Raw genomic sequence first — 246,717 nt, 5'->3', positions numbered from 1 at the left:
TATGTCAGCAGCCCCCCATCAGCTCCCCGCTCCCAGCGCCTCCTGCCCGCCAGCAACCCCGCCTATCGGCACCTCCTCCTCCCTCCCCGCACCTCCCGATCAGCTGTCTCTTGGTGTGCAGGAGGCTCTGGGGAGGGGGAGAGGGAGAAGCGAGGGCATGGCAGGCTGAGAAAGGGGTGGACTGGGGACAGGGCCCGTGGCAGAGCAAGGGGTTGAGCAGTGAGCATCCCCCGGCACATTGGAAAGTTGGTGCCTGTAGCTCCAGCCCCGGAGTCGGTGCCTATACAAGGAGCCGCATATTAACTTCTGAAGAGCCGCATGTGGCTCCGGAGCCACAGGCTGGCCACCCCTGCTCTAATGCCTCATCTGAAGCGTGCATTACTGGCCAAAAGAGCGTGAGTGTGAGTGACTATAAGAATCTGAGTTCTGAAATGTCTCTCATCTGGAAGGGAAAACATAAATGAGAAAATCATATTTTAAGTTGCCTTGTTTTTTAAGAGAAAATCATGTATCGATTTCTAAAACTCTAACACTGAATACATTTAGTTCCACATGATACACCAGATGGAAGTTTCACTTAAGGAAATAATTCCATTTACTGGAGAAATTTCTCCACCTGAGAACTCAATTTTATTTGAATGGTTCAGAGTTGAATGTTAACTAAACGAAGATGGGGCCAAAATCTTGAGAAAGAGGGATGCTACATTTATAAAGCCAGTCTTCAGCTGCTGTGCAATGTTATTCCCGATTACTGCTAAGCATCATTTCTGGATTTTCTAAAGGTTGGTATTTTTGTACAAGTTCCACTGTTCTTCGATCTGCACTATATAAAAATTTAAAATTTCTGCTTGTTTAAATAAATGAATAATTGTTCTAACTTGTTCAGTGTATCTTTTAAATCATGTTGTATTTCACTTCCTGGTCACTAGTGTTCAGTATCCAACCAAATTGTTCCCAATGCAATGAAATTCAGGATACCTTTGACCAAATGTAAGATTCTCAACAATAACCCCTCAATATGGCTTCAGCTCTAAAGTAAGAGTAGAACTTGTCTATAAGTGATTGAAAGTTAAAACCTGCAGAAGGCTGACTGCTGTTTGTGAGAGTGAGATTTTCACATTCATACTTAGAAATGAATTATTTTTGCTTCATCTTTCCCTCAAGAGTATTCCCCATTGGACAGAGATCAGACATGGAAAATTTTAGCCCAGTAAGTGAAATTTTTGGATCATTTAGAAATACAGATGGAAAATAGTTATACTAGTAACACTTTGGCTATTTTAACTATAGCTATATCTAATGCTCCGGCTATAAGATAAAAAGGGACACAAACTTCAAGGTACTATTGGTAATACTATATCTTTTTAGGTATCTACTTTCTTTTGGTGTCTTACATAGAGATCTAGAAATATTAAATTCACTCTGCCTATTGGATTCTCTCTCACAAGGTGGCACTCCTGTGACATCTCTCAGATGTGCTTCTTTGAGACTTTCTTCACAACTGATAGAGTTCAATAAAATCAAAGCAGTTTACAAGTTGTTTCCTTTTAAAAAAATCGATATACATAAATAATCTTATGCCAGTGGTTCTTAAACTTTTGTACTGGTGACCCCTTTCACATAGCAAGCTTCTGAATGTGACACCCCTCCGCCCCTTATAAATTAAAAACACTTTTTTGTCTATTTAACACCGTTATAAATGCTGGAGGCAAAGCAGGGTTTGGGGTGGAGGTTGACAGCTTGCGACCCCCCAATCTAATAACCTCACCACCCCGAGGGGTCCCAACCCCCAGTTTGAGAACCCCTGTCTTATGCCATAATGATGGTCTGATTCTTTTTGTTGAAGAATCAGCATTCTGTTTTTTAAAATCCTTTATTTCTAAGCTGCCAGGTGGCATTTTTTATGTATTTGTACAAATATGTTGCTAGTCAATGGATACCAGGATTATTTGGTGAAACAAGATACATTTTTATATTCTAAAATGGAACAGTATTTTCAATTTACCCAATACTTTTGCATATATAACTATATATTTCAGTTGATTTTTGCCTTTTCCTTTTCAATGAAGCCTGGCTGTAACACATCCATGTTTCCAACTTTTTGGTAACAGGACAGATGAGAGTTCTTTCCTGTGCTTGACTTTCTCCTACACTTCTAAAACTTCCACTGCTTCAGAGTACAGCCCATGAGATGCCCATCTGTACTCCTGAAAGTTTTCTCTAGGACTATACATAAACTTTGTCCTAACCAATACAAATATCCACAATTGGATTTGTTTGGTTTAACAAAACCATTTTTGCCTCTTTAAAAGGAGAATAAGTGTGCGTACCACTCACAGACAAAACGCTTGTTAAATTTGAGTATAAGGTTAAGAATAAAAATTCCTACAAAGAATACTGTATTTAGCACAAACCCTATTCAAAGCCAGGATGTTCAGAGTTAAGGTTAAATATATAATACCCCAAATATCTGAAAGGATGAACGTTCACGGTTAAAGTACCCAAACTAATTTGTCACTGCTCCCTCAACAATTACCTGTTTTGTTTTTTTTAAGTGGCTTTGCAAGATGTCTGGTTTTTGAAGAAACGTTTCTGAGAATTATAAGAACTCATCTACCTAAAGGCTTAAATTTTGAACAGCCATGGAATTTGTACAGATAGCAAATGAAATGGAATAGTGAACTGGGCTCCACAGACCTTGGTCTATAACTGGTTTCATGTCCTCATTGATGTCAGATCTGTGTCTAATGGCACTTGCATTTTTGGTACTTGGAATCATTGGGCCGTATCCTAAGAGGTGCCAAATGCCTTCAATACCACACAAGACTCAGCATTTAAAAGGGGAACAGAGAATAATTGCCTTAATATGTTGTTTGTCGAACCAGGAATTTGTAAAGCAGTTTTTTTCCTATGGAACATATATAATTGTAAAGAAGGCTAGAGTTGTCAGCTCTAGCAAATGTATGACTAAGAGGATGATGATATGGTGTTCATGGTCATTGATAATATGAAACTTTGTAATGGATACATAAGGTAGCATGATTTTCTCAGAACATTGCTGCAGGGACAGTTAAATTAGTTTGGGGAACTTAGCTGTGAATGTTCCTACTTTTCAATGTTTGAATTTCTTAAGTAAAGCCTTAAATCTGACTTCCATCTTTTTTAATTTTTGGGGTGGGGGTTGGTTTGGTTTGTTGGGTTTTTTTTGGGGGGGGGGGGAGGCGTTTCTTTGGGATTGCGTGTTGCTACCTACAATGTTCTGCAGGTATTTTTAATCCTCAAATTACTGATAACTCCTTCAGTTCACTCCTACACTCTATTTCACCAATTAAACTCATTCCTACCATTCTTCCCCATTCAGTCCTGCAAGTCCAACCCATCTCCACTCATTTTGCCGCTCTCTACTCCTATGCCTCTACTGATTCAAGCTTGTAATGTCAGTTTTAATGTCCTTTTATCTGGAAGAGGTGAAATCTAATTTTCTCATGCGCAGTGTGACTCTGGGCTAATAGTATGTGCCAAACCTCCACCCCTCAGGTTAAAGAATGCTAGGCATAAACCAAAACCATAAATTGTACACCACCAACCCATTGGATTCCAGTCTCACTGGCTGTTCCAGCTCATCATTTGAAAGTGCTTATTTTATTGCTCACCATTCTTTCTCTGTTACTTATTTAATTCCTGTGTTTTTTTGTATTTTGTTTAAGCCTTCTGCTTTTCAGTGAAGCTAATCTAATATTCTCAAAGTCTGGCTTGTGTCCCAAACCTTTGCTTCCAGGTTTCATGGAGGACGTCAAGTGTCCCCAGAGAGTCTATTTCATTATTTTTGTTTTGAAGTAGACATAGGCCTTGATCCTGCAAGTTACTGCTGACAGAACTCCATGAGATTGCAAGAGTCCATCCACCTGCATGGAAAAACAAGGAGTCCTTGTGGCACCTTAGAGACTAACAAATTTATTTGGGCATAAGCATTTGAGGGCTAGAACCCACTTCATCAGACGCATTGAGTGAAAAATACAGTAGGCGGGGGGGGGTGTAGAGAAAGGAAAAAAAAAAATGAGAACATGAAAAGATGGGAGTTGCCTTACCAACTCACAGAACCATGACCTTCCTGGTGTTATAAAAATACTGACATTGAGTCATTCTTAAACATATCTCTGCTCTGCCATGATTGTAGGCTGTTTGCCAGAGCGCCTTTTGTGTGTGTGTGTAGATTTTCTATGTCCTGCATCACCATAGAGCTGAGCACCTCACAAACATTCATGGCCAAGATTTTTCAAAACAGGTGCTAAGTATTAAACTCTACAATCCATAATTAGGTACCTAAGAAAGTCGCATGGTATTTCCAAAGTGCTGAGCACTGGACATTTCTTATTAACTAATTAATTTACCACCAATGGTATTATAAAGTTAGGGGGAAGTATCCCCATTTTATAGATGTGGAACTGAGGCACACAGGATATCTAGTCCCTTCACTTTTGGAAAGTGTTACCCATAGAGATTCAGTGACTTGCTAAAGGCCATGCAGGAAGCATATTGCAAAGCAGAGAATCTTGCCCAGTTGTTCTGAGTCTTAATTCAGTGTCTTGGCCACAGACTGGAGAAAAGAAACCGCCACTTGTCAAGTTTTAAACTGTTTTAGATTCAAAGCCATTCTAATTCTCTCTTACAGCGAGCTAAAAACTTTTAATAGGGAGAAGTACATCTCCCAGCCCCCTTCCCTCTTATTTGCTGTCCTGCAACATCCCTGTGGCAACTGCAGCAATTGTTTACTTTTAAAAGTAATAGCAGTTCCGCTCCTTCTCTCAGCTTTACTCACACACACACACACACACACACTCTCTCTCTCTCTCTCTCTCTCTTCTCCATTCACTGCATATGCTTTTCTGCCATCTGGTATCCTTCACACCCAGCCACGTTTTCCACCTGTCTTGTCTCCTGGCATCTGCTTCCTTACTGCCTGAACCTGTTTGGATATCCTGGCTATGCTGCCCAGGTAGTTCATGGCTCCTGGACGTTCCTTTTCACCTACCAGCTCGAGTCATGTTGACAAGGAATGGTAATGGCTGCAGTGGCTGGCTAATTCCTGGCGGGGGGGGGACTGCAATATCCCAGCAGGGCAGGAAGTGGCTCCCTCTCTGTTGGCAGGGACATCCTTCTCACAGCGCACTCCCCTACTGTTGGGGGGAAGAGAGTGAACACTGCAAATCTTTCTATGTTTTTTAATCTTGGGGCTCCCTGAAATGGCATAGGTATCTTTTAAGGGTGCAGAGGAGGGCACAGAAGCTGATCCTGGCAAGGTAGAGGAAGTCTTGCTGCCACTCTCCCTGGAGGAGGGATTAGAAATATTGTCACTGATCTGCCTCAATGTGTAAGGTGAATATGTTGGAATTTTTATGGGGGGGAGGGGAGGGCGGCAAGGGAAACAAGATGAATCATAGATATTGGGGGGGGGGCGTTGGATCATTTCATCAAAATTTGCCATGACGAAGTTCTAAATTTTGCTAGCCTATTAATTATTTATTCCTTGTTCCTTGCACTACCCTAGAGCAGGCTTCCCCTCACTCTTCTGTGTAGGCTGATTGATTACTAGGGCTGGTTGAAATCATTTTTATCTTTAAACAAAAAATACCTTTTTGAATTATACAGAAAAAAATTGGTAAACTTTCCTGATATTTTCATATTTTTGATTAAACAACTCTAAAAATTTGCATTTAAATCAGTTGGAATAATTTTGAATAGCTTAGTCAATTCACTAATTTTTTGTTTTGTTTTTGTTTGGCACAAAAGATTTCCCCTCTTCTTTATAAGAACATAAGAATGGCCCTAGTGGGTCAGACCAAAGGTCCATCTAGCCCAGTATCATAGACTTTAAGGTCAGAAGGGACCATTATGATCATCTAGTCTGACCTCCTGCACAACGCAGGCCACGGAATCTCACCCACCAACTCCTGTAACAAACCCCTAACTTATGTCTGAGCTATTGAAGTCCTCAAATCGTGGTTTAAAGACTTCAAGGTGCAGAGAATCCTCCAGCAAGTGATCCTTGCCCCACACTCAGAGGAAGGCAAAAACCCCCCAGGGCCTCTGCCAATCTGCTCTGGAGGAAAATTCCTTCCCGATCCCAAATATGGTGATCAGCTAAACCCTGAGCATGTGGGCAAGACTCACCAGCCAGACCCCCAGGAAAGAATTCTCTGCAGTAACTCAGATCCCACCCCATCTAACATCCCATCACAGGCCATTGGGCATATCTACCACCAGTAGTCAAAGATCAATTAATTGCCAAAATTAGGCTATCCCATCATATCATCTCCTCCATAAACTTATCAAGCTTAGTCTTGAAGCCAGATATGTCTTTTGCCCCCACTGCTTCCCTTGGAAGGCTGTTCCAGAACTTCACTCCTCTGATGGTTAGAAACCTTCGTCTAATTTCAAGTCTAAACTTCCTGATGGCCAGTTTATATCCATTTGTTCCACATTGTGTCCACATTGGTACATCATCTGACAGTTTCCAGTACCAGGTGCCCCAGAGACAATGAACAGAACTGGTAATTATCAAGTGATCCATTCCTTGTCTCTCATTCCCAGCTTCTCGCAAACAGAGGCTAGGGACACCATTCCTGCTCATCCTGGCTAATAGCCTTTGATGGACCTATCCTCCATGAATTTGTCTAGTTCTTTTTTGAACCCTGTTATGATCTTGGCCTTCACAACATTCTCTGGCAAGGAGTTCCACAGGTTGACTGTGTGTTGTGTAAAGAAATACTTCCTTTTATTTGTTTTAAACCTGTTGCCTATTAATTTCATTGGGTGACCTCTTGTTCTTGTGTTATGAGAAGTAGTAAACAACACTTCCTTATCTACTTTCTCTACACCAGTCATGATTTTATAGACCTCAATCATATCTCCCCTTATCTGTCTCTTTTCCAAGCTAAAAAGTCCCAGTCTTATTAATCTCTCCTCATATGGAAGCCATTCCATACCCCTAATCATTTTTGTTGCCCTTTTCTGAACCTTTTCCAATTCCAACCTTTTTTGAGATGGGGTGACCACATCTGCACACAGTATTCAAGATGTGGGCATACCATGGATTTATATAGTGGCAACATGGATATTTTCTGTCCTATCCCTTTCTTAATTATTCCCAGCATTCTGTTAGCTTTTTTAACTGCCGCTGCATATTGAGTGGACGTTTTCAGAAAACTATCCACAATGACTCCAAGATCTTTCTTTAGTGATAACAGCTAATTTAGACCCCATCATTTTATATGTACATTTGGGATTTCCAATGTGCATTACTTTGCATTTATCAACATTAATGGCAATTTCATCTGCCATTTTGTTGCCCAGTCACCCAGTTTTGAGAGTTCTGTTTGTAGCTCTTCACAGTCTGCCTGGGTCTTATCTATCTTTAGTAATTTTATGTCATCTGCAAATTTTGCCACCTCACTGTTTACCCCTTTTTTCCAGATCATTTATGAATATGTTGAATAGGACTGGCCCCAGAACAGACCCCTGGGAGACACCACTATTTACCTCTCTCCGTTCTGAAAACTGAACATTTATACCCTTTATTTCCGATCTTTTAACTAATTACCAGTCTATGAGAGCTCCTTCCCTCTTATCCCACGGCAGCTTACTTTGCATAAGAGCCTTTGTTGAGGGACCTTGTCAAAGGCTTTCTGAAAATCTAAGTACACTTTTTTTCCACTGGATCCACTTGGTCCACATGCCTCAAAGAATTCTAGTAGATTGGTGAGGCATGATTTCCCTTTACGAGAACGATGTTGACTCTTCCTCAACAAATTTATGTTCATCTATATGTCTGACAATATTGTTCTTTATTATCGTTTCAACCAGTTTGCCTGATACTGATGTCAGGCTTACAGGCCTGTAATTGCTGGGATCACCCCTGGAGCCCTTTTTAAAAAATGGTGTCACATCAGCTACCCTCCAATCATCTGGTACAGAAGCTGATTTAAATGATAGGTTACAGACTACAGTTAGTTCTGTAATTTCACACTTGAGTTCCTTCAGAACTCTTGGGTGAATACTATCTGGTCCTGGTGACTTATTGCTGTTTAATTTATCAATTTCTTCCAAAACCTCCTCTAATGATATCTCAATCTGGGACAGTTCCTCAGATCTGTCACCTAAAAAGAATGGCTCAGTTTTGGGAATCTCCCTCACATCCTCAGCCATGAAGACTGATGCAAAGAATTCATTTAGTTTCTCCACAATGGCCTTATTGTCCTTGAGTGCTCCTTTAGCACCTCGATCGTCCAGTGGCCCCACAGGTTTCTGAGCAGGCTTCCGGCTTTTGATGTACTTAAAAAAAAATTGCTATTACTTTGAGTCTTTGGTTAACTGTTCCTCAAATACTATCATCCCTACTGTTTTTTCCCCTCTGGATTAACTGATTTATTTAAATATTTATTGTCAAGCCCTTCCAGAATCATTATGGGTATAGACCTTCACATTTGTGAAAATTAGGTATAAAGCCTCTTTTAAATAGCGTGGGGGGGAACAACAGATGCTGGTGTCTTCTATCCTGGGGATTTTGTTTGGTTGGTTGGTTTTAGTTTTTTTGCACATCTTGTTTCTGTTTTTCACTTGAGCAGTGTAGTCAGGATTCAATATGTTATGTAATCTATGCCATGCAATGAGGTGAAACAAGATCAGGAAACAAAATCAAGGAGATATTTTACAACCTGAACTCTCCAGAGAGGCGATCTGAGTACTTAAACTTCTTGTGAAGGGCAACAAGGAGTCCGGTGGCACCTTAAAGACTAACAGATTTATTTGGACATAAGCTTTCATGGGTAAAAAACCCACTTCTTTAGAAGCATGGAGTGAAAATTACAGATATTACAGGCATAAACATATACTGGCACATGAAGAGAAGGGAGAACCAATGTAGAAGGCCAATTCAGCCAGGGTGGATGTGATCCACTCCCAATAATTGAGGAGGAGGTGTCAATATCAAGAGAGGGAAAATTGCTTTTGTAGTGAGCCAGCCACTCCCAGTCCCTATTCAAGCCCAAATTAATAGTGTTAAATCTGCAAATGAATTTTAGTTCTGCAGTTTCTCTTTGAAGTCTGTTTTTGAAGATTTTTGTTGAAGTATGGCTACTTTTAAATCTGTTTATAGAATGTCCAGGGAGATTGAAGTGTTCTCCTACTGGCTTTTGTATGTTACCATTCCTGATGTCTGATTTGTGTCCATTTATCCTTTTACGTAGACCCTGTCCAGTTTGGCCAATGTACATGACAGAGGGGCATTGCTGGCACATGATGGCATATCACAGTAGATGTGCAGGTGAATGAGCCTCTGATGGTGTGGTTGGGTTCCATGATGGTGTCGCTAGAGTAGATATGGGGAACGGGAAGGCAACAGGGTTTGTTACAGGGATTGGTTCCTGGGTTAGTGTTTCTGTGGTGTGGTGTGTAGTTGCTGGTGAGTATTTGCTTCAGGTTGGGGGGGCTGTCTGTAAGCGAGGATTGGCCTGCCTCCCAAAGTCTGTGAGAGTGGGGGATCGTTTTCCAGGATAGGTTGTAGATCGTTGATGATGCGCTGGAGAGGTTTTAGCTGGGGGCTGTACGTGATGGCCAGTGGTGTTCTGTTATTTTCCTTGTTGAGCCTGTCCTGTAGAAGGTGACTTCTGGGTACCCAGCTCGCTCTGTCAATCTGTTTCCTCACTTCCCCAGGTGAGTATTGTAGTTTTAAGAATGCTTGATAGAGATCTTGTAGCTGTTTGTCTCTGTCTCAGGGATCGGCGCAAATGCGGTTGTATCTGAGGGCTTGGCTGTAGACAATGAATCATGTGATGTACCCTGGATGGAAGCTGGAGGCATGTAGGTAAGTATAGCGGTCAGTAGGTTTCCAGTATAGGGTGGTGTTTGTGACCATCACTTATTTGCACTGTAGTGTCTAGGAAGTGGATCGGTCCAAGCTGAGGTTGATGGTGGGGTGGAAATTGTTGAAATTCTTCAAGGGCCTTCTTCCCATGGGTCCATATGATGAAGATGTCATCAATGCAGCATAAGGAGAAGAGGGGAGAGGGGACTAGAGCTGAGAAAGCATTCTAAGCCAGCCATAAAAATGTTGGCATACTGTGTGGCCATGCGGGTACCCATGGCAGTGCCACTGACTTGAAGGTATAAGTTGTCCCCAAATCTGAAATGGTTGTGGGTAAGGACAAAGTGACAAAGCTCAGCCACCAGGTGTGCTGTGGCTTCATCAGGGATACTCTTCCTGACAGTTTGTAGTCCATCCTTGTCTGGAATATTGGTGTAAAGAGCTTCTTCATCCATGGGGGCCAGGATGGTGTTTTCAGGAAGATCACCAATGCATTGTAGTTTCCTCAGGAAGTCAGTGGTGTCTCGTGGATAGCTAGGAGTGCTGGTAGCGTAGGGTCTGAGGAGAGAGCCCAAATAGCCAGATAATCCTGCTGTCAGGGTGCCAATGCCTGAGATGATGGGGCATCCAGGATTTCCAGGTTTATGGATCGTGGGTAGCAGATAGAATACCCCTGGTCGGGGCTCTAGGGGTGTGCCTGTGTAGATTTCTTCCCGTGCTGTAGCAGGAAGTCTCTTGAGCAGATGGAGTAGTTTCTTTTGGTAACCCTCAGTGGGATCGGAGGATAGCGGCCTGTAGAAGTGGTGTTGGAGAGTTGTCTGGCAGCCCCCTGTTCTGTCCTCCTGGATGGCTGAAATGACACACTGTACTTCTACGTAGAGTACTTCTGCAGATGTGCACAGGCTGAAATTGTGAACAAACAGCATCACTTGCCCCATAACCTCAGCTGTACAGAATGCAATGCCATCCACAGACTCTGACATTATAATCAAAGGGGCTGACAAAGGAAGTGCTGTAGTCAGTGATGAGCTGCCAAAATCTGAAGAACGGGTTCCTTCAGTTGCTCCGGGTCTTCGGCGGCACTGAAGGACCTGCCACCGAAGACCTGGAGTGCTGCCGCGTGAGTAAAAAATTAAAAAGGGAATCTCAGCCAGGGGAGCCTCCCCAGCCAGGGACTCAGGCGGGCCGGATAGGATGTGGCCCACGGGCCGGAGTTTGCCCACCCCTTTAACAACCGGTTCTAAACCGGCTTCAAAATGTAATAAGCGGTTCGCGTGAACCGGCTCCAGCTCACCACTGGCTGTAGTCATGACCTGGTCAGGTAATGAACAGGAGGCTGTCAGACAACTCTCCAACACCCTATTCTACAGGCCACTATCCTCCAATCCCACTGAGGAGTACCAAAAGACACTACACCATCTGCTCAAGAGACGAGGTGGGGTGGGGGAGGTAATATCCTCTATTGGACCAACTTTTGGGGGTGAGACCCCAGCTTCTGATCTCTTCTTGAGATCAGGGCCGATCAGAGAGCATTTCCTGCAGGAAGGGGGGGATGTGTGTGTGTGTAAAAAAGTATAGCAGCGTCCCCTCCCCCCCCGACCCCGTCCCTGCCTTCGGATACACCTGAGCCCTGACTCTTGCTGCGGTTGAACAGCTGCGCGACGCTAGACAGCCTTTCAGCTTGATCAAGGACCACAACGGGAGTCGTGCCCGCGCTTTTCCCGGCTGTGAAAGGCCGGACCCAGCCTCGTCCTTGCCTTTGCGCTGAAACCGAGAGCGCTGTGAGGGGAGACCCGTGAGGGCCGGGCTGCACGGACGGACGCGCACGCACGGAGGGAGGCGGGCTCCCATCGCTGCTGCTTCGCCCCACAGCCCAGCCCCCAGGGTGCGCCGGCGGACTTCGGCACCGCGATTGCCCAGCGGCCGCTCCCCCGGGGCAGCGGCGCCGCCTCCTAGCTCCAGCCGGTCCCTGGCGGGGGCGGGAAGCTCCGCTCCCAGCCTCCCCCTAGCGCCGCCCAGCGGTCACGGTGTGCGCCTTATTCCCCTGCCCGCACAGGTGCAGCGAGGTTTGCGCTCTCCCCAGCCCGGGGCGCAGCCGGGCTCTTGCCGGAGCAGGTGCGGGGGGCCGGCGGGGGCGCCGCGGAGGAGCCCCGCTGCCCGGGAAGATGCGGCTGGGCTGGAGCAGTGAGTAGGCGCCGCGCACCGGCGGGAGCGGGAGCCGGCGGGCAGCCCCCCTGCCCTGGGGCCGGGCTGGAGGCTGCGGGGAAGGGGCGGCGGGCGCTGTCCCTGCCGCCGGCTTCCTTCCCGTGGGGGCTGGCGGGCAGGTCCCCTTTCCCCGCGGGGGTGTCGCGCTGGCCGCCGGGGCTCGGGGCTCAGCCTCCCGCTTCCCTCGGGCCGGGCGGGTGCGCTTGGCAGCCCGCCACTGGCTGGCCCCGGCCCCGCAGCCCTCGCTCTCCCGGGCCCTCCAACAGCAGAACAAGTCTGACTGCTGCTGCTTCCTGAGGTTTGTCCCCCCCCGATCTTTTCCGGGAGGCGCTTGGGACATTAGAGGTGTTGGGGCTTCTCGTCCCCTCTCCCATCCCTGCCTCTCTTGGCACTTCTCCTGGGCTTCTACCCTCTTCCCCAGCCACACTGGCACGGGCTGGGACCTGCTCTCTGCCCCGTCTGGCCACCTCTACACTTCCACGTTTGACTGGCTAGTACAGCCGCCCTTTGGCCCATGCACAGCGGTGTGTCAGCGCTAGTGCGCATACTGACCACGAATGCTTGCATCTGTGTAAAATGTAGTGCACCACAGATAGGTAACTACCCCAGCGTGCTCTTCCCCCTTGTCTGGCTCACTGCCTTGTGGATCATTGGCACAGTGTTCTGTGGGAAACTAGCGATTTGCCCAGGGATTTTGGGGAGCTAGGGATCACGTTCGTACCATGCCAATTTCTACACCCCATAATGCTGTCCACATCCCATAATTTCTGCACTTTAAAAAAAAAAACCCAAAAAACCCCTCCCACTGTCCTTATGTCTCCACCATCTTGCTCACAGACCTGGATCTTGCAAGAGCTCAGCACAGTGTTCAGGAGTGTTGCTGATACAGGACATACGATTTTCCTGTGTTTGCAGAGTTCAAAGGGATGGTGATGATGGAGAGAAGTTCTATCACAATAACTGGATGCTGCTGGATGTAGCCCCCCCACCCCAAAAAAAAAAAAAAAGCCAGGTTGCCGCTGGCATTCACAGAGCAGCTCCACACAACAATCGTTGTATCCGGGCTCAAGAAATGAGTACTGATTGGTGGAATACATCATAATGCACATTTGGGACAACTAGCGGGGGTTGTAGAACTTTTGAGTTCAAAAGGCTGTGTTCCTGGATCTGTGTGCTGAACTTGCACCAGACAGACAGTCCACGGACCCCAAAATGAGAGCCGCATTGAGAAGCGAGTGGCAGTCGTGCTGTGGAAGCTTGCAACACCAGATTGCTTTCAGTCAGTGGCGTCTGGAATTGGAAAAATCACAGAGGGGGCCATTGTTGTCCAAGTGTGTAGGGCTGTTAAATATCTCCTTGTACTTTACCAGGAGTCACAGTCCTGTGTAGCAGAAGTAGTAGATGGATTCATATCAGTGGGGTTCCAGAACTCAGGTGGGGTGATAGCGCACACATCCCTCTTCTGGCTCTAACCCACTTTGCCACCAAGTATATCAACAGAAAGGGATATTTTTTTCATGGTTATATAACCGCTAGTTAATCACTGGTGATCTGTCATTGACATCATGCACCTTCCCTAACCAGTCTACCTTGATGTTTGCATGTTTAAGAACATGTGATTTAAAAAAAAAAAAACTGCAAGAAGGGACATTTTCCCCAACGGGCAGATTACCACAGGTGATATTGAAATGCCTATATTGATCCTGGAGCGATACAGCCTACCCCTTGCTCCTCTGGCTCATGAATTTGTACACTGGTCACCTTGGCAGCATCAAGGAAAGATTCAACTACCATCTCAACAGTGCAGAATGACTGTTGAATATGCTTTTGGTAGATTGAATGGACACTAGCATGGCTTATTTAGTAGATTGGGTCTCAGAGAGGAGAAATATCCTCCTACTTATAGCTGCATGGTGTGTAATGCATTATAGCTGTGAGGCAAAGGGTAAAAGCTGCCATCAGGATGAAGGGTTGGGATGGACAGGCTGTCTGCTGAATTTGAACAGTAAGAGGCAAGGGCTAGTGGAACAGCCAACTGTAGAGCTATGTAGCTGAGGGAGATCTTAAAAGGCCAGTTTATCAGTCAGCCACAGTGGTGGTGTCTAATCTTGTTATTACATAACGTCCCTTGGGTGTTCTTACTATGGGTGGGGCTTTGCTTCCTGCTATTCACTGTAATTCCTGGTGTAAACTAATAAAGATACTGAGTCTCCAAAAAATAGAACTTCATTATGTGCAAAGAAGCAGAGAACAAAGTTAAAGTGCAAACAAACAAACACTAAGTTTAAAAAATCTTTTACCAACACTGTGACTTTGAAATCCCAAGTGAAAACAGAGGTAGGGCAGGGAACATTTATGTCCATGTATCTGAAACCTGCAACAATGTGGCTACATATACGCTGCCCTGTGGTTTTCACAGGTACCCGGTGTATGTGTAGCTATTGTTCTCCTTGTTCCGTGTGGAGTGATAGGCATAAGGATGTACACCATGGTGCCTGGTGGCGTGGGAGTGTAGTGAGCAATGGCTAGGTTTAAACAAGGAGGAAGGGTGCGGGAAGGAGAGAGAGAGATGAGCACACACTGGAAAAATTAACAAGCTTGCAGTTGTGTAAGTAAACCACAAGAATGTGATAACAGAGTCCTTCATCTATTAACAAATTAGGTCTTCTGCTCTTTTGTATCTTTCTTAGGCACCAATACACTTTGACTAATTTATTTGCTCTTTCAGCACCAAGTCTATTGCAGAACTGGACCAAACCAATAATTAAAAATAATAATAATAATAATCCCCCCAACTGAACAATAAGAAACACTTGCCTGATGCTCAACTGGGTGGACAGGACTGCAGAGCCTTTGCTATTTTTTTAAAGTTCTAAAATCAATTCTTTTTTCTGTGATTTTTAGTTCTAAAAATTTCAACCATTTTGATGCAAAAAGCTGTGACCCAACGTCCTTCACAAATACAGGCTTGTGGTAGAAACCTGGATCTTTAACTTTTACATTCCATCAGAAACTTTCACCTTTTTTCTGGCTTGACCTTTGTATTTTGGCTCAGTAACAGGTTTGCTGAATCTTTTCAGTTTGGTCCTTGTGTTGTTCCATTTCTTAGTTAATTACATCAGACCGAATTTCCACTGAGACTACAGTGATTTGTAATCTGTGGAGTCTGTCTGGGTAGGTCTCACTTCCATGGGCTCTGTAGACTCCCCCCAGCTCAACAGCTTCGGGCTTGCAAGGCTCATGTTAGTACCCTACAAATAGATGTGTAGACAGTGCTTTGAGGTTGCGACTTTGGCTTTGAAGCCTATGGAGGGCTCCTTTCTGAGGCACAACTTTAAAGCACAGTCTGCACAGCTATTTTAGATCACTATTCCAAGTCTGTCAACCTGGACTAGGAGGCTCACTTCTGCAGCTGTGTAGACATACCCTCTAAGTTTGCTTTTTAGTGCCATGTGAAAAATGTGCTTTTTTAAAAATCTATGGCCTTATCATATATATGCAAATTCCAGCATTATTTATGGTAGCTGGATGCAGCTATGGAGAGAGAAACTTTTTGAGACTTCTACCATATGTCCTGGAGAAACTGGGACATTAAGTCCCCTTTTTTCAACCAAAATGAATCTGATGGTGGTTACAGAAGAACTTTTGAACTGTTAGGTATTCCTTCTTCTTCAATGAGGTTCAAATACTGTGGTGAACACTCATATATCAGAAGCTAAAGATGAATCCACCTGAGACCTTCACTCATCTTTTTCATTTTACTTTTATTGACAGAGCCAATGGCAAAGATTTCCTTGGGATATTTGTCCTTGTATTCTTGGATGGTATCTTCAGCAGCTTGGACACAGTATTCTCCTTTTTTCTATTTAGAAATAAACTCAGTAGCATTCATTGGGATTGCAGTTTTCTAAGAATGGCTGCTTATAGCTGTTGTAGGGTCATTTTTCATGTTTCACCATCTTTCCTTAATATCAACGCTGATCCATTTAGTTCTTCCTTTACTATTTCCTCTGTTTCCATTAGAGTACTTAACTCTGCAGTGAAGATATAGCCTTAACTTGCATTATTTAAAGTTACGTCTCTTGAGCTAGGCTAAACTTGAGTGAATGGGGACCCACTTTGGACTTGTCTTCACTGCAAAGTTAACTCAACATAGAACTTGAGTGTTATGCCTAACATGAGTCCCTCATCCACACAGACAAACTCTGAACTTGAATGTGGTGGTGCTTTTAACCCTTGTTGGCTGTCCCATTGGAGGGTATAGGCTAACTCTTGAGTTAGCACAACTCATCAGCTGCTAATTTGTGTCCACACTACAGAGTGGTCTTATCTCCCTTCAAATGCTGCTAGTCCTCCAGCACTTTCCGACAATTCCTCCCATGTGCCCAGGAAATATAGAAAAGTCCTCCCACAATTCACTGGGAAAGAATTCCTGGAGCAATTCAGCTAACTGCAGCACTAAAAACCCTGGGATATACCCCCAGAAGTCTTAGGCTATGTTGTTACTGACAAAAATGGTATGTTTTTACCACAGGATAACTAACAAATATGTTAGCTATACTGCTGTAAAATCCCAGTGGAGATAAGGCATTACTTTTATTTAAAAGTAAACTAGGTGAGGTCAACTACAGACAGTAATATAGTGTTGGCCTCACCTAGGTATCTCGCGATAAACAATAAAAGTGCTTTGTCTGTACTTAGGATTTTACAGTGGGATAACTGTTGTCTGTTATCTAGCGTAAACAAACAACTAAACAAAAACCCCCACCATCCTTCACACCTTTGTGTTAGTGAAGACAAAAGTGTAATGCCACATGAGTGAGTGTTGTGCCTTTGTGGACAAATTAGCTCAAGTGTTACCTGTTACTTTGCTGTGTTGCTGCTCCCGCTAGGGCTAGGCTAGCTCGAGAGGAATACTCAAGCATAGGAAACTTGAATTAATTTTTCAATGGAGAAAAACTAACTGTGGGTCTGTCAGTTGACATTTGTCTGGAGGAGTATACCCAAGGCTAAGTGCATCAATTATTTCTTTAAAATGCTTATTTTGTACTTCATTGAAGGTAATGCGTAAAGGAAGGTTGCAAGTTTGGCTTTTTTGTTTGTTTTTTAACCAAGTGGAAAACTTTGCTTTTCAGATTATGACATTAAAAATAAACACTGATTGACCCTTGCCTTTCTTTGGATGCTGAAAATGAACAAAAGACTTCTCTTGAATCAAGCTAATGTTAAAAAGCTTGATAAGCCTGGAACAAGGGTCTTAACAGAACAGCGTGGATATTTTTTATGATCCTGAAAATCTCTCACATGATCACCAAACTCATCAAAGTTCTGCTCTTTCACTTTCACAATTATATTCAGTGTCACATTTGATCTGCAAAAGGTGAACGAAACTGAGTTTCTGCAATGTTTTGAGGGTGACCACAAATCCTGTCTAGCTTGCTGCTTAGCAACTCTTGACATTGTTCACATTTTACTTTAAAAGAATCCTCTGTTTTCATTACTTAACTCCGTTCAATTGTTTGTTTTCTACCACTCCCTTCAACCTCAGACATGCTGAATCAGATAAATCGTACACTAGGGTTTAGCAATCAGTGAATGCTAAATAGAGCTAGTTAAAATGTACTAAAACTTGACTCAATTTTTCAATGCAATTTTTTATTGGAAATGTCAAATTTTGACCAAAAATATGTAATTTTTGACATATTTTGCAAAAATTACATCCTGTTTTCAACTAGCTCTAATACAAAGCACTTGTTTGCAATATCTAATTACCTCCATTTCTAGCATAGACCATGAGCAGCTTAACTCAGTTGTTAAAAACCTGTATAAATTGGATAGTAATTAGAGCTGGTAAAAAAAAATTTCCAGTAAAATCTTTTTCCATCAGAAAATGCCATTTTGTTGCAATCTAAACTCTCCTCAGCAATGTGTCAATGTTGATGAAATTTCATTTAAAAAAAATCAAAATGAAGCATTCTGATATGGTCAAAATGTTCTGTTTTGACTTATGTGGACTGGGACATTTCAGTTTTCCATTTTGAAATGACTTTGTCTCCAATTTTTATTTTACATTCTAAATTATAATATAAAAAGTCAAAATGGATACAAAATATTTTGATTTTATTGAAGTGCAGTGTTTCACCTGACCCAAAATTGATTTTTATTTTATTTTTTTAATTTTTTTACAAATTCTATTTTGCAGAAAATTTAGAAATTTCCACTATGGCCAGATGACTATAGTAAAGTAGTGAGAAACACGTAAGTGAGCCCCAGGCTAAACAAATCCCTGTTACCATAGTAACCAAATGACAGTTGCTCCAGGTTAATCTAGACACCTGGGGCCAATTAAGGGTCTTCTAGAAAGCAGTGGAGACAGGTTGATTGGGACACATGAAGTGAATCAGGGGCTGGCTGGAACTAGTTAAAAGCCTCCCAGTTAGTCAGTTAGAGGCATGTGTCAGGATTTGTAGGAGGAAGCCGCACTGCTGGAGAAACTGGGCAGGAAAAACCCTATCAGGCACAAGGAAGGAGGCCCTGAGGTAAGGGTGAAGTAGATGTTGAGGAAATGGGGGCTGCTGTGGGGAAGTGGCCCAGGGAATTGTACTCGTTCTGTTTCAAAAGGTCAGCTACCAATAGCTGCTACTATTCAGGTCCCGGAGTAGAGGGCAGGCCCAGGCTTCCTCCATCTTTCTCCCCAACTCTCCCCGATTAATCACAGAGACTGTGAGACAACAGAGACTGTGCGAGGGAGGGTTGCTTCTTCCCACCTTCCTTGCTGGCTTATGATGAAAATGGCTCGGAGTGTGTGACCCTTGCCTCTAGAGAGAGAAGGGCCACATGGAGGGTCACAGTGAGCCTCTAAGGCTAGCGTAATCTGCCTGGAAGCACGGGACCCTGAGACAAGATCGGAGCTTTGTCACGCCATGTAGCAAATCAGAATGAAAAAAATTCAGCATTTCAGAATTTAACATGAAACAGAAATGTTGATTCCTGTACAGCCCTAGTGCTAATGTTTTTAAACAGCACTTAAATAAATCATGTTAACTTACGTCATTTTAAACTCAACCCACCTACCCCTCCAGCATAGATGGGACCTAGCATGCTGGGATTGTGCTAAAGCACAGGGAATTTGTGAACTTCTTGCTCAGGAATTTGATTTGGGAACCACCCATATATCCCATATTTATTCCTGGGAAAGGAAACTTTAAAAATAAACAGGAGAATCTCCAAATTCGATGTTCATCCTCATTTTTTTGTCTGATCTGCTGAGTATTGTAAAAAAAAGCCGCCATGTTTTCCCTGCCTCTTCCCCATCTTCCAGCCCCCCTAAAAGGCTGCATTTCAGTGATGGTTGAAGTAGTTCCTTAATTAACACAGTGTACATACTCAGTGTGAAGCACTTGGGTCATTTTGTGGTGAAAGATTCAATAGAAATGTGATATTTTATTAACATGGGGGTAGGGTGTATGACACATCTCCAGGTCAGGGTATACATTTTTATTTCTGGAGAAGGGGAAGCCAAGTGTCTGGTACAATGTGACTATTTATCAGCTTCACTCACAAAAACATAGCAGATACACACCTGTCTCCTTGCCCATATGGACACTACTATAGCTTCTACAATAGTGATGGAAATTATAGTATAAGTGAGAGAGGCTGGACTAGTGGCTGTTGTCACTCCACATCTCTGTGCAGGCTTCTGGGCCTCCAGATGTGTGCAAATCTAGATTTCACAACTCCACCCTCAATCTGAACCCCAGTTCCATTTACATATCTGCCTATTCAGGCCTAGTTTAGTCTTCTCCTATATTTCAAAGAGGATATGAAGAGCCCCCTGTGAGCTATCTGTAGGGTAGGTTTTTTAACTGCCACCTATCACCGTAGCATCTGGGTGCCGCCAATCTAAAATGGATAGGAATAGCCAAGTCTCTAGATGATTTCAGGGAATCTCTGGCATGTCTCCTTTTCAGGGTCAAACCTCTGCTTGGGGATAGAGTGGGTTTTTTTGTTGTTAATTGTGTTTTCAGACTTTTTTTTTTTTAAGGGGTGGAAGGGGTTGTCATTGTTGAATGCCATGCTAACTAACTCTGTCTGCAGCCCCACCGAAGGTCTCAAATGGTGTGGAATGCCTGTGCATCAGGACTGAATTTCCCACTCTCAAAGTAGTATATTTGTGTAACAGCACCACAGAAGATGCTATATTTTTAGTAGCCCTGTGTAGACTTCTTATCACATGCTGCCTTTTTTCTCATTAAATAATGGATTTGTTGTTTCTTATCAGACCTTGCGAAGTTATCAGGACTTATGTTAGCATCAATGTGTGCTTGGTATTTGGGATACCTGTTCGCAGATATCATACCTGAAGATTCGATGTCATCAGCTATTGAAAGTATTCAGCGCATTGGAGAGAAACCAGTACTTAAGGGTATGTGGTCACATGACTTTTTTTCTGCTAATATGCAGTATATTATAAGTGAAGCACAGTGTTTTGTAATTTAACCTGCAAATGAGTTGTTAGTTAATGAATGATTGGTTATGTGGTGTTCTCCTAAGAATGAATGAGCAGATTGTATAATAAGTAGAGCTATTGATTAATCACAGTTAACTCATGTGATTAACTCAAAAAAACTGTGATTTAAAAAAAATCGTGATTAATCACAGTTTTGATCTCACTCTTAAACAATAGAATACCAATTGAAATTTATTAAATATTTTTGGATGTTTTCTACATTTTCAAATATATTTCAGTTACAACACAGAATACAAAGTGTACAGTGCTCACTTTATATTATTATATTTTATTACAAATATTTTCACTGGAAAAATGATAAAAGAAATAGTATTTTTCAGTTCACCTCATACAAGTACTATAATGCAATCTCTCTATTGTGAAAGTAGAACTTACAGATGTAGATTTGTTTTGTGACATAACTGCACTCAAAAACAAAACAATGTAAAACTTCAGAGCCTACAAGTACACTCAGTCCTACTTCTTGTTCAGCCAATCACTAAGACAAACAAGTTTATTTACATTTATAGGAGCTAATGCTGCCCGCTTCTTATTTACAGTGTCACCTGAAAGTGAGAACAGATGTTCGCATGGCATTTTTGTAGCCAGCATTGCAAGGTATTTACGTGTCAGATATGCTAAACATTCGTATGCCCCTTCATGCTTTGGTCACCATTCCAGAGGACAAGTTTCCATGCTGAAGACGCTCATTAAAAATAATGTGTTGATTAAATTTGTGACTGAACTCCTTGGGGGAGAATTGTATGTCTCCTGCTCTGTTTTACCCACCTTCTGCCATATATTTCATGTTATAGCAGTCTTGGATGATGACCCAGCACACGTTGTTCATTTTAAGAACACTTTCACTGCAGATTTGACAAAACGCAAAGAAGGTACCAATGTGAGATTTCTAAAGATAGCTACGGCACTCGACTCGAGGTTTAAGAATCCAAAGTGCCTTTCAAAATCTGAGAGGGATGAGGTGTGGAGCATGCTTTCAGAAGACTTAAAAGAGCGACACTTCAATGCAGAAACTACAGAACGCAAACCACCAAAAAAGAAAATCAACCTTTTGCTGGTGGCATCTGACTCAGATGATGAAAATGAACATGCATTGGTCCTCGCTGCTTTGGATCATTATCAAGCAGAACCCATAATCAGCATGGACGTATGTCCCCTAGAACGGTGGTTGGAGCATGAAGGGACATATGAATCTTCAGCGCATCTGGCGCGTAAATATCTTGCAACACCAGCTACAACAGCACCATGCGAACGTCTGTTCTCACTTTCAAGTGACATTGTGAACAAGAAGCGAGCCACAATATCTCCTGCAAATTGTAACCAAGCTTGTTTGTCTGAGCAATTGTCTACGTTTATAGTACACTAGAACACTGGTCAAAAGATCATCTCAGAGGACTGCTGGACCCATTCTCCCCAATCAAATTCCTGTTTGCTCTCTACCCTCATTTGGCAAGCAGGTGCCAATTTCAAACGCATATAAATCTGTGGTATTTTTGATATGATGTTTGTAGGTTGACAAAGTTTGCCTTTGTAAGTATTTGTGTGACCTTTCTCTGATATATTGAAATTAATTGGTCATTTTGGTATATGAATGGTGTTTACAAAGTGCTCAAACAAAGCATGTTCTGCTTTCTTATTCGCTACAGCCCCACCCCCCAAAAGACAGAAATGTGACCATTGGTCTCCGTGCTCACCTGGAAGCTATGCTTATCGATTACTCAGTGGTGGTGGCAAGGAAAAGTTGGCCAAGATTTGTTTTGAAGATGAGCTGTAAGTACCAGTCTACTTCGAGTCTAAGCAAGGGCTACCTGGAGTAGTAGCGGCATTTTGGTTTAGCAACAGACTAAACTTTTTTATAAAGAGACATTTCTTGGATTAACACCAACTACATAATACAAAACCACCAATCTTGGGGTTTTCAACTTTCAATACTATTTACCATGCTACACTCCTTACGTCCCTCAAGCAAGACACCACCATTTCAGCTCTCCTCTGTAAAGTATAGGTGTGATTCTAGGACAGGCACACAGCAAATGAGGCATGCTTAGAAATCCAGAGGTGGGATTCATTTAGATGTTGTGGTTTTTAATTTAATGATTAAGAGGTTTTTAAAAAAAGTTTATAAATTTTGTTACATCTGATCCATGTGTTTTCTCCCTTTGGGATAGCTCATTGCTTTCTTCATCATTGGGTCCAAATGCTGTTTTCATTGAATTCAGTGCCAAAATTTTCACTGACTTTACTGAGGCAAAAATTTGACTCTCTGTCCTTATTTCTGTGTATTTGACACACCCCTGAAATTTTAATTTCTCTCTCTTCTGACTACATGATTGGCTTCATTGTGTCAACTCTTAGATATCTTATAACTTTAAACCCTGAATAATTCTGTCCCATCTGAGTGGAGAATGCCACACCCCCGCCTTTTTTTTAAGCCCATTACCAACACTAAACTCCACCTAATTTTCTCTCTGTTCCATTGCATCTTTCCAGTCTCCCTCGCTGTATGTATTCTGAAAGTACACTTACGTTTCTTTGATACTTTAGATTTTTTCCTTTTAGTCTACTTTGTCATTTTGTTTTCTCTGTGCTTGTGTCACTAAAGTAATCTTTCTGTTCTATCTCTAACTTTTTTTTTTTTTTAACCTGGCATCTTGGCTTTTCTCTTGTTCATATAAACTGCTTTGGGCCAAGATTTTCAAAAGTGACTAATGATTGTGGGTGCCTCAGATTTCAGATGCACAATTTGAAACACTATAAAAGGGCCTAATTTTCAGAGGTTGGATGCTCAGTGCATTCTGAAAATCAGGCCTCTTTACAGTGTCTCAAGTTAGGCACTCAAAAACTGAGGCCCTTAAAATCACTAGTCACTTTTGAAAATCTTGGTGTGGAGCTGTTGTGAAGATACACTGGCCTATTCTATAAATCTGTGTGGAATGGTGCCACAAAACGAATTATTTTTTCTTTGGCATTGTTTTTACTTTGCTTGCGCTGCACTTGTGCAGGTTACAGTTTTGAACTAGACTCGTTATGGGTTCTCTGGAGGAGATGCGCCATAGATATTTAAGACATGGCTCCATTGCTTTCAGCAGACTCCTCAATTAAATGATGAAGCTAAAAACAAGAATACCAGGAATGACTTTGCCTAGGTAAATATCACCGCCCTTCTCAAGTACAGTTCCTGACTGATGATGTATTTATTTCAATTTCAGGCTCATAAGTGAACAGAAGGGTAATGTTGGAAGAGGTATAAACATTGCCATTGTGAATTGTAAGTAAGAGAGGAATGTTATGGGGACAATGGTAGTACACTAAGAAAAAAGATTGCATCTCAGACATGCAAAATCAAACAGTCTTCCTTCTATATTTTTAAACTACCACTTCCTCTCTGTTGGACACTTATGAAAGTAAAGTAACCAAGAACAATCATTGTTTGTCACTCCCAGTCACTTTTAGTGTGACCTTGCAATGTATGAATGACTGAACCGAGAATCATTTGGATTCAAACTTTCCTCTCTTACACTCCCTCTCTGCCCCTTCCAGCAAGCTTTTACCTTCTAAACTAAAAGCAATTCCTGAAATATGAGTGATCGGTACTCTTCTTAAAATTGGGTAAAGAATATTGATCTGAAAAGATGTATAAAAAGGACTACTGCAGATAGTGTAATGAGTTACTATTCTAGATAATAATATCTAACTTTTATACAGAGCTTTACATCTGTGGATCTCAAAGCGCTTTACACATGAGTTCATATTATCCCCATTTTACAGATAGGGAACCTGAGGCATAGAGTGGTAAAATTTCTGCCCTTGGCCTGTCTGGTGACTTTGGGCAAGTACCAGAAACAGAACTCAGGTCTCCTGAGTCCCAGTCCAGTGCTCTATATGCTAAGCCACAGTGATATTAGTCTCTGGTTTAAATCCTTAATTTAGTCTCTAGTCATAATGAGTTTTGGCTGCTCTCCGTGTATGTCATTGTAACATCATCTTGTGCCCTCAAGTTTTTTGCACTCCCCTCTGTCCCTCCCATTTATGGGTGTAAAGGTACATGCAGTCCATCTATGGTACTGCCCCAGAGGAAAACCACAGCCTTCTCCGTGGCAGTAGTACAGAGACTGCCATTCACATCTCTTTCACTGACTTAGAGGAGTTCTGTTTCCTTACACAGCAGCAGCTTGTAACTTTCTAGTTTATCAAATTCGAATTCCTCTTCGCTTTAACAAAAAGAAGCACTTGAAGAAAAAAAATCTTAGAATAGAATAGTGGGGAAACAAAAAAGAAATAAGCTTGTTAAATTTTCAGTGGATGAGAATGGACAACCATGAAAAATTGTCCAAGGATTTTAAATTAGAGAGAGTAGATTTACTTTGCATGTCACGTAAAAGAAATTTCTCAGTTCTCTAATGACTAGGATGAAGTGCAATATATTTAATAGTGGCCCCTCCTGTGAGGAATAAGAGCCCTGAGTCTGGAAAAGAAGCTCAGATGTAGTGTGGTGTTTGCTTTGACGCAAAAATGTTGCAATATTAAAAAAAAAAAAAATTGTTCTGTTTGCCCACCCACTTGGAAGGTAAATAGCTACACAAAGAACCAAGTTGTGTACATTGGTGTGGCTCCATTGACATCAGAGATATCCTGTTTATATCATCTGGACCCATGGAAAAGAAGCCCTTGAGGAATTCCACCATGATTTCAACAATTTCCATCCCACCATCAACCTCAGCCTGGACCAGTCCACACAAGAGATCCACTTCCTGGATACTACGGTGCTAATAAGCGATGGTCACATAAACACCACCCTATACCGGAAACGGAAACCTACTGACCGCTATTCCTACCTACATGCCTCCAGCTTTCATCCAGACCATACCACACGATCCATTGTCTACAGCCATGCTCTACGATACAACCGCATTTGCTCCAACCCCTCAGACAGAGACAAACACCTACAAGATCTCTATCAAGCATTCTTACAACTACAGTACCTACCTGCTGAAGTGAAGAAACAGATTGACAGAGCCAGAAGAGTACCCAGAAGTTACCTACTACAGGACAGGCCCAACAAAGAAAATAACAGAACTCCACTAGCATCACCTTCAGCCCCCAACTTAAACCTCTCCAATGCATCATCAAGGATCTACAACCTATCCTGAAGGATGACCCATCACTCTCACCGATCTTGGAAGACAGGCCAGTCCTTGCTTACAGACAACCCCCCACCCTGAAGCAAATACTCACCAGCAACCACACACCACACAACAGAACCACTAACCCAGGAACCTATCCTTGCAACAAAGCCCATTGCCAGCTGTGTCCACATATCTATTCAGGGGACACCATCATAGGGCCTAATCACATCAGCCACACTATCAGAGGCTCGTTCACCTGCGCATCTACCAATGTGATATATGCCATCATGTGCCAGCAATGCCCCTCTGCCATGTACATTGGCCAAACTGGACAGTCTCTACGTAAAAAAACAAATGGACACAAATCAGACGTCAAGAATTATAACATTCAAAAACCAGTCGGAGAACACTTCAATCTCTTTGGTCACTCGATTTCAGACCTAAAAGTGGCAATTCTTCAACAAAAAAACTTCAGAAACAGACTCCAACGAGAGACTGCTGAATTGGAATTAATTTGCACACTGGATACAATTAACTTAGGCTTGAATAAAGACTGGGAGTGGATGGGTCATTACACAAAGTAAAACTATTTCCTCTTGTTTATTCCCGCCCCACGCTGTTCCTCAGATGTTCTTGTCAACTGCTGGAAATGGCCCACCCTGATTATCACTACAAAAAGACCCTCCACCACCGCTCTCCTGCTGGTAATAGCTCACCTTACCTGGTCTCTCTCGTTACAGTGTGTATGGTAACACCCATTGTTTCATGTTCTTTGTGTATATAAATCTCCCCACTGTATTTTCCACTGAATGCATCCGATGAAGTGAGCTGTAGCTCATGAAAGCTTATGCTCAAATAAATTTGTTAGTCTCTAAGGTGCCACAAGTACTCCTGTTCTTTTTGTATATCTTATGTAACTGATCAATGCCTGACTCCGTTTGGCATTTGAAAGCATAACATGAAAATTGGTTACTGGATTTGCAGTTTTCCTACTCGCAAAAAAAGATGTTTCATGCATTTGTCAAAGAGTTTTGAAGTCTTGAGAATTACCTCCCAGTTTTACATCTGTTTCATGAACTCAAAAATAGGCCCACTTAGACAACAATGAAATTAATTACGATTATTGACCAAGATTTTCTCAAATGAGTAGTGAGTCTGGGAGCCTAACTTGAGCCACTATAAAGAGGCCAGATTTTTCAGAAAGTGCTGAGCAGCTGTCCACTGAAAATTAGGGCTATTGAAATTGTCTCAAGTTGGGCATCCAAAATCAACAGCCACTTGAAAACCTTAGCCGTTGTTCCCAACTCTAGTTAGGAATTAGTAGAAAGTGTATATGCAAGCACCAAAGCTTATAATACAATTCACTCATTCTTTTAAACATAAACTAAAAAAGTAAAGATTATTTGAAAGAATCTGGTAAGAAATCTTTTATGTCATGCTACAGTTTTGGTGTTCAGTTGCAGGATAGCTTTAACAGATCACTTCTGTGTACCATTGGTGGGCAGGAATTAAGGAATCACTATGGTCATATATGTATACACCAGATTAATATTTGAACTTAGAAGGAAATCTGGAACTAATGAAAACTAAAAATAAGTGCATCTGTTATTTTATATTACTATAGTGTCAAGTTATCAGAGGGTAGCTGTGTTAGTCTGTATCCACAAAAACAACGAGGAGTCCGATGGCACCTTAAAGACTAACAGATTTATTTTAAATAAATAAAACAAATAAATCTGTTAGTCTTTAAGGTGCCCCTGGACTCCGTGTTGTTTTTATTTTTAGTTGTAACCATTTACATATCCCCTTCCTTCCCCGTATTTAAAGTGTATCATTTCTTTATTGCAGATAAAACAGGAAAAGTTATATCTACAGAGTTTTTTGACATGTGGGAAGGAGGTAAGAGCCAAAGATTACCAAATAAAAGTGGCAGAGGGTCTCTTGTAGACACTTTTCCATACAGAAGACATTTGGACTAAAAGTTTTTTCTTTTTCAATTAAATATTTGACAGTTGCTAAAGATCTCCAAGAATGATCAGTAATTAATCTAAAACAGATGGCAAAACAGATTTATCTCTGCTCATCTGGAGTACAGTTTAATACTAAAGAAAAAAACTAAATTGTGTCAGGCCTTTATTTCTAGATTGCTGTTCTGTAGGCGATCAGACTAGATGATCATGATGGTCCCTTCTGACCTTAAAGTCTATGAGTCTAATCTGTCTCCTTCTACTTACTCCAGAGCTCCTGAGAGGTGCTGATTATTCTGTATGCTCACTGTCTTCTGTGGGAGTTGAATGCACTCAGTACCTTTCAGGATTGGGCCCTCTGCCTGGTTATGCGGGAATTATCTGGCTAGAGAAAAATAACTTGCTTCTGTTTTTTGGAGAAGCAAAGCTGAAAAGTAGCAATAAGCTGAGTATAAGGTGTTTTGTGCATCGGCATGGGGGTAATGAATAATCATTTGTTGTATCAACAGACTTCTCAGGACCCATGACTACCTTCATTAAAAATGCACCTCAAGGGTCACTTCTCTTGATGGTGACCCATGATGACGGAAGCAGTAGGTAAGCAAGAAAGTGTGTACCAGCCCAGTGCTAGAATAATAAATGGCTTGCAACTCAGGGTGGTAACCTTCTGAGAAGCAAAAGTTGTTACAGCTTGAGCTATGATCAGGTTTAATCACTTACCTCTGTCTCTCAGTCATTCGTTGCTGTCGCATTCAACACTTACCCATTTAACGCGGCCTGAACATCTCAAAAAACACTGAGATTACATGAAATTTGTTCAAACAATAAAATGTACAAAAGAGAGAGAATCCCTAATAACATAGAATTCTTCTCTCTGCTCCCCTGTGCAAACTCATTGTCTTTTATTAACATCAGTGGAATTGCACAGGTGTAAGTGGGCATAGAATTTGGTTCCATGAATTTTATGGCACATTACTGGACAGTTCTCCAGTAGAAGATACAGGAAGGCTTTAAACATTATTCATTAATAGAAAATCAGAAATTACACCATAAAATATCAAGACTATATCCTTTCTTATGTAACTTATTTTTTGAAAGTTCTGAATTTCAAAGTCTCCAATGTTAACTTTTTCAACTCTTCTACTAGATTAAAGGATGGTGCAAAAAAAGCAATAGCAGAGCTTGGCAGTAAAGAAATATGGAACATGAAGTTCAGGTCAAGCTGGGCCTTTATTGCTGCCAAAGGTTTCAACCTACCAGATAACATTCAAAAAGAAAAGGTAGGGTTTATTTTGTTTTGTTTCTTAAAACTATAATTTTCACAAACCCTTCACAACCTTGTGTTTGTGACTTCTTTCTGGAAACAAGTTTCCAAAAGTGACTAGTCATGTAGGATGTCTCAATTTTTGAAAGCCCAACTTTTGAGACACCTTTAAGGAGGTCTGAATTTCAGAGGGTAGGTGCTCAGCATTTTCTGAAAATCAGGACCCTTTAAGAGCCTCAAGATGGACACCCAGGCAGGGAGATGTCCAAAATCGCAAGTCATTTTTGAAAATCTTGGCCTCTTCAGACTTGATGAACATTTAACAGGAATCATTTCTGTATCAGAACTTCTCCTCATAGCAGTGGTATTTTAATTTATATGCTCCATACAGTCATCTTTGTGTGATGCAAGGAGGGGGAAAGAAATTGATATGCTTGGCCCAGCTCAGTTTCCACAGATTTCTCTAACTATTCTATTTTCTGAAGATATGTGGAATTATCCCTAGTTTCACATCTTTTCCAGAATGTTGTTGGGTGTTACTTACTGAAACAGATTACCCACAGGAAAGACTTCAACATCATTGTCCTATACTGTGAGGTCTTCTGGGCAATAAGGGGTTTGGATTATAACATTTTGAGGAATGATTAAATAATAGATAATGGGGTGAGGAGGTGCCAGTTTAAGATCAGCAAAATGTGAAGTGTATCTGATGATTTCCAACCCCCTGTCTCCATATCTTTTCCCTCTTGCTACACAGGGAAGCATGAAGTTTTCCAGGATGACAGTCTATAAACAATAAACAGAAGGGGGGTTTTTTGTTTGTTTTTTTTTAACCAGATCAACCATTCTGAGAATAGCAAGAACAGATATAACGGCTGGCCAGCTGAAATCCAGATAGAAGGTTGTATCCCAGTAAACCTGATCTGATCTTACATTTTGCTAATAAAGTCATATAAATTATTTTTATATGTGGTTGCAGTTATAAAGTCGATAAGCATCTAAACAGCTGCTATAAACTAATAAAGTAATGTATACAATTTTAACCACTTGTCCTTCAAAAGTGGTGTTCTGCAATTGGTCTGAAAGCAAATATCTGTTTTAATGACAAGTGCAGAGGATAAAATCCATTTTCTGGTCTGTAAGTATGATGGTATGGTAGATCTGCCAGGATTATCAAAATGGTACTGTATTGTCACTGTGAATGGCAAGTCTAATTTTTTATAGGGTGCTTTCTGCTCTAGGTTTTAGGAGGAAACAAGATATAAAACCAAGTTCTATTTCTTCTATCACAGAATTCCTAGCAGTGAAACAGATTACTCTGATGCAGTGAGTTAGTAATTCTTTATCTCCTAAGAAAAGTTTGAATTGCCATTACTTTTAATGTACTGATAATTAACCTATTCTAGCTGCGAGTCACTTATAAGAATTCTGTGCTGATGATCTACACCCTTAAATTTTATGGGTTTGCTCCTTCACCCCGCCCCTTTAACTTACTGAAAAAAATTGTTCAAAGTAACTTCATACAAAAATCACTGTTCAGTCACTGTTGTATGTGTTGGTTCTCTTCCATTTCCTTTGTTTGGATGTTGCCTGTTTAGACTGTAAGCTCCTCAGGTCAGACATATTATCGTTATATTTGTCTGTAAACTACCTAGCAGACTGTTGGCACTACAAACCCCTTAGTAAATTCAGATCAGATCCAGTGTAACACCTGCTGAATGTGGCCTCATTCCTATAATTTATGTAATGAAGTTGTCATCTAGATATAATGAGGCTGGCTCATACTGTAAGGTAGATTTACTGACATTTGTGGGCTGCTTAGGAAATGTCTGCACTGCAATTAAAAACCCACGGCTGGCCCATGGCAGCTGGCTTGGGTTCGTGGGGCTCAGGTGAAAGGGCTGTTTAATTACGGTTGTATCACCTTTGGGGTTTAGAGAGCATGGCCCCTTTAAATCTTTTTGTCCTGAGGAGGAGGAAGTGGTGATTTGGCAGGAGGGAGCAAAGAGAGAGGGAGACCGACAGGGTGTGTGTGTCTGGAGCTCCAATGGCTACAGCTATTAGGTCTCACAGAGTGAAGCAGCTGAGAACCCACCCGATGCCTGGAAGGCACAGAGCGGCCAATCAGGGACACCCCGGGACGAGCACTGTGTCAGGGAGGAATCACCTGAAAAGGACAAACTGGAGCTGGACCCAGTGTCGCTGCTGCCCAGAGCTGTATGGGGCCATGCACTGTGTTCCCTCTAAGGTGCGCAGCTGCACACAAGCCCATCTAGGCCTGCGCAGCAGCTGTTCAGGCACGCACACAGGTGAGCGGGGAGAATGTGGAGGGTGGGGGTAGTGGGGTGAGGTGATGAGGGTTTGGGGGAGCTTGGGGCATGCAGCTCGGGGGGGGGGGGAGGGAGGGAGAGATGCCTCTCTGCCCTGGCCCCACCCTCAGGGCTGCAGCAGGGACAGGAGATGTGATCCAGGGTGCCTGGGGCAGCCCTCACTGGAAATGCCAAGGTCAGGGCAGGCTGCACAAGGTAGAGCAGATACTCCCAAGACTGGTGGGTAACACTGAAGTTAAACTCTCCAGCCAGTCTCATACCGTGCTTCTGATCCCCGACACTGGTTATCAAGAAGCAAAAAAGAAATCACACAGCCCCCTTATTGCATTCCAGTTCTCTGGCTCCCAATCAGTACCTAGGTCCAGTAAAGTGAGAAGTTATTTAAAAAACTCTGCTCACATATACAAAATGTTCTTCTGACCCCAAAGGGTCACCCACATCACCAGGTCAGTATAAGTTTGGATCTTACCCAAAGTACCATACTGCCAGCCAATCCTTTAGTGTCTAAAATTAAAGGATTCTAAAGAAAAAAGAACAAGAAGAGAGTTGTTAAATGGTAAAATAGTCACACACATACAAAGACTTCAAAGTCCACATATCAGGTTCCTAGCAGTCTTGGTGAATTTGCTGGCTTGAAAGTCCGTCTGGAACACATCCACGGCTTGGTTACTCCAGAGGTAAGAAGCAGGACTGAAGACAAAATGGATAAGATGCAGCTGCCTTTTATAGTCTTTTGCCATGCGGCTTGTGCTTGTGCTTCCTTTTGTTCCAAACACAAGCTGCCCAGCACATGACCTGGAAGCCTTCGAGTTCTGTCCATAGGCATGCCCCTGCATGCCTTGCTGAGTCATAAGCTGTAGCCCTTGACCTTTTCAATGGGTTCATTGTACAGTTGATGTCCTTAATGGGCCATCAAGCAGGCTAGGCAGTGCTGATGCCAAACTGTCTGAGGGTGTCACTGTCACCCAGAAGCATAGCACAAGTTTGAAATACAGACATACATACACATCTATAACTCATAATACAAATGTGATACAAACATATAAACAAGATTATCATAGTTGGCAAACTGACATTTTGCAGATACTTTACATGGCATATCTGGCACAACTCATTGCAATTTTACAATATTGATATTAATAAGATGCTAAAGTGTCCCCCAGGAGAGATGTGCCTCTTCCCGGGCCCCAGCTCCAGCAAGGGCTGTGGCAGTAAAAAGAGAGACACATCTCATCCCCAGCCTTTGACAGAGACAAGAGATGGCTCTCTACTCCAGCCCCAGCTCCAGCCGGGGAGAGATGCTTGTCTCTCTCTCTATTTCCCTCTTTCTCTCTCACACACACAGTGTGTCCGTGTGTGTGTGTCTCTCTCTCCCACACACACATACACTCACCTCCCAACACATACTTGTAGTGTTGTTGTTTCTACTTCATACTTCCTGCAATGCATGTATATTCTGTGTAATTTTATTCTTTCAAAGTGCTATTTTATTTTTTTGACTGGTCTATGCATTTCATAATTTTTATTTCTCTTATGCTTAAATTTAATTCTTTGAGTAGTGAGTTCTAAAATGCCTAACCTGTCCTGGCTGGAGTAATTATCCCTATGGTAACTTTTTAAAAATATATTCTATCTAGGTTTTTTGTTTCTACTAGTGGCGCACATCCGCACATTACCTTGATATTAGTGCACATAACAAAATTCAATCTACATATGGGTGGAAAAAATTGGAGAGAACGTTGGCCATGAGTACCTGGGCTTGTGACTTTGCATTGGGGATAAGGAGGGAGGCTGTAGCTAGCCACGCTGGGAGGTTATCGCTCTGTGTGGCTTTGCAGAGAGCAGCAGAAGAGGGCACCAGACAGGTTTGTTGGGGAAAGTTTTCTATTGCCGAAGACGACCAGGAGCACCCAAGACTCACCACTGGACTGGAACTTTGCCCAGGATTCCTGAACTCTGAGTGTAGACGTATTGCTCAGTGTCTGCCCTTTCAGACTGTGCTACCACTGAGCCTGTGGGACCTTGGGTTCAATGTAACCCTGTTTTATCGCTCCCCTTATCTCCACCCCCTGTTGTTTTTTCTCCTTTCGTCCTTCTGTAAATCAATGTTTCCCTTTCCTATATTTATTGTACTTTCGGGGCAGGGGGGTGCGTATGTGTATGTTCACTCTGGGGGGTTTGGAACTGGTGCTGCTGGGGTGGAAGGGACTTTCCCTGCTGCATTCCTGTATGTGCCGTCTCTTGGCCAGAGCTGCCTGCAGAGCAGACTCCATCTTGGCCATGAGGGCACTGAAGTTACACGGCATAGATGTTCGAGCACGGGGTCTGGGGCCTTGCGAGGCAGGAAGGTCCCAGAGCTCAGGCTGTAGCCTGAGCCCAAGTGTGTACACAGCAGAGGAACAGCCCATTAGTCTGAGCCCCATGTTCCTGGGTCAGCTGACACGAGCCAGCCATGGGTGTTTAATTGCAGTGTAAACAGACCCTTAGCAGTGGACATGTTTTCATGACCGCTCTTCTAAGCACATTGGATGATGTACCGAGAGAGTGGGAAGTTGATCAAACTGGTTTTCTCTTTAATGTGAGCTTGTGATGGACGCTGTTTTCTGAAGCTATGGAGATGCAGCAGCCGCCAATGTTCTGGAGGAGGTTTGGGGACTGTGTAATGCAATGGCTCTAGCAGCTTTGTGCTGCTGTGCAAGTGCAAAGCGGCCAGAAAGCTGCTTTGCGCTTGCACAGCCGGGACCCTGGGCCAGGAGGGGAGCTGGATGGCACTCCCTCCCCACCCCACATGTGGCCCCAGCCATGTCCCCCTGATTTTTCCTCATCACCCCTGTAGGGGCACGCCCCACAGATTGGGAACCTCTGCCTTAGAGACATGGGCAGTTAGGTGGGAATTACAACAATCCTTTCTACCTGTGAACTGCACCAAGTTCAGCTTGGATGCAACTCAGAATTGGACCAGTTGTTGTTCCTTCAGGCTTGTACCTCATGGAAGTAGGATAGAACAAATCCCAGAGGGCTGGGTTGGTGTAGGTATAGAGTTTATGTAACCTTGATCAAGGACTCTCAGCCTCACTTTATTGAAGGAAAGTGCTAGTGTTTGGAGGAAGAAACTGGCCCTCAGGACAACATCACTGGACTTGGATGGGGAAGAGAGGAAAGAACTGGACATTACCAAGAGAAGAGTGAAAGAGGAAAATTTTGAGGAACAGTCAAGAGCCAGGAGCACTGAAAATTCAGTTTTCCTTCTATACGAGGAGATCTTTAAAGTATCCGGGGGTAGCTGTGTTAGTCTGTATCCACAAAAACAACAAGGACTCCTTGTTTTAGAGTTTAAGTTGTATTACTGCTTTCTACAGCTAGGAGACAGTAGGAACTCACTAATTTCTACTCTTACACACAAAATGGTGTTCTCTTCTCCATTTAGCAAGGATCTCATAGCAAAGCATTGTAGAGGTTTTTGTAAAATGCACTACAGAACCTTTACTATTATATGGTGTTATATGGCATTGGTGCTCTGTGGTGGTGGAGCCCTCTTTGGTTGGAGGGTGTCCAAGGTACAGGGTCTGGAGTGGAGAGGAGTACAAATATCTGCATGCGGACTCCTGGAGGGTAACAAAAAATCCCTAAGCTCATCTAAAGATTGCCCCATCTTGTAAATTAAAACAAAAGTTTTTGGTTTTGTTTGTTTTTAACTTAAGCACTTACCACTAGAGATGTTCAGTCTGGTGTTTCAAACACTGCCACATTTTATTTACATTTAACTTCTGCACAGTAGATCTTGCACAAGTTGGACTAATGATGGCATGTTACTGAATTGGCAGATAAGTGAAAACACTTAAAACCAAGAGTAAATGCATCATAAAATGTATTTTGTTCTTTTAACAAGTGTATTCTAGTTTTAAATATTTATCATACTTCATAGTGGACTAGGTAGCTAATCTTATTTCCTTGTTTTCCCATTTGCAGTATTACAGAGCAGATTCAAATGTCAAGTTGACTGTTCTAAATCATAACTCACTTTTAATGTCATCAGTTTATTTAAAAACTCATTATAGTACATGTGACTTGGTTTATTATATTTAAAAGCAAAACTGCAAACCAGAAGGCAGCAAAATATTTCCAATCTATGTTGGGTTTTTTTGGTAACTATTTTCTCTCAAGAGTGTTTGTAAATGTACATGCAGCACTGATTGGGTGTGTGTGTTGATATAAATTGGAAAGAATAAATACCTGCTAACGTAATACTATAGTTTTACTTATAGCTAGTAAACAAGTAGTTTTATCTACAACTTGCTCCATCTCAATTGTTTCTTGCACCTTACTGGTGGCAGGCTTTAGTTTTTCTCTTTAATTGCCCTGATTAGTTTAGAGGGATAATTATATTTTAGAATAGATTTATAACATGCTTGATTTAACCATGGAACTGCTTCCATTTTTTTAATGTATGTATATGTGATGCATGTCTATAAAGTGTCAACCATTTATTCCTTTAGAAATACAGTACATTGTTCTGTAAAACAGGACAATATTTTAAGCAGCAGGACTTATGTTTAGTTTTTTGTATAGGTAGGTGGCACTTAGAATGAGCATGCTATGCTTCCTTGGTGAGCCTGAGTATCCCATCAGTGCAGTAAGTGGCAAGGTTTGGCTCTGTATCATCTAGGAGATTACCTTGTTTACTGGAAGTAATATGGAGCCTGCTCCTGATTCCACTAAGATCAGTGAGAGCAAGGCTGATCCCTCCTTAGGACCTTGATTCAGCTAATCATTTAACGACCCGTTTAAGTGCTTAGCTGAGCTTTGGGCCTAACTAACTAGTAGTGTTCATGTAGTGCATTCTTCTATGAATGTTAATAAAAATGTATTGTGCAATTTGCGTGGCTTGTCCTTATATGATTCAGCTGGTAAAGAGATTATCAGGCCCACTAGAGCAGTGGTTCTCAACCAGGGGCACATGTAGCCCGCGGGCTATGCAGAGGTCTTCCAGGGAGTACATCTAGATATTTGTCTAGTTTTACAACAGGCCACATAAAAAGTACTAGTGAAGTCAGTGCAAACTAAAATTTCGTACAATGACTTGTTTTATATTGCTCTATATACTATACACTGAAATGTAAGTACAATATTTATATTCCAATTGGTTTATTTTATAATTATATGGTAAAAATGAGAAAGTAAGCCATTTGTCAGTACTAGTGCTGTGCCACTTTTATGTCTGATTTTGTAAACAAATAGTTTTTAAATGAGGTGAAACTTGGGTTTACGCAAGACAAATCAGACTCCTGGAAGGGGTCCAGTTATTGGGAAAAGGTTGAGAGCCACTGCTCTAGATCTATGGCTTGTACTATGTCTACCAGAGTTATATCAGACATGAACTTTTTGCTAGCTACTTAGGACTCATTAGTAGATATAATGGGCCTGATCCTTGGCAGATATAAATCAGCATAGCTCCACTAACTTCAATGAAGCACTACTGATGTACACTAGGTGAGTAACAGCCGTGGTAGTCTGTATTCGCAAAAAGAAAAGGAGTACTTGTGGCACCTTAGAGACTAACCAATTTATTTGAGCATGAGCTTTCATGAGCTACAGCTCACTTCATCGGATGCATACTGTGGAAACTGCAGAAGACATTATATACACAGAGACCATGAAACAATACCTCCTCCCACCCCACTCTCCTGCTGGTAATAGCTTATCTAAAGTGATCATCAAGTTGGGCCATTTCCAGCACAAATCCAGGTTTTCTCACCCTCTGCCCCCCCCCCCCCACACACACACACACAAACTCACTCTCTTGCTGGTAATAGCCCATCCAAAGTGACCACTCTCTTCACAATGTGTATGATAATCAAGGTGGGACATTTCCTGCACAAATCCAGGTTCTCTCACCCCCTCACCCCCCTCCAAAAACCACACACACAAACTCACTCTCCTGCTGGTAATAGCCTATCCAAAGTGACCACTCTCCCTACAATGTGCATGAAAATCAAGGTGGGCCATTTCCAGCACAAATACAGGTTTTCTCACCCCCCCCCGCCTTTTCCCAAAAAACACACACACACAAACTCACTCTCCTGCTGGTAATAGCCTATCCAAAGTGACCACTCTCCCTACAATGTGCATGATAATCAAGGTGGGCCATTTCCAGCACAAATCCAGGTTTTCTCACCCCCCCCACACACACACACACAAACTCACTCTCCTGCTGGCAATAGCTCATCCAAACTGACCACTCTCCCCACAATGTGCATGAAAATCAAGGTGGGCCATTTCCAGCATAAATCCAAGTTTAACCAGAATGTCTGGGGGGGGCGGGGTAGGAAAAAACAAGGGGAAATAGGCTACCTTGCATAATGACTTAGCCACTCCCAGTCTCTATTTAAGCCTAAATTAATAGTATCCAATTTGCAAATGAATTCCAATTCAGCAGTTTCTCGCTGGAGTCTGGATTTGAAGTTTTTTTTGTTGTAAGATAGCGACCTTCATGTCTCTGATTGCGTGACCATAGGTAATATCCGTACTGCCACAAGTACATAACCTCCCTTCCGCAGGCTACAATGCCCATAAAGCTGTAGAGGCAGCATCCTGACTACATCCTTTTGGGTTCTCACATGGCTACAGCTGAAGGCATTAAGACAACATCCAGGTAAATCATGTTATGAGGAACTCCTCTCAGCTTGATTTTGGTGCTTAACTGGAGCAAGGAATGCTGTTTAGAGAGGTATTTCAACACAAGCCATTATCTACAGGGCCCTGTAGCACATAAGAGTGAAGTGCCTCAGTTATCCTCTCACTCTCCAAGGTAAAAACCCTAACTTAGAATCATAGAATATCAGGGTTGGAAGGGACCCCAGAAGGTCATCTAGTCCAACCCCCTGCTCGAAGCAGGACCAATTCCCAGTTAAATCATCCCAGCCAGGGCTTTGTCAAGCCTGACCTTAAAAACCTCTAAGGAAGGAGATTCTACCACCTCCCTAGGTAACGCATTCCAGTGTTTCACCACCCTCTTAGTGAAAAAGTTTTTCCTAATATCCAATCTAAACCTCCCCCATTGCAACTTGAGACCATTACTCCTCGTTCTGTCATCTGCTACCATTGAGAACAGTCCAGAGCCATCCTCTTTGGAACCCCCTTTCAGGTAGTTGAAAGCAGCTATCAAATCCCCCCTCATTCTTCTCTTCTGCAGACTAAACAATCCCAGCTCCCTCAGCCTCTCCTCATAAGTCATGTGCTCTAGACCCCTAATCATTTTTGTTGCCCTTCGCTGGACTCTCTCCAATTTATCCACATCCTTCTTGTAGTGTGGGGCCCAAAACTGGACACAGTACTCCAGATGAGGCCTCACCAGTGTCGAATAGAGGGGAACGATCACGTCCCTCGATCTGCTCGCTATGCCCCTACTTATACATCCCAAAATGCCATTGGCCTTCTTGGCAACAAGGGCACACTGCTGACTCATATCCAGCTTCTCGTCCACTGTCACCCCTAGGTCCTTTTCCGCAGAACTGCTGCCTAGCCATTCGGTCCCTAGTCTGTAGCGGTGCATTGGATTCTTCCATCCTAAGTGTAGGACCCTGCACTTATCCTTATTGAACCTCATCAGATTTCTTTTGGCCCAAACCTCCAATTTGTCTAGGTCCTTCTGTATCCTATCCCTCCCCTCCAGCGTATCTACCACTCCTCCCAGTTTAGTATCATCCGCAAATTTGCTGAGAGTGCAATCCACACCATCCTCCAGATCATTTATGAAGATATTGAACAAAACCGGCCCCAGGACCGACCCCTGGGGCACTCCCCTTGACACCGGCTGCCAACTAGACATGGAGCCATTGATCACTACCCGTTGAGCCCGACAATCTAGCCAGCTTTCTACCCACCTTATAGTGCATTCATCCAGCCCATACTTCCTTAACTTGCTGACAAGAATACTGTGGGAGACCGTGTCAAAAGCTTTGCTAAAGTCAAGAAACAATACATCCACTGCTTTCCCTTCATCCACAGAACCAGTAATCTCATCATAAAAGGCGATTAGATTAGTCAGGCATGACCTTCCCTTGGTGAATCCATGCTGACTGTTCCTGATCACTTTCCTCTCATGTAAGTGCTTCAGGATTGATTCTTTGAGGACCTGCTCCATGATTTTTCCAGGGACTGAGGTGAGGCTGACTGGCCTGTAGTTCCCAGGATCCTCCTTCTTCCCTTTTTTAAAGATTGGCACTACATTAGCCTTTTTCCAGTCATCCGGGACTTCCCCCGTTCGCCACGAGTTTTCAAAGATAATGGCCAAGGGCTCTGCAATCACAGCCACCAATTCCTTCAGCACTCTCGGATGCAACTCGTCCGGCCCCATGGACTTGTGCACGTCCAGCTTTTCTAAATAGTCCCTAACCACCTCTATCTCCACAGAGGGCTGGCCATCTCTTCCCCATTTTGTGATGCCCAGGGCAGCAGTCTGGGAGCTGACCTTGTTAGTGAAAACAGAGGCAAAAAAAGCATTGAGTACATTAGCTTTTTCCACATCCTCTGTCACTAGGTTGCCTCCCTCATTCAGTAAGGGGCCCACACTTTCCTTGGCTTTCTTCTTGTTGCCAACATACCTGAAGAAACCCTTCTTGTTACTCTTGACATCTCTTGCTAGCTGCAGCTCCAGGTGCGATTTGGCCCTCCTGATATCTTTCCTACATGCCCGAGCAATATTTTTATACTCTTCCCTGGTCATATGTCCAACCTTCCACTTCTTGTAAGCTTCTTTTTTATGTTTAAGATCCGCTAGGATTTCACCATTAAGCCAAGCTGGTCGCCTGCCATATTTACTATTCTTTCGACTCATCGGGATGGTTTGTCCCTGTAACCTCAACAGGGATTCCTTGAAATACAGCCAGCTCTCTTGCTCGTCTTGCTTCACCTTCTGTCACAAGAAGCAGTGGCTTAAGTATATCACGGCTCACTCTTGACCATTTAAGTAGAATTTAGCAACTGTCCTTGCACCCTATTCCCTTTTGTAGTAACACAGTGTAGAGAGAGATGGCACAAATGACCCATTAAAAATATTGAATCTGTTGCAACTGATTTTCCTATTTAACTGTGTTGTGTAAGAGCATGAAATGAATTTCACAATCTTGATATGGCTATTAATACTTTTTTATTCTTATGGCTCCTATTGCAAGACCTTCAGATGGGGAGATATCAGAACAATTAGATATCAGTGCTGCATAAAACAATATTTTACATTGCTGAATAACTAATTCTCTGGGTCCTGAATGTAACCTCATGTATCTGATGCTACCAATCTCAAAGTAGGAAGTTTTATTGCGCTATTAGAAGAAAAAAAAATACAGGAAAGGAAAAACATTTAATAACCAAAGGGCACACCCTGATACCCTTACTTATAGCTTACACATTCTTTGCTCAGGCACAAGTCCCACTGATTTAAGTCAGATTGAAAGAATAGCAAGTGAAGCAGCACTCTCGGGTATGCATAATGCTTGTTTAGAAATGAGCAGGCAGGCTCAAAAGTTCCAGCCATTCTGATTAGCTGCAGCTGAAATGCTGGAAGAGACTAGAAATAAGGGGGTTAATGTTGGATCTCTTGTATAACATTCCAGCGAGAACAGCTTGTCCATTCCTAGAAACATTAACTTTTGGTTTCATTTCTCCACTTAGATGTAAGACAGCAAAACTGTATGTAACCCTTCTGCCCCTTGAGTTAGCAGCAACAAGGGCAGGATTCAGTATCTAGGGGTTCCTTTTCAATAACACAAGGCAAAACCAGCTCAAGCCCCCATCCAGTGACCTGGGACAATTACATACCACCATCCCCACCCCTCCAGGTGCCGCTAAGAGGCAATACTTCCCCTCTTGTAAGCACCAAGTCTGAGTATAGCAAAAGCCTTTTAATAAAGGAGGGAAACAATGTGGCATTATGTGGGGAAACACCACAAACAAGATTCATAACATAAACCATGAGCAAAAGATCCACCCCCAAGTAAGTTTGGCAGTGTCCTTTTCACCTCAGGGTCTTAAGTCCAGCAACCCAAATGTCACCCCACCCACGGTTTTTGCCCTTGGTCAGTGCAACCCCAGAGTTCAGAAGTTCATCTGCAGAGTTTACCTCCCAGCCTGAGTGGAAGGGGGGAGGTATGGGAACACCTTACATGCTCTGCTGCTCGGGTTGACGGCCGATTGCCACGCCTCTCTGTGGGGTTCTGCTGCAGTCTTCCCCTCCAGTCGTGCCTCTCCGCCAGCCGTCCTGTTAGCCGCTCACCAATAATGTCAGCCCCCCCCCCCCCCCCCCCCCCGCTATTTAACACAGCTCTCAGTAACTTTAGCTCTTTAAAGTGGTAGCCATGTTGGTCTGTATCAGCAAAAACAATGAGGAGTCCTTGTGGCACCTTAGAGACTAACAAATTTATTTGGGCATAAGCTTTCATGGACTAAAACTCACTTCATCAGGTGCATGGAGTGGAAAATACAGGAACAGGTATAAATACATGAAAAGATGGGAGTTGCCTTACCAAGTGTGAGGTCAGTTTAACGAGACAATTCAATTAAGAGTAGGATACCAAGGGAGGAAAAATAACTTTTGAAGTGGTAATGAGAGTGACCCATTTCAAACAGTTGACAAGAAGGTGTGAGTAACAGTAGGGGGAAATTAGGTTTAGGTTTTGTAATGACCCAACCACTCCCAGTCTTTATTCAGACCTAATTTGGTGGTGTCCAGTTTGCAAATTAATTCCAGTTCTGCAGTTTCTACCGTCCTTGATTCACATAACCAGGATAACAACACTTTATTACTCCTGCCCCAATAACAAAGAGACTGGGGATCCCACAGCAGCCAAAGTGACCATTTGGGCCAACAGTCCCATCATGCTAGGCAGGGTGGGTGCACCCATGCAAATGAGATCAGCCCCTGAAGTCCTTTTCCACAGCTCACCATCAGATGTCAGGGTAGAGCTCATTCTGACTCTGCTTACATGTAGTTATAAGGGATACAGTATGAGAAGGCTGTTTAACTGAGGGAGATTCACAGCAGCAGAAGAAATGGTAGAATCATTTGATTCCCCTGTATTAAATATTTTCAGTTGCGCTGTCAACAATTCTTTTAACTTAGACAAGTTTTTTTTTATATATAAAGAGTACTAGGATGGGCATTGGAGGTGCAAGCTTAGGGAATACAGCAGAGTTGAGCTACTAAAGGTGAAGGTTACAAGTTACTTTATATATTCCTTGCTATAAAGGTTATCTGTAGTATCAGTTCATCCTGTTTGTTCCATCATAGCCTCCTCATAGCTCAGTTGCAAGTCTAAGGCAGTAAGTCCTTCCATTTCTCCTAATGAATTCATTCTTTTGAGTCACATTTCCGTAGAAGGGTATTTGGTTTTGCACCCATAGTACTGAAATACATTTGTCAGCTGCATTTGGGAGATTTCAAATATATGACCTGTTAGACTGAACTAAGGCAGAAAGACATCTGTGTGGGCCAGTCTGATACTTTTACATTGGATACTACCTTACTCTGCAAAAACTCCAAGTGAGATCAATGGACCTACTTCTGGAGTAAGGTTCTACTCAGCTTGAGTAAAGGCATCACAATCTGGCCCTATACTGGCTATTTTAAGAGACTGAAATAAATTAAATTCTAAGAACTGTTCCTATGAAGGACAATAATGAAACCACCACTAACCAAACTGATACATTAGCTCTTTATGGTTGACAAAAATTGGCTACCCACTATGTTTCAGCCAAAGCTAATGTGTGTATTTTAAACCATCTGCTTCTGAGCCCTGGTTTACACTATGAGTTTAGGTCGAATTTAGCAGAGTTAGATCAATTTAACCCTGCACCCATCCACACGACACAGCCATTTGTGTCAACTTAAAGGGCTCTTAAAATCGATTTCTGTACTCCTCCCCGATGAGGGGTTTAGCGCTGAAATCGACATCGCCGGGTTGAATTTGCGGTAGTGTGGATGCAATTTGACGGTATTGACCTCCAGGAGCTATCCCAGAGTGCTCCATTGTGACGGCTCTGGACAGCACTTTCAACTCAGATGCACTAGCCAGGTACACGTGAAAAGCACCGGGAACTTTTGAATTTCATTTCCTGTTTGGCCAGCGTGGTGAGCTCATCAGCAGAGGTGACCATGCAGTCCCAGAATCGCAAACGAGCTCCAGCATGGACCGAACAGAAGACATTGGATCTGATCGCTGTATGGGGAGACGAATCCGTGCTGGCAGAATTCTGTTCCAAAAGACAAAATGCCAAAATATTTGAAAAAATCTCCAAGGGCATGATGGACAGAGGCTATCACAGGGACCCGCAGCAGTGCCGTGTGAAACTTAAGGAGCTCAGGCAAGTCTACCAAAGAGGCAAACGGCCGCTCCGGGTCAGAACCCCAGACATGCCGCTTCTATGATGAGTTGCATGCAATTCTAGGGGGTGCTCCTACCACTACCCCACCTCTGTACGTGGACTCCTGCAAGCGGGGAGTCTCACGCAACAGGGATGAGGATTTTGGGGACGAGGAAGATGAGGAGGCGGAGGATGAAACCATTCTCCCGGATAGCCAGGAACTGTTTATCACCCTGGAGCCAATACCCTCCCAACCCGGGCTCCCGGACCATGAAGCCGGAGAAGGCACCTCTGGTGAGTGTGCCTTTGTAAATATAACACATGGTTTAAAAGCAAGCCTGTTTAATGATTAATTTGCCCTGAAGACTTGGGATGCATTCGCAGCCAGTAGAGCTACTGGAAAAGTCTGTTAACATGTCTGGGGATGGAGCAGAAATCCTCCAGGGACATCTACATGAAGCTCTCCTGGATGTACTCCCAAAGGCTTTGCAAAAGGTTTCTGGGGAGGGCAGCCTTATTCTATCCTCCATGGTAGGACACTTTACCATGCCAGGCCAGTAGCACGGAGTCTGGAATCATTACATAACAAAGCATGGCAGCATACGGTCCCGGTGTTTGCTGGCATTTAGGCAACATCCATTCTTTATCTCTGTTTGTTATCCTCAGGAGAGTGATATTGTTCATGGTCACCTGGTTGAAATAGGGGAGTTTTATTAAGGGGACATTCAGAGGTGGCCGTTCCTGCTGGGCTGTTTGCCTGTGGCTGAAAAGAAATCATCCCTGCTGTTAGCAACGTGGTGGAGGGAGGGGTGAAGCGATCATTCCAGAGAATTGGGTGTGTGGGGGGGGGGGAGGGGGCATTTAGTTGGGTTTGTGCTGCACGTTAACCCGAAAACTGCAGCCCCTCCTTTGAAATGGCCAACTCATTTTAAATGGCCAACCCAACGGGTGCTTGGTATGGGAAATGAGGGCTCTGCTGTTTGAAACCATCTCCACGTGTTATGAAGGTGCTATGTAATGTTAACAGCTTGGTTCACCGTGAAAGAGTCTACCCATTGTTCTCTAAAATGTGTCTTTTTAAATACTGCTCTCCCTTGTTTTCCTCCCGCAGCTGGAAATGTTTCAACGCTCCACCTATCATCTCCATCCCAGAGGCTAGCGCAGATAAGAAGGTGAAAAAAATGCACTTGCGATTAAATGTTCTCTGAGCTCATGCAGTCCTCCCGCACTGAAAGAGCTCAGCATAATGCATGGAGGCAAACAATGGCAGAGTCCAGGAAAGCAGAAAATGAACGTGAGGACAGGAGGGATGAGCAAGAGGAGAGGTGGAGGCAGCGTGATGACAGAGGCAGGATGCAATGCTGAGGCTACTGGAGGATCAAACTGATATACTCCGGCATATGGTTGAGCTGAAGGAAAGGCAGCAGGATCACAGATTGCCGCTGCAGCCCCTGTTTAACCGCCCTCCCTCCTTCCCAAGTTCCATAGCCTCCTCACCCAGATGCCCAAGAACGCAGGGTGGGGGGCTCTGGGCACCCACCCACTCCACCCCAGAGGATTGCCCAAGCAACAGAAGGCTGGCATTCAATAAGTTTTGAAATACAGTCTGGCCTTGTCCTCCCCTCCTCCACAACCCCCCACCCGGTGCTTCCATCCTCCCCCACCCCTCTCGGGCTACCTTGGCAGTTATCCCCCTCTTTGTGTGACAAATTAATAAAAAATGCATGATTTTGAAACAACAATGTTTATTGCCTCTGCAAGTGGTGATCGAAGGGGGAAGATTGGTTGGCTTACAGGGGAGAAGAGTGAACCAAGGGGCCAGGTTTTCATCAAGGAGTAACAAACAGAACTGTCACACAGTAGCCTGGTCAGTCATGAAACAAGTTTTCAAAGCTTCTCTGATGCTCAGCGCGCCTTACTGTGCTCTTCTAACCACCCTGGTGTCTGGCTGCATGTAATTAGTGGCCAGGCGATTTGCCTCAACCTCCCACCCCGCCATATACCCCCTCTCCCCCTTACTCTCACAGAGATTGTGGAGCACACAGCAAGCAGCAATAACAATGGGAATATTGGTTATGCTGAGGTCTAACCGAGTCAGTAAACAGCGCCAGCACACTTTTAAGCATCCAAATGCACATTCTACCACCGTTCAGCACTTGCTCAGCCTATAGTTGAACGGCTCCTGACTACTGTCCAGGGTGCCTGTGTATGGCTTCATGAGCCATGGTATTAAGGGGTAGGCTGGGTCCCCAAGGATAACTATAGGCATTTCAACATCCCCAATGGTTATTTTCTGGTCTGGGAAGTAAGTCCCTTCCTGCAGCTGTTCAAACAGACCAGAGTTCCTGAAGATGCGAGCGTCATGTACCTTTCCCGGCCATCCCACGTTGATGTTGGTGAAACGTCCGTTGTGATCCACCAGTGTTTGGAGCACCACTGAAAAGTACCCCTTGCAGTTTATGTACTGGCTGCCAAGGTGGTCCGGTCCCGAGATAGGGATATGCGTTCTGTCTATCGCCCTACCACAGTTAGGGAATGCCATTGCAGCAAAGCCATCCACTATGACCTGCACATTTCCCAGAGTCACTACCCTTGATAGCAGCAGCTCAGTGATTGTGTTGGCTACTTGGATCACAGCAGCCCCCACAGTAGATTTGCCCACTCCAAACTGATTCCTGACTGACCGGTAGCTGTCTGGAGTTGCAAGCTTCCACAGGGCTATCGCCACTCGCTTGTGAACTGTGAAGGTTGCTCTCATCTTGCTATTCTTGAGCTTCAGGGCAGGGGAAAGCAAGTCACAAAGTTCCATGAAAGTCCCGTACGCATGCGATGATTCCCAGTCGTAGCTACTGGGAATCATCCCAGACCTGCAACACTATGCGGTCCAACCAGTCTGTGCTTGTTTTCCAGGCCCAGAATTGGCGTTCCACAGCATGCGCCTGCCCCATTGCCACCAGGATGTCCAAATTGCCGGGGGTCATGCTTTGAGAGAAGTCTGTGTCCATGTCCTTATCACTCTCGTCACCGCGCTGCCATCATCTCCTCGCCTGCTTTTGCAGGTTCTGGTTCTGCACATACTGCAGGATAATGCGCGAGGTGTTTACAATGCTCAGAACTGCAGCGGTGATCTGAGCGGGCTCTGTGCTTGCCGTGGTATGGCATCTGCAGGAAAGCAGAACTGCAGCAGAAGCGGTGGATGAGGATGGTTAGCAGGCCTACTGCACTGTCTGCTGCCAGCAGCACCAGGACACAACAGTGGCGCTGTCGGTGAGCTGAGCTGAGCAGGCTGCACGTTTGTCATGGTATGGTGTCTGCAGGAGAGCAGAGTTGCAGCGGAAGTGGTGGATGACGATGGTTTGCAGTCCTACTGCACCGTCTGCTGAAAGCAGTACGGCGTCCACATGGAAAAAAGGCGTGAAATGTTTGTCTGCCGTTGCTTTCATGGAGGGAGGGGTGATTGATGACATGTACCCAAAACCACCCGCGACAATGTTTTTGCCCCATCAGGCATTGGGAGTTTAACCCAGAATTCCAATGGGCGGCAGAGACTGCAGGAACTGTGGGATAGCTACCCACAGTGCAACGCTCCGAAAGTCGACACTAGCCACAGTACTGTGGACGCACTCCGCCGACTTACTGCACTTAGTGGGGGACACACACAATTGATTGTATAAAATCGCTTCTATAAAAATCGACTTCTATAAATTTGACCTAATTTCCTAGTGTAGACATACCCTGAGAAGCATAAATCCCACTGAAAATCTCGTTCCCAATTTTGCTCCCATCCCTTGCTCGTGTAAACTGTACTGTATGACCTAAACTGGTCTATTGACTTCACTGGAACTGCTCAACAGCAGCAACAGTGGCATATCTAGGCTCTGAGAAGGCAGGTGTGAAGTGGACAGCTGGAGTAGAACATGCAATACACACTTAAGGGTCTGTCTACACAGAGGCAGGGAGGTGTAATTCCCAAATCACCTTGTGATTGCAGCATCCACATACTTTATAACTCCTGTGCCCATGAAGAGTCTCTTGAACTTTAGTGGAGCTCTGGTAAGATGCAGGGGACTGCCTATGCACGGTAAATTTGGAGAATTAGGACCTAGATCAGTCAAATATTAAAAATTAGACACCCTACTCAGCATCTTCAATCAAAGAGAAATTGACCCTAGTTATTTATCTTTAATATTGTTGGGGTGGGGGGAGGGTTGCCTCATGCTACCTTAATTATGTATAATAAATACAAACTGCAAATCACTTCTGTCCGGTGCAATGTCTGTACACTTAAATTAGGCACTAGCGTGTAAGATTATATCGCAGAAAAGCTCCTGAGGTTTCTTTCATTTCTCCTGAATTGTGTCACAGAAGTTGGGTGGAGCTAATGAGCGCTGTATATAGCCCAAAGCATCTGAGTATTAGAAGTCCCCTTTCAGCCCAGCATCTGAAACAGGTAAGAAGCTTTCTCCTATGTTCCTGCTCAATGAATCGCTGACCACTGCAGTGTGGATAGCTGTGATTTTTCTATTGTAAGAGAGAGGAATTACTTTTGGTAGCCAGATGTGGGTAGCAAGAGAGCTGCTACCAGGGAGCCTGAAACAAAAGTGACGTAAGTGCGTACAAAAGTCTTTTCTCTCGCTCGGCGAAAACAAACGCACGCTATTGTAAAATCTCCACGAGTCGCATAGGGTTACGGGGCGGGATGCCGTTTCTGTGGGAAGAGGACGCTTGGGGGGGGGGAAGCGCGGGCATTTTGAAACGGGAGAGCCCAGGGGTACTGGATGGAGCCGCTGCCCAGGGTTTCGCGCAGCCTGGGTAACCTGGCGGCTGGAGAGAGGCAGGGCTCCTACTGCAGGGGGGACCACAGCGCGCTGTGCGCGGGCCACGCTTCGTTCCCCCTGCCGCCGCCGCCGCCTCCCGGGGGTTCGGGGAGCCTGGGCGAAGGCCCGGCGGGCGCGCAAAGACCCCGAGGCGGGCAGACACCGCCGTGGCCAGCGGGAACTGCCGCCTTCCCTTGGGCGCGCGGCAGCGCTTGGGGGCGGGGCACCGCGGGGCTGCGATGGGGCCGGCTGCCGCGGTTCGGTTCCGCGCGGCGCTGCCCGGGCAGCGGCGGCGAGTCAGTGACCTGGGTGCTGCTGGTGCTAACCCCAGGGGAGCGCAAGAGGAGCACAGCTGCATGCGTCCGATGAAGCGGGCTGTAGCTCAAGAAAGCTGATGCTCAAATAAATGTGTTCCTCTCTAAGGTGCCACAAGTCCTCCTGTTCTTTTTGGGGATACAGACTAACAGGGCTGCCCCTCTGAAACCTGAGTTCAGTCGCGTCCCCCCCCGCCCGGCGTCATTGGTATCCGAATCTGGCCAGCTCAGCATACCCCAAAAAGAGCTTGGATGGCAGTCACTAGATTTCTGACAGCTTTCAGAGGGGCAGCCATGTTAGTCTGTATCCGCAAAAAGAACAGGAGGACTTGTAGCACCTTAGAGACGAACACATTTATTTGAGCATCAGCTTTTGTGAGCTACAGCTCGCTTTGTCGGTTGCACACTTTCTGAAATAAGTCAGATGTCAGTAAGTAGGAGACTCTTTATTTTCTACCACAGCTCTTTGTACCTCTCCTCCCTTGTAAAATAACCTAAAAGTTCATATCGATAATTGTCCTGTTAGGAGAGATTGGTTTTTACATAGGTAGCCATTTGGCAGTGGTATGCAGGGCCGTCCTTACCCATACGCAATCTACACAGCTGCGTAGGGCACCACAATGTCGAGGGGCGGCCCAGGGTACAGGAGCCACTGCGTAGGGCTCTGAAGCAAGAGTTTGAATAAAGTGTTATGCGTAGTGGTTGTTTCACTGGAATAATATAAAATTTTCTGTTTTGCTTTAAATAGTACCCTGTCTGCTAGTAGCCTAAAAAATACAGGGCAAAAGATAACGACTGGTCCTTAACTATAAAGGTAATATTCTTGGAAGTCAAAGATTCTAGCACTCGGCTGTTAGTTTAGTTTCCCTAAGTTCTGTCAGAGAAAAGAAGGATGGAGATAAGTAAGACATAGGGTGGCCAACTTTCTAATCGCACAAAACCGAACACCCCTGACCCACTCGCTCCATGTCCCCTCACTCCGTTGCTCGCTCTCCCCCACCAGGCTGGGGAAGGGAGTTGGGGTGGGGGGGGGTGAGGGCTCTGGCTGGAGGTGCAGGCTCTGGGGTGGGGCCAGGAATGAGGGGTTTGGGATGCAGGAGGGGGCTCAGAGCTGGGGTTGGGGGGGCTGCAGGGGGTGGGCTCTGGGAGGGAGTTTGGGTGTGGGAGGAGACTCTGGGCTGGGGAAGGGGGTTGAGGTGCAGGGGAGTGAGGGCTCCAGCTGGGAATATGGGCTCTAGGGTGGGGCCGGGGATGAGGGGTTCAGGGCTGGGGTTGGGAGGGACGTGGGGAGATGCAGGGTCTGGGAGGGAGTTTGGGTCTGGGAGGGGACTCCTTGCTATGGGATGGGATTCAGAGTGCGCTTACTGCGGCTCCCAGGAAGCTGCCCCCAGGTCTCTGCGACCCCTAGACCAGAGGTTTTCACAACAACATTTTTGGTGGCCAGTCCAACAAATTTTCCTAAAATACTTAATTAGCTTTAGGAAAAACTTATAAATATGCACATATACGTGTCCAAATCATTGTAATTTATTTATGTAGGGGTTTTTTGCAGGCTCAATAATAAAAATAATGTACAGTTGTATTTTGGTGCTCCTTGCTCTCGCTGCCTTCCCTGGGCCTCCACAGATTCCCCTGGCCCCCGCTGCCTCCCCCAGCCCCCCATCGCCCCAAGCTCCCTTCCGTGGCCGCTCACCCCCCTCCTTGCCTCTTGACCACCGTGCTAGGTAAGGCCTGTACTGCTGAAGCCCCATCACCCTGTGCTGAAGCCCAGAGCCGGAGCCTTATGGCTGGAGCAGGGGTGGGAGGGCTGAAGCCCAGAACCCACTGCCAGAGCCCCAAGGCTTTTGATGGGGAGGGGGCTGAAGCCTGCCCCTCAGAGCTTCAGGGAGGGGCCACTGCTTTGCCCCCTCCCGCAGGAGGCTGTCGTGGCCACAGGAAAACCCCTTGGTGGCTGCAGCCACAGTGTCCGCATTTGAGAGAAACTGCCCATATGCATGGGTGGCCAGGGAGACTCTGTGTGCTGCCCTCATGCCAGCAGACTCTGCCCCTGCAGCTCCCATTGGTCACGGTTCCAGCAAATGGGAGCTGCGGAGCCAGCACTTGGGCGGGGGCAGCGCACAGAGGCTCCCTGGCCACCCACGCGCCTAGTGGCCACAGAGACCTGGCAGCCGCTTCCAGGAGCCACACAGAGCCAGGGCAGATAGGGAGCCTGCCTTAGCCGCGGCCCCCTGCTGTGCCGCCGGCCAGACTTTTAATGGCCCAGACGGCAGTGCCGACCAGAGCCAACAGGGTGCCTTTTTGACCGGGCGTTCCTGTAGAAAACCGAATGCCTGGCAACCCTAAAAGAGTTAATAGTTTTGAAATAGTCCTAGCATATAGCCAGGTAAAGGTTCTCTTTCTCTTTAAGTAATTACTTATGTTAGCAGGTGTTACTGTATGAGAACGCAAATGTCTTATCTGACAGAAATCTGGATTATAGGGAAATAGCACAGAAGTCACTGCAAACAACTCTGAAAATCTAGGTGAAATGAATAGGCAACATGATGTATATTAAGGATGTTTGAGAAAAACTCTTTACTAACTATATTGAAATATATTTTGTAAGCTTCCTTAAAAAAAAGAGAGGGGAGGTGGGCAGATCCTCAACTGCTATAACTCAATATAGCTAAGAATTTTAGATTTATTAGTCCTTATTGCATCAAGTGATGGCTTGTATGTGTGTGTGATTATTTTTTGTCAAAAGAAACTGAGATTTGTTAATAGGAATGTTATGGTATTTCCAGCTTTTTTAAAAACCCGTTTGTAGCTGCAAAGTAAATGTTTTATTTCTTTTGATGATCATGATGGCTGGTGCTGTTAACTGTATTTGCGTGGACCATAAATCTTGATATATGGATTCTTACTACAGGTCCTAATTTTGGCCTAGTTTACTATATCTTATGGGGAGAAAGCAATAAAAGAACCGAAGATCGTCCCAAGACACTGCTAATAATGGATAGAGTTGCTCAGTATTATTCAGTGGTTAAGCATGATCATTCTGGGGGACTAAGATCATGCAGTAGGCCCAAAAGCTTGTTTATAAAACGAAGTATGCTGTATAACAACAGTTTATGTAGGACTAATTAGAACATAAATATTTACTCCACTTCTGTTCTTTTAGTCCAGTAAGGTTGGAGACAATGGGCTAGATCCACCCTCAGCTGATGTAAATTAGTGTTTTGATTTCAGTGGAGCTATCCTAATTTACACTAGCTGAGTATCTGGCCTAATAAGATCTTAGCAGATTGGTATATGAGCTAAATTAACAATGCTCTTTTGATTATGAAATGTGGCCATATTTTCCGTATGGCCTAATGACTTGATTTTTATCCCAGGAAGACATCCTGAAGACTCCAGTGTAGCATGATGTCTGGGAAGAGCGTCAAGAGAGAGGAAAATCCACCATCTCCAAAGGTGAATAAAAATGCACAGGTGAGCGACACACATCTATTTGGAAGACCATACACTAAAATTTGCAAGGACTATACAGCCATCATTTTGATGAAATACAAGACCAGATATTTGGCTGGTGTATTGTGGGCATAGCTCCACTGAAATCTGCTCTTTTAACTAGTATTGTGGGCATAGCTCCACTGAAATCTGCTCTTTTAACTACACGTATAGTATTGGGCATTGGTTTCGTTGTCAGTGGACCAGGTTTGAGAGAATTATCTATATACGTACATGCTCCTCTCTGGAGAGCTTAGGAGATGGGAGCAGAGCTGTGCCTCCAAGCAGAAAAGCTCTGGGACGTTCTCTTTTGTGAAGAGCTGATGCAGGCCGAATGCCTCAGGGAGCGCTAGGGAAAGGAGCATGCTGAATAGCAGTCCTAGCACCTGCTAGCATAAGTTGCAATGGACTTGCTACCAGAAGGTCTTGGGCAAATAGTGAAGGTAGGGCCCTGGCCATCTCACCAACCAGTCTGGTCACAATCCCTCGAGTTGTGCCGGTTGTGCTAGCGATCCCTCTTCTCTTACTGCTGTTCACAGGAGCACTAATCTCAGTGTTCTGCCAGGGTCCCAAGTGGGTGCTCTGGAAGGGGGAGGGGGCCTCTGTCCCTGCACATCCCCAGCACATGGGCATGCCCTGGGCATGCCCAGATTTAGCTCTAACTGTTAATAGTCCCAGTGCATGTTATTTCATAACTTTTGCTATTTTCCTGCTGTGTAGGAGAAATGCAATTAATTCTACATAGAAAATGCTTGAGTCTTCAGGCTCACTTTGGGTATCTGCTTTAAAAAAAAAAATCTCCGTTTTGGTATGTGCAGTAACTGCACGGTATTGTCAGTTCTTATTAGTGCTCGTGGAAGGTGCTGGAATTACAGCCCTAGTGACTGAAATGCTTTTAGCCACAGAAGAGTTACCTGTGGGCACCAACAGCAGCAACATACATTTCCCCAGAAGGCCTTGCCAAAGTATCCCAACCCTTTTCTGCAGGGACTGCCTCTCAGGGTAAAACAGTCATTCAGTTTCTAAGGCCATTCCGACTTAGGCCCCTCCAATGAGAGTGCTAACTAGGGAACCGATCCGTGACAGTCGTGATGTTCGCTTTTGTAGGGGTGGACACCAGTCGGGGACTGGACAGCAATCCCCAGCTCATTTCACTCAGGCAGCTGAATAGTTAGTAGATGACGATAACTGTGGGCACTTCTGAAGGTTGCCTAAAGGTCTTCGAACCCCTCAGTGTTCGAACCCCTCACTGTGCAGCGTAATGCACTAGAATAAGTGTGTGCCACCTTTCTATAATGTCCCTCGTCAGTTAGGAAAGCTCATCAGAGAAGGGTGGAGAAAAAGCCACCAAATCTCCATATGAGCCTTCAAAGTTGGAGTTGTTTTGAATTTGAATTGAATTTGAATTGAATTGAATTGAATATGAATTTGAGAGAAATACCTTAAAATAATTATTGGCTTATGAGCAGGGAGGCTTTCAGGCAGGGGATTGTGTGAGGCCGGTAACTGCGGGGTCTCTTACATTAGGCATCTCTGACGGTAATTAAAAACACTAGTACCAATGGAATCAATACAAAGAGAAACCACAAAGCAACCTCACAGACAAGAACGATTAAATAGATTAAAAGGACTCCCCCATTTTCCCCATGCCTCACCCACCCCTTGAGCAATCGTCCTTGCCTCACCAGCCCTCTTAAGAAGATGAGCCTTCCAAGATGCTCTGAATATCAACAGATTAGACTGTTCTGAACCAATTAGCTGGGAGGAGCAGGGCGCATTTCAAAGAGAAGCGGTCCTCGTGGAAAAGGCCTTGCCAGCTGCCTCACTGTCTCATCCTGAGGTGGAGGGGGTCTAGCTGAAGCACCTCCATACATTTCAACTGCAGCAGGGATGGCACAAGGAGGGAGGTAGTCTCCCAACCAGACATGCTGAGACATGTGGGTTTTGTTCTTCACAATACATATGGAATACACAGTTCTTCCCAATATTATGTATTTTAGTGTCTCACAGAGTGTCCGTCACTGTGGCAATCACTCTTTTTACTACAGATCTGTTTATAGCACACTGCTGCAAAAAAAACTCCTGGCATAATGCTGTGTACCTGTGACATTCTCCACGGTACAATCTGGACTGTTGGACAGCTGTCCGTCCCCCGTCCCCCACCCAGTTCTCTAGCCTGGGATGACTTTTACACTGCTTAGCTTCTACCCCTTGGTGCTACTCACACACAGCTTTTAGCATGCAAAACGACCCCACTGGATTATAGGAATGCTTCAAGCAAGCCACTCCTGAATTACGTACAGGGTGACACCAGCAAATTCTTAGTCCTAGGCTGGCTGCCCAGAAATATGCATCTTCTACTGCTCAGTATCCTCCTGGACAGTACAAGCTCATATATAGTCTGTCATTTCAACAAAGGAAAATGGTTATGCGCCAGCCTTGTTATCTCAAATAGAAGTTCCCAAACACTTCAATCCTAACATACACTGGTTTAGATAAAACAAAATAAAACAAGTTTATTAGATCTAGAACGATGGATTTTAAGTGATTACAAGTGATGAGGCATAAAAGTCAAATTGGTTAAAAAAGAAATAAAAAGATAAAAATGCAAGCTAATTCCTTACTTTACTAAGGTAATACTATAAAAGCAAAAAAGTCTGTCTCACCATAAGCTGCAGTAAATTTCACAGGCTTGGTCTCCTTCCAACCTGAGATCCCTCCCCCTTTTCAATGTCTTTCAGGAATTTGTTGATGCTGTGAGCAGAGAGATAGGAGGAGGACAGGTGATGGCAGTGGCAGTCACTGTCTCTCATTCTTATACTCCTCTTCCCTCTTTGAGGATTACCCTCCTCCCACTGGGGTGCAAACATACAGGCTCCTGTATGCGTGCGGTTTGAACCGTCTCTGAGATAAAATGCAAATTTCTTATTTATACCTTCTCCCGTGCTGGAGAATGGCTGCTTAAGCTGGTGATCACTTTTTAACATCTTGCTGGTGTGCCAGTGTGCGTTTGTCTCTGAGAAACTGGTTTGTAAGTGTTACCCAGAATTACAGCATATTGCAGTAAGAATCATACAGTAGAAACTTATAACTTTATACATAATGTTGCTACACATATTTCAACAGGATAATCATATTCAGCAGATTATGAATGTTCAAATGATACCTCAAGGCATACTTTGCACAAAATATATCATAACCTTATAAAAGTGGTGAACATGGAATACTGGGTGTCACAGTATCTCATCACTGACACTGTGCCTATATTTGTAGAGACCTTTTATTGAAACTGGAGGTCAAGGTCCTTCTTCCATTTATAAGCGCTTTTTTTTTTTTAAATCAGAAAGCAGAACACTCCTTGTGCAGTCAGTATGAGGAAAAGGTTCGTCCCTGTATTGATCTCATTGACTCCCTGAGAGCCCTCGGAGTAGAAAAGGACCTGGCTTTGCCAGCGATTGCAGTGATTGGAGACCAGAGTTCTGGAAAAAGTTCGGTTCTAGAAGCCCTGTCTGGAGTCGCTCTTCCTAGAGGCAGTGGTAAGAATTTACCTCTCAGCTTTTCATGTCAGAAATCTGACATTTCCCTGGGTCACAGTGGTGTGTTATTCTGTAAGGGTGCTGGAGGACTGCTTTGAAATGGTGGGGAGAGGGGAGCCTGTGATCTGGGAGACTGAACATGGGGCTGGAAGGCAGGAAACCTGGGCTATGTTGTCAGCTCTGCCAAGGACTTCTCATGTGACCTTGTACAACTCACTTCACTTCCCTGATCTTCAGGTACCCCTTTCTTCAAAATGGGGATAACTGCTATATATTTACACACCTATGTAATGAGCTTTCAGTTCTTCAGATGAAGAGCACAAAAAGCATACTCTAGAGGTCCTTGAACTCCAGTGGAAAGACTACTATTGCAATGAACATTACATTTGATCCCTACTACTGTGTAATTGCAAAGCAGTAGTAGTACGATACATGTTGAAAATAAGCTAAGAACAATATGCTGGTATTTCAGTGGCTTCCAAAGAGGAGGGAAACGTGTTTCATTCTTCATACGTGACTAGTGCTTTATGTTTGTTTAATTTGATAGGTATTGTTACCAGATGTCCTTTAGAGCTCAAACTGAAGAAAGTGCATTACACACAGGAATGGAAAGGAAAAATTACTTACTTGGAGATAAAGCAAGAACTGAATGGTCCTTCAGAAGTGGAAAAAGAAATAAGGAAAGGTAAATGTAACCTGGGACGTCAATAACATACTTTGAATCTTGTATTTCCTTGTGGCCCTGATTCTGCAATGATGTCTGTGTGGGCACAGGAGTTTATTTCAGGATTGAGGCCTGCGTTTGCAATGGCATTGTAAAAAGTGGGGATTTCTCACTCTTCTGTTCTGGATGTTTGTGCCTAGTTAAGACATTATCATCACTTATGCTTTCCTATAGCTCCATAAGTGTGCATAGTGCTTACAATAGGTAATATCTGCAAGTGGGTTCCCTGCTGAGCTGGCCAAATAACAAATTGATTGGTTCACTGGTGATTTTGGAAAAAAAAAAAAAAAAATCTTGTTTTGGGTCAAACTGAAAATTGTCAGTGAATTGGAAAAAAAATTGTTTCAGGTCAAATAAAACATTTCATTTCAACCAACTCGAAACTTGTTTATTTGATATCAGCCATTTGAATGGTTTTGAAATAAAATGGAAGTTCGTTTTGTTTTGAAATTTGTTTTACATATTTTTAGCTGAAACCATTTTGTGAAATTGACATGAATTTGTGAAATGTTTTGGTGTCACCAAATCTACATTTCTCGCTTAAAAAAATGTGTGAAAAATTTCACCCAGCTCTACTCTGTGCTTCAAACCAGACATACACTTATGCTGGATACTGACAGATTAGCAGCAAGCTTGTGGTTTAGCACTCCACTGTTCTTTGGGGCTGATATTTGCTATTCCCTGGGCCAAGTCTTGGATATTGTTGTTCTTTACGGTATAAAAATGAAGACTAATCTTTATTATTTTATACTATATTTATAAATCTTCTTTCAAAGCTAAAATGAAGATGCTTGTCATGGAATTTAGACTAGAAATAAATTTAGCAATAGGTTTTTTCTTAATCCCCATTATTTTCTAGTCTAAATTCCATGACAAGCGTCTAATCTTTGCTTTTGTGTCTCCATCCTCTAGCCCAGGATGCAATGGCTGGTGAAGGAGTGGGCATTAGCCAAGAATTAATATCCCTAGAAATTAGCTCCCCGAATGTTCCAGATCTGACACTGATTGATCTGCCAGGGATTGCGAGGGTGGCTGTGGGGAATCAGCCAAAAGACATTGGAAATCAGGTAAAGTATGTAGCAATTCTGGGCTGGGAAACTGGTAAATGATGGCGAAAGAGATTAGGGTGTCTTGATCTGCATAATCTTCTGTTTAATGATGGCACAGAACAGACAGATATGTAATTTCCCAAGAAGAAGTAAGATATAACAAACTAGGGTTTTAGTGGAGAAAGTGCTAGCATTGAGAAGGATGTGCCATATACCAAAAGGGGGAAAACTCTAGATTCTGTAGACAAGAGTGTTTGTTTGAAAATGTCTTTGTGCTCTAATGGAACTGTGTGTGTGCGTGCATGTGCGTTCGTTCACCCTGCAGAGGTTTCAGCGGAGCTGGTTACAGGGATTTTTTGGCCCCCAGGAAGGTCATTTTTCCAGGCACCAATCCCGCTATCTTTCCTGCCCATCCCCATTAATCCTCCTCCATCTTTCCTTTTTATTTTCCCTCCTTCCCTCTCCCTACTCTATTCTAATTGAAGGAGAAGGTGGTTGTTAGATTTTCTGTCCATTCAAAATCTCTTTTGCACTCACCCAGAGCTGAGGGCATCTGATCTTTACATCCTCAGTGGTGTCCCAAAAGTTGACTCTGCATTTCTGGGGAAGAAAGAAGGATGCTCTAGAAAGCTTGTCTGATTCAAACACTGATGAGGACGATAGCCTGCAGAAATTACTTTCTGTGGCTTCACTGAAATTTTTGATGTAATGTTTTTATTTTTGTAATGACCCTCTGACATTTACACTGAGGCAAATTACTTCTCATTGTCTCTTTCAAAACAATATTTTAAATGCATGGGAAAAGAAGGTGCACATCTGAAAATGGCACGCTCAGGGCTTCCTTATGCCCCAGCAACCCCTGAGAGTCATGGTCCTCTGAGGCCATGGGCATCTGGCATAAAATAGAGCAACTCTGAGGCTACCCTAATTTATGCTCAGTATCAGTCCACTGACTACCAGCCCCAAGGCTGAGGGGATACACAAGTGTGTTAAACTCATTTGCACACATCCACTTCCTGAGCTGCAGCTCAGGATCTGGGCCTAACTGTTATATTGTGAGACTTGTTGTCTTCAAGTTTTCAATAGCATCATAAAAAGCTAAAATTTGATGTTGCTTAATCATTCCTAGTTTAGTTCTAAGTGTACCTGCTTGGACTTGTAAACCTATTACAATAAAGACTATCATAAATGTTATTCTGTGCTTTTAAACAATGTTGTTCAAGTTGGTCAAATGCAGTATGTTTACATATGTTTATTAACACGTTTAATTTTACCTTTAGATGATAAGATTTCAGGCTGTATTGTGTTCTTCTGAAATTCTCATGTAAGTTTTCGTCCCATAGTCACATCTGTAATACTAATGATATGCTATCAAATCTGACCACGATTTTTGCAGTACTGGACCCAAACCACTGAACCATTAAGTTCTATCCCATGCCTCCGGCAGTACTCAGTACTTTGAGGCAAGTGAAAAAACACCATAATGCACCTAGGCAATCATGCCGTCGGCATAAGCACATTAGGAGGTGGAGGGGGTAGCTAAATAAATTCCTTTGAAAGCTATGAAATCTGGAAGAACCAAACCTACCACTTGTAATAGGACTTACCTACCATAGCCTATGTGAAGTAATAAACTTTTATTACATTTCTTATTTCATTACAGATCATAAATCTAATTAAAATGTATATTTGTAAGCAACAAACTATAAATCTGGTAGTTGTACCAAGTAATGTGGATATTGCAACTACAGAGGCCCTAAGAATGGCTAAAGAGGTGGATCCTAAGGGGGAGAGAACTCTAGGTAAGTAAAGATACATATATTTAAAAAGAAAATGGGATTGTGTTGTGCGAAAAGTCATTGTACTTGCAAAGAATGTTTATTACTAAACACTGGAGAGGTTGAGCATTTTCTACCAGTTACCCAGGTGGCTAAAAGAATCCTAGGAAAGCAGCAAAAAAACGAGAGATTTGTATTTTGGTGATGGGCTTACTATCATTTGAAATCCACACAGGATTTTCCTATCCATGCTTTGTTTCAGAATCTGAATTTCAGACAAAAAAAATCACAACTGCTTTAGGGGAAAATGGCTAAAGGAGTGACCAACCCCTTCCCCTGAATTTATGAGTGTTATCCTATTCTGTAAAATGTTCCTGCAATTGTCTGTTCTGATACTTTGTGAGCCTAGAATCATTTGGGAGTTTCTTTTAATGACTCTCCAGGGAGAATATACTCATGTGGAATTCCTTTCCTGGGCACTCCATGGCACTTAGGCCCTCACAAGTTCTTTAAAATATATAGTGTAGTATATAGAAATCTATGGAAAGAGGACATAGGTGCAAGTGTGCTACATTCATAATGCATTAATAAGGTAGTAAACATCAAGTATTCAAAAAGATGTATATTAGACAGTGGGTCAGATCCTCAGTTTCAATGGAGCGACTCCAATTTATACCAGTTGAGGATCTGGCCCTGTGTGTGGATAATGATATACACACACGTACATTCCCAGACTAAAACTATGTTAAGATGGAGTTCAGGTTGGGTGAATAGATCAGTAATTTACAGTAAGTAAAGATTACACTGATGTCATTATCCAAAAACCAAGCATTATAAACCAAGGAAATTCAGATATAAGGTTACACTTAGAAGAAATACAAATATGTTAGGGTATGGAAATCCACAGGTAAGGCACGCAAACAACCTTAAATCTGACCTGTAGTGACGCCATGGAAAAGCTATATGGTTATGACTGAGGCATTTTAGTGTCCCCAGATTAGATTAAACTGATTTTTAAAGACACATTAGAATTTGTCTTTTTTTCTTTCATGGTGAAAACTCTGTTTTGTTCCTTTATTGAGATTATTCTGGATATCAGATACTGTGACACTAAGTGTTAATGTCTTAAGGACCCATTTTAAAATAATTTTAATTCATCAACTAACCAATTTGCTTGTAAATTCTTTTAAAAAAGAGAGTAAATGCTGTGATTTTGGGGGGAAAGATATGAAAAATACAGCATATATAATGAAGTGATTGGATCCCTGTTTTAAATGCAAAAGTCAACTCAGTCCTAACTGTGGAAGCACGAGTGGTGCTTCCATCTACAAAGTGTGTCACCTCTCTAAATACAATCATTCTTTTGTTACTTCACAGGGATTCTCACAAAACCCGATTTGGTCGACAGAGGAACTGAGAGCGATGTCGTTGACATCGTCCGAAATCTCAGTGTCCCCCTAAGGAAGGGCTACATGATTGTTAAATGTCGTGGGCAGCAGGACATCCATGACAACTTGACACTGGCCTCTGCAATTCAGAAAGAGAGAGAATTCTTTGAGGAGCATGAATATTTTAGGTAGCTTTAAAATCAATACACACTGAATATTAGACAGGTTTTTCCCTATTAAGAATTTAAAAAAAAATCACAGAAAAGTGAGTAAATGCATGCCCTTATACATCCATGCAATGGTTAAAGCCAGTCATTGGGACACATTATGAGCAGTAGCGTAGCTAAGAGGGGAGCGAGGGGAGCGGCCGCTTCCCCACTGAGCACAAGTGGCGCCTTTTTAATTTTTTGGCGCCTTTTTAAATTTCTACTCACCTGGCGGTGCTCCGGGTCTTCACCAGCCGGTCCAGCGGGACTTCGGTGGCGGGGTCTTCACATGCTCTGGGTCCAGCGGCACTTCGGTGGCGGGGTCTTCACGTGCTCTGGGTCCAGCGGCACTTCGGTGGCGAGGGCCTTCCGTGGTGCCGAGGACCCGGAGCGCCGCCCGGTGAGCACAAGCGGGTGACATCTTTCTTTATGTCCGCTCCCCCTGTTTGCTCCACCTAGCTATGCCACTGATTATGAGTTGGACTATGCATGCACAAAGGGAAGTCGATGGAGTAAGTATCCACCTTATGCCTCTACGTGGGCTCCTCAGGCTTTGGGTGCAAGCACACAGGAGTAAGTAGGGGTACTTGCTTGCTTACACCCCAACTGGAGCAGGTGAGTGGGCCTTGGCTTTGTCATCTTACCGGCCAGGATAGTCAGGAGTTCACTTGTGGTTATGGCCATCAGTAAATTACCACCTGCTGAGGGGAAGGCGGAAGCAGCGGAGGAATTGTGACTCAGCGGTGTGTTTCTGGGTTATAGTACCTCCTGGGAAGGTGCAGCTTACACACAACCCCTAGCTTAGCATTGTGCCTGAAGTCACAGTCTAGCCCTGAGTTGTTGTGCATATGGAACAGAGTAAATTCACTCATTCAGGAATAGAAGTAGTTCACTGACAATGGCATGGAGACTTTTGATACCCTTGTAGTTGGAGTAGTTTAGGACCTAGCTAAACAATGTGACTCTCGGTGTTAATATTGATTTAAATGGGGGTGAGGAGATGTTGCGTAGGCAGGCATTCCACCCATGACTGGTTAGACCCGGCCAGGAATGTGAGGCAGCTCAAATCGGGTTGCACACTTAGCCTGGGCATTACAGAGCAAAAGACAACTACAGTCCTGTCTGCACCCAGCTGCCTGAATAAAAAAATATCATCTTTTCATTTGTCGCTACCAGCTAATCTCTATTATCAGAGACAAAAATCTGTTCATCGTTATGGTGTGTGAGCATCATACAAAATTCCATAAATCCACATGAGTGGCCTATCCACAGACCTAAAATCCTCTTTTCTTCCTCTTCCCAAGAACAGACAATGTCATAATCAGCATCAAAATAATACTTTCATCAGTAGATCTCAAAGCGCTTTACAAAGTAGCTCAATATCATCTCCATTTTACAGATGGGGAAACTGAGGCAGAAAACGATGAAGCAACCTGCTTCAGATCACCCAGAAGGCCTATGGCAAAGTCAGGAACAGAAATGAAAGCTAGACCTGTGCAAATAACTGATTTTTCAATTCTGTCGCCAATTTTTTTTCCTGACAAAATGAATGAGTTGTAAACATTCGACATGAAACAAAATATTTCATTTTATTTTGGAGAGTTTTTAATCTTTTATAATTTTTTTAAAATAAATTGAGTGAAATTTCAAACCAAAATATCTTTCTGAAACAAAAATTCCAAAAATTTCTCTTTTTTTGACATTTCCAGACTCTTTTTTTATTTGACTGAAACAATTTGCCAAAGTTGACCTGAATTCATCAATTGCTTCAGCGAACCCAAATCTGCATTTTTCAGAAAAAAAAAAAAAAAAAAAAATGATTTGCATGGAAAACTTCACCCAGCTCTATCTACATCCTCCAAGTCCCAGTTCAGTGCTCCATCCAATAGGCCACACTGCTCTGAAGAGAAACCTGTGTTCTGCTTCTCTTCTTCCATTTCAGGGACAGAGTGAAATGCTTATTAATTAATTACTTTTTTATTGTTAGTTCCACAAGAACAATGGGAGAGTTTTCATTTTTGTCTCTAGAGCAGCCAGATTTGTAGTCGCTCTCAGCTGTTGTTGAAGGCATAGGCGTCAACTTTCCCTGGCGCTGGTGGGTGCTCGCGCCCCCCGGCCCCGCCCCAACTCCACCCTTTCCCCACCCCTGCCCCGCCCCCGTTCCAACCCCTTCTCCAAAGTCCCTGCCCCAACTCTGCCCCCTCCCTGCCCCTATTGGACCCCTCCCCAGCCCCGCCTCTTCCCCAAGTGTGCAGCGTTCCCTCTCCTCTCCCTCCCTCCAAGCGCTTGCAGTGCAAAACAGCTGTTTCGCAGCAGCAAGTGCTGGGAGGGAGGGGGGAGAAGTGGGACACGGCGCGCTCAGGGGAGGAGGCGGAGGTGAGCTGGGGCGGGCAGAGGAGCTGCCAGTGGGTGCACAGCACCCACCAATTTTTCCCCGTGGGTGCTCCAGCCCTGGAGCACCCACAGAGTCGGCACCTATGATTGGAGGGAATGCCACCACTGATGGCTATCTGCTGAGGAGGCTTTCTCTCTGGTTCCATTAATCTCACCCTGGTCTTTGATAGCTCCATCATTCCTGAGGATCACAGATGGTGTAGAAGGTCTTTGTCACAGATAAACTTTTCTGAGAATGCCTAGGTCCATTTTATTTCTCCAAAAATTCATGCTGGAAATGTGTTGTTTGCATGCTTGCAAGAAATAATTTGACCATTTTGAATACTATTAGTAAGTGTATATAGCTGGCCAGATCGGTCAGTATCTGTACTGTAGTGTATGAAGTACTCTGGAATCCTTTGGGATGAAAGAAGGAATTATTTGGGATGATATTATTGTTGCTATTATTATTTATTATAGTCTTTCATCTCTTTTAGTATTCTTTTGGAAGAAAGAAAAGCTACTATCCCACTTTTGGCAGAGAGACTTACGCAGGAACTGATAGAGCACATTAATGTAAGTTAGCAAACTTGGGCTATTGGCTCTTTAAAAAATTATTTGGTGAACACACAAAAGATCAAATGTTGTTTGGATCTTTTGCCAAGATATTTATTTAAGCTGTGTAGTAGCGGGTCAAAACTTTCTGAAACCTTAACTAGCTTGTAGAAAATAAATATAAAGGAGACCTTTTCTCATAAATTAATATTTTTAGCTAATAGTTTAGTATAAAGCAATTTACAGATCTTTAAGAAGCATTAGGTATGTCAGGGTTCCTTCCCCACTCTGAACTCTAGGGTACAAATGTGGGGACCCGCATGAAAGACCCCCTAAGCTTATTTTTACCAGCTTAGGTTAAAACTTCCCCAAGGCACAAAGTCTTTCCCCTTAGATTAGGTAAAACGATGCCACCACCAAGTGATTTAACAAACAATCAGGGAAAGAACCACTTGGAGTTCCTATTTCCACAAAATATCCCCCCACGCCCTTACACCCCCTTTCCTGGGGAGGCTTGAGAATAAACAAGATGAGCACAGACCAGCCTTGGATTTTTAAGACGCAAAAGACCCAATCAGATTCTTAAAAATCAGAACTTTATTAGGAGAACAAAAAAAGATAAGAGAACAACTCTGTAAGATCAGAATGGAAGATAATCTTACAGGCAGTCAGATTCAAAACATAGAGAATCCCTCTAGGCAAAACCTTAAGTTACAAAAAGACATAAAAACAGGAATACACATTTCCTCCAGGACAGCGAATTTCACAAACCAAAACAAAGAAAACCTAACGCATTTTCTAGCTAGATTACTTACTAACTTTACAGGAGTTGGAGGGCTTGCATCCTTGATCTGTTCCTGGCAACGGTATCACACAGACAGACAAAAGCCTTTCTCCCCCTCCAGATTTGAAAGTATCTTGTCCCCTCATTGGTCATTCTGGGTCAGGTGCTAGTCAGGTTACCTGAGCTTCTTAACCCTTTACAGGTAAAAGGACTTTGCCTCTGGCCAGGAGGGATTTTCTAGCACTGTATACAGACAGGTGGTTACCCTTCCCTTTATATTTATGACAAGGTACATTTCTATATGTATCCCCTGATTTAAACTGGGGATTAGGAGATCCATACCAGTTTTATGTCAATGCCTTGTAAATCATACCACACCTATCTAATTTCCTTCCTTGACAGTGTTACTGGCATAGTGGATAGGGGAGAAGCAGTAGATGTGATATACCTTGATTTTAGTAAGTCTTTTTACACAGTCCCACATGACATTCTCATATGCAAAATAGGGAAATGTGGTCTTGATTAAATTACTATAAGGTGGGTGCACAATTGGTTGAAAGACCGTACTCAAAGAGTGCTTATCAATGGCTTGCTGTCAAACTGGAAAGGCATATCTAGTGGGGCCCCACAGTGGTCAGTCCTGGGTCCAGTATTAGTCAATATTTTTGTTAATGACTTGGGCAGTAGAGTGGAAAGTATGCTTATAAAATCTGTGGATGACAACAAGCTGGAAGGGGTTGCAGGAGGACAGGATGCAGTGGTTCTCAAACTTTTGTACTGGTGACCCCTTTCACATAGCAAGCCTCTGAGTGCGACCCTGCCTTATAAATTAAAAAAATGTTTTTATATATTTAACACCATTATAAATGCTGGAGGCAAAGCGGGGTTTGGGGTGGAGGCTGACAGCTCACAACCCCCCATGTAATAACCTCGCAACCCCCTGAGGGGTCCCGACCCCCAGTTTGAGAACCCCTGAAATTCAAAATGACCTTGACAAATTAGAGAATTGGTCTGAAATCAACAAGATGAAATTCAATGAAGACAAGTGAAAAGTATTTTATTTAAGAAGGAAAAATCAAATGCATAACTGCAAAATGGGAATCACCGGCTAGGAGGTAGTACTGCTGAGAAGGATCTGGGGTTATAGTGGATCACAAACTTAATATGAGTCAACAACATGATGAAGTTGCAAAAAAGGCTTAAATCATTCAGGGGTGTATTAACAGGAGTGTCATATTTAAGACATGGGAGGTAATTGTCCCTCTCTACTTGGCACTGGTGAGGCTTCAGCTGGAGTTCTTTTTCCAGTTCTAAGCACCAAATTTTAGGAAAGATGTGGACAAATTGGAGACAGTCCAGAGGAGAGCAACAAAAATGATAAAAGGTTTAGAAAACCTGACCTGTGAGGAAAGGTTTTTTTAAAAAAACTGGCCATGTTTAGTCTTGAGAAAATAATAGTGAGGAGAGACCTGGTAACAGTCTTCAAATCTGTTAAGGGCTGTCATAAAAAGGACTGTTATCAGTTGTTCTCCATGTCCAATGTAGGTAGGACAAGAAGCAATGGGCTCAATCTGCAGCAATGGAGATTTAGGTTAGATATTAGGACAAACTTTATAATTATAATGATAGTCAAGTTCTGGAACAGCTTTCCAATGGAGGTTGTGGAATTACCATCACTGGAGGTTTTTAACAACAGGTTGAACAAACACCTGTCGGGGTGGTCTAGGTTTACTTGGTCCTGCCTCAGCACAGAGAGCTGGACTTAATGGCTTCGCAAAGTCCCTTCCAGCCCTACATTTCTATGATTCTATTATTTTTCCCTCACAGAAATCACTACCAACTTTGGAAAATCAGATAAAGAACAAACTCCGGGTGGCAAACAACAAGCTACAAAAATATGGCAAAGGTGTGCCAGAATCAGTGGAAGAGCAGATGCTCTTCCTAGTAGATGTGAGTATAAATATGGATCTGGTAACTCATGTGAATAAAAACTGTTGGTTAGCATTTGGAATTGTGTGGATATTGCAAGTTGGTCTCTTTTTCTACGCTGCATACTCAGTGTGTTGCTTCATGAAATCACTAACTACAGACACATCCACATGCACTTTTCTTAACATAGGAGAACTAGACCATGAGCATTACCCTTAATTCCCGGTCTTCATAAATCCAGAATATATACTCACCAATAAAATAAACCAGATTAAAAATAAAATTGTTCCTGTTTTATCAATGTCAGTTTTGATACTACAATGGGTGAATTACATTTGGTTGCATTAATTATATCAATGCACTGAAAGTTGCTGGTAATAGAAGATGCTGTATTAGGCAAAGGCGTAATAGAAATCAAGAATAAGTAGTCCTATTCCATATTTACAAGGCCATAATATTTTGCACAAAATTATAGTGATTTTTAAAAGCAACACTGTTTTCCACCTGTATTCTGACCAGCCCAGGTAATCCAGGTCAAGGATAATCTAGGCATGGCCCAATATCTAAACAAATACTTTGCCTCAGTCTTTAATAAGACTAAAGAGGATCTTAGGGATAATGGTAGCATGACAAATGGGAATGAGGATATGGAGGTAAACATTACCATATTTGAGGTAGAAGCAAAACTCAAACGGCTTAATGGGCCTAAATCAGGGGGCCCAGATAATCTTCATCCAAGAATATTAAAGGAATTGGCACATGAAATTGCAAGCCCATTAGCAAGAATTTTTAATGAATCTGTAAACTCAGGGGTTGTACCGTATGATTGGAGAATTGCTAACATAGTTCCTATTTTTAAGAAAGGGAAAAAAAGTGATCCGAGTAATTATAGGCCTGTTAGTTTGACATCTGTAGTATGCAAGGTCTTGGAAAAAATTTTGAAGGAGAAGGTAGTTAAGGACTTTGAAGTCAATGGTAAATGGGACAAAATACAACATGGTTTTACAAAAGGTAGATCATGCCAAACCAACCTGATCTCCTTCTTTGAGAAAGTAACAGATTTTTTAGACAAAGGAAACGCAGTAGAACTAATTTACCTAGTTTTAGTAAGGCATTTGATACCGTGCCACCTGGGGAATTATTAGTTAAATTGGATAAGATGGGGATCAATAGGAAAATTGAAAGGTGGATAAGGAATTGGTTAAAGGGGACACTACAACAGGTCCTACTGAAAGGTGAACTGTCAGGCTGGAGGGAGGTTACCAGTGGAGTTCCTCAGGGATCGGTTTTGGGACCAATCTTATTTAATCTTTTTATTACTGATCTTGGCACAAAAAGTGGGAGTGTGCTAATAAAGTTTGCGGATGATACAAAGCTGGGAGGTATTGCCAATTTAGAGAAGGACAGGGATATCCTACAGGAGGATCTGGATGACCTTGTAAACTGGAGTAATAGTAATAGGATGAAATTTAATAGTGAGAAGTGTAAGGTCATGCAATTTAGGGATTAATAACAAGAATTTGAGTTATAAGCTAGGGACGCATCAATTAGAAGTAACGGAGGAGGAAAAGGACCTTGGAGTATTGGTTGATCATAGGATGACTATGAGCTGCCAATGTGATATGGCCGTGAAAAAAGCTAATGCGGTCTTGGGATGCATCAGGAGAGGTATTTCCAGTAGGGATAAGGAGGTTTTAGTACCGTTATACAAGGCACTGGTGAGACCTCACCTGGAATACTGTGTGCAGTTCTGGTCTCCCATGTTTAAGAAGGATGAATTCAAACTGGAACAGGTACAGAGAAGGGCTACTTAAGGATGATCCGAGGAATGGGAAACTTGTCTTATGAAAGGAGACTCAAGGAGCTTGGCTTGTTTAGCCTAACTAAAAGAAGGTTGAGGGGAGATATGATTGCTCTCTATAAATATATCAGAGGGATAAATACTGGAGAGGGAGAGGAATTATTTAAGCTCAGTACCAATGTGGACACAAGAACAAATGGATATAAACTGGCCACCAGGAAATTTAGACTAGAAATTAGACGAAGGTTTCTAACCATCAGAGGAGTGAAGTTTTGGAATAGCCTTCCAAGGGAAGCAGTGGGGGCAAAAGATCTATCTGGCTTTAAGATTAAACTCGATAAGTTTATGGAGGAGATGGTATGATGGGATAAGATGGTTTTGGTAATTAAATATTCATGGTAAATAGGCCCAATGGCCTGTGATGGGATATTAGATGGGGTGGGATCCGAGTTACCCAGGAAAGAATTTTCTGTAGTACCCGGCTGATGAATCTTGCCCATATGCTCAGGGTTTAGCTGATCGCCATATTTGGGGTCGGGAAGGAATTTTCCTCCAGGGCAGATTGGAAGAGGCCCTGGAGGTTTTTCGCGTTCCTCTGTAGCATGGGGCACGGGTCACTTGCTGGAGGATTCTCTGCTCCTTGAAGTCTTTAAACTACGGTTTGAGGACTTCAATAGCACAGATATAGGTGTGAGGTTTTCTGCAGGAGTGGGTGGGTGAGATTCTGTGGCCTGCGTTGTGCAGGAGGTCAGACTAGATGATCATAATGGTCCCTTCTGACCTAAATATCTATGAATCTATGAATCCCATACTACCGCTTCACAGCCACTACTCAAACAATCCCAGTAGTGTGCAGTGAGTAGGGATCCGGGATATGCATTAAAACAGAGGTTCTCAAACTTTAAATCTGGCGGGACCATATTTTAATACACAGTCTGCCTTGTACATCACTTTCACTCACATTCAGAATAACACGGCATTGTGCTACAGTAATTGCTTACATGGAAAAACAACATTAGGGAAGCGTTCAATGTATTTTTAGTTTCTTTTTATGAAATTTAGCTGCTGGAAACAAGGAGAATTATTGTTATTCATTTTTATTACCGGAGCATCTAGAACAGCCCAAATTGAGATCAAGACCCCATTAGGCTAAGCACTGTACATACACAGATTAAAAGATATTTACTTCCCAGAAGAGCTTGCAACCTAAATAGACAAGGCAAACAAAGGATGAGAGGGAAACACACTGAGAAATGAAGTGACCTGCCCAAGACCACACAGCAAGTCCGTGGCAGAGCTGGGAATAGAACCCTAGGTCTCCTCCTGAGTCTTTGCCCTAGTCACTGAACCTCAATGTCCTGAGACAGCAGGTCACAGGCCACACAGTCTGAGCACTACTGTGCTGAAATACACAGCCTATGAGCTCTGACTGCCTCTCAGAATGTCACTTCCACAGCTGGAGCTACAGACAACCTGCAGAGTGTGAATTCCATAGTTTTTCAGGGAGCAGTGTGTAACATTTGCTCCAGCATTTCCCCTCCCTGCTGCAAAGTTTGGGTTATGTATCATTGCAAACAGCTCAGGGTCTGAATTTAGCCCCTGAGTTGTTTGGCAATTTCCTGTCTCTTTACAGAAACTCAAACTCTTTAACCAGGACATCATGAATTCAGTGCAAGGAGAAGAAATTGTAACTGATAAAACAAAACAAAGACTATTCACAAAAGTTCGCAAGTTCTTTAATGAATGGGAAGCCCATGTTAATAACAGTACACTGAAAGGTAAGCACCAAATGTTGGCACTTGACCTGAAAGTTGTTCTGTGCTGACAGACATCTGTGAGTGCCCAGAGCCCTAGTGAAATCAATGGGGCTCCATATGGACGCAAAGGTCTGCTTGCATGGACCAGCTTGTTCTTGTTGGGGGCCCTTATCCATCATTAGAGATTAGTCCAAAGGGTGAATTCCATATCTAGACCCAAGCCTATGTAAATTGTGCGGGTGTTCAAGTATAGAGTTTAGTATGACCCAGTCACTACTTTTAATGATTTCTACTCTCACCGTTCTGTTCTACCTAAAGTTGTACCAGCCCTAAAAATTAAGGCTAATGAAAGTAAATCCTTGCAGTGATGCACGTTTGATTCCTCGCTTGTTTCGAGCTGTTTGTTTCCATGACTGTTAGCAAGTTGATTTACCAGAGTCACAGACACAAATCAAAATTCTGGAGTACTGCAGGTAGTGTATTTGCTCATACTTCTCCAGGAATGCCAGCTTGCTAAATTGCCACAAGTACGCCTCGTTCTTTCAGCTCGCTAAAGGTAACACAGCCTGTTAAAAGAACAGGAGGACTTGTGGCATCTTAGAGACTAACACATTTATTTGAGCATTAGCTTTCGTGAGCTACAGCCCACTTCATCGGAAAAGTGACTGAATCTCTCTGCATGCTAAACAACAACGTTATTGTAATGTCAAATTTGAGATGATAAGCTGTGTTTTCAAAATGGTCAAATGGAGGTAGGTACCCAAGTGCCTTAGGCCCCTTTGATATCTCAGCCTGTTATACACAACTCAGACAATTCAGAGATCCTTCCTGCAGTGACTTTAACTCTGCCCCTTCAAATATCTACAGGACTACAGGCAGGTTTGTTAACCAGTCACAGAGTGTACGTACAGTAATCCAACAAGTCAAAACTTTATATCTACAATCTTCATATTCCTTACGCTAACCTGAGTGTTGCTGTAGCTGTTCTGCATCCAAATAGACACATGAGAACTAAGAAATAGCTTTGGCCCCTTATTAAATCCAGGCCTTTTCACATAGATTTTAGTATAAAAACAAACACATCTCGAATTATTAGAAATAACGGTGCTGTTGTTTTAATTGCTGTAGTAAAAGAAATTATGAAAGAAGAAGTGTGGGGCTTTGAAAATCACTATCGTGGAAGAGAGCTCCCAGGGTTTGTCAATTACAGGACATTTGAGGCCATTGTGAAACAACAAATTGTGCTGCTGAAATCACCAGCTATCATGATACTGAAGACAGTGACTGGTGAGTTTCATTCACTTAGTTTGCCATAAACTTTGGCCATATTCATTTAGCTGCTTTTATAACCACTTAGCTTTAATTCATATGGCAGGTTTTTAGGGGGCAGATGAGTTTTGGGGCTGGACTTAGAATGATGGTACTTACAACTTGTGGAGTGTAGCTAACTGGTAAAATATTGAAATATTCAGTCCTCCACGTACTGCTTCAGATCAAATATATAAATGCAAATGTTTTCACTGAGACCATAAATACCAAATCATATTTTTAAATGTAGGTAGGAGAATAGTATAGATTAAAGAGTTATCACTAAAACTACATCAAATTTAAAGTAACAATATATTGCTACAAACTGTGGGAGTATGATACAGATAATTTTGGTGGAAGTGTCAAATTCATTTTACTCTGTTTTGTGCAAGTGCCATTACGATCTCCACAGGACCCATGGACTCAGTATGATTCTAGTTGCAGTGTTACAAGTCTTCCATACCCAGGCTCCAAATCCCCAAATGGATTGGACTACTCAAGTGTTTAAAGATAAGAATGTGTTTACAGTGTTTTGCTAGACCAGGGCCTCAAAGGCGAATGAACTGAAAATACTTAAAGTTTATTAAGTTTAAATATTTTTATTTAACTGATTTGCAAGTGAAAACATTTTTTACCACTTGGAACACAAAATAATACACATCACAAAATAATGCATATCACAAAACCATCACGCACACAGAATAGAAATACGCAAACCACGAAGCTTTCAAATTAAAACATTATTTAAGCTACAGCTGAACCCAATTTGTTAATGACTCATACAGTTCTTATATTTATACTGATGACATGAAATTATAGTTATTCCTCCTTTGTCTTTTTAGAGCTTGTACGAGAAACTTTTACTGAAATTGCCATGCAACACTTTGAGAACTTTTTCTATCTTTTCAGAGCAGCTAAGGTAAGGGGCTATTTATGGCCGTGGTTCTCAACCGGGGTACATGTAACCCTGGGGGTACGCAGAGGTTTTCCAGGGGGTACATCAGTTCATCTAGATATTTGCCTAGTTTTACAACAGGCTACATAAAAAGCATTAGCAAAGTCAGAACAAACTAAATTTTCATATAGACAATGATTTGTTTATACTGCTCTATATACACTGAAGTATTTCTTCACACAACGCACCATCAACCTGTGGAACTCTTTGCTAGAGGATGTTGTGAAGGCCAAAACTATAACAGGGTTCAAAAAAAGAACTAGATAAATTCATGGAGGATAGGCCCATTAATGGCTATTAGCCAGGATGGGCAGAGATGGTGTCCCTAGCCTCTGTTTGCCAGAAGCTGGGAATGGGTGACAGTGGATTGATCACTTGATGATGACCTGTTCTGTTCATTCCCTCTGGGGCACCTGGCATCGGCCACTGCTGGAAGACAGGGTACTGGGCTAGATGGATCTTTGGTTGACCCAGTATGGACGTTCTTATGTTCTTAAATATAAGCACAATATTTATATTCAAGTTGGTTTATTTTATAATTATATGGTAAAAATGAGAAAGCAATTTGTCAGTATTAGTGTGCTGTGACACTTCTGTATTTTTACGTCTGATTTTGTAAGCAAAGAGTTTTTAAGTGAGGTGAAACTTGGGGGTACCCGAGACAAAACAGACTCCTGAAAGGAGTACAGTAGTCTGGAAAGGTTGAGAACCACTCATTTGTGGTGTCTACATCATCATTAATGGCATGTGCTTAAAACTATCTTCACTCTTGGTCAATCTATTATCTAGCTGTATAACTTCCCGCTGATTGATAAAATGTCTACCACTGTATTCAGTTAACGGTGTAGAGCAGTGGTTCTCAAACTTTTGTCCTGGTGACCCCTTTCACACAGCAAGCCTCTGAGTGTGACCCCCCCCTTATAAATTAAAAAAATGTTTTTATAAATTTAACACCATTATAAATGCTGGACGCAGAGCGGGGTTTGGGGTGGAGGCTGACAGCTCATGTCCCCCAATGTAAAAACCTCACAACCCCTTGAGGGGTCCCGATCCCCAGTTTGAGACTCCCTGGTGTAGAGTGCAAAGTTACATAGTGAAGCAACAGATGCATAAAAGTAAAGGTGCTGAACAATAATGCCATGAGCCTGAGGGCATGGGGCCTGATTCTGATCTCACGTAACTGGTTTTACACACGTGTAACTTCACAGGCCTCCATACAGTTACCCCAGAATTACGCTGAGACCAGAATCACAGTTAAACTCATGAAGTTCCACGGGGTGCGTAGTTTGTGGGACTTCAGTTCCCTGATTGCTGTCAAAGGGGGAATTGGTGGGACAATCTTCACGTGTAGGCTGGCAGTTAGCCTGTCCTGTGAGGTCTTGCCTCAGTGTAAGCGGGGGAATAGTCCCACTCTTGTGGGGAACTTTCCTGGCTTCTGCACTATCCCGGTGAAGTGGGCTAGCGAAAGGCTCTGAGTCCTCACTCCCACTTCCTTTACCCTGTGGCCTCCCTGCCCTTGAGGACTCCCCTTCCACTCTCCTGTCTGGAAGAGTCCTCGTAACCCCAACAAAGCTGGGCCCAGGATTCCTGGAGGGCTCGACCCCCAACCCTGCTGTGGTCACCTAGGACAGGGGCTAGGGTGTCCCCACTCCGGGGTACTCTCTGCACTGGGCACTTCTCTGACCCACTGACCATTACATACAAGTTAAAGCAAATGCAAGTTATTTAATCAACACTTAATTTTAAAAAGAATAAGGAAAAATGGGAAAGGTTAAAGGAAACACATCACCCCGCTCTGTGGCAGGGAACATCACAAACAGTGTCTCTGGAATGTCAGGGCAGGTCACAGTCTGTTCCTTGTAAGTCCCAGGCCTTCTTCTCCAGCCCTGGCTGTGCTGCAGGGATGCTGTAGGTTGGACACTTGCTCTGGTGGTGGCCACACGCTCTCAGGCTCTAAGTGGCAGGACCCTTCTTCCCAGTGTCGCCCCCACCCTGTTGGGGTTACAATCCAAGTCTGGCCTGCAGAGCCCCTTGGCTGAGGCGTCTCCCTGTGCTGGGCCTGCTGCCCAGGGTCCCCTTCACTCTCCCCAGCTGCTCACTGCACCCAGCTCCAGACTGCTCCAGCCCCAGCTCTACCACTCTGTCTCTGCACTGCTGCTGCTCTGCCTCCAGCTCCCTGGGCTGCTTCTTTGGCCCTCTGCCTCTGGCTGCTACAGCTCTGCTCCCAGGACAGGTCTGCTCTGTAGGCTGCCTCTGTGACTCTGCTCCCAGCACTGACCTGCTTCCTGGGCTGCTTTTCTGGCCCCTCTGGCTCTGCTTGCTGGCTGTGCTCCCAGGGCAAGTGTGTTCTCTCTGTATCTGGCACAGCTCTGCTCCCCAGCTTAACTTGGGCCCCTGCTTTCTCCTTAGCTCGGCCCCACTCTGTCTGACCCAGGCAAAACTAGCTCACACAGAGAAGGGGACCTCCCTGGCCTCCTGACTCTCTGATTAGCCATTGTTCCTGGGGACTGTCAGTCTCAGGGTCCTGATTTCCCATAGACCCTTCCCCTTTGAGTACTGGGAGCTAGCCAACCAAAACACCCCACTGAATGTTAGTAAGGGGGCAACAGTCCCCTTACATCAGGTATACAGAGCACAATTAGAGGAGACTTTGACTTTCATTTAGTTTAATGCAAAATTGTTTGTTAATAAATAGGTTAATTTGGTCATTAAACTGATGCATAATTTAATCATAGAGGAGATTCCTGACTCTGAAGGTGTCACAGAGACTTGGGTGGAGGGTGCAGCTGCTGCTTTGCCAGCTCAGCTCACCCCAGCTGCATTCTCAGTATGGTCTGAAAGGCTCAGGGTGGTGGTATAGCTTCATTCTTTGCATCTGACTTCAAAACTGGGAATCTCCCTGCTCCTAAGTGTGTGTTGTGGGATGAGCTTAACCTAGTAACGATATGGGGGGTTCAGAGTAGTCTATTGCCCCTCTGCATTCCAGCCAAGCTGACTACAGCTTTGTGCAGCCTGCAAATGAAATCACTGAGGCTTGTTGTTCTGGGTGGCTTTGATGTCTACACAGAGGAAAGCTGTATTGAGTCATCTTGGTATCTCATGTCTGCCTTGACAATCAGAGATACAATGTAGGTTGTTTCTGGATCTATGCTTAGAGTGGAAAATTCTCTACAGCTGTTTTTTGAGCTGAGGTTGATGATTCAGTGAGAGTCTAATAATACCTTTGTCATGGGTGGACCGTTTGCCTCTACAGACTGAGGTCAGTGCTGACTGTTGCTTCTTTTGGGAAAGTAGATACATTTGGATGGATGCTTAAGCGTCAGGAGTCGCTTTATAAATTGTTGGGTGGTATTGGGTCTGCTCTATTGATTCTTCTTCTAATTTAAAATCACAGAATAGAATTGAAGACATAAAACAAAAAAAAGAGGAGGAAGCTGAAACTGTAATTGCCAATCAGTTCAAAATGGAACGCATCGTTTACTGTCAGGACAGTCTTTACAGTGAAGATTTACGGGAAACTAGGAAGACTCATGAAGTCCTCCCTTTTGGTGTTGCTGTTACTCATGTTAAGTCTATTGCATCTCAAAAACAGCATTCCATTGATGAAATGGCTTATCACTTGAATGCATATTTCAAGGTGAGTTTCTTGTCCGTGTATTTCCCCCCATCAGTCCTACTTTATAGAACATAAGTACCTGGGGGAAAATGTACAGCTGACATTTAAGGAGAGGGGTGATTCCTTTACTCGTAACTTTTTTTTTTAAAGAAAGTAGTATGCTTCGAGTAAATACTAGATTAACAGTACTGAACACAAAAGACCTTTATGGGCAACAAATGTTCAAATATCCCTAGTTGTAGTCATTGCTTATTGGCACTTGTTCCCATTACTGTTCACAATTTGCGGTAAGCTATGGAATAACCACTTGCTGCCAGGTGTAATAGTGTGCCCTATTACTAGGAGCATTGTAACACTGAGAAGTCATAACCACAACATGAAAGGGAGTTAATTAACTATACTTTTCTATTCCCAGCCTACTAGCTAGAAAGCCTCTACGTGGAATGATCAGTTGTAAAATTGCAGGATCCTATTTTCTGTGTTTCCCTCATACATCCTTGACTATTGATACATCATCCTGTTGATGATCTTCTTTTCTCTTAGGGTGCAGGCAATCGTCTCTCCACTCAAATTCCTTTGATTATTCAGTCCTATGTCCTCCAGGACTACACTGAAAAGTTACAGACTGAAATGTTGCAACTTTTGCAAGACAAAGATCAGTTTAGCATTCTTCTTCTTGAGAAGAAAGATGCCGCCACTGAAAGGAAAAATTTGAAAGAAAGAATTAAACGTCTGACACAAGCTCGACAACGCTTAGCAAAGTTCCCAGGTTAAAGCAGATGTGCGAAGCAATACCGCTTTTCTTTAACTCTCTTCTGTGTGAGTTAGTTAACCAAGACCTAAATAGTCAGTGGGAACTGTTGGGTACTCAGGACTTTTGAAAATCGGGCCACTTATTACATGTCTAAATATGGATTTTGGTGCCTAACTTTAAGTTCGTGTTTTTGAAAAGCCTGGCCCCTGTGACCCATTCACCTCTAATTGGGAATAACCTGCATACATGGGCGGTGAGTTCTATGGGCCCGTGGTGTCTGGGCACCAGGAATATTCCTGGTGCCCAGATACCATAGGCCTGGCTCCAGCACTGTTTGAGGCCGGGTCTCCCTCGGCCCCGTCTTCTGCCCCCGGGCACACATCCCCCTCCCCCGTGGGTCCCCGAGGCCATTTAAAACAGCCTGGGGCCCTCACTCACCACCGGCAGCGCAGCAGAGCTGAGCAGCTTCCTGCCTGCTTGCTCCACATGGCTGCCGGCCCCGCCCTGCAGCCCCTGGGCAGGGTGGGTCTGTGTCCTGCCCCAAGCGCCCCTGCAGCCAATGGGAAGCTGCAGGGGCAGTACCTGGGGGTAGCAGCACACGGGGACCCCCAGTCCACCATGCCTAGGAGCCCCAGATAAGCTCCACACCCCTCCACCCCTTCCCAGAGCCTGCACCCCAGCCCTCCGCACTCCCTCCCAGCCCGTGCACACAAACTGCATCCCAGAGCCTGCACCCCTCACCTCCTCCTGCACCTCCACCCTCTGCCCCAGCCCGGAGCGTGCACCCAGCACCCAAACTCCATCCCAGAGCCTGCACCCCAGACCCTCTCCCCCACCCAAACTCCCTCCCAGAGCCCAATCTCTCACCCGTCCTGCACCCCAATCAGCTGCCCCAGCCCAGGGCCTGCACCGGAGACCTCCTCCCTCCACCCAAACTCCCTCCCAGAGCCTTAGGCAGGCCGGGGGTGGAGTTTGAGGGGGGCAGGCTCTGAGCGTTCTGGGCACCACCAAAATTTCTAAAAACCTGCTGCCCCTGCCTGCATAGGGGAGAGGGGAACCCTTCAAATTTCAGTGTGTGGAGTTCCTTGTGGATTGTCATGTCTTCAGGGGGAAAGAAGAGTTCCCTTGTAACACTGGACACCCTGGAACCCTGACGAGAGCTGAGGAAGCGTTGTTCTACGTCAGCCATAAAAATGTTGGCATACTGTGGGGCCATGTGGGTACCCATAGAAGCTCTTGAGGAATTCCACCATGATTTCAACAATTTCCATCCCACCATCCACCTCAGCCTGGACCAGTCCACACAAGAGATCCACTTCCTGGATACTACGGTGCTAATAAGCGATGGTCACATAAACACCACCCTATACCGGAAACCTACTGACTGCTATATTTACCTGCATACCTCCAGCTTTCATCCAGACCACACCACACGATCCATTGTCTACAGCCAAGCTCTACGATACGACTGCATTTGCTCCAACCCCTCAGACAGAGACAAACACCTACAAGATCTCTATCAACTGTTCTTACAACTACAGTACCTACCTGCTGAAGTGAAGAAACAGATTGACAGAGCCAGAAGAGTACCCAGAAGTTACCTACTACAGGACAGGCCCAACAAAGAAAATAACAGAACGCCACTAGCCATCACCTTCAGCCCCCAACTTAAACCTCTCCAAGGCATCATCAAGGATCTACAACCTATCCTGAAGGATGACCCATCACTTACAGATCTTGGAAGACAGGCCAGTCCTTGCTTACAGACAGCCCCCCAACCTGAAGCAAATACTCACCAGCAGCCACACACCACACAACAGAACCACTAACCCAGGAACCTATCCTTGCAACAAAGCCTGTTGCCAACTGTGTCCACATATCTATTCAGGAGACACCATCATAGGGCCTAATCACATCAGCCACACTATCAGAGGTTCGTTCACCTGCGCATCTACCAATGTGATATATGCCATCATGTGCCAGCAATGCCCCTCTGCCATGTACATTGGCCAAACTGGACAGTCTCTATGTAAAAGAATAAATGGACACAAATCAGATGTCAAGAATTATAACATTCAAAAACCAGTCGGAGAACACTTCAGTCTCTTTGGTCACTTGATTACAGACGTAAAAGTGGCAATTCCTCAACAAAAAAACTTCAAAAACAGACTCCAATGAGAGACTGCTGAATTGGAATTAATTTGCAAACTAGATACAATTAACTTAGGCTTGAATAAAGACTGGGAGTGGATGGATCATTACACAAAGTAAAACTATTTCCCCCTGTTTCTTTCCCCTCCTACTGTTCTTGTAAAGTGCTGGAAATGGCCCACCTTGATTATCACTATAAAAGCTTCCCCCCACCCCCCACCCCACTCTCCTGCTGGTAATAGCTCACCTTTCCTGATCACTCTTGTTACAGTCTATATGGTAACACCCATTGTTTAATGTTCTCTGTGTATATAAAATCTCCCCACTATATTTTCCACTGTATGCATCCGATGAAGTGAGCTGTAGCTCACGAAAGCTTATGCTCAAATAAATTTGTTAGTCTCCAAGGTGCCACTAGTACTCTTTTTCTTTTTTTAATATATTTTGGCAGTCAGCTGGGGATTTTAATGAAAACTCTTTTACATAAGCAGGATGAAATGTCTGACTCTATTCAGCACATTGCCTCGTTCTATAATATTGCATCCTCGAGTGCAACATGCTTCTGTAAGGCATCACGTTAATGTGAGATGTCTTGAGATAGCCTTTCCATGCATGATACACAAAGACATCTGCACCTACTGCAGACATTGGAACCATTGGTTCCCAGGGTAAAACTACTGAGGTCAAGATGTTTTGGGTAAAGAATCCTTGACAGTGATCCCGCAGAAGAAATCAGAATATGTCCAAATCTGACAATGCTCAGAACGTTGCAGAACTCTTCATCTTCCAAAAGCCTTCCTGCATGAGAAGAAACTAAGCATTCAGGCTGGATCGTGTAAACTGGCAGCTCAGGATTGTTGTGTGTGATTACAACGTGGGGAATTCGACTCCCACTTGTCCTTTATTTTATTATGCCCCCAGTGTCTATGGTTACAAACTAGTACACAGTTACCTCGCTTGATGAGAGCCCCACTTGACTTGTGATTATAAGTCCTTTCCCTACTTTGGGCTGTGTCTTTAGTTATATTGAGAGCAAATTTACAGGTTGTCTTCAGCCTGTCATGGTGACCTTTGACCCAGTCATCCAAACTGGTCACGTCATCTTCTTCAGGGCCCTCTCTGGCAACCTGGGATCTCTCCCGAACATGAGATAAAAAGGAGCATAACCTGTTGATGAATGGATGTGGCTGTTATAGGTCAACACCAACTCAGGGAGATGTTCCTGACAGGCTCGCTTCTTTTTTGGGAGGGAGTGAACTTAGCCTGTCATGCACTGTCCAGTTAAACCTCTCTCACTGACCATTTCCTTGCATACAATAGGGCGTTGTTCAGCTTTTACCTATGCCGTACAGTTTGCACAACTCAAACATCACCTCTGACTCAAAATTCCTCCCCTGATCCGCAAACCAGTGTTTCATGAGGACTTCGGCTGTTGTCCACACTGTATGGTTTCTAGTTGGAACTGCGACTTGAATTGGGTAAACATGTCCATGAGAACCAATAAGTTGTCATACCTCCTCTGAAGATCTCTCTATCAGTGTGTAGTCCATTGGGACAGTCATATTAGTACAGATTAAAGGGGCTCAGGTGGGAGGAAACACATCCTTGGCTAGGGCACACCATTTGCACTGATGGATCCCTGATTGTACTTCGCTACCCATCGTGGGCCAGTAATAGTTTCTCCTCAGCACCTCGAGTGCTCCTGTCTCCAAAATGCCCCCTATGATCATGCCTGGCTTCATAAACTTGCCAGCGTAGCAACACAGACACCACTAACTGCCACACTTCTTCGCCATCTCGGGGGGTGGTAGGACATCTAGAACAGCACTCTGCCGTGTAATCTAAATTATTCCTACTGTCTGGCCAGCTTCTTAGACTGGGGGTATCTGGCCCCAAATGTCTGGTCTGGCCTCGTTTGGCTCGTGACTGCCACTAAGATAGGTCGGACATTGCCTTCTCATTGCAGAGTTTGGATCTCCTCCCATGAGTACTCCAAGATTATCGCACTCCCTTTTACCAGGTTTTGTATTGCATTCTTTACCATCACTTCATCCTCAGGCTTTGGATTCTCTAGCCACAAACAGGTCTGCACAACATCTGCAGGAATGACCAGCAAGTCTTTTTCCAGATCTTCGCTCTCTTCTGATTCCTCCTGTAGAGGCAATCTAGATAGGGTGACTGCATTGATGTTCTGCCTTCCAGGTTTATACCATCTTTTCATATATATACTGCTTTCTGTATTTTTGACTCCATGCATCTGATGAAGTGGGTTTTAGCCCACGAAAGCTTATGCCCAAATAAATTTGTTAGTCTCCAAGGTGCCACAAGGACTTCTCGTTGTTTTTGCAGGTTTATACTGTAATTCAAAAGTTAATGCAGCAAGTTGGGCCACCCACCAGTGTTCAGTTGTGCCTAAGTTAGCCATTGCGAGGTATCAGAGTGGATTGTGATCTGAGATCACTGTGACCTTAGAGTACGCTAAATAATCCTTAAATATTTCAGCCCACTTCAAAGGCCAGCAGTTCTAGTTTAAAAGCACTGTAGTTTTTGTCATGTCTTTCTGACTTCTTCAGCCCTTGGCTTGCATATGTGATCATGCACTTGGCCCTCTCTGGCTGAGCACCACACCCAGGTCACGCAGGCTTCCATCGGTTGTCACTATAAATGGCAGGCTAAAGTCAGGAGATGCAAGCACCATAGGTGCCAGGTTTGTATAATTTTTGGTGGTGCCCAAGCAGAGCCATCCCGTCAATAGGATGGACTGGGGCAACCGCCCAGGGCCCTGCACTTTGTGGGGCCCTATGCTTCAGGGGGACCTACGCAGGGTCCAGGGCAGACTGGAGGGTTAGTGGGGGGCCTGGCGCTGGCAGCAGTGAGCAACCCAGCCCCATCCCGCCCTGCTCCACCTCTTCCCACCCCACTCCCACTCCAGCCCTTCGCCCAAGCCCCCGCCCCTGAGCAGTGCTGGGGCTGGGGCCAGGTCACGCACTGCTGCTAGTGCCAAGCCTCCAAACTAACCCCCCAGGCCACCCTGGACCCTGCGTCCCCCGGGACAGGGGCAGGGCGGGGCAGAGGTAGGCACCACCATGTTGTGCGACGGACACTTGACAAAATTACCAGACTTAGTGACGAATATTGAGGGTGGGGGGGGAAGAGGGGTGTAATTACGTCATTCAGTCATTCAACCCATAAAATAGCACACAATTTTCCACACTGGAAAAAACCAGCAACCTAGCTAATAACAACAACAATAATAATAATAAATTGAACTTGTATAATTAATGAAAAATTTGTGTATATTGTATATGAGATTATTACATGAGAAATGAAAGTGAGCTTGCTTGGGGATTTTACAAGGCACTTATATCATTTAAACACATTTGGTACCCTGAGTAATAACAACACTTCTTGCAAATCACATAAATAGGGAATCCATGGTCCCCTTCCCTCACCCCATTGCAAAGGCACAGGGGCTATTGCTGGCTGCCCTAGGGCTGCAGAAAACCCTATGGACAAAACATATGGAAAGAAGGGGGTCAATTTATACAGAGGGCTGAAGGGGGACTCACATAGTGCATTAATTAACACTTAATAAATACATCAAAATTAAATCCATTACAGAGATAAGAACCTGTAATGACAGGCTTTACTTCATGAGACGCTCCAGAGAAAGAAGACCCAGAGGGAGTAATGGTAGGGGGACTCCTAGGAAGGCCAAAGGGGCTGTTAGAGGGAGTGGACAGAGAACAAGGGTAGAGGCAGAGTCGCTGCAGGGTTGGCCCAATCTTCTGCCTCTCCCCTGTGGGTGGAAACACTGATCACTATCGCTATTGGAGGGAACAATAGAATGGAATGCCCAGAAGAATGAATGACTTGAGGACAATTTCCTGATGGGACCCTTGCCCTTGCAGAGCTTTTCATAGAATCATCATAGGGTTGGAAGGGACCTCAGGAGATCATCTAGTCCAACCCCCTGCTCAAAGCAGGACCAATCCCCAAGTTTTGCCCCAGATCCCTAAATGGCCCCCTCAAGGATTGAATTCCCAACCCTAGGTTTAGCAGGCCAATGCTCAAACCACTGAGCTATCCCTTTTCTAGCACCAACATTTACATTTCTATGCAGGGTGGTTTGGCCCACAGAAATAAAAATCTGCACACCTTCCTTGTGGTTTTGGACCAATGGAAAAAAACAGGTACCATTCAAGTGACTTTTAAAATTGCCTATGAAACTGAGTTAACAAAATAAATGAGCTTATGAACAACTAGAAAACATACTTCCCAAGTGAAAAACTATAACTGGACTTCTTTGCAAAGAAATTGGAAGTTTTCTTATAGGAAAAGCCACAAACTGCCTGGAAAGGAAGAGTAGATTGAATTACTTGCCTCAGTGAAATTCAATACCCAGAGCAATGCTGGGCCTGTGCTGATGATGACCAGGGCTTGCTCACATGTGGCTCCCCGTGCTGTGGAGGCAGGGCCAGGCAGGTCTACATCTGCAAGCAGGCATGCCGCCTCAGGTGCAGCTCCCATTGGCCACAGTGGCCAATAGGAGGAACCTCCCGGCCAGTGGGCTGCGGGGGAGGGGGAAGGCAAAGGGGGAGATTGTAGGGAGCTCGGGAGCAGGGAGAAAGAGAGCTGTCTGGAGGCACAAAGGGGGGATTCTCTGGAGAGAGGTGATGGGACATAGGGGCAGGTGGGGTTCTTTCAGGGGAGCAGAAGGGAAGTGATGGACAGAGCCAGCTGCAGCCCAGGTCTGCTCTGGGGGGGGTGTGCTATAGCAACCCCAAGAAGCCCCCTCTGCACTCTGTATTTTATGCCAGCCCCGGGGTGCCCATCGCTGCTCCTTCGACCCACAACGGCTTCATCTGTCTGTCCCCACAACCCCCACCCTCCCCCCTGCTATGTCTGTGTCTCACAGTGACAGACTCCTGCTGCTCTCTTCCCAGGGTTGAGAGCCGCCGCCTGCAGCTCCCTCCCCCTCCCTGCTGTGGAGGTGCGGCCAGGCAGCTCTGGCACCGGTGCCAGCTGGCTGGGAGCCGGGTCAGCGCTGGGGGAGGAGGGGAACGGAGTCTCTGCCGAGACTCTCTGCAGCACTCGGGGATGGGGGAAGCTGCTTGTGGGGAGGTGTGGGAGCCACCCCCGAGGTGAGAGTACACCACGTTGCCGACCCATGGTGTGGGGCCCCCCCAAAGCGTGGGGCCTGGGGCCCAAACATTGGTGGAGCTGGGCCCACCTTCATGAATATTCATGGAGCCTGGGCACCACGGGCCCATATAACTCACCACCTAAAGCACAGGTGTTGACTTAGCTGGTGTCTTAATTCGTCAAAAGCTGTCTGACAGGCACCATCCCACACAAAGCACTGGTGCTTTCCCTTCCTTTCAGCCAGCTGGCCCACTAGTCTATAGTGGAGCAGCAATGTGCACAAACTTTGGGATCAATCATCTGTAATAGCTCATGAAACCTAGAGCCTGCCGCACTTGCTTGGCATTCTTGGGTACCGGCCATTTTCCAGTGCCCTGGTCTTCTCCTCATCTACCTGGATTCCATCCTTCAAAATCCCATGGCCCAAGAATTTGACTTTTCCACGTAGGAGGCAACACTTGTTCAGCTTCAGCTTCAATCCATGTTCCTTCAATCATGTGAAAACCAAGTCCAATTTTTCCATATGACTCTTGACATCTTTGAAAACACAAATGACATCATCCAGGTATATCAGCAAGGTGTCCAAGATATAGTCTCCCAACACTCCCGCTCCATTAGTCTCTGGAATGTAGTGGACGCAGTGCACAAGCTGAATGGCACATGGATCCATTTGAACAGCCCAAACGGAGTTGTCACCACCGTCTTTTCCTGGTCTTCTTTTTCCACCGCAACCTGGAAGTAAGCAGAGGTTAGATCGAGGGTTCAAAACACTCTGCATCTCCGAATGCATCCAGTGATAGTGGGTAGGCACCCTTGCACATTACCTCACCCAATTTCCTGTAGTCACAGCACAATCGCAATCCATCTTTTTTTATTACAATCACTGAGAGCGATGCCCAGGGGCTCTGGATTTCTTTAATGACGTCTTGAGCCACTAGATCCTGGATGTCTTTTTACCTCCTGCAACATTCGTGGTGAAATCCTCCAGTGCCTCTGCTTTATTGGGACAGCATCTCCAGTGGGTATTCAGTGTGTCACTGTGGTGGTGTAAACAAAGTCTCACTCATCCCTGGAAAAGACCTCTTGATGTTTCTCTAGAAGCGCCTGCAAACGGCTGACCTGTGTAGGGGTTAACCGACTGGAATGGGTAGCTCTCCGTTGGGTGCCACTTGTGGTAAGAAAAACTGTGCTCCCTTTTCCACTTTTGTCACCCACAGCTCATCCCTGTTCTTCTTCAAGTGCTTGCTAATGTCGAATCCATGATAGGTGTGTGCGTGCCCATGTGCATGGCTGCCAGAGATTTTTGCCTTAGTGGTATCCATAGGGCCGGCTCTGGAGCTCCCTGGAGCCCCGCGCTCATGTGCTGGTATATGAGGCACCGCCGGCCCTGTGCCCTCTCAGTTCCTTCTTACTGCCCATGAAGGTTGCTGGAATGCCTTTTCTCTCCTGTGACTGCAAGTGCTCATAGTGGTTGTCTTCTAGATTCTTGTATATAGTTATTCATAGAGTTAGTGGTTAGTTTAGTTAGTGGTTCCCTTAGGGACATTGTCCCAGGGATGGGGCATGCCCCTGTCCCTGGGCTTCAAACCATGTTACACTTGTCATAAGCCTATGCCAGTCAGTGACCCCCATGCCAGCTGTCTGAAGTATCTGGGGAAGATGCACATTAAAGAGAAGTGCAGAATTTGTAAGAACTTCCAGCTGAGAACACAAAAGGACAGGGATATCCATCTGAAAGCCCTCTTGATGGAGGCAGCTCTTAGACTCACCTCAGAACCATCCCTTTCTGACTCTGCACCGAGCATGTCTACATTGATACAGCGTGCTCCACTGGCACAGGGCTCACCCTGATGCCATTCGCCATCACCGGTTCCAAGAAAGCAGCACAAGAAACAGCGAGGGCACTCCCCAGCACTGAGCAAGGACAAGAAAGGGGTGGCAGGCAAAGGACCTGTGCCAGGCCACCTGCCCTCTCTGGAGCAGCAAGGGGCAGCCTCTCCACCAAGGCCCCAAGCCCACCTAGGGAACCACTTCCAATTCCTGAGAGCGGTAGGGGACCTCTACGTTTGGTAGTTCGACACTGGAGACATTTCAAACGACCAGGTAGCAGGACCTCCCGTCAGCTGCAGAGTAAGCGAAGGCATCTCCCTCCAAAGGGAAGCCCTCCATGGGGCTGCCACAAAGGTCACTCAGCCATCACCTGTCCCCAGAGTCATGGCACTGATCTATCACATCACGGCCCCAATCTCCCACACCTCAACCACGGTCTCTGACCCTGTGACCCAGGTGGCCGGCTCTGTGTTTGTTTGCATTCTCCAGCTTCACATCGGTCTCCTTCTTCCCAGTATCAACCACCCTCCTCTTGACAATGGTCGCTGACACTGCAGCACCCATCATCAACCCCCTGAAGGTCCCCAACGCCTTGATCACTGGCTCAGCGCCACTCTCCACCATCTCAGCACTGGTCCCCGCCTACACAGTACCGTTCTCCAGAACGCTGCCAGTCACCTTCTCCTCTGCACCGTTCTCTGGCCTCCCGTCATAGCCAACAGAGGAAGGCACTGACAGCCCTGCCATGGTCCCTGAGGGTAGAGTCAGAGCAGGAGTTTGGTTCCCAGCCTCAGAAGCACTAGTTGGCTTGGGAACCAGACTTTGGAGCAGGGCCCGCAGCGGGTGCCTGGCCTCAAGATCAGTGGCCAGTACACTGACCGTACTGGAATCCATGGGGGCTCCCTGTGAAGCTAGGGCTGTACTCCCAGCGATCAGCCACATCCGAGAAGCAGTCCATGGTGTCGCCTGCATCGAGGCAGGAACCAGACTTGGGCTCTGACACCACTACCGAAGGGCAAGTGTTGTCCCTGTTGGAGACTTCCCCGATGGAGATTGGGGCGGCAGCCCCTTCCCTGGTATTTCCCTTCCATCCTCCTCCTTATCCCTAGATGAGGTGGTTGTGGGTCCCACCCACCCATTCCCACCAGATGACTTTCAGGCCCACCAGGAACTCCTTAAACGGGTGGCCTCAAACTAGGGTTTAGAGGCAGAGATGCTCACTGAGTTCACAGATAGCCTCTTCAATATACTGGCGGCCGCAGCACCCTCTAAAGTTGCACTGCCAGTGCACGAAAGGGTGCTGAAGGTGGTCAAGGCCCTTTGGCAGACCCCCTCCTCTCTGCCACCAACGTTTAAAAGGGTGGAGAAGAAATATTATGTTCCAGCTAGGGGCTGTGAGTACTTATGTTCTCACCCACCCCTCAGATCTCTTGTAGTGCCTGCCGCAAATGAGCAGGACAGGTGAGTGCCATGCCTAAAAACAAGGACACTAAGAAGCTGGACCTTTTTGGGAGAAAAATTTATTCCACTGCCAGTCTCCAATTTAGAATATCCAACCATCAGGCATTGCTGGGGAGATATAATTATAACATCTAGGGCTCTTTGGTAGATGGAAGGACTCCCTGCCACAAGAACTCTGACAGGAGTTCACGTCCATCCTGGAGGAGGGCAAAATGGTAGCCAGAGCCGCTCTCCAGATGGCTCGTGGCTGCAATCCTTGGGGCTGTCCCAAGAAGTGCAGCAGTCTATTCGGGACCTTTCATTCGAGGGCAATGCTCTTTTTTCAGAGCAGACGGATATCAGGCTGCATGCCCTGAAAGATTCCCATGCCAAATTTCACTCCCTGGGCTTACACACCCCACAGGCCTCCAGAAAACATTTCTGGCCACCTCCACCATCTAGATTCTCGGGTCCACCGCATCAGAGCTTCTGCAAGAGAAGGGACAGAAATAGAGGCTTTAAACATCGTCATTCCACCCCATCCTCCTTGGCTGCCCAATTGGGCCCTGCGTGACACCCAGGTGGCCAGTGGCAGGCATTTTGAGGGTGCTCCCGAGGATGGTGTTCCAGTCTGGCCTCAGGATCCATTCTCCCCCTTTTGTTCCTGAACTGTTTGTCTCCTTTTCTCACTACATGGACTGGTTACAGATACATGCTGCAGTTTTCCTCCCTCCCACCTCCCTTCCCCATCCCTCTTCAGGAACCCTTCTCATGAGCAACTCCTCATCCAGGAGATGGAAACTCTCCTACAGGGAGGGGCTGCAAATTAAATGCCCCAACATATATGTGGAAAGGGGTTTTATTCCTGATATTTCCTAGTCCCAAAGGTCAAAGGGGGCCTCAGACCCATTCTAGACCTGTGTTGCTTCAACAGATACCTCAGGAAGTTGAAGATCCGCATGTTCTCCTTGGCCTCCATCATATCCCCTCTCTGGATTCAGGATACTGGTATGCTGCCCTCAACTTAACAGATGCCTATTTCCATATTTCTATTTTCCATGGCCACAAGAGATTCCTCCAATTCTTAGAGGGTCAATGCCATTACCAATTCAAGGCACTGCCCTTCAGCCTTTTGTCTGCTCTGAGGGTCTTCACAAAGTGTATGGCGGTAGTGGCTGCTTACCTGAGACGTCAAGGGGTGCAGATCTACCCATACCTTGACGACTGTCTTGTCAGAGGTAGGTCACAAGCCCAGGTTCAGCGCAACATCAGTCTGGTGCGGGCCACCTGTCAGGATCTGCTTATAAATGAGGCCCCTGTTCAGTGAATAGAGTTTATAGGAGCAATACTCGATTCTACCCAGGCCAGGGCCTTTCTGCCAGAGTCTCGGTTCCAAGCTATGTTAGACCTCATCACCTACGTCAGAGCCAACCCGCTTACAACAGCCCGGGTATGCCTTAAGCCGCTGGGACATGTGGCAACATGTACATATGTGGTCCAGCATGCGCATCTACACCTCAGACCCCTGCAGACATAGCTGGTCTATGCTCCCAGAAGGCAAGATTTGGACCTAGTGGTCACAGTCCCATTGCACATCCTGTCATCCCTGGCTTGGTTGACAGACCCCCAATTGGTGTGGGAAGGGGCATGCACACACTTTACATGGAATGGACATGAGCAACACATCTCAGAGAACAACAGTTATGAAAAGTTAGTAACTTTTTTTTCTTCCAGGGCCATCCTCAGTGAGGGGAACACTCCTTTGGGTCAATGTACCTCTGCTACCCTGGTTTGGGAGCACAACTTTATGGCCTTCTCACTTGAGCTTAACAGCCTGACTGGCACTTTTCCTTTGCTGGCATTAGCAAGTACATATGCAACCAGGAGTCCATTAATGCCAACCAGTGTTGGCTCCACAAGCACTCAGAACCCGCCAAAGTCACCTGGTACCCAGTAGTGTCCATCAGTGAATTTCTCACTCCAGGGGGGTATAACCATATTCTGTCTTCCTGCCACCTTAACATAACCAATTTGTCCCATGGGACCTGGGAAACAGCCCTATCTCTCCACTTGGGCTAGTACCCACTTCAGTGTAGCATCCTTCTTAGGTTGCCCATGACAGTTCATCTCTTGGGTCCTTCTCCTACTGGTAGTAATTCTTTGAGCTCTCTTATAATATTCATTCCAAGAATTCCCAGTACCCTGTTCTCCATTAGAGTCTTTTCTGAAGATGTGTCCTTTAAACTACAGCTATGTCCAGGGCCGGCCTTAGGGCAGGGCAATCTAGGCGCCCACCCAAGGCCTTGTATGGGCTGGTGATTAAATTAAGGATCTGAAACCAAGCCTGTAAACCAGGAAGCCCTTGGGGCGGGGTGGGGGGAGGAGTAGTTGTTTTAGAGAGAATACAGGGCACTCAGAAGAAATACAGCCAACCCCTCTGAGCCAAGGTTATTCGGAAAACAGAGAGATTTGAGGGGCATTGGTGAAAAGGGGCTAAAACCAAGGGAAGGAATAGCAGTGGTATAGAGAGGTTCCCATTTTATTTGTGGTACTTATGTGGCCCCTCACAAGGTCTAACATATTTCTCCTCCTAGCCCCTCAGTGAGGTAGAGCAGTGCTGTTATCCCCATTGTACAGATCTTCTAAATGGACAAGCCCCAGGTTAAAGATGGATTCCAGTTCAGGTGACATGATCACATGTCACTGTAAGACTTCATTACCCACTTGCCAACACACATGTATACAGGAAGACTTACAAGTAAACAGAGCCATTTACAACCAATTGTCCTGGTTAATGGGAGCCATCAAGATTCCAAGCCACTGTTAATGGCCCATACTTTGCATAACTACAGTAGGCCCTCAGAGTTATAGTTCAAATTTCTAGTTTCAGATACAAGAATGTTACATTTATACAAATAGGATGACCACACTCAGTAGATTATAAGCTTTGTAATGATACCTTACAAGAAACCTTTTGCATGAAGCATAGTCCAGTTACATTATATTCACACTCATTAGCATGGTTTCATAACATCATACGGATTGCGCTGTCACACCTCCAATTTTCTTTCAAGAGGAACAGCTGCCCAGAACTTCTGTGCCTGTTTATTTTCCTTTCCTGCCTGCAGTGGCTCTAATATACCTCAGAAGACTCACTTTTTTTCTCAGCTTTAAAATGTGGAATTTTCTTGGTGTTGGGTTGTAAATATTCTCCTGTGAGAACTGCAACTCAGTCACTTTTAGTGTTGTGTTTAAGAGCCTTCTGGAAAGTAACTAGTCTTTATATAGAAGTGAAAGCCGTGTTGCCAACTCTCATGATTTTGTCATGAGTCTCATAATTATTGTTTTCCTTAAAGCCCCAGCTCCTGGAGTCAAGTAGGTATGCGATGATTTCAGCCTTCATTCTTAAAGAAAAATGAAGTTTCTAGCCCTTTTGGCTATGGAGAAAGCTTCAAATGTGACCCCTGTACACCCTAAAGGCTTAAAAAGCAGAAGGCAAAAATAAAGAACACCAGATCTATTATTATTACATAATCTTATGGTTTTAAGGCCAATCTCATGATTTTTGATGAGCCTGATTCATGATTTTTGAACATTTGGGATTGGCAATACCATGAAAGTGACTTGAAAGTGTCAGCTTCACTCCTGTTTAAGGACAGTTTCTATTCTATTATTTGTAGTGAGTCACGCATATGGGTCCAGGCAGGTGCAGTGTAAACTCACAGGGCGTTGGCCTAGTAGATCATTTAACTTTTGCAAACATCGTATTCCAAGCTTGGTGAGCTGCAAAAAAGTGATAGAAAGTAATCTAGATTTTTCTACAATTGTTTCAGTTGCTGTATTCAAGAGTTAGTAACAAAGTAGGAATATACATTAAAATTTTAAACCTAACCAGTGTCCCTTAAGTGATTTGACACAAGATATGAGAATGTTAGTATTAGAGCTGAGTGGGTCTAATATGTATTTAATTCTCTCTTTTTATATAGGAATTAGATATGGTGCTCCTGTCAGCTAATTTCTAAGTTGTTGTCTAAAAAACAAACAAACAAACAAACAAAAACCCCTAGAGTTTTCAGTTGTCTAAGGAGCCCTGGAATCACAGTTAAGTTGCCCCCCCCCCCCCCCCCCAAAAAAAAATCTGAAATGGCACCTCTGTCTGAGAGGGAATTCAACTGGAGATCCTGGTGCTGGGGACCCTCAATGGGAGATTAGCCTGGGGAGAAAAAAAGGAGTTTGGATAGGGGCCTAGGGGGAGTGTGGAAAGAAGAGAAAGGAGGCCAGGGAGCCTGGATGGGAGTAAGGGGAAGTAGAGCAGGAACCTGGAGCGAGGGACCCTGCATGGAGAGGAGACGACAGCTGGAGAGAGTTGTGAAATTACCCAAGGTACAATCTGGACTGATGAATAGCTGTGCCCCCTCAGTTCTCCAACCTGGGGCACCTTTTCCACTGCTTTGCTGTGAAAGCCATCGCTCCTGGTCTGCCCACACACAACTTCCAGCATGTAAGACACTCCCAGCTATACTGTCTGAGTGCTATGGCCAGCCACTCATGACTTACACTGCAGAGTAACACCAGCAAATTCCCATTCCCAGACTTGCCCCCAGAAATGTGCATCTTGTACTGTCTAGCACCCGCCTGGACAATACAAGCTCATATAAAGTCTGTCATTTCATTAATAGAAAATTAACTATTATTTCAAATGGATTTTCCAAGACACATCAATCCAAACATATTGGTTTAGATAAAACAATAAAACAAGTTTGTTAACTACATAAAATGAGATTTTTAAGTGATTACAAGTAATGAGGCATAAAAGTCAGATTTGGTTACGGGAAAATAAAGGCAAAATGCAACTAATATCTAATTTAACAAGCTAAATGAATTCAAAACAAGGGTCTCTCTCTCTCTCACCATGTGCTTCAGCAGTCTTGCTGGCTGGATTTTTTTTAGCCAGGACCTCTGTGGACAGGGCTGAATTTCCAATTAGCACAGGAGACACGTACTTAGGACACCAGCATTCTAAAGGTGCCTAAAAGTTAAAAGTGGGTTAAAAGTTTCATTTTTTATAGAAAACATGCAGGTCAGCTTTAGGCAGCTTTAGGCTGAAGATGTTGTGCCTTAGGGGAGCATCTGGCCCTGCATCCGGCAGTTCCATGTTACTTTCCTTGTCCTTCAGGTTGTGGTGTTGCCCTGGGCAGAGAGAAAGGGAGGAGTATTTGGGGGCATCGGTTCTCCTTTCTTATACTTCCCTTTTTCTTTAAAAATCATTTCCAGCTGAGGTTCAGGAGAGAGGAATTCTGTGGGGACAGGAACCTCCAGCTGTTTCTTTGCCAAGATGTAGATTTCTCATTCACACCCTTTTGCCTGCCAAAGATTGGCCACTTATACAGGCAATAGTCCATTTGATTTTGTTGACACCTGGTTTGTGACTATTTTTGCAGACTTGGAATACGTCTCAGTAATATCATACAGTAGACTCTCATAACTTTACATACAGTGTTGCCCCCCACATTTTACCAGGACAATAATGATCAGAAAATTATGAGTTTTCAAATGATCCTTCACAAGGCATACTTTGTACAGAATTTATCATAGTCCTGTAAAAGGGGTAAACATAGGGGTTCAGACTGTCACAAGAGTAAAGCAACAGGACAAAAGAATCTGGAAGCTGAAGAGGCAATGGACTGGGGGAGTAGGCTTGAGTTTGTGTGTTTGAGGAAATTGACTGGGATTGACAAGGAAATTGATTTTTGAATGTGCGGGGTGGGGGGCACAAAGACTTATTTTTGGAATGGATCAGAAATTTATCTTGGGTGTGGATTCATTTTGCTTTGGGTTGTTGTCCATGTCTTAGCCTTACTACAACACTTACAAAGTAAGAGACGTTTAAACCATGAGTCTCCATGATATTTGTTGTTTTTCTTAGAGCCCCAGCTCCTGGAGTCACGTGCCTCAGATTCATTTTAAAGTTGGTTTCTAGTCCTTACGGTTGCAAAGAAAAGCTTGTATGCATGAAATCTAAAGGCTCAAAAACCCCAAAGGCCAAAAAAAAACAACCCCCCCAACATTTATTATTTTTTAAAATCTCAAGATTTTTAAGCCAATCTTTTGATTTTTGCGGACTTGATTCATTATTTTTGAATTCTTGGGGTTGGTGAGACTGAGAGGCAGTACATACTATTGTAAAGTTTTGGATCCCCTGAATAGACCCTGCCACCTTCTAGTTATTCATTTTTTAATGCAACCTTCTATAAATATAAGTTGCATTAACCATTTATGAATACAACATGTGAGAGTAAATGCAACACTGATTCTGGAAACTTGAATCACTTCTCTGTTGAAAGATCTCACAGCCTGACATAAGGCATAGGAGAGAAGGATGATGCATTCCATTGTGAAGCCAATTTAGGGTGATGCTAAGGGAACTCTTTCAGGTTACAGAGTAGCAGCTGTATTAGTCTGTAACCGCAAAAAGAAAAGGAGGACTTGTGGCACCTTAGAGACTAACAAATGTATTTGAGCATAAGTTTTTGTGAGCTACAGTTCACTTCACATTCGATGTACTCTTTTTCTTCTTTCACGTTAGTTTCATTTCTCCTGATTTTCTCTGAAAATGTGGGTGGAGTAAGTGACAAAGGAAATGGTATTGCATTGCTAAATCAATTCATAATGATGCTACTGGTATACTTTTGAGTTAGTTTCATTTCTCCTGTTTTCCGTCTGGTATCTGGGTGGAGCTGCTGATAAAAGAAGAAATTCTGTATTGGATAATAGTTTCCTGTTGGGCTGAGTACAAGGCAGGTAGGAATTGTTCTCCTTCTCTTTTCAGTAACTATTTAGAAGTTTGTATGTATTTTTAATTCATCTCTTTTCATAGCTAAACGTGGGTAGGCTGGTAGACACTGTAAGGATATCTGAAATAAGAGAGAAGAATAAATGAGTTTTGGGGCACAGGATTTCTCCCTATAAAATTATCCAGGTTACAAAATAAATATGATTGTTTCCTCTTTATGAGGATGTATTTGGGAGCCAAAGTTTTAAATTGCTGAAGTGTGATGCATTTGTAGGGGTTTGTGTGTTGAGAAGGCTGGAGTTGTTTTGGGAATTCAGCCTAACAGCCTGGATAACTGTCTAATTGTTTTCAGTGCTGTGAGCATTGTGTCTGGTCAGACTTTCATTCCTGTGGAGGCTGCATGGAATTAAACTATAACAAAGAGGATGGGGTTTAGAGTCAATAATTCTGAGGCAATCACAATATCGCAGGCAGAAGTCTGTGCCACTTTTCAGATGGACAAAAATTGAATTAAAATTATATTTGGGAAGGGCGGTATGTGAAAATGGCATCTTTTCACTAAACAGTCAGGCCCCTGTGCATTTAGTGTCAATAGTTGCTTGATTTAGTGACTAAAGTAAGTTTTGGCTATTTCTTTCAGCACCACAGCTCCAAGACAGCTATGGAAAAGTGAGCAGGATTCTAGTCAGATTCATATATTAAAAGAATTGTGCAAATTAATGCATAATTTTCATTACTAACAATAAAATCAATAGGTACAATTGAATGTATATTTAGGAATGGATTCATGACATATTGGGAGATAAATACAGGAAAGCAAGGGAAAAATTAATCCACCATTATATTGATGAATGGAGGCACAGGTTGCTCTGGGGGAAAATAATATGTGTGACTTTATTACCGGCAGCCCTGTCGACAACAACAAAATGGGGGTGGGAAAAAGGAGGAGAGACTTGTGGAATACTTTTGGAAAATATAATTTTTTCACAAAATTTGAAAAAAAGTCAGCCAGCTCTGTAGCTAGTTAAAAAATGACAATTTCTTCAAAAAATTCCTCTTTTTTTTGTTTTTGTTTTTTCATTTCCAAATATTGTCCCTATTTCAACCATGTATTTTCCCTTGGATGAGATATCTCCACAGATTAACAGGTGTTTTCAGGAGCATTTGGGGACCGATTGCTACCCAGTCTAGCTTAGCTGCCCCAGGGCCCAGACTGAAGGCCTGCAAAGTGTTGATTTAAGGTGACTTTAAAAATAAAATTGGGCATGTACTATTTTTTCTTCTTTATGAAGTATAAAGAAACCCTAAATGGTGGTTGTTTTTTTAAAAAGTTCTATTTTTTTCCTGCTGGTTTCATGCATTAGAACTGTAACTAATGTCAAGTCTAGTCTTCCCCATTTTGCTATAGGCTTGTTTTAGAAGACACGGAAGTCTAGATCAGCCATTGATTAAAGGGATGAGGGTTATGATACTTCCACTAAAGAATTTTTCTTCTTACTCTTTTTTTAAGCATCTCAATTAAGTAGGTTTTTAATAAAACAAACGCCCTCTCCATTTTTAAACCAACTGCATTAATGGGAGGGGCGGGGGGGAAATCACTGCCTCGCTCAGTCAGTCTAGTAACTGTGAGATCATAAACCTCCTATTTCTCCAGACATTCTTCCAGGAGAAAGAGGATAGACATGACCTGAATTTTTACTACATTAAAACTAAACAGGAAAAGAAAAAAAGAGTAAACTTCCACTTCTCCTTTTCACAATACTATATAATGCAGCAAAAAGGTCACAACTCCTTTTTGTTCTTTTACGGGCCACTTTTAAGCAAAGGGAGTGGTCCATTTGTAAAGAGCCAGCCACCAGTTGTCCGGATTTGCCTTTTTGAAAAATGAAATGTCATTTTTCTAAATCCACAGGCTCATGGAAACTCTCCACAAAAGGAATGGCTGGAGAGCAGAGTGTTGGTTTGTGGTCCTTACCTCTGTTTGTCAACTATCCATTTAGGCCCCATTCCTGTAGATACAAATGTGCTAAACTCCCAACTCACAAAAGTAAATTTAAGTGTGGGGGTGAGTATTTGCAGGATCTGGGCCTTAAATAGGACACTTGTGGGGCAGAAGCATTCTGCTCATACCCCCATCACACTGGTAGAGCTGCTCACATTTTTTCCCATCGAAATATTCTATTGATGAAAACATGTTTTTTCAACTATAATGGGGGAAAAAAACAAGCTTGGTCAAAATGTTCTGATTTTTTTAAATGAAAAAGAAAAATGATTGAAAATCATTTTTTGAGAGCTGATCATTGTTAAAAGGGCATTTTTGAGGGAAATTTGGAAAAACGTTAAAATGTTTCAAAATCTCCCATTAAAAGTAATTGGCATTTTTTTGGAGCAACTCAGCACAGTGATGCAGTACAAATAAGGGGTCACCTCAGCTGGTTCAAACCAACACAAATCCATTGGTTTGAAAAGAACTATACCAGCTGATTCTAGCAGAGATCTGGCCCAACCAATAACAATATGGTTTTGACTTTCTCCATTGTTATTACTATTGCAGAGCTGAATTCACTCACGCCCACGTATCGTTTTCAGAGCAATATAGAAGAGTTGCCAGACCAGACATTTGCTTTTCAGTGACAGTTAATGAACAAGTCCCAGAGCTGCTGGGCATCTTCATCTGGCAAGCAAAGAAGCAGACAGGTAATGTATAAACCATCACTGCGTAGGATGCCGGCACAGTCAGGGCCTGGAGCTTACTTGATGACCAAAGAATCACAAGTATTTCATGGAGGAACACCCCCCACACAGTCAAATGCAGCTTTTGGAGCATCGCTGTCGACACAGACTAAAGCAGTTTTTGCAGGATCATTCCCAACTCAGTCAGAAGAAGATTTTGGAGTACCACTCCCGCCTGAGTCAGAAGACAGTTTCGTAACATCGCCCGCACCGGCACAGACCAACACAGTTTTTACAGGATTGCTCTCAACGCAGTCAAATGCTGTGTTTACAGGATCACATCCAGCCCAGTCAAAAGGAGGATTTCCAGGATATTTCCCGGTGCAGACTAAAGCAGTTTTTCCAGGATCTCTCCCAACACAGTCAAAAGAAGCTTTAAGAAGCCTGCAACCAACGGAGTCAAAAGGAGCTACTGCAGTGCCACAGCCTTGCGCACAGAGTGCACCTCCAGAGTGGTATGAGATGATTCGGAGACACACAGCAGCAGTCCAGTGGGCGGAGTCTGAGAAATATCATCAAGAAAAGATGAAACAGCAAGGGGAAATATATCATTTCCAAGAGCAACAGAATAAGGCAAGTCAGATATTTGGCATTTGAGTGAAAACTGACTCCTCTGAGATTAATGTTCAGCTGCTGTCAGGGCTGAATTTTCAGTGGTCTGGGCTCACTTCTGCATACACAATCTGCAGACACAGATCAAAACAGTTCTTTCTGTCTCTGTGTGTGATTGTGTGTGCAAGTCTGGGCACCAATCCTGCAAACACACATGTTGAACTTCATGCACATGTGTAAATCCCTTTGACTGGTATAGTACTTTGTAAATCACATGCGTAAATATTTCCAGGATTGGGGGCCAGGTGCTCAGTCGTGTAATTACTAAGATTTGCCCCTGCATTTCATTTCCAGGTGTAAAAAAATGTAGGCATAGAAAATAGAAGGGCCACAGCCTGACTCCAACTTTCCCCTAGAATGTATATCTTAATGAATATTCATATTAAGAAACTTTAAACAGATATAATGGGATTTGAGTTTTTGTTTCTTCTTTAAATGAGGCTCCTGTGCTTTCAACAGAAATTGATAGAAATACAAAGACTCTTATTTCATATTCTATGTTTAACACTGAGAAAATCAGAATAGACATTTGAAAAAATTATATTAAAGTTATTAAAGCAGTTAAATAATGTTATTAGATAATAAGCATTGCAGTTATGATCAGGGGTGCAAAAATATTTTCCCCATGGTGATAAGTATTGTCTTTCCTAGCTATTCTGCATTTTGTTTCAATATATCTATTTCCTGAAATAGTGCTCTCAATTCAGGGTGGAAGATAAGAATTTAGCTTTTTATCTCCATACACAGATACCAAATTTTAGATTAAGATAGGAAGCTGCCTCACCTGTTAAATCATAAAATACTGACAGGTTTCAGAGTGGTAGCTGTGTTAGTCTGTATCAGCAAAAAGAACAAGGAGTCCTTGTGGCACCTTAGAGACTAACACCTTTATTTGGGCATCTGATGAAGTGGGTTTAAGCCCATGAAAACTTATGCCCAAATAAATTTGTTAGTCTCTATGGTGCCAGAAGTCCTCCTCATTTTTTTTCATAAAATACTAGTTTTCTCAAAATGACATGGCTACCTTAAGTGCAGCAACCTGCTTGAGACCTGGAGAGAGGTTGCCTGAGGGAAGAATTTGGAGGAGGCTGCAGGAAGTCAGTCTGTATGCGCAGTCAGGGACACTAAGATGTAGTTGGAACAGCACGGTAAATAACTGCTCTAGTAAACAGCCAGTTTTGTTTAATAAAAGTGGAGTCCTCGTGTGTTATTACAAAGCAGGTGGTACATGAAACAAGTGACATCAAGTAATCACCTTTTTTAAAAAAATCAGGTGTATTCATTCTTTCCCTGGGCACAATATCCTGCCCTGGAAGGGAGGAGGTAGGGGAAGGATCAACATAATAATCTAAAAGCTAATGACCAGCTGTTAGCCCATAAAGAAATTACAGCAGAACCTGGGGAGAGGGATAGCTCAGTGGTTTGAGCATTGGCCTGCTAAAACCAGGGTTGTGAGTTCAATCCTTGAGGGGGCCATTTAGGGATCTGAGGCAAAAATTGGGGATTGGTCCTGCTTTGAGCAGGGGGTTGGACTACATGACCTCCTGAGGTCCCTTCCAACCCTGATATTCTAAGATTCTCACTTATCTCTGCACACTCTGACTCACATACAAACTATATATTTCTCCAGAGCACACAACAGTGATTTAATAGGGATAATGTACTGAGGTTTCTTATTACTAAGACCTTCAGTATTTAACGATATATACTGCAATACATTAACTAGCACATTATGATGCATTATAAATTAATACAAGAAAAAACTGCAGTTACCAAAAATAACTGAAGAAAGGACATTTGATGGGGTGGTGTTCTTGCTTTTCTTATTGTGTATTCACTTGCTAATTTATAAAATTCAGTAATTTGCAATGGATATTTCAGCCATTGGTGCAAATTAGCTAAATTTTGCTGAATTTACAGAAATGTGTTTACCTTGTCAAGAATACTACAGAAGGCTTGTAGCTCACAGTACAAAGCTAGTGGTATGGTGGGGTGAAGGACAGTTTGCTGATGATGTACATCATTTATGGCACAGACATGTTTAACTTTGCCTGATTCTGTGAAATGAGCTCAAATGAAATGTAACGTTATTCTTACAGAACGCAGAACACACCTTGTACAACCAATATGAGGAGAAAATCCGTCCCTGTATTGATCTCATTGACTCCCTGAGAGCGCTCGGAGTAGAAAAGGACCTGGCTTTGCCAGCAATTGCAGTGATTGGAGACCAGAGTTCTGGAAAAAGCTCGGTTCTAGAAGCCCTGTCCGGAGTTGCTCTCCCTAGAGGCAGTGGTAAGAATTTACCTTTCAGCTTTTCATCTCAGAAATTTGACTCTTCCCCGAGTCGCAGTGGTGTGTTTCTATCTGATATTCTGTAATTCATGTCAGTTTGGGGACACTGAAAGTTGGGTTTAGATTCATCCCTGACACAACCCAAAAGAATTTGTATTTTCCCTATCCCATCATACAGAAAACACTGTTATGATGAGAACTGTGTGGCAACTGGAATATCCCTTTTGTGGGAAATTCCACTATTTTGAAATTTGCTTTCATTCCGTATGGGAATAAAACGTCATATTTCAGACTTAATTGTGAAACAACTTTTGAAAATGTTATTTTGGGTCAATTGAAACATTTAGATTCAATAACGTCGAAATGTTTTGTTTCAATGTTGACTTTATATTCAGCAGAGGTAATTGTGTGGAGTGAAACCTCTGAAAGGGAATCAACTGCTCCTTAGCCAAATAATAGCAACCTTTGTTCCAGAGAACCCTGTGCTGGCACAGGAGGACATCTACCTGCTGCTCTCATGACCCAGGCAGCAGTATGGGCATGCAAAAGATCTTCTGGTAGCATATGCTAAAGCTAGTGTCTAAACAGGAGATGCATGCATTGTGTTCCAGGTATTTACGAAAAACACCATGTTAAAGCTCGTCAAAAGGTGTTGTTATTCTAAGCCACTTTGTTATACCAATAAAATAAAAACCAGCAGGCTCTTATTAAAGGGGATAAGACAAAATGTCACATTTATTGTGAATACAAAAAGAATCGTAGTAGGCAGTCAGTTATAGCTATAACATTTCATTCAGTTTCACATTAATTCACATGTTCGTTCATACACACACACAGGTTCTGCAGCTGCTGTATAGTTACCAGTCCTGAATGTAGCTTGAGTTCGTGGCTTGGGTTCGTAGCTTGTGGCGGCTAACTGGCCAGGAAAGCCGGGCACAAGGAAGAGCTGGGTCTCTGTTGGGCATGCACCGATGCCCTTCCATGTTGGCAGCAGAATGTTACCCTCCAAAGTCTTCCATCTCACCCATCCTTTTTGTAGGCTTTAGTTTGAATCCAGAGTCTATAGGTCTTGTTGTGTCACTGGGTCCGGTGTGATTGATCACCCGTCAATTGCAGACATGACTTTCAGCCTAGGACCTGGCTTTGATGTTTCTTCAATTGTACTTTTGTTCTTTTCTTTTGAGGGTGGACTCCTCTTACTTTGTCAGGGCTGTTGTCTGCATCTTCAGCCGTTGGGCGTTTACACTTTATTTCATCAGGACAGGCTGGGGCTAGAGGTTGATTCCATCATCCATCCATACCTCATTCACACATCTAAACTAAACTAATAAGATTACAGCAGGGTTTTGCAAAAATGAAGGTTGCAGCAAGCTTTTACAAAATGGAGTGAGCATTTTAAAATGGAGTTTGGCACAAGTTAAAATGGAGTTTGAGTTACAATATGGATAAGTGTAAGGAAGGGCAAACAGTGAGCAGAAGTTACAATATAGAAAGTATAATGAATGACAAACAGTGAGCAGGAGTTTCAGCGATTTAAGCAGCAATTGGATTGAAAGTGAAACTCAATTAGCCAATTATTGGGGTAACCAGTTTTATGAATGAATGTTGTTTCATTCATAAAACTTTCCTTATGAAGTTATATTAATAAAGTGAACAATTAAAAACAATTTCATTGATCAGTTCTACAACTTTATTCTGTCTATCAACAGAAGAACTGCCAGGGACAAGGCAGGTAAACCAAAGTAATTCCAGAGCACTCTTCCGTGTCCTTGCTTCACCTTCACACCTTCTTTGTGTGAGGTAGGCCAGAGTGGAAGTCTCCTCCTTTTTGTATCTGTCAAGTTTGGGTGCTATTCCTGTTACCTTGTTCTTTGGTTCTCCCATCCTTGAGGCTGTTGGCTGGATTCCAGGCTGCCCTCTGGGGGTCCTCTGGTTGTTTCCACTTGACGCCTTCTTCAGCAGATGGACACTGGATTCTTAGGCTGGCACCTCCCTGATCATTCAGTTATTCTCCACACCAAGCATCCATCCACATACATCCTCTATCTCTATTTTAATCACAATTGTTAACAAAGCGAGATAAATACAACAAAAGGGCGGGGAGTCTCTGTGTGCTGTTTCTGTTGTTACAAACTATTGGTTTGAGAACAGACTCTGTTTTAGGATGTACTAACACAATTAGCAGCTTGCAAGTTTCACACATAGAGGGAGAGAAACAGTACCAAAAACCAAGAGACCTCTTAATTAGTAATACCCTGGAATTTAAACTATGGGGAATCAAACTCATTTGTGATTTTAATACAGAACTTCTTTAATATGATCCAACAGATCCAATCTAATTGCCTTCTATGACGAGATCACTGGCTCTGTGGATGAGGGGAAAGCAGTGGATGTGTTGTTCCTTGACTTTAGCAAAGCTTTTGACACGGTCTCCCACAGTATTCTTGCCAGCAAGTTAAAGAAGTATGGGCTGGATGAATGGACTATAAGGTGGATAGAAAGTTGGCTAGATTGTCGGGCTCAATGGGTAGTGATCAATGGCTCCGTGTCTAGTTGGCAGCTGGTATCAAGTGGAGTGCCCCAAGGGTCAGTCCTCGGTCCAGTTTTGTTCAATATCTTCATAAATGACCTGGAAGATGGTGTGGATTGCACCCTCAGCAAGTTTGCAGATGACACTAAACTGGGAGGAGAGGTAGATACACTGGAGGGTAGGGATAGGATACAGAGGGCCCTAGACAAATTAGAGGATTGGGCCAAAAGAAATCTGATGAGGTTCAACAAGGACAAGTGCAGAGTCCTGCACTTAGGACGGAAGAATCCATGACCGCTACAGATTACAGATCAAATGGCTCGGCAGCAGTTCTGCAGAAAAGGACCTACGGGTTACAGTGGACGATAAGCTGGATATGAGTCAACAATGTGCCCTTGTTGCCAAGAAGGCCAATGGCATTTTGGGATGTATATGTAGGAGCATTGCCAGCAGATCGAGGGACGTGATCGTTCCCCTCTATTCGACATTGGTGAGGCCTCATCTGGAGTACTCTGTCCAGTTTTGGGCCCCACACTACGAGAAGGATGTGGAAAAATTGGAAAGAGTCCAGCGGAGGGCAACAAAAATGATTAGGGGACTGGAACACATGACTTATGAGGAGAGGCTGAGGGAACTGGTATTGTTTAGTCTGCGGAAGAGAAGAATGAAGGGGGATTTGATAGCTGCTTTCAACTACCTGAAAGGGGGTTCCAAAGAGGATGGCTCTAGACTGTTCTCAGTGGTAGCAGATGACAGAACGAGGAGTAATGGTCTCAAGTTGCAGTGGGGGAGGTTTAGGTTGGATATTAGGAAAAACTTTTTCACTAGGAAGGTGGTGAAGTACTGGAATGTGTTACCTAGGGAGGTGGTGGAATCTCCTTCCTTAGAAATTTTTAAGGTCAGGCTTGACAAAGCCCTGGCTGGGATGATTTAGTTGGGGATTGGTCCTGCTTTGAGCAGGGGATTGGACTAGATGACCTCCTGAGGTCCCTTCCAACCCTGATATTCTATGATTCTATGATTCTAACAGGGGGTCATGGGTCTGGAGTCTTCATCCAACCTCTCTTGTACCCCAAGGGAGGGGTAAGGAGTGAGGATGTGCTATGGTCAAGGGCAGGCATTTGTCTGGCCTTTTAGTGTTTTATCTTCCCCCCAATCCTCCCTTGCCCTTCCTGACTGGTTGCTTGACCTTGCCTTGAGATAAGAGTTGTGTCAGTCTTCAAGAGTATGCTCATATATTATATTCCCATCACGCCCAGTAATACTTTAACTGCTCTTATCTGTTCCCATTGTACTAACAAACCCATCTAGCTAGGCAGAAGTAACACACACAGTGTCTTTGTCCTTTGTTCACACATATTAGTAAGAATGTATGTGTATCAAAAAATCAAACAGGCAAGCAAAACCCAAAATACTATCTCAAGTAAAAATACAGGCCTGAATCCTACATTATCAGTAGCACTCCTAACAGGGTTCTATAGAAATAACTCTTAAAAATCTATAGAAATTAATACATCTACAGAATATTTAAACAAGTCTATGCAATACGAAATGATATCCCTACTATCGAACCGGATCAGGGTACAATTCTATCTTCGGGATATCATTCTGAACAGCTATTTTAAAGGTACAAAGCATCGAGCATACACACACCTTTAAAGTTTCCTCTCTCTTCAGATATATATTACTGGTTTCCATTACCCATTTTAACTATATGAAATAGCTTTCAAACAAATGTGAAATCTTTCAAGACAGAATAAATTTTTAAAATATGGTCACTGCACAGTGCGGCATACAAATGGGATGATAGTTTTCCTCACTGCCCTACCAATGCCCAGCATGCTTTCCCAACTCTCAGATATTTCAAGGTGTGTGAGCTGTGTGAACACACTGAAAGCTTTGGGCATTCTTCTGCATACTGTAGGAAAAGCTACATTCTGTGGTGTGCTCTGTACCCATTCAAAAGGATATTCGTTAACAGAATTAACTCTCTTTATGGACAACTGCAGGTATTGTTACCAGATGTCCCTTAGTGCTCAAACTGAAAAAACTGGCTCCTCAGCAGGAATGGAAAGGGAAAATTAGTTACTGGGATATAGATGAAGAGCTCCACCATCCCTCAGTGGTGGAAAAAGAAATAAGAAAAGGTAAGTGCTATTTATTGCATTCTGATTTAATTCATCAAATCCTCCTTTTCATCCTCTATTCCCTTCTGTTAGGCAGCATAACATTTCCCAAATTAACGCCCTGCATCATAACTGCTGAGAATGCCAAGAACACAGGGAGTCACATTCACACCTGGAATAAACCGGCACAACTCAGCTGATCTCAGCGGCGTTGCAGCATTTTACATCAAAAGTGATTTGCTCCAGGAGTTTTCAGACCAGCTCAGGCCATAGTGTATCTAAGTCATCATTCTGCACTTGGCTTTGACGAATTCCTAGTATTCTAGGGGAAGACAAAAAGAAAACATGTATTGTACTCACATGGCACTAGCTAGTTGTTCAGTGTTCCACATGATGGGAGAAAACACCTCTTCTACCCCAAGGACTATCAGCTTATGCCCTGAAGCTTAAGGTTTGATTGTCCTTGGCTTAGCTTGCGTAGTTACCTACATTGTTATTGGTCATAACCTTGTTTGTTTTTACATATATATTTATTCTCTGAGGAGAAATAGAAAAAAATAGAAAAAAAGAAATAATTTTTAAAAAACTGGTACGGTAGCGAGGTAAGTGACATAAAAGTCAAATAAGCTAATTATGCGTCTGAAGGTTTCTCATAAGAAATTATTTACTTTGATAGCAAGAAATAGCAGCAATACAGAGCTATAAAATGGTGGTGTTATGTTGAATTAACAAATCAGTCGCATGTACTAGCCAGCTTCTGTGAGGTGGTGTTTGATTTAGACAGTGTGGTCTGATGGTTAAAGCAGAGTACTGGCACTCAATAACCTTCCATTCTGTTCATGACTCTGCCACTGATTTGCTATATGACCTTGGACAGGTCACATAATCTCTGTGCCTCACTTCATCCATTTATAGAATGTGTATAATAATCCTTTGCTACCTTGCAAGGCTGTCAAGGATTAACTAATGCATGTCCAGCATTTTGGAGATGAGGAACCAATTGTGTAAATGCTAAGTATTTTATTGTATCACTATATTATTATTTTTATTAAAACATCTCCATGTATTTGATTTTTCTACACTGAGATTTCTGAAAGTTTAATTCATAGTGTATTCTTCAATTTTTATTAAGGCTCAAATCCTGAAAAGGAGTCCAATCATGCTCCATTGATTTCCATGGGATTTTGTGTGGGGAGGATTGGGTCCCAAAATGCCTTTCTTTTAAAAAAAAAAAAATCCCAGGGGACAACAGGAGCTTTCCAATTCTGATATGTTCTAATCTGAAATTCCCATGAGGCATTTCTAAAGTTTGCTTTTCTTGTCTTTCCCTTTCCTCCTTTGTAGCCCAGGATGCAATCGCTGGTGAAGGAGTGGGCATTAGCCAGGAATTAATTTCCCTCGAAATTAGCTCTCCGAATGTTCCAGATCTGACACTGATTGATCTTCCAGGGATTGCGAGGGTGGCTGTAGGGAATCAGCCACAAGACATTGGAGAACAGGTAATGCAACATACATGTCCTGAGCTAGGAAACAGTTAAGTTACATTAGTGGAGATCTAATGAACAAATTATCTTAAACAGAAGGTTTTGCTGGAGGATCTAGACCAGCGGTTGGCAACCTGCAGCCCATCAGGGTAATCCGCAGGCAGGGCTGCCCGCAGCTCCCAGTGGCCACAGTTCTCCGTAGGGGTGTGCTGGCCACCGCTTCCCACAGCTTCCATTGTCCGGGAACGGTGAGCCATGGCCCCTGGAAGCTATGGACAGTCAATGTACACAAACTGTCTCGCGGCCCCCCAGCAGATTACCTTGATGGGCTGCAGGTTGCCCACCACTGATCTAGACAATAGTATTCTATACAGTTAACTTGTCTCACAACCAGAATTAAAGATGTTGTAGACAACAGACAGGACAGTTATTGGTGGAGGAACTGCTGAAAATAAGAGTGATGGTCACTTAGAATGAAACACATGCTGGTCAGCCCTACCGACGAAATTCAGCAAAAGAAAGTCTCATAATTAAATAAATCTCTGTCTAGTGTATTCTTCTACAACTGAGGACTATGGTGTATGGTAAGGAAAAGACAAACTGGCTCCATTAATTTTACTATCTCTCAGTGCTTCCCCACATAATGGATCAAATTCTAACTTCAGCAGAGTTATTGCGAATTTACAGCTGTGTAAATGAGAGTAGTATTTGACTCATTTTTTCTGAAGCATGTTGAACACTTTATGGAGTGAAAAAGACAATGCATAAAGTAGAAGTGAGTGACAATTTTCTGGTCTTTCTTTTAGAAAAGGTAACAAACTAAAATTTTTATAATTCAAATAGGAATTCTAAGAACAAGGCCACTTGTAATATAGACGTAGTGCAGGGGTCGATCCTAGAGGATCTCCCAGTCGATTGCGATTTCCGGCGGTGCAGTGTGGCTGCCACTAAGGCAGGCTCCCTGCCCACCCCGGCCCCATGGCGCTCCCGCAAGCGGCCAGCATGGCCCCGCAGCGGGAGTCAGGGGTCTCCCTCCGTGCGCTGCTCCTGCCTGAGAGCACCGCCCCTGCAGTTCCCACTGGCCGGGAGAGCTGCGGGGGTGGTGCTTGCAGAGAGGGGCAGCCCACGGAGCCATGGCCCCCTGTTTACCCTAGGGGCCACAGGGGCGCGTTGGCCCCTTCCAGGAGCGGTGTGGGGCCTGGGTAGGCAGGGATCCTGCTTTAGCCTCGCTGCGCCTGCCACTGACCAGGAGCTACCGGAGGTAAGTGCTGCCTGGCGGGAGGCCACACCCCAACCCCCAGCCCTGACCCCCCTCCCGGAGCCAGCACCCCATACCCCCTCCTGCAACTCAACCCTCTGCCCCAGCCTGGAGCCCCCTCCTGCGCCCCAAACTCCCTCCCAGAGCTTGCACCCCTCACTCCCTCCTGCACCCCCAATCCCCTGCCCCAGGCTCAGCCCAGCATCCCCTCCCACACTGTGAACCCCGCAGCCCCAGTCCAGAACCTGCACCCCCTCCCGAACCCCAACACCCTACCCCAGCCTGGTGAAAGTGAGTGATGGTGGGGAGAGCGAGCAATGGGGAGGGGGGTGGAGTGAGTGGGGCGGGGCTTTGGGGAAGGGGCGTGGCTTTGGGGAAGGGACAGGACAGATCCTGGGTTGCCCTCAGATTCAAAAAGTGATCTTGGGCGTTAAAAGGTTGGAGACCACTGCCCTAATGTTAGCAGGAGTTTGAGGGGTGGATGGTGATGTATAGTAGATATGTGTATTAGTACCTCCCCCACAATACATGTAAATTGTAATGAGAGGTGCAGGACTTGACAAATGTCAGCAAATGTTGATTGAATCAAAAGGGTTTGGGCAACGAATTGTCAAAGATAATACAAGTGGGCTCCCTTATCCAGCCAGAATGCAGAGAAACAATCACTTTATTTTGCGATGAAATTACTATAGTAATTTGTACAACTCTGCTCATTGTATCCACAATAAAATAGTTGGTGTGACACCAGCTGCACATGACATTGTCCTGAATGTCCCACATTCTCCAGATGCAAAATAAGGGAGATAAAGCATCTTACTTTTGAATATGACAGAAAATGGTGTTGAAGGGAAATATAGAAGACAAGGGAAGATTTATGGAAACTCAGGATAATAGTTACATGTATTTAATATAACTAGAGCTATGTGAACCTTTGGCAACACAACACAAAACCATGGGAAACTCTGATTGTTGGGATTCAGACATGGGGGGAAAACAGCCAAATATGTCCGTTTTATTTACTTTTTATGAATGTCTCATTGAAAGGCAAAGACAAGACATTCTGCTCTCTTTTGATAGGCACACTTTTGAGATGGATGTATGTAACTCTACATTTTATTTGATCTTGACATATCAGTATAATCCAACTTGATTTTTTTCTTAGCTGTGCATTTAGACAATAGAATTTGGTTGTTTCTAATGCAGGTAAAATATCATTACATATTCATCACTGAATAGATTGTGTACTGGGCCCAGTAAATTTTTATGACCATTTCCCAAGGCTGATATAAAACCAGTCTGTTCTGGGGCATGTACCACATTTGGATTACCTTTAGATAATCAGGCTGAATTCAGCCACTGACCTTTGCACCTTAGCTTCTATTGTATGATTGTATCCGTCGTGTGTATGACATTCCACCTAGTCAGATGATGAGCAGCCTGGCATCCAATGCCATTTGTCACATCAAACTTTATTGCATTTCTTTCTTACTATATTTTATTACAGATCAAAAAGCTAATTAAAAAATTTATTGCTAAGCAAGAGACTATAAATTTGGTAGTGGTGCCAAGTAATGTGGATATCGCAACAACAGAGGCACTGAAAATGGCTCAAGAGGTAGACCCTGATGGAGAGAGAACTCTAGGTGAGACATACTTGTAAAAATACAAATGGGGGGAAGGTAGGTCACAGAGTTCTAATATTCTTCCCACCCTGCCCCAACCCTGCAAAGAGTTACCTGCTATGAGGAAAAAACAAGCTCTGTGGAATAACATGAATTTTGCACACCGATAAAAGGGAACGGATACCTAAAGGGATAGCTCAATTTGGGACCCTACTGCCATTGATACTATGCCTATAAATATCTTGAAAATGACAAGATTAAAAATTAATATTGTAAAAGCTCTGCTATTAATTTGATATCCCTAGGTGTTCCTGAGAAAGGTGGGGGGAAGAGAGAGGGGCTGGGGAAAAAAAAAAAAAAAACTTACAGCACAGCTGGAGAAGTCACTTTAGTATATGCTGTCGGGAACAGTGCAGCATTGGGTGACTAGATACCTGCAATAGATTTTTCCCATCATTAATTCCTGTGCTTGTCTAATCTTCTCATCATATTACTTCACAGGGATCCTGACAAAACCAGATTTGGTGGACAGAGGAACTGAGTCGTCAGTTGTTGATATTGTACGAAACCATGTCATCCACCTAAAGAAGGGTTATATGATTGTTAAATGTCGTGGGCAGCAAGACATTCATGACAAGCTCACCCTGGCCTCTGCAATCCAGAAGGAGACAGAATTCTTTCAGCGGCATGAACATTTTAGGTAGTTTTCAAACAGTTAAAGGGCCTGATCCAAAGTCCATTGAGGTCAATGGAAAGATTCCTGCTCACTCCCATCGGATTTGGGTTAGGCCCACAATGAGAATTATCCTCAAACTTAGCTTGGGGTGCTTGAGGTGGGGTTTTTGTTTGTTTTGTTTGTTTGTTTTGCATTGTCTGTGTGGTAGTGTTTTCCAAAATGCAAGAAAGAGTTTACATGTCAACTAACTTCTCTTAAACTCAGCTTCTTTTCAGATTCAAGTTTGATTTAAGCCCTGATCCAGAAAACCATTTAAAAACATGGTGACCATTAAACTCTGAAGTAGTCCCAAAGGAGTCAAGTTAAGCACGTGCTTTAAAGTGCTTTGCTGGCTCAGGCATTCATGCATATCGTTCTATCCACTGGGAAGTATGGGGGGAAACTCACTCCCAGGAAAGAGATGGTCTGTGTCAGGAGAACGCTCTCCTCCACAGATGATTGCTCTTCAGCATTTCAGGCATAAAGAGAATTTTTGAACCCGAAAGTGGTTCTGAATCAGTATCCCTACCAAATATAGCAGTACATACGTTCTTATAATACAGCAATAAATGTGGATATTCTTCTCTCATGATCTTTTTCTGAAGTTATGGTTCCGAACCTTTTTCTGTTCTCAGTCTGTTCAGCAAACAGCTCATCATTTCAAATCTAATCTTGCACATGAGCAGATTTGGCAGGATGAAGTGAGGCTACGGCTGCACCTTCACTAGCATTCCCCTGCTTGATCAGAAGAAACTGTATTTACCTGCTTTGTGTTGCAGAACTCGGAGAGACACTGCTCTCTTGTTCAGCAAATGCGAGTCATAGTCAGCAAATGCGCGGAATATTCATCTTCCTTATTCTGTTTCAGAGTTCTTCTGGATGAAAACAAGGCCACTATCCCCATTTTGGCAGAGAAACTTACAAGCGAGCTTGTGGAACACATTACTGTAAGCTAACAAAGAAACACTTTACATCAGTAACCATTTAAAAAAAAAAAAAAAGGACCCAATCCTGCAGTTTTGGAGGACTGGGCCTGTAAAAATTATTTCTCTGAATAGCTTTATTTACTCTGCCTGATGGCAATCTGGACGTACATGGTCCACTATACTGAGCCTTGGCTTGGTAGTCAGGTATAGAGCTGGGAGATTAATTGATTTTTCAGTTCAGCTGCCAAACCGGGGGTATAATCGGGGGAAATATTCATTTTGGTTCCAAACATGTTTGGAATTTGTCAGTAAAGTAGAAGAGTCCAGCTCTTCCCCACCTGAAACTATCGGATCATATTCAGATAGTTTTGGGTCGACCAAAACTGCTTTTTTCAGTGAATAAACTATTCGTTCAAAAATTTTACCCAGCGATAGTCAGTTGACCAGTATTCGATTCTCAGCTTTGCAGCAGACCTACTGTTTAACCATGGGCAAATCACGTAATCTCTCTGTGACTCAGTGTTCCTGTCTTTAAAGTAGGGATTCTGATACTTGCTTTCCTTTGTAAAGCATTTTGAGATCTATGGATGAGTAGTGCTAACTAGAGCAAACTGTTATCATCATTGTCAACTTTTGGAAGCCTGAATAATTTATACAGAGTGAATATGAAATATTTCAGATACTATGTGTGCTTTTATAAACAACTGTTTAGTAAGAATGAAAAGGTTGCTAAGATGCACTGGTTCTCTAACTAGGAAGCTGTACTAGACCAGCAGAGCAACACTGCTTTTTTTTTATGTAAGAGAAGCACCAAAGAACACCACTCTTTAAACCTTCCCCATTCTTTTCTCAGTACAGGCAGTGTTGGTTTAGACTTCAAAGCATACCTGGACGTTTAAGGGCCGTGCAAGATTCATAAAGCTCCATGTCACACTCTGAAATGCTCTATTTCTTTCAAAGAATGGAATTGTCCAAACTGTACAAGTATTGTTGTTTTTTCTCCCCTAGAAATCTTTGCCTGTTTTAGAAGAGCAAATAAACATTCAGCTCCACAAAACAACTGAAGAGTTACTCAAATATGGCAAAGGCACACCAAAAGCAGAAGGCGAGAAGTTGGTTTTCCTAATAGATGTAAGTATAAATATGTATTTGGTTGTGTGGCACGGCACAGAGAGCTGAACAAGTCCTAAACTTTCCTGATTTTGATAAGCTCAAGAATTTCAAAGGGAACAAATTCATTTCTGCCCATCAACACTTTGTAGGGCTTTCATTGCTTACAATACACATAAGCCTAAGTGCATCCCTGGATTTAAACCATGGATGCTCTTGGCTCATGGTGTCCAGTTTGATGAAGCTCTTTCACCTGTTTCTTCTATCTCTTTACTATGAACCCCACCCAGAGGTTATTGGTTTATTACTGGTGTGGGTTGGTGAGATTTGGTGGCCTGCGATGTCCAGGAAGTCAGACTAGATGATCACAACTATCCTTTCTGGCCTTAAAGTTTGAGACCTACTGTGGTGAATGGCTGTTCCCACAGTCCCTGGGTAGGCTCCTCCCACAGAGACCCTCTTCCAGTCCCACAAGTGAACCCCTGTCAAGACAGAGGCCCATGCCTCCACTTCTCTTTTGGGGTGGGATGCTGTGATCCAATCACTCTCTGACTGGGTCTCCAGGTTACACCTCCTTTGCTGTCAACCATACTACTTAGCAGGTCCAGCTGATCTTGGGCCCTGCCAAAGTTCTCCTTCTGGGATTACGTGTTACCATATGGTTGCAGGGAGACAGCAGAGATGACCCATAAATGCTGATGGGTTGCGGGGGGGGATTTAAAGTTTCGGCCACCCCCGGAACAGCTCAAGTCATGCCTCTCCCCCCCCCACCCCCGATCAAGGCTCCCCCACTTACTCTCAGTCTCTCCTCCCCACTCCACTCCAGAAAGCAGTGCTACGCTCCCTGCAGCTCCCAGCTGTTGCTGCTGCCTTTCCCTGTGGGGTGCAGCTCAAGCTCCAGCAGCTGCTGTGCAAGGAGGTGACCTGGCCGCACCATGTGCCTGAATCTGGATTTAGGAACCTAGATATAGGCACCCATTTCTGAAAATCTTGGCTGATGTTAGATCAGCTTTTAGGGTAAAGAGAAAGGGACAAAGGAGGTGAATTAAGATTTAGGTTGGGATTTTCGAAAGCACCAAAGTGAGTTAGCAGCACAAATCCCATGGACATATAGAGCAGTTCAACACTGGACAGAACTTGGTCAATATGACATTATAGCGTTCCATGGTTATGTCTCAGTGATTTCCATAACACACGTCCTCAGTTTACAAATATAAGATGGTGGTTGTTTTTTCTAATTGCCGGACCTGCAGTCCCAACCTGGAATCTGCAAGTCAATCTGGAAACTTTTCTTGTTCCCAGGAATATAGGTTCTGCAGAAAAAAATAGGCCCTCAGCATTGATACCTGTGTAACTCCAGCAATCGTCATTGGCTTTGCATAAATCTAACTGATTGGAATTTAATAAAAGATTGCCTTGATCCACAAGGAAAATAGAATCAAATTCACTCTTGCTTAGCTATGCTGCTTTTACAGAACTCAGAGTGTTTTTTTTCTATCTCATTACAGAAAATCAAACTATTTAATCAAGACATCATGAGTTCAGTGGCAGGAGAAGAAAAGTTGTTAGAAAATGAAATTAGACTGTTCACAAAAATCCGGACAGAGTTTCAAAAATGGGGGAAGATACTTGATGACAGTGCATTGACTGGTAAGTACAGGGGCTTGCCTGTGAAGCTGCTATGAAATACTTATTTTGACTGAAGTTGTAATACAGCTAATAGATCATGTTAATGAAATTTTAAAACTTGAAGTGATGAGAATTTATCTACCAAGATCCCCGGCTGGTGTGAACTCACATAGCTCCATTGAAATCAATGGATTCCCTCCATTTCCATTGAAGTCAATGGTGCTAGGACAATTTCACCAGCTGACAATATGCCCTTGATTCTTTGAATAGAGTAAGTTAAAAAAATTTTTTAAAGTCTATGGTTTAAAGTCTAGCAATTTATGAGTAATAAAATAACCACCTAAAGAACACCCATGTTTCACAGATAATTCAGTCTGCTAATTGGTTACTGAATCCAGATCTAAAAGGAGAAGAATGTCTCACAGAAATTGAAGTTTAAGATCAGCTCAAAACATTTCTAAACCTCTCCGAATACCTATTAATTCTTCCTCTTGGTCAACACATAGCACACATTTCTGTCGAGCAGCCCCTATTGCTAAACGTTTTTAGCTGTCCGTGAATGTCGATGTAACATCGCTAAATGTAATTCTAAAGGAATAGTTCCAAAATGTGTGCAGGGGTACATGTCACTGAGGGGCAACTACATGTAGACACAGGTGTATTCTATTGCCTAATCTGTCCTGTCCCACCGCATACCCAGAGCCAGTTAATCTAAAGGTATTAGGTGAGTGAAAAAAGTAGGAAAACAGGTGGAAAGAGGAGATAGCAGGTGAACAAAAACACAGGAAAAATAGAAGAGAAGAAAGCCAGTAAAAACTAGTTTCTTTATGGTGTTACTTATTCCCTTTGAGAATCAATTGAAGTGCTTGTGTGTGTCAATAGGAGGTGCACCTGCATTGCAAGTAAAATGGAAATAATGATACTTCTGCCTTCCTTTAGAAAGTAATTTGAGATCTACCCATGAAAAGAACCATGTATGAGGCAGGTATTATTGTTTATATAGCTGAAGTCATTGCAAGGTAAGTTCATCTAACAGTTCTAGTTGCAGATCATTAGAGAGCTGGAATAAATATTAAAAATAGCAGATAAATGGAAGACTCAGGAGTTTTACTAAATTATGCAGATTTTGGGGCTTCCTATTGTAAAATACATTGGAAGATGTTTTTCTCGTTGACTGATTAATTTTACAAACCTCTATACACCTTCCTTCTAAAGTTTTGCCTCTCAAACTCCAGTCTATTTGACACAAACTACACCGCAATTTTTTTTTGTAGTGTTTGACTATAAGCCCATAAGTATTTGAAATCTCTTAGAGGTTCTGAGAGGAATGGTTCTTAAGAACTGAATGCAGTGTTACCTGTATACTTCCTGCCTCCAGTCATGCATGAATATGCTATAATTCCTATACCTACCCACAATAAGTCAAGATTGGATGCCTTTAAAGCACTAGTAAATGTGGATGTGAGGTACACATGTATCAGTCAGAGAGGAACAAATATTATTTAGGATGGCAAATTTCTCCAATGTTGACAATGTTTTTGTGTTGGTGTTGTCTGAGTGTTCCAGGAAGTTTAGACTAGACTTCCTTATATTTGGTTGTCAAATGGTTTTACATCTTCCTCTAAAACATCAAATATTGGCCACTGCTGAAAGGGTATCAGACTGATAGGAGTTGCTGTACTGGGTCAGAATACTGGCCCATTTTCCGGTTTCCATTAGTTTAAATCGGGGTGGGCAAACTACGGCCTACGGGCCGGATCCAGCCCGCGGGATTGCCAGCCCCTCGCCGCTCCCAGAAGCAGCCAGCACCACATCCCTGCGGTCCTTGGGGGAGGGGGGGCAGAGGGCTCCGCGCGCTGCCCTTGCCTGCAGGCACCGCCCCCTGCAGCTCCCATTGGCCAGGAACGGGGAACTGCAGCCAATGAGAGCTTTGGGGGAGTTACCCGCAGGTGAGGGCAGCATATGGAGCCCTCTTGCCCCCTCTCCCCACAGGGGCCACAGGGACGTGATGCCGGCCGCTTCTGGGAGTGGCGCGGGGCCAGGGCAGGCAGGAAGCCCACACCCTGAACCCCTGCCCTGAGCCCCCTGCCACATGCCACACCCCTCCTGCACCCCAACCCCCTGCCCTGAGACCGCTCCCACACTCTGCATCCCAACCCTCTGCCCTGAGCCCACCCCGTACCCCTCCTGCACCCCAACCCCTTGTCCTGAGCTCCTTCCTGCACACCGCACCCCCTCCTACACCCCGCACTCCCTTCCACACCCCAACCTCGTGCCCCAGCCCTACATTCATGGCCCTGCATGCAATTTCCCCACCCAGATGTGGCCCTCGGGCCAAAAGTTTGCACAACCCTGGTTTATCTGGTCATCTCAATGAGTGAAACAGTTCATTCTTAGAAGTAGCAACTGCATATTTTGGCTCAATTCTACAGAAATCAACTTGCTTAAATTATGAGCTGTGTATTAGTTCTTCCAGTCAAAAGTGTCTTCAGAACAAAGAACTAAACTTCCACTTTAAATCCATAGTTGTCTTTATAAATTCGTTAGATTTGTTATATTAAAATAGTGCTGTTGTTTTAATGTTATAGATAGAAAAACTATACAACATGAAGTGTGGAGATTTGAAGAACAGTATCGTGGAAGAGAGCTCCCGGGGTTTACCAGTTACAAGACATTTGAGGCCATTATAAGACAGCGAATCATGGCACTAGAAAAACCAGCTATTGAGATGCTGAAGAAAGTAACTGGTGAGTTTCATTAACTAAGTTTTATCCCAACCTTCAGAAATATTGGTTTGCGTACATTTTGGTTGACACGGCAAGAGCTGTATCTTGGCTGCTTCAGGCAGGGGGAAATGAATCTGAATCAAACCAGTTTCAAGCCATGAAACTGATCTTTAGACCTCAAACCTCTATGCCTGTCCTTCAGACTTTGACAGTGCAAAATTCCTAAATGGACAGTATTTCTGAAAAAGTTAGAAATCGACCATGATAGGAAAATGAAAAATCATCTCAGATATGATAAGGAGAGATTAAAAATTGAATAGATGAGACATAGCTCCATGGCAGTGTCCTTTGGATCATAGGTGCTGACTCCGTGGGTGCCCCGGGGCTGGAGCACCCGTGGGTAAAAATTGGTGGGTGCAGAGCACCCACTGGCAGCTCCCCGACCTGCCCCAGCTCACCTCCGCCTCCGCTCCGCCTCCGCCTCTGAGCGGGCCGACGGGTCCTGCTTCTCCCCCCTCCCTCCCAGCGCTTGCGCCAAGAAACAGCTGTTTCACAGGGCAAGCCTGGGAGGGAGGGGGGAGGATGGAGAACGCGGAGCGCTTGGGGAAGAGGCGGGGCCAGGGCAGGGATTTGGGGAGGGATCCAATAGGGGCAGGGAGGGGGCGGAGTCAGGGCGGGGCGGGGGTGGAGCCGGGGGGGGTGCAAGCACCCACCGGCACCAACAAAAGTTGGCACCTGTGCTTTGGATAGATATGGAGAATGACCAGTTTTCACAAATCTTGTGCTAGCAGTAGCTCAGTCCTTTATTTTATGTCTCTTTTCTCCCCTCAGAAATTGTCCGAAAAGCTTTTACAGAGGTTGCCAAAGATCATTTTGAGGATTTTCAAAATCTTAACAGAGCTGCTAAGGTGAGACACCACATGCTGTCCAGAGAAGAGCAACAAGAATGATTAAAGGTCTGGAAAACATGGCCTGTGAGGGAAGATTGATAAAATTGGGTTTGCTTAGTTTGGAGAAGAGAAGACTGAGGGGGACATCATAAGTTTTCAAGTACATAAAAGGTTGTTACAAGGGCAAAGATGAAAAATTGTTCCCCTTTATCTCCCAGGACAGGACAAAAAGCAATGGGCTTTAATTGCAGCAAGGGAGGTTTAGGCTGAACATGAAAAAAAAGTTCCTAACTGTCAAGGTAGTTAAGCACTGGAACAAATTGTCAAGGGAAGCTGTGGAATCTCCATCATCTGAGAACAGGCTACACAAACACCTGTTAGGAATGGTCTAATTATTGTGTAGTCCTGCCTTGAGTGCAGAGGACTGGACTAGATGACCTCTTGAGGTCCCTTCCAGTCTGACACTTCTATGATTTTATGTAACCTGATATAAGTCAAGCAATACTGAATGGCATAATGTATTGTATATAGAACTACATGTTACTCCTTCACTCTTGATCAGTCACTTATTTAATTGTTGTACCTTTAAGCAACTGTGGAGATTCCTGCACCTTTATGAATATGTTGTGCAATAAGGTAACAGAGAAACTGTAAATAAATGCAAATTTGTATATGCAGGAGAAATTAAGGTTTGTTACATCATCCAGTAACGTTGTCATTGCTATAAACTGTACATTTCCCAGTTTCTTGAATGGATTGCACTATACTTTACACCATATATGTGCACAGCACTGCACACAACAAATTTTGAGTCCCTGCCCCAAGGAGTTTACAATCTCAGATTTCATTCCTGCAGGGACTTAAGCATGTAAGTACTCCCAGAGAGTTAAATGGGACTACTTGAAGTCAAGCATGCTTATAAGTCTTTGCAGTGCCTGTGTTAAGCGAAGAACAGAAGACAACACCACAGGAAGTGGAAAGGTCAAAGACAATATGATGATGGGGCTGCTTAGAGATTTATATATATCATGTGAGGGAGACTCTTTTTTTTTTTTTTCTTTGATGTGGCTGTGGTCACTGAAGAACTAAGTTTTGAGAAAAGACTTTGAGAGAGAGGTTGGAAGGGCTGCCACTCGCAGGGAACTGCCTGAAAGAAGGCCCAAGGGCATACACAAGATAGAGGCATTTATGGCCTAATTTTCAAAAGTGATGAGCATCCACAAATCATTTTGAAATCTCTGGGAGATGCAGAGGCTCAGCAGCTTTGAAAAATCAGGCAGCAATCAGGTAAGTGACTTTGGCTGAGCAAAGAAGAGGGCAGGAAGTTTAAAAGGAGACAAAAGCAGAGGGGGAGGAAGGAAGGTGCTATGTTGTGGAAGTCCTTGAAGCTGAGAACAAGGCTGAATTTGGCTCGGGAGGCAATGTGGATCCTGTGAAAGGATTTTAAGAAGATTTGAATGTAATTGTTGCACTGAGGAGAGGTAGATGATTTTCCCACTGAAGTTTTGGGTGTATTGAAAGGGTAAGGAATCTGGAAGGCCAGAGAGGAGGGGTTGCTATAGCTGAACCATTAGATGCTCAGTGCCTGGCTGAAGGTTGGTTTGTTGGGCATGGCCAAAGGTGTGGATTTTGTTTGCACTCAGGGAACTCAAGTGGCAGGCTTTTGGCTGCTCCTGTCCACAAGTGTAATGGGGGCACAAGGCAATGTGGCCTCTCCTGCCCCCTTGCACCAGGAGACAGGGAGCCAGAATCTGGCTCTTACCGTGTGCTCTTGGGAACCCTGTGACACCATGTCACACGTTCTCTGTCACCTGGGGCTGGTCCTGTACTTACCTGCACCATCTGTTGTTTAGTGGATTTTGATAGTTTTCTTCCCCCCACTTCTCTCCCTTCACAGGGCAGAATTGAAGACATTAGCAAGAAACAATCAGAGGAAGCTGAAACAATTATCAAAATCCATTTTAAAATGGAGCAGCTTGTATACTGCCAGGACAATGTTTACAGACAAGACTTAAAAGTTATTGAGAAAGAAACACCAAAGGAAGCAGCCCACAGTCTGAACCTGGTCTCCTTGAGTTTCAATTCTGGAACTGTCCAAAACCACCCTGCCATTCAGGATATGACTTATCACTTGGAGGCATACTTCAGTGTGAGTTTATGGATTCCTACCACAACAGTTTTTATTCCACTCCAAATCCTGCAGCATGTACCAATCCAGTTCCCATTGCAATCAATAGAAAGAGTCTCTCTTTGTTTTTAATTTAAGAAAATACTGGTAACATTTATAAGGCATATAATCCCCCACCTTGATGTCCATGGATAACATCTTTTTGTATTAACTGGAATTTTGAATAGCCGATGCAAAATGTCTATGTGCAAATTTAGATGTGATGTGAAAGGCATGTACAGTACAGTATCAATGTACAGAATCATTATGTAGGTATAGTTGCAAGTTGAGTGTATAACAGAGGCTTGCTTCATCATACTGCATCTGCCTTTTGATTGTTTTTCCTGCTCTGATACACCAGATTTCACCAACTTAATGACAAAACTTAGGCCACCTCTGAATTTAGCCCTATGTCCATCAACTGAGAAATTAAGGTTCTGATTTTTAGCCTCAGCCTGGTCTACAGCAATGTGCCACCAGCAAAATGCAGGTGCAGTGGCACAAAATGGATGCACCTGGAGATACAAATCAGTACATCCATAAAACTTGAGGCAGCCATTGAACAAGCAGGCCTCAGTTTCCATTTTGTTCTCATGGAGAGAACAAACATATTATGACAGTTATTAGAAGTGGTTATGTTAGCAGTAGATGTTATGAGGTAGGGTGAAAAGGCAAAAGAGAACTTGCTTTTATATCATCTCACACAGATTTGTGGTGTCCTAAAGTGCTTCACTTGGCAATAGGTTAAATAACCCTAGAGCAGTGAATCTGCAGCAGAGAGAGCCATTAGACACTCAGCAAAATTTTCAAGAGACCCTATGCAGTTAAGTGCCATTGATTTTTATATGAGAATTAGGTTCCTAGGTGTGTCACTTTTGAAAAGGGGATTTAAGAACCTAAATATTCTTGAAAATTTCACCCTCAGCTTGATGATTTGAAAGGAGAAATGTTGGGCAATAGACTGAGATTTCTCACAAAAGCGTCCTGCATTTAAGTTCCCTCTGCCAGTCAGTCATCTTGAATAGCTTGTCTGAATTATAAATTGCTGCCTCTGTTGTACTCTGATTTGTTAGATTAAGAGGGAACTAGCTCAGTAAATAGCAGTTAGCTTTCCTGGTTCTAAATAAGTGATCAAATCCCCAGGCTGACATCCGTTAAGGCTCGGGCATAGCACTAAGGCAGCCCTGTACTTCACCAGACTACTACAAATAAGTTCTAGATACTGGGAGTTGACTTTGGGCTGTGCCCATTTGACTGCTTGTGCCAGATGGGTTGATTATGTTAAAGGGATTCAAGCTAGAATCCTACGATTTGAAATTTAGGGTGGTATCTTAGGTTTTTGTCAGTCCTACGTAATTACTTATGAGCCACTCCATTACTACCCCCCAGCAGTTTGTGGAAGCAGGTCAGCCACACGCTATGGCTTCTGTGGAAGCAGTTTCTGAGCTTGTACTTTACAATAGTGTTATTTCGTGGATGGCCCTCTGCTGGCAAATGTCAGCATTAATTAGGTTTCAGAATAGCAGCCGCCGTGTATGTCTGTATTCGCAAAAAGAAAAGGAGGACTTGTGGCACCTTAGAGACTAATAAATTTATTTGAGCATAAGCTTTCGTGAGCTACAGCTCACTTCATCGGATGCATTAATTAGGTTATACAGGTAGTCAGCAGTGACTGGTCTGCCTTGTGTTTATGCTGCTGAGAATACTTATGGTTGAAATTAGCAGCGCATCTCATTCATGTTTTCAAATGGGATTAAAAGGAAAAGTTGCATCTCAGCTGTCTGAACCATTTCCAGACTAATTCATGAAGATACTCACTGGAACAATCACTTGACACAGAACGTTGTAGCTTCTTACTGAATTTCGCTAGAGAGCCCTTCCCATGTCCTCTCTTTGATAGTAATGTTTTATAACCATCTTCTGTTTTCAGAGTGCAGGTAAACGTCTCTCCAACCAAATTCCTCTGATCATCCAATTCTACATCCTTCAGGACTTTGGAGATAAATTACAGAATTCAATACTGCAACTTTTACAAGAAAAAGAAAATTTGAACTTCTTTCTTCAGGAACGGAAAGATGCTGCCGATCAGAGGCATTTTCTGAGTGGACGAATTGATCGTCTGACACAAGCTCACCTTCGCTTAATAAAATTTTCTGTGCTGTAGTAGCCTCTCTGCTTTAAATGGTCTGTTTCAAATGTCAGTTCTTGGTACTGAAAAGACCTATAGCAGAGCTTTGTATAACCCTTTAGAAATTGTGCGTCCGTCTACACTGGCCTTAAAAACTGAATTAACTAAGTCAGAGTTTAGCTAAATCACAAAGTTGCTTTAACATCATCAGTTATGTGTGTGTCACATGTTCATCTGTGAACCATTTTATTTTTAAAGTCTTGTTTTAGTTAGTTTAGTGTATAGCATTATGAATTTCTTATACTTCCCCGTAATTAGGTTGCTACTGCGAAACATTCTGCATATGTTCATTTTAACAAGTGAGGACATGAGCTCTCTGGTACAGACCATACAACCTTCAGTAGGCAAATGAATTAAACCATATTGCAGTCAGAGACTGAACCAAAAGTGTAAGTATATTTTAAATGTGTGTTTCTTACTCACTTTTTTGGTTGTGTTCTTCCACATGCTTTATTTTAGCCATAGAAACTAGTTAGTCTATTTTAACATTTTGGAAGTATGGTACATATTTAAAAAAAAGAAAGGTAAATGTCACTTTGCAAGTGTAGTGTGAAGATATAAAGTTGTTAGATGCTGGATCCGGTGTATGTGTTTGACACCTGATGTCCTGGCCCAATCACTGGCAAATAAACTAATCTTAATGTGGCTCAATAAATAATGAGTTGTTTCTGTGAGTGTGTACTGTAATTATGCTTCTGTGAAACTCTACAAATACAATATGAGTTTTAATAAAGCAACTGAGGTTGACACTATCAGATGGTTCAATGGCCTACCCAAGGGGGTGGTAGAGAAGTATACATAGCTTAGGTGGACCTGTGTTTGTTAGCCACCATGGAAGAGCTGAGGGACAAATGGGCATAGACTGACCTATCTTTAGTGTTGGCAACAGCCGGGTGGTGTGGAAACTTTCTTGGCCCTACTCAGCTCGAGAAACTGAAGCCTTATTTTACCACTGGAGGAATTCTGTATCACTGCGCATGACAGAATTCATGTCCTCTGCAGAATTTTTTTCTCTGCAGAAAATACATTTGGCTGGAGAGGCACTGCAGTTACACCTTTTGCCCATGAGGTGGCACCAGAGCAGAGATCAGCTGGCTGACCAGCAGTAGCAGCCAACAGCTGGCTGCATTCCTCACAGCACCCTGCCAGTGGAGCCAGGTTAGGAAGCATGGGACATGTGGATGGATGATGCATGTGCGGCTGCTGGGGGGCGGGGGCTGTCACCGACTGAGATTCAAAAGGGCCAGTGGGGGGGACAGACTGGGACAGGGGCTAAATGGAAATGTGGAACAAGACCATACAGAGGTGAGGGGTGACTGACTGGGGATACAGAGACACATGGGCATGGGGGTGGGGGGAGGGGGGTGCAGGGATACATGGGGACAAGACAGATGTGCCTGACTGAATGGAAGAAGCTAGAGGTCAACCAGGGTCTGCATGGGGGAGGTTCCCCAACTCCCTAACAATCCCTCCCCCTCCAAAGAAAACCCTTTTCCATATTTCTCCCACCCACACCCAAGAACCCTCCAGTTTCACTCCCAGGCTTCTTCCCAGCAATTACTTCCCTCTCCCTCAGCTCCTCCATTACCCCTAACTCCTCCAAGCCTTTGCACTGCTTCTGAAGGGTGTGGGAAATACGGTTCTGTATTGTAGTTTAAATGAATTATTACTCAAAGTTCTGTATTAATTTGCCTAGTAAGGAATCTATTTGTCAAAACACATTTCCTGAATCTTTTTTGTTGCCTGTATTGTTACAGACATATTTGCTGACAGGCATTTTGAAATAAATTACCAAAATAATTGAAAGTGGCATGATTATATTGTGTTATTTTGACAAATAAAATATACAGAATTTTGCAGAATTTTAAAATATTGTGCACAGAATTTTAAATTTTTTGGTGCCAAATTCCCCCAGGAGTAACACGTAAGAACTCTATCTCCAGAGGCTGCAAGGAAGGGACTCATGCCTTTATCAGAGAAGAAAAACTGAGGGGTAAGTCCAACATTTCCCCTTTTAGAAAAATGTTAGCAGAATCAATGAAATAATAATAACAAACAGTTAATGTTAAGGCTGAAATATTCAAGCACGCTGGTGTCATTACAAAATTCCTGAAGTTAAGGATGCTCCACCAAAGTTAACTCAGCTACTTTGTACAGATGTATGTTTTCTATTCTTGTTTTCGTTTTTAAATGTTAACTTCAATATGTTGTTGTTTATAAAAATGTATTTATATAAAAAGATGCAGATCATAACCATGTTAAAGAGGTAGTGACAGCCTTTAGCTTTTAATTTGTCCTGGCCTTTGAAAACATGATATTCCAACTTTGTTTCCATTAACGCTATTTTTTTTCAGGCATATATAATCCCTTTATCAAGGGTCTCAGGTCTTTGTAGAGCAATTCCAAAGGAAGTGGCCCATTCATGCAAATTACAGCTGTCTCTTTTATGATCAGTGCCTAAGTCTCTCTCTGATAGTTATGAACATGTTAGTTCTCAGCAGGAACTAATAGGCTACCTTCCTGGCCTGCTGCTCCTCCTTAGGATGTAAAATGAAGGGTGCACTACTTCATTTGTATTAAACTATTTCCCAGCAGAAGCTTTTCCTATGGTCCTTTATAGAGTCATTTCCAAGACGTGCCAACCTTCTCGGCTTCCCCTCTCAACACCAATACCAGGCTCCCTCCATCCCTAGCCCAGCTACTACCCTTCATACTTCAAGTCTGGGAAACGCATGAAAGCTTAAGAGCAGATTCATTACTGAGTTGGGAGGCTCTCCTGGAAGAGTCAATGAAAGATACTGCTGGAACAGGCCTTGTAGGGGGGCAGATGTGTACCTTATTCTTGGCAATGAACCTGGGAGCGCGGCACACTGCACCCCAGCAATGTCTCCAGCTGCCTCCCTATACTAGGAACCCTGGAATAAATGTCCCAGAGCTCATCTTCAACAGCACCAAGCCCTAAACATCTAGCATTGGGGAATACCAGCACTTCCCCTTCCATTTCCTTCCTCTCTCCTTCAGTAATTATAACTTCCCCTCCCTATTCTTAGTGTTGCCCTCCCGTTTTTCTTCTTCCTTTTCCCTTTCCTCTATCTTTTTCACATTTCCCTCTCTTTCTAGTCTCCATCCTTTCTCTCCACCTCTTTTTCTATCACCCTCTTTCACCCACTCTTTTTCCCTCTTCTCATCTCCCCCATCACTCTCTTCTTACTTCTGTTTTCTTCTGCTCTGCTAAATTTAAGTTTCAGTTCTTGAGTCTGAAGCATGGAAACTGAAACTGACATGATGATGTAGGCAAAGAGAACTCCCATGACTGAGTGTGCACGACGAGCCTCAGAAGTTTGCATCCATGTCATTTTGAGGTGATTAAAAGGGAAGAATGGATAAAATTATAAACTGCCAAAAGAGAATTCTTATGAAATTGCTGTTAAGTGGAGCAATCTAACCACAGAAAAAGAGAATGTGTGAGGAGCTTCTCCTTAAATGTAATTTTTGTTTACTCACTGCTAGCTGTCACATCCTTTTCCCCTCATCTTTGCTTCTATTATGCAGCTATATCAGTTGCTACATAAAGATGCTGCTGAGTTTTCATGATAAGTCTGAGTTTGCCCCCACCCCACCCCTTAATAATAAATAATAAAAATATTAAAAAGAGAAAGACAATAAAAGACAGCTTAGCCTCCAAACTGATGATAGGTTAAGTCTTGGGCTGCCACTGAATTCTTCTGGAAAATGTAAAGTGATTTGGACAGGGGCTTGCTGATTTATAATGCCATAAAAATAAAGGGTTTTTTCAGAGTTTCTAAAGTTTTGGGGGTTTTTTGTCCATTTTGTAGTGGGGAAAAAAAACAATAGAGAAATAAAGTTAATATCATCTAGCGGAATCCATCCAGTGACATCTGGTGCACAGTACCAAAATATAGTTGTATGAAGCTAATCATCAACATTACTATTAATTATTTGTAGCACCTAGAGGTCCCAAAAGGTACTGGGCTCCCATTGTGCTACACACTGTGCAAACACATAATGAGGCACAGTTCTTGCTCCAAAGAGCTTACAATTGAACTGGAAAAGAAAGCAAAGATGAGGGAGTGTGGAAGTTGCAAGACACAAAGCAGTGAAGTGACTTGCCTAGGGTCACACACAAGCTTATTGGCAGAGCTGGGACTAGAATCTAGGTCTTTTGTGTCCCACTCTGGTTTCTTAGCTACTGGGCCAGGCAGCCTGGGAGGATGCTGTGGTTCTTCATATCTGGCATGCTTAGGAGAGCTTGTCAGGCACAGTAGGAACAATACACTTCCTTTAAACAAAAGGAAGTTCTGCTTGCCTTTTTCACCACAGAGATAGATGTAACTTGATCCCAAGAAACCCAGTCACTGGAGAAACAGATTTTTTCCCCCCAGCCAAAGATGTGAACAAGGGATCGAATCCTCCCAATTGGAGGAGAGAGAGGAGGGGCGTGTGGCAGGGAGAATGAGATCAAATGCAGGCAGTCAGGAAGCTTGCAATTATAGAGGAGTTTGGGGACACATCTCTGGCTCCCCTCATAAGCTCTTCCGGCTCCAAAGGACATCATCGGCCTCTCTGCTGCCTTCCTGTTGTGAAGATGAATCACCTAAGGTTTGGCAGAGTGGGAATCCCTGTTGCTGATCTGCAGAAGGCTCAACAGACAAGGATGGAGCCAGGAGATTAGAGCTGGTGATGGTCTCTCAGGGCCTCAGACAGCTTCAGCTCTATGTCTCCCCCTCTGCTGATGGGGAGTCAAGAGGCCTACATGGAGAACACTACGAGGTGTTTTATGGATGAGGGGAGCACGGATGGCTTCTGTCTTCCCCCACGCTGTATGTGTGTGTGTGTGTGGGGGGGGTGACAGTGGGAGAGACTGGGGATACATATGGCAGGGGGGATAATTGCACACATGAGGGAGACAGGCAGGAATGTCCCTGTAAGTGCTGTCCCATATTAATGTCCCTCATTCTTGGGAGGGTCCATCTCTCACCTGAGCTCCTCAGCTTCTTTTGATGAAGATCTACCACGGATGAAGCCAGGGCTCTCAATCATGGAGGGAGATAGCTCAGCAGCTGAACTGCTCTCCCTCAGAACATCCTGGGGGACAGAGCCCACCCCAGACCTGATGGGCTTCCTGACACAGGAAGCAAAATGGGATTCCTCTTCATATGATGATCTAAGACCTCATGACAAGGGTGCCAGAAGTCTGGGGGAATGTGACGCCATGTGCCCACCCCCACCCACTACGCTTCACATCTGGACAGAGGAATTAAACTACTACTTAAATATCCCACAGAGAGCGCATTGCAGAAGGCCTGAGCTATTGACTATTTGTCAGTTTAGTCCTTGGGCAGGAGCCCCGAGCCACAGACTTCTTACTAGCCTAGGCCCCATCCAGGACGCTGGAACTGCCATTTGCCCCATGACTCAGCTGCGAACCAGGATGACTGATCACCCCACTTGACGCGAGCACCAACCCCCCGCTACCACCAAAGGGGGCTCCTCAAAGGAGACCTGAGGAACCTTACCCATCCTGATTCGGGATGGGACAATTTTTCAATTTCTTGAAATTTTCATGGGAAGGGAAAAACCATTTCCCGCCCAGTCCTAATAATAATGATACTTTTGCATCTGAGAGGGGGAATGAATTGGGGACCCAGGTGCTGGGGCCCCTCCATGGGAGATTAGGCTGGGCAGAAAAAAAAAAGGAGTTTGGGTGGAGAACTGGCAGGGGAGTGTGGAAAGAAGAGAAAGGAGGCCAGGGAGCCTGGATGGGAGTAAGGGGAAGTAGAGCAGGAACCTGGAGCGAGGGACCCTGCATGGAGAGGAGACGAGGAGGAGGAGGAAAGAATCTGGAGGCTGAAGTGACAATGGACTGGGGGGGGGAGTAGGCCTGAGTTTGTATATTTGGCGAGTTTGACTGTTATTGTTGAGGAAATTGGTTTTTGAATAGGCAAGGGGGGGCATTAAGACTGATTTTTTGAGTGGATCAGAAATTGATTTGGGTGTGGATTCATTTGTTTTGCATTGTTGTCCAGGTCTTCTCTTTACTACAGCAGTGGTGCCAACGCTCATGATGATTTGTTGATTTTCTTAGACCCCCAGCTCCTGGAGTCAGGAACCTCAGATTCATTTTAAAGTTGGTTTCTAGTCCTCCTGGTTGCAGGGAAAAGCTTGTATGCATGAAATCTAAAGGCTCAAAAACCCCAAAGGCAAATAAAAAGACCCAGCATTCTTTAAAATCAAGGTTTTTAAATCCAATCTCTTGATTTTTGGAGACCTGATTCGTTATTTTTGATTTCTTGGGTTGGTGAGACTGAGAGGCAGCACAACTGCTATAAAGCTTTGGATCCCCTGCACTAGACCCTGCCACCTTGTATTAAAAAAGAGCAGTAACTGCAGCCGTCTATAAATATAAGTTGCATTAACCATATACAACATGGCTCGCAAAGCGTGAATTGGGGGTGCTTTGTTCCAGGTGGGCCTTGAGGGGGCCTGACTGTTAAAAAGAGGCAGCCAGCTGTGAACCAGCTAAGCGGCGAACAGCAGAGAGGCTAACAGAGGGAATTTGACTGGGAGTTCACCTGGGGAGAGCCCACTGAGGCTTACATCTTGCAATAACTACTCAGAGAAGCCTGCAACAGCTGAGGAAGCTCGCAAAAGAAAGGTAATATGGATGGTGAGCGATCGGCTGTTGTGACCTGCACTGGATGTGCCATGTTTGTCTTTCTTCCACAAAACAGAAGTGACTTTGTCTGTACAAAGTGCAAGCTGGTCTCCATATTGGAAGAGAAGGTTCAAAGTCTGGAGCAACAGGTATCGACCCTGCGTTGCATAAGAGAAACCTGAAGATTTCCTGGACAGACGTCAGGATATACTCCTATGGGCACAATGTTCTGAAGAATCATAGCAGGCTGCGCAGCGGGGACAGGCGGACGGTGAAGAAATTTGGCAGCATGTGACCTCCAGAAGAAGAAAGAGGAGCATCCATGTACCAGCAACGCAGATACAGGTGAGCAACCGTTTTCATGTTCTCTCCACAGGTACTAATGGGGAGAGTGACTAGATGATAAATCTGAGGGAAGGGAACAGAAGGAGACTCTGCCGATTGGAAGGCATGAGACGCACGGTCCTAGGGATGGGGGTTCCCATGACCACCGCTCCCAAGAGAAGGAGGTGGGTGGTGGTGGTTGGCGACTCCCTCCTAGGCGGGACTGAGTCATTTATCTGCTGTCCCGACTGGGAAAACCGAGAAGTGTGCTGCTTGCCAGGAGTTAAGATTCATGATGTGACAGAGAAACTGCCAAGACTCATCAAGCCCTCGGATCACTACCCCTTCTTGCTCCTCCACGTGGGCACCAATGATACTGCCAAGAATGACACCGAGCAGATCACTGCAGACTACGTGGCTTTGGGAAGAAGGATAAAGGAGTTTGAGGTGCAAGTGGTGTTCTTGTCCATCCTCCCTGTGGAAGGAAAAGGCCTAGGTAGAGACCATTGAATCGTGGAAGTCAACGAATGGCTATGCAGGTGGCGTTGGTGAGAAGGCTTTGGATTCTTTGACCATGGGATGGTGTTCCAAGAAGGAGGATTGCTAGGAAGAGGGGCTCCACCTAACGAAGAGAGTGAAGAGCATCTTCGCAAGCAGGCTGGCTAACCTAGTGAGGAGGGCTTTAAACGAGGTTCACCGGGGGAAGGAGACCAAAGCCCTGAGGTAAGTGGGATGCCAGGAGGAAGCACGAGCAGGAGAGCGCAAGAGGGGAGGACTCCTGCCTCATACTAAGAAAGCAGGACAATCAGAGAGTTATCTTATGTGCCTATACACAAATGCAAGAAGCCTGGGAAACAAGCAGGGAGAACTGGAAGTCCTGGCAAAGTCAAGGAATTCTGATGTGATTGGAATAACAGAGACTTGGTGGGAAACTCACATGACTGGAGCACTGTCATGGATGGATATAAACTGTTCAGGAAGGACAGGCAGGGCAGAAAAGGTGCGGGAGTTGCACTGTATGTAAGAGAGCGGTATGACTTCTCAGAGCTCCAGCATGAAACTGCAGAAAAACCTGAGTGTCTCTGGATTAAGTTTAGAAGTGTGAGCAACAAGGGTGATGTCGTGGTGGGAGTCTGCTATAGACCACCAAACCAGGGGGATGAGATGGACGAGGCTTTCTTCAGGCAACTAACGGAAGTTACTAGATCGCAGGCCCTGATTCTCATGGGGGACTTCAATCACCCCAATATCTGCTGGGAGAGCAATACAGCGGTGCAGACAACCCAGGAAGTTTTTGGAAAGTGTAGGGGACAATTTCCTGGTGGAAGTGCTGGAGGAACCACCTAGGAGCAGAGCTCTTCTTGACTTGCTGCTCACAAACCGGGAAGAATTAGTAGGGGAAGCAAAAGTGGATGGGAACCTGGAAGGCAGTGACCATGAGATGGTAGAGTTCAGGATCCTGACACAAGGAAGAAAGGAGAGCAGCAGAAGACGGACCATGGACTTCAGAAAAGCAGACTTTTACTCCCTCAGGGAACTGATGTTGTTCTCCCAGGGGATCCTGCCCATGAGGGGGAAGGAGTCCAGGAGAGCTGGCTGTATTTTAAAGAATCCTTATTGAGGATGACTGAACAAGGAGTAATGGTCTCAAGTTGCAGTTTGGGGAGGTTTAGGTTGGATATTAGGAAAAACTTTTTCACTAGGAGGGTGGTGAAGTACTGGAATGGGTTACCTAGGGAGGTGGGGGAATCTCCTTCCTTAGGAGTTTTTAAGGTCAGGCCTGACAAAGCCCTAGCTGGGATGATTTAGTTGGGGATTGATCCTGCTTTGAGCCGGGGGTTGGACTAGATGACCTCCTGAGTGCCCTTCCAGTCATAGAACCCAGGTTCTATGATTCTATGAACATGTGAGAGTAAATGCAACACTGATTCTGGAAACATGAATTCCATTGTGAAACTAATTTACAGTGATGAAACTAACTTGAAAGAGTATCTTAGCATTTCCCCTGATTACTGCCTGAGAATGTGGATGGAGTTAATGACAAAAGTGTAAAAGAAAGAAAATGTATTGCATTGCAAAATCAATTCACAGTGCTGCCACCAAATGGTAAGCTTTTGAGTAACTTTCATTTCTCCTGTTTTCTGTCATGTATTGTAGGTGGAGCTGGTGACAAGGTTAAGAACAAAAGAATTCTGTATTAGTTTTTTCTTGAACCAAGCACAATACAGGAAGGAATTTCTTTCGCCTCTTCTCAGTAAGTATTTAAAAGTTTGTGGGTATGTTTAATTCATCTCTTTTCATAGCTAAGTGTGGGTAGGCTGGCAGACACTGCAAGGAAATCTGAAATAAGAGAGGAATAAATGAATTATTGGGCATAGGCATTTTCCCTATAAAATTATCAGTATCTCTACCAGCATAATGATACAGGATGCAAAATAAATACAAAGTTTGTTACCTCTTTGAGGATGTGCTTGGGAGCCAACGTTTTAAATTGTTAAAGTGCACTGCATTTTTAGATGAGTGTGTGAGAGAGAGACAGCCTGGATAACCCTCTAATAGTTTTCAGTGCTGTGAACACTACATCTGGTCCGACTTTGATCTCCTGTGGGACGCTGTGTGAAGTTAAAGTATAACAAAGAGGATGGGATTTAGACATAGGCATAGTTTGACTTCTAAATTTGGGGGGGTTGTAGGGAGGGCTTAATACTATTAATAGTGGGTATAAGTCTAACTTCCAGGTTTACCGGTTGACAGACCGCCTCCACAGCCCCATTGACACCCCTGCACTCGCATGGGGAACCCCCCCATATCCCATCCCCCCTGCCTCAAGGAGGGACCAACAGACCCCCCTTCACCTTCCAGGAACCCCCTGCACCCCATAGGGACCTCCCTAGATCCTGTATCCCTGCCCTGGGAGGGGACCAACATATCCCATCCCTAGATCCTGCCCCCCCACCCCGAGGGATTGAGGGAGAGAGGCAGGAATTCTCTCTTATCTCTCCCCCCGGCCCCAGCCCCGGTTTTCATTTTTTTTCCTGCATTCTCCTCCGGGGGCTCAGGGTGCAGGGTCTGGGAGGTAGTTAGGGTGTGGGAGTGGGCTGGAGGTGGAGGGTCTGGGTGGGAGTTATAGTGTGGGGGGGGTCTCAGGGTTGGGGTGCAGGGTCTGGGTGGGAGTAATGGTGCGGGGGGGGGCTCAGGGTTGGAGTGCAGGGTCTGGGTGGGAGCAATGGTGTGGGAGGGGGCTCAGGGTTGGGGTGCAGGGTCTGGGTGGGAGCAATGGTGCGGGAGCAGGCTGGGGGGGTCTGGCCAGGAGTTAGGGTGAGGGAGTGGGCTGGAGGTGCAGGGTCTGGGTGGGAGTAATGGTGCCGGGGGGGGCTCAGGGTTGGGGTGCAGGGTCTGGGTGGGAGCAATGGTGCGGGAGGGGGCTCAGGGTTGGGGTGCAGGGTGTGGGTGGGAGCAATGGTGCGGGAGGGGGCTCAGGGTTGGGGTGCAGGGTGTGGGTGGGAGCAATGGTGCGGGAGCAGGCTGGGGGGGTCTGGCCAGGAGTTAGGGTGAGGGAGGGGGCTCAGGGCTGGGGTTTGGAGCACTAACTTGGGGCAGCTCCCGTTCGGTGTGGGGAGTGCAGGAGGCGCTGCGCGGCCCTGTGCGTGCCCCGCAGGCAGCGCCCCCCGCGGCTCCCCTTGGCCGCGATTCTCAGAGCTGCCTCCCCCCTGCCCGGCAGGGCCGGATCCCACGCGCTTTAGGGGCTGCAGCCCGGCGCGAAGTGGGCCCCGGAGCCCCGCCCTGCAGCCCTTAAAGCCCCGCCCCCTTTCTGAATCCGGTCCTGCGAGCCGGGCTGGAGGACTTAGGAGGAGCGGGGGGCAGCCCCGCCAAAGCGGCGCGCCTCTGAGTCCTCCGGCCCGCGTCCCCGCCACCCGCACCTCCCGCCTGCTCCCCTGTGGCTGCGGGTGAGCCTCCCTCCCTGCTCCGCACACCTTCCACCCTTGCAGCCCCCGTCCTGTGGGGCAGCCCCCCGCAGGGGGTGCGCCGATGAGAGGGGCCCCGGGCCAAGGCGCTGCGTGTTCCGTGGTTAAATCCCCCCCGCCGCCCGAGACACGGGCGCGCAGCTTGCGCTGGTTTAACCCCAGAGCCCCGCCCCCGGGCGTCCTGCGGCGCAGCGCACGGCTGGCCCCGCACAGGGCTGCGGGCGAGGCAGGGGCGCGGGCGCCGGCGCCTATGGGTGGAGCGGCTGCCACCCGCGCTGGGACCGGTATACGGTTTGGGGGGCAATACCCCGCCCAGGCCCTGAACAGTCAGGTCCCCTGTGCACTCAGTTTCAATAGCTGCTTGATTTAGTGACTAAAGTAAGGCCATGTCTCAACCATAGAGCTTACTACTACTATGATGTCCCTATTTCAACCGTGTATTTTTCCTTGGATGAGATATCTCCACAGATTAACAGGTTTTTTAAGGAGCATTTTGGGACTGATTGCTACCCAGGCTAGCTTAGCTGCCTCAGGGCCCGGACTGAAGGCCTGCAAAGTGTTGATTTAAGGTGACTTTAAAAGTGAAATTGGGCATGTACCATTTTTTCTTGTTTATGAAGTATAAAGAAACCCTAAATGGCTGGTGTTTTTTAAAAGTTCTGTTTTTTTTCCTGCTGGTTTTATACATTAGAACTATAACTAATGTTAAGTCTAGTCTTCCGAATTTTGCTAAAGGCTTGTTTTAGAAGACCCAGAAGTCTGGGTCAGCCATTAATTAAAGGGATGAGAGTTATACTTCCACTAACGAATTTTTCTTCCTACTCCTTTTTTCAAGCATCTCAATTAAGTAGGTTTTTAGTAAAACTAACACCCCCTCCATTTTTAAACCAACTACACTAAAGAAAAAAAAATCACTGCCTCTCTCAATCAGTCTAATTGCCATAGTAACTGTGAGATCATAAACCTCCTGTTTCTCCAGCCATTCAGACATTCTTCCAGGAAAAGGAGGAGAGACAAAACCTGAATTTTTACTACATTAAAACTAAACAGGAAAAGAAAAAATAAAAAACTTCCAGTTCTCTTTTTCATAATATAATGCAGCAAAAAGGCCACAACCCCTTTTTTGTTCTTTTACAGGCCACTTTTAAGCAAAGGGAGTGGCCGCAAGAAACAGAGCCTCCAGAGTAAAGAGTCAGCCAAAAGTTGTCCAGATTCGTCCTTTTGAAAAATTAATTGGGCTGGGGCTGAGACAAGCAGCTGTGGGGGAGCCTTGGCCAGGGGCGTCATTTAAGGAGGGTGGAGGGGCTCCTCCCTCCTCTCCCAAGTTTCACACCAGAGGTCTGCTTGCAGCACATGCCCCAGCCCCCATTGGAGCTCTTACCTGCTGCAGCACGCAGGCAGATCCCCTCCTCCAGGAGTTGGGGTTGTCCGGTTGCAGCTCCCATGGTCAGTTTCCTCCACTGCACTAGGGCCTCTGAGGATGGGGCAGGCAAGTAAAGAGTCAGTCAAGGTGGGAGGGGAAGCACAGGGGCCCCAGAGGTGGTTGGGGGGCAGAAGCAGAGAGTCCCCAGTGGTGGGGGGCGGGTTGAAACCTGGGGGGGGGGGCCAGTGGGATGGGAAAGGGTAGTCAATCTCTAGGGAGAGGTGAGGGCCCAGGGCTGTGCCCTGCGGGAGGGGGCACTGAGTGTGGGAGAAGCAGCTGAGGGAGAAAAGACCCTGGGACAAGGATCCTGAGGGAAGGAGAGTGAAAGAAGGGAGAGTGCTAGGCGCAGCTAAGTGGGTCTTGGGGTCTGTTTGACCTGAGAGAAGCAGGGAGCACTCTCACCTCTCCCTGAGAAGAGGCTGGGGACAGCCCCCACTAAGCTAATGCAGTCTCTCAACTGACTAATGTGCTCTCTTCCTTCCTCCCCATCTCCCCTACTTTAGGGTCACTTATACCTTGATCCTGCAGTGCGGATCATGTGCGTGCAGAGGTTTCTTTAGCTCTCTACATCTGGGGGAATCTTTTTTGTTGTCTGTATTGTTCAAGACCTACCTGCTGACAGGTATTTTGAAATAAATTACCAAAATAATTGAAACTGGTGTGATTATACTGTGTTATTTTGACAAATATAATATGTGGAATTTTAGAATATGCACAGAATTTTTAATTTTTTGGCACAGAATTCCCGCAGGAGCAAAATAAGGGGTCAGAATCTCGGCTGGTACAAACCAACACAGATCCATTGGTTTGAAAAGAACTACATGAGCTGATTCTAGCAGAGATCTGGCCCAACCAATAACAATATGGTTTTGACTTTGTCCATAGTTATTACTATTGCAGAGCTGAATCCACTCGAGCCCTTCTATCATTTCAGGAGCCGTATGGAAGAGTTGCTGGACCAGACATTTGCTTTCAGTGACAGACAGTTAATGAACAAGTCCCAGGGCTGCTGTGTGAGACACACAGCAGCAGTCCAATGGGCAGAGTCTGAGGAATATCATCAAGAAAAGATGAAACGGCAAGGGGGAATATATAATTTCCAAGAGCAACAGAATAAGGCAAGTCATATATTTGGCATTTGAGTGAAAACTGACTCCTCTGAGATTAATGTTCAGCTGCTGTCAGGGCTGAATTTTCAGTGGTCTGGGCTCACTTCTGCATACACAATCTGCAGACACAGATCAAAACAGTTCTTTCTGTCTCTGTGTGTGATTGTGTGTGCAAGTGTGGGCACCAATCCTGCTCACACCTGACACCTCTTCTAAGATTTTAATGCGCAGTCATGTAATTACTAAGATTTGCACCTGCATTTCATTTGCAGGTGTAAAAAAATACGTAGGCATAGAAAATAGAAGGGCCACAGCCTGACTCCAACTTTCCCCTAGAATGTATATCTTAATAAATATTCACAATTAGAAACTTTAAACCGGTATCATGGTATTTGGGTTTTTGTTCTTCTACATGAGGCTCCAGTGTATTCGATAGAAATTGATAGAAATACCAGGACTCTTATTTAATATTTCTTATGTTTAACACTGAGAAAATCAGAATAGACATTTGAAAAGTTTATATTAAAGTTAATAAACCAGTTAAATAATAAAGTTATTAGATAATAATCATTGCAGTTATGATCAGGGGGTTCAAAAATATTTTCCCCTGGTGATAAGTATTGTCTGACTTATCACTAAAGATAGCTATTCTGAATTTGTGTTTTGATATGTTTATTTCCTGAAATAGTGTTTTTAATTAAGGGTGGAAGATAAGAATTTAGCTTTTTAGCTCTATACACAGATACCAAATTTTAGATTAAGATAGGAAGTTGCCTGACCTGTTATATCATAACATTAGGGCTGTCAAGCGATTAAAAAAATTAATCACAATTAATCGCGTGATTAATCACGCTGTTAAACAATAGAATACCATTTATTTTAAATATTTTTGGATGTTTACTACATTTTCAAATATATTAATTTCAATTACAACACAGAATACAAAGTGTACAGTATTCACTTTATATTTATTTTTAATTACAGATATTTGCACTGTAAATGTATGGTGCATTATAAATAAAAGAAAAAACTGCAGTTAGCAAAAATAACTGAAGAAAGGACATTTGATGGGGTGGTGTTCTTGCTTTTCTTATTGTGTATTCACTTGCTAATTTATAAAATTCAGTAATTTGCAATGGATATTTGCCATTGGTGTAAATTAGATAAATTTTGCTGAATTTACAGAAACGTGTTTACCTTGTCAAGAATACTACAGAAGGCTTGTAGCTCACAGTACAAAGCTAGTGGTATGGTGGGGTGAAGGACAGTTTGCTGATGATGTACATCATTTATGGCACAGACATGTTTAACTTTGCCTGATTCTGTGAAATGAGCTCAAATGAAATGTAACGTTATTCTTACAGAACGCAGAACACACCTTGTACAACCAATATGAGGAGAAAATCCGTCCCTGTATTGATCTCATTGACTCCCTGAGAACGCTCGGAGTAGAAAAGGACCTGGCTTTGCCAGCAATTGCAGTGATTGGAGACCAGAGTTCTGGAAAAAGCTCGGTTCTAGAAGCCCTGTCCGGAGTTGCTCTCCCTAGAGGCAGTGGTAAGAATTTACCTTTCAGCTTTTCATCTCAGAAATCTGACTCTTCCCCGAGTCGCAGTGGTGTGTTTCTATCTGATATTCTGTAATTCATGTCAGTTTGGGGACACTGAAAGTTGGGTTTAGATTCATCCCTGACACAACCCAAAAGAATTTGTATTTTCCCTATCCCATCATACAGAAAACGCTGTTATGATGAGAACTGTGTGGCACCTGGAATATCCCTTTTGTGGGAAATTCCACTATTTTGAAATTTGCTTTCATTCCATGCGGGAATAAAACATAGTATTTCAGATTTATTTGTAAAACAACTTTTGGAAACGTTATTTTGGGTCAGTTGAAACAGTTAGATTCAGTAGCATCAAAATGTTTTGTTTTGTTTCAGTGTTGACTTTATGTTCTATTATAACTTAGAATATAAAATAAAAATTGAAACAAAAAGTCATCTGAAATGAAAAAAAATCTAAGTCAATAGTTTAGGTTTTTCTAAATTAAATTTTGGTTAAATCAACACATCCCCATGCAACATAAAGGAGATAAAGGAGAGACAACACAGAACTGGGTGGGGGGGGAAGGAATCAATTCAGTATCTTAGATGTCTGTATACTAATGTGAAAAGTATGGGGAATAAGCAGGAAGAACTTGAAAGTCTCTGGGTAAGGATAAAAGGGGTAAAAATGAGGGTAATGTCATGGTAGGGGTCTACTACAGACCACCTAACTAAGAAGAGGAGGTGAATGAAGCTTTTTTTAAACAACTAACAAAATCATCCAAAGCACAGGACTTGGTGGTGATGGGGGACTTCAACTAGACAGACATCTGTTGGGAAAGTAACACAGCAGGGCACAGATTGTCCAGCAAAGTCTTGGAATGTATTGGAGACAATTTTTTTATTTCAGAAGGTGGAGAAAGCTACTAGTGGAGAGGCTGTTCTAGATTTGATTTGGTTCAGCATTTGAAAGTGGAAGGCAGTTTTGCGTGAAAGTGACCATGAAATGATAAGAGTTCATGATTCTAAGGAATGGTAGGAGGGAGAACAGCACAATAAAGACAATGGATTTCAAGAAGGCAGACTTTAGCAAACTCAGGGGGTTGGTAGGTAAGATTCCATGGGAAGCATGTCTAAGGGGAAAAACAATTGAAGACAGTTGGCAGTTTTTCAAAGAGACTTTATTTCGGGCATAAGAGCAAACTATCCCACTGCATAGGAACGATAGGAAGTAGGGCAAGAGACCACCCTGGCTTAACCAGGAGATCTTCAATGATCTAAAAATCAAAGAAGAGTCCTACAAAAAGTGGAAAGTAGGTCAAATTACAAAGGATGAACATAAACAAATAACACAAGTATGTAGGGACAAAATTAGAAAGGCCAAGGCACAAAACGAGATCAAACTAGCTAGAGACATAAAGGGTAACAAGAAAACATTCTACAAATACATTAGAAGCAAAAGGAAGACCACGGACAGGGTAGACCCATTATTCAATGATGGATGGGGGGTGGGAATAACAACAGAAAATGTGGAAATGGCAGAGATGCTTAATGACTTCTTTGTTTCGGTTTTCACCAAGAAGGTTGGTGGTGATTAGACATCTAACATAGTGAATGCCAGTGAAAATGTGGTAGGATCAGAGGCTGAAATAGGAAAAGAACAAGTTAAAAATTACTTAGACAAGTTAGAGGTCTTCAAGTCACCAGGACCTGGTGAAATGCATCCTAGAATACTCAAGGAGCTGACTGAGGAGATATCTGAGCCATTAGCAATTATCTTTGAAAAGTTATGGAAGACGGGAGACATTCCAGAAGACTGGAAAAGGGCAAATATAGTGACAATCTATAAAAAGGAAAATAAGGACAACCCAGGGAATTACAGACCAGTCAGCTGAACTTCTGTACCCAGAAAGATAATGGAGCAAATAATTAAGCAATCAGTTTGCAAATATCTAGAAGATAATAAGGTGATAAGTAACAGTCAGCATGGATTTGTCAAGAACAAATTGTGCCAAACCAACCTGATAGCTTTCTTTGACAGGGTCACAAGCCTTGTAGATGGGGGGGTGTGGTCTATCTTGATTTGAGTAAAGCTTTTGATACCGTCTCACATGACCTTCTCATAAACAAACTAGGGAAATGCAACCTAGATGGAGCTACTATAAGGTGGGTGCAAAACTGGTTGGAAAACCGTTCCCAGAGAGTAGTTATCAGTGGTTCACAGTCATGCTGGAAGGGCATAATGAGTGGGGTCCTGCCGGGATCAGTTTGGGGTCCAGTTCTGTTCAATATCTTCATCAATGATTTAGATAATGGTATAGAGAGTACACTTATAAAGTTTGTGAATAATACCAAGCTGGGAGGGGTTTCAAGTGCTTTGGAGGATAGGATTAAAATTCAAAATGATCTGGACAAACTGGAGAAATTGTCTGAAGTAAATAGGATGGAATTCAATAAGGACAAATGCAAAATACTCTATTTAGGAAGGAACAATCAGTTACACCCATACAAAATGGGAAATGACTGCCTAGGAATGAGTACTGCGGAAAGGGATCTGGGGGTCATAGCGGACCATAAGCTAAATAGGAGTGAACAGTGTAACACTGTTGTAAAAAAAGCGAACATCATTCTGGGATGTATTTCCAGGAGTGTTGTAAGTAAGACATGAGAAATAGTTCTTCCGCTCTACTCCACGCTGATTAGGCCTCAGCTGGAGTATTGTGTCCAGTTCTGGGTGCCACATTTCAAGAAAGATGTGGAGAAATTGGATAAAGTCCAGAGAAGAGCAACAAGAATGATTAAAGGTCTAGAAAACATGACCTATGAGGGAAGACTGAAAAAATTGGGTTTGTTTAGTCTGGAAAAGAGAAGACTGAGACAGTGTTCAAGTACATAAAAGGTTGTTACAAGGAGGAGGGAGGAAAATTGTTCTTCTTAACCTCTGAGGATAAGACAAGAAGCAATGGGCTTAAATTGCAGCAAGGGAGGTTTAGGATGGACACTAGGAAAAACTTCCTCACTGTCAGGGTGGTTAAGCTCTGGAATAAATTGCCTGGGGAGGTTATGGAATCTCCATCATTGGAGATTTTTAAGAGCAGGTTGGACAAAGACCTGTCAGGACTGGTCTAAATAATACCTAGTACTGCCAAGAGTGCAGGGGACTGGACTAGATGACCTCTTGAGGTCCCTTCCAGTTCTATGATTCCATGAACATTTTGATTTTGTTGAATCAGCATTTTCTGATTCAGAACATTGCTGGAAATTGTCAGAAAATTTTTGAGCAGTTCAAGTTATGACCATATCCCTGGGCAGTAAGTCATTTTTTCCAGTCAGGTGGGAAACATCTAGAAGTGTTCTACTAGGTAAGAGGGACTTTTTGCAGTTCAGAAGGATGTACATCCTTATTCATTACATTAAATAAAACAAACTGCAAACTCCCTACCAGTTGAAAAATCTTTCAATTCCTCAATAAATGTTGAATTTTTATCACTTTTGATATAGTATTTCTAATTTTTGCTTAATCATTATGGTTGATCTACACAGATCAGGAAACATATTAAGGAAACATTTTTTAGTTCAAGAAATCATTTGTTAGATCTCTTCATAACCAGCACCCAATTCCAATCACAGAAGGATATAAAGGGGACTTGATACTTTAGCTTAGCCATGTTTTCAGTGGGGTTGCCGCATTCAGTGAGTATGTTACTGAAATTCCACAAGGAATCTAATACACCTCCACAGTTTCAGGGTGGCTCATATTTGATGGGCAGTAATGTTTCAAGCACATGAAACTATTTTCTGATAACATCCAGTATTTCAGTATATTCCACACCATTCCTTATGCCAAGATGCAGCTTTTAATTTCGTTTTCCATAGGCTCTATTTTCATATTTAAAATAAAGTTTTCCTTCATCAGAGCCACAGAAAGATTTTAAACACTGATCAATATCTTAGAACAGTGGTTTTCAAACTCCAGTACTAGAAACCGGCCAGTGGGAGCTGGGGTGGGGCAGGTTGACTGTGCGTTGTATGAAGAAATACTTCTTTTTGTTTGTTTTAAACCTGCTGCCTATTAATTTCATTTCATGAGCCCTAGTTCTTGTGTTATGAGAAGGAGTAAATAACACTTCCTTCTTTACTTTCTCCACACCAGTCATGATTTTATTGACCTCTATCATATCTCCCCTTAGTTGTCTCTTTTCCAAGCTGAAAAGTCCCAGTCTTATTAATCTCTCCTAATATGGAAGCCGTTCCAAACCCCTAATCATTTTTGTTGCCCTTTTCTGAACCTTTTCCAATTCCAAAATATCTTTTTTGAGATGGGGTGACCACATCTTCACGCAGTATTCAAGATGCGGGCCTACCATGGATTTATATAGCGGCAATATGATATTTTCTGGCTTATTATCTACCCCTTTCTTAATGATTCCCAATATTCTGTTAGCTTTTTGACTGCCACTGCACATTGAGTGGATGTTTTCAGAGAACTATCCACAATGACTCCAAGATCTCTTCAGCTAATTTAGACCCCATCATTTTATATGTATAGTTGGGATTATGTTTTCCAATGTGCATTACTTTGCATTTGTCAACATTGAATTTCATCTGCCATTTTGTTACCCAGTCACCCAGTTTTGTGCAATCCCTTTATAGCTCTTCACAGTCTGCTTTGGACTTAACTATCTTGAGTAGTTTTGTATCATCTGCAAATTTTGCCACCTCACTGTTTACCCTTTTTTCCAGATCATTTATGAATATGTCAGATAGTACCGGTCCCAGTACAGACCCCTGGGGGACACCACTATTTACCTCTCTCCATTCTGAAAACTGACCATTTATTCCTACCCTTTATTTCCTATTTTTTCACCAGTTATCAATCCATGAGAGGACCTTCCCTCTTATCCCATGACAGCTTACTTTGCTTAAGAACCTTTGGTGAGGGACCTTGTCAAAGCCTTTCTGAAAATTTCAGTACAGTATATCCACTGGATTCCCCTTGTCCACATGATTGTTGACCCCCTCAAAGAATTCTAGTAGATTGGTGAGAGATGATTTCACTTTACAAAAACCATGTTGACTCTTCCACAACAAATTATGTTCATCTATATGTCTGACAATTCTGTTCTTTACTAGAGTTTCAACCAGTTTGCCTGGTACTGAAGTCAGACTTACTGGCCTGTAATTGCTGGGACCACCTCTGGAGCCCTTTTTAAAAATTGGCATCACGTTAGCTATCCTCCAGTCATTTGGTACAGAAGAAGAATATGAACCCTGTGCTGGCACAGGAGGACACCCACCTGCAGCTCACGTGACCCAGGCAGCTGTATGGGCATGCAAAAGACCTTCTGACAGTATATGCTAAAGCTAGTGTCTAAACAGGAGACACATGCATTGTGTTCCAGGTATTTACAAAAGATACCATGTTAAAGCTCGGCAAGAGGTGTTGTTATTCTAAGTCACTTTGCTCTCTCTAACAACAGAAGAACTGGCAGGGACAAGGCAGGTAAACCACAATACTTCCAGAGCACTCTTCCGCATCCTTGCTTCACTTCACACCTTCTGGGTGTGATGTAGGTCAGAGTGGAAATCTCCTCCTTATTTGTATCCATCAAGTTCAGCTGCTATTTCCTAAGGGAAAGTGCCATGGAGATTAATAGAGTTGAAACCAGTAGGGTTCTATGAAAATCAAGACTGGATGTTTTTTCTAAAAGATATGCTCTAGTATGACAGGAAGATATTGGCCTGATGCAGGCATCAGTGGGTGCAATTCTAAGACCTGTGTTACGTAGGAGGTCAGACTACATGGTCATAATGGTCCTTTCTGGCCTTAACATTTATTAAAATTAAACAGGTTCTATAGAAATTACTCTTAAAAACCTGTAGAAATTAACAGATGTATAGATTTTTTTTTAAATAATCCTATACAATACAATACAAAATCATGTCCCTACTATAGAACAGGATCAGGGTACAATTCTATAGAAGGGATATGATACTTCAAATGGCTGTGCAAGGTATAAAGCATCTAGCATACACACACCTTTAAAGTTTCCTCTCTCTTCAGATATATATTACTGGTTTCCATTACCCATTTTAACTATATGAAATAGCTTTCAAACAAATGTGAAAACTTTCAAAACAGAAAGAACTTTTAAAATATGGTCACTGCGCAGTGCTGCATACAAATGGGATGATAGTTTTCCTCACTGCACTACCAATGTCCAGCATGCTTTCCCAGCTCTCAGATATTCCATAGTGTGTGAGCTGTGTGAACACACTGAAAGCTTTGGGCCACAGGCACCAACTTCTCCTGGTATCAGTGGGTGCTGGCTCCACCCCTGCCCTGCCCCCATTCCAACCCCTTCCCCAAAGTCCCCGCCCCAACTCCGCCCCCTTCCTGCCCCATTGGACTTCTTCCCCAAATCCCCACCCTGGGCCCGCCTCTTCCCCGCCTCCTCCCCTGAGCGTACCACATTCCCACTCCTCTCCGCTCCTTCCCACAGCTTGTTACACTGCGAAATTTTGCGGTGGCAAGCGCTGGGAGGAGAAGCGGGGACGGCGTGCTCAGGGGAGGAGGCGGAGGTGAGCTGGGGCGGGGAGCTTGGCTGCCAGTGGGTACAGAGCACCCACCAATTTTTCCCCGTGGGTGCTCCAGCATAGGCGCCACCTATGCTTTGGGCATTCTTCTGCATACTGTGGGAAAAGCTACATTCTGTGGTGTGCTCTGTACCCATTCAAAGTAACAAGGATGCTCATTAACAGAATTAACTCTCTTTATGGACAACTGCAGGTATTGTTACCAGATGTCCCTTAGTGCTCAAACTGAAAAAACTGGCTCCTCAGCAGGAATGGAAAGGGAAAATTAGTTACCGGGATATAGATGATGAACTCCATGATCCCTCAGTGGTGGAAAAAGAAATAAGAAAAGGTAAGTGCTATTTATTGCATTCTGATTTAATTCATCAGATCTTCCTTTTCATCCTCTATTCCCTTCTGTTAGGCAGCATAACATTTCCCAAATTAACACCCTAATCATAACTGCTGAGAATGCCAAGAACACAGGGAGCCACATTCACACCTGGAATAAACCGGCACAACTCAGCTGATCTCAGTGGCGTTGCAGCATTTTACATCAAAAGTGATTTGCTCCAGGAGTTTTCAGACCAGCTCAGGCCATAGTGTATCTGAATCACCATCTTGCACTTGGCATTGGTCAATACCTAGTATTCTACAGGAAGACAAAAAAACATGTAGTTAGCTAGTTGTACAGTGTTCCACATAATGGGAGAAAACATCTCTCCCACCCCTAAGGGCTATCATCTTATGCTCTGAAGCTTAACTTTTCATTGTCCTTGTTGTCGTAGATTGCATACTTACAGTCATCGTTATTGGTCGTAACACTGTTTGGTTTTAAGTATATGTCGCTGTGCCTAAGTGGGACATAGCTGCAAATGCCAGCTCAGGACAGACTGCTGAGAAACAGGCACACTCTAAACTGGTGGTTATTCTGTCATTAAAGTTGATCAAGCCAGTAACAAAAGTATCACCATACTGGTGAACAAGAAGACAAAAGCACAGTCTCCTTAGGCATCCAGTCCCTGGCTTATCACCCAGACCACTGGACTTTATGATGAAAGGTTACTGAAAACTAGATTCACCATACATAAGGTTCTTCTAATCCCAAAGGGTCAGACATACACGCCAGGTTAAATTATAAACTTTAGCATTTTACCAAATACAACACAGATGCCAATCCTTTAGTAATCTAAAACTAAATGTTTATTGATATAAAATAAAAGAAGAGAGTTATTAAATGATTAAAAGGATCATATACATTACAACTGATTTTAGGGTCTGGAGGTCAGGATCATAGCAGTGATGGTAAGTCTGCTAGCTTGCAAAAAGTCTCTCTGGATCACCCAAATAAGTTGGGGGTCATCAGTCCCTTGTTCAAAGCTTCCTTGTTAGAAATCACAGTCCAGAGGAGTGAAGTAGGAATATAGACAAAGTAGTGATGTCACATTATCCTTTTTTATACTTTAGCCCATGTGCCTGGAAAGTTACTGGCAAAAAGATGGATTCTTAAGTCACATATCCTTATCACATGTCTTGCTGAGTCACTGTGCAGCGATTGCCTCAGTGCTAGGGTGACCATACATCCCATTTTGGCAGGGACAGTCCCTTTTTTAAGCCCTGTCCCAGCTGTCTTTGGCAAAAGCGAGTATTTGTCCCATTTGTTCTTGTCAACGTGATCAGTTGGCAAGAGCAAACGTGACAAATTCCCGCTTTTGTCAAAAAAGGTGTGTGCGGAGGAATGTGAGGGGGAGGACAGACTCCACCCCCAGCCTTTGGCAAATATGGTCACCCTATCCAGTATGTGTTTTGCTGATCGCCCGAGCCCTGCATGCCCCCCGCCCTTGGGGTGTGGAGCTCAGGTGAGCGGCTTGGGCCAGCCTCATGGGGAGGAGAGGGAGGGCCAGCCCTGTGCCATATCCCGTCTTCCTTTTTGGAAATATGGTCACCGTACTCGGTGCCCTCTGAAATGTCTACAGGAGGAACTCACTGGCTGAGTTGAGTGTCTTGAATAGCCCATCAATACATGGATGGTTAGACCGGATGGAAATCTGACTTGGGAGGCGGAGGTTTACCCAAGAACACCACACATGTTTGAGATACAAATACATAGCAAATATTCATAGCTTCACATACAAATATGATTCGTGCATATAAACAGGATTATCATACTTAGCAGTCTATAACTTTTCTATTGATACCTTACATGAAATACTTCGTACAAATTTATGGTAATTTTGTAACAGTGGTAACAACAGTGATATACTGTACATTATGATGCTGTATAAAAGGAAGGAGGCCATTTATTCTCAAAGGTTTTCAAGAAATAATTTTTAAAAACTGGTACAGTAGCGAGGTAAGTGACATAAAAGTCAAATAAGCTAATTATGCATCTGAAGGTTTCTCATGAGAAATTATTTACTTTGATATCAAGAAATAGCAGCAATACAGAGCTATAAAATGGTGTTGTTATGTTGAATTAACAAATCAGTCGCATGTACTAGCCAGCTTCTGTGAGGTGGTGTTTGATTTAGACAGTGTGGTCTGATGGTTAAAGCAAAGTACAGGCACTCACTATCTTTCCGTTCTGTTTGTGGCTCTGCCACAGATTTTCTATATAAACTTGGACAGGTCACTTAATCTCTATGCCTCACTTCATCCATTTATAGAATGTGTAAAATAATCCTTTGGTACCTTGCAAGGTTGTCAAGGATTAACTAATGCATGTCCAGCATTTTGAAGATGATGAATCAATTGTGTAATACTTAGTATTTTATTGTAACACTATATTATTATTTTTTATAAGCCATCTCCAGATATTTGATTTTTGTACATTGAGATTTCTGAAAGTTTAATTCATAGACCAGGGATCGGCAACCTTTGGCGTGCGGCCCATCAGGGAAATCCATTGGCGGGCTGGGACGGTTTGTTTACCTGCAGCGTCTGCAAGTTTGGCTGATCACAGCCCCCATTGGCCTGGAACAGTGGGAGCTGCGATCGGCCGAACCTGTGGATGCTGCAGATAAACAAACCGTCCCGGCCTGCCAGCAGATTTCCCTGATGGGCCGCGTGCCAAAGATTGCCAATCCCTGTTATAGACAGTGTATTCTTCAAGTTTTATTAAGGTTCAAATCCTGAAAAGGAGTCGATTGATTTCCATGGGATTTTTTCCTGGGCAGGATTGTGTCCCAAAATGCCTTTTTTTTTTTTTTTTTTTTTTTTTAAAAAGAAACAGGGGGCAACAGGAGCTTTTCAGTTCTGATATGTGCTGATCTAAACTTTGCTTTCCTTCTCTTTCCCTTTCCTCCTTTGTAGCCCAGGATGCAATGGCTGGTGAAGGAGTGGGCATTAGCCAGGAATTAATTTCCCTCGAAATTAGCTCTCCGAATGTTCCAGATCTGACACTGATTGATCTGCCAGGGATTGCTAGGGTGGCTGTAGGGAATCAGCCACAAGACATTGGAGAACAGGTAATGCAACATACATGTTCTGGGCTAGGAAACAGTTAAATTACATTAGTAGAGATCTAATGCACAAATTATCTTAAACAGAAGGTTTTGCTGGAGGATCTAGACAATAATATTCTATACAGTTCACTTAGCTCATAACCAGAATTAAAGATGTTGTAGATAATAGACAGGACAGTTATTGATGGAGGAAGTGCTGAAAAGAAGTGTGGTGGTCACTTAGAATGAAACACATGCTGGTCAGCCCTACAGACAAAATTTAGCAAAAGGATAGGTCAAAACTAAAGAAATTTCTAAGAATATAAGAATGGCCATACTGGGTCAGACCAAAGGTCCATCCAGCCCAGTATCCTGTCTACCAACAGTGGCCAATTCTAGATGCCCCAGAGGGAGTGAACCTAACAGGTAATGATCAAGTGATCTCTCTCCTGCCATCCATCTCCACCCTCTGACAAACAGAGGCTAGAGACACCATTTCTTACCCATCCTGGCTAATAGCCATTAATGGACTTAACCTCCATGAATTTATCCAGTTCTCTTTTAAACCCTGTTATAGTGCTAGCCTTCACAACCTCCTCAGGCAAGGAGTTCCACAGGTTGACTGTGTGCTAAGTGAAGAAGAACTTCCTTTTATTTGTTTTAAACCTGCTACCCATTAATTTCATTTGGTGGCTCCTAGTTCTTATATTATGGGAACAAGTAAATAACTTTTCCTTATTCACTTTCTCCACACCACTCATGATTTTATATACCTCTATCATATCCCCCCTTAGTCTCCTCTTTTCCAAGCTGAAAAGTCCTAGCCTCTTTAATCTCTCCTCATATGGGACCCGCTCCAAACCCCTAGTCATTTTAGTTGCCCTTCTCTGAACCTTTTCTAACGCCAATATATCTTTTTTGAGATGAGGGGACCACATCTGTACACAGTATTCAAGATGTGGGCGTACCATGGATTTATATAAGGGCAATAAGATAGTCTCCGTCTTATTCTCTATCCCTTTTTTAATGATTCCTAACATCCCGTTTGCTTTTTTGACTGCCGCTGCACACTGCGTGGAACTATCCACAATGACTCCAAGATCTTTCTCCTGATTTGTTATAGCTAAATTAGCCCCCATCATTTTGTATGTATAGTTGGGGTTATTTTTTCCAGTGTGCTTTACTTTACATTTATCCACATTAAATTTCATTTGCCATTTTGTTGCCCAGTCACTTAGTTTTGTGAGATCTTTTTTTGAAGTTCTTCACTGTCTGCTTTGGTCTTAACTATCTTGAGCAGTTTAGTATCATCTGCAAACTTTGCCACCTCACTGTTTATCCCTTTCTCCAGATCATTTATGAATATGTTGAATAGGATTGGTCCTAGGACTGACCCTTGGGGAACACCACTAGTTACCCCTCTCCATTCTGAAAATTTACCATTTATTCCTACCCTTTGTTCCCTGTCTTTTAACCAGTTCTCAATCCATGAAAGGATCTTCCCTTTTATCTCATGACAACTTAATTTATGTAAGAGCCTTTGGTGAGGGACCTTGTCAAAGGCTTTCTGGAAATCTAAGTACACTGTGTCCACTGGATCCCCCTTGTCCACATGTTTGTTAACTCCCTCAAAGAACTCTAATAGATTAATAAGACATGATCTCCCTTTACAGAAACCATGTTGACTTTTGCACAACAATTTATGTCCTTTTTTTTCTTTTTACTTTTCATGAATTTCTCATTGAAAGGCAAAGACATTTTGCTTTCTTTTGAGAAGTACACTTTTGAGATAGATGTATTTAGCTCTACATCTTACCAGAACTTGACGTATCAATATAATCCCACTAGATTTTTTTTCTTAGCTGTGAATAGACAATAGCATTTGGTTGTCTCTAATGCAAGTAAAATATCATAAGCATATTCATCATTGAATAGATTGTGTTCCGGGCCTAGTAAAATTTTATGACCATTTCCCAAGGCTGATATAAAACCAGTCTGTTCTGGGGCATGTACCACATTTGGATTACCTTTAGATAATCAGGCTGAATTCAGCCGCTGACCTTTGCACCTTAGCTTCTATTGTATGATTGTATCCATCGTGCGTATGACATTCCACCTAGTCAGATGATGAGCAGCCTGGCCTCCAATGCCATTTGTCACATCAAACTTTACTGCATTTCCTTCTTACTATATTTTATTACAGATCAAAAAGCTAATTAAAAAATTTATTGCTAAGCAAGAGACTATAAATTTGGTAGTGGTGCCAAGTAATGTGGATATCGCAACAACAGAGGCACTGAAAATGGCTCAAGAGGTAGACCCTGATGGAGAGAGAACTCTAGGTGAGACATACTTGTAAAAATACAAATGGGGGGAAGGTAGGTCACAGAGTTCTAATATTCTTCCCACCCTGCCCCAACCCTGCAAAGAGTTACCTGCTATGAGGAAAAAACAAGCTCTGTGGAATAACATGAATTTTGCACACCGATAAAAGGGAACGGATAACTAAAGGGATAGCTCAATTTGGGGCCCTACTGCCATTGATACTATGCCTATAAATATCTTGAAAACTGAAAACATTAAAAGTTAATATTGTAAAAGCTCTGCTATTAATTTGGTGTTCCTGGAAAAAGTGGGAGGAGATGCGGGGGTGCAGGGAAACTTACAGCACCACTGTAGAAGTCGCTTTAGCATATGTTACAGGGAACAGTCCTGCATTAGGTAACTACATACCCGCAATAGATCTTTCCCATCATTAATTTCTGTGCTTGTCTAATCTTCTCATCATATTACTTCACAGGGATCCTGACAAAACCAGATTTGGTGGACAAAGGAACTGAGTCGTCAGTTGTTGATATTGTACGAAACCTTGTCATCCACCTAAGGAAGGGTTATATGATTGTTAAATGTCGTGGGCAGCAAGACATTCATGACAAGCTCACCCTGGCCTCTGCAATCCAGAAGGAGACAGAATTCTTTGAGCAGCATGAACATTTTAGGTAGTTTTCAAACAGTTAAAGGGCCTGATCCAAAGTCCATTGAGGTCAATGGAAAGATTCCTGCTCACTCCCATCGGATTTGGGTTAGGCCCACAATGAGAATTATCCTCAAACTTAGCTTGGGGTGCTTGGGGTGAGGTTTTTGTTTGTTTTGTTTGTTTGTTTTGCATTGTCTGTGTGGTAGTGCTTTCCAAAATGCAAGAAAGAGTTCACATGTCAACTAACTTCTCTTAAACTCAGCTTCTTTTCAGATTCAAGTTTGATTTAAGCCCTGATCCAGAAAACCATTTAAAAACGTGGTGACCATTAAACTCTGAAGTAGTCCCAAAGGAGTCAAGTTAAGCACGTGCTTTAAAGTGCTTTGCTGGCTCAGGCATTCATGCATATCGTTCTATCCACTGGGAAGTATGGGGGGAAACTCACTCCCAGGAAAGAGATGGTCTGTGTCAGGAGAACGCTCTCCTCCACAGATGATTGCTCTTCAGCATTTCAGGCATAAAGAGAATTTTTGAACCCGAAAGTGGTTCTGAATCAGTATCCCTACCAAATATAGCAGTACATACGTTCTTATAATACAGCAATAAATGTGGATATTCTTCTCTCATGATCTTTTTCTGAAGTTATGGTTCCGAACCTTTTTCTGTTCTCAGTCTGTTCAGCAAACAGCTCATCATTTCAAATCTAATCTTGCACATGAGCAGATTTGGCAGGACGAAGTGAGGCTACGGCTGCACCTTCACTAGCATTCCCCTGCTTGATCAGAAGAAACTGTATTTACCTGCTTTGTGTTGCAGAACTTGGGGAGACACTGCTCTCTTGTTCAGCAAATGCGAGTCATAGTCAGCAAATGCGCGGAATATTCATCTTCCTTATTCTGTTTCAGAGTTCTTCTGGATGAAAACAAGGCCACTATCCCCTTTTTGGCAGAGAAACTTACAAGTGAGCTTGTGGAACACATTAATGTAAGCTAACAAAGAAACACTTTACATCAGTAACCATTTAAAAAAAAAAAAAAAAAAAGACCCAATCCTGCAGTTTTGGAGGACTGGGCCTGTAAAAATTATTTCTCTGAATAGCTTTAATTACCCTGCCTGATGGCAATCTGGAAGTACATGGTCCACTATACTGAGCCTTGACTTGGTAGTCAGGTGTAGAGCTGGGAGATTAATTGATTTTTCAGTTCAGCTGCCAAACCGGGGGTATAATCGGGGGAAATATTCATTTTGGTTCCAAAAATGTTTGGAATTTGTCAGTAAAGTAGAAGAGTCCAGCTCTTCCCCACCTGAAACTATCGGATCATATTCAGATAGTTTTGGGTCGACCAAAACTGCTTTTTTCAGTGAATAAACCATTCAAAAAATTTTACCCGGCAATAGACAGTTGACCAGTATTCGATTCTCAGCTTTGCAGCAGACCTACTGTTTAACCATGGGCAAATCACGTAATCTCTCTGTGACTCAGTGTTCCTGTCTTTAAAGTAGGGATTCTGATACTTGCTTTCCTTTGTAAAGCGCTTTGAGATCTATGGATGAATAGTGCTAACTAGAGCGAAGTGTTATCATCATTGTCAACTTTTGGAAGCCTGAATAATTTATACAGAGTGAATATGAAATATTTCAGATACTATGTGTGCTTTTATAAACAACTGTTTAGTAAGAATGAAAAGGTTGCTAAGATGCACTGGTTCTCTAACTAGGATGCTGTGCTAGACCAGCAGAGCAACACTGCTTTTTTTTATGTAAGAGAAGCACCGAAGAACACCACTCTTTAAACCTTCCCCATTCTTTTCTCAGTACAGGCAGTGTTGGTTTAGACTTCAAAGCATACCTGGACGTTTAAGGGCCGTGCAAGATTCATAAAGCTCCATGTCACACTCTGAAATATTCTATTTCTTTCAAAGAATGGAATTGTCTAAACTGTACAAGTATTGTTGTTTTTTCTCCCCTAGAAATCTTTGCCTGTTTTAGAAGAGCAAATAAACATTCAACTCCAAAAAGCAACTGAAGAGTTACGCAAATATGGCAAAGGCACACCAAAAGCAGAAGGCGAGAAGTTATTTTTCCTAATAGATGTAAGTATAAATATGTATTTGGTTGTGTGGCACGGCACAGAGAGCTGAACAAGTCCTAAACTTGCCTGATTTTGATAAGCTCAAGAATTTCAAAGGGAACAAATTCATTTCTGCCATCAACATTTTGTAAGGCTTTCATTGCTTACAACACACATAAGCATAAGTGCATCCCTGGATTTAAACCATGGGTGCATTTGGCTCATGGTGTCCAGTTTCATGATGTATTTTGCCCAAAAGATTCACAGGACTTAGAGAAGTGGATATAAAATAACAGACTTACACACATATTCTCTTACCCAAGCTTAACCTCTCTGTCCACAGCTCAGGCAGGTCTGGCTTTTGCCCCGTCTCTGAGTTGGGAGAACCAGTCTACACTGCTTGCAACAAGCTTCCTCTGCCTCTGACTGAGACCTCTCAACCTGTCAGGTGTTTTACAGACACTCTCAGGGCCACCCCGCCCCTGTCACTTGAAGTCCCCTCCCTTTGATATAGTTTGTGAGGTCTCAGCTTTGGCAAAACAAAACCTGTTAATTTCACTGGCATCTGGAAGTAGCATCTCCCAGTAATGGCCCCATTGCTCTCTTAGCTGTTATGAAGGTGTGTACCTGAAACTGTCTGATCAGTTAATCCTAGTTTTGTTTTCTGCCTAGGCCAATCCCCAAGTCCAGTCTGATTTAACCCTTTGAGTTCAAGCAGGCAGCAAAACAAAATGGAACAGGAAACCCAGGTCAAACATAATATTCAGTAGAAATAACACAGACAGTGAGCTCCTGAGAAAGCCAAGGTCTTTGGTCACATAATTTTAGTTTCAGGGTAACGCAGGATAGGGGAAGCTTAGATTAGTACATTTACTCAAAGGTATTAATTTTTATATCCACATATCAAGCTGGCCCCCAACAGAACCACATCTCTCAGTATGAAAAATGAAACTAACAAAAGTGGGATAACGTAGGGCTGCTTCTACCCAGCCTCGCGATTGTCATCTGGCCCCTCTTGGTCTGTGTGGAAAATTGTTACTGCTAATTGTTGTGATGGCTGCTCAGTGGTCTGTAGGAAATGAGTTGGTGGTCTCAGCAGTTCTCAGTGGACTCCACAGTAAGGAAAAAATTGGTCACGCTCTCAGCAAAGAAACCAAGGACTAAATGAACCCTGAGAATGAACTACCCCTCCAGAACAGGACTGAGGCACATGGACTGAATGATGGTGAAGAAGCTCGTACATCTGCTGTCCTGGCTGATAACTAGACAACTTCAGACTCAAAGGCTGCCAGGAACAGTACATTTAAAAAAACAAAACAAAAAACCACGAACAAGTTTTTCAAAAGTAGGTGTTTAAAATTAGGTACCCGAAGCCACATATAGGCACCCAAACAAATGGTCTGATTTTCAAAAATGCTGGGCACCCACCAATGCCAAGAAAATCAGGCCACTTATATAGGTGCCTGAATCTGGATTTAGGAGCCTAGATATAGGCACCCATTTCTGAAAATCTTGGCTGATATTAGATCAGCTTTTAGGGTAAAGAGAAAGGGACAGAGGAGCTGAATTAAGATTTAGGTTGGGATTTTCGAAAGCACCAAAGTGAGTTAGCAGCACAAATCCCACGGACTTGTCGAGCAGTTCAACGCTGGACAGAACTTGGTCAATATGACATTATAGCGTTCCATGGTTACGTCTCAGTGATTTCCATAACACACGTCCTCAGTTTACAAATATATGGTTGTCATTTTTCTAACTGCCAGGCCTGTAATCTCAACCTGGGATCTGCAAGTCAAGATAGATGCTTTTCTTTTTGAATGTTCCCCCAGTAATATAGGTTCTGCAGACAAAAGTAGGCCCTCAGCATTGATACCTGTGTACATTGTACCTGTACCTTCATTGGCTTTGCATAAATCTAACTGATTGGAATTTAATAAAAGATTGCCTAGATCCACAAGGAAAATAGAATCAAATTCACTCTTGCTTAGCTATGCTGCCTTTACAGAACTCAGAGTGTTTTTTTTCAATCTCATTACAGAAAATCAAACTGTTTAATCAAGACATCGTGAGTTCAGTGGCAGGAGAAGAAAAGTTGTTTGAAAATGAAATTAGACTGTTCACAAAAATCCGCACAGAGTTTCAAAATTGGGGGAAGATACTTGATGGCAGTGCATTGACTGGTAGGTACCGGGGCTTGCCTGTGAAGCTGCTATGAAATACTCATCGTCACTCATTTTGACTGAAGTTGTAATACAGCTAATCAATCATGTTAATGAAACTAAAAACTTGAAGTGATGAGAACTTATCTACCAAGATCCCCAGCTGATGTGAACTCACATAGCTCCATTGAAATCAATGGATTCCCCCCATTTCCACTGAAGTCAATGGTGCAAGGACAATTTCACCAGCTGACAATATGCCCTTGATTCTCTGAATAATTTGTGTTTAAAAGATTTTTTTTAAAGTCTAGACGCAGCAATTTATGAGTAATAAAATAACCACCTAAAGAACACCCATGTTTCCCAGATAACCCAGTCTGCTAATTGCTTACTGAATCCAGATCTAAAAGGAGAAGAATGTCTCACAGAAATTGAAGTTTAAGATCAGCTCAAAACATTTCTAAAACTCTCCGAATACCCATTAATTCTTCGTCTTGGTCAACACGTAGCACACATTTCTGTCGAGCGGCCCCTATTGCTACACGTTTTTAGCTGTCCGTGCATGTCTACATAAACATCGCTAAATGTAATTCTAAAGGAATAGTTCCAAAACGTGTGCAGGGGTACATGTCACTGAGGGGCAACTACATGTAGACACAGGTGTATTCTGTTGTCTAATCTGTCCTGTCCCACCGCATACCCAGAGCCAGTTAATCTAAAGGTATTAGGTGAGTGAAAAAAGTAGGAAAACAGGTGGAAAGAGGAGATAGCAGGTGAACAAAAACACAGGAAAAATAGAAGAGGAGAAAACAACTAAAAACCAGTTTCTTTATGATGTTACTTATTCCCTTTGAGAATCAGTTGATGCGCTTGTGTGTGTCAATAGGAGGTGCACCTGCATTGCAAGTAAAATGGAAATAATGATACTTCTGCCTTCCTTTAGAAAGTAATTTGAGATCTACCCATGAAAAGAACCGTGTATGAGGCAGGTATTATTGTTTATATAGCTGAAGTCATTGCAAGGAAAGTTATCTAACAGTTCTAGTTGCAAATCATCAGAGAGTTGGAATACATATTAAAAATAGCAGATAAATGGAACAGACAATACTTTTACTAAATTATTCAGGTTTTTGGGCTTCCTATTGTAAAGTACATTGGAAGATGTTTTTCTCGTTGACTGATTAATTTTACAAACCCCTACATACCTTCCTTCTAAAGTTTTGCCTCTTAAACTCCAGTCTGTTTGATACAAACTACCCCGCAATTTTTTTGCAGTGTTTAATGATAAGCCCATAAGTTTCTGGAATCTCTTGGAACTTCTAGGAGGAATGGTCCTTAAGAACTGAATGAGGCGTTACCTGTGCACCTCCTGCCTCCAGTCATGCATGATTATGGTGGATAGAAAGTTGGCTAGATTGTCGGGCTCATCGGGTAGCGACCAATGGCTCCATGTCTAGTTGGCAGTCGGTATCAAGTGGAGTGCCCCAAGGGTCGGTCCTCGGGCCGGTTTTGTTCAATATCTTCATAAATGGTCTGGAGGATGGTGTGGATTGCACCCTCAGCAAGTTTGCAGGTGACACTAAACTGGGAGGAGAGGTAGATACGCTGGAGGGCAGGGATAGGATACAGAGGGACCTAGACAAATTAGAGGATTGGGCCAAAAGAAATCTGATGAGGGTCAACAAGGACAAGTGCAGAGTCCTGCACTTAGGACGGAAGAATCCCATGCACTGCTACAGACTAGGGACCGAATGGCTCGGCAGCAGTTCTGCAGAAAAGGACCTAGGGGTTACAGTGGACGAGAAGCTGGATATGAGTCAACAGTGTGCCGTTGCTGCCAAAAAGGCCAATGGCATTTTGGGCTGCATAAGTAGGGGCATTGCCAGCAGATCGAGGGACGTGATCATTCCCCTCTATTCGACATTGGTGAGGCCTCATCTGGAGTACCGTGTCCAGTTTTGGGCCCCACACTACAAGAAGGATGTGGAAAAATTGGAAAACATCTAGCGGAGGGCAACAAAAATGATTAGGGGACTGGAACACATGAGTTATGAGGAGAGGCTGAGGGAACTGGTATTGTTTAGTCTGCGGAAGAGAAGAATGAGGGGGGATTTGATAGCTGCTTTCAACTACCTGAAAGGGGGTTCCAAAGAGGATGGCTGTAGACTGTTCTCAGTGGTAGCTGATGACAGAGCGAGGAGTAATGGTCTCAAGTTGCAGTGGGGGAGGTTTAGGTTGGATATTAGGATAAACTTTTTCACTAGGAGGGTGGTGAAGCACTGAAATGGGTTACCTAGGGAGGTGGTGGAAGCTCCTTCCTTTGAAGTTTTTAAGGTCAGGCTTGACAAAGCCCTGGCTGGGATGATTTAGTTGGGGATTGGTCCTGCTTTGAGCAGGGGGTTGGACTAGATGACTTCCTGAGGTCCCTTCCAACCCTGATATTCTATGATTCTATGATTATGCTACAATTTCTAAATCCACTCATGATCAATCAATATTGGACACCTTTTAAAGCACTTGTACTTGTGGATGCGAGGTACACGTATCAAAAAGGGGAACAAATATTATTTAGGAAGGCAAATTTCTCCAGTGTTGACAGTGTTTTAGTGATGGTCTGAGTTTACTAGAAGGTCTAGAATAGACTTCCTTATTTGTGGCAGTTTTTCAGCTGCTGAAAAGATATCAGATTGATAGGAACATGGGCCAGTAGTCTGATCCAGTACAGCAACTCCTGTTTCCATTAGTTTATATGGTCATCTCAATGACTGAAATGGTTCATTCTTAAAAGTCGTAACAGCATATTTTGGCTCAGTTCTACAGAAATCAACTTGCTTAAATGACCAGCTGTGTATTAGTTTTTCCAGTCAAGTGTCTTTAGAAAAAAGAACTAAACTTCTTTTAAATCCATTTTTTTTAATAAATTCATTGGATTTAGTGTATTTAAATATTGCTGTTGTTTTAATGTTATAGTTAGGAAAACTATACAAGATGAAGTGTGGAGATTTGAAAAACAGTATCGTGGAAGAGAGCTCCCAGGGTTTGTCAGTTACAAGGCATTTGAGACTATTGTAAGACAGCAAATCATGGTACTAGAAGAACCAGCTATTGAGATACTGAAGAAAGTAAATGGTGAGTTTCATTTACTAAGCTTACCCTAAGTTTCGGAAATATTGGTTTGTCTATATTTTGGTTGACATGGCAAGAGCCGTATCTTGGCTGCTTCAGGCAGGGGAAAATGAATCTGAATCAAACCAGTTTCAAGCCATGAGACAGATCTCTAGACCTCAATCCTCTATGCCTGGCCTTCAGACTTTGAAAGTACAAATTCCTAAATGGACAGTATTTCTGAAAAAGTTAGAAATCGACCACGATAGTAAAATGAAAGATCATCATAGGTTTGACAAGGAGGGATTAAAAATTGCATTGATGAGGCATAGCTCCATGGTAGTGTCATTTGGATAGATATGGTGAATGACCAGTTTTCACAAATCTTGTACTACCAGTAGTTCAGTAATCACGTTTATACTGCTACCTTTATTTTATGTCTCTTTTCTCCCCTCAGAACTTGTCCGAAAATCTTTTACAGAAGTTGCCAAAGATCATTTTAAGGATTTTCACAATCTTAATAGAGCTGTTAAGGTGAGACACCACATGCTGCTCAGAGAACAAAAAAAAAATTATTAAAGATCTGGAAATCATGACCTGTGAGGAAAGATTGATTAAAATTGGGTTTGTTTAGTTTGGAGAAGAGAAGACTGAGGGGGGACATCATAAGTTTTCAAGTACATAAAAGGTTGTTACAAGGGCAAAGATGAAAAATTGTTCTCCTTTTCTCCGAGGATAGGACAAGAAGCAATGGGCTTAAATTGCAGCAAGGGAGGTTTAGGTTGGACATTAGGAAAAACTTCCTAACCGTCAGGGTAATTAAGCTCTGGAACAAATTATTGAGGGAAGCTACGGAATCTCTGTCATCTGAGGTTTTTGGAACAGGTTACACAAACACCTGTCAGAAATAGTCTATTTATTATGTAGTCCTGCCTTGGGTGCAGGGGACTGGACTAGATGACTTCTTGAGGTCCTTTCCAGTCTGACACTGCTATGACTTTATGTAACCTGATATAAGACCAGCAGTACTGAATGGCATAATATATTGTATATAGAACTACATGTTACTCCTTCACTCTTGATCAGTCACTTATTTGATAGTTGCACCTTAAAGCAACTTGTGGAGATTACTGCAGACATATCACCTTAATGAATATGTTGAGGCTGAATACAGCATCGGCAATCACTACATCCTGTATCAGAACATATCGAATGATCCCTTCAATATTTCCCCTGCCCTACAAACCCATCCCTAGGGGGGTTTCTCACATAGTTGGCAGCACAAACACTCCTCTGTTGTTCATACTTAGGGAACTCAAGCAGCAGGCTTTTGGCTGTCCCTGTCCACAAGTGTAATGGGGACACAGAACAATGTGGCCTCTCCTGCCCGTTGACACAGAACCAGAATCTAGCATTTACCCTGTGCTCTTGAGAACCCTGTGACACCATGTTACATGTTACCTGTCGCATAGGGCTGGTCCTGTACTCACCTGTACCACCTGTTGTTTAGTGGTTTTTGATAGTTTTCTTTCCCCCTCCCAATCCCTTTACAGGACAAAATTGAAGACATTAGAGACAAACAAGCACAGGAAGCCGAAACAATGATCCGAGTCCAGTTTAAAATGGAGCAGCTTGTATACTGCCAGGACAATGTTTACAGCCAAGACTTAAAAGTTATCAGGGAAGAAACACCAAAGGAAGCAGCCAACAGTCTGAAACCAGCCTCCTCAGTTTTCAATTTTGGAACTGTTCCAACCCAGAACCACTCTGCCATTAAGGAAATGGCTTATCACCTGGAGGCATACTTCAGTGTGAGTTTATGGATTCCTACCACAGCAGTTTTTATTCCATTCCAAATCCTTCAGCATGTACTAATACCGTTCCCTTTGCAGACAATAGGAAAAATGTATCTCTTTGTTTTTAGTTTAAGAAAACACTGGTACCATTTATAAGGCAAACAACACCCCCACGCACACACCCCCACCCCCTATGTCCATGGATAACATCTTTTTGCATTAACTGGAATTTTGAACAGCCGATGCAAAATGTCTGTGGGCAGATTCAGAAGTGATGTGAGAGGGATGTACAGTATCAATGTACAGAATCATTATGTAGGTGTAGTCACAGGCTGGGTGCGTAGCAGAGGCCTGCTTCATCCTGCGTCTGCCTTTTGATTGAGGTAGACTTATGGCAGGAAAAGCAGTTTTCGAATTACACCAACTTTCAACTTAATGACAAAATTTATGCCACCTCTGAATTTAGCCCTACATCAACTCAGAAATTAAGGTCCTGATTTTTAGGTGAGCCGTAGCTTGGTCTGCAGCGATGCACCACTGGCAAAATTCAAGTGCAATGGCACAAAAATGGATGCATGTGTAAATACAGATCAGTGCATTCATAATACTAGAGGCAGCTATTGAACAACCAGGCCTCTGTTCTCTCCCCGAGAACAAAATGGAAACTTCATGTAGCTCCTGTTATTAGAAGTGGTTATGTTAGCAGTAGATGTTATGAGGTAGGGTGAAAAGGCAAAAGAGAACTTGCTTTTACATCATCTCACACAGATTTGTGGTGTCCTAAAGTGCTTCACTTGGCAATAGGTTAAATAACACTAGAACAGTAAATCTGCAGCAAAGAGTCATTAGACACTCAGCATAGGGTTGGCAGGTGTCCAGTTTTCAACTGGAATGCCTGGTCAAAAAGGAACCCTGGAAGCCCTGGTCAGCACTGCTGACCGGGCCATTAAAAGTCCAGTCGGTGGCACAGTGGGGCTAAGGCAGGCTCCTCATACCTCTCGGAAGGCAGCAGCATGTTCCTCCTCTGGCGCCTAGGCTTAGGGACAGCCAGGAGGCTCCGCATGCTGCCTCAGCCCCAAATGCCAGCTCTGCAGCTCCCATTGGCCAGGAACTGCGGCCAGTGGGAGCTGCAGGGGCAGTGCCTGCGGAGGGGGAGAGTGCAGAATGCCTGGCCGCACTTCTGCGTAGGAGCCAGCGGGAGGATGTGCTGCTGCTTCCGGGAGCTGCCCCGAGCCTACACCCCCTCCCATGCCAGAGCTCTGATCCCCCTCCCACCCTCTGAACCCCTCAATCCCAGCCCAGAGCACCCTCTGGCACCCCAAACCCCTCATTCCCAGCCCCACCAGAGCCCGCACCCCTAGTTGGAGCCCTCACCCCCCTCCTGCATCCCAACCCCCTGAGTCAGCCCAGTGAAAATGAACAAGTGAGTGAGTGTGATGAGAGAGAGCGACAGAGGGAGGGGGATGGAGTGAGCAGGGGTGGGGCCTCAGAGGAGGGGCGGGGCAAAGATGTTCAGTTTTGTGCCAGTAAAAAGTTGGCAACCCTAAATCAGCAAGATTTTCAAGAGACCCTATACAGTTAAATACCATCAATTTTCCGGTTTGTCATTTCTGATCATGGGATTTAAACACCTAAATACTCTTGGAAAATTTTACCCTCAGCTTGATGATTTGAAAGGAGAAATGTTGGGCAACAGACTGAGATTTCTCACAAGTGTCCTTCATTTAAGTTTCCTCTGCCAGTCAGTCATCTTGAATAGCTTGTCTGAATTATAAATTGCTGCCTCTGTTGTACTCTGATTTGTTAGATTAAGAGGGAACTAGCTTAGTAAAAAGCAGTTAGCTTTCCTGGTTCTAAATAAGTGATCAGAGCCCCAGGCTGACATCCTTTAAGGCTCGGGCATAGCACTAAGGCAGCCCTGTACTTCACCGGACTAGTACAAATAAGTTCTAGATACTGGGAGTTGACTTTGGGCTGTGCCCATTTGACTGCTTGTGCCAGACGGGTTGATTACGTTAAAGGGATTCAAGCTAGAATCCTACGATTTGAAGTTTGTGATAGTACCTTAGGTTTTGTCCTACATAATTACTTATGGGCCACTCCATTACTACCCCCAGCAGTTTGTGAAAGCAGGTCAGCCACACGCTATGGCTGCTGTGGAAGTTTTCTTTACAACAGTACAGTAACTCCTTGCTTAATGCTGTAGTTATGCTCCTGGAAAATGCTACTTTAAGTGAAACGATGTTAAGTGAGTCCAATTTCCTCATAAAAATGAATGTAAATAAGGGGAGTTTAGGTTCCAGGGAAATTTTGTGTGTGTCTGTCTGTGTGTGTGCGCGCATGCACACACTAAGTTTTGAGCAAACAATTGAATACTTACACAGCAGTGATGCTTGTGAAGCTTGGTTGAGGTGGTGGAGTCAGAGGGTGGGATATTTCCCAGGGAATGCCTTACTGCTTAATGATGGACTAGCACTCAGCTGAGCCCTCAAGGGTTAATACGTTGTTGTTAATGTAGCCACACACTCTACAAGGCAGCACGAATGGAGGGAGGGGAGACAGCATGGCAGAGAGAGACAGAGACACGCACATTGCCCCTTTAAGTATGCTGACCCCACTGTAAGTACATTGCCTTTTTAAATAGATCAGCAAGTTGAGGCAGGTGCTGCCAGCAAGCTCCCTCCATCCTTAGCCCTGCGTGTCCCACCATGCTCTGTGGAGATGGGGGGCAGGAGTGGGGGCAGGGGGACACGCTGACATCAGCACCCCTCTTCCCCCGCATCCGTGCAGAGCAAGCAGGAGGCTCCCAGGCAGAGGGCAGGAGCAGCACATGACAGTGGGGAGAGGGACAGCTGAACTGCCTGGCAATTGACAGCCTGCTGGGTGGCTGCCGCACAGGGAACTTAGGGGAGCTGATCGGGGGGCTGCCGGGCCACCCTGGTTCTAAGCCCCCACCTGCTAGCTCCACAGGGCTGCTCTTTCTGCAAGCAGTGGACAAAGCAGGCGGCTGCCAAACAACATTATAAGGGAGCATTGCACAGCTTTAAACGAGCATGTTCCCTAATTGAGCAGCGGTGTAACAATGTTAACACTTACAGTAACTCCTCACTTAATGTGGTCCTGATTATTTACAGGATGGTGCTCTGCTGGCAAATGTCAGCATTAATTAGGTTATACAAGTAGACTGGTCTGCCTTGTGTTTATGCTGCTGAGAATACTTATGGTTGAAATTAGCAGCACATCTCATTCATGTTTTCAAATGGGATTAAAAGGAAAAGTTGCATCTCAGCTGTCTGAACCATTTCCAGACTAATTCATGAAGATACTCACTGGAACAATCACTTGACACAGAATGTTGTAGCTTCTTACTGAATTTCGCTAGAGAGCCCTTCCCATGTCCTCTCTTTGATAGTAATGTTTTATAACCATCTTCTGTTTTCAGAGTGCAGGTAAACGTCTCTCCAGCCAGATTCCTCTGATCATCCAATTCTACATCCTTCAGGACTTTGGAGATAAATTACAGAATTCAATACTGCAGCTTTTACAAGAAAAAGAAAAATTGAACTTCTTTCTTCAGGAACGGAAAGATACTGCCGATCGGAGGCAGTTTCTGAGTGGACGAATTGATCGTCTGACACAAGCTCGCCTTTGCTTAATAAAATTTTCTGTGCTGTAGTAGCCTCTCTGCTTTAAATGGTCTGTTTCAAATGTCAGTTCTTGGTACTGAAAAGACCTATAGCAGAGCTTTGTATAACCCTTTAGAAATTGTGCGTCCATCTACATTGGCCTTAAAAACTGAATGAACTAATTCAAAGTTTAGCTAAATCACATAATTGCTTTAACATCATCAGTTATGTGTGTGTCACATGTTCATCTGTGAACCATTTTATTTTAAAAGTCTTGTTTTAGTTAGTTTAGTGTATAGCATTATGAATTTCTTATGCTTCCCTGTAATTACGTTGCTACTGCGAAACATTCTGCATATGTTCATTTTAACAAGTGAGGACATGAGCTCTCTGGTCCAGACCATACAACCTTCAGCAGGCAAATGAATTAAACCATATTGCAGTCAGAGACTGAACCAAAAGTGTAAGTATATGCTTTCCTACTACTTTTTTGGTTGTGTTCTTCCACATGCTTTATTTCAGCCATGGAAACTAGTTAGTCTATTTTAACATTTTGGAAGTATGGTACATATTTTAAAAAAAAGAGGTAAATGTCACTTTGCAAGTGTAGTGTGAAGATATAAAGTTGTTAGATGCTGGATCCGGTGTATGTGTTTGACACCTGATGTCCTGGCCCAATCACTGGCAAATAAACTAATCCTAATATGGCTCAATAAATAATGAGTTGTTTCTGTGAGTGTGTACTGTAATTATGCTTCTGTGAAACTCTACAAGTACAGTATGAGTTTTAATAAGGCGACTGAGGTTGATACTATTAGACAGTTGAATAGTCTACCCAAAAGGGTGGTAGAGAAGTATACATAGCTCAGGTTGACCTGTGTTTGTTAGCCACCATGGAAGAGCTGAGGGGCAAATGGGCATAGACTGACCTATCTTTAGTGTTCACTACAGCTGTGTGGTGTGGAAACTTTCTTGGCCCTACTCAGCTCCAGAAACTGAAGTTTCTATTTATAAAAAGAGGTACATTACTCTGCTGCTATTCAGTCAACAGTAATGTGGGCTTGTAATCTTAAAAAGAAAAAAAGCCCTGAAAGTAACACTTTTGGACACACAAGTTTTCTCTGGTTAAACTTCAAGTTATCCTTCATTCAGTAGTGAATTTGGTGAATACTTTTCTTTCAAGGATCATCGGAACACAGCATGTGCCTGTTACAACTAAAGATAGGTCCAGTAATGACTCAAATCCAACCTTCTATCCATCAAAGTTGCAAAATTCATAGTTCCCCTCAGCCCTTACTGCCTTTAAAATGAGCTTCCTTGCCACTTGTAAGTCCACTGATCCAGTATCACTAAAATTGTCCTTCCCACTGAAGTTATTTGGCAGTGGGGGTACTCAGCACTTCTGAAAATCAAGCCAAGTAACTTCTTTAAAGGACTACCAGGAAGCTTGCTGAAAGATTGGAGGGAAGAAAAAAAACAAAAAAAAAACAAAAAACAACACAGTTCCCTTTGGTGCCCCTTCTTGTGCTTAAATCAGAAGATATCCTTCATCTCTGAGGCTCTCAAGGTGCTTTATAGCAGGGGTGGGCAGACTTTTTGGCCTGAGGGCCACATCAGGGTATGAAACTGTATGGAGGGCTGGGTAGGGAAGGCTGTGCCTCCCCAAACAGCCTGGCCCCTGCCCCCCTCAGAACCCCCGACCCATCCAACCCCCCCTGCTCCTTGTCCCCGACCGCCCACCCCAACCACCCCCTGGGACCCCACCCCCTATCTAACCCCCCTGTTCCCCCCCCAATGTCCACCCCATCCAACTGCCCCCCAGAACCTCCTGTTCCATATCCAACCCCCCAGCCCCCTTACCATGCCACTCAGAGCAGCATGTCGGCAGCTGCGCCGCCTGGCCAGAGCCAGACACACTGCCGCACTGCCCTGCAGAAGCGCGCAGCCCCACCACCCAGAGTGCTGCCCACACAGCAGCATGGCTGCAGTGGAGGGGAAACAGCGGGGGATGGGCCGGGGGCTAGCCTCCTGGGCCAGGAGCGCAGGGGCCGGGCTGGACTGTCCCGTGGACCTTCATGTGGCTCACGGACCATAGTTTGCCCACCTCTGCTTTATAGACTTTCAGTCAGTCAGACAAAAAGATTGAAGGAGGTAGAAATGCTGTAATAAATTACTTCAAGGAGAAATGATTTGTAAAAGATTTATTAGTTGTACCACTTGTGTGCAAGACAACTGCATTTGTTTTCTTAATGTATACCAAAACAAGACATTTTAAGCTATTTTAAAAACAAAAAACATCATTCCCCAAAAGAGATTTGTCATTCCTATAAAAAGTGACTCATTATGGCCTTTATCCCCCCCCCACAAACATTCTAGCCTTTACAACCATTTTTAAAATATTAATTAAGTGGCACTCTGATATATAACAGATTGTGGTTCCAAAACTGAAGTGGAAATTTCTCCAACTCAAGCTTTGGGAATTAAGGTACCATTAAGTAACAGCAAACTTGATGATTTCACTCCCTTAGAATTGGAGAGCACATAAAGCAAGAGAGACATACTGAGTCATTACTTTTGGTCAATTTGTCAGAGCCATACCAGTCTCTTTTCATACACATCCAGAATTAGAGCATTTTATTTTTCCTCTCCTAGAACATTAAAATCATCAGACTTATGTGAATGGTTATTGGCTTTGTTTTTTGTTTTGTTTTTCAAAAAAAGCTTAAGTGATTGGTCTCCTGCTAAAATAGCTACATGGACAGGTACAGAGAACTTTCTATGGAATTAAAAGCCAGATTCCTTTAAAACTGAGGTAGTCATGTGTTTAAGTGGAAATGGGGTTGGTTGTGTTTTTTCTTGCATCTCTGATTTCAACACTTTCCAAGCCTTCCGTACCTACACACTTCGATCACAGAGAACGACTACACGGCAGGCAGCTGCACAGCAAAGCTTTGTTCTTTGCATTTCAAAGAGGAGGGTTCTCACAGTCAGTTAGCGGCTCCCCGCTCATAAAACTGAGCATGCTACTGGTACACAGTGTCCTGACACAAGCCGGAAGAGCTGTTCTGTGCTGGCTAGCTTTAGAACAGTAGTTACCGTATTTCTCCTGCATGCTAGATGTGGGACCCAGGAAGGGTAACCGTGAAGAACAATGGCACATTTTCAATTACCGAGCTAAACGCTGATCCTATTTATGTTGGGGTAAATCCAAAGAGATCAGTCTGGCTGTTACTGCACCTGTAAAGATCCTGAGGATTTTTAACTACCTGAATATATGCCAAGACATCTCTCCCTGCCTCTACTCTCCAATGCACGAAGCAGCTTCCCTTCACCTATAATGCCAAGACTGACATTTGCCATGTGTTTTCCTCTTTAAGTCACCAGCTAGGACCCCAGAGATTCATGTTTACACCACTACTTACATTTAAATTAAATTACGCCAGTAAAGCAAGTGTCAAACCACCCTGCTTGTAATTGAAACAGTGATTATTTCAGTTACAAATGTGATTATGGAAAACCCTATAAACTCGGAAGCTACAAAACTAAAGGAACAGGTCAGTTACCAGTTGACAGCAATTTTGTGCCACCAGGCATCATAATGAGAAAGGTGCTTGTTGTGAGTCTTCTACTTCATTAAATAGATCAGTCACTGCAGCCAGCACAGAACTGAGTGTGCAAAACTTCAGGTTATTTGCAAGTAGTAAAAAAATTGTAAGGACCTAGAAATTCTTTTTAAAAGTACATAATAAGGTAGCCAAGAAAGCCTTAGTTCCATTTAGGATTGTTCTTGAAAATGATTCAGCACGAATGGCAGGTACCATGATCATCTATTTGCCTGTTTAAAAAAAAAAAAAAGTGGTGAGTATCATATGTCTCAGTTTTCTCAATCACTTGATATGATGAGAGCCAGATAATGGCTCTCAAGGTCATTAAAAATGTGATCTTATTTTTCATAATATGAATAATGGGAATTTGGAATAATAAATGGTGGGTTCTCTCTAACTCAAAGTCTTTAAATCATGATTTGAGGACTTCAGTAACTCAGCCATAGGTTAGGGGTCTATTACAGGGCTGGGTGGGTGAGGTTCTATGGCCTGCAGTGTGCAGGAGGTCAGGCTAGATGATCACAATGGTCCCTTCTGGCCTTAAGGTCTAAACTCTATAAGCCTGTATAAAATGTTGAAGAAAGAGCATGAATATATATTTTACCTGCATATTTCTATAAATCCAGTCAGTGAACATTGTCATATTTCCATACACTCCAGGTTTTCCGCGACTGGCACAGCCAGTTCCCCAGCTTGTGTCACCAACTAGCCACCACACTGAGTTTTTCTCAGTTACTAACGGACCTCCACTGTCACCCTGGACAAAAACACGAGCCCACAAGCATGCTATTAGTGACCTTGCCCATTGGAAAGAGCTGATAAATACAGATTCAAACATTGTAGCCAAGTCCCAGAGGGAACAATAAAACCCCCCCACTGAGTATTGCTTCCACAATGCATCTAAAACAGATGTTCCCAAACTTTTTTTGCTGCAATGCCCTGCGGAGATTCATGTCCAGGCATGCCCTCCTCTTTCTATGAACACCTATTCATATTCCATGTATTCCATGAACACGTAGGGTCCAGGACCCCACCCCACTGCTCCCCAGCCCACAAGCCTCCCCTGCCCAAGACATATTTCAGGCGGGCAGCCTCAGCAGGACACAGCCAGCCATGCTGTGCGCTCTCCTTGTGTCCCTGCCTCTGGAACCTGCCGGAATCATTAACAGGCCGCAGGATCCTCTGGCCTTGGCATGATCCCCAGCACACATGTGCAAGAGCCTATGCAGGCAGAGAGGACCCACCTCCCAAGGGGGTGTGTACACATCAGCTTTTGGAGAGGCCAGTGAGCTGCAATGACCCGACCCGACCCACCCCACCCCTCCTGCACAGGGAGAGGCCATGCCTTCTCACTCCACTCCTCCCTCCTCCTTGTTATTTCAGCCTGGCAGCAGGAGCTGAGCCAGAGGCTCAGCTATTGGAAGAAATTCTTATTTTATCAATGATGTTTTGAAGAAACAAGACAATTCTTAATCAGTCAGGTCCTTGCCTCCCCGATAACCTTGTTGTGCCCCATCATCCCCAACCCCGGGAGGGCATACCCCAGTTTAAAAAGCAAATGATCTTAAAACAAGTGCTACCTCAGTTACAGTACTACACAGTCAGCTTACCCAGCAAAAATGCAAGAATTCATATATTGCTGGATGTGTATTAAGATTGAGTGTAACTGGTTTTCCCTTTTCTCAAAAGCAAGAGAAAAGTGTTGCTAAATTTGTGAAAAGTCACGCATTTTCAGCGCTCTCATGAAATTGTTACAGATTTGCATTTGAAAATGAGGAGACAAATTTAGCAACAAGTGGATACCTTCATCAAAGACTGAGGAACTGGGATGGGAGAATCCAAATAGCAGCCCTACCTCTAGCAGTTCTCTCAACATGATGAAAACTGGAAGCCTGACTGCAATGCTTCAAAGACAGTCACTTGTCTATTTAGCTAGACCTGTCATAGTCACTAGCATTTTAAATACCCTCTCCAGCAAGTATTAGCATAATCAAAAATTAATATTTAAGAGCTAAAATAAACACAGATTATTACCTGGCAGGAATCCTTTCCTCCTTCCAGATACCCAGCACATATCATGGTAGGCAAAACTAAACCATTATAGAAACTGGCAGAATTACATCTAGAACGTTGTATTAAAGGCACCATTACGGCATTCAAGACACCTGAACTTTTACCTAAAGTTGAAACATGCACACACACAAAAATGAAGTTAGAACAGGTCTCAGATTGTCATGTGTAGAAGTTACAAAGTTGCTTTCAGTGGTTCACAAGATCAAAAACGCCTTGGCATAAACACGGACATTTGATTAAAAAAAGAACACATATTAAAAAACACTTTTTGAAGATGACAATACTTTATCCTGAACAAGTATGTTAAAATGCCAGAACATAAAAACTGCCAGCACAGCTGTAAGTTGATCAGTTACCCGCAGAACTATAGGAGAGAATGAACCTACAAGGTGTTGAACCCCCCTCCCGCAACTTTCTGCAAGTTCACTAGGAGTTAGGGTGCCCTGTACCTTACAGGAGGCACTTGACACTTTCCCTAATCAGGCTCCATCCTCCTCCATGGCCTGAGAAATCTCTGCTTTTCCTACTCACTGCAGCTTTACTGCAACCCGGTCTTCTTGTCCCAAGGAGAGCATCAGGAGCCAGAGGATATTCCCTCTAGCAAATATAAACACTACACTACACCACCCTCATCCACTCCCAGACAAACATCCACACTCCCCCCCCCCCACACCCACACACACACGGAACTGCTGTAGAATGCACCCCACTACACTCTGTCACATGGGTGGGGCACACGGTCACTACAGTGTTTCGAGCCCCTACTAGCAGAGATACAGAAGACTGTCCAATTGCTAGACTGCCAGGATGATCCTAGTTTCCTTTTTTTTTTTTTTTTCCCCTTCCTGCACTAATATTTCTAACCCCATACTTAGTTGAGCTGCTTTGCAGACTGGTGTGGAGAGACAAGTTTCTTGACAATACCAGACATTTTGCCTCAGAAAGACGACAACAAGACAGAGCGAGTGACAGCAAGTTGGCAGGGATCTTTCAAATTGTCTCCTACCCCATGAAAGTTATCAGCATACCGCGGATGAAGAGCATTTTTTAGTTTAGTACAAATGTAGAACAAAACTAGACGTGTCCCAGTATTTTAGAACCAGAAGTCTCACCCCCTTGGTGTTCTGCTCCCCATCCAGATACCCAGCACTGTTGATTAGGTTGGAACATCATTCCAGGGTTAGGCAAACAAACAGGTGCTACAGTGTCTGGGAAGTAAGAATATACTGGTGATTAGCAAGCCTAAGTAAGAGAACATAAATTTAAAAAACAAATTCTTTTAGAGGGTCTTCCCTCTAAAGGAGGAGACCCATGCTACACTGAATACTAGGGACTCCAAGTACACGCTAGTGCTTTTAAATATAAAGACTCCTCCCCTGTCCATTTAGCTTCCTAGCATCTAAGCAACTATTGTGGTCATAAAAGCTGCCAGCCTGAGAACACCAAGACCTCTTTATCCACAAGAAGCACAGGATGGGTAGAAAGAGTGTAGGCTTCCAAATGTTTCTAAGCCTTGACCTAAAGTTTCAGCCTCTGGGGATTCAGAGGGAGGTTAGTTCCCTCTCCATCACTCAAGTAACATTTAATTGACAAGTTAATGCCAACTGTTTTGAGAGGGTTTCTTTTTGCGGGGATGCCAGAGGGAAGAAGACATGGAGACGAGACACTGATCCACTAGGACACAGATTGAGGGCAAACACTGGTCAGGAATGCTTAATTCCCATGAGCATTGTGTACTTTCCATGCAAAGTCCTATTGAAATTAGCATGTTGCTTCTTCCACAGATTCCAAATAGGTTGTGCGCAGTAGGCACACGAGAAGTAGAATATTTGTTAAGCAAACCTTTGTTTGCACCTTAGCATGTAGGGCTCATGCTATTCCTAGTGAACACACACACTTGCCTATCACCAGCAGCAAGGGGGAATTTTCTTCATGCTAGTTTTGCCATTTCTCCAAGTGCTATACACTGTTTTTCTTCATTGCATCTTGTTAGAAAATCTTAGGACTTCAGGTAATTTGAAGAAGTCTCTTGAATGCCTTAAAATTTGGGGCACTGGAGTAGAGAGCATCCTCTCTGCCATCTCTCTCTGGGTTCACACTATGCTTGGTCTTCCAGTTTTCACTTCTAGTTTGGCCACTGTGCTTCATTTAAAAAAACGCCCACCTCAGTTTTGCATGCTCTTCAGGGATCTGAAATAGTTTTGCTTCTTTCTGGAAACTGTTTTAGGTCTTGATCCATTGTGCACTATTCAGTTAAGGGCAAGGTACAGAAGTTAGTAGCAGGGCCTGGGAGTTACGTACACCGGAATGGACTATGTTTGTTTGATTTTAGTAGTTCATTTTCAAGTGCTTTATAGTGGAAGAACTGTATGCTGTTTTGAAGGAGAGGATTCTAGGAGTTATAGCTAGTCTGAAAATCCCTGATGAATTGATTATGTGGTACACACACTCTGGATTTAGAGTGTTTCCTTATGTACCTCCTCTTTTCATAAGAAGATCACTCGTCACATTTGATGTGCAAGTCCCATATGTTGCCGTATATTCCTTGCACGTACAGACTCTCTGGAAGGCCACTATGGGTAGTTAATAGAATGACCAGGTCATCAACATACAGCAAGGATTTAATTTCTCATTCATTAAGAATCCCGGGTTCTAGTAGAGTTGGCAGATCATTTAAGTGTACTTGAAGAGGGTAGTGCTGACATTACTTCCCTGCCATACCTACAGACCTCTGAGAAAAACATACTTTTTAATTGGGTGTCAATTTATCACAGCTTTGTAGCAGCTTAGTGTTCAGTCCTGGCTCACTGACTACACATTATTAAAATATCTTCCCATGCTTTGTATTTTTCTCATGTTTTCTAAGTGTCTGCAGAGTAAGCCCTTCCTCTTTAACGGCTGACACAATTTAAAAAATAAATAAAAGGGGGTGGGCAATTTCTGCAGCCGAGCTTTTGGGTTTTAGCACAGAACAAGAGAATACCTACCAGTAAAACTCAGCGATGTCTGTAACTTCATCAGGGCAACATCATTGTCTTTAGAATCTGAATCATAATTTGGGTGGGAAATTATGTTCTGCACCCTGGATCCACTTCTCTCGCGCATTTCCTTTTGCGTCAGAATCCCAGCATACACTCTCCAGTAGTATGGAGAAGAAAGCTGTCTGGAGAGTAAAATTAGGTTAGACTATATGCTTCTGTATTAAGCAGAAGCCCCATCTTCTTTCTCCTGCAACAGCCAAATGATTTCAGATCTCATTGACTTTTTACTGTGAATGGGTAAGCACGCACATTGAACTATCACCTGTTGTTCCCAATCCTTCTTCGGTTGCCAAATTTAATAGCAAGAAGAGCGTTAATACATTTCATCTATATGTGGCAATGAAGCTGGGAAAGCCAGTGTTCATAATGGAGATGGTAGTGAGAGAAGAAACAAACAGTACAGAAATCCAGGCACAGACATTCCACATTTACCCACAATGTGAAGAGGTGAGACATACAATATAAGAAAGAGACAGTCACATTTTTGAAGTCTTGGTGCCATTTCAGTGACTGACCATGAAGACAGCAGATCACAATGATGGGATTCACAAGGGGGCCTAACTACCAAAATGTAGTTCTGGGGGACGGAACCCCAGTTATTAGGGAGAGACGGGTAATAATAATGTAGGATTCAATTATTAGAAATACAGATGGTTGGATTTATGATGACCAGGAGAACTGCAGAGCAAATTGCCTGCTGGGAGCAAAGGTTGTGGACCTCTCAAGACAGCTAGATAAACTTATGTGCTAGGCTGAGGAGGACCCGGTGGCAGTGATACATGAAGGCACCAATGACATAGGGAAGGATAGGCGAGAGGTCCTGGAGGCCAAATTTAGGCTGCTAGGAAAGAGATTAAAGTCCAGGACCTCCATGGTAGCATTCTCTGAAATGCTTCCAGTTCCACATGCAGGACCAGTTAGACAGGCAGATCTGCAGGGTGTCAGTGCATGGATGAGATGGTGGTGTTCAGAGGAGGAATTTAGGGTTAGTAGGAAGTGAGGGACCTTTTGGGAAAGGCAGAGCCTATACAGAAGGGATGTGCTCCACCTAAACCAATACAGAACCAGACTGCTGGCATGCAAAATTTAAAAGGCTATAGAGGAGTTTTAAAACTAAGGGCTGGGGGAAAGCCGACAGGTGCAAAGGAGCACAAGGTTCAGACAGACACATCCCATAGAGGAGGATTTATTAAAGGGGATAGATACCCTATATCCTAGCAAAGAGGAGAGGATAGAAGCTGATAAAGAAAATGAAAGAGAGTCCCATTTAACTGCATCACATGAAGGCAGATAACCAAATACTGACAAATTTTACAAGTACTTGTATACAAATGCAAGAAGTCTAAATACAAAGATGGGTGAACTTGAGTGCCTGATATTAAAGTAAGGATTTTGACAGAATGGGCATCCCAGAAAGTTGGTGGAACAATGATAATCAAAGGGGCACAGTAATACCAGGGTACAAAATATATAGGAATGACAGGATAGGTCGCGCTGGTGGGGGAGTGTGACACTATATGTAAACGAAAGCATAGAGTGAAAGATCGTACCAGTCTTAAATGAATCAAACTGTACCACAGAATCTCCATAGATAGAAATTCCATGCTTGAACAAGAGTAGAGTATAGCAGTAGGAATATACTACCGACCCCCTTACCAGGATGGTAATGGTTATTGTGAAATGCCCAGGGAAATGAGACAAACTACTAAAACAGAAAACCCAATAATAATGGGGGATTTCAATTATCCCCTTGTTGATTGGGTACATGTCACCTCAGGATGGGATAAAGAGATAAAGTTTCTTGAAATCTTAAATGACTGCTTCTTGGAGCAGCTAATCCGGGAACCCACAAAAGTAGACGCAATTTTTGATTTAGTCCTAAGTGGAGCACAGGATCAGGTCTAAGAGGTGAATACAGTTGAACTGCTCGGTAATGAATTACATTATGGTTGTTAATTTAACATCCTTGTAGGGGGGGAAATTCCAAAGAAACCCATCACAGTAGTATTTAATTTCCAAAAGGGGAAGTACACAAAAATGAGAAGGCTAGTTAAATGCAAATTAAAAGGAACAGTCACAAGAGGGAAATGCCTACAAGCTGCGTGGAAACTTTTTAAAAACACTATAATAGAGGCTCAAACTATATGTATACCCTAAATAAAAATAAAAAACAGTAAAAGGATCAAAAAAACACCACCATGGCAAATCAAGAAAGTAAAAGAGGCAGAGACAAAAAGACATCCTTTAAAAATTGAAAGTCAAATCCTACTGAGGAAAATAGAAAGGAACAAACTGACAAGTCATATAATTAGGCAGGCCAAAAAAAGAATTGGAAGAGCAACTAACTAAAGACACAAAAACTAACAGTACAATTTTTTAATTACATCAGAAGCAGGAAGCCTGCCAAACAATCGGTGGGGCCATTCGCCAACTGAGGTGCTAAAAGAGCACTCAAGGAAGACAAGGCCATTGCAGAGAAGATAAATGAATTATTTGCACCTGTCTTCACTGCAGAGGATGTGAGGGAGACTCCCACACCTGAGCCATTCTTTTTAGGTGACAAACTTAAAAGACAAACCCAGACAGAGATATCCATAGAGGAGATTTTGGAACAACAAATTGATAAATGAAACAGTAAAAATTACCAGGACCAGAAGGTATGCACCCAAGAGTTCTGAAGGAATGCAAAGAAGAAATTGCAGAATAACTGAGATATGTAACCTATCACTTAAATCAGCCTCTGTACCAGACAGCTATCTGTGGATAGCTAATGTGATGCTGATTTTTAAAAAAGGTTCCAGAGGTGATCCTGGCAATTACAGTCTGGTAAGCACAGCTTTAGCCTCAGGCAAATTGGTTGGACCTATAGTAAAAAACAGAATTATCAGACACAGATGAACATGATTGTTGGGGAAGAGAGTCAACATCTTCTGTAAAGAGAAATCATGCCTCACCAATTTATCAGAATTGTCTGAGTGTGTCAAACATGGACAAGGATGATCCAGCGGATACAGTGTACTTGGACTTTCAGAAAGGTCCCATACCAAAGGCTCTTCAGGAAAGTAAGCAGTCATGGGATAAGAGGGAAGGTCCTCTCATGGATCAGTAAGTGATTAAAAAAAAGATAGGAAACAAAGGGTAGGAATAAATGGTGAGTTTTCACAGTGGGGAGAGGTAAACAGCAGGGTCCCTCAAGGATCTCTACTGGGACTTGTGTTGTTCAACATATTAGTAAGTAAGTGAGGTAGCAAAGTTTGCAGACAATATAAAAGTACTCAAGATAGTTAAGTCCAAAGACTGCAAAGAGTACAAAGACCTCACAAAACTGGGCGACTGGCCAACAAAATGCAGATTGGAGGTATGGAACAGCTTTCCACATAATGAGAGATTAAAAAGATTGCTAGTGTTCAGCTTGGAAAAGAGACGACTGAAGGGGGATATAATAGAGGTCTGTAAAATCACTACTGGTGTGGAGAAAGTGAATAAGGAAGTATTATTTACCAGGTGTCAACCAAGGAAATTAATAGGCAGCAAGTTTAAAAACAAACAATGAATTACTTCTTCACACAACGCACAAGCAAACTTGTTATCGGAGATGTTGTGAAGGCAAAAGTATAACTGGGTTCAAAAAAGAACTAGATAAGTTCATGGAGGATAGATCAATCAATGGCTATTAGCCAGGATGGTCAGGGATACAACCCCATGCTCTGACTGCTAAAAGCTGGGACTGGACGACAGGTGATGGCTCATCACTCAATAAATTGCCCTGTTCTGTTCATCCCCTCTGAAGCACCTGGCATTGGCCACTGTCAGAAGACAGAATACTGGGCTGGATGGACCATTGATCTGACCCAGTATGGCCATTCTTATGTTAGATCCTCAAAACACCTACTCAGGTGCCACCGAAAGCTGTGGGTGCCTTAAATTTCCTAGGCACTCAGATTTCTGACAGTGGGTATCCACACTGTCACCTCAGTCCTGACACTACAGAGCAGCTCAGCACCTAACTCACACGTAAGACCAAGTGGGATTCACAAACAAGGCATTCCCCACCTACCTTACCTTCAGAGCTCAATCTAGGAGATGTGCTCTGAGGCTACCTTAAAGCATGTTTACTGGATTGAGCTTCACACAAAACCCAGCCAGAAGAGATGGTGGTCACTTATACCCAACAGCACAATGGTTAGGGTGCTCACCTAGGAGACCTGGATTCAAATCCTTTCTCCATATCTGGCAGGGGGAGGATCTGAACCCAGTCTCTAACGTTCTTGGTGAGTGCTCTAATCACTGGGCTACTGAGTATAAAGAACCACCATCACAGAGAGGCTCTTAAACCAGGTCAGTCCTAACTCCAAGGGAAAGTTCTCAGCTATGAATCCCAAGTGGAGATAGATGCTTCCTCAGACCCAAAGTTAGGCACTGAAGTCCCTCAGAAAGGCAGGGCTTAGCACCCACCCCTCTCCTTACCATTTCCTATTGGCTAGCTTAGGCAGCTCAGCTTGCTGCTTTTGTGTGGATCTCATTCTTAGGTGCATAATACTTCCCATGCATTGCATAGGGAACCTGAGTGTGGAGAACTCCACTGGGGCAGAGCACCTAAATTTAGGCATTGCAATGCTGAGCCTTTGTCCTCTTTGTGGCTTTAGTCCTCAGAACAAGATGGGAAAGTCAACAGAAAATGGCAGGTTTTTACAGCTTGAATTTACAATGGGCCCGTGCTGTATTTAATATTTAGTGCGGAGATTCCAAGAGGCCTTAAGGGAAAGATGGTATGAACTAAAATGAACTGCAGTGCTGGATCCAGGCAAATATAGATTAAATCAGCATGCATTTTTGTGATGATATAGATTTTATTTTATTTTAAAATGAACTGTATTAAAAGCAGATTTAACCAGTCTTTTGTATGCTTTTAACTGGAATTAGCTTTGTGCTTTCTGGTGTAGGTTTTTGTTCCCTAAATAATCAGCATAATTACCCAAAGTCCTCTGTATCTTCAAGTGTATCTGCATCCCTATGCCATATAGGAATGTCCAATTTAAAAAAAAAAGGGGGGGGGGCTGGGAGGGCCACCCCCACCCATGACATGAATGGAAACAGACGCTTCCCATTGAAAGCAAACAGCAAATTTTCAAACTACCTTCTGACAAAGTGATTTTCCTTTAATAGGGTTAAAACGGTATGAAGTTAGAATACCACAGAACATACAGCCAGATGGTCTCTCCCCACCCGCCACGTACACATGCAATCAGTGAAGATGTGCATGCAAATAGGGGGGAAAATTGATCCATTCAGTTTGAAATCCAGAAGGAGTTCTCTTAGATTGCACTTCCCCTACAACCTGAAGTCAGTATGTCCACATCCCAAAAATCTACACTCAACCGTGTATGTTGTGCACTACCAGAATTCCCGCACTTTGGGGAACCAATTGACAGAATGCAGTAGTTTAGGACTTACCCTTCTACACAGTGAGCAGCTGTCACTATCCATTCAGGGGTGATAATGGAGCCTCCACATACATGGGAGCCTTGGACTTGAAGGCTGACCTGCCATGGCCATTCCTTCAGCTTTGCAGCACTTCCACCCACAATTCTGCCTGAAGGATTCACATTTTTACGGGATAAGCCACACTCTGAAAAAATACACAAAGATGGGGTGTGTGGGAGAGAGATTGTTTTCAACTATTATTGGCTGCATGTCTCAGGATAATGATAACTCAAAAGTTATGCTGGGATTTTCCCATTTGAAAAACCACCACCAGTTAACAAGGCAGAGAACAGGAACTCTGGAGGCTGAAGATTTTAAATGCAGTTTATCAGCAAAAACGCGTCATGACCCTCTGGATGGGTCTTTGTAGAGACTGAATCCAGGACCTTTGGCTCTAAAAGTATAAGCCTCTGCTGCCTGAATTAGAGGGTCAGAGGCAGGAGCAGACCTGTAACCTTCCTTATGGGGTCCACCCGCTAGAGGGGGATGTAGACTCACACTGGTATCAACCTAGATAACATACGTATAGCTTCTTTACTCTCGGTGTGTTATTTGGTAGCTTTTTTAATTATCTGCCATTTAAACTAAATTAATGTCTAAATTAGGCAGGATCAGTAGTCTCACAAACTCATGGGTTCAAAATTCCATACTAAATGCCCAATTCTCACTTCACACTGCTCTTGCAGTGTGAACTATTGCAGGTAGATGCTGGCTTCTAGATGGGAAATGAAAGTGTGGGTCCTTTTAACTATGAGCATTTCAGGTGGAAGACAAACAAACCCAAATCAGGGATACCCCTGGTATGTAGGATTACTGACCCTCTTCCCCCAGAGGGTTTTTTTGTTTTTTTTTTTTGGAATGTAAGTCTATATGAGCTGTTGCTTTCTGCTTACCACTAGAATACATAACATTTCAGAGATTTCCCCTTCTCCTCCCCTCAAGGTACTTGGTCTCCAAGTTGCATCCTTAAAAATCTCACTACTGAAGAAATGGAGAGGAGTCACCAGGTTACTTCTCTAACAGAAGGACGTGGGACTAGCTTAACTTTTCATTCCACCTTTCTTCCCATCAAACTTGGAGAAGGTATGTGGAGGAGGTGGATGCATGATTACTTGTAAATGACTGACACAGAAGGGTGACGATTGGGGCGGCCTTAGAAGAACTGCATAACTATATGAATTTGTACCATGCTGTCACACATACGAGTGTTCCTGTACTAGACCCTGCACAAGGGAGAAAGAAGAGCTCCCATACTCATAGATATGGGCTGAAAAGCCAGACATCATCGTATTCTGATCATTCTGGATTCTATGTATAATTGTAGGGATAAATATAACACAGGACTGGAAAGGATCTCCTGGGTTATGTTCAGCCCCCTCTGTTGCAGACAACCCCATCATAAAATATGTATTATGAGTTAATATATAAAAGAAATAACAGTTATGTGAAGTATCATTACTACAGATACAAGAATCCGTCCTTAGATGTTTGCCGGGATGGCAGACTGTCCTTGCAAAACTATATAACAAAATGTCCCTTATTTATTTAGAACAAGGGACCTTCCCATAAAGGTAAGGGGAAAACTACACTTAGGCACAAGCAGAACTGAGGAGAGACCTTTTCTCCCCTCTGAGCCACAGAGAATAAATATTACTATGGGTAATGAGAACATCCACAGGTAGGAGTAAAAGAAGCTAGAAAGGACGAATGTTTCACTAACTGTCAGGGATTCATAAAAAAATTTACAGGCAGGTTATTCCTCAATTGCCCATTACAGGATTTTTTGGACTTGCCTCTAAAACATTTGATACCGGCCACTGTGAAACACGATTCTGGATTAAATGGCCTACAGGTCTGATTTTTATATGGCAATTTCTATATTAATTTAATCTTGGGCAGATTATTCAAAGGATCTCATAAAGCCTGCAACAATATAGTTAGACAAAGAAAATTTGGGATCCAACATCGTGCTTGTCTCCCCTAACTCTCCCCCAATCTGCTAGCCCCCCCCCGACCCCCCAGATTCTGCATGTCAACTACAACCAAGACGCCTATCTCATCAGAATAAGATGTGCTTCAACACGCAGAACCCTTGCGCAGCTGATTTCTAGACAATGACCGGAAGCACAGACAAATGAAAAAGTTATATTCTTCTAAAGAAACAGAGAACACTTACCTATGCACCGCAGAGATACCACTTTTCCAGACGCACAATAGTCACTAAAATAAATCAGCATACAGTTAGTCTTTATAGTGCATATAGTGCTTAGCAAATGGCAGTCAGAGACAAGTCTCCAGCCACAGCAATACACTGTTCCCTCCATCCAGCCACACTTGTCCCCTTCCCCCATTCACTCACTCTCTCACTCTGACTGCCCTGCCAGTGCTCACACGACTTTCACTTCTGTTTCCTCCATTCACAGCAAGAGCATTAGTGGGAAGCAAGCAGCTCTGATTGTAACTGGCAAAAACAGAACTCTGAGGCACATCAGTACAATGAAGAGAGTAAGATGAAGGGCAGTGGAAGAGAGGTCTGATCACACCAGTCCCTATTACTCATGGGGTGGAGGGTGGCCCTCGGTCCTTCATACAGCAATATTTTAAAAAATAAAAAGGGGAGGGAATTGGTGAATTTTCTAAATGCACCTGCCCACATACTGGGGAACTGAAATGAGAACATACGTATGTTTCATAAAGTAGTTTAACTTGGGGTCTGCCACTCTTGAAGGTGTCCTTTTAACTCTGTTACATGCATATTCATACAACTCTAAAAAAGTGATACCAAAATAATGCTGTGTGTCTTAATACTTTATGGTTATTACCACTCTAAACGCAAATGTTCATATAGTAACTAACATCATGAGTTTTCCTCAAAACAGTCTTTTGGATGACGTGCAAAGAATAGGATTGAATGCAAGAGGAGAAAATCAAGTGTCCTCAAGAAATCAAGCTTTATTAAGTGGGCCCTGAAAAATAACCTTTAACGAGACAGTGCCAGGAATTATTCAAAAGTTGTGGATTAAATATAACGAACAGCAGTTATTGTGATCAGACATAGGAAATTCCCCCCCTCCCCCCATTTTAAAAAAATAAAGTAGAGCAGGGTGGATAATGGATTTCTTGGTTCACTAGCATGTCTGGAAAAAAAAGTCAAAAACTTTGTTTGACCATTTTTTAAACATTTAATTTAATTTTATTTTTTTAAAGGAAATTTTGAAAGAAAGTCATTTCAAAACAAAAAAACTAAACAAAACACCCATACAAATGTTTTGATTTTACTGGCATTTTTTTGCTTTGTTTTTTCCCTCCACCCAAACCAATCTGACAAAAATCAACATGAATTGATGAAATATTAAATCATCACCAAATCTGCGTATTTTGCCAATAAAAACTTTACGTAAAAAATTTTGTCCAGCTCTAATAATTCCCATCAGAGGTGTTTGCATCATAGTAATGGTGGAAGCCACCTTACTTCCAATACTTAAAAGTAAATATAAAAAATGCTTATATGAAATATAAATACCTGTTATACAGTTTTTTGTATAGATCTATGTTCCCAGCACTTCTATTCAACCTCATAAAGTTTGTAGAACCTCTTTCATCTGTTATTCCTTGACTATAGTAATAAGACTTTCTGTATAAAACAAAATATTTAGTAAGAAACTCAAGGTATTTCAAATCCTATCAGAAAGTTCCTTTTAGTAATGTAAAACTTTCCACCAATCTAAAGCTTATCACATGAACCACAATGTTACGGAATACTATATCATAAGAACCACAAAGGCGCTGTGCCATGGCAGAATTAAATTTTAGTTTCTAAGTAACTATTCACTATGTCCACTTTTACAGTCAAATAAGACCTTGCTTTCATCTAACACTTTTTCATGGTGAAGATCGCCAAGTTCTGACCAGACTAAGTCAATCACTCCAACCACCTCATGAATAGAAATGCAGCAACAGCAGCCCATCTGCATTTGGGAGTCTTTCCGTCCCCCACCCCTCACTCCCAACAGCAACAACATAGGTAATTATAGCTACAAAGGATTTCAGGTAGATAAAAATAAGTTACTGTAGTTGGCATTTGTCCAGAAACTGGTTAAATGTCAACATTCTTGTGAAAGAGCACAATAAAATCTTTAGTATCCTCCAAAGGTCAGAGTGGTCTGTGTAACACTGGTCACAATGAATAGGTTTTTTCTATATGGTTTTAAGTTCAGACAGCACTATCGTCCAAGAGGATCCTAAGCAAGCACTGTGTGTGCGCGCGTGCATGTATTGATGCACAAACATCCCACAACTATTGTATATGGCATATGCATTACATGGTTTTCAAGAAATGTCACTTTGATTCAGCATCGCCTACTTGTTTTTGTTTTAACTGGACTGTTTTCGATTCATGAAAATTAGACTAGCAACAGAAAAAGCAGTAACTGATTTTTTTGCTGCAGGTGTCCATTCTTTGAAAAATTTAATGAAACAGTTGTGTTGGCTGTACATCTTTCACAATTAGATTGTTATACTTACACATTATATCCCATGTCTTTACAAGCTATCTTTCCATAGTCATCATTCCAGTCATCTTGACATACTGGATACCAGGATTTGCTGACAGATGAATAGACCTCCAGGATAAAATTTGGTCCATAGAGTCTAACTGCAATCAAAGAAGACAATATTGCTGACCATCCTGTTCAAAGCCTACGATTTTCATATTCCTAAAAAGTATTTTGCACCTACTACTCTTACAAGCAAGAGTACTAGAGCTGCAAGATTAAAGGAAGGATAACGTTTCAGTTTACTTCTTCATTTGACAGCACTTTGTGGATAGATAGTTTCAGGTTTTTTCCTGTGTATTCATTTTTTAAAACCTATAAATAAAAAATGGGATTGTGACACCACAAAAGTTGTCAGGGGCTCTACAGACAGGTGTAGCACCTGAAATTACTTTTTGCTTTTAAAGAAAAACTTCCAGTTGATGCGATATTTTGACACACTTTTTATGAAGTTTTCATGTACTGGATTTTGACACGTCATTTTAATTCTTTTTTCTAAAGCCATGAGTTACTACCTTAAGTCGTATTTACATTTTAATGTTCATTTCTTATTGTATGAACATTTTAAAATTAGCACAACTCTTTCCCATGCTCCACCCTCAGCTTGAGTGAATGGCAATAACAGATAAGCTGATGAAAAGATAAGAAAATTATGTCCTGTTCTAGTATAGGTTTCAGAGTAACAGCTGTGTTAGTCTGTATTCGCAAAAAGAAAAGGAGTACTTGTGGCACCTTAGAGACTAACCAATTTATTTGAGCATAAGCTTTCGTGAGCTACAGCTCACTTCATCGGATGCATACTGTGGAAAATACAGAAGATGTTCTTATACATACAAACCATGAAAAAATGGGTGTGTACCACTACAAAAGGTTTTCTCTCCTCCCACCCCACTCTCCTGCTGGTAATAGCTTATCTAAAGTGATCACCCTCCTTACAATGTGTATGATAATCAAGGTGGGCCATTTCCAGCACAAATCCAGGGTTTAACAAGAACGTCGGAGGAACGGGGGGGGAGGGGGGGGGGTAGTAGGAAAAACAAGGGGAAATAGGTTACCTTGCATAATGACTTAGCCACTCCCAGTCTCTATTCAAGCCTAAGTTAATTGTATCCAATTTGCAAATGAATTCCAATTCAACAGTCTCTCGCTGGAGTCTGGTTTTGAAGTTTTTCTGTTGTAATATCGCAACTTTCATGTCTGTAATCACGTGACCAGAGAGATTGAAGTGTTCTCCGACTGGTTTATGAATGTTATAATTCTTGACATCTGATTTGTGTCCATTTATTCTTTGACGTAGAGACTGTCCAGTTTGACCAATGTACATGGCAGAGGGGCATTGCTGGCACATGATGGCATATATCACATTGGTAGATATATGCCATCATGTGCCAGCAATGCCCCTCTGCCATGTACATTGGTCAAACTGGACAGTCTCTACGTCAAAGAATAAATGGACACAAATCAGATGTCAAGAATTATAACATTCATAAACCAGTCGGAGAACACTTCAATCTCTCTGGTCACGCGATTACAGACATGAAAGTTGCGATATTACAACAGAAAAACTTCAAAACCAGACTCCAGCGAGAGACTGTTGAATTGGAATTCATTTGCAAATTGGATACAATTAACTTAGGCTTGAATAGAGACTGGGAGTGGTTGAGTCATTATGCAAGGTAACCTATTTCCCCTTGTTTTTTCCTACTACCCCCCCATCCCTGTTCCTCAGACATTCTTATTAAACCCTGGATTTGTGCTGGAAATGGCCCACCTTGATTATCATACACATTGTAAGGAGAGTGATCACTTTAGATAAGCTATTACCAGCAGGAGAGTGGGGTGGGAGGAGAGAAAGTGCCCACAAGTATTCCTTTTCTGTACTAGTATAGAAGATCACAAAGCAAAGATTTTAACAAGGAAGAGCTTGCCCTATAATGTTTCTGATTTGAAGAGAGAGTGTGTCACAGAGCGAAGACAGAAAAAAGAGTTCAATATGAAAAGTTCAAGAGCAAGATAATGGTTGGAATAAGCTATACTACTGTAAAGAGACCCAATTATACAACCAAAAAATCAGGAAAAATCATCAGCTAAGTGTCAGTACTATGCAGAATAGGTCAGAAGAGCAGAGAGAGAGTTCCAAAAGCAGGTATAGGTAGAGTGCTAGTTGGGAGGGAGGCGGGGGCCATTGGTATGGGGTTTTTTTATTATTATCGTCATCATCATTATTATTGACAAAAAAAAAATTTTGGTCAGAAAATTCTGATTAGTTAAAACTGAAACTTTTCCAGTAAAGGTTCAGTTTCAATAGCCCAGGATGGAATCTCCGGTCAGAAAGAGACTGACGATAATCAGTACCCTAAGTAGTTAGGGTACTTAACTGGGATGCGAGGCACTCTAGTTTAAATCCCTGCTCTGCCTAAATTGGAGCAGGGACTTGAACCCAGGTCTCCTACCTCCCAGTGGACTATTCTAGGCTGGATAGCTAGTTGTTTCTCTCAAGAGTTTGAGGGGTGTCTGTTTCAAAGGTCTCTCTTTGAAATCTCAAAAACTTTCATGGGACAGGAAAACTGTTTCTTGCCCAGCTTTAACGACAGGATCAAATGGAGCAATAAGAAGAACAGGGGTACTTGTGGCACTTTAGAGGCTAACAAATTTATTTGAGCATAAGCTTTCGTGGGCTACAGCCCACTTCATCGGATGCATAGAATGGAACATATAGTAAGAAGATTATATATATACACACGCGCACACACACACACACACACAGAGAAGGTGGAAGTTGCTATATATATATATATACACACACACACACGCACACAGAAGGTGGAAGTTGCCATACAAACTGTAAGAGGCTAATTAATTAAGATGAGCTACTATCAGCAGGAGAAAAAAATGGAGCAGTGTGTCCTCTTCAAGACCATTTTCTGGAAGTCATGTATTGCAGAAAACAGATATTAAAAACAAGATGGATGTGGCTTTTGAGTGTACACATTAGTGACTACAACCAGCTCATCACAAAAGTCTCCCTCTCTCCATTTCTTCAGCAGAAATCACTAAATCAGTAAGACAGCCTCCTACGCTGAAAGTTATGTAAAGCATTCTTTGGAAGGTGAAGCTTTTTGGTGGCAGTAGTAAGCTTCCAGCTTTGTTTTGCTTTTGTTAGATTTGCACACACTAATATGAGACAGGTGGATTTTTTCATGGGGAAGGCATAAGAACATAAGAATGGCCATACTGGGTCAGACCAAAGGTCCATCCAGCCCAGTATCCTGTCTGCCAACAGTGGCCAATGCTAGGTGCCCCAGAGGGAGTGAACCTAACAGGTAATGATCAAGTGATCTCTCTCCTGCCATCCATCTCCACCCTCTGACAAACAGAGGCTAGGGACACCATTCCTTACCCATCCTGGCTAATAGCCATTAATGGACTTAACCTCCATGAATTTATCCAGAGCTGGTGGAAAAGGAAGTTTAATAAGAAGTGAGCCAAGCCAGGTCATTGAACTCAAGCAGATAGTATCACCACCACCCCCGAGATTGTTGTAAGAAAACAGCTACACAATAGGTAATGCAGACATTTCTAGACATTTCTAGGCCCCCTCTACACTAGGAGTTGAGGTCGAATGTAGCAGCGTTAAATTGATTTAACTCTGCACCCGTCCACACGATGAAGCCCTTTTTCTCGACTTAAAGGGCTCTTACAATCGATTTCCTTACTCCACCCCCGACAAGGGGATTAGCGCTGAAATCGGCCTTCCTGGGTCGAATTTGGGGTACTGTGGACACAATTAGACGGTATTGGCCTCCGGGAGCTATCCCAGAGTGCTCCACTGTGACCGCTCGGGACAGAACTCTCAACTCAGATGCACTGGCCAGGTAGACAGGAAAAGGCCCACGAACTTTTGAATGTCAATTTCCTCTTTGGCCAGCATGGCAAGCTGCAAGTGACCATGCAGAGCTCATCAGCAGAGGTGACCATGATGGAGTCCCAGAATGGCAAAAGAGCTCCAGCATGGACTGAACGGGAGGTACGGGATCTGATCGCTGAATGGGGAGAGGAATCCGTGCTATCAGAACTATGTTCCAGTTTTCAAAATGCCAAAACATTTGTCAAAATCTCCCAGGGCATGAGGGACAGAGGCCATGACAGGGACCCGAAGCAGTGCCACGTGAAACTTAAGGAGCTGAGGCAAGCCTACCAGAAAACCAGAGAGGCGAACGGCCGCTCCGGGTCAGAGCCCAAAACATGCCGCTTCTATGATGAGCTGCATGCCATTTTAGGGGGTTCAGCCACCACTACCCCAGCCGTGCTGTTTGACTCCTTCAATGGAGATGGAGGAAACATGGAAGCAGGTTTTGGGGACAAGGAAGATGATGATGATGATGAGGTTGTAGATAGCTCACAGCAAGCAAGCGGAGAAATCAGTTTTCCTAATAGCCAGGAACTGTTTCTCACCCTAAACCTGAAGCCAGTACCCCCCGAACCCACCCAGGCTGCCTCCCGGACCCGCCAGGCGGAGAAGGTACCTCTGGTGAGTGTACCTTTTAAAATACTATACATGGTTTAAAAGGAAGCATGTTTAATGATTAATTTGCCCTGGCGTTCGCGGCTTTCCTGGATGTACTCCCAAAGCCTTTGCAAAAGGTTTCTGGGGAGGGCAGCCTTATTCCATCCACCATGGTAGGACACTTTACCACTCCAGGCCAGTAGCACGTACTCAGGAATCATTGTAGAACAAAGCATTGCAGTGTATGTTTGCTGGCGTTCAAACATCCGTTCTTTATCTCTCTGTGTTATCCTCAGAAGAGTGATATCATTCATGGTCACCTGGCTGAAATAGGGTGCTTTTCTTCAGGGGACATTCAGAGGTGCCCATTCCTGCTGGGCTGTTTGCCTGTAGTTGAACAGAAATGTTCCCCCCTGTTAGCCACGGGGAGGGAGAGGGGCTAGCCACGCGCTGGGGGGAGGCAAAATGCGACCTTGGAATGAAAGCACATGTGCTATGTATGTAATGTTAACAGCAAGGTTTACCGTGAAAGAGTGTACCCATTGCTCTATAAAATGTGTCTTTTTAAATACCACTGTCCCTTTTTTTTTTATTCTCCACCAGCTGCATGTGTTTCAAGGATCACAGGATCTTCTCCTTCCCAGAGGCTAGCGAAGATTAGAAGGCGAAAACAACACACTCGCGATGAAATGTTCTCTGAGCTCATGCTGTCCTCCCACACTGACAGAGCACAGACGAATGCATGGAGGCAGACAATGTCAGAGGCAGGAAAGCACAAAATGACCGGGAGGAGAGGTAGTGGGCTGGAGAGAGGGCTGAATCTGAAAGGTGGTGGCAGCGTGATGAGAGGAGGCAGGACTCAATGCTGAGGCTGCTGGAGGATCAAACTAATATGCTCCAGCGTATGGTTGAGCTGCAGGAAAGGCAGCAGGAGCACAGACCGCCGCTACAGCCCCTGTGTAACCAACCGCACTCCTCCCCAAGTTCCATAGCCTCCTCACCCAGACGCCCAAGAACGCGGTGGGGGGCCTCCAGCCACCCCACCCCAGAGGATTGCCCAAGCAATAGAAGGCTGACATGCAATAAGTTTTAAAGTTTTAAACTTTTAAAGTGCTGTGTGGCCTTGTCCTTCCCTCCTCCACCACCCCTCCTGGTGCTTCTCCTCCTCCACCCCTCCTGGGCTACCTTGGTAGTTATCCCCCTATTTGTGTGATGAATTAATAAAGAATGCATGAATGTGAAGCAACAATGACTTTATTGCCTCTGCAAGCGGTGACCGAAGGGAGGAGGGAAGGGTGGTTAGCTTACAGGGAAGTAGAGTGAACCAAGGGGTGGAGAAACAAACAGAACTTTCACACCGTAGCCTGGCCAGTCACGAAACTGGTTTTCCAAGCTTCTCTGATGCGTACCGCACCCTCCTGTGCTCTAACTGCCCTGGTGTCTGGCTGTGTGTAGCCAGCAGCCAGGCGATTTGCCTCAACCTCCCACCCCACCATAAACGTCTCCCCCTTACTCTCACAGATATTGTGGAGTGCACAGCAAGCAGTAATAACAGTGGGAATATTGGTTTTGCTGAGGTCTAACCAAGTCAGTAAACTGCGCCAGCGCACTTCTAAACGTCCAAATGCACATTCTACCACCATTCTGCACTTGCTCAGCCTGTAGTTGAACAGCTCCTGACTACTGTCCAGGCTGCCTGTGTATGGCTTCATGAGCCATGGCATTAAGGGGTAGGCTGGGTCCCCAAGGATAACTATAGGCATTTCAACATCCCCAACGGTTATTTTCTGGTCTGGGAAGAAAGTCCCTTCCTGCAGCTTTTGAAACAGACCAGAGTTCCTGAAGATGCGAGCGTCATGTACCTTTCCCGGCCATCCCACGTTGATGTTGGTGAAACGTCCCTTGTGACCCACCAGTGCTTGCAGCACTATTGAAAAGTACCCCTTGCGGTTTAGGTACTCGCCGGCTTGGTGCTCCGGTGCCAAGATAGGGATATGACTTCCGTCTATGGCCCCACCACAGTTAGGGAATCCCATTGCAGCAAAGCCATCCACTATGACCTGCACATTTTCCAGACTCACTTTCCTTGATATCAGCAGATCTTTGATTGCATTGGCTACTTGCATCACAGCAGCCCCCACAGTAGATTTGCCCACTCCAAATTGATTCCCAACTGACCGGTAGCTGTCTGGCATTGCAAGCTTCCACAGGGCTATCGCCACTGGCTTCTCAACTGTGAGGGCTGCTTTCATCTTGGTATTCTTGCGCCTCAGGGCAGTAGAAAGCAAGTCACAAAGTTCCATGAAAGTGCCCTTATGCATGCAAAAGTTTCGAAGCCGCTGGGAATCGTCCCAGACCTGCAACACTATGCGGTCCCACCAGTCTGTGCTTGTTTCCCCGAGTCCAGAATCGGCATTCCACCGCATGAACCTGCCCCATTAGCACCATGATGCCCACATTGCCGGGGCCCGTGCTTTGAGAGAAGTCTGTGTTCATGTCCTCATCACTCTCGTCACCGCGCTGACATTGCCTACTGGCCCGGTTTTGCTTTGCCAGGTTCTGGTGCTGCATATACTGCTGGATAATGCGTGTGGTGTTTAATGTGCTCCTAATTGCCAAAGTGATCTGAGCAGGCTCCATGCTTGCCGTGGTATGGCGTCTGCACAGAAAAAAGGCGCGGAACGATTGTCTGCCGTTGCTCTGATGGAGGGAGGGGCAACTGACGACATGGCTTACAGGGTTGGCTTACAGGGAATTAAAATCAACAAAGGGGGTGGCTTTGCGAGAAACAGAATGGCCCCCTCAAGGATAGAACACAAAACCTCAAAGATAGAACTCAAAACTGGGTTTAGCAGGCCGTTGATTTCATGGAGGGAGGGAGGAGAAAATGAATACAAAACAAATCTGGTCTATTTCTGGTTTTGATCCACTTCATCTATCTTTATACATCTTGCTGGCAGCAGACTGTGCAGTATGACCGCTAGCCATTGTCACCTCCAGGGTGCTCGGCAGAAGACGGTGCAGTATGACTACTGGCCATCATCTTCTGCTGGCTGCCGATTAAAAGACAGTGCACTGCCAGTAGGACTGAATCACCATGAGACGAAACTTAAAAGGGAAATGACCTGGCTGAGTCATTCCCATGTTTGCCCAGGCGCCTCTGACCTCATCGAGGTCGGTTGAAAGAGGACCCAGGACTACGTCGACGACGGCTACCAGTCAGACTGCACTGTCTGCTGCCAAAAGGCAATAAACTGCTGCTGTGTAGCAATGCAGTACCGCGTCTGCCAGCACCCAGGAGACACACAGACAAGCGGGCTCCATGCTTGACATGGTACGGCATCTGCACAGGTAACAAGAAAAAAGGCACAAAACGATTGTCTGCCCTTGCTTTCACGGAAGGAGGGAGGGAAGGGGGGCCTGACGATATGTACCCAGAACCACCCGCGACAATGTTTTAGCCCCATCAGGCACTGGGATTTCTACCCAGAATTCAAATGGTCATCAGAGACTGCGGGAACTGTGGGATAGCTACACACAGTGCAACGCTCTGGAAGTCGACGGTTGCCTCGGTACTGTGGACACACTCCGCTGACTACATGCACTTAGAGCATTTGTGCGGGGACACACACAATCAACTGTATAAAAACGCTTTCTACAAAACCGACTTCTATAAATTCAACCTAACTTCGTAGTGTGACATACCCTATATTAGCAAGTTGCACCAGTTTAATTTAAGGTGTGATTTTAAACTGATCTGGCACAAAATCCTGTGGGGTACATTTTGATTTGGTTTAAGTATGAGTTATTTTAGTCCAGCAACTCCATCAGCAATGGACTTAAGATAACTGATATTATGCCACTCTAAAACCAAAAGACAACTGTCCATACAGGGGTTTGAACTGGTTTAACTAAATCAGTTAAAGTCACACCTTAAACTAAGCTAGTGCCACTTTCTAATGTAAATGAGGGCTAAGGAAGGAGAAGTCACCAAGAGGTTTCCAAGAACAATTTTACCTCTGCATACTTGAAATACTTACCACATTGGTTTTCATCTTCACCATTGGAACAGTGGACCACTCCATCGCACCACTGAGATGGTGACACACATGTTCCTGAAGATCCACACACTATTGATGAGCCAAAACAGCTATTGGCCTCTGCAAGGGGATCAGAGTGGAAAGGAGATAGGTGATAGGTGTGGGGTCATTAAAAAGGATCCTTAAGGTAAGAGTGAGCCACAAATTGCTATGATTTCTGCTGAGTTTTCTAGGAGAATATCAATTTAATCAAGGCATATGTTGCAGGAGCTTTTGATTGTTTGTACAATTTGGGGAAAGCACATACAAAACAATTATGGACAAGAGGGCTGGTAAAATGGAAGAATGTATATTCTACAATTCTATTGCACCTGTTGCCAGAGGTAACTGTCAAGGCAACTTTTGTTTATTAGCTAGTTAAACCTGATCGTGATAACCGTGAACTAAACTAGCACCATTAAGCTCACAGCTGGCACTGAAGATTAATTTATAAATGAGAAAAGGCAAGAAATTAATATAGACTAACTGCCACCACTAGGCATATACCATTTTTAAACAGGACAGGATTTTTTTTTTTAAACACTATTTTTTCCCATACAATCAAAGGTTGTAAAATATATTGAAAAATAAATTTAAACCTCAAAGACAGACCTGCTGGGATACACTGTTCACTTTATAAGGGCAACAGACCATTAGATGAGAGGAATACATGAACCTCTTTTTAAAATAACTTGCTTTTCAGAGATTCAGCATTCTGTAACTGGTGTGATTAATGCATGCGGTGGATATTAAAATAGGTATTAATATCTAAGCAGGCATTCCCCATTTTGGAAGTGTTCTCAATTATAAATTTTCATAGAGTTTAAGGCAAGAAGGGACTATTAGACCATCTAGACTGACCTCCTGAATAACGCAAGCCATTAAGTTTTACCCAGGTGCCCCTGTTTTGAGCCCAGCAACAGGTGTTTGACTAAATTTAAGGAAACTAAACACATATACTTAACAGCCTGCTTGAGAGCCAGATTTCTGTTAGGATGCCAATTAAGTAGCTTATTCCATTTCAAATCATCACTATAAAAATGAGGAAAAGTTTCTTCTTGTGAGGAGGAAGTGAATTCAATATCAAGCAAAATCCACTCTGTACTGAATGGGTTATTCTGCAATTTTTTGTATATGTTCATTAAAACTGGTCCAAAAGTGCTATATTTTCCTCTATGAAAAACTTCAAACTTCGGGTGGAGGGGGTCAGGGTTTTTCCCTCCCTTACACCCAACCCCAGAATTCTTTGGTCTTCCAGTTTGAGAGTTGAAATATTCTCTTTTTTGAATTCTCCCCCTCACTCTTCTTCACCTGTTCCTTTCACTACCACCATCTCACACACACACTCACGAAAAAGGTGTGGGGAAGAGAAAGAAGAGAGGGCAAAAAGCCCCAGAAAACTACAAGATTTTCAGTTCTTCCAACCAGAAAATTTTTACCAAAATGAACATTTGTGTTTTAGTGGAAAAGCAGTTTCTTCACTGAAAAACTGCTTCAATTAAACTATTTGAACCAGCCCTAATATTAGGAGATGGAATAGAGGGTCTGATTTTATTTTATATTTTTTAAAGAGCTAATGAGTTCTCCCGACTCAACCTGAAGCAAGTGAGAGCTGCTGCTGTTCAGCACCAGAGTGGACCAGAGGAGGTCTATTCCATTTGCAGACATTTTAAGGAAATGTGTTCACATTTGACACAGGAAGTTGTGTTGGCTGTGTCTGCACCTCCAACTGTCTACCTCTGCCCAGACCCAAAATCCTTCTCTTCAAAAGTTTAGTGAAAACCAATACATCTCCACAAAACATTTCAGCTTTGACAAAACAGCATATTTCATGGAAATAAAGTGTTCCAATCAGTTCTATGCAGCACTTGTGAAAAATTAGTCAGGCCTAATATGTCTACCATAGCTGATCCTTCCTTTCTTCCCTTCACGGTTGCAGTTAGGGGGAAGCTGTATAACTTAAAACCTCACTCCAGAGACTGCATATCCAGGAGCGGCCCTAGACTAGCTGCCAGCAACTGGTGCCCTAGGTGAACCATGCAATCGGTGCCCCCAGCCCCCAAGGGCAGATCTAGGCTGAGGTTTTTGGTAAACTGGGAAACATTTTGCCCCTTTTTTCCTTCTAATATTTTTAAGCTTTTTTTTTTTTTTTTTTATATAAACAGAGGCTTAATTATTCGGTTTGTCCGTCCATCCAACCAACGTTTCTGAGATCAGATAAAAAGACACAAAATTTTCAGAATAAATTCGTAGAAGACAGTTAGATGATATTTCAGTCCGATTTCAAATAAAAATGCATTAAAAATGTTAATTATAATTTTTATTACTACAAATCTGAAATCGTCCATTACGCTATCCTGCTTTAACTGCCATTACCACCACATCCAATATAGAAAGAAATAAGAAAACTCTTCAATGAACTTTAACCTGTATTTACAAAACACTTCAAATAAAAAATTCTGTGCTCTTAAAACATTACTTTTCTTTCTTTAAGTTTTGAAAATTCAGTCATGAGTTCTTTTAGATCCAGTTTTCCAGTTATTTCATGCTCTATTGACATTGTGGCAAGTCTAACAAATCTCTCTTGCACCATTGTTGAACGCAGATATGTTTTTATCAATTTTAACTTTGAGAAGCTACGTTCCCCACTAGCTACGGAAACTGGCAAAGTTAAAAGAATGCATAGAGCTATAAAAATATTTGGAAAACTGTCTGAGAGTTTACTTTCACAAATAAACTTCAGTACTTCTTCACGAGTGGAACCTTTCTTAAGTTGTCTTGAAAAAGCCTGAAGCTCACTACACAAATCTGTAGCATCAATGTCTTTTGAATTTTCATGAGTCCATGCCGACTCCAGTTTTATACAAAATTCTCTTATCTGTTTTTCTGTTTTCTTTTGAAAGCTGTGGATATCATATAGAAAGCCAAGTATGGACTTTAGCTGCTGCATCTGTTGAAATCTTTCATCAACCAAGTGAATAGCAGTATCAAGGACTGCAAAGTAGAAATTCACTTTGAACCTTTGTTTTGGGTTCTAAATGGGTGTGTTTTGTCAGTCATACAAAAACTGCTGTTTCTTTTGCCGAATGCGAACTGGCTCTGGTTCAAATTCTGTCGGAAAGTCTATTTCTTCATCAAGCTCAAGAGACTCTACCAGTGTTCTTTTGAACCCTTCATCACTTCTGAATTCCTCCAGATTATTTTTAGTTTGCTGAAGTTTTTGAATAGCAGAATGTATGTTCAAGTTCTTTTCCTGAAGCTGCTTACTAGTGAGGTTAATCTCGAAAAGGAATTTATACCACAAAATGAGTGAAGTCACAAATTTGAACTTGGAAAGGCCATTTGCAAGAGCTTCTGCATCTGAACGTGCCTTATTGCCAGATGACCCAGTAAAGGTAGTATCAGAAATTTCAATTCGGGCTTCATAAATGTTTCCAAGTTCATAGCGAAGAGGCGTCAAAGCATCAATGCAACTCTCCCATCTTGTCTGACAAAGTGGTTTCACAGTTAGAGAATTCACATGGTGAGTCAGAAACTCCCAATGATGTGTTGAGCCTGAGAAAAAAAAACACATAAACATGTTGCACTGGGTGAAAGAAACTGCTTGCCTCCTAACAGCATCATTGACAACCAAATTCAGGGAATGTGCATTGCAAGGAACGAAAAAGGCCCTAGGATTGATTTCCATCATTCTCCTTTGCACGCCATTGTCTTTACCCTTCCTATTACTCCCATGATCATAGCCTTGGCCATGTAAGTTTTCAACAGATAATGACACTGTTTCAAGCTCTTGCAGAATAGTTTCAGTCATAAATGCTCCAGTCGTCTCCTTCAGTGGTACGAAATGCAAAAAATGTTCCTTTATGAGCACGTCGACATTATCTTCATCTGCAGACTTTTCCATATCCACAAAACGAATGATCGTCATTTGTTCAACATGACTCACATCTGGTGTACAGTCCAGTATTATTGAAAAGTATTTTGCAGAATGGGCAGCTTCTACAATGTTCTTTTTAATGGCATTTGCTAGGATTTGAATCAGTTCATTCTGCATATTTTTTCCTAAGTAATGAACCTGTGTTTCATGATCAGTTATTTTACATAGATGGTCCTTCGTGACTGAATCAAACAAAGCTAGGTATTCAACAAATTTTTAAAAAAGTTTCCATTACCTGGAGTATATAAATTTTTCACTTCTACCACGGCCGCAGAATGCTAAATTTTGCCCACCAAGAACTCTCACTAAAGCAATCGGACGCTCTAATATTTGTTGCCAGTATTCTTCTTTCCTTGATCACACGTAAATTTTCTTCGATAGTTTTTCCTTTTTTCAATCATAATTCAAATTCTTTCCAATTTTGAAAACATTCCAAATGTTCTGTACTTCTTTCATGTGAAGAGAGAATTGAAGAGATGTTTTTCCAGTCCTTTGAACCATTTTCAGTAAGTGATGTACCAATTGCTTGATTTCTAAACAACTTGCAGCAAAAGCAAAACAGAGTCCTTCGACACTGAATATTGTAACCAGTTTCGATGAATTTCTTCCCCATTAATGAGTTTCCTCTTGTAATGCTGAGGAGAGAATTTTCTTTTATTTCCATCCTTAGGGAAGGAAAATTCGTGAACTTTTTTGGGTCCATGTTCCACGAGAAGTTGCCGCACACTGTCATCACATCTGGGCTATGAAGCTGGGTCCCCTTACTGTAACTTGTTTGTAACTTCCTCATCCTTTCTTCCTTCTACTTCGTTTATTTCAAATTCTGCATGTCTCTCTGAAGGTAAATACATTTTCTCCACTTCCATATCAGTCTGATGCTGTGAGTTGCCTTCATCTAGAAGTAAGTTTCCATCATCTTGGGTTTCCAAACTGCTTCCATGCTATCCTCCTCTCCAAGTAAAATTCCTTCATCTGGATGCTGTGAACTGCTTCCATCTTTATTTGGATTAAAGAGAAGATATTTCAGGAAGGATTCCTGCTGTTTTGCTTGGTCCTTTTCCTTCTCAGCCTTTCATTTACAATACTCAGTTTTTGAGGGTTTTCTTTTTCCTCTTTCTGCCATGGGACATTTGAGTATTGTTACGTACTAACTGTGCTCCTGACTGCAAGCATTATAACATTAAGGATGGCTGACCCACCACATGGTTGGTGATTTAAACCACATTTAAGCAGGGAAAAGGCACGTTGGGATTGCTGCAAGGTCCAATGATTAGTAACATACACTCACTCACCTATTAAAACAGTTAGTTACAGCATTTACATGGAAGCAAAATGATCTTTTTTGACATTATAACCCGACATTGACTGTTTGGAAACTAATCCCCTTCTTCACGGTTACCCACTTGGAGTGTGACGTCATCACTTTCATAGTCTATTAAGCGTTAATGCTGTTACTTTTCTTTTATGGACCTTATTTATTACATGTGAACCAGTTATAACAAAGAAAAAGTTTATAATTATAGAGCCCGATAATAACGCTAAGGTTTAATAATGGATTTATAATGCTGAAAGACATTATTCTTTGGCACCAAGAAACACAATTTTCCACAGTATTCACTCAATTCTTAACCATCTACCTGCGACATGTGTTAAAATGACCGTTTGACATGTATCAATTGGCGATATCTCCACTCTACATGAATCTCCAGCTACGTGACCTTGATGTATATTCGAGTTAGGTGTCACTAGCATTGCAGCTCTTGCCGCTGGAGGAGGTGTTTCATTGTGGCTGAGTTATTGCTTATCAAAATTGTGGAGTGGGTCATCTTGACCCTACGTCGCAAATTGAAAAAATATATATATATTCGCTAAAATATTAGTTTTGCAGTAAACAAGAGATTTGACATTAATAAATTCTCAGAAGTGTAGAGAAATTATAATTCATATTCCCTCCATATGCACACAAGAATTGAAATAATGACATCTTCGTTATTTTATTTGTATATTTTTTCCCTTCATCTTTTTTTTTTTTTAATTTGATTTTTTCCCTCAAATTTGGTGCCCCGTTTAACTTGGCACCCTAGGCAACCGCCTAGTTCACCTATATGGATGGGCTGCCCTTATGCATATCAGTAGTCTCTTAGGTTAAATTCACCGCACTACACAGGGCTCACGCAAAGCCCAATGTCACTTAGATCTTATAAACGCCCTTTGCTCTGGGGTAAACTGCACTCTTAATCCTAGTGTGATGTTATCTGATTAAAATATGACCATATAGATCATTGTTGTAAACACTGTCATATATTTGCAATAAATCTTGTACGAGGTTGTCAAGTGAGGTGTTTGTGGAAAGGTTATGACTCGCTGACTATAATTCTGCTATTTGTATGCATGTATCATTTTTGTATTTGAAGCTATTGAGTATTGGCTCTATATCTGGATTTCAAATGTTTGCTCCTGGGGTAACGCCACAAGGTAGCTAGCCAGCCCATCTTGGAGGAACTATTCAAATTGAGTGGCCAATCAAAAGAACATTTAACTGACAATGGACCATGGGAGACTTACACTTAATGGAATTTCCTTGTGTGACTAGTCGAAATGCATGGACATGTGACTTGCCCATGTGACTCCAAACTCCATCTTGTTGCTGTAATTTTCCACAGTAAGAACAGTGGGATTCCCTCTACATGGCAGAAGCTATAAAAAACCTATTTTGCCTCTATCCTGTTCAAGCCTCTGGACTATGAACTTATACTAATGGGAGCATTCTAACCAAGGCACTGAGGACCTTCCAATGATTTGGAAGCAACCAAAAACTTATCAAGCCAGCAGTTTATGCCATCACTGCTACAAGCCTGAACCAAGAACTTTGCAATTGTTGTATGTATTTGATTCCTCTAACCAATTTTAACTCTCACCTTTCTTTCTTTCTTTCTTATGAATAAAACTTTAGATTTTAGATACTAAAGGATTGGCATCAGCATGATTTTTGGGTAAGATCTAAGTTGTATATTGACCTGGGTGTGTGGCTGGTCCTTTGAGATAAGAAGAACCCTTTCTTTGATGAGACTGGCTGTAAAGAACCACTCATCTCTGAATCCAGTGTTTTTGGTGGTGACAAAAGAACTGGAATGCCCAAGGAAACTATTTTTATGACTTCTTGTTAACCAGTGTGGTGAAACAGAAGTTTACTTTTGTTGCTGGTTTGATACACCCCAAGACTGGTGGCTAATCCCCTATAGGATTTGCCCTATTTCTCAGCAGTTCGTCCTGAATTTGGCATCCTCAGTTGTGATCCACTGAGGCACAGTTATACCTAGATATCACATTATTAAAATAGTTGTACAAAAGCTTGTCCTAGACCAACTGTTGCTAAACAGTTTGTGGGATCTCAGAGAATTCAGATGAATAAGAGGTTGCTGCTGAGTCAAGGACACTTATCAAATGTAAATATATTTGAAGTTAAAGGAAAGGACAACAGCAACAGTGATACTGGTTATGGCAAATAATTAAGCTTTTAGATATTAAAATAAGTTGCATTCATAAAAGAGATAGATAACAAGAGTTTACTGCTCTAATTTACCACCCTCTGGAAGATGACACACTTATGTTAGGAAATGGAAAAACTCAAGACATTTTAGCTTTGAATAAAAGATTTCTATCAACACAAACACATCCTTACCAAAATACCAGATAAGCATAGCTGCAATTATGGAAACCGACAGTATTATTGCAACGGATAAAACGATGCATAGAGTTTTCTTAACTTCTGCAATTAAAAAGGGAGAAAAAGAAGAGTTAGGTTTGCAAACAAATTATTTACTAGGCTAGCCTCCATCCCTATCTCCCTGCAAGTAAATTAGGGCTTGTCTTCACTAGCACTTTACAGTGCTCCAACTTTCTCGCTCAGGGGTATGAAAACACACACCCCTGAGCTCTGCCAGTTGCAGCGCTGTAGACAGTGCACCAGCGCTGGGAGCTATTCCCCAGTGGAGATGGGTTTTTTATAGCGCTGGGAGAGCTCTCTCTCAGTGCTATGCCACGACTACACAGCCACGTTAAAGTGCTGCCATGACCAGCGCTTTAACGTTGCTAGTGAAGACATGCCCTTAGATGGCCAGCTTTCAATCACTAGTAAGCAGGCATGAATCTGCAATTCAGATGTTAGAGTCTCTCCATCTCATCATCACTTCAAAGAACCACTCAACTCCTCACACCTTTTACAAAAAAGTATAATAGTAATTGACTTGTTCAGCTACCTAGCACTTTGAGGGACAAAGAGGTGCTCCTGGCATAGTCCATCAACATAAGAGCTTGAAAGGAAACAAGTTTTGATCGGTCTACATAAAAAGAAATCCAGACAAATCTTACTTGACGTGCACAGTTTTGCTGATGGCGGCTTTGGCTGTACTACTGGGGGAGCTGACTGATGAGCAGGAACTCTTGGGACATAATGTGGCACTGATGGAGGATAATATGGTGGATACACGTTAGCATCCACAGGCTGTCTGGAAATATAGACGTTTTCTGGCTGATAACCATGATTTTCATAGTAAGGTGGTAGCCCCTAAATAGCAAAATTGAGGTGAAGGTGGGAAAAAACATTAATATTGCAAAGTTAGAACAATATAATCATTTCTAAAAAACATTGTCACTTATGTAAATACTGTAAAAGCCCACCAATTCTCATTGCACTCATTCAGAAATTCATTACACTCACACACACACACAAATAGATATACAAAGTCTCCTGAGAAGTGGAGTGAGAGACTTAGAGACACATTCAACTGATGGATTAAATTTAAAAAAAAAAAAAAAAAAAAAAAAAAAAGCAAAAAAAACCCCACCAAAACTAGTTTCCAATAGATCACATCACCTTCTAAATATGTTTTAGATTTTAAATTTCTTTAGAAAGAAAAAAAATGTTGCTTCCTTAAGAGTCTCTTCTGCACAGTTAGTTTCTCTTTTATTGAAAAAAGTGAAAAATAAAAACAAACAAAAAAAAACCAAACAAACTTGAAAAATTGCATATTTTTTCTGATAACTTATTTCAGCTGTAATAATTTAGGGGGTAGTTACTACGTTCGGTGCAAATTTTTCAGTGATAAATTTGATTTTCCAGTTGACAGTGTCGCTTCAATGCTAATTAGCGGAGTGCTGTAGTGAGATCTGATAAGACTTCATTACTTTTACCAAATACACTATAGAACAAATTAGTGGATGGCAGAGTGCTAGATTCATAAACTACATCCATCACTGTGATATCAGAGACTTGAAGAATTAGTTCATTCATCCCCACAATACCCTGTGATACAGGCAAGTATTTTCCCCATTTTATAGATTAGGAAACTAAAGTCAAGAAACTTCTTAAAAAAAAATAAAATCATGCATACCTATGTCCACTTTTAATGGACCTGACTATTAATTCATTACTCAATAGGCTGCTACCCACAGAAAACAAAATTGAATATTTAACTACTTACTGAGTTTACAGCCATCTCAGCTTTGTCAAGAGTGCTGAGACAGCTCAAGTGTTTGAAAAACTTGGGATAACCTGTAAATATAAAAAAACACATGCATTCATAGTGTTACAATTAGAGCGGGCTGAAAAAGTTGTGACAGCAGTTTTCAGTTGGAAAATGCCATTTCCAAACAGAATCAAAATGTTCTGCAGGAACATATGATTTCAAAATTCATACCTGGAAATTACTGAAATATGTATATAATTTATAAGAACGTTTTGATCTTCTCAAAACAATAAAGGTTAAAACTAAATTTTTCAGAATATTTCATTTGTTGGGGGTGGGGGGGGAAGAAATCAGAGATTAACTTTTTGTCCCACTTCGGGAATTTCAAAGTCTCAATCTCCTGCAGGACAGAAATACCATTTTTCAACCATCTCTAGTTAAGATGCAAACCAACAAGCACAGTGATGTTCTTAGTTATGACTTTCATTTCACTCTTAACTCATCCACTTATAACTAGAAATATATTGCCTAAATTAAAGGTAATTAGTTTCTCAACCCTCTAACATTAACTAAATATAACAGCATGAAATAAACCTAGCAGCATTACAGATTTAATACCCGAGTTTTCCTGTTAGGCTCTAGCTCTCAAATATGTAATAATATTGTTGAGAAGGGTAGGCAGTGACGGCTAATTAACAAGAGACAAAACTAAAAGAGCCATCCTCCTCCCCTACACTACAAAATTAACACTGGTTGTAGGCTACATTATGGACTAAGAATAAAATGGCATGGAAAATTTCAAGTTCAGTTAGACCACCACACACCCAGAAAAGAAAAGGGAAGAAGTTTGCTCTCTATTAAGCAGCCACACATTAAACATGAACTCCTGTTGGGTGCACTGAAGGAGAGGCAGAAAGGAATGTTCCTGTGCAAGTTTCAGCTCAAAGTTCATCTGTACATTCAAGCTACATGCAAACAAACATGCTTTTATAAAACTCAACACACTGATGCAGCCTTTACTGTTGTACAGCAGCAAGTGACAGCCAGCTGCACAAGTTTCCCACAGCCCAAGAAGGTTAACTGAGCGCCATGCTCGCTCTCAAAACAAGAGTACTGATACTCCCAGGCTTTGTCTCCCCCTTAGAAAGGCGCAAATTTTTGCTTCAGTGTACACTGCAGTCAAACACCAGCAGCAGGCCTGTGTTAGGCTCACAGGGCTATAAAATTGCCATATATAGATGTTCAGGCTTAGGCTGGAGCCATGAATGGGGAGGAGAAGGAAGGATGGGATTGCACAGAGCCCTGGCACAGGGGACCATGGTATAGGAAGATTGGTAATGGGGAGAATAGGGCTAAACTGCAGCTACCTCTTTGGTGGATTGCAACAGTGGCTTAAACAGTTAGAACATCCCAACACTCCACAGCAATTTAGAATAGGAAAGCCGGGGGGGAAGGAGGGGGGCCAGGAGCGGGAACAGAACCGGTCAAAGCTACAGGAGAAATTTAGGTCAGCAGAATGCTATTAGTCTTATCTGGGCAGGACACTGGGGTTAACACCATTTACTCTTACTTACAGGAAAGGCAACGAATCCAGTGAACACAAGTCGTCAGTACCTCTGTTTTACGTCTCAGACATTCTTACTCAGATGTTCACATCATATAATGGCGGCATGCAGTTCTGCCCCACCTCAGTGGTTGAGTAACTCTTCGCAGAAGGGGTTTTTCTATTCTCTGGAAAAGGTGATATGAAAACAGAATGGTAATCAACGCAACCTCAGAAATACCCGCTGCTTTGTCAGCTTCTTAAATAAAAGACTTAGGCTACATCTACACTACAGATGCTACAGCGGCACAGCTATGAAGCTGCAGCTCTGCTGCCCTAGCACCATAGCGTAAACAATTGCTATAGCAACAGAAGGGGGGGGGCGGGGGGGAGGTTTCCATTGCTGTAGTTAATCCACCCCCGAGAGCTGGTAGCTAAGCTAGATCGATAGAAGAATTCTTCCATCAATCCAATGGCGTTTAAACTGGGGCTTAGTTTGGCCTAACTACATCTCTCGAGGGTGTGAATTTTTCACGGCCCTGAGCAACATAGCTAGGTCAACTTAGGTTTTCGGTATAGACCAGGCCTTAGGCCATGTTTGCACTACAGCAGTATAGCTATGCCATTGTAACCTGGTAGTATAAACATTGACTACAGCAATAGAAGATGTTTTTCCAACACAGTAAGAACTTCACCTCCCTAAGCAATAGTAGCTAGGCCAACAGAAGCATTCTTCTGTCAGCTTAGCTGCCCCTACAGCAAGAATTAGGTCAGCATAGTGCTCGGGGTGTGGATTTTTAACACCCCAAGTGCTGTAACTATGTCAACCCAAATTTGTAAGGTTGACCAGGCCAAACGCTGCCACTACAAAAAGCACCAGGCATTTTCACTCTCCATAGCGTAAGATACTGCTAGGAATTTTTAAAGTAAGTTTCTCATACCCACTTTATCCTTTGTTATTTCACCAACTATTTCCTCCTGTGTTTGCAGAAAGGGATGAAGTTATAGTGCCTCATCAGTCACTGGCTTTTGCACCAGAATTACCAATACAGTTTGTGTTAGCTATTATAGGACAGGCCCAACAAAGAAAATAACAGAACACCACTAGCTGTCACCTTCAGCCCCCAACTAAAACCTCTCCAGTGCATCATCAAAGATCTACAGCCTATCCTGAAAAATGATCCCTCATTCTCACAGATCTTGGGAGACAGACCAGTCCTCACTTACAGACCTGAAGCAAATACTCTCCGGCAACCACATACCACACAATAAAAACACTAACCCAGGAGCTTATCCTTGCAACAAAGCACGATGCCAACTCTGTCCACATATCTATTCAAGTGACACCCTCATAGGACCTAATCACATTAGCCACGCCATCAAGGGCTCGTTCACCTGCACATCTACCAATGTGATATATACCATCATGTGCCAGCAACGCCCCTCTGCCATGTACATTGGCCAAACTGGACCGTCTCTACGCAAAAGAGTAAACGGACACAAATCTGACATCAGGAATCATAACATTCAAAAACCAGTAGGAGAACACTTCAGCCTCTCTGGCCACCCAGTAACAGATGTAAAGGTGGCAATTTTGCAACAGAAAAGCTTCAAAAACAGACTCCAATGAGAAACTGCTGAGTTTGAATTAATATGCAAATTAGATGCCATTAACTTGGGTTTGAATAGAGACTGGGAGTGGCTGGGTCATTACAAATATTGAATCTATTTCCCCATTTTAAGTATCCTCACACCCTCATCAACTGTCTAAATGGGCCATCTTGATCATCACTACAAAAGTTTTTTTTTCCTGCTGATGATAGCTCATCTTAATTAATTAGCCTCTTACTCCACCTTTTCATGTTCTCTGTGTTCACTCACACACACACATATATCTTCTTACTATATGTACTATATCTTATATATCTTTTATTATATGTTCCATTCTATGCATCCAATGAAGTGGGCTGTAGCCCACAAAAGCTTATGCTCAAATAAATTTGTTAGTCTCTAAGGTGCCACAAGTACTCCTGTTCCAATAATCATTGAAGTTAACAGAAAAACTCCCACTGACTTTATGGAAGTTGGAGTGGTCACCTTATCAGGTGCCCTCGTAGAACTCTTTTCCTCTGCCCTACACCCACACTCAGAAACAGTGCCCTGGAATATCTGATGACCTCAAAATGCTGCACCATTAGCTGATAACTGGTTTACACGGAAGAATGAAGCCCTTTGGGAGACCACCAGCAACACTTCCTGAAGCACTCTAGGTTTATCTTCAAGACCAGCCATCCAAGGTAAAATACTGGACATTCCTTAGCTTGGGCTGTCCAAAGATGGTTTTACCTGCATATTGGGCACATTTATAGTTTTCTGCCTATTAAAATTTCCATTAAAGCGATAGATCAAATTAATTATGATACTGTAACTATATGGTCAGTCCAAAATCTGTTTTTGTTCAGTTTGGAAGATGTTTTGTCAGCTTGCAGGCCTGCCAGTTCAAAGTGTAAATAAAACCAGTAAGAGAATATTTCAAAGCATGAATCAGAAATGTTTGTGTAAATAAAAATTGCTATGACTGAACCAGAAACTTTCCAAAAGCCTTATGCAAAAGTACAGGGTTTATTTTCAGTGCATATACAAGATATAGCTTATTAAAAAGGTGGGGGGTTGGGGGGGGGAAGGCCGCATAACTGTTCCTTGCTATTAGAAACAGCTAGATCCTTTAATAGAGACTATTAAAATAACAATCTATGAAAGTGTAGGTTGTTATTGGGTAGTTCCTTGCCTATGCAGAGAGTTGATCATGACACACAATTCAGAACTTTTTACTCAGATGACCTCACAACCGTCAGAAACAAAACTGTGAATCACAATAATAAAAATGTTTGAATAACCAACATACTAGAAGTCACCAGAAAGAATTTTGAAAGCATGGGTTTTTTTTAAATATTCTCTTACCTTCTTCTCCCACAGTTTCTCCCCCAGGCACTTCCTCCAGAGTAGAAGAATGTCACATACGTGCAATTGTGCTTCTTATCATAGGATTGCTAGGCAGAGGATGCTGCAAAGCTTATTTTAGAGCAGTAGATAAATTTTCCACAACTAATTGGGCATTAGACATATCCCTATTATATCGTATATGTTAAATCTGAGCCATCAGCCTTCCCAGCATCCCTTTAGTCACTACTATAACTTGCTACCCCAGGTAGCTGGCAAAACACTGTGCAATAACAAAGGTGGAATTTTAGCATGAACACCCAGCATAGACACTGACAATATCCACCAATCACAGACCCGGAGAAAGGGAAGCTCAAGTCCTGTTGCATTTGCATTTTTACGGTACAGTTACTAATATGGCATTTTTAATGGTTCTAATGTTTAACACATAAAATGCAGTGCCTCAATAATGTTCTTAAGGAATTGGGGAAAATTCCTCAAAAAGATTCTAGCCATCTGATTTCACCCTATGGGAAGCCTGAAGCTACTCAGTGTCAAAGCTACCAATATCTTAATTTAGTTTTACAATAAATTTTGCACCTCAAAAAATACAGTAAACAAAATCAGCCATTTCCTCCCAGTCTCCTCATTTGAAATTGAGACAAATATTTAAGGAACGAGGACATCAAATCCCTGTTTGTTTGTTCTAATCAGTCACGACTGAAACATATATCTGTAGCTAAAACTAAAAGTAGAACAAAAGACCGGTCATTGTTCAAATATTTAAAGTAATTGATCACTGTTAGTTTGCTCCTAAATTTAGTAGCTTTTTCATATTTGAAATCACTGTGTGGTATTTGAAAGCTTATTGCACACTGTAAGAAAGACCTCTCACAACATAATGTCTCCAGAAGTCCCACTAGCTAGGAGCCTTTACTCTATTACTAAAACAAGTAAACAATTTTTAGAGGAAGGAATTGGGAGTCAGGAAATCCTGACTTTTAATCTCAGCTCTGCCAATGACTTCCTCAAAGCTTGACACTAAGTAATTTCTTTCTGTCTCCGGTTCCCCATCTGGAAAATGGCAATAATGCTTACAAGCCATACACAGCGTTCTGAATTACTTTATAGTCGTACAGAGCTTTGGAAACAAAAAGTCCTATTATTAATTACATTAGCTTCCTCAGACTCTGTAATCAGCTATGGCTACACTAGACTAGAGAGTTTACAGCAGCGCAGCTGTAAGCTCTTTATGTAGCCGCTCTAAGCTGACATAGCTACCACCACTCGTGGAGGCTGGCGTATGTTGGTGTGAGAAGCTCTCCCACCAGTACATAGCGCTGTCCACACCAGCACTTAGATCGGTGTGACTTATGTCGCTCAGGAAGGTGGCTTTTTCACACCATTGGGCGACAAACTATACCGACATAAGTGGTAGTGTAGACACAACCTAAAAGGAAAGACAGCACTAGTTTTGACAGCAAAACAACATGTATGGAAACCAGTACTATGCTAGTACTTTCAGAAGCCTAATTTAAGCAAACTCACTCACCTTAGTCTAGATATCTCCAGCTTCATGACGACAGCATATGTCCTCCACCTTTGTACTCACTATACGTTTTTAGCAATCTTATTAGCTGTTTGCCCAGTTTCTGAGATACGAATCAGCAGTAAATAAATCAGACCAGCTATTTATAGGTCAAGCTACGTCAGAGCAAACACTTTGATGAGGAAGGATAAAAGACAAGGAAGAAAGTATAACACAAACACACTAAACTGTAAATGATGCAAAATCATGGTCCTGATCAATAGTCATGGCTAAACAAAATACACAATAAAACACACATTACGTTACAGGTAGAAAAACTCCCAAATTACCAAAGAATGGTTACTTAGGCTATATCTACATTAGAGATCTTACAGTGGCAAAGCTGTACCAATGCAGCAGTGCCACTGTAAGATCTCTTGTGCAGCCACTCTATGCAAATGGAAGAGAGCTCTCCTGTCAGCACAATTAAACGACTGCTGACGAGCGGAGGTAGCTACGTCAGCTGGAGACACTCTCCTGCTGTGCACACTGCCACTTATGCCAGTGTCATTTATGTTGTTCCGGGGGGTGGAATATTCACACCCTTGGGCAACATAAGTTTTACCAACATAACTGGTAGTGTAGACATGGCCTTAGAAAGGTATATTAAAAACCTCCACACTATTATTTGTCATTCAGTAACTCCAATAGACCCAGCTGAGATCCTGACCCCGTTGTGCTAGACACTACATATACATAGGAGAGTCCCTGCCCCAAAAAGTTAAAATTGAAATACACAAGACAGACAAAGCATGGGAGAAAGAATATAATTCCCATTTTGCAGATGGAGAACTGGAGCATAGAAAGATAAAGAGCCTTGCCCAAATTCACACAGTAAGCAATAGTACAATTCCATTGCAAAATTTTGTCTTTAAAAATTATATACTATACTTTATAGCCCTTTTGTTATGAGTACCACAAATCCTCCCCCACCTTTTATCAGTTACCATCATTGTACATTGGCCAAATCAGACAGTCTCTACACAAAATTATAAATGGACACAAATCTGACATCAGGAATCATAACATTCAAAAACCAGTAGGAAAACACTTCAACCTCTCTGGCCACTCAGTAACAGATGTAAAGGTGGCAATTTTGCAACAGAAAAGCTTCAAAAACAGACTCCAATGAGAAACTGCTGAGCTTGAATTAATATGCAAATTAGATACCATTAACTTGGGTTTGAATAGAGACTGGGAGTGGCTGGGTCATTACAAATATTGAATCTATTTCCCCATGTTAAGTATCCTCACATCTTCTTGTCAACTGTCTAAATGGGCCATCTTGATTATCACTACAAAAGTTTTTTTCTCCGGCTGATAATAGCTCATCTTAATTAATTAACCTCTTACTTCACCTTTTCATGTATATATATATATATATATATATATATATATATATAAACTTCTTACTATATGTTCCATTCTATGCATCCAATGAAGTGGTCTGTAGCCCACGAAAGCTTATGCTCAAATAAATTTGTTAGTCTCTAAGGTGCCACAAGTACTCCTGTTCTTTTTGCGGATACAGACTAACACGGCTGCTACTCTGAAACCCATCATTCAATTGTGACCCCCAACAAGTTTTCAACAGTGTATATGTAAACAAGATTACTGAAGAATTTTAGCTGAGTGGAAAAGGAGAAAACAACAGGGAAAGGAATTGTTTTACAGGTTCACTTTGTGTGATCTTTTCACACATCCCCCAGTCCTTATTGCATGGACAAGATACATGGAGCAAGGCCAATATCCCTACTTAAGAAGCAACAGCATTTTGCATTAGTCAAATTAATAATGTCATGATTTACACACAAGTGTAATAAAATTGTTGAAATATTCCAATTCTGATTACTTTTAAAAGAAAGGGTCTAATTGGATCATCTGTGCTCATTTGAGCTCCTGCACCGTATGTTCATCAAAATATTGACATCTTTCATTTTATCAGGGAAGTATTACCAAATGCTTTTGTTACAGTGCCTGAACGCATTCTGAAACAAATCTTTCCTAAACCCCCTCTTCAGGCCTTCAAACAACCCCTCAGCCTCTCCAGGCTCATAATCAGAAGCAAGCTCTTCACAAAGCAAGACACACCAACTCAAAGCAGCACCAGACCCTACCAGAAAAAGAGATGCAAAACCTGCAGACATATCTCCACTGCTACAATGATCAATACCCCCTCCTATACCACACCTTTCAAGATCCAGGGGTCAGATACCTGTCTCTCTCAACATGTTGTGTACCTCATCCAGTGCACTAAATGCCCCAATAGCAACTATGTGGGTGAAACAAAACCACCACTATGCTCTCAGAAAAAATAAAAACTATACAAGACAAAATCACCACATCACCTGCAACTGAACACTTTTCACAAAGCGATCTATCTATATCTGACCTATCAGTCCTCATTCGAAAAGGAAATCTGCACAACACTTTCAAAAGACGAGCCTGGGAGGTTAAATTCATAACTTTGCTAGACACTAAAAATCATGGACTGGACACCGGATTTATGGCTTATTACGACAATTTGAAACCCACTAACAACCCTCCCCTCAAATGCTTTCCCCTCCCCTTTCCTCCCTGTGACTGGCAGGGTGTTAATGGGCCACTTCATCTTAAATGGTCCCTTGAAATATGTGTTAACTACTTATGCTAAACAATCTGTTCCATCTGGTATTTAGCTGTGACCCTCTGAATTCATTTCCCAGCCCTGAAGAAGAGCTCTGTGTAAGCTCGAAAGCTTTTCTCTCTCACCATCAAAAGTTGGTCTGATAAAAGATATTACCTCACCCACCTAGTGTTTGGTAGGGAACAGGTACCTTATGAAATATGCTGATAAACACAAACCAAATTTGGGGAAGGGATTTTCTGTTCACAAAAATGTTCAAATTGAAATTCTTTGTCCTGATTCAGTACAAAGAATTTCAGAGTCTCAACAACTTTTTCAGGATAGGAAAACTATTTCCCACCCAGCTCTAGTATCTGGACAGAAGACTCACACCACTGATAAAATGTAAATGCTCCTGTGTTCCTTGATTGTTTCAGACCAGAGTATTTTCTGGGACATCATTAAACTGCTGAATTATTCTGCATATGGTACTTAAACAGAAATGGTTCTGTTTATATTGCACGTGTACATTACCAGAACTCTGCCCCCTTCATACTAAGTGCCACAGGGAGGAACTAGAGAGCCATAGGGCAGTAGCAAAGTCTAGTTAAACATCCAATTTAAGCAAAAAAGCAACCCACCACACACATCAGCCAGTGTTCATGCCAGAAGTACTTGTGTGCTCATTCTGGTAGGGAACAGAAACAATACCATGCAACTCAATTCAGGGCTTTGGAGCTGTGCTCCAGCTCCAGGCAAAAACCTGCAGCTCCACTGCTCTGGAGCTGCTCCGTGCTCCAGCTCCAGGCTCCGCTCCAAAGCCCTGACTCAACTGGCCTTCCACTACAAGTGCAAACAAGGAATCCAGAAATGGGAAGCATGGGAGGCAGTGGAAAAACAAAAATCAAGAATATTTGAATACATTCAATAAATAGGTGACCAGTAATTTTCATTCACTAGTGCATATTATAGGACCAGAAAATAGACTAAATCAAAATAAATGTGCTCCTCTCTATTTATGATTAGTTATGCCGCCACAAGTGTCTAATTTATTTCCTTGATCCTGCAGCTTGCACTGCATGTACAGACCCCTGCATCTATATGTCATCCACTGACTTTACTGGAACAGTGCATGGGAGTGGGGGCTCATCCACAAGCATCAGCTTGAAGGATTGGGACCTTAAAGATGGTGGGCGCCTCCAAAAAGTTACCTTGTCCAACACCCAACCTGCTATTTAAAGTTGGTGGGGGATTTCCTGGTAGCACTACTGTACTATATTTGAACTGTATTAATAGTTTTTAAAATTATACTGACACTTTTGTCTTTCCTGGGTGTCAAATTAAAGGTTAAATTTCTCAGCCTGTGTTAACTTTAGTCAAGCCTTGATTTGTATTTCTCAGCTTTTATTTGTTTTAGCCCAACCTAATTTGAATTTATTATGTTTTTCTTCTGTGTCCCACGCACATTTGTATGACGGCAATGATTATAGCAAATTCCCTGTCTTCATCCATCTATCTCTACAGCATCATTTCTTTTGTGATGCTCATCTGAAGTAACACCACTGAAATCAAAATTCAAAGTTGCTCCCACCCCAGAGTTTCCCAATCTGTGCTGGTGTTTCCTCTGGGTCTTTTAGAATAGAAGCTTGCAAAGGAGGGACTGTCATTTAATGCTTTCTACAGAGCCAGTGACATTGTTAGCACTTAGTAAATAAGAGATATTAAAAACTGGATATTTAAAGGAATTAAGTCAGACTATACTTGTCTCTCTTTGGTCTACTGCTGAAAAACCCTGGGGTAAATCCAGGCCCTATTAAGGTCAATGAAAGTTCTGCTATTGACTTCAAAGGGGTCAAAAATTTCACCCCCAGAATCCTTTTTTAAATTGGGCTGGGGGGGAAGGAGAGATAGTTTGGGGGTAGGAAGAGTTACTTTATATGAATTTAGTTGAAAATGCATGAAATGTGTACCCAGAAATGGGGTCTTTTGTAAGAATATATAAAAATATGTTGATATTGAATTATAAGAGTACAGGACTAGTAAAGAATTCTGAGCTATTCTCACCTCTGACAGCCATTCAGCGTGACCTTGGACAAATTGCTCAATCTCTCAGTGCCTTAGTTCCCCTCCCCCACAAACTGTGAAAGGTGGATATTTACTCAGGAGGTATTAGGAGGTTTAATTTACTGTTTGCAGAGCACTAGTGGCCTTTTTTTCCAGGGATATCAAAGTACTCTATTATTCCATCTACAGTATTCACTCAGGCTTTCCCATTCCTCTTATCTACTGTGGGGCAGAGGATGGAAAAATGTATTTATCCAGGGTTGTGTATTATGCTCAACAACCACTGTGGTACCCAAGAGATGTGTGTGGTGGGCAAGGGCATACAGTGGTGGGTGTCTAAGCAATTTAGGCCCTAATGCTTCAATCCTTACTCATTTGAGTCACACTCGCTAGTAGTCCCACTGAAACCAATGAGCTACTCACATGCGTAAAGACTATTTGCACAATTTCATAAATTAGATGTTCCTCTGAAATGATTACAATATAAGGAAGTGTCTTTTTTGCCTTTAAGACACCATATCTACCAATGACACTACTATTGTATACATTATATACAGTAATCAGGATGCACATTTAATGTTTTGCACTACATAATGCTTTCCATTCAAGGACCTCAACGTGTTTTGCCAAGTAAAGCCTCACAACACCCCCGTAAGGAAAATATCCATTATCCCCATTTTACCAATGGGGAAACCGAGGCACAGAGCAGACACATGAATCCCCAGTAGCAGGTAGCAAGTTTGTTGCAAAATTCAAGAGGTCCTAGCAGCCAGTTCTACATTCACATCAGATCTGTATTCCCTGAGAACATCAAGATGAGCCTAAAGCTGCCAAATTTCAAACAGCTAAGACAAGGCAGGTAACAAACAATCTCATTTCCTTCCTGCTTACATGATGCTAGAAACAAAAGCCATCCCATCCTCGCCGAATGACACCTCTTTCTGAGACACCTGCCTGGCATGAAGGATGGGTTATTTATGAAGCACCGGCTGTCATATAAGGGGGACTAGAAGGGCATCAAAAGATCCCTTTGGAAAGGCAACATCTACTGTCCCACAAACTCCCAGGGGGAGCCAGGGCTCCTGAATGGTTACCTGCATATGGAAAGGGCTATTTTTCAGCAATACCTAACCACCCACTAACTACACTCCGTGCCGATCGCCCGCCCCCACGATCACAGCCAAGGGACGAACCTGCTCCAGCCCCTACCGAGCCAGCCGGCGTGCGGTTCCAGGGCTGGGATCTCGGCGTTGGCAAAAGCCGCCGGGGCCGCCCGAGGCGCTGCCTTCGGCCCAGCCAAGAAGCTGAAAGCGAGTTTCCAAAGACAGCTGCCAAGTCCCTGCCAAGGACACACACGAGTCGCCGCTGGCTGCAGGCGGGGTCAGCGAGCCCCCCACACCCACGCGCGCCACCGCAACCCACTCACCGCCTGCCGCGGCTGGGAAGCCGCCCGCGTTGCTCTAACCCGCGGTGGGGCGGGATTCCCCGGGTCCCTGCGGAGCGGTGCCGCTGCCGGGCGAGCCGTGGAGTTTGCCCCGCTGACGCCTCTGCCGCTCCCCCTGCCCCGCGCCGGGAAAGTCACGGAGCGGCGGCGGCCGCGGGCGGGGAGGAGCCTGGCGGGGGGAGAGGGAGCGGCTGGCAAAGGGGCAGGTGGCGGCGTGGTGCAAAGTCACTGCCCCCCCCTTCACCTTTCCCCTCCCCTCCCCTCCCCAGGCGCTGGCGGGAGCCGGGTGGCCGCCGGAGCTCGCTGGCCCGCCCGGGCGGGCGGGATTCCAGGCTCGGCAGCCACAAAGCGCTCGGGGAGGGGGCGGGAGACAGGGCGTCCAGGGGCTGTAGCCTGCCAGGCGGCGGGCACCAATCGGCTCTTCCCCGGGGCGTGAAAACCAGCCAGTCGCTCCCTGGGGGCTGCCCTAGCCAGATCCCCCGGCAAGGGGGCCCGGGCTGCTGCCTGGGGGGGATGCTAAGGCCGGTGGTTCATAACGCGCCCCCCTTGCTCTGGGGTGGAGGGGGAGGGTCTTGAGGCGAGATCGTGGCGAGGCGCCCTGACGGCGGAAGCGAAATGCGGCCTTTGGGGCGATTGCAGAAACACACCTGGCGTTGTGGCTCCCTTCTCTGGGCTGCGCAGGTGTTTGCGTTTCGGCTCCTGTTACAGCCCCACTGCACCGGTGATTTAAATCCCGGCGGACTGGTGCCGGGTGTAGCCCTCTGCAGGCGAGTGGGAGCTCAGGGGTTCCTCCCCGAGCAGGCAGGAGGGGGCTGAGTTGGAGGAGCGGCTGGGGTCGTCTTCACCAGGAACCCTGCCGGGGGCAGCAGGGGGTCCTGTGACTTGGGACCCCGCCTAGCCAGAAACCACTGTAGTTAGGTTTCAGAGTAACAGCTGTGTTAGTCTGTATTCGCAAAAAGAAAAGGAGGACTTGTGGCACCTTAGAGACTAACCATTTTATTTGAGCATAAGCTTTCGTGAGCTACAGCTCGCTTCATCGGCTGCATACTGTGGAAAGTGTAGAAGATCTTATTATATACACACAAAGCATGAAAAAATACCACCTCCCACCCCACTCTCCTGCTGGTAATAGCTTATCTAAAGTGATCACTCTCCTTACAATATGTATGATAATTAAGTTGGATAATCAAAGAGTGAGTTTGTGGGGGGGGGGGGGTGAGAAAACCTGGATTTGTGCTGGAAATGGCCCAACTTGATTATCATACACATTGTAAGGAGGGTGGTCACTTTAGATAAGCTATTACCAGCAGGAGAGTGGGGTGGGAGGCGGTATTTTTTCATGCTTTGTGTGTATATAATAAGATCTTCTACACTTTCCACAGTATGCATCCGATGAAGTGAGCTGTAGCTCACGAAAGCTTATGCTCAAATAAATTGGTTAGTCTCTAAGGTGCCACAAGTACTCCTTTTCTTTTCCCCTGTAGTTACTTCTTCCTCCCCCCAGCGGTTTGCAAAGCGCACTCATCCCAGGAAAGAACAGACCCCTTCCTGACACCTCACCTTCTCCGCCCTTTGCTTTTAATGGGCTGCCTTTTGCATTTGGAAAGGACAATGATCGTTCATGGGCTCGCCTCGCACCTGAGGGAGGATATGGAGGCAGGTCACTCCTTTTTTACCTGTCTTCCTTCTAAAGTTCAGTAATTTACCTGCCCCAGGAAATGTATTTGTTTCTAGTTCCTCTAGACGTTATTCTGTCATTTGCATTAGCATATGTTAAGTGCATTACAACATGCTATTTGCCACCTCCCGCAGCTCCGGGGCCTTAGTTTGACTTCCCTGCCCTTCCAGGAATTTCGCAAATAGATCATTGGGTGCGTGACTTCGAGATCATGTGCTAAACCCTTTTAAATCAGAGTCCAAAATGGCCTTTATTAGATGTGGGTGCTGTCGGTCTTGAAAACTATGCCTTAAATGACCTTCCAGAAATAAGTTACATTACTAATAAGACACTTAAGTGCTTCGTTTTTTATTATCTGAGGTGTATAATTTTTTTTTTTTTAAGTCTGGACATCTATCCTTGCTGTTAAGTCATTTTTAAAAATAGCAAGGAGTCCGGTGGCACCTTAAAGACTAATAGATTTATTTGAGCATAAGCTTTCCTGGGTAAAAACCTCACTTCTTCAGATGCATGGATTGAAATTGAGCATAAGCTTTTGTGGGTAAAAAACCTCACTTCTTCAGATGCATGGAGTGAAAGTTACAGATACAGGCATAAATATACTGACACATGAAGAGAAGGGAGTTACCTCACAAGTGGAGAACCAGTGCTGACAGGGCCAATTTGATCACTGTGGATATAGTCCACTCCCAACAACAGATGAGGAGGTGTCAATTCCAGGAGAGGCAAAGCTGCTTCCCTAATGAGCTAGCCACTCCCAGTCCCTATTCAAGCCCAAATTAATGGTGTTAAATTTGCAAATGAATTTTAGTTCTGTTTCTCTTTGAAGTCTGTTTCTGAAGTTTTTTTGTTCAAGTTATAGCTACTTTCAAATCTGTTATAGAATATCCAGGAAGATTGAAGTGTTCTCCCATAGAAACCCCTTATCCAGTGAGAGAGAGGAATTTTACAGACCTCCAAGTTGAAAAGCCTGGTTTCTTGTCCTGTTATTTACAGCATATAGAAGCAAGCACGGCTGTTAATTGTCAAACAAAAGAATGACAAAGGTACATTTCCCACTTTCCTTGAAATGGCTGGCTGTTTTGGGTACATAAAGAATGCAAGATGGACCCTAAAATTATGATTGGCACCACCTTTTTATTTAAAGGGGCACATTTATTTTGCCTCAATAGTATAAAAACATGTCTGAATGTGACAAGAGTGTAGGTTTCCGAGTAGCAGCCGTGTTACTCTGTATTTGCAAAAAGAAAAGGAGGACTTGTGGCACCTCGGAGACTAACCAATTTATTTGAGCATAAGCTTTCGTGAGCTACAGCTCACTTCATTGGCTGCATTCAGTGGAAAATACAGTGGGGAGGTTTATATACATAGAGAACATGAAACAATGGGTGTTACCATACACACTGTAACCAGAGTGATCACTTAAGGTGAGCTATTACCATCAGGTGAGCTGGGCGGGGGGGACCTTTTATAGTGATAATCAAGTTGGGCCATTTTCAGCAGTTGACAAGAATGTCTGGGGGGGAGGGGGGGTGGAATAAACAAAAGTGTAGGTGTGTCTTGAAATCTTAGGTTCAGAATGATCCTTGCACCCATATAGATGCCAAATAGAGACCATATGGATCCGCACAGATGTTTGCCAATGTGGACCCAGTTAGAGGATTTGGGCCTTAAATTTCACCTTAAAGAATATATGTGATCAGTCTATACCTACAGCCAAAATGTCTTTCCCTCCCCCTTTCTGATTCCTCTAGAATCCTAGTTCTGTGACATGTTCCCTTTCCCCAACACTACGGATGGCCCTGCACAGGCAGCCTATGGATTTGGAGTGGGATGGCTGCTCTTGATGGCATTCTGCATATTGCCAATATTTTCTTGTTCCTTTTCCTCTCCCAAAGAAACTGCAAAGCGAACTGACACATGTTAAAGGTGACCTGTAAAATGGGATTTTGTCATTTTTGGGTTCTTTATGATGCATAAAGAAGGCCTGATAGTTTGTATTTAAACAAAAAAAATTGTTTTGTCTACATTTAGAAATGTAATTCTTTTTTACCCTGCTTTTCTTCAAAACTTTATGGGGCCACGTGCCCTTACATTTGTCATTGTGTCCAGTTATAAGTTTAATCACATTATTTTTAAAAAAGAGAGAAATTTGGAAATCACCAGGTGTATTCTAATAATTGTCCCAAATAAAATTTTGGAAATGGGTAGGTGTATTTAATAACTGTACCTAAGAGTATTTCTTTTGAACATAAAAAGAAGAGTTAGTTCTCAGCCTGGGCTTGCCCAGACAGTTTACTTGACAACTACACGTTTGTTGTAGTTGTTGGTGTAAGATACCTTTATGTTTTATATCTGTATAAATATGTATTGTGCATCTGTACAAGTGTTTCCAAAGTAGTACAACCACCTTAGGGGGCAGAACAAACAGGTGAAGGGGCAGCATAAAAGCAAGAATGCCGTGTGTTGTCTGACCTGTCCAGGAACGACATATTTTTGACCGAACAGCTTTAAACATTTTAACTGGTGTCCATGTTGCTTTGTGAATGAACAAGTAATGGACCAGATCCTCAGCTGGAGGGACTCAATGCAGTTCGACTGAAATTAGTGGCGCTCCATCCATTTATATCACTTGAGGATCTGGGCAAATAAGTGCATGTCAGATGTGGACATATTCTCTCAGAGTTTTTCAAGAAAAATGTAACATTCCTAGTAACAGTCAATTTGTCAGATATCTAGAATGGGGGAATGTATCCTATCAAAGAATATGTTGCTATCCCTTTTGACCCAAGCGGCTGGTCACAGTTCAGGGCCCTGAGGGCAGTTCCAGTTGGGAGGAGAAATTAAGGCTGAAGGCTGGTACCTTTGATGAAATCTTGTTTATTTACAAGAAATGTTCAAAATCCTGTTTTCCCAAATGCAGGAGGAACCAAAAAGGAGTCAGTTCCTTTGTTTGTTGACCAAGGCAGCCTTTCCAGCCAACACTATGTACCCAAAAAGCTTTTTCTCTTTGCTTTATCTCACGGTTCTATTTCTGTGCTTCCAGGCTGTGTCCACTTGGCATTCTCTCTCTCTCTCTCTCTGTGCTCTGTTTGTCTCTCCTTGTGTGCTGTATCTGTCCCTTACAAACAGACCAAACCCCTTGGGACACATGACTGAGCATCTACTCGGCTTTTCCATGTGCCTGTATTTTGGAATGCTACTGCTACTGTTTCAACCACCTGGTTACAATGGTTTCTTTACATTTATCCTGAGTGGAAAGTGGTGACCATACCTGACCCATAGCAACAGTAACTATCCAAGACTCTCCCTCTCATTTATATAGGTGAAATCTAAATTATCAGCATCCCATTTAGTCTCCATTATTTACAAATATACAGGCCAATATTTTCAAACATATATACTAAATATTAGGTACTTAAATCCATATTTAGGCATATAAACAAGTGGCCTGATTTTTCAGAGATGCTAGTATAGGCCATCATCCTACTATGTCTTACACTCTTCTGTTTCATGCCTTTTTTGTAACATACTCTTAGCATGCGCATTATATTCATTTTGCATGTCCATTGATCATCAAAGCAAAACAGGTTACATTATCTGAATACCTACATCCACTCGCTTCATTTGCTAATCAACTTGCAACCAACTTGTAACTTACTCCACTGTTTACATCACTGCTGAATTTTGCACACATGTTTAACAGAGTCTAGGTTAAGACTCAAGAGAGCCTGAGGTAAAGCCTTCTCAAAAGCAGGTCCCAGGCTCCCAAGTACTGCTTCAAAGAAAATCAGGAAGAATCTAACCTTGCCATTTTCAGATCATGCCACAAGAACCACTTTTTTGCCATAGCTTTTCCTTAAGAACTAGAATAGAAGTAAACCAAAGGGTATTCTCAAAAGTAAAGCCCACAGCTATACCAAAGAGTAGTCTGGAGAACTTAGAAGCTTTCAATTGTCAGAGGCAAAGAATATCACAGGGTGGTGGGGGTGAAACTCCTCTCTTTCACTCTGCCCTGGAGGAACAATACTGTCAGGCGTCATCATAAGCAACCTTTCCTTTTCTCTATGTGCATACCACTAAGGCTGCCTCGGTGAGCAGCTTATCTGTTATCGAAAACTTGAAAAACGAGACTGAATAAAAATTCAAACAATGTCCTTGGTTTACATCCATTGAAATTCAGTGTTCATTGTTGTAACTGAGAACAGAACAAAGCCTGCAAGCTTAATCAAAATACTGGTGTTTATTATAAAGAAAACAAACATTGAACAACTTGTATGTATCGTATACATTTACAAATACTTGGGGCCATTTTCCCTGATACGCTCTGGCTGCTCTGTGCTACTTCAGTAAGGCAAAGCAGCCATAAATCCAGCATAATTGGTCAATTATGGCTACTTTTGTGTCAGAGTGGCCTGATGCAACTGGAATGCACCAGTAAATCTGACCTCTGATACAGAGTCAGTGCATATTTGAATATTATTTGAAAAGTGAATTTTTAAAATGTGTTTTAAATAAACGAAAGCAACTGGAATTTTAATTGATTATTCTAAATCAAAACAGCAATTTTGTCAGTTCTAATTAATTACTGTGGGAGCAAATTCACTGGCATCAGTGATACATACTCAGACAAATATTCTGAAAAGTTAAATAAAATTAAACCCAATAAAATGAAAACTACCAACTCCTGAATAAGGATAACTTCTGACAAGTGGAAACTAGGATTGAAGTTCTGGCCCCAGCATAGTCAGTGGCAACACTCTTACTGATTTCAATGGAATCAAAATACCATTCTAGATGCTTGAAGCTTGTGCAGGGAGACATTTAGAACTTGTAAAGAGATCAAATGCCAATCCAGAAATAATGAAATCTTGGAATTCCATTGGTAATTTCTCTACTGAAGAAAGAAGACGTATGGACCAATTGTCCTTCTGGATCATTCTTTCATCAAGTGTTGACAAAGTATGGTTAGTGCCGGACTTTTTAACTGATGTATTATTTTACTGTGCACCTGCATGTGATAACCAGAGATGATTTGTGGCAGGAAAGCATGGTCTTCTGCTAAAACATGACAAGAAGTTGTGTTTTTTCCACCCAGTTCTGTTAAAGACTTGCTGCATGATTTGGAGCAACTCTTTTCTCTGTGCATCAGTCTCCCACTCATAAATGGGGGTTAATAATACCTGCCTACAGTGTTGTTGTGATACTTAATGTATAGAATCATAGATTATAATGCCAGCAGGGACCACGAGATCCCATACTCTGACCTCGTGTATATCACAGGTCACCAACACACTAAACCCAACAACCGAAATTAGTCCACAATATTACCACCCTCAGAGAAAAAGTATTAATACTAATATTTGTAAAGAGCTTAGAGATTCTTAAATGGAATATGCTAATAGAGTGCAAAGTAGTTTAATATTTTAGTATATAGTGTTATCATTCAAGCTTTTATGTCCCCTGTCTACGTCAGTTACAACAGTTCATTTATAAAGAATCAGACATTGTTTTAATTCCATGATACACCATACAGCTTAAGTCAGAAAACTGTAAATCATTAATGACTTGTTGCAGCCAAAATACTGATATAGACCATTAGGTAAATCCAGACAAATTATAATGAAGTCATATCTGAATATCAAACAATTACAGCTTTGCACAAACGAGCACAAAATGAAACAAGCCAAAGTTAACATAGCAACAATGTATTGAATTAAATTCAATTTAGAGATAAGTGGAGTTAACATATTCAAAGCATAAGATCAAGTTCCTGGTACTGCAAAAAAATATTTTAAGAGCAGCCTCTTGAAATTCCTTAACATGTTTTAGTGAAATGGCACACTGCCTTAAATGTAATGATATACCTGAGATACATCGATGACATTTTCATCCTCTGGACAGATGGCCTAAACTTCCTCATAGATTTCCACCATAGCTTCTTAATAACCACTGCCCATCCATCAAACTCCCCCTAGAACACTCCCACCACTCCAGCATCAGTTTCCTGGACACCATGATCAGCTTCATCAATGGAACCCTACAGACAACTGTATACAAGAAACCAAGGGATCACCACACCTACCTTCACAGATCCAGTAACTACCCCAAACACACTAAGACATCTATCTACAGCCAGGCACTCAGATACTACAGACAATGCACTGAGGTGAAAGTCTGGAGTATGCACCTTAACACACTTAAGACCTCCTTCACCAAACAAGGACACTCCGACAGAGAAGTAGATCACATCATAGAACAGGCCACCCAAATACCCGAAGAGAACATGCTTCAATACAGGAAAAAAATCCCTCTGACTGTCACGTACCATCCAACACTGGAACACATATGAGGTATTAAACAATTATAATCCATACTCGATGGGGACCACATCCTGAAGTATATCTTTCCTGAACCCCCTCATCTGGCCTTCAGATAACAAACTTCACCAAGCTCATAATCAAAAGCAAGCTCCTCACAGACCAGGACACACCAACTCAAAGCGCTACCACACCCTGCCATAACAACAGATGCAAAACTTGCACCATATCTCTACTGTTACAATGATCAACACCCCCAACAAAACACCTTTCAACATCCATGGGTCCTAATATGTGGTGCACCTCATCCAGTGCAATAAATGCCCCAATAACAACTATTTGGGTGAAACCAGACAATTGCTGTGCTCTCAAATGAACTCACACAGGAAAATGGTAAAAGACAAAAACAACATACCATCAGTGGGCAAACACCTTTCACAAAACCATCTCTCTATATCTGACCTATCAGTCCTCGTCCTTGAAGGAAACCTGAACACTTTCAGAAGCCGAGCTTGAGAGCTCAAATTCATAACTTTGCTAGACACTAAAAATCATGGACTTAAAGGCACAGGATTTATGGCAAATTACAAAAATCAACAAACTAGCCGTCCTATGTCCTATAACAGGAAAGGTGATAATTGCCCACTTCACCTTGAATGATCTCTTACAACATGTTAACTCCTTATACTCTAACCATCTTGTTCCCTTGTATTTAGCTGTGACACTCTGAGTACCTTACCCAGACCTGAAGAAGAGCTCTGTGCAAGATCAAAAGCTTGTCTCTCTCATTAACAGAAGTTGGTCCAATGAAAGATATTACATCACCCACCTTGTCTCTTTAAAACAACAGAATTTTGGTCTTGATCATGCAAAATGGGTTCCTCATTGTAGCAACATAGAATCGCACCAACATCAAGTAATGGCATAGTTATGATTTTCAACGGATTAATAGCCCCTGGGTACTGAATAAAGAAGGGGTGGATTTTGCTTCTAGGTCTCTTTCAAGACTTTGTTTTATTTTCACTATCTGCTGGGTGGTGCATGCACCTGGACTTCTCTGCTGTTTGTTTCCCATGTTTTTGGGCTTGCATTTACTACTTTTAATAGGGAGGAAAATAGGATTTCATGATAGTCAGTGTTACAAGAGCTAATAAGTAGCAGGCTAATGTATGCTCTTTTCTGGTGGAGAGCATTGCATGTGACTTCTTTTATTCTGCCAAACATGAACCAATACTGATCAAAGGTACTCCCTTATTAGTGTTCTCTCCAAACCTCTGCTATGCAGGCTACCGGAACAATGTGTACTTCCTGGTGCCAGCATTCTCTCTCTTTAATTACACTTCTGTTTATCACACAGCCATCAGCAGGAACTAGAACACTTAACTGTGCACTACACACTGTACAATAAGTAAACCAGTGTTTAGCCAGCGCAAACTATTTTCTCTTTGTCCACATCCCAATGGAAATGGTACAAACACAAAAAAAGTACAAATTAATCTTTATCCCCAGAGCTGCGCAGGAACAATGTCCACCTCATTGTGCTGTTTAAGTAGTATAAAACTATACCAGCAGTGTATTATTTTGTAATCATTGACTCCTGATTAAAATATCAAGAGGCCAGCTTATATTCTTTAGTGCTTTCCTCTGGCTGCTGGGGGAGGAATGGGACTTGCCTTCATTTCTCTCATTTGACTGGTGGAAGAACGGTTGCTATACTCTTGTTTCTGTGCCAAGGGGACGAGTCCATTCTTCTGTTCCTCCTTCTGGCACTCACCATGCTTGATCCATTATATACACAAGTCAGAGCAGGGCATGTTCTGCAGTTAAATCCGGTATGGCCAATGGAGGGTCAATTAGCAGAACCAAGCAACATGTTCAACAGTTCTCTCAAACCACTGTGTTTAGCTGTCTAGAGAAAAATACTCATGCACCATTAACAGAGCACACCAGCCAACTTTGAGCCTGTCACTCACCATATCACATAATTGGGCTTGTCATTGGCAAAAGCACTGGTTTTAGCTCTGAGTAAGGATAAGAGTCTATTATTGAGATGAGCCTTTGGTTGAAAAAGTTGCAGAAATGGTGTATGTCCCTCTAAAATAAAAACACTAACGCTGATCAAATAAACTTCACATTTCAAAATTTTCCAACAAAAAGGGGACAAATTTTTCACAAAATTTTTTACGCCAGATTTTCCTATATTTTGGACTGGCTCTACAAAACACCTAAGATGAAATCCGAACCCCATTGAAACAGATAAGAGTTTTTCTCACATTTAGAGTGCAGTTTTACTTTAAAGAGTTACTCTTAAAGTTGGCATTTTGTGGTTCTCTTAAAGTTGGTATTTATTGCATCTCAGTGGTTTACAGATGAAATCCACATTGTTTTCAAGTTTGAAATTCTATTTCTAACTGCAAACTCAGTCTGCAATCTGAAAGCTAAATTAGGTTCTGTGTGGCTCGTGCAATATAAAACGTTAAAGTACCTTGTATAAAAGAGTGGTGTATACTTAGCTATTTTGTTGATAATCCCCCAGTTTGAAATAAAATTGGGTTCACTCTTCCATAACTGTATTGTTCCCATCCTGTGGTATTATAGTATATAGGATATGTTTTTATACCAATAAGGAAGGCCAACCTAACAATTTGTGAGGGCTCAGGCAGGCAGAAAAGATGAAGGTTATCAGCCTTGGTGACTTCTTCTTCTGGAATGAGTAATATGGTCATGACTTTGGTCAATTGCCAGAGGGTAAGATAATGCCAGTCTATCAGTGACTGAACTTGAACTGTATGCAGAGATCCAAATGACAATCTGCTTTGCTTATATCTATGGCTAGCCCTATTCCATGGGCGGTGGGTATCACAGGCCAGGAGAGGCTAAGAATCTCCAAACAACCTGGCGTGGCCCCACCCACGCTCCACCGCCAGACCCCTCTGGCTTCCCGCTCTTCCCCCTGCCTGGGAGTAGAGCGGCTTGCAGCTGGAACTTGGGGTGGCTCCGGCCGGTGCTCATGACACCTGGCACTCCAGGGCTGAGGGCACTGGGGCCACGCTGCCTGCCCGGCACCGGGGCTGGGGACACCAGGGTCGCACTACCAGCCCAGTGCTCTGGGGCTGGAGGCACTGGGACCATGCCACCCACCCAGCCCTCCAGCACTGGGGGTACTCTAGCAGCTTGAGGCTGGGGGATTGGCTGGGCCTTGGGCAAAAGGGGTGGAGCCAGGGGCTAGCCTCCCACAACAGATGGTTCATGCGCCACCCATGCCCTATTCCCCACAACCATTCTGCTCTGGCGGTCTTAATGGCCTGTTTTGTAAGGCCTTAGAGATCTAGAACCCAGGCCTATAGAGCAACCAGGCAGCAGACAGCTCCAGGCTGCCATACAGCAGCACTTGTAACCAATTTGTGCTCCACTTTCCATGACCGGCTGTGGACACAGCCCATGGGAAGTTCCGCCTTAAGGGTTTGACAGACAGCAGCCTCATGGCTCCTGATTGGCTCCCTGCCCTATATATACCCAACGGGCATTCCAGGAAGTGTCCAGGCAACTGTGTGGATCTTTTGTAGCCACCATGACTGGTCTTTGGACTTGAATTCCTGGCTTGACATCAGCTTGGTTTGGACTTTGCCTCCTGACTCAGACTGTGCTGCACACAAGTGCTCTAAAGAGAAATGTGGGATGGAAATAACTTGTCAGTTCTTCCTCTAGTTTTCCTAGTTAGTCCTGCCTTCTCTAGGCCCATCTGCCTAGACTGTAAGCTCTTCTGGGTAGCTGCTGTCTTTATCTGTTGTGCACAGTAAGAAGCATATTATTGGTATTAAACAAGTAATAATGTTAATATTAAAAATTAGGGTTTGTCAATGCATGAAAAATTATCCAGAATAAATTAAGATGCGAGTTTAAAGCTGATTAACTATTCCTAATTAAATCCATATGTGGCTGCTCTTATTCCAGAATAAAAGTGCCTTATTCTGAATTATTTTAATCCATTTAAACTAACTGGAGGGCAGGGGAAGGGGGAAGGCACTCTTATTCCATAATAAGAGTGTCCATACATGGAGTTTGTCACTGTGCCTCCGTGGGTCACAAAAGAACTGCCATAGTGGGTCAGACCAAAGGTCCATCTAACCCAGTATCCTGTCTTCTGACAGTGGCCAATGCCCAGTGCCCCAGAGGGAATGAACAGAACAGGCAATCATCAAATGATCCATCCTGTCACCCATTTCCTGCTTCTGGCAAACAGAGGCTAGGGACACCATCCCTGCCCATCCTTGCTAATAGCCACTGATGGACCTATCCTCCATAAATGTATCTAGTTCTTTTCTGAACCCTGTTATAGTCTTGGCCTTCACAACATCCTCTGACAAGGAGTTCCACTGGTTGACTGTGTGTTGTGTGAAAAAATACTTCCTTTTGTTTTAAACCTGCTGCCTATTAATTTCATTTGGTGGCCCCCAGTTCTTGTGTTTCATTCCCCACACCCATGATTTTATAGACCTCTTTCATATCCCCCCTTAGTCATCTCTTTTCCAAGCTGAAAAGTCCCAGTCTTATTAATCTCTCTTCATATGGCAGCCATTCCATAACCCTAAAAATTTTTGTTTCCCCTTTCTGAATCTTTTCCAAGTCCAATATATCTTTTTTGAGATGGGGCGACCACATCTGCATGCAGTATTCAAGATGTGGGCAATATGATATTTCCTGTCTTATTATCTATCCCTTTCTTAATGATTCCCAACATTCTGTTCGCTTTTTTGACTGCTGCACATTGAGTGGATGTTTTCAGAGAACTATCCACAATGACTCCAAGATCTCTTTCTTGAGTGGTAACAGCCAATTTAGACCCCATCATTTTGTATGTATAGTTGGGATTATGTTTTCCAATGTGCTATTCTAACAACTGAGAATACCAAATTCAGGACAAGCTGCTGGGAAAAAGGGCAAAGACAGCCCAAAACTGGTGGTTATTCTTCCATGAGATATACCAATCCAGCAACAAAAGTAAACATTTGTCTCATCACCTGGCTAACAAGAAGTCAAAAATTCAACCTCTTTAGATATTCCAGTCCTGGATTCAACACCCTAGATTTAATGATAAGTGGTTATTTGAAACCAATTTCTTCAAACAAAAGGGTTCTTCTGATCCCAAAGCCACATTCCCAGGTCAATATATAACTCAGATCTTACCCAATAATCATGCTGTTGCCAATCTTTTAGTATCTAATATCTAAAGGTTTATTTATAAAAAGGAAAGAAAGGTGAGAGTTAAAATTGGCTAAAGGAATCAAATACATACAACAATTGCAAAGTTCTTCGTTCAGGCGTGTAGCAGTGATGGAATAAACTGCTGGCTTGTTAAGTCTCTGGTTGCTTCCAAATCGTTTGAAGGCCCTCAGTCCCTTGGTTAGAATGCTCCCATTAGTATAAGTTCATAGTTCAGAGGTTTGAGTAGGATAAAGGCAAAATGGAGATGTTTCCAGGGCCTTTTATAGCTTCTGCCAAGTGAAGGGAAACCCATTGTTCTCACTGTGGAAAATTACAGGGAACAAGATGGTGTTTGGAGACACATGGGCAAGTCACAGTAGAGGCCATTACCCATACTCTAGTTCAGTGGTCTCCAAAGTGAGGTGCGCAAGACGATCTCCGGGGGTGCGCGGCAGGAGGAGCGCCGCCATCACGCCTGCGGCAGCTCTTCTACCTTTGATACTGCGGTGGCAGGAGGAGCGTGCCTGCGGTATCTCTTCTACATAGCAGCTCTTCCCTTGCTTTTTCTTTGGCGGCACGCCTGCAGCAGCCCCTCCCTTTTCTTTTCTTTGGCGGCACCTCTTCCACTTCTTTTCCTTTGGCAGCACGCCTGCGCCAAATTTTTTTTTTCCTGGGGGTGCGCGATCAAAAAAGTTTGGAGACCACTGCTCTAGATAGCACATTCACAGGAAAGTCCATCAGGTGTGGATGGGTGACTTCCATGGTCCGTTGTGAGTTAAGTGTTTCTTGATGGGCCATTTAACATGAATAGTCCCTTCACAATGTGCAGGCTACATACCTTGTGGGTGTTACCCATGAGCAAACATTTGACATACAGGTACACAGTTAATAATCATAACTTCAGATACAAAAATGATACATGTATACAAATAGCAAACATATTCAGCAAATCATAACTTTTCTATTGACACCTTACTTGACATACTTTGTATAAGGTTTCTTGCAATTATATAACAGTGGTAGCAACAATGATCTACATGGTCATATTTTAATCAGATAATGTCACAGAGTTAATCAGGAGTAATTAATCAGGAATAGCTATTTCAGAATCCTTTCCCATGTATACAAACCCTTAGAACTGAGATTTATAACAACTTGCAATTGACTCATCATAGGCTGAGCCAGCATTGCAAAAAACAGCTATGTTTTTAGAAATAGGTACAAACATGTAGGTTTTTTAAAAGCCACTCTGTTTCCTCCCGCCATAGCAAGTACATTACTTCATCATTAAGAGTACAGTTTGCTTTCCTGGTTCTCAATAGAGCTTAATGTTAACACTGAACTATGCAAGTATGTCGCATTTACATCTGAACATTCCTTTCAAAGTTAATCTTTGAACAAATATTGTCTAAAAATCCAAGATTGAAATAAACCACAACATTGTTTGTGAGAGATTTCCCCCACTTGTTTACAGCACACATGACAGTGAATACCAGCTGCTCGTGCTGCCACTTCTTAGAACTGAAGTTTCCAGAAATTACAAGCAGGTATCCTCAACAGAGGGCTCTCTCCTGAGGAACCTGCCCTGTCATTTTCTACACTGGGAAGTGTTTTATATTCAAGAACTGTGAGGAAGCAAACACATTTTTATACATCCTCCATGTTCTAACACAGTCCATTCTCTCACTATAGACAAGTCCACAGATAGTCCCTTAGTCCCAGAGTTTGGAGGCCTGCAGGGCCTGGTGTAAAGCAGGCCTGATCAATCAGGCAGTCACATGAATGATACCGTGTTAGGGTGAAGATCTCCTGTGTACAAGAAAAAGGAAGGAGATCATTTTACTGATCCATCCATGTGGGTGACTCAGGTGTCTTATAGTTTTTACTCCTGGGGGAGTTCTGTGCCAACAAATTAAAAATTCTGTGCACAGTATTTTAAAATTGTGCATATTTTATTTGTCAGAATAACACAATATAATCACGCCAGTTTCAATTTTGGTAATTTATTTCAAAATACCAGTCAGCAAGTATGTTTGTTACAATACAGACAACAAAAAAGATTCAGGAAATGTTTTTTGACAAATAGATTCTGTACTAGGCATATTAATATAGAACTCTGAGTAATAATTCATTTAAATTACAATACAGAACAGTATTTCCCGCACCCCTCAGAAACAGTGCAAAGCCTTGTGGGAGTCAGGGGTAATGGAGAAGCTGAGGGAGAGGGAAGTAATTGCTGGGAAGGAGCCTGGGAGTGAACCTGGAGAGTTGTTAGGTGTGGGTGGGAGAAGTGTAGAACAGTTTTTCTGGGGGGAGGGAGGGATTGTTGGGGAGTAGGGGAGCCTTCCCCCATGCAGACCCTGGCTGATCCCTAGCCTCTCCCATTCAGTCAGGAACAGCTGTCCCAACCCCATGTGGCCCTACGCCCCCTCCTCTGCCCCCATGTGGCACTGAACCCCCTCACCATCCTCATGTTGCCCTGCATCCCCATTCCCATTTAGCCCCTGCCCCAGTCTGTCCCCCCCACTAGCCCTTCTGAACCCCAGTCTCTGACTCCCCAGCAGCTGTGTGACCCCCTGCTCTGTCTGTCCCCTGCACCTCCATATCCCATGCCTCCTAACCTGGCTCCACAGACAGGGCACTGTGAGGAACACAGCCTGCTGCTGGCTGCTACTGCTTATCAGCCATCTGCTCTCTGTTCTGGCACAACCTGGTGTAACTGCAGTGTCTTTCCAGCAGAATGTATTTTCTGCAGAGAGAAAAAATCTGCAGGGGACATGAATTCTGTGGGTGTGCAGTGGCGCAGAATTCCCCCAGAAGTGCATTCTGATTATAATTTGAGGTGCCCAGATGATACAGCAATGGATGGAGTCAAATGAATGACCACATAAGGGCCTGATTCAAAGCTTTTAAGGTCAGCAGGAGTCTTTCCATTGATTTCAATGGGCTTTGGATCAAGCTCTGGGGTCCTCAAAGGGACTTAGGCATCTAACTCCCAGATTTAGGCTCCTAATCCCATTTTAAGCACTGCTGTGATCCACAAAACTCCTGCTTAGCTCCTGCCTAACCCTGTAGGTACCTAAACTTACTCAGTGCCTGAGTTTTTTGCAGTAAAAGTTCCCTAGACACCTATGTTTATGCCTCTGAGCATGTGCACTGCTGCCTCGCCCTAGGCATCTAGACGCCTATCTCCCACCTAAGCCCCAGAGCAATTCACAAACCGAGGGAAGACGGGCATTCCTCCACCTAACTGTGTGTGAGACCTGACCCAGCAGACATACTCAGAGGCTGCCTAGATCTACATAAAACAGTGAGTGGGGAGGGGAAGAGGAGAAGGACTCCCTTGTAACCTTTAGCCCAATGTTTTCACCCAAGATGCGAGAGACTGTTTTCCCCCAGTTTGTGGATCACTAGCAGAGATAGATGCCTACCTCTGTGAGAGGGGCAGGGCTTAGCACACATTCCTCAACAGTATCTCCCTCTGGCTACCTTTGGAAGCTCCCCGCCGAGCGTGCTGGCTTTGGATTGCCTTCTAAGGCACTTGTATAGGGAGCCTATGTGCCTAACTCATGCTTTGTGGATTGTAGTGTTATTCCTAAATCCCTGTGTGCATCTGGGCCTAAATGGTGGAATGAAATACGTTGATTTTCAGGATTTCTTTAAAGCCTTCGTTGAACAACTCTCAAATCTCAAGATCAGTCTGATATGTAAAATGGTTTTAAAAAATGGGTAAAAGACAAATAGAAACAGAGGTTACAAAAGGGTCATAAGTTAAGTAAGTCACAGGTTAAATGAGGAAAAGTGTGATGTGGAAAAAAACATACATATATATTACTGTTGGCAACATGTGTAATGCTAATGACTTCTTGGAACTAAAATAGAGTTAAGCAATAAGTGCCAGGGAAGCAGAATAGATATTAGAAACCTACTGTAGATATTTCTAGCAGGAAAGCAACACTGTAAAACTCAGTTTCCAGCTGCAGTGCAGAAAACCTATTGTAGAAAGTACCATTGAAGAGCAGCAAACTTCTCAGAGTATGTCTACACAGCAAAAGCTGTGTCTGGACTAGCCAACCTGAATGAGCTTCAATCCAGAGAGCACCGGTAACAATGGCAAATGAAGACATCACCGTGTGGGCTTCAGAGTGGGTTAGTGAGCCAAATACATACCCAGGCTCTGTTCTGAACTTTTATTACCCACACTGAAACCTGCACTCCTCTGTCTTCACTGTTACTGTTACCCACAGTAGCGAGAATTAGTCTAGCTTGGGTAGACTAGCACTTGCTCAGCTTTTGCTGTGTAGACATACCCTGAGAATAGATTTTGGTTTTACTTAGCACTTTTCATATTTGCAGTGTTCCCATACACTTTACAAAGAGATGAGCTCAGTATTGCAAATCCACTAAATATGGCCCTTATTTTACAAATACTTAAGTTAGGCATGTGTTTATGTGAGTAGTCCCATGGAAATGGGATTGCATATGTGAATAAAGTTATGTATATGCTTAAATGTTCTCAGGATCCTGGACTACATAGGCAAAGCTATTGTATAATGGCCCACACCCAGCAAAGCAAGTACTTTATGCAGCTGAATTGTTCCTATTAACTTCAAAGGGACTTTAAACACATGCATAACTTCATTCATGTGACAAGTTTTTGCAGTATGATGGTCTATGTGCTTAGCAGTAATTCCTGTACTACCTTAAATGTTAGATCCTGCCTAATAAAAAAAAGATTTCCTAGATGAAAATGAGAAAGTTATACTTCACACACACACACACACACACACACACACACACACACACTTAATTATGTTACAGAAGAGCAAAACTCTGGCAGATGCTCTGTTTACAGCTAGAGGATATTAAAAGGAAGAAAGGAATTGATCCTCTACCCTGAGTTATTGAGAATTAATTGCTAAGCATGCCCAGGTATTTTTTTCCTGTTCGTTCTTAAACAAACATTGCGAAACGTTGTCTTCACCCTTGCACGTACAATTCATTGTTAATTTCATAATATTTAATTGAGTATAGAGTGTAAAATATTAATGACCAACCACCTGGTTTCAATTGCTTTCTTATCCCTTTAAACCACAGTTTCTATAAACTTAATATCTGGATAAAGCGTGTTAATACCCAGTCACAAGCAAGATAAATGTATCACAAGAGTTGGAATGTTTACAAAGCCATCTGAAGTGGGGTTTACCTTTTGGGTGTGTGAGTTGCATTTTAAATAGAGTAGGACATTCTGGCCTAATTCATACCTAATGCAACCCCATTAAAATCTGCAATAGCTGCTGTGGACTGAAATGTATTAGAATTTTAGGACCTAATCCAACAAACAAATATGTTAGTAGCTTTGCTCATTGAGGCATCTCACTGAATTTAATGAGCCTGCTCACACAAGCAAAGTTATCTGCATGCTTAAGTGATTACAGGTGCAGGTCCATAAGGTTTGATCTTTTTCCCCCCTCAGAGGTACTGAGCACCTACAATTCCCACTGATTCTCACTGGAGTTGTAGGTGGTTGGATCTTCTGAAAATCAGACCCTTAGCTGCAACATAATGTATGTGTTTTGCCATGAATTATAAGCAACCTATTCAAGCAGAAGCATGACTCACTTCATTAACTTGCAAAGAGGTGAGCTAAACAATCTGGCTGTTTTATTTTAACTTCTTCAGCTGAGTAGGTAAAGTGTGGAAAACTTTTTGATAATGACCATTTGGGGATATTCACCTTTACCAGCCTTCAATCTACTTACAGCTTCTGTTTTGAAATCAAAGCCCTCCTTATCTTGTCCCAACAGCCTTCACTTCACGGGAAACCGCAGCACTTAGAAGTGGAAACTTCCCAGATCATATGGAATTGTTGGATTTTTAAAATTCTTGACATTAATACAGATTGATTTACTCTAGTTATCTAAATAAAGTCACATCCTTAGCTACCAGATCAAGTGGACCCCGGGTGTAACTTCATTGAAGGTAGAGTCATACCAGGAATTATTTTGGCACATAAGGTGTTTGCATTTTTTTTTTATAGCACTTACTCACCATGCCTGTTGAACATGTTGATTACAAGATCTGACAGAGAGGGTCTGTACCGTACCTTAATGAAACTCACAGCTGATACTAAATTCGGAGGGGCTAGAACACTAGCGGAGAAGTAAGATTAAGGGACCTAGAGAGACTAGCAACAGGGGCTGAAAGTGATAAAATTAATTTAACATGGGAGCGGAGGTAACCACCACTGCGATGGAGAAACTTAGAAAGTATTAATACTGAAAGACCTGACCCAATGATAAGGGTTGCAAGTTACATATGAATTTTCAATGGGATGTATGCACAAAAAGGCTAATGCAGATTTGGGCTGCATAACATTTCCCAGATCAGCGAGGTAATAGTCCTTTTCCCTCTGATACTGGTGTGCATGCACCTACAATATAGTAACACATTTGATATTGATCAGAGAACATCAACAAAGATTATCTGATTTCGGAGAAAAGACTCAAAAGGTAAAATAAGAATATTAGCTCGGCAACAATGAACACTACAGGATACCAAACAATTAAAGAATGTTAATGCCAAGGATGGGGATTTATTTATTTAAATACATGGGCATATGAACGGATGATATAAGAGGGAAAACTTAGGCTATCAGGAAGAATTTCCTGAGGTGACAGGTACCAGGCTCTGGATTAGTCTTCATAGTCTGGGCTATGTCTATACTATGAGGTAGGGGGGTAATTCCCCTACTCATGTACACGTACTCATCCTTGCGCTCATTGATGACAGCCAGTGTGAGTATGTGTTCATGAGCCGGGGAATCACAACGCTAGCTTGTAGAGTAGCCATAGCCTAGATAGGAGAACACTAGAATATCTCCAGAAGGGAACATCCTGGATCTAACTTCTAACAGATTTTTCCCCATCTCTGTTCTATTTATCACTCTAAAATGGGGGGAAAGAACATAGTGACTTGATCCTAAACACTTTTTTCCCCATCAGATTGTTTTTAAATTTCCATTATCTGCCTTCCTGTTCAATTTTCTGAAAGAAGGAAGTAAGTGCAATGACCTATTTCCCGTTCAATGCTAAACTAACACCAGTCTAACCATGTTTGATTTTTCATAAATGTGCACGATACACTGGATAGCTATACCAGGTTTCTCAAACAATGTATCTCAAGACTTCTTCAGCAGGAGAGAAAGCATGAACCAAAATCCCTTGGCACCAGGTCGTAACGTTCTCTTGTTTTCCCACTAAAAGTTGTTCATTATATTTGCTGAATTCCTAAAATTCCCCATTTTCACCCCACTCCTGGACACAGCCCCCATCTTTCTAGCCAAGGAGCACTGAATTGGATTCCTTCACTGGTAAGACTTCAGTGGGAGTCAGTTCAGATCCTGTGGAAGTCTTTTCATTGATTTCAGTAGGAGTTGAATCAGATGTTCAGCTACTGGTCAGGTTGTAGACTGATGTGAGGCACTCCTCATCTCTTTCCAGTCTTCACTTCTGATCCTAATCTGTTGTGTAGTGTTGCTGATTAGGATCTGGTCAGGAATTTTTGTATGAAACAGTTTTTCACTGAAACCAAAACTTTCATGGGAACATACCAGTTTCAGTTAAAGAGTTCTCAAGTCTGGCATGGTAGGGGGAGGGGTGTTCCCCCACCTTCCCAGACTAGGCAGTAGCTCAGTGGTACCTGGATCTCCAACATCCCAGGAGAGTGCCCTAACCATGGGGCTATTGGCTACTCTGGGTTGGAGTCTCCCCCTCTGGTTATTCATCAAAATAACTTGGTTTTGTTTTGTCCTAATGTAAAATGGAGAAATTTTCATGGTATGGGAAAATCATTTTCCATCCAGTTCTATTGCCGTGCACTGTGAAACAGCTGCTGTGTTTCACTGCAGAGTTGTATGAAGTAATTCCTACATATCCCTCCTAGAGATGGCATGAGTCTTCATTAGTTAGAACAAGGCTGCAATAGGAAGATGAAGTTGGATGGGCAAGGATGGTGTCCTTAGCCTCTGTTTGCCAGAAGCTGGGAATGGCCAACAGGGATTGATCACTTGATGATTACCTGTTCTGTTCATTCCCTCTGGAGCACCTGGCATTGGTCACTGTCAGAAGACATGATACTGGGCTAGATGGACCTTTGGTCTGACCCAGTATGGCCATTCTTGTGTTCTTAGGTTCTTGCTTATTTATTTATTCTCATTTGCCACACACTGGATGTGTGGCACAGTCACTGTTTAGTTTGTTCAGTAAGACCAAGATATTTAATTTCACAATCAGTTATACACAAGGAAACTTGTTTTCATCTCTGCCTGCTTGTTTCAGGAACTGCCACAAGATGACAAAGATATTAATGTTTACACAGATCAAGATGTTTATTTCAACACAAAATTAAGAAGCTGCCTATGACCTTATATAATGTGAATGAATCAAAACTCATTTCCTTTTTGCTATGTTTACCAGTACTCTACATATTGTTCTAATATTAGTTACTAGTTACCCAACTCTTAATCATCATCTATACAATAGGTCACACATCTGTCATGTGCAGTTTTCTTTCTTACCTTCCCAGAAGAAATTAGATGTTGTTTTTTTAGCACAAAGGAGTCTGATGGCATCTTAAAGATTAACAGATTTATTTGGGCATAAGCTTTCATGGGTAAAAAACCCCACTTCTTCAGATGCATGGAGTGAAAATTACAGATACAGGCATAAATATACTGATACACGAAGAGAAGGGAGTTACCGTACAAGTTGAGAACCAGTGTTGATAAGGTCAATTCAGTCAGGGTGGACCACAATTGAATTGAATTGACCTTGTCAACACTGGTTCGCTACTTGTAAGGTAACTCCCTTCTCTTTCTGTGTCAGTATATTTATGCCTGCATCTGTAATTTTCACTCCATGCATCTGAAGAAGTGGGGGGTTTTACCCATGAAAGCTTATGCCCAAACAAATCTGTTAGTCTTTAAAGTGCCACAGGACTCCTCGTTGTTTTTGTGGGTACAGACTAACATAGCTACCTCTCTGATACTTAGATTGTGCTATCATCATACAGTAAAATCTACATAAAAATTCAGGTTCTGATTCTCATTTACACTAGTCAGGCTCTTTATGTATTGAAGTGAGATCCATAAATACATGTCATACAAAACATTTCATATCATATATCGAGAGAGTGTCTTGGGAACATGTGAGCAGTGTATATGACTGTGGTATGCCATCATTTCTAAAGGCAGGCCTTGAGTGAAAGACAAGGGCATAGCCTCCCTCCCTTATTAGTAGGAAGGAGATGGAAAGGGTAAGCACACCAAGAACGTTGGTAAGAAAGGAAAAGATTGAGCAGGAGCGGCAGGACTGTATAGTAGCTAGGGCACTAGCCTAGGAGCTGGAGAACCAGGTTCAGTTTCCTACTGTCATAGACTTCCTGTGTAACTGTACACTTAGCCCTTCTGTGCCTCAGTTCCCTATCCATAAAATGAGGATAATAGCACTGCCCTACCATACAGGGGGGTTGTGAGGATAAATACATTAGACTGTATGATGCACTCAGATACGATGGAGATGGGGGCGAGAGGGTGCATATAAGTACCGTAGATAGCAACTAGCTGTCTCTTAGGGTATGTCTACACAGCAGCTGGGAGATGGGGTTCACAGCTTCAGTAGACAGACAACATACCCCTAGAAGGGAAGAAAGGGAGGATGTGGATTGAAGAAACTGGAAATGTTCCCCCAAGCATTCCTCACTCATCCTCTTAAAAATGTAAAATCTTTGGGTAGAAGCTACACAGTAACCATGCACCATTCCCTTGCTGCTCACAAGATTACGTAATAAAAGTGAATATATAAATAGAAGCTACCCTTGATTTAAAGTTGTATGAGAAAGTAGTTAAATGTAATAGAAGCTGTGGCTTATCAGTGAAGATATACTGAGACAGATCTTTAGCTAGCATACATCATCATAGCTCCATGAATTCAATGGAGCTAATCTGATTTACACTAGCTGAAGATCTAGCCCATATAGTGTGCTAGATCAAACAAGAGTTTGATCCTCCAAATCAGAATTCAGCATATGGTAGCTATGGACACCACCCTGTTGAAATAGTTGTGGAGATAAAACCCCTGGTGTTGGAAGTATTTCCTATAACTGATTACCATCTTAGTATACAATTACTGCACATGCCATTTAGAAAACAAAAGAAATCTCAAAGTAAGTTCTTTAATCAAACCAAACAGATTTGATACAGACAGGACAATGTGGAGAGAATGTGATATTAATATCAAAGGTCACTTTCAAAAAGGGTGAAGATGTTTACTGAACAGGATGGAACGATCAGCTTCTTTGTGCACAGCCTACCATAGCACTACTCAGAGAACCACTCCGCAGACAACAAATTACTGTTCACCAGCAGACACACGCTGGCAGCTCTCACCTGAACAGGAATGCTGTTGGAAGAGCATTGTTAGGGTGACAGAATACAAGTCAAATCCTTCCCCATATTTCATTGAAAATTGCATGTGGGAGAGACACGCTTACAGATGGGATAAAGCGTGTGGTGGTGTCTTGGAACTATTTATTATTTATTCATTCATAGTAATCAGCCTTCTTGGATTCATTCCATTTGAGATGAAACCAAAGGGGAAACCCTTTCAGTCTGTGCTGGGATTTGAATGTTGCGTGATCAGCAGAACTGAATCTCAGTGAGTGTTCTCTGAGGGAGGGCCAGTGAGTGTAATTTCTCATTGTAAACTGTGGTTCAGCTCTGAAAAGCGGTTCAAAAATAAGCAATTTCTCACTCATCAGATCTGGCCCTCCTGTATGTTTATGTCTGTTTACGTTAGTGACAGAAATAAGCATAGGTGCCGACTCCGTGAGTGCTCCAGGGCTGGAGCACCCACGGAAAAAAGATTAGTAGGTACTTAGCACCCTCCTCTCCCTCACCGCCCCCAGCATCTCCCACCTGCCAATGGCCCCACTGATCAACTCCTCCTCCTCCCTCCCAGTGCCTCCCCCCGTTTCGTGGCATGCAGGCGGCGCTGGGAGGAGGAGGAGCAGGGATGGGGCACACTCCGGGGAAGGAACAGAACTGGGTGGGAAGAGGCAGGGAGGGGATGGGGGCTTGGGGCAGAGCGGGGGTTTGAGCACCCCCAGCGCCCAGAGGAAGCCAGCACCTGTGGAGATAAGATCCTACTTTACTTGAGCATATGTGTTTGCTGGATCAGGGGCTAAGTTTTTACTACTTTTGTAAGCTCAGCGGAGCTTGCGCAACTAAGGATTCTATTCTAGCTCACACATTAACAGAATTATTAAATGCAGGGCCAAATCCTGCATTCAGTTACACCATGTAACTTTGTTGTCCTCTGTTGGTCAGGAAAAGAGTATTGGGTGTAGAAATCATGATTTTTCCACCCACTATTTTTCATTATCATATCAGGATTTTTCAAGAAGTTCTGACCAGAGTGAAGTCTTCAGTGAGGACAATGGAGTTTGCACAAATGTAACTGAGGGCAGATAGCCTGTGCTATCTTTATTAGTAGTGCGGATGCTGAGCCAGAGAGTAATTTGGCTTTTCCCAGGCTGAGTTGGTAAGGTTGGCATTTCTGAAGACTCTCTTAACTAAGCAAAATTGATATGGAGCCATTGAGAGACAGTGTATATTAAACCCCATAATGCAGTGTATCAGAGTAGAACTCCACTTCAAAGAGAAAAACACTTGTAATAACCACTACTCAGATTTTACATCTTTAAACATTTACTATTTGGGGCTAGATTCACAAAAGGATTTAGGCACCTGCCTCTTGAGGTGCCTAAATCCCAGATTCAACCCAACTGGTATTCACCATGTTCTGTTGTCCCCAAGCCCTGTAAGCATCTAAAAGCATTCTGCACCTAAATTTTTGTAGTAAAAGTTCCCTAGGCACCTATGTTTCTGTTTCTGAGCATGCATAACACAGCCCCACACCATGCATCCAGTTGGCTAAGCCTCAAACCGATGCATAAATTGGGAGGAACATCTATCTTCCCTGCCTAACGTGTTTGCAAAGCCTGATCTGGTAGGCAAGTTCTAAGCTCACTTACCTAATTGGGCCCCTGTAGAGAAGCTTATACAAAACACCATTATGGGAGAAAGAGTAAGGAGAAAAGACCATGACAACTTCCCTCATAGCTTTGAGTCCAGGGATTAGGATCTGCCACCTCTCAGTGCCCTAGCCACTGGGCTATGGAATATTCTGATGTGGGGTCTCTGTCTCTCATGTTGAAGCTTTTCCACTGTGGATAAATAAGTCATTGGGCCAGAGAAAGAGCAAGCATCACAATGGATCTGTAGCCTGGTGATTAGAGCACTTCTGTGGGAATCCCAGGCCCCCAGCTCCAATTAATTTTTTTAAATGTATCCACAGTGGAACAGCCTCAGCAGGACAGAATGAGGGACCCCACATCACAGTGTTCCAATAGCCCAGTGGCTAGGGTACTCACCTGAGAGGTGGCAGATCCCTGTTTAAATTCCTTCCCCCCTCAGGTGGAGGAGGCACTTGAACTGGGGGTCTCCCCCATCCCAGGTGAGTATCCTAACCAGAGCTAAAAATTATGAGGGAGCTGCTTCTCCCCTCCCCACATCCTCCCCTCAGGCTTCTTGGTAAAACAGTGTGGGTGCCCGATGCCAAGAGAGGGTTTGCCGCTAAGAACCCCAGGCAGAGGGAGGTACCTCCCTACAGCCCAGATTTATGTGTCTGAGAGAGAGGAGGGGCTTAGCACACATCCTGAGATTGGCATCTCCCATTGGCTAATTTAGGCAAGGATCTGCACGGAGTGCTGGCTTTTGTGAAGCTCCATTCTAAGGTACCTATCTCTCCCCATTTGTTGTACAGGGAGCCCAGATGCCAAACTCGCTCTGGGAATCCCAGTGATTTTTCTAGGTGCCTAAGCGTTATGAGTGGTGATACTGAGGGTCACCACGCCTAAGTTTTTTTGTGACTCTAGCCCTTGTGTGTTCAAATGTCTTGTTTGTTTAATGTAGTACATGGTATAATTTAGTCTGCAAATTAACACCATACATTCTACTAAGGAACATTGAGCCAGCCAGAGTGACCAGGGGTGATGGAGTTACAGCATAAATCATGTAGAGAAGTTCCCAGAGCTGGTTCAATCCTACAAATCCATGAATCCCTGAGGCAGCACCAAGTAGAATCAAGAAGATCACCCCTTTGGGCATCAATGAAGTGTTCAAGAGCATGGTGTGCTGGGGTATCTTTGTCCAACCTGGCAACATGGCCAAAGCGTGTGCAATGCCACTTTTGGATACGATGAGCGACTGAAGGAAGATCAGATCTTTGCAAGATTGTGACATTTTTTTCGCAAAGTCAAACCACTTTATCCTCAGGATTTGGTACTGACGGAGCATATGGAATGCCTCTAGCTGCTCCAAGTCTGCCTGTAAGAGGGTCCAGGTTTCTGACCCTAGCAACACAGGTTGTAGCAATATGTTTATGAAAGTTGTGGTGTGGAGATGGTCCCTCATAAGGGACAGTGTTGTGAGTGTGGGAATTTGGAGATGTATTGGGAACCGCCCATGGCTGTGTGCAGAAGCTCACTACAGAAGCTCTCCAGTTTGTTATTTATTGAACCCCAAGATCATTACACAGGTAATACAGTTTTGTTAGATCCTGAACTTCATCTCGGTGCAAAGATGTGTTTGCACCCATACGTGAGACCTGGACTTCATCAAATCAATCTTGCTGCCTCCAAAATGAAGAGTGTCCAATTTTCTACGACTGTTTGAACTCTGCTTGCAACCTAGGCAGATGAATGTAACACTCTCCATGGAGCTCAATCCCAACTCCAGCAGGGGTTCTGGTGGCCCAGCCTTGAGGCTCTGGACCTTGGTCTTTTCCATGAGATATTCAATCCTATATCGCAGGCAGTGTCTTGGTCAGACTTCTCCACAAGCAAGGTGAATTCATCAGCATAGTCTTGTTCAGTAAACACTGCTTGACCAATCTTGATTCCAACATGTGGAGCAGCAAGTCCTAAAATCCAGTTGATAGCTCAAGAGAATAGTGCTGGGGATGAGACTGCATCTCTGCCATACACCTGAGGTTGTGCAGAAACACTGAAAGTCATGAACCAACATGCACTCTCACACCAGTACAAGTGTGAAGATCATACACCCAAACGTTTTGCTAAATGTGAACACCAACCCCTTTCAGTGCAAGACAAAGTGCAGACCTGTCAACCAAATCAAAAGTCTCTCTGACATTGATGTATGAAGCAGGTGGTTAAATTCTCAGTGCTACTCACAAAGAAACTGGAGGGTAAGGACAGTATCCATTGTTGACCACCTTGTCATACAGAACAATCAGATTTCACTGCAATGTCTGTTAAGGACCATCCAACAAGTTGAACGTGAGCAAACACCTTTCCAGGGTCAAATAATGAGATACGCCCATGATCTCTCACTGAGTGTGGCAACTCTTTGCCATTGTACAGGGACACTATGATGCCATCTTTCCATTCTACTGGTACTCTGCCTGATACCCACACTATTAAGAACAGTTGATGCAGGCTGATGCTCATTGGTTTCAAGGCATCTTTGAGCAGCTCAGGGCCGGCAGCACGTCCATTCCATAGCTTTTGAATGGCTGTTTGTACTTCCTTGAGTGACGGATGATCAGCATTCACCCCTGAGTCTGCAACTATGCTGGTTGCCAGGTCAGATAGCTCTGGACAGTCATCAGCAGGTTTATGGTTCAGCATGCTTTCATAATGCATTTTTCATATATCATGGATGCCATCCATGGTTGAGCAGGGGGAGTTATCTGGTTTCATAATGAGGATGTTAGAAAGCTGTTTATGGCTGCCAGCCAGGCATATGATGGCTCTGTAGGCAAGACTCAGATCGTTGTTGTTTAGGCCATCCTCTGCTTTGCTGGCCAGGGAGTTGACGGATCCTGTAGTCATGTTTTGCCAAAGCCTAATGCCTTTTAGCTATTTATGTCCTTGGACATCTCAGCTTGCATGGCTTTGCCTTTTTTGCTAATATATCAAAGGCCTCTTCAGAAAGCCAAAGTTTCTTGTGTTGCCACCTGAAGCTGATCATCACATGCCACCATTGGAATGTAGCGTATATACCGCTCCAGGTGAGCTCCATGTTGTCCAAGAGACTACTGAGGCTATATGTGATCCTCAATGGCCTGTGTGTACTTCACCGCTTCAACAGGATCCTCAGACACTGGACATTGTATTGTTGGTAGATGTCTGGCTTGCGAGGAGGTGGAAGATGCAGTGAGAGAGCTGAGCAACTAGTCTATGGTCTGAGTTTGCTGGTGCTTCTATACTTCCAAAGACCTGGTGAGATTTCAACACACTGCTAGTGCTCAGATTTCCATGCCATGACTGGCTGCAATTGAACTGGGTCTGAAGCTGTGATAGGTCCCTTTGGCTCAGGTTCCCCAAAGGACAAGACCACCCAGCTTTTGATGTTGTGTGCCACTGAGGACTTTTCTGTTATTAAGGCACCTGATCCAGGAGCACCTGGATTTCAAACAGTGGACATGCCATGAAGGAATGAATAATGCTCCAACAGCAATAAAACCTTCAGATAACAAACAATACAATCTGTTTCTCAGACAAACTGAATAAATGTTTTTAACCAGAAAGATGGAATTACTGCACCAGCTGACAGTAGAACATTGGAAGTGGCTACACTCTTCAAGTGATGTATTTATGTTACTTAGCAACTGCACAGTAGTTAAGGCCCTTGGACTATTCTGTTCACATGTTGAATAACGGAATTATTTTGAATGTAAACAGGCTTAGGGAATCATTAAAGGAGAGAACTGATATCATTAACTGCACAGAGAATGTTTTTTTGGTGATCACTCTGACTAGTATCTGCTTTACAGATACTAAATTTTCTATCTTGGTAAATGAGTCACTGAGTAAACACACTAGTGACTAAGAAATTGATTTTGAATACTATAATATTCTACATTCTCTTTATTTTTCAGCTGTGAAATCATTACACTTTAGGTTAGTGAAAGTCAAGCTGCTTTTTAGGGCTTTCATTTGCTAGTCATTTAATCTACTAATAGTAAATTCAATATTTAAAGTTATTTAAACTAGTGGGATTTTAGGTAGCTGCTAGTATAGGAAGTCCTAGAACATCCCCATGTAACATATGCCAAGCAGACAGAGAAAGGAAGAAAGAAGCGGACTGACCATGAGAGTTGTCCCAGACCAAGCCGTGTGCCGTGCCTCAGTTTCCCACATCATATAAATCAAACTCTGCCCAGGGCTTTGCCTCAGTCAGTCCCTTATTCAGGGGACACTATTGATCACCAGCCACTAAATCAACATAAAGACATAATCCATGGCTTCTGTTTCTTTCTTACTGTAAGGGGACTGTTGCCCCGTTACTAACATTCAGTGAGGGTGTTTTGGTTGGCTAGCTCCCAGTATTAAAAAGGGAAGGGTCTATGGGAAACCAGGACCCTGAGACTGATAGTCCCCAGGAACAATGGGGAGAGGCCAATGCTCCTGGTCAGCCTGAATGACAGCGTGGGCAGGCTAATCAGAAAGTCAGGAGGCCAGAGAGGTCCCATCCTCTGTGTGAGCTGGATTTGCCTGGGTCAGACAGAGTGGGGCCGAGCTAAGGAGAAAGCAGGGGCCCAAGCTAAGCTGGGGAGCAGAGCTGTGCCAGATCCAGAGGGACCAGAAAAGCAGCCGAGAGAGAGCAGACCCTGTCCTGGGAGCAGAGCTGCAGCCCCAAAGCCAGAGGCACAGCCCAGAGAGAGCAGACTTGCCCTGGGAGCAGAGCTGCAGCAACCAGAGGCAGAGGGGCCAAAGAAGCAGCCCAGGGAGCTGGAAGCAGAGCAGCAGCAGTGCAGAGAGAGAGTGGTGCAGCTGGGGCTGGAGCAATCTGGAGCTGGGTGCCGTGAGCAGCTGGGGAGACTGAGGGGGACCCTGGGCAGCAGGCCCAGCACAAGGAGATGCCTCAGCCAAGGGGATCTGCAGGCCAGGCTTGGATGATAACCCCGACAGGGCAGGGGCGACACTGGGAAGAAGGGTTCTACCACTTAAAGCCTGAGAGCATGTGGCCACCACCAGTGCAAGTGTCCAACCCACAGCATCCCTACAGCACAGCCAGGGCTTGAGAAGGTCGGCCTGGGACTTACAAGGAACAGACTGTGAACTGCCCTGACGTTCCAGAGACACTGTTTGTGATGTTCCCTGCTACAGAGTGGATTGATGATGTGTTTCCTTTAACCTTTCCCATTTTTCCTTATTCTTTTTAAAATTAATTTTTGATTAAATAACTTGCATTTGCTTTAACTTGTATGTAATGGTCAGTGGGTCAGAGAAGTGCCCAGTGCAGAGAGAGTACCCCAGAGTGGGGACACACTAGCCCCTGTCCTAGATGACCACAGCAAGGTTGGGGGTTGAGCCCCCCAGGAATCCTGGGCCCAGCCTTGTTGGGGTTACGAGGACTCTTCCAGACAGGAGAGTGGAAGGGGAGTCCTCAAGGGAAGGGAGGCCACTGGGTAAAGGAAGTGGGAGTGAGGACTCAGATCCTTTCCTGGCTTCTGCACTACCCCGGTGAAGTGAGCTAGCGAAAGTTCCCCACAATAGCGGGACTATTCTCCCGCTTACATAATTGGCGTCACGAACAGGATCCTATCCACAGGGTCCATCCCATTGGTTTACTGGTTGAGTTCTGGTAGCACTGTCCAGGCCTGGTCAAGAACCCTACCATGGCTGGAACTGAAGAACTACGGGCCCAGTTTGCAGAATTTCAGCGCAGATTGTCAGACCAAGATGAGGCATTACAACAAGCTAGAACAGAACAGAGAGAAGCCTTATCACTGGCTAAGGCGGTAATAGACCAACAGGCCCAGAAGCTAAGAAACCCCCTACTATTTATGTCCCACAGGAGCGGAAGGTCACGGAGTTTGCTGGCTTCCCGACTAGACCAGGAGACATTATGGTAGAGGATTGGGTCAAGTCTGTGAAGGCGGTTCTGCATGTGCTAAAAGTACCTGAAGAAGATCATGTGGACTTCATACAGGAGCACCTCAAGGGCCAGGCCAAGGCCACAGTAAAGTTCATGGCAATGGGAGACAAGAAAGATGTGGAAAAGGTGTTTGAACTCCTCCTGGAAGTGTATGGAGATAAGGTACCTATTGGAACCCGACTAAAGGAGTTCTTTGAGCGAAAGCAGGAGCCCGGTGAAACTATACGGGCATATGCATATGACCTCCAGGAGAGAATGAGCAAAGTGCAGCGGCGAGACCCTCAACAAGTTCCAGACCCAGATACGGTTCTGAAAGAGCAGTTAGTGCTGGGGCTCCAGGATGATTCCCTCTGCCACAAAATGAAAAGGAGGTGAAAGGAAGAGCCCAGTAAGAAGTTTCATGAACTCATGCAGGTTGCCATTATGTAGTCAGAAGAAGAGGAAGTTCCTGTGACAAAGACAGCCAAGCCTAACCCCCATACACGAAGTGGGAGCCTAGTGAATGCAGCTGCTGGGGAAAAGGCCCTGCCCCAAGCACAGTTAACACTGGAAAGTTTAAGTGAGGCTGTCCAAAAACTGGCTATCCAACAGGAGTGATAAAAGTGATGACTGAGTTAATGAAGGAAAAAAATCCCATTAGTATGTCAAAGTATCCAAGGGCATTGGGATCCCGAAGAGCCCCACTAAAAGATGAGCTGGGAAGGTACATCTGTTACACTGAAAAGCCAGGGCATACTAGCCAGGAATGTCCACTGAGAAGGAGAACAGAGTCCCAGGCACTGAAAACCAATGGGGCACCAGGAGCGAGTGGTCCATCTACAGTAGAAGGGCAAGCAGTGGCAGAAGGATTCCTAGGTCTCTCCTTGGTGGAAAATCACTCTGCATATAGTGTTGAAAGGAATGTGGGCAATACCAGCACATCAGTGACTTCTGTAAGCGAGCATTTGGAAACTGTCTAACTGCTGAAGTATGTATAGCAGGAGTGAAGACCAGATGTTTGTTAGATACTGGCTCAGAAGTCACCACCATTACTAAGTCGCATTTTCAAAAATATTTGAGAGACAAGGAACTGACCATGCACAACACACAGTTTGTACTTCTAACAGCAGTTAATGGACTGGCAATCCCAGTGGTAGGATGCCTCGAAGCAGACATAGACTACATGGGCCAGACACTGCCAGAGAAATGCATCTTCATCCTGAAAGACAAAGACTCTGAAGGGGGCCATATGGGAGAAGGAGTCCCAGGAATTCTAGGGATGAACATCATTAGTGAGCTGAAGGAGCTACCATTGCCAGAAGAAGGAACCAGGAGGATGAACCATCATGGGCACTCTAAGAAGAATGCTGTACTGAGTAGAGTACTGGCTCGAGCACAGAGACAAAACCATTCATTGGGCCCTGCGGGGCAGATTGGAAACGTTAAAGTGGGCAGAAAACAGAAGACTGTTATTCCTCCTCGGAGAGGGAAGATCCTTGACAAACGCTGCTGTGTATCGGAAAATACTAATAGATATTGAGCTTTTATAGAGCCTACATCTGGGGTAAACCTACCTAATGGACTTCAGTCAGCCAATGTACTGACTAGTGCCATCAAAGGAAGAGTACCAGTGCGTCTTCTAAACTCAAGAGTGAAGGCTATGGAGTTACAGCCTGAGGAGGTGATCCCTCAGGTGAAGGTAACATTTGGGGAGTGGGGAGAACAAGTTACCTTTCCTCAGGAAAGATGTGGCGGGAGACTGCCAGTTCCAGTTCAAGTGGCATGCCAAGGGCTGATTCCTGCACAGGTGGCTAACTTAAGGGTGTTGCCAGAGAAGCATCAAGAAGCCTCTTCAAAGGATGAGGTGACCAATTTCGATGACTGGGTCAAAGGTGTTGTCAAGGTTCCTTCCCCACTCTGAACTCTAGGGTACAGATGTGGGGACCTGCATGAAAACCCCCTAAGCTTATTTTTACCAGCTTAGGTTAAAATTTCCCCAAGGTACAAACTATTTTACCTTTTGTCCTTGGACTTTATTGCTGCCACCACCAAGCGTCTAGCAAATATTTAACAGGGAAAGAGCCCACTTGGAAACATCATTCCCCCCAAAATCCTCCCAAACCCTACACCCCGTTTCCTGGGGAAGGCTTGATAAAAATCCTCACCAATTTGCATAGGTGAACACAGACCCAAACCCTTGGATCTTAAGAACAATGAAAAAAAGCAATCAGGTTCTTAAAAGAATAATTTTAATAGAAGAAAAAGTAAAAGAATCACCTCTGTAAAATCAGGATGGTAAATACCTTACAGGGTAATCAGATTCAAAACATAGAGAATCCCTCTAGGCAAAACTGTAAGTTACAAAAAGACACAAAAACAGGAATATACATTCCATTCAGCACAGCTTATTTTATCAGCCATTTAAACAAAACAGAATCTAACGCATATCTAGCTAGATTACTTACTAAATTCTAAGATGCCATTCCTTTTCTGTTCCCGGCAAAAGCAGCACATAGACAGAGAGAACTTTTGTTTCTCTCCCCTCCAGCTTTGAAAGTATCTTGTCTCCTCATTGGTTGTTTTGGACAGGTGCCAGCGAGGTTATCCAAGCTTCTTAACCCTTTACAGGTGAAAGGGTTTTTCCTCTGGCCAGGAGGGATTTTAAAGGTGTTTACCCTTCCCTTTATATTTATGACAGGTGTCCATGACAGACCAAAGACAGCCAGCAAAGTTGCTCTCAGTACAACTAAAGACACAGCCCAAAGTAGGAAAGGGACTTATGATCGCAAGTCCAGTGGGGCTCTCATCAGACCTGGTGACTGTGTACCAGTTCGTAGCCACAGACGCCAGAGACGTAATAAAATACAGGACAAATGGGAGCCAAATACCCACACTGTGGTCACCCACAACAATCCCGAACTGCCAGTGTACGCTATCCAGCCTTAACAAGGAGGTCCTGAGAGAGTAGTACATAGGGACCAGCTAAAGCATTGGACTTTTAGTCTTACCAGGGCTCATAGGAGGCATAGAGCAGCATTTCCAGAGGAGACTAAAACCAATGGGGTAAACCCAAACCCTAATGGGAATGGCCAGATCCCTCAAACTCACCCAGTTTTACCCGAGAACAGGGAAATAGAAAATATGAGTAATGAACCACCAGTTTTAAGAAGGTCCCAGAGGGCTAATAAGGGTGTACTTCCTCTTAGACTTAGAGATGTTTATGTTATTGGTTCTATGAAGTGTTTTAATGAATACTGTTACGTATAGTATGAAGAAGTAGATGTGAAATGTTAAATATTCTTTTGATAATTGTTAATGGGTTTTTGATATGATACGATGTGGGTATATGTTGTTACTATGGGGCCCGGATGTACTGGTGTGAATATTGTGGCTGTGGCAGAATTTTAGCAAGGGGGAATGAAAGGGGACTGTTGCCCCCTTACTAACATTCAGTGGGGGTGTTTTGGTTGGCTAGCTCCCAGTACTAAAAAGGGAAGGGTCTATGGGAAACCAGGACCCTGAGACTGATAGTCCCCAGGAACAATGGGGAGAGGCCAATGCTCCTGGTCAGCCTGAATGACAGCGTGGGCAGGCTAATCAGAGAGTCAGGAGGCCAGGGAGGTCCCGTCCTCTGTGTGAGCTGGATTTGCCTGGGTCAGACAGAGTGGGGTCGAGCTAAGGAGAAAGCAGGGGCCCAAGCTAAGCTGGGGAGCAGAGCTGTGCCAGATCCAGAGGGACCAGAAAAGCAGCCCAGAGAGAGCAGACCCTGTCCTCGGAGCAGAGCTGCATCCCCAAAGCCAGAGGCACAGCCCAGAGAGAGCAGACTTGCCCTGGGAGCAGAGCTGCAGCAATCAGAGCCAGAGGGGCCAGAAAAGCAGCCCATGAAGCAGGTCAGTGCTGGGAGCAGAGTCACAGAAGCAGCCTGCAGAGCAGACCTGTCCTGGGAGCAGAGCTGCAGCAACCAGAGGCAGAGGGGCCAAAGAAGCAGCCCAGGAGGCAGAGCAGCAGCACAGAGACAGAGTGGTGCAGCTGGGGCTGGAGCAGTCTGGAGCTGGGTGCCGTGAGCAGCTGGGGAAACCGAGGGGGACCCTGGGCAGCAGGCCCAGCACAGGAAGACGCCTCAGCCAAGAGGCTCTGCAGGCCAGGCTTGGATCGTAACCCTGACAGGGCGGGGGTGACACTGGGAAGAAGGGTCCTACCACCTAGAGCCTGAGAGCATGTGGCCACCACCAGAGCAAGTGTCCAACCCACAGCATCCCTGCAGCACAGCCAGGGCCTGAGAAGGTCGGCCTGGGACTTACAAGGAACAGACTGTGAACTGCCCTGACATTCCAGAGACACTGTTTGTGATGTTCCCTGCCACAGAGGGGGGTGATGTGTTTCCTTTAAGCTTTCCCATTTTTCCTTATTCTTTTTAAAATTAATTGTGACAGGTTTCCATCGGTCCACTGAGCCCTGAGGGGGTGATGGAGAGCTATGGTCCCACGGGCAGGCCTTAGGCACACCTTTCAGGCGCTGGGGAATTAGCAGAAAAGGTGTGCTGGCCGGAGTCCGCAGAGCGCCCCTCAAGCACCGGGGAGCGCCGGCACGAGTCGGCAGCGCGCCCCTCAGGCAGGGGAGCGCCAGCATGAGTCTGTAGCGCTAC

General features: G+C 43.3%; 5 protein-coding genes and 1 long non-coding RNA gene across 21 annotated transcripts; 4 read left to right on the top strand and 2 right to left on the bottom strand.

The window, feature by feature from the left end:
- Nucleotides 1-11,598: 11,598 nt before the first annotated feature.
- FAM3B (FAM3 metabolism regulating signaling molecule B) lies at nucleotides 11,599-29,920 on the top strand. Of its 4 annotated transcripts, XM_037903791.2 has the most exons (9): nucleotides 11,846-12,046; nucleotides 17,203-17,447; nucleotides 20,349-20,492; nucleotides 22,244-22,367; nucleotides 23,807-23,865; nucleotides 27,572-27,622; nucleotides 28,200-28,287; nucleotides 28,838-28,970; nucleotides 29,792-29,920. In XM_037903791.2, exons 3-9 carry the CDS (start codon nucleotides 20,372-20,374, stop codon nucleotides 29,879-29,881), a joined length of 666 nt encoding a protein of 221 aa, XP_037759719.1. In that variant the 5' UTR covers nucleotides 11,846-12,046; nucleotides 17,203-17,447; nucleotides 20,349-20,371; the 3' UTR covers nucleotides 29,882-29,920. The 4 variants fall into 4 exon arrangements, with proteins under 4 accessions (XP_037759712.1, XP_037759734.1, XP_037759719.1 ...); XM_037903784.2 differs by lacking the exon at nucleotides 17,203-17,447 and having other exon boundaries at nucleotides 11,599-12,046; XM_037903806.2 differs by lacking the exon at nucleotides 17,203-17,447 and having other exon boundaries at nucleotides 11,841-12,046; nucleotides 29,712-29,920.
- An 18,091-nt stretch (nucleotides 29,921-48,011) lies between these two features.
- On the top strand, nucleotides 48,012-77,381 carry LOC102941119 (interferon-induced GTP-binding protein Mx1). 5 transcript variants are annotated; one of them, XM_037903764.2, is made up of 14 exons: nucleotides 48,012-48,091; nucleotides 52,147-52,225; nucleotides 55,605-55,797; nucleotides 56,345-56,482; nucleotides 57,434-57,588; nucleotides 59,234-59,372; nucleotides 60,726-60,924; nucleotides 63,813-63,891; nucleotides 66,482-66,604; nucleotides 70,018-70,162; nucleotides 71,270-71,428; nucleotides 72,292-72,368; nucleotides 75,799-76,041; nucleotides 76,564-77,381. In XM_037903764.2, the coding sequence occupies exons 2-14, from the start codon at nucleotides 52,175-52,177 to the stop codon at nucleotides 76,792-76,794; spliced, it is 1,932 nt and encodes a 643-aa protein (XP_037759692.1). In that variant the 5' UTR covers nucleotides 48,012-48,091; nucleotides 52,147-52,174; the 3' UTR covers nucleotides 76,795-77,381. The 5 variants fall into 5 exon arrangements, with proteins under 5 accessions (XP_037759692.1, XP_037759666.1, XP_037759675.1 ...); XM_037903738.2 differs by having other exon boundaries at nucleotides 52,147-52,243; XM_037903747.2 differs by having other exon boundaries at nucleotides 48,068-48,247; nucleotides 52,147-52,243.
- Nucleotides 77,382-93,915: 16,534 nt separating this feature from the next.
- LOC102941341 (interferon-induced GTP-binding protein Mx1) lies at nucleotides 93,916-121,815 on the top strand. The gene is made up of 14 exons (XM_037903711.2): nucleotides 93,916-94,141; nucleotides 96,688-97,439; nucleotides 99,578-99,770; nucleotides 104,310-104,447; nucleotides 105,771-105,925; nucleotides 108,673-108,811; nucleotides 109,292-109,490; nucleotides 110,374-110,452; nucleotides 111,440-111,562; nucleotides 113,050-113,191; nucleotides 115,759-115,917; nucleotides 116,728-116,804; nucleotides 118,684-118,935; nucleotides 120,884-121,815. Exons 2-14 carry the CDS (start codon nucleotides 96,774-96,776, stop codon nucleotides 121,115-121,117), a joined length of 2,556 nt encoding a protein of 851 aa, XP_037759639.1. The 5' UTR covers nucleotides 93,916-94,141; nucleotides 96,688-96,773; the 3' UTR covers nucleotides 121,118-121,815.
- Nucleotides 121,816-130,190: 8,375 nt separating this feature from the next.
- LOC119566767 lies at nucleotides 130,191-132,209 on the bottom strand. 2 transcript variants are annotated; one of them, XR_006287940.1, is made up of 3 exons: nucleotides 132,116-132,209; nucleotides 130,597-130,753; nucleotides 130,191-130,481 (listed from the first exon to the last, which is right to left on the bottom strand). It is a non-coding gene; the product is annotated as an uncharacterized LOC119566767 (long non-coding RNA). The 2 variants fall into 2 exon arrangements; XR_005226080.2 differs by lacking the exon at nucleotides 132,116-132,209 and adding an exon at nucleotides 131,733-131,919.
- Nucleotides 130,294-162,508, top strand: LOC102941574 (interferon-induced GTP-binding protein Mx2). Of its 4 annotated transcripts, none has more exons than XM_007064472.4 (14): nucleotides 130,294-130,395; nucleotides 134,464-134,647; nucleotides 136,003-136,195; nucleotides 142,972-143,109; nucleotides 146,070-146,224; nucleotides 148,404-148,542; nucleotides 149,001-149,199; nucleotides 150,083-150,161; nucleotides 151,148-151,270; nucleotides 153,287-153,428; nucleotides 156,378-156,536; nucleotides 156,970-157,046; nucleotides 158,066-158,323; nucleotides 161,751-162,508. In XM_007064472.4, the coding sequence occupies exons 2-14, from the start codon at nucleotides 134,471-134,473 to the stop codon at nucleotides 161,982-161,984; spliced, it is 2,073 nt and encodes a 690-aa protein (XP_007064534.3). In that variant the 5' UTR covers nucleotides 130,294-130,395; nucleotides 134,464-134,470; the 3' UTR covers nucleotides 161,985-162,508. The 4 variants fall into 4 exon arrangements, with proteins under 4 accessions (XP_007064534.3, XP_037759621.1, XP_043394136.1 ...); XM_037903693.2 differs by lacking the exon at nucleotides 130,294-130,395 and adding an exon at nucleotides 131,951-132,088; XM_043538201.1 differs by lacking the exon at nucleotides 130,294-130,395 and adding an exon at nucleotides 132,529-132,675.
- A 1,612-nt stretch (nucleotides 162,509-164,120) lies between these two features.
- TMPRSS2 (transmembrane serine protease 2) lies at nucleotides 164,121-211,613 on the bottom strand. 5 transcript variants are annotated; one of them, XM_043538196.1, is made up of 15 exons: nucleotides 211,513-211,613; nucleotides 200,256-200,412; nucleotides 198,697-198,767; nucleotides 197,585-197,780; nucleotides 196,896-196,982; nucleotides 189,238-189,357; nucleotides 180,662-180,791; nucleotides 179,661-179,771; nucleotides 178,314-178,357; nucleotides 176,108-176,282; nucleotides 170,600-170,775; nucleotides 168,725-168,820; nucleotides 167,574-167,716; nucleotides 166,144-166,296; nucleotides 164,121-165,769 (listed from the first exon to the last, which is right to left on the bottom strand). In XM_043538196.1, exons 3-15 carry the CDS (start codon nucleotides 198,709-198,711, stop codon nucleotides 165,758-165,760), a joined length of 1,458 nt encoding a protein of 485 aa, XP_043394131.1. In that variant the 5' UTR covers nucleotides 198,712-198,767; nucleotides 200,256-200,412; nucleotides 211,513-211,613; the 3' UTR covers nucleotides 164,121-165,757. The 5 variants fall into 5 exon arrangements, with proteins under 5 accessions (XP_043394131.1, XP_007064535.3, XP_043394134.1 ...); XM_007064473.4 differs by lacking the exon at nucleotides 211,513-211,613 and adding an exon at nucleotides 210,848-211,061; XM_043538199.1 differs by lacking the exon at nucleotides 211,513-211,613 and adding an exon at nucleotides 210,631-210,738.
- Nucleotides 211,614-246,717: the final 35,104 nt, after the last annotated feature.

The sequence above is a fragment of the Chelonia mydas genome, chromosome 1 (genome assembly GCF_015237465.2).
Source record: "Chelonia mydas isolate rCheMyd1 chromosome 1, rCheMyd1.pri.v2, whole genome shotgun sequence".
NCBI lineage: Eukaryota > Metazoa > Chordata > Testudines > Cheloniidae > Chelonia > Chelonia mydas.
This window is presented reverse-complemented; position numbering and strand designations above follow the sequence as displayed.

Coding starts and splice junctions, on each gene's coding strand:
- FAM3B (XM_037903784.2), top strand. Junction 22,368..23,806: donor ATTTGTTTTGAAGATGAGCT/GTAAGTACCAGT, acceptor TTTCAATTTCAG/GCTCATAAGTGAACAGAAGG. Junction 28,288..28,837: donor CATGATGACGGAAGCAGTAG/GTAAGCAAGAAA, acceptor CTCTTCTACTAG/ATTAAAGGATGGTGCAAAAA.
- LOC102941119 (XM_037903738.2), top strand. CDS start 52,175: ATGATGTCTGGGAAGAGCGTCAAGAGAGAGGAAAATCCACCATCTCCA. Junction 59,373..60,725: donor TAAGGGGGAGAGAACTCTAG/GTAAGTAAAGAT, acceptor GTTACTTCACAG/GGATTCTCACAAAACCCGAT. Junction 71,429..72,291: donor GATACTGAAGACAGTGACTG/GTGAGTTTCATT, acceptor TTGTCTTTTTAG/AGCTTGTACGAGAAACTTTT.
- LOC102941341 (XM_037903711.2), top strand. CDS start 96,774: ATGAACAAGTCCCAGAGCTGCTGGGCATCTTCATCTGGCAAGCAAAGA. Junction 111,563..113,049: donor AGTTGGTTTTCCTAATAGAT/GTAAGTATAAAT, acceptor ATCTCATTACAG/AAAATCAAACTATTTAATCA. Junction 113,192..115,758: donor TGATGACAGTGCATTGACTG/GTAAGTACAGGG, acceptor TTAATGTTATAG/ATAGAAAAACTATACAACAT.
- LOC102941574 (XM_007064472.4), top strand. CDS start 134,471: ATGGAAGAGTTGCTGGACCAGACATTTGCTTTCAGTGACAGACAGTTA. Junction 156,537..156,969: donor GATACTGAAGAAAGTAAATG/GTGAGTTTCATT, acceptor TTCTCCCCTCAG/AACTTGTCCGAAAATCTTTT. Junction 157,047..158,065: donor ATCTTAATAGAGCTGTTAAG/GTGAGACACCAC, acceptor ATCCCTTTACAG/GACAAAATTGAAGACATTAG.
- TMPRSS2 (XM_043538196.1), bottom strand. Junction 178,358..179,660: donor TACAAAAAACTGTATAACAG/GTATTTATATTT, acceptor GATTTATTTTAG/TGACTATTGTGCGTCTGGAA. Junction 176,283..178,313: donor GGTATCTCTGCGGTGCATAG/GTAAGTGTTCTC, acceptor GTATTTTTTCAG/AGTGTGGCTTATCCCGTAAA.